We start from the raw sequence: 251,931 nt of genomic DNA, 5'->3' as shown, positions 1-251,931 counted from the left end.
GACACTCCCCGCCCACCTGTCTCTACTAAAAAATAAAAAATGTTAAAGAAGCAAAAAAAAAAAAAAAAAGGAAAAACAAATTTAAAAAAAAAAGATTCTTGCCTGATATCTGTTAAAAAATAAAAAGAAAGAAAGAAATGGGGTGCAGCAAGTTACACATGAAGTTTCTATATGACCCAGCAATTCCACTTCTAGGTCTTTGCCTGAGAGAAACGTGTTCATGCAAAAGAAAGTGTGCACCATGTCACAGCAGCCAGGTTTAGTGCCTCCCTGGCCACGTGGCTCAGACCCCTCCTTCCCTCCGGGCAGGAAAAGGGGAGCCTGTTCTGACGGGATCGCTGCTCAGGGGGGACCAGACTCCAAGCTGTGGGGTCCCCTCTGGGAGTGGGGTTCCTCTGTGTGCCGTGGTTTAAGGCTGAAATTTACACAGCTCAGGAGCAGCAGGCTCAAATGCTACAGTTGCTGCAACTTCTCCCAGTACCTAGAATTATCTAGAACTATCACCCCCATGAACACCCTTGGCCAGGTGGCCTTTGCCCCGCTCCCAATCCCAGCTGAGGCTGGTCCCTGAGCCGTTCTCCTGGGTGGCGCCTTCCTCCCAGATGACCAAGGTCACACCATTTCCCAGGCCTGGGGAGACCCTTTCTGTCCTGCCCCTGCTGCCCTGTCCCCACCTGTCCCTGGGCTCCTGGGCACATGGACCGTCCTGGTCTATGCTACTGCCTCTGAGCCTTTGCACACTCTGTTCCCTCTACCCCTTCCGCATCCGCTCAGAAGCTGCCTCCTCTGTCTCCCTCACCTGCCTCCTCCCAGCCTCTGTAGCCCTCCTGTGGCTCCAATACCCTCCTCGCCGGCAAGCTCGAGGGTAGGGGTCACTCCTTTCTCCTAGGAACAGCACTTGGAGTTGGCAGTGGGAACCAGGAAGGTTTCTAAACAAAGGATTCGTTCCCTCCATAAACACTACCCAGTACGTGATCCCTGGTGAGCCCTGGGTCACAACCGCCACAGGGTCATTGGAGACCTATTGAGTTGGAGGAGGGCAACTCCAGCAAGTACAGGAGAAACATGCCACCATCCCTGATGGCTTTTTAAAAAATTTTTGTAGAGGCAGGGTCTTGCTATGTTGCCCAGACTGGTCTCGGAACTCCTGACTGCCAGTGATCCTCCCACCTCGGCCTCCCAAAGTGCTGGGATTACAGGCATGAGCCACATCTGGCGTATATTTTCTGTACCTATCCACCCATTTCATCCTCCCAGCCACCTTGGAGGGAGGCAGTAATGTTATTCCTGTTTTACAGGAAAACACACTGAGGCAGAGAGGGTACTCGCCCCAGGGAACATAGCTCCTAAAAGGCTGAGCTTAGAGATGTTTTTAAGATGGGGGGACTTCAGCAGGGTTCTCTCAGAGTAAGAAGTACCATTTACACCTAGGTGTAAATCTTTCAGATGCCTCCTAGTCTCTGCACTTACTATAAATTCCCTGTTCTGGAAGGTTCTTTCTTCCATCCCCCATCTCCACTCCCACCTCCTGCTCAAACTTCATGTCAGGGTAAACATCCCCCTGTAGGCCAGCTTTCCCCTCCCCGCTGGCAAAGGCTCCCAGGAGAAAATATTTGCAAATCATGGATAAGATAAAGGTCTGGGATCCACAATATATAAAGAGCTTTTGCAATTCATCATCAACAACAAGAACAACAAAAAACAGCCCAATGACAGCAGGGGCAGAGGACTTGAATAGATATTTCTCCAAAGAAGATATACGAGTCCCAATAAGCAACAATTGTCCCCATGGATGTGTGGCTAAGGTCTCTCCTGCAGGTGTGGGCCCAGCCCCCAGAGCTGTAGGTGGAGTGAGGACTACTGGGGGGCTTGAATTCATGGGGGGTGGTTCTGGCCTGGTCCCCAGAGGGTCTCTGCCCAGGATGCTCAGCACTTCTGCATGTAGGGAGGTGGGAAATGACCTTGACACAGGGTCAGGGGTGTGGTTGGAGCAGAGGGGAGGCTGGAGTGGGGGGAGAGGGCAGCCCCCCTCCCATGGGCTGGCAAAGAGTGAACCCCAAGGGAGATGTGATATCTCCTACCTCCACCCAACCCGAAAGAGCAGGAAGTGGCTCCCCTCCCTTCCCTCCCCTCTCCCCTCTGGGCCTCAGTGGGCCCCACCACCTGCAAACCCTAAAGTGGGCCCCTGAGGTCCTTCTGTCTGGAAGTCCCAGGTTCGCACCCTGGGTGGGGTGGAAAAGGGGGTTTCCCGGGAGCGCGGAGCAGCTGGCCCAGGTGGCAGCCACCTGAACAGGGCACCATCTCTCCCTCCATGTATTCTAGGGTGTGCGGCTTTTTACCCCCAGAAAACACTGGGTCCCAATACCTGACTGACTTGGACGCAAATCGAATCAATGCCCGGTTGGTTACCTTAGACCCCGCCCTTGTTCACAGCGGCACAATTGGAAACAACCCAGTGTCCATCGGTAGGTGAACGGACACCCACAGTGTGGTCCCTCCACACATGGAACATCACTCGGCCATGAAAAGGGACGAGGCTCTGACACAGGCCACAGTGTGGTGGACCCTGAGGACATCATGCTCAGTGAGAGACGCCAGACACAGAAGGACACACAGTGTGAGACTCCATTTATATGAAGTGTCCAGAACAGGCAGATCCACAGAGACGGGACGTGGATTCGTGGGTGCCAGGCGCTGGGGGAGGGGATGGGGGTGACTGCTGTTGGGAACGGGGCTTCCTTTTGGGGTGATGAGAATGTTCTGGCATTAGGTAGAGGTGATGGCTGCACAACTCTGAACATACTAAACACCACTGACGGGGTGAATTGTAGGGTATGTGAATTCTATCTCAATAAAGCTGTTAAAAAAAAAAGAGAAACCCCGCCCTCTCACAGTTTTACACACTCTAACCGCCTGTCTCTGTCAAGATATGTTACCGATATTGACACTTAAAGGTGCCTCCCCTGTCTTGTCTGGCCAGTCCCCAAGCACCTGGCACGCCTGGACCAGGCCCTGTGGGCCCACGGGGGTGAGTGGGTCCCCATCCCTGGCAGCAAGAGGGGCTCTTGGCCAGGCTGAGCAGTAGGAGGGTCTGTCCCCAAGACACAGGGAGTGGAGCAAGGGCTCTTGCCGAGCAGGAAGGACCTCCGGGTGGGGGCGGGGCAGGGTGGCGAACACAGCCACGCCCAGCTGAACTTCCAGCCTGGGTCTGCCTGGGACAGAGTGCCAGCCACCACTCCCAGCCCACCTGTCCGCCTGGGGTCCCAGGGGACAGTGGTCCACCCCAGGCCCAGCACTCAGGCAGCATCTAGACCCTCCTTCCTGGTGGGTCCTAGGTCAAGGGTCTCTCCACGGCTGAGGTAGCAGCCAGCTGACATCCTGTTCTGCTGGGGACCTTGCCCCGCTCCCCTCCCTCGGGGACAGGGCTTCAGGGACTGTCCACTCTGCTGCAATCCGTTGATCTTCCCAGCGCCCCACAGCGGTGGATGTGACTGTTAACCCCACGTTTAGGAGGAGAGAGTCGAAGAAAGACACAGAATGAGCAGGAGGTGGCTTCTCCTGCCCAGGGTTAAGCCGGGAGGATTTGACCTTGACCCCTTGACCTTGGCTCCCAAGATGCGCAGGTCACCAGAGGGGAGGCCGGGGAAGAAGGAGCGGCAGGTGGTGGCTGCGGCCGACCCCTGCACCTGACCCAGCCACCCTGCCGGGCTCTGTCCCCATCTCTGTCTAGGTCTGTCTCTCCCCAGCCCTGAAAGTGAAACCTGCCATAGCAAAGTGAAACTGAAGCCAGGGCCCCGCAGCCGCCGGGCAGTAGCAGCGGAGGCCGCAGCAGCAGGCAGAGGAGAGAGGGAGAGGGGACTCAGGGACTCGGGCCAGCCCACGTGGCAGGCCAGCTAGAGGAAAGGAAGGAGGAGTCAGCTCTTTAAATTGCGGTGATTTTAAAAAAAGAAAGGACCCAGGGAGGTCTGGCCCGACCAGAAAGGCAGCCACCACGTTCTCCCTTCCCACGGCCCGCGCCACACCCCAGGTCCTAGGTCGGCTCCACTCTGCACAATTGGGGGTGGCGGGGAGGACAGAGCTGGCCTTGTTCACTGGGGGTGGGTCCCTTGGGGTCAAGCTGCCCCGTGGGGTCCACCTCCAAGGCTCCTTGGATTACCCCAAAGTGGGGAAACCCAGGTGCCCCCAGGAATGGAGGCGCCTGCTTTGGACAACAGGGGGCCTTGGGAGTGTGGGCTGCGGGGGGCAGGGTACAGGGCATAAGTGGCCCAAGTGCTGGGTTGCCCAGAGGCCACCGGGCAGTGGTTTTCCTTCTCCGCAGAGCCCAGACGGGGAGAGGCGAGCGGGCGTGTTCTGCAGCATGCAGGACTGAGGTTAGACCCGGGCCAGGATTTCAACCCCTGGGCAGTGTAGGCGTGTTGGGGCCAGATGATTCGCTAGGGCAGGGCCATCCTGGGCACTGCTGGGTGCTGAGTGGCGTCTTTGGCCTCCACCCACCCCCTCCCCAGTCCTGACAGCCAAAAACGTCTCCAGACGTGGCCGAAGCATGGCCCTGGGAGAAACCCACTGCTCTCCACGGGGCCAGGCTGTGGAGAACGCTAGAGACAGGCTCTGAGCCTGGGCCCAAACTGCAGGCTGGTCCCCGGCCCAGAAGTGACAGAGGTGGCCCAGGAGGCCAGTGCTCAGGTGCGGAAAGGGGACTGGAATAGCTCCCACTTCTACCTTCTGGAACAGCCTCTGAGCCACGCAGTTGCAAACGGCCCAGGCATCCACCCAACTGCTGTGAATTCAGAGGCCATAGGCGTGTCTGCTGCTCGGAAGATATTTCTCCCGTGACGTTCGGTGGCTGTCCCCGGAGAGGGCTCAGGGTGCCCCGCACAGCAGCCATGTGTATTTCAATGCCTGCACACCGCCCTACCGAGAGCGCACCTGGGAGGCGCCCTGGGGGCTTTAGAGGGCATATGAGTTCCAAGGTGACTGGGCACCTTCCATTTGCAAAATCCCTGACCACAAAGTCAGGTCGCTCCTACAAGTGGTGGGATTTAGAGCCTAATGCCGGGGGACCCTCTTGTCGCTGGGATTTTAAGGTGGTTCATTTGTTATATTCTGTTCTCCGCAAAGCAAAAAGGTTGGCCTCTGTTGCGTTGGACTCCTATAGTATTCTTTTTTGTCTTTTTTTTAAAAACAATCATAACTGATTTTTGTGTGTGTGGTAAAATATAGATGACATGAATTTTTTATTGTTGTAAGATGTACATAAAATTGACCATTTTAATCATTTTTCAGTGCACACTTCAGCGGCATTAAGCACATGTGCATTGCTGTGCAGCCGTCACCACCCTCCATCTCCAGAACTTTCTCATCTCCCCAAACTGAAGCTCTGTCCCCATGAAACACTCACTCCTCGCCCTGTCCCCAGCCCCTGGCACCCACCACCCTACTGCCTGTCTCTGGATCTGATGACCCCAGGGACCTCCTGTGAGTGGAATCACACGGGATTTGTCCCTCTGTGTCTGGTGTCTCTCACTTAACATCATACCCTCAAGGTGTATCCATGTCATAGCCTGTGTCAGAATTTCTTTCTTTTTCTGGGCTGCATAATATTCCAGAATGTGGATGGGCCGCATTGTGTTCATCCGCTCATCATTGATGGACATTTGAGTTGTTTCCACCTTTTGGCTATTATGAATAATGCTGGCCGAGCGCGGTGGCACACGCCTTTAATCCCAGCACTCTGGGAGGCTGAGGCAGGAGGATTGCTTGAGCCCAGGAGTTTGAGGTTGCTGTGAGCTAGGCTGACGCCACTGCACTCCAGCCCCAGCGACAGAGTGAGACTCTATCTCAAAAAAAAGAAAAAAAGAAAGTACTGGTTTGTAACTCACTTTTCCAGTTACTATAGCTGACCATCTCAGCATTTCAATATATATTCATTGTCAAGGTCACTGGAAGTGGCTGAGTCGTATACTATGGTGCACACTCGAGCCAGGACTTGCACTTGGCCAGTTAGCACACGAGCAGTCAACAGTGGTTCATTCTCACTTTGGCTCTGTTGGCGCCGCATCCATTGCCACTCATTTGGGCCCAACCCTTATCCAGAGGTTAAATATTCTGAATATCACTCTTGCATATTTATTTACCCAAACTGCTATTACAGAACCTTTGAATCATTCTCCAGTATTTTGCTGTTATAAACAACACCAGCCTGAACATCCTCACAGCTACATTTTGAAGCCCATTTTTAATTATTTTCTTTTTTTTTTTTTTTTGAGACAGAGTCTCACTCTGTTGCCCGCCCAGGCAAGAGTGCTATGGCATCAGCCTAGCTCACAGCAACCTCAAACTCCTGGGCTTAAGCGATCCTCCTGCCTCAGCCTCCTGAGTAGCTGGGACTACAGGCATGAGCCACCATGCCAGCTAATTTTTTTCTATATATTTTTAGCTGTCCAGATAATTTCTTTCTATTTTTAGTAGAGACGGGGTCTCGCTCTTGCTCAGGCTGGTCTCGAACTCCTGACCTCGAGCGATCCTCCCGCCTTGGCCTCCCAGAGTGCTAGGATTACAGGCGTGAGCCAGCACACCCGGCCTCATGCAACATCTTAACATGCAATGTAGGAGTCTGCCTTGCAGTTAGACAACTGATAGGTTTTTTCCCCTTTAAAAAAATATCATTGTAGGAAAATATACAGACTATGAAATTTACCATTTTAACCATTTTTCAGTGCACAGTTCAGTGGCATTAAGTGCAATCACAATGTCATGCAACCACACGGGTGGGTGGGGGGCAGCCGGGCCCTTCAGAGCCTGGGTGTCCCAGGCAGGGGCAGGGAGCTACTAAAATCCCAAAATGCTGTGGGAGACTCACACCGATTCCAAGTGTTCATTTTGCCGAGTGTGGACACCCCCACGTACACACGCACAAACACACACCATACCACCTTAAAGTATCAATTATTCCCAATCTTTCCTGGGAGAGAGGTCACTCTAAAACATTCCTTTCATGATGTATTTTCAATTGACAAATGAAATTGTATATATTTATCGTGTACAACATGGTAACATATTTTTTGTTATAAAATATACATAATATAAAAGTTGCCATCTTAACCATTTCTAAGTGCACAGCTCAGCGGCATGAAGCACATGCATATCGTCCTGCAGCCATCACCACCCTCCACCTCCAGGACTTTCTCATCTTCCCAACTGAAGCTCTGTCCCCGTGAAACGCTCACTCCCCGCCCCCTCCCCAGCCCCTGGCACCCACCACTCTACTTCCTGTCTCTGTGGATCTGATGACTCGAGGGACCTCCTGTGAGTGGAATCACACAGGATTTGTCCTTCCGTGTCTGGCGTCTCTCACTGAGCACGATGTCCTCAGGGTCCATCCACGCTGTAGCCTTGTCATGGCTGAATTCATGACACTTTAAATAAACTCCAAAGCACTTACTAGGGCACACAAGTCCCCACCAGGTGTCCTCTGTCTCCCCGCTGCGCTGCAGCCAGTCTGGCCCCTTGACTGTTGCTACAACAGGAAACTCGGTCTGACCTTGGGGCCTTGACCCAGGCTGTCCCTGACACCTGGGAACCGTCCCGAGGTCCGCAGCCAACGTCTCCTCAGTCAGATCTCTGCTCAGACATCACCTGCTTTGAAGAAATCTCCTTGGTAACCATTAAAAAACCAAAAATAGCCCCTAGGCCAAACGAGGTGTGGTCTGTTTCTGGGGGATCTCTGCACCCTTTGCTATCTTTGAACTATTTCACAACTCCTCTGTAAGTTGTAGAAAACTGATAATAATGACAATGGTTCTTGACCCTAAAAAAACAAATTCACCCTGTGTGGTCACCTTTGGCTTCTCTTTGTAAATTCATTCCAGCATTTCTTATTTTTCTACATGCACATGGTTCTTGGAAATCTTCCTTGGATCCAGTTGTAACACCTTACAGGTTCCCTCATTAATTAATGAGTTGAATAAAATCCTGGACACATGTTTGATCATTGCTTTTTTTTTTTTTTTTGAGAAAAACTTAGGAGAAAGGCATGTTCAATTTTTTTTTTTAATTTTTTTAGAGACAGGGTCTCACTCTGTAGCCCAGGCTGGAGCGTAGTGATGGGCTCATAGCTCACTGCAGCCTTGAACTCCTGGCCTCAAGCAAGTGATCCTCCTGCCTCAGCCTCTCACAGTGCTGGGACTACAGGCAAGAGCCACCACCCCCAGCCTGTTCAATTATGTTTTAGAAATTAAAAAAAAATATCCCCAGGACCTGTCACCAACTTTCCATTCCTCTGGTTGGTCTTCACAGCACTCACACTTGTCTGGAATTCCCATATTTATTTGTCTTGTTTATTGTCTTTAACCTCCTCGACAACACAGCCTGTAGAGCAGCACCTGGCGGGTGGGAGGCACTGGTCCATTTTTGTCCCACAAATAAGTGAAATAAGAAGGGCCCGTGGGCGGTCCTGTAGCCAGACCCCTCCCTGCAAGGAGACCTGACCCTATGGATGGAAGAGACCAGGCTGGCCAGGAGGGCTTCCAGGAATACCAGCTGCTGAACAGAATGTCCTAGAATTGTCCTAGAATTGTCCTAGAATTCTCATGCTCAGGGACCCCGGGGTTCTAGAATCTTCCAGCATCCCTCCCATTTCAAAACTGGAACATTTCCCCCCAGCTCTCCCTCAGAAATCCCTCCAAGAATATCAGCTAGGATTGCCGTGGCTCAGGTGCAAACCTTTCTAAACACCATGATGTCGGAGCCCCCTGGGGCCTGTGGTCCCAAGTTCACACAGACCAGCCAGGGAAGGCCCCTTGTGCCCTTCCCTCTTGGGTCACTGTGGAGAGAACTCGCCACACCAGTTGAAAAACTTAAAGACACTTGGCCCTAGTGTCTGAGGACGGCTTCGCCACTCACACAGCGGCTGCCTTCCAAGCATGCGAGGGAGACGTGGCACTCGCCATTGGTAAACTGAGACCCAGAAAGTGACCTGGGCCGCAGGATTAGAACAGAAGGGCTGGCTTGGTGTGGGAGAGAACAAGGGCTTCCGCCAGCCGCCCACGTGGACTGTCTCCTGCGTGGCGAGTTGGGGTCTGGTGTGAGAATGGCAGGGTCTCCCCTTGGAAACACAAGTTGGTGACCAGGTCTGGAGAAAGTGTGGCCTCCTTCATGCCAGAGCTCAGTAGGTCCTGGGATGCTGCTCCCTGCCATCCTCCAAGAGGGTCCTAACTTGGATGCTCCTAGCAGCTTCCCGGATGAGAACTAGCATCTCCGCTTGAAAAGTCCCTACAATCTGTACCCCGTCTTCTGGGCTCTGATGGTGCTGTGCACACGCGAAAGAGTGTGAGTGTGGGCATGTGTGTGTGCATGTGTGTGTGCATGTGTGTGTGTCCATGGGTGTCACTGCATGCGTGTGTGCGTGTGTAGCAGGGAGAACACTAGACTCAGTGCCAGGAGACCTCTGAAGTGTGGCAGTTCTGTAGTAACTCAGAGTCATTCTCTTAAAATACTGCAGGCATTTTGAAGATTAAATGAAACAATGAAGTTTGCATAATTTTTGTTGATATATAATTGACGTGCTATATAATTCGCTTTTTTTTTTTTTTTGAGACAGAGTCTCACTCTGTCTCCCAGGCTGGAGTGCAGTGGCATCATCATAGCTCATTGCAGCCTCCAACTCCTGGGCTCAAGGGATCCTCCTGCCTCAACCTCCTGAGTAGCGTGCCACACCTGGTTTATTTTTCTATTTTTGCTAGAGACGGGGTCCAGCCCTTGCTCAGGCTGGTCTCAAACTCCTGAGCTCAGTCATCCTGCCTCGGCCTCCCAGAGTGCTGGGATTACAGGTATAAGCCGCCATGCTCAGCCATAATACACCCTTTAAAGTGTACAATTCAGTGGTTTCTAGCATATTCGAAGAGCTGTGGAACCATGACCGTTATATAATCTCAGAGCATTTTCATAAACCCCAAAAGAAACTCATATTCAATAACAATCACTCTCATTTCCTTCCCCCAGCCCCTGGCACCCACGAATCCACGTCCCCTCTCTGTGGATCTGCCTGTTCTGGGCATTTCTCATAAATGGAGTCTCACACTGTGTGTCCTTCTGTGTCTGGTGTCTCTCACTGAGCACGATGTCCTCAAGGTCCATCCATGCTGTGGCCTGTGTCACAGCCTTTTTGTGGCTGAGCAATATTCCACGTGTGGATGGACCATGCCCTGTTTATCCATTCGTTTGTTGGGGGACACTTGGGCTGTTTCCACTTTTGGCTGTTGTGAGTCATGCTGCTGTGAACATTTGTGGACAAGTTTGTGTGGACAGATGTTTTCATTTCTCTCAAGTAGATACTTAAGAGCGGAATTGCTGGGTCACGTGGCAACTCTGTGTTCTACCTTCTGAGGACCTGCCGGCCTGTTTTCCACGGCTACTGTGCCATGTTACATTCCCGCCAGCATGCATGAGGATTCCAATTGCTCCATGTCCTTGCCAACACTTGCTGTTGTCTGTGTTTTTTTTTTATGACAGTCCTCCTAGTGGGTGTGAAGTTGTGCCATATCGTGGTTTTGATGTGTGTTTCCCAGAAGCTCACGGTGTCAAGCATCTTTTTACGTGCTTTATTTACCATTGCTTATGTTTTTTCAAGAAATGTCTATTCAAATATCCTTTGTCCATTTTAAATTGTTATTGTGTTTTTATTGGTGAGCTCAAGCATTCTTTATATATTCCAAATACTAAGGCCTCATGTTTTTTTTTTTTTTTTTTGAGACAGAGTCTCACTCTGTTGCCCAGGCTAGAGTGTTGTGGCGTCAGCCTAGCTCACAGCAACCTCAAACTCCTGGGCTCAAGCGATCCTCCTGCCTCAGCCTCCCGAGTAGCTGGGACTACAGGCATGCGCCACCATGCCTAGCTAATTTTTTCTGTATATTTTTAGTTGTCCAGCTAGTTTCTTTCTATTATTTTAGTAGAGATGGGCCCCCTCTTGCTCAGGCTGGTCTTGAACTCCTGAGCTCAAACGATCCGCCTACCTCGGCCTCCCAGAATGCTAGGATTACAAGGCGTGAGCCACTACACCCGGCCAACCAGGCCCTCATTGGATATACGATTTGCAATTATTGGCCAGGCGAGGTGGCTCATGCCTGTAATCCCAGCACTTTGAGAGGTCGAGGCAGGAGGATCGCTAGAGGCCAGGAGTTGGAGACCAGCCTGGGCAACATAGTAAGACCCTGTTTTTACAAAAAATAGAAAAATTAACCAGAGGTGGTGGCATCTGTAGTCCCAGCTACTCAGAAGGCTGAGGCAGGAGGATCGCTTGAGCCCAGGATTTGGAGGCTGCAGTGAGCTGTGATCGCACCACTGCACTCCAGCCTGGGTGATAGAGCAAGACCCCATCTCAAGAAATAAAACAAAACAAAAGCAAAAAAAGATTTGCAAGTATTTTCTTCCATTCTGTAGGCATTTCTTTCACTTTCTGTATGGCATCCTTTGAGGCACAAAAGTGAAATAATGACACTTTTAAAATATGTTTTATTATAAATTATATATTATTTATATATTTTGAATAATATATATACAAAACTCAAAAGAGCTAAAGAGTACAGGGTGAACAGTAGCTTCCGTCACCCTGCCCCCCCAGCTCCCCTCTTGCCCCACCCAAGAAGCCACCCCTGTATACCGTGACAAGAATTATCTGTTTAACATACTTTATGCTTTCGCCGCTTAGTTTAGTCAACATAACTGAATTTCATGTCTCCCAATTTGACTCCTTTTGTGTCCTTGGCAAGTTTTTCTTCTCCGGGGTCTATGTGTCTGCATCCATACCCCAAGGATGACATCCCCTGCCACACAGACAGTCTAAAATAAAGTTCATGACAGTTGGTGGGGACAGGCCCACACAATGATAATAGGGTCTCTTCTATCATCGATCGAGGACTTCACTGGTGCAGGTGCAGTGCTGTTTCCATATGTCACTTGCACCACCTCGTTTCTCCCGTGTCACCACCCTGGGGACGTCTGTTTCATTACTCTCTCCAAAGGACTCAGAGGATTACAGAGGTTAAGTAACCTGCCCAAGGTCACACAGGAACTCAATCTTTTATACTTTAGTAGGTTTTAAAATAGCATCAACTTGGGTGGGATTTTGGGGATGGGGAGTGAAGAAGGAGAGATCAGGAGAAACTTTTGCCTCCCCCCTCATTCTGTTTTCACTGCGGAGGAAGAGGAGGGCATGGTCTAGGGTATGCCACATCATGGCATTTCCTGAAGGACCCCCTCTAGCCCTCCGGCAGGGTCCAGAGCCACGTGAATGCCGGATTTGACATCCTTCCTCATGTTTCTCCCCGGGCCTCAGTTTCCCCAAACGTAACATGGCAATTGTGATCCCTGCTTTTTTCTCAGGGCGGTGATGAGGATTTGATGAAATGCCCCTCTCAGGTTATTAACCGTGGAGAACTGGCATGGGGTTTTCTTTCCTTATCTTTAAATAGCTGAGGCTGGCGGGCGGTAGGAGGGGGGAAACTGAGTCACACTGCTCCGGTGGAGTGGGTGGAGCTCCCTGGGGGAGGTAAGACCAGGTAGGATTGAAGGTTGGGCTTCAGTTTTCTGCAGGAATCCCAACACGATAGTGGGGTCTGATAACTGTGCCCCCCTTTGGCCTCCTAGTCCCCAAGGCCTCGGCCTGGTGGCTTAAGGAAGACGGGCTTATGTCCCAGGCGGGGTCGTTAGAGCAAAGTCCGTCGGTTCCACCCTGGCCCTGGACCCACGTGGCCCCTCCCTCAGTCCCTTCCCGCCCACCCAGCTGGTTTCAGGGCTGCAAGTCCCGGGGCTGTCACTTCCCCTCTGGTGGGGGGGGGCCTCCCGGGTTTCCCCTTGAAACCAAATTATTATTACAAAAGCCAATTCTACCCGTCTGGGCCTCGAAAGGTGCCTTTACAACGGTGTGAGAAGAGGCAGAGTGCGTGCGTGACTTTGAAGTCGGAGACCAGGCCGGGTAGATTTCCCCCACGCCAGTGGTAGTTTCCTGCCTGCAAGGTAGCGCTGGAAATGTCTATAATAACGATAAATAATTATAATTAATACTAATGGCAATGGCATTAGACCCCGACGGTGTCCGCCACCGGATCAGCGCTCAGTCAACAGCAGCTAGTGCGGTGTCGGCGCTCCCCCGTCCTAAGGCGTGAAGAAGGGGAAACTGAGGCCCGGAGGGAGCATCCCCAGGCAGCCCTCCCCGCGGCGCGGGCGCCTACTGTGCGCCGCGGGCCGGGCCGGGTCAGGCTGTTCTCACCGCTCGTCCCCTCCTCCCCCTCCCCCGTCCCCCGCCGGACCTCTCCCACGACCGAGGAGGAAGTGGGAGAAGTGGACACGGGAGAGAAGTTGGGCCGAGCCAACGCCGGCCCACTCCCCACCGCCCCCGCCCGAGCCACGGAGGAGCTCTGCGGGAGCGGCCCGCGGGACCCAGGCGTCCGGGGCCCGGTCCCCGTCCCGCCCAGCGGCCCGCGGTGGGGTGGGGGAATTTGGAAAGCCTGGAAAACAACCGCCCTCCCCGCCCCTCGCCAACCCAGTCCCCCGCTACGCCCCTGGCGCGGCGGGTGGAGGCGACTCCTTTATATAACCGCGGAGGGCAGGTTGGCTTTCGCACGTTAGGGACCCGGGCGTCCCGCGGACCCGAGCCCGTCCCTGGCAAACCCGTCCCCGGGGGTCCCAAGCGCGGCCGGGCACACGGACGCCCCGGGAGGGCCGGCGCCTGGCCCGGGGGTCCCTGCGCCCTCGCGGCCCCCCACCCCGAGCCGCCCCCCGCAGCCCGGGCAGCGCGACCCACGCCCGCGTCGGTCCTCGCAGTGCGCACGGCGCTCCCCGCCCCCGCTGCCATCCTGCCACGCCCCGGGCGTCGGGGGCAAAGCCCGCGCCCCCCCGCACCCTGCCCCTGCGCAGAGGCTGGGGGCCTGTTTATCTGCAGGCCCCCACCCCCCTCCACCCCAGGGGGCCCGCTCCCCCCGCGCCCCGGGGAGCTCTGGGGCCAGATAAGCTGGCAAGCTGGCACGGCGCCGCGCGGCGGGGCGGAGAGGTCAGAGCAGGGGGGGCGCGCCGGGGGCGGGCTGGACCCCCCCCCAACTTCACAAAACCTAATAACAGCCCGGGCTCCCCGGCGCGGCGGGCGAAGCCCCACGGGAGGGCAGAGACGTGGCAAGAGGGGACCTGCCGAGCCTGTTCTGGCCTCCGAGGCCGGGGTGGGGGGGGCGGGCTGGGTGTGGGGGGGGCCGGTGGCTGCGGCACCTTTAAGACAAGGGAGGACCCCTCTTGCCCTCGGAGAAACCAGGAAGGGAGTCGCGAGCATCATACGGGGCTTTGGCTGTACTGTACAGTTACTGTAGGGGCAGTGACGCCGCCGCCGAGCCAGGGAGCGACGGGGGAGAGCGACGCGGGGACAGCGCGCGACGCGGACCCCGCAGGCAAGCGGCCCATAGCGCCCAGTCCCAACTCCCGGCCCCGGCCCCGCGCGCCCCGGCCCGGCCCGGCCCGCGAGGTCAGTGCGCGCCCAGCGCGGCCCCCGGCGCGGCTGCGGGGCGGGGACGGGCGGGGGGCGCTGCGCCCACTCTGCGCTCCCGGGGAGGAGAGGTCGGGGGGCCGGGGACCTTCCCCAAGTTTGCGAGGAGCGGGTGGGCGGCAGCAGCCCTGAGGCTGGAGGCGCCCCGGATCCCGGGCGCGGGGAGGGGGCGCCACCCGGGAGGGGGGATTGGGGGCGAAGTGCACGGGCTCGTGCGCCAGCCTTCCCCCCCACCCGGGTGCATGGCTTTTCGGGGCTCTCGGGAGCGCGGGGAGCGGGGGAGGGGAAGCGGGGCTGCATTGAGGGTGGGGGGAACCGGCGTGGGGAGATAGAGGGGCGCGTCGCGTGCTAAGTTTGCAGCTGCGGACTGGGGGCGCTCTCGCCCCCCGGGGGCCTATTCGGTGCTGCGTGCATACGTTGGAGTTGGCCAGGATTGAGCTCCATGGGGGATGGGGGGGAGGGGGCTGAAAAAACAGGGAGGGGGGCTTTGCGAAGGAGGGGGAAGGAGGGGTGTGGTGTCCGGGTGGGCGGGCGGGGCCGCGGGGCCCTCTGGGCGTCGTAGTCCCCCCGGCGTCTGCGGCTGGCAGGTGGCAGGCGGCGCGGACTACAAGTCCCAGGGTGCCCCGCGCCGGCAGCCCGCCGCTGCCCGCGGGTAGGGGCGGTGCGGAGGAGGGGCGGTGAGCGGCGGGCCGGAGAGCCAATGGGCGCGCGCCGATCGCGCGGCGCGGCGCGGGGGCGGGGCCAGCTGGCCGGGGGGCGGGGCCTTGAGCCGGGTTCCCCTCGCCGGGGGCCGGTGGCGGTCCCCGGCTTCCGGCTGCGCGGTCCGCGGGCCGGCCCCCTCCCCGCCCCGGGGCCCCTCCCCGCCTGGTTGTGTAACCGTCCCCAGCCCCCCTCCCCTCGGCCCCCGGCCCCGGGGGGGCGGTCACCCTCGCGGCGCTCCCCAGGGAGGGCGGCGGCCCGGCGGCCGCGCGGCGCAGGCGAGCCCGGGGATGCGCGGCCTAGCGCAGGCCGGGCCCGGGCGTGGGGGAGGCGGGCGGGCGGACCCAGATCCGGGGTAATTTGCATCGCCCTCCCCCCAGCCCGGGTGGGGATTGGCCGCCGGCGGCGGGGGGTGGCGCGGGGCCAGGCTCACTGCCGCCTCCCGGCCCCTCGGAGGGAGCCAGCCCAGCCGCAGCCGCCGCCACCGCCGCCGCCGGGGCCGGGCCCCCCTCGCCGCTGCCCGGGAAGGAGGTAGGAGCCCCCCGCACGGGCGGCGCGGCGGGGGCCCGCGGGCCGGGGCGGGGACCGCGCGCTGCGCCCGGGCGGGGGAGGGGGCCGCTTCCTGCCCCCGCACGGGCCTGACTCAGCCCCGGGTGGGGGGACCGGCCTGGCCCCTGGCCCTGCTGCGCGGCTCCGGCCCTGGCCGCGGGAGTGGGCAGCGGGCACCCGCGTCCCCCGCCCGCGCCCCCCGGCGCGTGACCCCGTCTCCTCTGGCCCGGACCCCACTGCTTCCCCTTGACGCCACCACCACGTGCGAGCCCTGGGCCCGGCAGGGGAGGGGGAGAGCCGGGGGGATCCGGCCCCCTCCCTCCCTCCCTCCCGCGCCCGGCCCCCTCCCCCAGCGCCTGGCTGGGGGCTGAGCTGGGCGCAGGCCGGGGCGGGTGCGCCCGGGGCCCGGGCCGGGGCCTTTGCGGTTCTGGGAGGCACTGCCCGGGCGGGCGGTAGGGGCGTCCGTCCGCTGGGCCGCAGCAGGAAGGTGCTGTCCAGCCAGGCCCGGGCACCCAGTCGGCGCCCACTAAATGCTGGCGGGGAGGCAGGGGGAGGCAGGCAACTCCTCTCCCCCCCCCAGCCAGCCGGCGGAAGTGAGAGAGGTGCCGGTGCCCCTGCCCCCAGCGGCGCCCACCTGGCTCACCCATGGGTGGCGGGGTTGGTTGGCCCCCTCCCCCTCCCTGCCAGCTGCCTCCGGAGAGGGCGTCCAGGATTCCATGTCAGTCCCCCCCGCCCCAGAACAGGACCAGGGCGTAACCCTGAGTGTGCCGCTCCCACTCTGGGGGGGCTGTCCACCACCAGCCAATCACTCCTATTGGCAGAGCTGGTCCTGGGAGGCCAGGGCCTGCTGCTGCCCGGTGGGGACTTCAGGCAGGGGACATCGCCCCCCATCCCAGGGCGGCTGGTGGTGGGTTCCCTGGAGCACCTATCAGCTGGGCTCGGGGCTCTGTTTACCACCCGCCATCGCTGTGGAGACAGCCTGGTGGGGGCAGGTCGCTGTAAAACCAAAGCCTATTGAAGAAAGAAGAGCCAACGGGGACACTGAAATTTTAATTCGTGGGTCACTCTGGGGGGGGTATTTATTATTCAGTTCTGATTGGCTGCGTGGTGGCCACTCAGCACCCTGCCTGGGGCCAGAGCCACGCAACTCTCAGCCGAGGCCGGAGGGTGGCCGCGGGGAGCCATGGGGCCCTTTGCTCTGTGTGGGAGACTGAGGTCTCACCTTGGCCTGGCAGGGCAGGTTCCTGGGTGACAGCAAGTCCATGGTGGTTTGGGTTTTTTTCCTTTCTTTTCCTCGAGTTCCTCTGACCTATGTCTGGGTCCACCTGGTGGCAGCCCCCATTGCTGTTGAAGGAAACCAAGGCCTGGAGGGCAGGCTGGGTTTGAGCTTGGAAACTCTTGGGGTCAGAGTGAGCCCCAGAGTTGGTGCCATTGCTGGGCAGGGGAGACTGAGGTGCAGGGGACACAGAGAATGGCCCAAGGTCACCCTGCTGGAGCCAGATCTGACCACTGTGGCCCTGCCTCCGGTGCGGGCCTGCTGGGGCGCCCTGTGTTGCAGTGGAGGGTGCCTGCCCACCTGTCTTTGAGAAGGGCCAGAGAGGTTGGCCGTAGAGCGTCAACTGCAGGCACCTGTCTATGAAGGAAGCGTCACCGAGGCTTATTAAACCCTTCTTCCAAAGATGACATTGAGGCTCAGAGAGGGCCAGCAAGGCTCCCAAGGTCACACAGCACGAGCCATAGGCCTCCTGCCTCACAGCCTCACCGAGCTGACACTTTATGGCATGTGAGTGCGCAAGGCCCCTTTCCAGTCTGCCGTGCCACGGTTCTGCACCTTGGCCCTCAGAGGCGGGCAAGGCTCTGGGTTTTACAGCTTTGTGCCAGAGGAGACCAAGGTCAGGAGTCAGGGCCAGCCCCTCTGCAAGGGAGATGGCCGGAGGAAGGGTCCTGTGAGGGTTGGAGGCCGGCACACTTGCACTCAGGCCTCCCGCCGCCTGAGTGTGACCTGTGTGTACTGTGGGGTTGTAGGGTGGCCCGGCTGGCACCTGCAGACCCACCTTTGCCATGTCTCCTCTCCTCCCCCGGGGAAGGTCCCAGGTCAGCCCAGGGTATGCCAAGGATCCACTCGAGTGTTGGGCGTGGGTCACCAGCCACCTGAGACACTCGTCACCCCCACCTGTCACCTGGTGCTCCAGGCACCTGCCTGACCGCGAACCGCCCTGCAATAGCCCTGGGCAGCAGGGACTAGAGGAACAAGCTTGGGTGGGGGTGAGTGTGCTCCAATCTCAGCCCAGCTCGGGTCTACCTGAGGTCCACCTGAGGTCCACCAAGGGCAGTCACTGCCCCTCTGCTTGTCGGTACAACAGAGACAATGTCTGCAGCCCAGAAATGTCATCCTGTGGGAGGTCACTCAGTGGTTCTCTGGGATTGTTTGTTGAGCAACTACTGTGCACAGTATCAGGGCCTTGGGGAGCCTCTCCGACATCACAACGCACTCCAAGAGGGTGTGGGAATAAGCTGTCTTCAGTCCCACGGCGCCCACGATGGGGGGATTTTACCCTCTGCGCGTTCCTGGGGGCGGTGTGTCAGGAGACAGGGAGAAGGAGCCCTGGGGTGGCTACTTCTGCAGGAGGGAGCCCGACAGCCTGTGTTCAACTTCCAGCTCTGCTGTGTGACCCTGGGCAAGTCGCCTCCCCCCTCTGAGCCTGCTTCCCATCTGCAGAATGGGACGCTGACTGCAGACCCTGCCTCCCAGAGCTGTGAGGATGATGTGTAAGGTGGCCCTCTTGTCGTGACCGAGACCAGCCTCCCCCAGCCCCTCCGCGAAGCGCTGAGTCCAGAGCCCCAAAGCCCCAGAGCACAGAAGGCACCCGATGAGGACCTGGCGCTTGCAAGAAACGCTGCCAAACGACCGGCCCCTCCATCTGTCCCCCCAGCAGGCTGTGGACAGCCACTCTGTGGAAGCGTCCCCACCCACGCCTTTCTGGTTTGACTGGAAAACAAGGCCCCGGCCCACCACCTATCGGGGTGTGTGTGATGAGTGCCCCTCCGGGTGCCCAGGCTGCACCTTCCACCTGCTCAGGCTGGGGTGGGGGCGGTGCAGGTGACAAGCCAGCCTCCCCCAGGGGAGGGACAGAGAGGTCTGGAGGCGGAGTGGGGCCTCTTAGAGGTCACCCGGGCCACCCCTGGGCATCTTGGTGCCGCCTAAGCTGAGAGCAGGGTGGACAGAGATGGGAGTCTGTGGAGTCTGGCCTTGCTTATGCCCAGTGACGGGAAGCTCATTCCTTGCACTGCCATCACAGATGGCTCTGGCTTCCTGAAGCGGCCTCTTGGAACTCTGCCTTGGTCTGAGTCTGGGCTTCCTGGCCTGTGATGACGCTCAGAGCGTGGGAACAGGGTGGGCCTCCTCCCACTTGGGAGTCGAGTTGGGGATCAGAGGGGGTCCCCATGCCCGCCTCTTCCCTGCCCCACTCCCCACCCCACGCACATACTTCCCACTGGGCCTGCAGCCTTCCTGCCTCTGGCCCTTTAAGGCTGGGCAGGAAGCCCCTCCCCATTTAGGGCAATAAATGGACAAGGAAAATGGCCGAGGGCCTGGCCTGTGTGCTGTGTGTCGGGCCAGAGGAGGCTACCCGCCAGGGCAGGGGGCGGGCAAGGAGCAGGCAGCCACCCCTGGCCCTGGGTGCCCCCCGACCGGGATACTGCATTCCTGTCCCATTAAGCCCAGGCCGGGGACCGGGCCAGGCAGGGATTGGCACCAGGTCAGGGTGGGGTAACCCGTTGGGACCAACCTTGCAACACAGGCCGCTGGGCTGGGAGGGGGTGGGGGCCGCCGGGCCAGGGCCTGGCAGCCACACCTGCATGCCAGGCTGGCTGTGTGACCTTGGGCCGGCCGCCCACCTTCTCTGCGCCTGGACCTCCCCTCCAGCCTCCTCCGTGGGCCCCACTGCTCCTCCCTTGGCACACAGTAGGCGAGGATGGGCCCGGACTCCCGGCATTGTGTTCAGGAGTGACGTTCAGACTGCCTGGCTGGGCCTTTTTGGGATTGGCTTTGGCACACAGTAGGTCCCCAGGCAAAGTCTGCTTTGGATGTGAGGATGTGAGTGGGACTCTGTCCTTGCACTCCCTGGTCACAGAAGAGCCGCTTTTCTGGCTGTCATGACCCCCTTCCCAGGAAGGGCTCAGAGAGGCACTGCCTCTTGCCCAAGGTCACGCAGCTTAGAAGTGGAGCAGCAGGGACTGGGCTGCCCTCCCTGCAGGGCACACAGTAGGTGTGAGAGCTGCTGCCTTTTTCCCTTCCCTGCTCTCCCTGGGTGGAGGAGTAGGGGGTGCCTGAACCCCACATTAAGTGGTCCCCCACACCCGGAAGTGCCCTCCAGGAAGGCCATGGCTGGCAGCTACCTGCCCAGCCCCGTTGCTGGCCGCCCCTCCTCCTTCCTGAGGAGTGTGGGTGGGACGAGGCCAGGCCCCAACCCTCAGCTGGCTTGTGACTTTGGGAAGGCCCCCAGCTCCTGTGCCCGTCTCTGGGTTGCCCACCCCTGGGCCTCCGTTGCTGCTGTTCCCTGTGCCGGGCCACCCTGCCATGGTCCCAGGGTCCCGCCTGGGTGACACTTGCTGCACCTCTCTGGAGAGCTGGGGTCAGAGGGCCTGAGTCCAGACCAGGCCACTCATCTGCTGTGTGACTTAGGCTGGGTCTTGTCACCTCTCTGAGCCTTCAGGTGAACTGAAGGCACCTGGCTGGTTCCTCAGTTCTGGGGCACAGGGAAGGGCCGAAATAAGGGCTGGGTCGTTTTGCCTTAGGAAGAAACTATAGCAGCATGCGACCCCGGGTTAGATGGGAGGTGGGATTGGGTGCGCCTGCAGCCTGCAGCCTGCAGCCAGGTGGGCGCTGCCGGGGGTGGTCTTTGTTTCCTCCAGGGTTTGCTGCATCCCTACTGTGTGCCGCCCCGGGGAGGGCTGGGCTTAGGGGCCTGGGAGCTGCCCAGGGGGAGGAGGGCACCCCACCTCCAGCCCAGGAGGGGCCTGCCAGGGCCTGCCCCTCGCTGCCGAGTCAGCACCGAGCGGCCCCGGAAATCCCATGAGGCGAGTGCGGGGGAGGGGCCGTGATGAAAGATGGGGCCCTGGGTGGGTGTGGCCCTGGGCTCAGGGGACCCTGGCTGGCGGGTGTGGGGACCTGGCTAGCACGGGGTGGGGGGGGGCAGGTACTGAGGCTTCCTGGGGGAGGAGGGGAATGAAACCACCACAGACGGGGGCACCCACTGTGTGTCGCGCACACAGTGGGTCTTCAGCATGCCGGTGCTTTCTATTGCTGGGACTTCATGGCCGCCTGACAGGGCTCTGGCAGGGCCCCTCTCACCTCGAAGGCAGGATCTTCTGCCCTTTCCTTAGGGTGCGGCCCCCTGAGAGGGCCTGGTGGAGGTGGTGGCCCAGGGCGTGGCCGGCAGGTGGCCTGTGTTCCTGGAGAGAGAGGGTGTGTGTGTGGGTCCGGTGTCTGCAGAGTGAGTTTGGCTTCCAGGGCGAGGGAAGGGCAGTGGGTGGGGGGCCAGCCCCTGGGAGTCAGCCCAGCTGGGTGCCTTTGGCCAGGGCAGTAGCCCTCTCTGGGCCTCAGTGTTCTCATCTGTAAACTAGGGGGCCGTTCACGGGGGCTCCCCCTGGCTGGAGAGGGCAGAGACCAAGCCCACGGGCCCCACCGTGGCCTGGAGCCTGGTTCCACGTTTAAAGTGGGGCTGCGGCAGTCCCTGGCCTGTGGAAGCCAGGGGTGCAGAGTAGCCGCGGGAGGGGTGAGTCACCTGGGCCATTTTGGGGAGGCCCCTCTAAGGCACTCCAGGAGGAGCCTGGGTCACCTGAGGGGTGACCAGCACGCAGGGCCCCGGAGGCCATCTGGGGCATTGGTGGCCAAGGTCAGAGGTCCCCTCCCTCCCGGGCTGGGGGGTGGGCTGGGGGTGGGGTGGGTCTGATCCAGAGCCCCATCTGCCCACATGCTCCCCGCGGCCCAGGGCCAGACGGCAGATGGTGGCAGCGGGTGGCAGCCGCCAACGGGGGCTTCTCTGAGGCTCCATGGGCCGGGCCGCCGATGGGGTCCCCCCTCAGCCACATCTGAGCACCCCTCCCCACTGCAGGCCACCCCACCCAGGGGGAGGTGAGCAGCTGGTGCCTGGGCCCTGTCGTGGGAAGGAGGGCAGGCGAGGGGGGCTGCGGCCAGAGAGCCCTGGGAAGTGTGGCTGCCAGGCCCACAGCACAAAGGCCTCTGTGTCGGCCCCTCGGCCTGGACCCTGCTCCCAGGGCCACCCTGGCTTTGGGTCAGGCTGTGCTGACACCGGTCTCCCTCACCCGCCTGGCCACAGGGGCAGGAGGGTCTCCAGGCCCAGGAGGTCCCAACTCGGGCCGTCTCCCTGGGGACCTTGCCCGGGGGCTCCGTCCTGAGAGCCAGCCAGCCGCCCGCCTGGAGGAATTCGGCTTGTGTTGGGTGGCTCAGGCAGCCTGGGACTCCCAGGAGAGGGTGGAGGGTGGGGACAGAGCCAGAGGGTTGCACAAGCACCCGAGTGGGCGGATGAGTCACAGTCAAGGGAAAGGCGGAAAACAGGGGGGCTGAGGGAGAGGGGTGGGACAGACAGCCCCCCGGCACCCGCTCCTCCTGAGATCTCTGCCCATTTGACAGATGGGGATACTGAGGCCCAGAGAGCGCCAGGGCCTTGTCACAGGATGGACAGTGCCGCCAGGGAGGCCGAGAGTTGAGGGGGCTGCCAGGTGGGGGCGTGGGCAGGAGGCCCCCTGCCACTCTGTGGGGACGTCGGCCAGGTGGTGGCCTGGTGTCCCTGTAACTCACTGCTGGGGCCAAGCCCCGTGCCAGGGGATCCACGGGGCAGGAAGGGGTTCGGCCTGTGGAGTCACCGGTCCTGCCCCTACAGGGCACACCCATGGCAGCCTTGACCCCAGCTGGGCTGCAGCGCCGGGTCCTGGGTCTCAGCCTCACCCCTTCCTGCTGACTCACAGCCCCCGAAGCGAACCCCGCCGACCAGGAGGCAGGAGCAAGGGTCGGGGAGGCCTAGGGCCGGGCTCTCAGGTCGCAGGGCGCCAGGTCTGAGTTTGGATGCAGCTCCACGACAGAGGGGGTGCCCCCCACGGGCTGGTGGGGGCTCGGACGTGACCAGGGAGAAGTGGGAGCTTTGAGAACGTCCCTGCGTGGCCTTCCTCCTCTGTGTCAGCAGGAGCTTGTGCTGGGATTAATAGGAGGATGGCTCCGATTGGGGACCGTTTCCTGAGCGCCTACTGTGTGCTGCTGCAGCACCTCAAAGTACCCCTTCGGTGGGCATTCTCGTGTCAGGGGAGGATGCCAGTGTGCGCGTGTCTCCCAAGCACCCAGCACGGGCTCCGCCAGTGCAGCCTTAGGTCGATGAGCTAGAATAGGACGTCTGACGGCCCTCGGGCACAGCTCGGGAAACTGAGGCTGGGGGGCAGGGGGAAGCCCCTGGTGCTGGGCGCACTAAGACCCCCACCCACCTACTCACGAGCGCTCCCTTCCTCCCGGCACTGCAGGTCTCGGCGCGGAAGATGGCCGGCGGCGTGGACGGCCCCATTGGGATCCCGTTCCCTGACCACAGCAGCGACATTCTCAGCGGGCTGAATGAGCAGCGGACGCAGGGCCTGCTGTGCGACGTGGTGATCCTGGTGGAGGGCCGCGAGTTCCCCACGCACCGCTCGGTGCTGGCCGCCTGCAGCCAGTACTTTAAGAAGCTGTTCACGTCGGGGGCCGTGGTCGACCAGCAGAACGTGTACGAGATCGACTTCGTCAGCGCCGAGGCCCTCACCGCGCTCATGGACTTCGCCTACACGGCCACACTCACGGTCAGCACCGCCAACGTGGGCGACATCCTCAGCGCTGCCCGCCTGCTGGAGATCCCGGCCGTGAGCCACGTGTGCGCCGACCTGCTGGACCGGCAGATCCTGGCGGCCGATGCAGGCGCCGACGCCGGGCAGCTGGACCTTGTAGATCAAATTGATCAGCGCAACCTGCTCCGCGCCAAGGAGTACCTCGAGTTCTTCCAGAGCAACCCCATGAACAGCCTGCCGCCCGCGGCCGCCGGCTTCCCGTGGTCCGCCTTTGGCGCTTCCGACGACGACCTGGATGCCACCAAGGAGGCCGTGGCGGCTGCCGTGGCTGCCGTGGCCGCGGGCGACTGCAATGGCTTGGACTTCTATGGGCCGGGCCCCCCAGCTGAGCGGCCCCCAACGGGGGATGGGGACGAGGGCGACAGCAACCCGGGCCTGTGGCCGGAGCGGGATGAGGACACCCCGGCCGGCAGTCTCTTCCCGCCACCAGCGGCCCCGCCGGCCGCCACGCAGAACGGCCACTACGGCCGGGGCGGAGAGGAGGAGGCGGCGTCGCTGTCGGAGGCGGCCCCAGAGCCCGGCGACTCGCCAGGCTTCCTGTCCGGAGCGGCGGAGGGCGAGGACGGGGACGGGCCCGACGTGGACGGGCTGGCGGCCAGCACACTGCTGCAGCAGATGATGTCGTCGGTAAGCCGGGCAGGCGCCCCGGCAGCGGGGGATAGCGACGAGGAGTCGCGGGCAGACGACAAGGGCGTCATGGACTACTACCTGAAGTACTTCAGCGGTGCCCACGACGGGGACGTCTACCCGGCCTGGTCCCCCAAGGTGGAGAAGAAGATCCGCGCCAAGGCCTTCCAGAAGTGCCCCATCTGCGAGAAGGTCATCCAGGGGGCCGGGAAGCTGCCGCGGCACATCCGCACCCACACGGGCGAGAAGCCCTACGAGTGCAACATCTGCAAGGTCCGCTTCACCAGGTGAGCCAGCCGCACGCGGCAGGGGGCGGGGGCGGCACCCCGGGGGGCCCCTCCGCACCACGCACACACGACGCTCCCCCAACCCTGCGCCCGTTGACAACAGCACAGACCAGTCCCTGCCCTCGTGGGCGGGCGTCCCCGTGGGGCACAGCGCAGGCGAGAGACAGTGACCACGCAGAGCGAGAAGCCCGCCAAACAGGGACAGCGGGGAGGCCGGCGGGAAGGGCACGGGAGTCACTCTTCTTTTGGGGGGTGCTGCAGGGGGTTCGTCTCTTCCACAGTGTAGATTTTTCTCTCTCTTTTTTCCTTTGGGAGAGGTGATAGTTCCTTAGGGAGGTAGAATGGTGGTTGTTGAGTCGCTTCTAAGTCTGCTGTGAGCTCGGGTAATTTGTTTTCATTCTGCCAACATTTATTAAGCACCTGCTGGGTGCCAGGCCCTGTCCTAGGTGCTGGGGACACTGCAGTGGATAGACAGGTCTTGTGGATACCTGGAGGAGGCCAGGCTGGGAGATGCGGGAAAGGGCGTTCCAGGCAGAGGGAACAGCCAGTGCAGAGGCCCTGAGGCCAGTTCAGCTTAAGGGATCACTGAGGCTGATAGTTGTCACTTGTCACAGGGCTTGGTCCCTGAACGGCAGGAGTTCAAGGCCAGGCCGGGGCAGTTTGCGATTCAGTCTTAGGAGTCCAGAGGTGGCTGGCTGGGCCTTGTGGATCCAGGGCAGGCCAGGGCTGTGGGGGCAGGGGGCCAGCCAGGTGGTGACTCAGCATCACCCCTGCCCCCCACCCGCCCTGGGGTTCCCCAGCCACGCCCACCGAGGCTGAAGAAAGGGGCCATTGTCCCAGCTTCCCGGCCCCGCCCCGTGGGGACAAGAACTGGGGCTGACCCCCTCCCCAGCACCCCAGGCCCCCTCCCCAGCAGGCCAGGAGAGGAGGGTACGGCCCGGCTCCTGCGCATGGGAGTGCCGGGAGAGGGGCAAAGGGTATGGGGTAGGAGGCAGGCGGCCCTTCAGGGAGATTGGGGTGCTAGAGTTCTGGGGGTCTCCCTCCTCCTCTAAGCAGGGGCCCCGAGGTAGCTGCAGGCCCTGCCCTCGGGGGTCTCTGAGCACAGGAGGGGCCCAGGGAGCAGGATCTGGAGAGGGACCCGGCCAGGCAAAGGCGCCTGCCCCACCCTCGGCCCCATGGGGCTGGGGCCACCGGTCTCCCTAACCGCAGGCCAGAGCCTCAGTTTCATTCTCACTTGGCTGCCCCCCTGCCACGCCCTCAAGGCCAGTCCCACCTGCCAGTCCGGGAAACTGAGGCAGAGAGAGAGAGAGAGAGAGAAGCACTCCGCAAGGCCTCTTCCCGCCACCGACCCACCTGCTTCCCCTGAGCCCAGGGCCCCAGCCCCCCGCCCGCAGGAGGCGGCCCCCTCCCACCCAAGGCTGGGAGCCCAGGGGCCCCTCTGAGTCACAGCAGTGTTGAGTAAGCAGGGCTGGGGCTATAATTACCCTGGCTGGAGCTCGGGGTGATGAAACTGAGGCTACCTCCACCCCCACCTCTGCATGGCCCCCTGGCCTGCTGTGCAACCCCAGGCAAGTCACTTCCTTTCTCTGAACCTCCCAGCCTCTGCTGGGGAAGTCTCTACACAGTGCCCGAGACACTTAGTGCCTGCTGTCCCCTCTGTGCTTGCCCTGGCCCCATGCCAGCTCTGGGCAGGGCGCCTAGAAGACCATGCTAGTGGGCTTTGCAGGAGGCAAGGGGAAGGAGCCAGAGGCCTGGAGGCTGGCAACAGACAGGCTTAGTCCAGGGAGTGACCAGTTCATTGCAGCCCAGTGGGGCAACAAGGCTAGAGACGGGGCAGGGGTCTAGTTGCCAAAGAACCAGGCCTTGGCCCTCGGAGCAATAGAGCCAAGGAAAGGGTAGAGTAAGTACGGACACCAGCTCTGTGGATGGTGCCAGAGGAGAAGTCAGGTCTTTGGAGGTTGGCAGAGGTGAAGGGGCATTCAAGGTGGGGCTTTGAGGGATGTATAGGAGTTTGCCAGTCCTCACACTTAAAGACGCTGTCAGTCTGCTGAGTGTGAGAAGGAAGAAACCCAGAGTGCTTAGAATGAGGGATCCAAGGAGCAGGTCAGATGCTAAATCAGGGCACCTTGGATCCAGGTCTCCCTCTTGCCTTCCATATTCCGGGAAGGAATCTGCTCCTAGCCGTGTGGACCAGCACTGTGCAATAGAAATGCCGTGCAGGCCACCTACGTAATTTTACATTTTCTGAAAGCCACGTTAAGAAAAAGCAAAAGAGAGCTGGTGAAAAGCACATTTTATGTAACCTGATAGATCATTTATTTCAGCGTGTAATCCACGTGCAGAATTACGCATGTGTTACTTTTCGCATAACAAGTCTTTAAAATCTGGGGTGCCCTCTGCACTTCCCGTGTACCTCAGCTCAGACCGGCTGCCTTTCAAGGGCTCAGGAGTGCCGGTGGCTGGCGGGTGGCATACAGGACAGAGTAGCACCTGATACAGTGACCACTTTGTGGGCTAATGGCCCAGACTGAGCCAGGTCCTTGTCCCCTGTAGGGTGAAAAGAGCAGGGAGGGACCGTGAGTCGCACCCAGCACCTGCCGTCTTGGGGCTCACAGTCCAGCCTGGGAGATGGATGAGAAACAAGGAACCCAAACAGGAGAATCAAGCAGTAATGGCTCGAGGGACTGGGCAGTGGGGTCCGGGAGGGCCACTAGGAGGAGGTGACATTTGAGCCCAAATTTGTCAAGATCTGAGAGGGAAAAAGTACTCTGGGCAGGCAGAATAGCAGATGCAAAGGCCCTGAGGCAGGCTCATATGTGGCATGTCAGGGTGACAGCCAGGGGCCTGTTGAGGCCAGAGGAGAGAGTTGTCAGGTCCTGGTTGCTGTGGGGTGCGGATTTGGTTACTAGGGTGACCAACTGCCCCAGTTTGCCCTCGACTGAGGGGTTTCCCGGGATGCAGGACTCTGAGTGCTAAAACCAGAACAGTTGGTCACTCTATCTGTCACCAAACACCCCAGCGACCGCCAGCCTCACTCCCTGCAGTATTTTCAGCACCTGGAACAGGGCCTGGCCCCCGGCAGGTGCTCGGTAAATGTCTGCAGCACCAATGAAGGCCACAGCCACCCTTTGGCCTTGTCCTACCCCTGGGCAGAGGCCCGCTGTCTTCTCCTCCTGTGGTCAGAAGAGGGGTTCAGAGAGGTTTAGCAGTTACCTAATGCCACACAGCACGCCAAGGCCCTCTTCAGAGTCTCAGAACATTAAAGTGCCCCACTTTGTCCCCCTATTTTGCTGGGGACTGTCCACACCGGGACACTGGAACCTCAGGCAGACAGTCCGCTTTCCAAAGCGGTGGTCCAGGGGGCTGCCACATCAGCGAGGGTCCCCGGGCTCCCGGGCAGAGACCGGGCGGGCCCAGCTGCCCACTGACCGGCCCCGCCCCCCGCCCCGCCCACAGGCAGGACAAGCTCAAAGTGCACATGAGGAAGCACACGGGCGAGAAGCCGTACCTGTGCCAGCAGTGCGGCGCCGCCTTCGCCCACAACTACGACCTGAAGAACCACATGCGCGTGCACACGGGCCTGCGGCCCTACCAGTGCGACAGCTGCTGCAAGACCTTCGTCCGCTCCGACCACCTGCACAGACACCTCAAGAAAGACGGCTGCAATGGCGTGCCCTCGCGCCGTGGCCGCAAGCCCCGCGTCCGGGGTGGGGGACCCGACCCCAGCCCGGGGGCCACCGCGCCCCCCGGCGCCCCCGCCCCGCCCGGCTCCCCCGACGCCCGGCGCAACGGCCAGGAGAAGCACTTTAAGGACGAGGACGAGGACGAGGACGCGGCCAGCCCCGATGGCTTGGGCCGCTTGAATGTAGCGGGCGCCGGCGGCGGAGGTGACGGCGGAGGGGGCCCTGGGGCCGCCACCGATGACAACTTCACAGCCGGACTCGCCTAAAAACCAAAAAGAGAAAACAGAAACCCGAGAACGAGAGAGCGAGAGAGAGAGAGAGAGAGAGAGAGAAAGAGAAAGAGAGAGAGAGAAAAACCACCCACCACCCCCCCAAAAACACAAAAAAAGAAAATCTATCTATATACAGATATCTATATCTATATATATATATACAGATATATATATATGAAGCGTCACAGAATCTAGGGTAGCGCTTTCCTCAGACTGCCCCCTCCCTGATGTGGTCCCCCCTCCAGGGCCCGGCCCCCCCCCGGCTGCCCCTACACACCCCGTCGCTGGGTTTCGGGGCTTGGTTTGGGGTTTTTGTGGGACACAAGGATTCCGCGCACCCGAGCACCCGGCGGGGGGTCCGGGCCCGAGCCGAGGCCCTGGGCTGGGGTGAGGGCGGACTTGAGGGGCTGCGGGGGGTGCTGGGGACTGGGACGGGCTTTTAGTTCTCCCCTTGCAGGTTTGTAGGAGTCTTTTGGACAAGACCTTAAATGATTTCTGTCTGCTCTGAGTGGACGTTAAAATGGACCCCCGGCCCCCCACCCTCCTTCCTCAGGGCACTTACTAAGGGGGGGGTCTGCCCTCGATCTCCCCAACGGCCTCCCCGCCTCCCACCCTGCCCGTGGCTGGTGCCCCGCATCTCCCGGCCGCCGAGACACAAATCTATTTATTCCCAGGCCTGGAGGAAGGGGGACAGGACTGTGGGTTGGGGCTGGGGGGCAGTGGGGGCACCAGGATGGCCCCGGTGGCTCCTGCCGCCTCCCTTCACGGCACTTAGAACCGGCGGGACCCCCAGGGGCCACCCCTCAGGGCGCCCTCCGCCCTCCCCCCACACCCAGACACCCCCCCCCAACGTTTGGAGATTCAAAACTTTTGTCTCTGCCCTGTCCCCGGAACCCCTGTGTCCCGACTTTTTAAAGCACTTTTTAGATTATTTTTTTTTCTCTTTTTCTCCTTAAAAACAAAATTTATATATAGATATATATAGATATATATAAAATATATACTTTTCCTCAGAGGAGCAGGCAAACCGTGTGGCGTGCGCAGAGCCCGGACCAGACAGATGCCCGGGTCCGGGGATGGCAGGGATGACAGAGACAGACAGAGACAGTCCACAGTTCCAATGTCACAAAAGCAATAAAAGAAACAAAAACAAGATTTTACAAAATGAAAGGAAGATTAAAAAAAACAAAAACAAAAAAAATAGGCAACCCACCACATTAGAAGTCTTGGCACTTTGTAACAGAACGGGTACTACACTTTATCTTAATTCTTAATTTAAAAAAACCATGTTTACAAGTTGCAACCAACTTCTATGAAAAGTTGAAAAGACAAAAAAAAAAGCGAGAGAGAGAGAGAGAGAGAGAGCGCAAAAGAAATTCCTAAAAGTCGATTTATTTTTGTACAAAATAATAAAAAAAAAAACCCACCGCAGATGTAGAATCCACTTCTGTTCCCCAAAGGCAAGAAGGGGGGTGCCCAGGAGGAAGCCCCCGGAAGGGACCCGAGAGACACGCTCCGAGGGGTCTGTCGTGGGACCCGTGGAATTGGCCTCAAAGGCAGGATGGTGGGGGTTTTGTGTTTGTGCCGTGTCACCTCCCCGCCTGCCCCTGTCCCTGCCCCCACCCCAGTTATGTCCCCTTTTTCGGTTCTGATTTGGAGATGTCTCACCACCCGAGAGCCATACAAGTAGCCGTCTCTGCCCACGGGGACCCTCCTTCCTCACCCCCTAGCTCAGGGATGGCCCGAGAGGGGGCTGGCCTTTCCACCAGCCCGAGCACCCCGACCCGCACCCCAGACCCCCGATGGCTGTCCTCCCGCATGGCCACCGAGGAGCTGCCATCCTGGACACGCCTGCCCCGTCGAGGTGGGTGATAGGGGCCTCCCACCTCGAGGGCCTTAGACCCCCCCCAGCCCCAAGCACCCCTCTTTTTACTCAAAGGCACTGACTGTAACCACCCCCCCAGGGTGCTGGCACCTGTCTCCCCCAACCTCTGGCTCCCGCAGGGCCCGGCATGGACCGAGCCTTAGGCCACGGAGTGGGGCCGGGGTTGGGGAGACGATGTCACCAGATGCCAGGACGCCCCCCCCAGTCCCTGTCCTGCATATGCAACACCTAGCGTGGGACCCTGTATATAACGCTACCTGCCAGCCCACCCAAGGCTCCCCGCCAGTGCGGGGGTGGGGGGTTGCCCTGCTCCTCTGTGACAACGCCTCTTCTTGTCTGTCCTTTTTCTTTCATTTTTAAAGGGAAGCTTTTTAAGAAGGTAATTTTCATATTATTTCTACAGGATAGCTTTTTGGTTTTCTTCCCTGTCCCCGCAAACCTGTCAGCTCCCCCCACATGCACCCCGAATGTCTCAGGATCCCCCTCCGTGGCCGGCCCAGGGCCCGGTGGCAGCATGCTGGCCTCGGTCATCCCCCAATTTCGGACAACCATCTTGTTGTGGCCGAGCAGGGACACCTCCCCTCCCCGCCCCCCATCCCCCAAAAACCTCCCAGAGAGGTCCCCCAAGAAGGGAGCCCTGTTCCCCCTATCCACACACCCCCTCGCAATAAAACCAACTCAAAAATCACAGCTGTCGTCCTGGCCAGTGGGGGCGACCGGACTTGGGGGGGTGTGGAGCCCTCTGGGACTGGTGGGGACAGGGGCTGCGGCCCACAGCGTGTGACACTCACAGAGACCTCGGGAATTGCACTAAACCCTTGCCCCTAGCTCTGAGCTCAGCTTCGCCTGCCCGCCCACTCTGCCTTAACCGCCCGCCCGCCCCGGGGGCCACAGCGACCGCATGGGCCCAAGCCCGGGACCCCCAGCCCCGCCCTGCCCAGCCCTCCCCGACTCCGCGCAATCACATACTGTATATAGACGTGGATCGATTTTATTTTTATTCTTTAAATTAAGGTCGTGATCAAGTGTTGCCAAAGATACTGCTGAACTTTCTCGTTTCAGGAAACAAACAAAAAAATTCTATTTGAGGGGGGTCGCCGCTGACTCTGTCAGAGAGGACATAGCAGAAGGCTTTTTTGTTTTGATTGTTTGGGTTTTTTTTTTTTTTTTTTTTTTTTGCGTTTTCTTTTTTTGGTTTTTTTTTTTTTTTTTAAACTGCCTGGTACAAAAAACAAAAAACGAAAAAAAAAAAAAGAAAAAAGAAAAACAAAGCGAAATTGTTATTTCCAACCTCATGGTGGAGTTGCGTGGATGTGTGCGTGCGTGTGTGAGAGTGTGAGCACCAGGTGGGGGCTCCCAGAGGGTGCCCGGGGGCCTGGGGGAGGTGGCAGGGCAGGAGCCCCCATCTGCAGTGGTCCCCAGCCTGCCTGCTGGCCGGAAGAGAGAGGGAGAGAGGGACATCCTAGCTCTAGTTGCTGCTGCTTCCTGCCTAGCCGCCCCCCACCCGCCTTTGGAGATTCAGAAAAATTTTTAAAAGGCAAAAAAATTTTTAAAAATGAAAAATGAAAAAAAAATTATAAACCAGTGAATGTAAAAATGCCGGACCAGGCCCAGCCTGGCACGGGTTGTATGGGCCTGTTGTGCCCCAGCCAGGCGCAAGCTCGAGAAACCAAAAAGTCTGTCCCCCGACGGGAACAGCTCAGCCGGGAGACCCCCCTCCCCATGTGGCCGTGGAGTCTGGACGCCCTGTTTGTACATAGCTGTCATATTGCTTCCTTCCAAGGGGGGTCTCCGGTGGCAGAGAAGGGTCCCCTGTCCCCTTCTGGGGTCTTCCCTGGAGGAGGGTGGCCAGATTTGGGGGGGTGGGGTCGTTGCACTGTTCAGACCCGTGGGCTGTGGCCGGAGCAGCCGCCTTGCACACGATGGGACCCTGTGAGGGGGCTGCAGGGCTCCCCTCACCCAGGACAGGGACTGTCCAGGCAGCCGGAATTGTAGGAGGTGAGATAGACCGAGAGGAAAAACAGGAAAAAGAAAAAAAGTTAAAAACCAACAACAAAAAAAAAAGCAAAAATCCTATTTTTTGAAAAAGAAAGATATTTATATTTGCAGTTTTATTTTAAAAAGTTATTTAAGCAGAGGAAGCAGCCTTCCTGGGGTTGTGGGGTGGGGGGGTGGCTGGCACAGGACGGGTCAGGGGCCTGGGGGGCTCAGGCGCCCCAGGAGCCATAACCTCAGAGTTCAGACTAGCTCGCACTAAACAGAGATTTACACGGGGGGTAGGGGCAGCCAGGAGATGCGGGGGGCTGGGGAGACCCCCGATCTGTGGCTGGCGCTGCCTGGAGGCTGCGGGTGGGGGCCCTGACACCCAGGTGCCCCCGCCCCACCCCAGGCCCAGAACTGAGGTGCCTTGGACTTTGGGGGCCCAGGCCTGGCACATGGGGGGCAGGGGTCGAGCCCTCGGGTACAGAGCACAGCAGACATTCCAGAGACTGTATTCGAGCGTCTTTATAAAGTGTGGGAGATTTAAAAAAAAAAAATCAATTGATAAAAATGCACTTTTCGGGGGTGGGGGGGAGAAGCTTTAAAAGTAATAAAACAAAAACAAACAAAAAGACAAAAGATGATGAAAAAACAGAAAAAAAATCCTTTTTTTCTTGTACATAAAAAAAAAAAAAAAAACCACTAAATGAAGCCTGTTACGACCGCCGTGGCCTCACTTGCCTGATTTTGATGTACTCTGTGTTTTGTTGGGGGGAAGCCGGGAGGTGGGAAAGAGGGTTTCGGGATGGGGGGATCCCCTTCCCCTTCTGGCCCTGAAGAACAAGGATCCAGAATCAGGGGGCCACCCTGTCCCAGGAGCTTGGGCCCCTCTGCCACACCACACACTTGGGTTCGAAGGAGAGAACCCCGAGGGGCCTGGCCCACACCCTGGAAGTCAGTCCTGTCTCTGCGGTCCCATTGTCCCATGGAGGGGAGCAGGGTGTGAAGACAGTGACCCAGCACCCTGGGGATGGGGGGTGTTGGGGGGTCTGGAGCCCCTGGGCGGGCAGGTCGGGGGGGCACCAGGAAAGGGCCCAGGGGACAGAGGGAGAACCGGCCGGGCAGGTTGTGACCGCGACCAGGGCCGGGCCTTGGGCACCTGTGCCTCCACGGAGTCCCCACGGCCCTGGGTGGGGAAGTGGGGACTGGGGGCCGCCCATGCCAGGCCACCATGACATGATCGTGGGTCTGGAGCCTGAAACCTCAGTTGCCTGCAGCCCCCACTTCTGGGCTGGGGTCACCACACACGGCCACTTCCAGGGCCCCCAGGGAGAACGCCCCACCGACACCTCCTGTCCCCCAACTAGACTCAGCTCATGGTCCCAGGCGTCTGTCTAGGCCAGTACCAAACTGATGGAGCCACTGATGGCTGCGCCACACTAGGAACCAGGTCCATTCTGAGCCTGGACCCTTCCTCTGTAGAGCAGGCTCTTCCTAGCGGCCACAGGGACTCGGCAAGGCTCGGCCCAGGCCCTGCCGGGAACATCACGAAGCCTGGACGACCGTAGAGCCCTCCTGTGGACTCCACAGCGCTGTCACGGCTCAGCGAGGCAGAGCCCCTCACCTGTCTGCCATCACCTGAGGAGCCGCCTGCGGATTCCTGGGATTGGCACCCAGAGCTCCAGCCGGGGCTGGGGGCAGGGCTGGGGCCGGGCAGGGGGCCGGCGCGCTACAGCCAGACCCTGTCCTGAGCCCCCACTGCGCCCTGGGCCCTGGCAGCTTGCAGGCCTCTGCCCAGAGGCCCCATGGCGTCAGTGGGCTGAGGGAGCCACAGCTGGGTTCCGTGGCCTCTGGACCAAGAGGGGAGGTGGCACAGTCCACTGTGCTCTGCCGTGAGGACCTCTCCATGCACGCCCGTGGCCCCTCTGCTACGTGAGAGAAGCTGTTGTTTTTAATCGCGTTGTAATTCACAGACCATAAAATGTACCCTCGTACAATCAGTGGTTTTTACTATATTCAAAAGATTGTCCACCATCACCACTAATTCCAGAACATTCCATCACCCCAAAAAAGCCCCATACCCATCAGTGATCACTCCCCACCCCTCCCCCAGCCCTGGCGACCACGAATCCACGTCCCGTCTCTGTGGATCTGCCTGTTCTGGATGTTTCATATAAATGGAGTCTCACACTGTGTGTCCTTCTGTGTCTGGCGTCTCACTGAGCACGATGTCCTCAAGGTCCACTCACGCTGTGGCCTGTGTCAGAGCCTCGTCCCTTTTCATGGCTGAGTGATGTTCCAGTGTAGGGGCCAGACACGGTGGCTCATGCCTGTAATCCTGCACCCTGAGAGACACGAGCGTTGTTGGAGGCTACGACTGTGTGACTGCACTCCAGCTGGGACCACACAGCAAGACCCTATCTCTAAAAAGAAAAAAAAAAATTCCAGTGTGGTGGGACCACATTGTATTTATCCATCACCTGTTGATGGGACACTTGGGTTGTTTTGGCTTTTTGACTCCTATGAAGGCTTCTAAGAGGATGGATGTGTTCCCCACCTAGGAGTGCAAGGGCAAGTCACGTGCTAACTCAGCATTCCACTTTGTGAGCAGCGCCCAACCGCTTCCACAGCGGCTGCACCACTTCACCCCCAGCAGCCGCGAGTGGGGCTCGGACTCCTCCACAGCCTCCAGCTGCTATCCTTTTATTTTTATTTATTTATTTTTTTCTTGCCATCCTGGTGGGTGTGATGGAGTACCTCACTGTGGATTTTTTTTTTTTTTTTTTTGAGACAGAGTCTCACTCTGTTGCCTGGGCTAGAGTGAGTGCTGTGGCGTCAGCCTAGCTCACAGCAACCTCAAACTCCTGGGCTCAAGCAATCCTCCTGCCTCAGCCTCCCGAGTAGCTGGGACTACAGGCATGCACCACCATGCCCAGCTACATTTTTCTATATATTTTTAGTTGTCCAGCTAATTTCTATTTTTAGTAAAGATGGGGTCTCACTCTTGCTCAGGCTGGTCTTGAACTCCTGAGCTCAAACGATCCACCCACCTCGGCCTCCCAGAGTGCTAGGATTAGACATGAGCCACCACTCCCGGCCACAATTTTTTTTTTTTTTTTTTTTTTTGAGACAGAGTGTCTCTTTGTTGCCCTGGCTAGAGTGAGTGCCGTGGTGTCAGCCTAGCTCACAGCAACCTCAAACTCCTGGGCTTAAGTGATCCTACTGCCTCAGCCTCCCGAGTAGCTGGGACTACAGGCATGCGCCACCATGCCCGGCTAATTTTTTCTATATGTATTTTAGTTGGCCTGATAATTTCTTTCTATTTTTAGTAGAGGCGGGGGTCTCGCTCTTGCTCAGGCTGGTCTCGAACTCCTGACCTCGAGCAATCCACCCGCCTCGGCCTCCCAGAGTGCTAGGATTACAGGCGTGAGCCACCGCGACCGGCCCCGGCCACAATTTTTAATTTTTTTTTTAAATTTTTTATTTTTTACAGACAAGGTCCTGCTCTGTCTCCCAGGCTGGAGTGCAGTGGCGTCACCACAGCTCACTGCAGCCTCCAACTCCTGGGTTCAAGTGATCCTCCTGCCTCAGCCTCCTGAGTAGCTAGGACTACAGGTGTGCACCACACCTAGCTAATTTTAAAATTTTTTGTACACATGGGATTTTGCTATGTCGTCCAGGCTGATCTCAAAGTCCTGGGCTCAAGTGATCCTCCCGTCTCGGCTTCCCAGGTGGCTGGGACCACTGGCGTGAGCCACCACGCCTGGATTTGAAGCGTGTTTCCCTGACATTGCTTCTCATGCTGGTTGGCTCTTCCTGTATCTTCTCAGGGGAGCCAGGCCCAACCTCCTCTCACCCAAGCCACCTCTCCCAAGTGTCCCAGTGCAGTGGGGACACTGCGCCCTGGCAGTTCAAGGTACGACCTGCCTCACTGACGACGCGCTGCACCTTCCAAATTCCCAACCTCAGGCCACAGAAGGAAAGATGCACATTTGTCTTCCGTGCCCTATCGCCACCCCACTGGGTGCCTCATGCCAGAGACACACCTCAAGACCAGGACACAGAATGGCAGACACTTTGGTGGCTTCACCTCGACCTTTTTTATTTGTGTTTTTTAAAAACAATTAAATTAGAATACAAATATTAGAAAACAGCGGCCCGCAGCTGCAGGGCAGGCGGGAGGGGCCGGGCTGCGCAGCCGGTTTATACAGTGAGACTGGATTTGCCCTCGACCAGATCTATATCCCTTTCTTCTGCAGACCTGAAATGATATTGCTTCCTGACTACAAGAGTTGTTTATACAAAGAATGATTCTGCTGGGGGGGAGGGAAAAGCAAAACAGAACAGGGCGTCGGAGACCCAGGGCAAGACTGTGCCCTGCTGCCTCCCAGGGGCAGAGCCCGGCCGCTCGGCCGCAGGCTCCTGCAGGCGTCTGACAAGGCCCCGGAAGCCCCCACGGTTGCTGGACCCCTGAGGCCGAGGGCTGGGGGGCCTGGGAAGGGACCCCAGAGGGGCCGGGCTGGGTCCTGCTGGCAGAGCGAGGCTCCCGGGAGGGGGCGCCAGGCCACCCTCCCGCCCGGTGGAAAACCCAAGAGCAAAAAGAAGGGAGAGGAACCAACCCAAACCAGAGATGGGGGCCGGGTCCCTGCTGCCCCTCGGGAGGTGACTGCCCTCCCTGCCCCGTGGACTGGGGCCTGGCGGTGGCAGCGGCAGCTGGGAACATCTGTGCTGTTCCGTAGGGAAGTTAACCTGAATTGGAGTTACCGAGGTAGCTGGCTAGAAAACTGAGACCCCCCCACGCCACATGGTGCCGCTCCCTGGGGCCCCCGCCTTCCCCGGGGGGTCCTGGCCACACACCGGGTCTTCAAAATACCAAGTTATTGCACTTTCAAAAAATACAACACATCTGTGGCTAAGCCCTCCCCAGCCCCCCACCGCCCTGCCCCCCACCCGCCCCCCAACCCCGCCACCCCCCTGCCCAAACCCACTCCATGGCTTCTTGGCTAAAATGCTCGCTGCTCGGCGGGAGCTCGAGGGTCTCCAGGCTGAGGACCCGTTTGCAGAGAGAAAAGCAAAGACGAATGTCAAAGTGGTGGTCGCCAGAGAGAGGGGCCGCCCCGACCGCCGTCCTGCCTGCCTGCCCACGCCTCTGCGCCAGCTGGAATGCTCGTGGGACGAGGACGGCGGTGGCCGGGTGGCCGGGGCGGCGCGGAGGGGAGGGCGCGTGCGGCTTCCTGGGTCCCTCCCGCCCGCTGCCCCTTCCCGGGGTCAGCTCCCACTCAGGGCTCGGCTCCGGCGGAAGCGGCTGTGTGCATGGCTGGCCTTGTTGTTAAGAGTCTGACTTTTTGTTTGTTTCATTTTTCTTTTTTGTACCTTTTTTTTTTTTTTTTGCCATTTTACTTTTTTTTAATCCCCAGATAGGAGAATCCAGAGGTACAGGTGCCAGGAGCCAGGGAAAGGGGTGGAAACACAAAATAAATGACAGTAAAAAGAAAAAAAAACCACTCCTCCCTCTGCACCGAGCCGGCCGCGCCCCGCGTGTGAGCACCAGGAAAGTCGAGCGTCCGGCCGGCAGTCAGCAGGCCGGCACCAGGCCCTTCTGGAAGGGGCAGCGGCGCTTGGGCCGGGGGCCCTCCTCATCTTCCTCCTCCTCCTCCTCCTCTTCCTCCTCCTCCTCCGAGGACGACGAGCTGTCCAGCGTGAGGTCTACCACATCTGCTCCCGGCTTCCCATTCTCGGCGCCACTGACCGAGCCGCCGCCACCACCGCTGCCGCCCAGGGCGCCGCTCCCATTGACGCTGGGGACGGGCAGGAGCCCGTTGGCGTCCGAGGTACCTGCGGGCAACAGGGACGGGCACAGGTGCTCAGGGAGCTTTCTGGCCGCCCACCTCGGGGATCAGCGGGGCCGCCGTCGGACACAGACATGGCCAAACCCACGGGCCGGACTCACCAAGCACGAGAATGGGGCCCTGGGGACTGCAGCTGCGTTCCTTCTCGGCGCGGATCGGGCACCACGAGCCGTCCACCAGGTACTCGATCTCGTCGGCGTCCTCGCACTCACTCAGGATCTTGGACAGCAGCCTGGGCGGGGCAGCGAGCTGATGCCTGGCCGGGAGGTGCCGCCACCCGCCAACTGCCCTGCCTGGGCTCCCCTGTACCCTCCACCCCTCCCAGAAGCGCCAGGTCACCACCCACCTCTCCCCAGAGGTGGCTTCAGGGTGGTGCCCAGTGGGGACCCACAGTCAGGCCCCTTCGCGGGGCCTGCAGGGACACCACAACTGCCCTGCAGAGGATGGGGCCTGGGGGCCGCAGGGCTGCTGCCTACCCCCTAGCCTCATCCCCCCCCTGCTCTCCCTCCACCCCAGACTTTGACTCTGTGCTGGTGTTTTTACAGGAGAGTAAACCAAAGCCTAAGAGGTGACTTTGCCCAAGGACAAGTGGCCAGAGTGGTGCGTGCGTGCCTGCCTGCACGCGGCGCCGCCAGCCTGGCCTATGAGAACACTGCGGCCTGGAGGGAAGGCGGCTGCTGTCCCCGGACAGGCAGGACTAGCAGCTCACACACCAACGGTAGTATCCCCGAGTGCCCGCTGTGCCCCACCCGCTGGCTCCGAGGGGCTACCAGCCCACTCTGCAGACGGGGCACAGACCCAGGTAGGGGCTATGGGCCACAGGGCCAGTGGCCAGCCCAGCTTCTGGACCTGCCCCCGCCACTTCCTACCACGGTCTCGGGCTCCCCATCTGAGCACGGTGGGCTTGGCAGCCAGGGCATCCGAGGAGAGGCCCACGAGGGGCACACTGGCTGTGGCAGCCACGGCCACCAGACCCCGGCACTTGTGCACTGTCAGGGCTGCACCTGCTCCCAGGCACCTTCAACCCCGACAGTCTGGGTTGCACAGGACAGAGGCTTGTCCTGCTCTGAGGCCGACAGGACCCCTCCCGCCCAGGCCAGCCACACCCCCACCCCGAGGCCTCTACCACACCACTCAGAGGTGGTCACCTGGGTGTGAACACAGCTCCCTGCCTGCAAAACTCCTACGCACTCTCCAAAGCCCTACCCAGTTTGTCTCCCTCCCTGCCTCAGGGAGCCACAGCGAGAGAAGTGTGTGTGTGGCCCTCTCATCCACCCTCCAAAGGAGGATTCCCCGAAGGCAGAGTCTGGGACAGGGTCCTTTTGGGGACCCTGAGGTCACCCAGCTCAAGACCAGGCACAGACAAGGTGGCAGAGCCTTGTGGAATGAATCTATGAACTGCGATTCCGCCTCCAGGAAGCCTCTTGCCCTGGTCCCGGCAGCCCCTGGAGCTGTTACGGCCCCAGGCCTGAGCCCCAGATTCCGGGGCTGTGGGGGAGGTGGGTACTGGGCCACACAGCTGCCAGGCCGGGAACAGAGCGGCCATTCAAGCCCAGCCCACGTGCCCGGGCCCCAGGGGCCTCCTCGCTCCACCCCAGGCTGGGCAGCGTGGAGGCTGTCGCTTGGCCCTTCCAGGGAGCCGACCCAGGCTGAGCTGGCCTGACCCAGGTTCCAGTCCCGGCCCAGCCACCTGCAAGCCAGGGGTGGTCTGCGGCTGCGGGTGCCTCCTCTGAGCCCCGGTTTCCTCATCAGTAAAGTGGGGAGGACCATGGGTCACCTCCCAGGAGAGGAGGACACACCTAGGCAGGGGGTCATCTGGGGAACAAATCTACATCCCCTCGGCCAAGGAGGAGGACTCGGCCTGCCGCCCTGGCAGCACCTGCCCGTCGGTATGGGGACGAGCTCATGCCCGGCGGCGACCTCACGCCCTGGCCAGCGGCTCAGCGACAGGAGGTGGGCGTGGCTGGCGCCGGGCAGGAGCCGCATCAGGTGCCACGGACAACAGAGCTCAGTTTCTGGAAACTTAAGACCTGAGCAAAGAGCAAAGTTTCCCTTTTGAGCAGAAAATACTTGTCTTCCTTGTCCCCCTGTGGCCTAGGAGGGGCCTGTAGCGTAGGCCAGGGGGCAGCCTGGCCACAACTGCACCCCTGGGAAGGGCAGACGCAGGACGGAACTTTTGGAGAGACGTCTGTCCTTTTCCCCTTTCTGTGCAGAGTCACGACCAAGGGGGCACAGCACCCTCGGGAAGCAGCTCCCTGGATCCCAGTACCTCACAGCTGGGCTCTCGGGCCTCCATTTTATGTGGGAGCTCAAAGTCACACTCGCCCAAGCCACATGGGAACAATGGGGGACCTGAGACACCTTCTGCTGCCTCAGCTATACTCTGCCCCTGCAGCAAAGGCTCTGATAAGTTCTGCCGAGAAGAAACTGCCTTTTCTAATGGCCTGAGGTTTCCAAAGCTCCGGACCAACCGTGTGGGCCCTGCTGTGCCTGCTAGGTGCAGAGGGAGGTCGGGGCCCCCCGGGGCTCGGAGGACCAGATCAGCTCGGCCTCCCACAGGAGGACCCGAGACGTGGGCTAGCCCAGGACAGGCCCCGAGACTCACCCGTCGATGATGAGCTGGTCGTACGGTGCCGGCTTGTCACACACCGGGCACATCCAGGTGGGCTTCTTCTCATTCATTTGCAGGTAGAAGACGGCGTCGAAGCACTGCAGGTGGGCGCAGGTCTCCGCCCGGCAGGGCACAGACAGCCGCATCTTCACTAGCTGTGGGAGGGCGGGCGGCGTGAGAAGGGGTCCTGTGCCCCAGCCCCCCCACGCTCTCCCATGTGGGCCTGCCATTCGCTCATGGCCTCAGGGACACTGACGGACCAAAACCAAGACCTGGCAGCCCAGGAAGGGCCAACAGGAAGGGCGATGGAGGTGAGGGCCACACGACTCACCGGGCAGATGAGGGACACGCGCACCCCAGTGGTGGCGATCTCGCTGTCGGGGTCAAGGCGCAGCTTCTCTTTGACTGCAGGGAGGAGACAGAGGATGCCGTCAGGGGAGGGGCGGGGCAGCTTGGCTGGGGGCACCCCTGACACCCATCTCCCCGACAATGAGACCCCAGTTTTACGGCACAGCTCGGGCCTCGAGGGACTCCTGTGAGGAAAGCCGGACAGCGGCCACCATCACTGCTGACTGGGCCCGGGTGCCCCAGACCAACTGACACCCCAAAAAGCAGGTGGCAGATAGGGCCTTCCCCACCTGCTGGGGCTTTTTACGACCCACAGGGAGATCCAGGCAACACACAGCCACTCATAGGATCATTCGCAGTGACTGTTAATTCTGCCACCAAAACACCACCGCTAAGGACACAGCCAGGAGCAAGGCAGGGACGCCCTCTCCGAGACAGACCCTGTAGCCTCCCGGATCACAGCAGAGGGCCAGGAATCGTCCCCTGCCCAGCCACTGGGCACTGCCACCGGGAGTGGCTTGAGCCTGCCTTCCTGCCGCGAAGCTGTGCGTGAGGAAGGGGAGCATAACACGTGACATGCCGGGCAAGAGGTCCCTCTTCTCCACTAGCAGAGCCGGTCGGGAGGAAGCCCCTGGCGGCAGGCCTGGGGTAGGCGAGTGGCCGTCTGGTTTCCCTCACACTTTTCTGCATGTTCTGCTTCCAGGACACGGGGCACCGAGATCAGCCCAGCCGGGAGGAGACCCCAGCCCTGGACCCCACAAGGCAGGACCACCCTGGCCCGGGGCCTGCATGGTCTCTCCCTTCATGCCCTGGACCGTTGGGCCCTTGTCCCCAGCTCCAGGAAGTGAGGGTGACTGTGCCAGCTTGTCCCCACCCCAGCTTTGCTGCGTTCTCTGCCTGGAACGGCCCCCCTCCCCCTTACCTGCCTGGAAAATCACTTATCTCTGCAAACTCCGGGACCACTTCCTCCTCCTGACCCCCAACCCTGGGCCCCCACAGGCTGGGCCTGACCCACAGCCCGAGTGAGGACCTGGGGGCTCCTTAGCGGCTCAGCCTCCTGCAGGACGTCCAAGTGAGCCAAGGCTACGTCAGTCACTCACACCCTAGTATGAATTTGCACCCCTTGGTTCCTGCTCTGGCTAATGAGAGCCTTGAACCTTCCCTCCAAAGGACTTTGGGAAGTGAGAAGGGGATGCAGGTGTACATGGTTTTTTATTATTTTGAAATGGGGTCTTGCTCTGCGGCCCAGGCTGGAGTGCAGTGGCCTCATCACAGTTCACTGTAGCCTCCAGCTCCTGGGCTCAGGCGATCCTCCTGCCTCGGCCTCCCCAGCAGAGCGTGCCGAGCTTGAGTCTGGTTTTCAAGTGAGACCTCCCTCCCCCGTGCCCCATATACAGAAAGACCAGGTGCGCAGCAGGAAGGGTGCAAGTGAGACAAAGGACAGGATTCCAAGCTGTGAGTCAACTAGAGAAAGCCAGCGACCAAGACGCCAAGCCTGGGGCCAGCTTCAGAGGAAACCTGACGCTTCAGCCCCCGGAGGGGCCCCCACGGCCAGTGCCACAGGGCTCCTGGGTGCCCAGCTCAGGCCTGTCCAGCCCACCACGCCCAGCCTCCGCCCTGTTGAGCGGCCACTGTCCCCACAAGCAGAGGCAGGTAGGGGTGGAGGGCCAATGGGGCCTCGAGGTCACAGGGCTGAGGCTGCCGCTCTGCACCAGTGTCCCTGGTCAGATGGGGACATCACCAGGCCCCACCTCCCTGGGTGGCCCCGTATCACCCCTCCCATCCTTCTCCGTAGGGGGTGCTAATGCCTGCAGTGGGCGGGGGCTTCAATACGACGGGGCTCACAGCACCCTCCCCCAAAATGCCAGCTCCGCTCCATGCTTCTGGACGTCAGGGGCAGGGGCCCAGCCTGGCGCCAGGAGGGTGAGCAAGGTGCTCCCAATGCCGTCTGCAGGGGGCTGGGCTGACACCGGGGCCACCTGAGAACAGCCCAGGGACCACCCTCCCCCACCCACCTGCCCATCCCAACCCCCAGGCAGGGCCCTGCCCCCACCCCCTCCATGAGACAGACAGGCAGAGGCCACCATGGCCCAGGCCGCAGCCCGGTGCGACCCAGAGAGGGGCCTGAATGGCCCCGAGATGGCTCAGGTCTGTTCTCGTGAAGACAGTGGCCACCGGAGAGGGGCAGCAAGTTGCCCGAGGCCACACAGCAGCCAGGCGGGACGCACTGGGCCCTGGCTGTGCCCTGGGCAGGCCTCAGGGTGGGGGCACAGGAACAGACAGGGCAGTCAGCTGCCCGTCTTGGGATTTTGTTTTCAAAATGCCCTATGTGTCACTTTAAAAAAAATGTTCAGTTGCTACAAATACAAACAAGATAAACTCGGCCTCACCATTCACATTTCGACTTTCTCTGCTGTCTGCCGCCCGCACCCCTCGCCCCACTGCACAGCAGCCAGCAGCGTCTGCTCAGAGCCTGGCTTGCCTGGGGTCCTCCCAGCCCTTCCTGGGCTCTGTGCTGCCCTAGGGATGAGGCCCCAGCTCCTCGGTGGCTTGGACCCCCTCGGGCTGCAGCCGGGGGCCCTCCCAGGCCGGCCTGGGCTCAACCCTGCCTGGTGGCCTCCGCTCGCAGCTCCCCATCCTCCTCCAGCATCTTCCAGAGACCTCCGCATGCTGCTGCCAGACCCCCAAGGCGACAGGCTGTCCTGGGGCCCCCGACAGACCAGAAGCTCCGAGGGCTGGGCCTACACCTGCACCTCACACCCAGCAAACGGAGGGTCCCCAGGGACGGAACTGGGACTGCCCCGATAGGCGAGGGTGGCAGCCAGCTGTGGGGCAGGTGCCCCGGACCCAGGTGTCCCCCAGCACCCACTGCTCACCTAGAGCCTTGCACAGCTCCGGGTGCTTCACCCCGATGGTCTTCAACCTCTGCAGCAGCTCTGACGAGGTCAGCTGCCGCACCAGGTACAGGGCCACTGAGTAGCTCTGGGGACAGAAGGCTGGAGGTCAGGGCCGGGCCAGGGCCAGGTGGGACGAGGCCAGGTGGCGGGGGTGCACTCACCTTGCCATAGTTCCCCCAGGTGACGGTGATGCGGTTGGTGGCGGAGGACAGGTACATGAGGTGGGTGAGGTTGATGGGGCGGCAGGGCCTCTTGGGCTCCACTCCAGGCTTGTTCGAAGGGTAGTAGCCCTGCAAGCAGACAGGCTGCGGGTCCCAGGGTCCCGCCCCCCCACAGGCCCCGTCCCCACAGTGGATCCAGGGGCGGCCGCGGCTCACCGGGACCGAGCAGTAGCTGTGGTTGACCTTCACGGCGATGTTGGGTGGGTACTGGTCCTCTTGCGGGCAGCTGGTATCTGAGTAACAGATTCTGCAACAAGAGGCCACGGGCCTCAGGCAGAGGAGGGGGTGCAGGTGTGGTGCTTTGGGGAGGATACTCGTGGGTGCTGGACAGCAGTGACGGGGGCAGTGGAGAAGGTGGCACATGGCTGCACCAGGTGTGGGGCTCACAGCGCCCCACTGTCTGCCTGAGTGGCTGGGGATCAGCGGTGTGTCCCTGGCAAGGACGGATGGCAGGAAGTGGGAGCCAGGCTCTGGCTCTGGCTGGAGACTCTGAGGGGCCTGGGCCATGAGGCGTCCGGGACGGGACACGACGTGGAAAGGCCGCACCATCCAGGATGGAGAGAGGGGCAGGGGTCTCGAGGGCCCATCCCTGGGGTCGTGGGCACACCTGGGCCTACCTTAGGACGACCTGCACGGCTTTGACCCCGGGCTGCAGTTCTCTGTCGAGCAAACCAAGGAGAGGAAAGGACGCGTCGGTGTGGGGGGCGTGGGTGGCAGCACAGCACACCCGCCCCTCAGGCCAGCGGGGAGGGGACCTTGCCTGGGCAGGGCTGCCCCCCACCCGAGCTGGGACACTGAGGCCCAGGCCCCTTTCGTGCAGGCTGGGCGGACACAGGTGTCTGCGGGGCCACCGCGAGGGGGCTGCTGCTCGCCTGGAGCACGGGGATCAGGTGCAAAGCCCCAGGAACGAAGGCAGGCGGCGGGGCCGGCCACTGCCGGGACGAAGGAAGTCACAGGCACAAACCGGCATCACCCAGCCAAGGCACAGCAGCAGGACAACACCCAAGAACACCCAAGGATAGACCTCAACAAGAAATCACCCGAGGTAAGTGAGAAGTCATGTCTACCTAAAGACTCCCATGTGAGTGCTCATGGCAGCACTACCAGCAACAGTCATGATGTGGAAACCACCCAGTGTCCACCCACAGGTGGATGGACAAACCCAACACGGCCCATCCACACACGGGCTATCACTCAGCCACGGAAAGGGACGAGGCTCCGACACAGGCCACAGTGTGGATGGACCTTGAGGACATCGTGCTCAATGAGAGACGCCAGACACAGAAGGACACACAATGTGACTCCGTTTATAAGAAATGTCCAGAACCGACAGATCCACAGAGACGGGACGTGGATTTGTGGCCTCAGAGCCTGAGCGAGGGAACAGAGAGCAGCGTAGCCACTCCCAGCCCCTTGTCCCTCACCTGTTATAGCTCAGCAGTCCTCACCTGGGGCCATCCTGCCCCCAGGGGACACACGGTGATGTCTGGGGACATCTGTGGTTGCCACACTGAGGGCAGGGAGCTCCTGGCATAGGGTGGGTGGGGGCAGGGACGCTGCTCAGCACCTGTGGTGCCCAGGACACCCCGCCCCAGAGAAGGATCCAGGCGGGGCCCTGTCAAAGGGGGACACTGAGTCTGCTGCTCTCAGGCTGGAAGACTTGGAGGGGTAAGCGTGTGCTGTCACTGAGCACTCGGCCCAGCACGTCGGGGCAGGCACTTAAGACCCAGGATGGGGCTTTCTAGAACGACCACTCCTGTTCCCTGCACTGCTCTGGACCGAGCAGGGTCGAGGCCAAGGCCGAGGCCCCCCCCAACCAGCAGCCGAGACCGCAGATTGGCAGCGGACAGTGGGGCCCCAGCGCACCTGGAGTTCCGGATCAGCTCCACCTGCCGCGGCGTCAGCGCGAAGATGCACGGGCTCTCCTGGAGCTTCTCGTTACTCTGTGGGACTGAAGACACAGGCGGGTCAGTGCCACGTGGGGTCCCCAGCGAGCCCTGCAGCCCGCCACTCCCAAGTGCCTGCCCCTTCGGACCAGGAAACTCGAGGTGGGAAGCTGGCTGGGTGAACGTGTGGGACGGGGTGGGTGCCGCTTAGCTCCCCCTGCCCATGCTCCCTGGTAGGGTACTCTCGGGGCTCGGCGGCCCCACAGCCCTCTGGAGCTCAGGCGTCCACGCAGGAACACGGAAAACTGCTTGGCTGGGGGAGAAGGGCCATGCCCCGCAGGCAGGACACCTGCCCGCCCTCACACAGCACACACTGGCCTGGCCCTTGTTCTCCACGTGCCCTCAGGCCGCCACTTCACCTGGACGGTCCGCCTGGGGCACTCCCAGGCCAGCATGAGAGGTAAGGAAGTCAACCCCCAAGTGCACCAACATTAGTCCACAAGAGGCCTGCTCCCAGCGGGGTGTGACAGGAGCAGCAGAGGCCTGAGAGATGCCACCACAGGGCCTCACTTGCTGTCACAAAGCACCTACTGGTTGCAGGAGTCGGGGAATGTTCTGCGAAGGGACAGAGACTTGTGGTTCCAAGTCTGGGCCCTGAGCTCTCAACTGTAACTGCACTGAGCAGCACAGGCTGGTTAGAAAACGCTTTGAAGCAAATACGAAAATACAACGTGTGCAGGTTGCAACCAAAGCAGTCGTCAGAGAGTGACAGCTCTTAATGCTTATGTTAAACAAAAGGGTTTAAGATGAATGACTGACCAGGCCCGGTGGCTCATGCCTGTAATCCCAGCACTCAGGGAGGCTGAAGCGGGAGAATCTCTGGAACTCAGGAGTTCGAGACCAGCCTGAGCAAGAGCAAGATCCTGTCTCTACTAAAAAACAGAAAAATTAGCCGGGTGTGGTGGTGGTGCCTGTGGTCCCAGCTACACAGAAGGCTGAGGCAGGAGGATCACTTGAGCCCAGGAGTTGGAGGCTGTAGTGAGCTGTGATGACACCACTGCACTCCAGCCGAGGCAACAGAGTGAGACCCTGTCTCAAAACAAAACAAAAAAAACACCCAAAATACATTTAGGGAAGATATCATATAAATTTTACATAAACTCTCAGCAAACAGGAAGGCAGGACCACTTCTTAACTCATTTTATGAGACCCAAATAATCCCGATACCAAAACCCAACCAAGATGCATCAAGAAAGGAAAATCACAGGTAAATATCTCCCATGAACAGAGATGTAAAAATTCTCAATGAAACATTAGCAAGTATCTCAGGCTGCTGGGATTTGTTCCAGGAACGCAAGACCGGTTTGGAACCTCTGACACAGCCATCAGAGTGGCTAAAATTAAAAGACTGACAACTCCAGAAGTTGGTAAGGATGTGGTGCAATTGGAACGCTCTGCGGGTGGGGTTACCAAGAGGCTGGACGACCACCTGGGGAGGCTGCCCGCGTGAAGTCAGACACATAAAATGTAACGAGGACACAGGCTGCAGCACTGAAACCTCTAGGCAGGCCACGGGCACGAGCTATCAGAAGCTCAGACACAAGCCAAGACCAGCAACCCTGTGTTTCAGGAACCGCAACCGCAGACAGACTCGCACATGCAGGATGATGACGTAGGCTGGGGTCACACATCACACAGGACGCCTTCTACCGGCAAAGGGCTGTCAATGACCTAAACGCCTGTCAACATGGTCTGGGTAAAAGAACATTCTGGGCCATCACACAACGGAATACTATACAACTGTGAAAATGGGGATAAAGGGTGAAAAGTTCCGGATGTTTCTGCCACTCTAGAAACCGAAGTGCGCAGTAGCGTGAGCATCACACTACCGCTCATGCAAACACAGGGGAGGCTCTGTGTAAATGTGTACTTGCTTATGCCTCTGGGGGGTGGGGACAAGAATCTGCCCACAGTGGCAGCCTCTGAGCAGCTGGGAGGGGAGATGGAACCGCAAAACCTTCAGAACTCGGCGTGGCCGACGGCTCCTGCACAGGGCTGAGCTCTGCAGGTAACCTTCTCTCTGTCATGACCAAGCAACTGTGCCACAGAAGCAAATGCCACAGTGCCACAACAGGAGTGGCCACACGTCCGTGACACCCTGTTTATGAGACAGGCAGCAGCCGGGATGGGGCCAAATCCGCCAACCTGCCTTAGAGCCTTCCCAACCATGAGAACAGGTAGCTCTGTGACAAGCACGTCTGATTTTATTTTATTTATTTTTTTGAGACAAGAATCTTGCTCTGTTGCCTGGGCTACAGTGCCGTGGTGTCAGTCTAGCTCACAGTAACCTCAAACTCCTGGGCTCAAGAGATCCTTCTGCCTCAGCCTCCCGAGTAGCTGGGACTACAGGCATGTGCCACCATGCCCGGCTAATTTTTTCTATATATATTTTTAGTTGGCCAGATCATTTCTTTCCATTTTTAGTAGAGATGCGGTCTCACTCTTACTCAGGCTGGTCTCGAACTCCTGACCTCAAGCGATCCACCTGCCTCGGCCTCCCAAAGTGCTAGGATTACAGGCGTGAGCCACCGCGCCTGGCCTGATTTTGATTTTAGTAGCTCAGGTTCAGAAGCCAGATGGCCTGGGCTCAGACCCCAGCCCGGGCAGGGCCTCCCCGGCCTGCACCTGCGCGTCCTGTCTCTCGGGGGCCCAGTGTGCATGGTCGACGCTTAGGAAGGGGGGTGCTGCGATGGCTGCAACCAACCCCGGTTGTTTGCTGAGAGCCTGGCAGGTCCCTGGGCGCTGCTAGGCTGCGAGTCCTGGCTGGGGCTCTTGAGGAAGGCCGCCTAATTGGGGGGGGGGGGTGCGCACAGGCCACCTGCAGACACGCCCAGAGCTGCCCGGGGAGCTTGGGGAGCAATTACTGGGGGGCTAGGGGGCAGGGAGGCCTCACAGGAGCCGACACCTGAGCTGGGCCTCAGAGGCTGGGTAGGAGGTCGAAATACCAACACCCCACCCCCACCCGCAGTGGCTTCTGGGAGGCAGGGGAGGAGCGTGGGTACCCAGCAGGCGGCTCGGGAGCCACCCGGCTGGCCAGGGAACAGCTGCCATCCTATGCCTGGGCAGACAGCGCTCGGAAAGTGAGGAAGGCCGTGACCTAGGCACGGGACGGCAAGGATCGGGGTCCTACCCTAGGGTCGTGCTCTCTACCCCAACTCTCCTGTTGGAGTGTCCCAGGGGGCTGCCTGATACTCTCCAGAAACATGGCCCACCCTACCCTGTCGGAAGGGGCTGTGGGGTCTCCCCTGAACCTGTGCTTCTGCCATCGTGGTCAGCAGCAATTATGCCCCATCAGCTGTTTAGGGCCAGAAACACAGCACGTCCATGACTTCCTCATCCCCTCTGTCCCCCTAGATGTCCACTCCCTCGGCCAATCCTGCCAGCTCTGCTTTCAAAGCACCCAGCACCCAGCACAGTGGCTCATGCCTGTAATCCCAGCACTCTGGGAGACCGAGGCAGGAGAATCATTTGAGCCCAGGAGTTTGACATCAGTGTGGGCAACATAGCGAGACCCCCATCTCTACAAAAACTTAAAAATTAGCTGGGCATGGTGGTGGCATGCACCTGTAGTCCCAGCTACTTGGGAGGCTGAGGCAGGAGGATCACTGGAGCCCAGGAGTTGGAGACTGCAGTGAGCTGTGATGACACCACTGCACTCCAGCCTGGGTGACAGAGTGAGACTCTGTCTCAAAACATAAACAAAAACAAAAGCCACACCCCGTGTGGACCCCTGCCCCCAACTTTGCCAGCCTGCCTGGGCTGGTGCCCCAGGCCCTCCTCACGCAGGGCCAGAGCTGCAACCTCCCAGCCCACCCCACCCCTTCCGGCCCCCTGCTCAGGGCCACAGTGGGACACAGGACCCCAGGAGGCCTCCTGTGCACGCCCACCCTGGCCTCCTCGAATCCCCACCAGCTGTGGACACCCTGCTGCAGGGCCTTTGCACTCGCCATTCCCTCTTCTGGAACATTCCTCTCGACTGTCTTCATGGCCCCCGTGCTGGTCTTTGCACAAGGGCTGCCAGGATGAAAGGCTTCCCTGGGCGCCTTGTTTAGAAACCACAGCTTCTCCTTTCCCTGTCTCACCTTTCCCCAAAACCGTCACCTAGGGAGAACCAACTCGGTTTCCCATCTTTCTCTCACTCTTTCTCTTTGTGCCACTACGGCATAAGCCGCACCGAGGCGGGCCGTTCTGTGTGCTGCTGCCCGGCGTACGGGGGCACCCATGGGCCTTCCAGATCCAGGAGCGGACGCGGCAGGAACCAGAAGCACCTGCCACCTCCCACGGCTCCCACGAGGCCAGGTGACGTCACGGCGGAGAAGAGCAGGCTCTGGGAGGAGGTGCTCGGCCAGGCTGAGGAGGACCCAGGCCGAGGCCCTCACGTCTCCCAGGGAGGAGGGGAGGGGACAGCCAGAAGCCGCAGGGCAGCTGGGGCGCACGATCCCAGGCCCGGCACGCGCCTCCAGCCCAGGCTGCCAGCAGCCTCACAAGATGCCGCTGACGATGAATATTTAATGCCGTGAGCAGATGCTCGCAGTGTAGGGGGAGGTTATAACATGCCGTCAGGACACAGCCACATGTTCCTACGGTCGCACAAAGGAAGGAGGCAGCAGGAACAAGCCCAAATGGCCGAGGGCTGCTCCAGGCTGTGGAGTCACGGCTGCTTTCTCTGCGGCTCAACTTGGGTCTTCCATGACAAACGTGTCATTTTACAAAAGTTTAAACGAAAAGGAAACGGAGACTTTAGAAAGCTGAAGGGATGGGACACCCTTCCCCCGCCCACCGGCCCATGCTGTCTGCTGGCAGGTTCCTGACCCCCGGCCAAGCCAGGCCCAGGACAGAGGGACAGACAACCCCTCCCCGACACATGTGGGCTCTGACTGCTGTCTGCCCAGTGAGAGCCACCAGCAGCAACCCCACCGGGGACTCCAGGACGCAGGCAGGTCCTCCCTGACTCCCAAGACCGAGTTGGCACGGCAGGGAGTCAAGGTCTGAGGGATGTGCTGTTCCAGAGGAGGCAGAACAGGTGCCCTGGCTGTGTGAAGGGGCCACTGGCGGCCACACCTGGACAGAGCCAGGCCCGGCTGGGGGGCTCCGGGCTCAAACCCCAGCTCCCCCACTCACAGAGCGAGGAACCTGCCAGTCCACTTCCCGGGACAGGCAGGACAGACCATGGTCACCATGGAAAGAGAAACCTAAGGTATCAGCTCCCTGCTGCTCTCCCTGTAGCCTCCCAGACACCTCTCAGCTGCCCATCCTTGATCACACTGCACCCCCAATCCCACCCGACCCAGCCATGGTAAACAAACCTGTCCTACAGATGTAAATCACATACAGAAATTAATAAAATGTAAAAAAATAAAGGCATATAAAGCAAAGTCAGAGCTGGGAGAAAGCTCTGGTGGGCAACAGGAGTGCAGTGAGGGCAGACAGAGGCCTCTGGGGAGGTGACAGAGAGCCTAGCCCTGGAGGAGCCATGTGGGCACCCAGGAACAAGCACACCAGAGGCATAGCCCGTGCAAAGGCCCTGGGGCAGGACAGTGCTTGGCATGTGGGAGGCACAGCGACGAGGCCCGTGTGGCTCGAGCAGAGTGCGGAGGGGGAGAGAGGTAGAGGGGAGGGGACAGGCAGGAGTCAGCACGGCCCAGGTAGGGAAGCAACCTGAACAGCAGGGATATGGGCAGCCTTCTGTCTGGAAAGCTTCTGGCTGCTGAGGGACTAGGGGACCTCCAGGTGGGGAACAGATGGGGCAGACGGGACAGGTGGGCAGCACAACTTGGGCTGGAGGTGGGCGTCCTCAGCAGGTCCTGGGAGGACTGTCCCTCCTCAAGCAGTTCGGTGCTCCCGGAGGCCGGAGTGTGCAGCAGAGCCCGTGGGTCCCCCCACCCCAGCCAACCTCGGGCATGGGAGGCCCCAGCAAGCCGAGTCGGCCAGACCACCATGCACAGGGGACAGTGGCACAGGACCCCATGTGACTGCCCAGGCCCCCAGGGCACAGGACAGACCCAAAGATGCCATGGAGGGACGTTGGCCTTGGGTCCGTGCCAGGCCTGGCTGTGAGTGACAGGCTTGCCCCTTGGCCCCTCTGACCTCAGAGAGATCCCCAAAAGTAGGAGCAGGAAAAGCTCACTAGGACCTCAGGGTGCCCAGTCCCCATTCTCAGGTTTTCTGGCCTCTGCCACCCGAGGCCAGGCTGCTCTGTCCCTCCTCCCGGGGCAAAGCACGCCCGGGTCACAATGTCCTCCATTCAGTCCCATGAATGAGCCTTCTCTCCTGGCCAGGCTCTGCCCTCGCTGGTCCCTCTGCCTGGAACACACTCCCCCGCCCCTCCTCTCTGCCCGGCCTCTTGGAACTGACCCTCTGCATCTGCACGGAGTGCCGCCACCTCCAGGAAGCCTTCCTGCCTGCTACTTTCTCACCGATGTGCAATAAACATGCTACCAGCCTGCCCTGGGAGCCCTGTAACCGTCAGAGCACGTGTCACCTGGCGCTGTCTAACCACCACCTGGGCAGTGCTGGGCAGGGCCCACCACTACCTTGCCTGTCACTTCGGCAATGCTGGGCAAAGAACCTAAGTCCAGACAAGGGGCACGTGTGTGCCTACGTACAGCCAGACCAGGGGTTCTTAGCCAGTGTCGGAGCCACCCACCTCTGGGGGGCACCTGGGGTCATCTCGACAGGGGCCATGCACCCTGCACGACAGTGGCACAGGCTGACACCTCCAAGCACCGGGGGATGTTGGGGAGCCTTGAGGAGCGGCTCTGCCAGCCAGTGTGTTCCCTCCTCCTGCCCCAAGTCTCACGACAGCCTCTCTTCTTCCCCATGGGCCCTAGCAGGAGGGCCTGGGCCCTGGGCACACCTGGCTGAAGGCTGGGAGGGGGAGGACAGGTGGCTCCCCTTGGTGGGATGGGGTCCCCAACCTTCATGAGGTCAGGGCCGTGGGGCTCAGTGCTCACAAAGGGGGTCAGAGGCGGGAGGATGAAGTCAGGTTGCTGTGTGACCTTGGGCAAGTCTCCGGACGTTCCTGGGTGCCAGCGTTCCCCAGCCCAGGGGATCCAGCCCTCCCCTCCCCCAGCCCTGATCTGTGTGATTTATGGCTCCTGTCGCTCAGCGCACGCTCCATCCCAGGGAAGCAGGCCAGACGGTGGGCCTCATTCTGGCTGGCAGGTCACGACCAGGGGTGAGGGGAAGGGGAGGCTGGTGGCCTGGGCCCTCCTGAAGTGGCCCTTGGGCAACGCCAGTGCCCCAGAGTTCACCCTGGCGGGGTGGGGGATGGAATCTCAGCCCTGGAACAACAGACCCACTGACTGCTTCAGAACATGGCACAGGCAAACCTCTAAGGACCTGGCCCCCTGGGACCCCCAAGAGCACAGGGTCCAGGGTAGGGGGTGCACCCTGGTGGGAATGCCCCTCCCAGGCCCTCAGATGGGAGTGGAGAACTGTGGGGAGGAAAGGCAGGGCGGGGTCAGCCTCTTTGTTCTGAGCCGCCAACAGAGTCATTCTGGGTGTAGACAGGGGAGCTGCCTCTCCCGGAGATCAGGTGACTGGGGTCCCTGGGGGCTCAGGGCACAGTGAAGCATGGTGGGGCGGAGCAACAGCTCACCCTGCAAGAAGGAAGCCTGCGATCTGATCCAGCAGGAGGGGGGTCAGGCCGGCCAGTCCGGCCCTGCGCCCAGCACCGAGCCCGCCCTGAGGCTCCCCGGGTCATGCTCAAGGCCTGAGGAGTCTGAACCCAGCCCTAGTGAACGCCAGAGCCAGCCAGCCCTGCCAGAGAAGCCTGCAGGGAAAAGGCTTCCTTCTCTTCTACCTAGACAGGAGCACAGAGGCAGGGAAGCCAGCCTGGAGGAGCCCAAGATGAGGCTCTGGGTCCCCAGCGTCACCATTTCAACTCCATGACAGGTGCAGCTGGGCCAACCTGTGAAACGCCTCCTCTGTGGGGAGGAGCCTTGGCTCACAGGGCGGAGACTAAGGATGGAGGGTGGAGCCTTGGACCAGAAGGTGGAGCCTCAGGCTGCCGCAGGAAACACAGGCAGGGCCTTCCTCCCTCCTCCAACCCCACCTGAAACCACAGCCCCCTCCCAGCCTAACGTCACAAATTCTGGGGCTGCAGATGGGAGGGGAGAGGCAGCCTGTATCCCTCCCTGCATCAGCCCCCTTCCTGGGGCAGAGAAGAGGAGGCCAGCTGGGCTGGCGCCTAGGCTTGCATGCTGGAGAGGGGCCCCCAGCACAGCAGGGGGCCAGCCGGGCGCTGGGTCAGCAGGTGGGAGGGGGCCTGCACCGAGGTTCTGAACTGCCAGGCCAGGGACATGGGGGCGGGGCACGTGCGGACTGCAGGCTCTGTCAGGCCGCACTCTGCCACAGCACACGGTGCCAACTCAGTAAAGACAGGAGGAGCTGAGTGGGAGATGCGGACGGTGGGCTGTGGCGGGGAGGGGCGGTGACCGACCCCATGGAGCAGGCCACAGGCTGGGGGCCCCTGCACCACCAGTGTGGTGCTGCAAGGGAAGCTCCGCAAGGGCAGGGGCTCTGTCAAGTGCCCTGCTCCGTGCCCCGTGCATGAGTGAAGGACTGCAAAGAGGGAGGTGGGGGCAGGAGGAAGAGACCACGGGCGGGGCCTCCAGGGACACTCAGGACCCTGGTAGAAGCTGCTAGCCTGGACATGGCCCACAAAAGGCCTGGCCCCTTCTGCTTGCTCTCAGGAGCCCGGCAGGCTGGGGCTGGGCAGGCCCTCCTGGCCCCAAGCTCAGGGCAGCATCTCAGGGACCAGGCTGCAGCCTGAGTCCTCACAGGCCACCCATGCTGCTGTGTACTGCGAGGCCCTGGTACACGGCAGTGTTCAATCAACACTTGGGGACCAAAAAAAATGAGTAAAGAGGGGACCATGGAGCCCCAGCACATCCCCTCCAGCCCCAATCACCCAGCCCCTTGGGAACACACGGCAGGAGCAGCCCAGCAGTGGTCGGAGCCTGCAGCCAGAGGCTGCTCCCGCAGTACGCCACCAGGAGCAAGAGCCTTAGGGGCAAGAAGGAAGGAAGGTTGGATACGATTGTCCAGCCCCCTTCCCGAGGGAAAAGAGAGCACAGAAGCCAGCCTCTGACACGGCCCTCCGTGACGGCCACACCGCAGCAGAGCTGCCTGAGCACCAAAATATGGCGGAAGCCAAGGCAGACACGTCCCAAGGTTACGTTATAAAAAGGACCGGGGCTTGGACCTGCGTTTTTGCCCACACCCCCTCTTGGATCACCGGCTCTGGTGCGTGCAAGCCGCGGGGCTTTCAGCATGCAGAGGGTCGTGTGTCTTTAGCCAAAGCCAGCAAGGCACTGAGGCCCGCCAGCCACCACATGAGGCAGCCACACGAGCCACCCAGCAGCCACAGCTACAAGAACTAACAGACGGCCGCCGTGTTAAGCTGCTCAATATGGGAGTAACCCGTGACACGGCCATAGGTAACCAACATCTAAGACAGTCCCTCTGCTTCCTGGGAAGGACGATCCCCCCTGCCCCTCGTGGCACCCCCGCCCTGGCTGCACCACAGAGAACATCCCTCGTCGACTGTGTGGCCGGGCGGCGGGTGCGAGGTGCGAACGCAGAGCACAGGCGCCCGCATGGCGGCGACTCACCTAGCTCAGTGGGTTTCAGCAGTTCATCCAGCATGTTGAAGAAGGGCAGCTTCACCAGCCGGACTTCTGGCTTGAGGGTCTTGGCGGGCAACCGTCCCAGTCCGTTTAAGTACTTCCCGTAGAGCACGGGGTAGTCAATATTGGGGCCCGAGAGCGGAGTCCTGGGCACGGTGCCAGCCCGGTCGTAGGTGGAGTGCATGGTCAGGGGGTCCAGGGGCCGGTGGGGCTGAGGGACGGGCTCCGAGTTCTTCTTGGCATAGCGGGTCTCGTACAGCTCCTTGATCTTCTTGAACAGCTCAGGGCTACAGTCAAACTGGACGAGCTGCAGGGCCCTGGTGACCAGCTCGTGCTTCAGTCCGCTCTTACTCCGGCCCACAAAACCCAGGAGCATCTGAAGGTCGGAGACTCGAAAGCTCATCACCATGTTCTGGGGAAGAGCAACCACACCCTCGCTCAGAGGCCAGCGCCACCACAACCCGGCCACCACGGGGACAGGAGACCTCCCAGGCTCTGACCTGGGGGCATGAGAAGCACCCACTGCTTGGGCCGAATGCTCGCCCTCCCCCACAGTGACCCTCTGAACCAAGCCCTGCCCCCCCGAACTCCCCCAGCAAGGCCAAGGCAGCAAAGCTCCTCTGAAAGCCCCCACCTTCTGTTTTGGGTTCCCTTTCCCCATCTTCCAGCCTGAAAGCATCCCCAGGGCAGGAACCAGGAATCTGGCTTTGCCCACAAACAGTCCCTGCCAGTGCCTAGTTGGCAAACACTGACAGCCTCTCTGACCCTCAGTCTCTTCACTGGAGAAGAAAACAACATCCAGCTCATCAGAATGTTGGGGAAGCAGACGACGTGACTCACGTAGAGCACCTGGCAGAGCCAGCGCTCACAGCTCAGCCACAGACACCTTGCCCTCAGTCTCGACGATGGTCACACATTTGCTTAATACTACTCACCTGCCAGGAACCAGTGGGACGTTCGATTATCTATCTAACTCTGACCCCTGAAGCGCCCCTGCTGGGTTGGTGTGGGTGCCACTACAGAAGAGGGAGCAGCAGCTCGGGAAAGACAGCACCAGGATTGAAACCCAGGCCCCACACCAAAGCCGGGTGGTCCCTCTACCACACTACCGCCTGAGGCACTGGCACAGAGCCGGGCACTTCAGAGGTCCCCAAAATGCCTGCTGGCTGTCTCTGGCAGGCTCTCTCCCTCTCAGCACTGCGGACACTGGTGCTGGAGTGTTCTCTGGAGTAGGGTCGTCCTGGGCACTGCAGGGCGCTGAGCAGCATCCCTGCCTCCACCCAGCCCATGCAGGGAGCACCCCCCACCCCAGTCGTGACAACTAAAAACCATCTCCAGACATTGCTCAGCATGTGGGGAGCGAGGCAACAGCTCGGCCTAGTTGAGACCCACTGGTCCAAGGGGGAGGCTTCAGGGCTCCTGCTGCCGTAGAGGCTGTTAACAGAGCTGCGCTGAAGTGACGAATGAGGTTTGGCAGGGCCCAGCCCCTGTTACCTGGCAGGGCCTGTCCAGCTAAATGGAACCAACAGAAGTGCCCAGCCTACTCCAGTGTCTGAGCAGGGGCTACCTGGTGGTGGTCTGCCCCCCATGAAAGCTCCTGACCAGCTACATAAGCAAAGTGTCCTCCAGAGATGGGCTGGCAGGGTTTTAGGGGCCACCCACAGAGCCCCAGAGCTTGCCAGGGATGAATGAAATGTGGTAGTAAAAAGAGACACCTCGGGGGATGGAAAAAGAAACTGCAAGTGACAAGAGTGGACAAGGAGAGCTGGCACCCAGGGCAGGAGTGCACCCAAAGAAACCAATAAACCGCTGAGACTCGACTTGGAAGAGTCTGAGGACCCGAGCTGGTGGCAGCCCCGCTGGGGTGCGTATGCAGTGGCCCCCGTGCCACAAAGCTTGGGGGTCTCCAGCTCCTGGCTAAGGGGGAGGGGAGGGGAGGGGCGTGCAAAGTCCTGCAAAAGCAGAGACGCCATGCAGGTTCGAAGGACAGAGACATCTGCCTACAGAGGCCTCTTACCACTTCAGGGTCCTCCCCCTGCTCTTGCAGCCGTGGCTCTGTAAAGCACACATGGTGCCAAGCATCTACCTCGTGCCAGGTGCCAGAAGGGTCTTTCCACGTCACTAACCTCACAGTAGCCATGCCCATCGTGTGAGGAAACTGAGGCTCAGAGGGTCATGGCTGGCCCACAGCCCACCAAGTCTAAGTGCAGGGCTGGCACTCGGACCCCTGTCCCCCAGGTTCCTGAAGGCGTCCCTTCCACTCACACCCAGCCACCTGGAGGACCCTCACTCACCAGCACACTGGCTATCCAGGGACCTACTCGGGCTGCTGGCCCTCAGAGAGTCCAGGATGCTCTGAGACCAAAAACGCTTCATCTCCCTTGGCCTGACTTCCTACCTTGTGCGGAAAACAAAAAGGCTTGCGGACAAGATGTTTCTTCTGGAAGAGGCCCAAGCCCTTAGGAAAGGCAGTGTCACGGGGACGCTTACTGCTGGCACCTGGGCCAAAGGCAGGTGGGTTTGGCGAACCTGCTGACGTCAACCTGCCCCGGGGAGCCCCGGCTCTGCCGAGGACGAGCCCCTCCGTCCGGGCTGCACATCCGGAGCTCTTGCATCCCAGAGCACACCCCTTGGGCTGCCATATGTTCCGGACTCAGATTTCTCCGCAGCTGCCACCACCAAGGAGCCTGCCCTTGACACTTTGGGGGGACGAGGCGGGTACAGACATTCAGGAAGAAGCCCCAAACGCTCTGAAGATCACTTTCTGCCCTGGCTTCATCCTGACCCGCCTGCCATTGGACCCGTGTTTATAAACAGCACCAGGCCCGACGGCTTCCAAAGCCGAGTTTCAACGCCAGGCTTGTTGTGGAAGCCGCGTGGGGAAACATCAGCCGAGACAAGGCAGCTGTCCTCTCGCACAGGAGGAGCTCAGTAAGCCGCCTCTCTCCAGGAAAATGGCGGGGGGGGGGGGGTTTGCTGTTTGAATGGACACCCCTGGCCCCAAAATCCGACTCCAGGGCCTCAGGAATCTCAGATTTCTAAGTTTATCAGCAAGCACTTGCAACGTTCTTCCCTCCAACCAGCCCGCTGTGCACCCCAAAAACAGAATCTACAGCCATTAATGTGACAGCTTGGGGAAAGCTGCCATAAAAGGGGGGACATTTCAACATTTAGGGTGCTCTGAGGTAGCAAGAGACTCAAGGACAGAGAGCTCTCTAGGGTCAGGGAAGTTGTGCCGCAGCCCCAAGCCCCCCCTGAATGTAGACTCACAATTTAGAGAACTTGAAAGAAGGGTCAACTTGATATAATTGGGGTGGGGGGCCCAGCCACGAGAGGGTCAAGGAGAGTTCATCAGATCATATTTCAAGGCCCTGGACGGTATTAAAAAAGACTGCAGAGCAGACCCAAGGCTGGGGTCAGGGGTGGGGTCCACAGCCTCGAGAGGAGGTTACATTTCAGGGCTCCAGAGAACTTCAAACCTGGAGACTGCCACCGTGGGTCTGCAGAGTTCAGACCTACACATCTATAAGGCAAGTCTCTGTTTTCGAAAACCCTAGAGAGAGGCAGAAGTGTGTGTGGCGTAGAGTTGGGGGCTGGGGGACAGGGTATATCCTCTCGTCACAGAACTTTGGGGCTGCAGCTCAGATCCCAGCGGGAAGAGAAGGGCGATGTATAAAGATGGAGGGAGAGAAAAAAAGAAAACACAGGTAGGTCAGGATCTTGGGGAGGGAAAACCAGAAGAGGGCTGGGGATCCCCTACCTCCCTGGTACAAGTGGTCTTGAGTGCACTTCTAAGGGTCCTGGACCCACATCTCTGGGGAGGCACTTGGAGAAGGTACACTCCTGGGACGGGGTCACTCTGAGCTCAGTCCCAAGACGGTTAAAAGCGGCCCCAAGCTAGGGCAGAGTACTGTATCTACAGGACATGGAACCTGGACCAGGACCCAGAGCACACAGAAGCAGCAGCAGCAGTTATCCTAAAGAAAGAGGCCTACCCTGACCCAGGGGGACCCTCCAACGATCAGTGTAACAGGCAGAAAGGGAGAGAGTTAGGAAGCCAGGGCTGGGGTGCAGAAACGTTCTGGGGGCTGTGTAGGCAGAAAGGAGTCTGACCTACGTAAAATCGCTAGGGAGTATAGGGGCAGCCAAGGCTTGGGGATAGAATGTGAGGCTTGGAGATAGGATGTGATCCTGCAAGTGTGGGGCTTCTAAGCCCCAGAGGCAGAGTTGACAGGTTAACAGATTCTGTCCCGTGGGAAACCAAGGAGAAGAAAAGCAGAGCCCAGGACTCCGGACTGAAAAAGGGGAATAAGGAAGGTCTCCGGGCAAGAACATGGGTCAGGACTCTGGCCCCTGGGGAGGGCAAAGTGTGGGTCCCATGTGAACCCAGAGCCCACCCCGGGGTGTGGACAGTGTCAGGAGGGGGGCGGGGCTCCGGGACCAACGCGGGAGCAGAACAGGGGCTCCCAGCCCCTGTCTGGGGTGCAGACCCCAAGAGGACACACTGTGCTTTAGGGGCAGAACACTACCCGGAGTCAGCGGACCCTTCCGAGCAGGGACGGAGTCGCAAGCCGCAGGCTGGCTTGCTGGGTAGGGAAGATAAGACCCAGCTACCAGCCCCCGGTGCCACGGGGGCGACGAGGCGTGGACACTCCCCCCGACCCGAGCACGGACGCCGGCTCGGAACGAGAACAGGAGCAGCCGGCCCGTCCCGCCGTCCAGGGAGCCTGTGCCCCAAGCCGGGAGGCGCGGCCCCGTCGCCGCGCTGGGGACCTGGACCCTCACCGCTCGGGCTGGGTCGAGGGCAACGACTCCCAGCGCGAAGACTCGGGTGAGGTTTGGGGGCCCCGCCCCCGTCTTCCCCGCCCCCCGCCCGCACCCTGCGCCCCGGGGGCGGGGGCCGGGGGCCCGTACGGCGAGCCGCGGGCGGGCCGCGCCGTGGGGCCCCAGGCGGAAGGAGCAGACTTCGGCCCGCGGCCCGGCCCCCGCCCCCTCGCCAGCCCGCCCGGGCCGGCGCCGCCGCCGCTCACTCACTTTGGCCTCCACCAGCTCCGCCGCCATCTTGGCCACCAGCGTCCCCCGCGCCGGGAGCCCCCAGCCGTCGCGTCACGTGACCGCCCGCCACTCGCGGGCGGGGCCGCCGCTCGGGCCAATTAGCACCCGCGCACGCTCCTCCCCCTAACGGCGCGCGTTGCTGCGTACTCCGCAGGCGCACGGGGCCGCCGCCCGGACCCCGGGCCAATCAGAGACGCCGAACTCCAGCTCCCCCTTCCTCTTTCGCTCGCGGCGGTCACGCCCACCCCTGGCGGCGTCTGCCTTCTTAAAGGGGCCGGCGCGTCGCACAGGGGGAGGCGGATGCTGGGTCGCGTCTGGGGACGGCACGCGGGAGGGGGCGGTGACGGCAACAACAATGCGTCCAGGTGCGTCGGCTCCCAGCACGCGGCGGCCGCCAGGTGCGTGCCCAGACTCCGGCGGCGCCGGAGGAGGGGAAGGTTGCTCAACCGCAGCGGCCGCCAGTGCGTGCAGCGCAGCGCCTGGGTGAGCCTCCGCGGGCCCGACACCCGCGACCGCACATCCGGGGCCTGGCGCGCCTCGCACCCCGCCGGCGGGACGGAGGCCGGGGAGCGCGGGACCCTGCTCTCCAATTTCTCGGAGCCCGTGCAGCTCGCGTCTCTCCGCGGGTGACTCCCCACCCACTGTAAACCCTGAGAATCTGCACCGACGTGGACCTCTCCCGCTCAAACGCTCTCCTTGGCTCCCCAGTGCCGTGGAGAAGCAGAGCTCAAACTTTTCTTGCGTTCAAAGCAGGAGATGTGAGGACAAAACTGTACATTCCAAAGCCTACCCCCTGGAATAATAATTCTCAGGGCAGGAATTAGACAAAAATTGAATGGGATGCCAAAAGCAAATGCAGTAATTCGGTAATTTCTTTTCTTTTCCTTTTTTTTTGAGACAGGGTCTCGCTCTGTTGTCCAGGCATCATCATAGGTCACTGCAACCGCAAAGTCCTGGGCTCAAGCGATCCTCCTGCCTCGGCTTCCCAGAGTGCTAGGATTACAGGTGTGAGCCACCAGGCCTGGCCTTTTTATTTTTTTAAGACATGGGTCTCCCTTTGTCACCCAGGCTGGAGTGCAAGAGTGTCATCATAGCTCACTGCAGCCTCAAACTCCTGGGCTTAAGCAATCCTCTTGCCTCACCCTCCCAAGTAGCCGGGACACAGGCTTTCGTCATTGCATCCGGCTAATTTTTCATTCTTCCTTTTTTTTTGTTTTGGTAAAGATGAGGTCTCACTATGTGCCCAGGCTGGCTCAAGCAATTCACCTTCCTTGGCCTCCCAAAGTGCTGGGATTACAGGTGTGGGCCACTAAGCCTGGCCCAATCAAATATTTCAGTGCAATATTTGAAACGTAAATTTTTTTTTTTTTTTTTTTTTTTTTGAGGCAGAGTCTCGCTTTTGTTGCCCAGGCTAGAGTGAGTGCTGTGGCATCAGCCTAGCTCACAGCAACCTCAAACTCCCGGGCTCAAGTAATCCTCTTGCCTCAGCCTCCCGTAGCTGGGACTACAGGCATGCGCCACCATGCTTGGCTAATATTTTCTGTATGTATTTTTAGTTGTCCAGATAATTTATTTCTATTTTTAGTAGAGATGGGGTCTCGCTCTTGCTCAGGCTGGTCTCGAACTCCTGACCTTGAGCGATCCTCCCGCCTTGGCCTCCCAGAGTGCTAGGATTACAGGCGTGAGCCACCTCGCCTGGCCAAACGTAAACATTAATGCAAAACTGGCCATGATGGATGAAATACCAAAATTTTAAGGAAAGGCAGTAGTGTTAAGAAAAACTAGAAGAAGTCATTGTTTTGGACTAACCTCTTGCCCTTGGCACCAACAGACCAGACTAAAAATCAAAATGGAGTCATTCAGGATGATGTTCCAGGTCACCAAATCTAAACTAAATTATCTGACCTGCTGAGATGTCTGAAGGGAGACATAACAGCTAATTTCTCAACCGGGCCAGTTTCAACCTTCAATGGGCATGATAGTGACGTTCCTTTGCTTTAATCCTTAGGCAAAAAAGTAGCCAGAAGTAACCTGGTGTTAACTAATTACTTATTTTTTCGTCTCCCTGTCCCTGCCTTTGAAAGGATTAACACACTTTTTGTTCTTTGCTTTTGCTTTTCTTCAACCTTTCTCTGTCTATAAAGCCAAAGTCTTCTGCTCAGCTCATTGGACTACAGGCACGCGCCACCAAGCCTGGCTAATTTTCCTACTTTTGCAGAGGTGGGGGTCTTGCTATGTTCCCCAGGCTGGTCTCAAACTCCTGGCCTCCGGCAGTCCTCTTCCCTGAGCCTCCCAAAGTGCTAGGATTACAGGCACGAGCCACTGTGCCCAGCCTGATTTTTATTTATTTTGATAAAGTTTAGTACTCACAAGAAGTTCTAAAAATAGTAGAGGGTTTTGTGCACCATTTGTAATAACCACATACATAACCATAGTGTGTTTTGGCAACCAGGAATGGATGTTAGTACGATACAATCAATTCAAGTACAGACATTATTTAGATTTCATCAGATTTTATGTGCTCTGTGTGCGTGTGTGTGTGTGTGTGTGTGTGTGTGTGTGTGTAGTTCTATAAAATTTTATCAGACCTGTAGATTTTTGCAACTCTCATGATTTGCAGGTTTTCTACGATGATGGTATTGTGTCTGTGTTTCAAAAGGAGTCTTTATCAGAAACAAGTTTCAAGCATATTTATAGAAGAAATGGTATAGGATTTGCCTTGAAATAATGACAGGTCTACACAGTGGTGTGCACCTGTAGTCCCAGCTACTTGGGAGCCTGAGGTGGAAGCCCAAGAGTTCTGGGCTATCCCATGAGCAAGGTGCCAGTTGGGTGTCTGCACTAAGTTTAGCATCAATATAGCAACCTCCTGGGAGCGGGGATCGCCTGGTTGCCTAAGGAGAGTGAACTGGCCCATGTTGGAAAAGCAGCAGGTGCTGTGCTGATCAGTAGTAGAAAGTCATCTGTGAATAGCCACTGCAGGTCGGGCGCGGTGGCTCACTCCTGTAATCCTAGCACTCTGGGAGGCCGAGACGGGCAGATCCTTTGAGCTCAGGAGTTCAAGACCAGCCTGAGCAAGAGCGAGATCCCGTCTCTACTAAAAAAATAGAAAGAAATTAGCTGGACAACTAAAAATACGTATAGAAAAAATTAGCCGGGCATGGTGGCACATTCTTGTAGTCCCAGCTACTCGGGAGGCTGAGGCAGTAGGATTGCTTGAGCCCGGGAGTTTGAGGTTGCTGTGAGCTAGGCTGATGCCACGGCACTCTAGCCCGGGCAACAGAGTGAGACTCTGTCTCAAAAAAAAAAAAAAATAGCCCCTTCAGTCGAGCCTGGCCAACATCGCCAGACCTCATCTTCACAATAAATAGAAAAAGTAGCCGGGCATGGTGGCCCATGCCTGTAGTCCCAGCTACTCGGGAGGCTGAGGCAGGAGGATCGCTTGAGCCCAGGAGTTGGAGGCTGCAGTGAGCTGTGATGATGCCACTGCACTCCAGCCTGGGCGACAGCGAGACCCTGTCTCAAAAATAATAATAATAAAAAGAAAGGAAGAATGGGAAAGGCGTGGGTGGGGGAAGAACAGATGAAACAACATAGACTGAGTTGCTAATTACTTGCTGAAGGTGGGGAATGGATGCAAGAGAGTCCTAGTTGTCGGCTAACATTCCTGAGCCCTTTCCTAGAAGCTACCAGATCAAAGGGTTTGCATGTTATCACTATTCCCATCAACCCCAATTTTCTGATGATGAAATCCAGGCTCAGAGATGGGAAGTGCCTGCCCAGACATTGACCAAACCACAATCCATAATCTGGGTCCAATTGTCGCCATAGGCTACAGTCATAAACTGCTTCAGACTCTCGCACCAGGTATTTAGCAATAGCCTCTGCATCTTACCCAGCGCCTACTGTATGCCAGACACTGGTTCAGGGGTCTACAAATGTTTTTTACAAAGTTCGAGGTAGTAAATATTTTCTGTTTGTGGACTACACACCATGTCTGCAGCCACGACTCAACTGTACATCTAGGGCAAGAGCAACCACAGACTGTATGTAAACAAAGAAGTGTGGTTGCGTGCTAATAAAACTTTATTTATAAACACTGAAATTTCAATCGTATGTATTTTCACATGTCATCAGATATTATTCTTTTGCTTTTGTTCGTCCAGCATTTAAAGGACAAAGAGAAAGCCATTCTTAGCTCAGGGACCGTATAACAACAGGTATCAGCTTAGATTTGGGCTAAGGGTCATAGTTTGCTAACCTTTGTTGAAGATGCTGAGACACAGTGGTGACCAAAACGGGCAAAATTCCCTATCCTCATGAGCTGACATGCCAGGAGTGGGATGTACAACAAGCAAAATAAAAAGCTAAACACAACTGGGCATCATGGCTTGTGACTGGAATTCCAGCGCTTTGGGAGGCCAAGGTGGAAAGATCATATGAGGCCAGGAGTTGGAGACCAGCCTGGGCAACATAGCAAGACCCCATCTGTACAAAGAATTTAAAAATTATCCAACCGTGGTGGTGTGCACCTGTAGTCCCAGCTACTTGGGAAGCTGAGGCAGGAGGATTGCTTGAGCCCAGGAGTGGGGTTGCAGTGAGCTGTGATGATGCCACTGCACTCTAGCTGAGGTGGCAGAGCAAGACCTTGTTCCCCCCCGCCAAAAAAAAATAAAGAAAAAGCTAAATGGAGAAGAAATTCAGACAGTGATGAGAAGTACGTAGAACAGTAAAGCAGAGAGGGAGGGTGTGGAAAATCCCCACATGACCAATTTGTACCTTTACAGCCAGGGTTTTTTTTTTTTTTTGGGACAGTGTCTTGCTCTGTAGCCCAGGCTGGAGTGCAGTGGCGTCATCATAGCTCACTGCAGCCTCCAGCTCCTGGCTTCAAGCAATCCTCCCGCCTCAGCCTCCCAAAGTGCTGGGACTACAGGCGTGAGCCACCGCGCCCCGCCTGCAGCCCAGTTTTTAGACAGAATTCCTCAGATCTAAATCAGATCCTTCCCAATTGCAACCAAATTCACAAACCACCTCCGCGGTTATGTAACACACATGGGTATAGATGGAGAGAAGTATATATAGATACAGTTATTTCCTTTTTGTACTTAAAGAAATGGAGTCATTTCCTAGGCAAGAATACCTGTGCAATTGTGAATTTGATGATAGCGACATATTGAAAGCACCTTACATTTATTAATAAATGTAGCGTGTATGTGTTTATGTGGATATATTCCAGAACATAGCAATGTATTATGATAATAGGTGACATTTTCAGCCTCTAAAAGAAATGTTAGAAACAAGCCTAGGCTGGGAGCAGTGGCTCATGCCTGTAATCCCAGCACTTGGGAGGCCAAGCTGGGAGGATCGCTTTCGATCAGGAGTTCGAGACCAGCCTGCGCAAGAGCAAGACCCCGTCTCTACTAAAAATAGGAAAAAAAGAAAAAGAAATAAAGGGCATCCACATTGGAAAGGAAAAAGGGAAGTTATCTCTCTTTACAGATGATGTGATCACACAGGTAGAAAACCCCGAGTGATCCACAGTAAAACGGTTAGAAGAGATGAACGCAGCAGCACAGTGCAGCATGCAAAACCAAGATACAAAAATCAGCTGTGTGTCTGCGTGTTACCAATGACCAAGTCCCCAAGGAAAATAAAAGAATAATTCCAGCCAGGCAAAGCCGTGCGTGTCTAGAGTCCCACTGCTCAGGAAGCTGAGGCCAGAAGTTTGCTTGAGCCCAGGAGTTTGAGTAGCCACTGCACTCTGGCCCAGACAGCATAACAAGATCTGACCTCATTTTTTAAAATTGTGGTAAAAATATACACAACATAAAATGTACCATCTTAGGCATTTTTAAGTGCACAGTTCAGTGGCATTAAGCACATTCACATTGCTGTGCAACCATCACCACCCTCCATCTCCAGAACTTTCTTATCTTCCCAAACTGACACTCTGTCCCCATGAAACACTCACTCCCCACCCCTCCCCAGCCCCTGGCACCCACCATCCTACTTCCTGTCTCTGTGGCTCTGACAACTCCAGGGACCTCCTGTGAGTGGAACCACACAGGATTTGTCCTTTTGTGTCTGTCTTTTGTTTCTTTGGTTGTTTGATTTGAGATAGGCTCTTGCTCTGTCACCCAGGTTGGAGTGCAGTGGTGTCATCATAGCTCACTGCAGCTGTGAACACCTGGGCTCAAGCGATCCTCCTCCTTTAGCCTCCCGAGTAGCTGGGACTACAGGTGCCACCACCATGCCCGGCTAATTTTTCTATTTTTAGTAGAGACAGAGTTTCACTCTTGCCCAGGCCGGTCTCAAACTCCTGACCTCAAGTGATCCTCCTGCCTCAGCCTCCCAGAGTGCTGGGATTACAGGCGTGAGCCACCGCACCCAGCCTATTGCATGACATCAAAAGGGTCATATTTTTTTACCCTGGGAGCATAGAGTCAAGTTGCCCTGAATATACAGTACAAATAATTTCTATAGACGTTGCAAAACGTCTACCCAAGTGGATCCTTTAGGTAAAGGGAAAAAAAGGTTGCAAAACGTCATGTCTCTAGTTCATTCTTATGCCATCAAGTGGCAGCTTCATTCCTTTATTTATTAATGGAATTCTTCTGCAAAAGGAAAAGGAAAACTTTTTCTTATCGACTGGAGGTACTTGACTCTACTGGAAAACCGTTTGTAGGGCAGAGGCTGGTCAAATGCTAGATTCTGTCTCTTTGGAAGTCTGGTTTGAAAGATAAGAGTGACTGCCCTCCTCACCTCCAGGGCTCACCAGGGTGGGTTCTTTTCTTTTTTCTTTTTCCTCTCTTGGAGGCAGCAGAGGAATCCTTTCTTTTCACTGTTGTTCTTTCTCCTTTTTTAAGTACTATTACAGGTTGGCAGGGTGGTAATGGTAAACCTAGTATTTTAGGAGGCCCAGGCAGGAGGATCACTTGAGGCCAGGAGTTTGAGACCAACCTGGGCAACAGAGCGAGATCCCATCAAACTACAGAAAAAAAAAAATTAGCTGGATGTGGTGCGCACACCTGTAGTCCCAGCTACTTGGGAGGCTGAGGCAGGAGGATCACTCAAGCCCAGGAGTCTGAGGCTCACGCAGTGAGCCATGATGACGCCACTGTACTCTAGGGAGACCGTGTTTAAAAAAAAAACATTGTGTTGGAACTAGATAGAGGTGATGATGGCACAATATTGGGAATATGTTAAATGCCACTAAATTGTCTACTTTAAATGGTCAGTGGTTAATTTTATGTTATGTGAATTTTACCTAACTTTTTTCTGAATAGGGGGTACGGCCCGGGCATGAATAGGCGTGAGCATTAGGAAGTTAGGAGCTGATGCGTCTGTGCACCGCCCTGAAGCCAGGCTCGGGGAAGGAAATCTGGGCTGACCAAAGATAGGAAGGAATACTGTGTGAGGGTGACCTTGAAGAGCGCAGGTACAGGCTTGGAGGGAAGAACAAAGATCACATTCCCAGCTAGCTGCAGGAGCACCAGTTGGCTGATTGGCCATTCCTCCATCTCCCTATCTGGCCTCTGAAGAGGTTTAATAAGCCAAATGCTTTCCTGACCTCTCTTGGAGCTGAAATTGTCCGTAGGATACAGATCCGAAGCGGCCTGGGGGATGAGGACAAATCACTCACTACCCTGATTACAGGGATAGCTATCGCTGGCGCTATCTCCCTCTCCCTGCTTCTTTCTAATTTGAATGTGGATGAGATGCGTGGAGCTGCAGCACCCCTCTTGCAACTATGAGGAAAAGGTCAGGAGACACTCAGAAATGCCGGCTCCAATATCAATGAGTGACTGGACCTATGCCAGAACTTGCCTCTCTAAAAATATATATTAAATATCTCATTAATAATTGTTAGATTGGTTGTATGTTGAAATGATGATATTATGGATATATTGGATTTAATAAAATGCATGATTAAAATTAATTTCACCCATCAGAATTTTTTTTTTAATAGAGATAGGGTCTTCCTCTGTTGCCCAGCCTGGAGTGCAGTGGTGTCATCACAGGTCACTGCAGCCTCCAACTCCCAGGCTCAAGTGATCCTCTTGCCCCCACCTTCCAAAATACTGGGGTTATATGCATGATCCACCACGCCTGGCCCCTATTAAAATTTTTTACTGCGATTATCAGAAAGATTTAAATTACAAATGTGGCTGCCATTATATTTCTTTTTTTTTAAGCCATAGACAGAATTTATTAGAATTTGCAGAAGCATGAGATAATTTACCACAAAATAGTTTGACTTTACAACATGTAAAGTATGGTAGGAAGTTGTTTTCTCAGTCTGCTTTGTGTTGCTGTAAAGGAATACCTGAGACTGAGTAATTTTTAAAGAGGAAAAAAAGGTTTATTTGGTTCTGTTTATTTTATATTTATAAATATATTTTATATTTGTGTATATAAATAAAGTTTATGTCCAACAAGCCATGATTTTGGGGAAAAAGATAATAAAAGAGAAAAAGTGAGTTAAAAAGTAAAAAAAGAAAAATAAATAAATAAAGTTTATGTTTCTATTTTATTTATATATTTATATTTCTACGTATAGATTTATAATTAAATTTCATTTTTATGTTTATATGTATATTTGTATATTTATATTTCTAATTATATGTTTATAACCAAATTTTATGTTTATAAATATATTTATAAATAAATTATATATTTATGTTTATATTTGTACTTATATATTTGTAACTAAATTTTATATTTTTATTTATGTTATATTTATAGTTATAAGCATGTTTTGTATTTACGTTTCTATGATATGTTATATTTATTTAATTTATAGAGAAAGAAGGTTTATTTCATTCTGCAGGTTGTACAAGAAGCACAGTGCCAACATCTGCTTCTGGTGAGGGGCTTTGGGGGCTTTGGGGAATGGGACATCTAAACTATAGCAGTGGTCAATGGATCGTATTATATTTGTATCAGACAATGCTGTTCTAAACTTCTTACGTGGGGAACAAAATAAGCCTCTATGTGTTTGTGGCACTGTGAATTGTTCCATATGGTACTTGCAGCTGAAGGCACTCCTAGTGGGTCCACCAGGGTCCATGACAAATTCCCGTAAGGCCTTGCTTCCTCAGTGAGTCCATACTGGTCTGTCTTTAGTTTCTCCAATGAATCAAAACCCTGCTGGCCTCAGGACATTTGCACAGGTCGTTCGATCTACCTGTATTCTCTTTACCACCTGTGGTAAGCAAACTAATGCCCTGCAAAGATGTCCAAGTCGCAAACCCTGAAACCTGTGGGTATGTGACCTCACACGGCAGAAGCAGCTCTGCAGATGGGACCAAGAACGGTGTCTTGTGCGTGTGTTTCCCCACCAAAAAAAGAATCTTCAGATAAGGAGATTATTCTAAATTATCCAGGGGGCCCAGTGTCAGCACAGGGCCCTCCCACGAGGGACCAGGAGGGTCGGAGGCAGAGAGACTGGGAGACGCTGCACTGCTGGCTCTGAAGGGGGAGGAAGGGCCCCGAGCCGCGGGACTCGGGCGGCCGCTAGACGCTGGGAAAGGTGGGAGACAGTTCTCCCCTGGAGCCCCCAGGAGGGACCAACCCTCTTGACACCTTGGTTTTAGCTCAGTAAGACCCATTTCAGACTTCTGACATCTAGAATTGTGGGATAAGAAATGTGTGTTGTTTCCAACCACTGCGTTCCTTAGTGATAGGGTGTTATGGCAGCAACAGGGACTCACACACCACAAAACTGACCTGCTTTCTTTGTATCAGTTTCTTCATCTATAAATGGGACCAATAATAGCATCAGGTTCTGGGATTCCACCCTCCTAGTAAGCCAACAAGTGAGCCCGTCACTGTTTCATGGAAGCTGGCAGAAAACACAAGAAATAAAGGCTTTCTTAAATGTTTTTGAGACAGGGTGGAGCGCAGTGGTGTCATCATAGCTCACCGCAGCCTCCAACTCCTGGGCTCAAGTGATCCTCCTGCCTCAGCCTCCCAAGTAGCTGGGACTACAGGTGTGTGCCACTGCGCCCGGCTAATTTTTAATTTTTTTGGAGACATGGGGTCTCGCTGTATTGCCTAGGCTGGTCTCGAACTCCTGGCCTCAAGTGATCCTCCTGCCTTGGCCTCTGGAAGTGCTGTGATTACAGCCGTGAGCCAACACGCCTGGCCCACGGAGGATGTTTTTACTCACACGTTGACAAGCAGAGTGAATATCGTGTTGGCATCTGTTCCTCGAGTCTCCCAGGTCCCACGAGCCCAGGCGGGTGCTGCTCATACACTGGGTTTCTGTTGCCCCCAAGGAACAGGGAACTTCGGGCATCGGACTCGTTTTTTTAAGCTGTTCCCAGGCTTCTGTCTTTCTCGCCACACAGTCTGTCCTCCCCATGGCAGCCACCAGAGGGCGCCTGTGAGCACCTGAGTCAGGTCTTGTCCCTCCTCTGCCCACAGCCCTCTGTGGCTTCCACCTCCCTTGGGGTCAAAGCCCAAGTCCTCCCTGGGGCCCACCAAGCCCTGCAAGATCTGTCCCATCCTCTCCCCATCCTCACTTCCACTAGACTCTAAGCTGTGTCCCCAGCCTGGCAGTTAATGCCTGGCCGAAAGGAAGTACTCCCTAAATATGCGTGGAATGAGAGGCCACAATCTGCATGGCAGCTCTGAAATAATTAGAGCATATTACAATTTCAAACAATCATGTTCACGGTCTCACAGCCACAGTACCACTGACAATTTGACTAGATAATTCTCTGAGGCGGGGCCGTCCTTCCTGGGCACTGCAGGGTGCTGAGCAGTGTCCCCGGCCTCCATCCACCCCATGTCTGGAGCAGCCCCCAGTCTTGACAACCACAAATGTCCCCAGACATTGCCAAGTGTTCCCTGGGGATGGGAGGCGCATCCTCTTGGGTGAGATCCACTGATGTAGGCCAGGACTAGGTGGTTCCATTTTACAAACGGGCATAGAGTGGGCACAAGATATATAGGGGGTTCTTCTCATTGGGGTCTCCATTCATGTGTTCACTTTGTGCAGAGCAAGGACACATCCCAGAGGCCCGGTGTACACCGTCATCCTGGTACAATTAAGCCAGTGCCCCTTTCACTTTGCAAATCGTCCTGGTTTGCACTTTGGTTAAAGGGATGTGTCCACACCGCATGGTCAGCAATTCCACCCCTCAGTATGCATCCAGCAGAAATGCTGTCGGGACGACATGCTAGAACGTTCCATAGCAGCATCGCTCATAACAGCCCCAAGCTGGAAACCACACACATGCCCACCAACAGTAAAATGGATAAATATTAATACACTGTGGCAGAGTCATAAAAAGAGAATACAGGCCTGGTGTGCTGTGGCTCATACCGGTAATCCCAGCACTCTGGGAGGCCGAGGTGGGAGGATTGCTTGAGGTCAGGAGTTCGAGACCAGCCTGAGCAATAGGGAGACCTCATCTTTACTAAAAATAGAAAAAGTAGCCAGGCGTGGTGGCATGTGCCTGCAGTCCCAGCTATTCAGGAGGCTGAGGCAGGAGGATCGCTTGAGCCCAGGAGTTGGAGGCTACAGTGAGCTATGATGATGCCACTGCACTCCAGCCTGGGCGACAGAGTGAGACCCTGTCACAAAAAAAAAAAAAAGAAAGAAAGAAAGAAAAAGAACAAAAACTGAAAGAATACTAGTTCAAGTCACATAAAAATCGTATGTAATTCATATTTTGGTGCCCGAAAATAAAATTTTATTGAAACACACGACCATGCCCATTCATTTACGTATTGTCTATGGCTGCTTTTGTGCTGCAACCACATGGCCCAAAAAGCCAAAATATTTTCAATATTTTCTATGGGGCCCTTTATGACTTTGTTCTAGAGACATGCCCTGGCTAGTGCATCTGAAGCAGCCCCTCCTGTTTGTTTTTGCGTTCTGGTAACCCTATACCATATCAGCTTCTGTGTTTACACTCACTTATTAGAGGTGGTAACAGCAGAGACTCATGGCTTTCATTCGTCTTCTCCACCGTGGCTCCCACCACCCCAGGGACTTTGTACCTGCTGTTCCCTCTGCCTGGATGGCCCTCTCCACTTTGGCTCCACTAACTCTTTCTCACCTTTCAGATAACAGCTTCAAAGTCACTTCCTCCAGGAGGCCCTCCTGGATCCCCCAGGCTAGATTGCATGGCTCTCCTGTCGTACCCTGTCCTTCCTTGTTCTTTCTACCCAGAGCTCCTGGCACAATTGGAGAGTCGATTTGTGCTAATATTTGATTACTTCCTCCACTGGCGGCCAGCTACCTGAGGGCAGAGATTTTTGTCTGTTTCCTTCATAGCTGTGCCCCCAGGAAATACGTGTTGCCCTGTGAGTGCTGGAGTCTTGAGGGAGCTGAGGAATCGAGTTAGGGGAGAAGGTGAAAAGCAGGGGGAAGCTGATGGGTGCTTTTGCAGGTGAGGAGGGGCCAGGCTTGCTGGAAAGTCCCCAGCCAGGAGGTCCCCTAGGGCAGCTTGCAAACAAAGAAATGTAAAACAGTTTGCTTAGGGCTCTAAAGGAAGTCCCTAAGGTGTGGCCTGGAGTCCCAGGCGGCGGGCAGAGTCCTGGTGGGCTGAGACCCTCAATTTGTGCCTCTGTAAACTGGGGCTGCATGCTGTCCCTGGGAAGGGCTTTCTGGTGGTTACTAAGGCTCTGCATAACTCAGCAGTCACAGGCTGCAACTTTTGCTTGCAGCTCCTGTTCCCTAAACCCATTTGGTTAACCTTCCAAGGAGGGCAAAAATGCACCTTCCTGAGGCTCTTTTTTTTTTTTTTTTTTTTTTTTTTTTTTTTTAAGACAAAGTCTCCCTCTGTCACCTGGACTGGAGTGCAGTGGCGTCAGCCTAGCTCACAGCAACCTTGAACTCCTGGGCTCAAGCGATTCTCCTGCCTCAGCCTCCCGAATATCTGGGACTACAGGCGTGTGACACCATGCCCAGCCAGGATTTTTTTGTATTTTCAGTTGTCCGGCTAATCTCTTTATATTTTTAGTAGAGACAGAGTCTTGCTCTTGTTCAAGCTGGCCTCAAACTCCTGACCTCCAGTGATCCTTCTACCTCGGCCTCCCAGAGTGCTGGGATTACAGGGGTGAGCCACCTCGCCTGACCTTTCCCAAGGCTCTTGAGGGAGAATTAAATTCAACCTGCATCAGGGCATCTAGCAGGGCTGGGACTAAATAATGAAGAGCCTTTTGGACCCTGCGGCAAAAGAGGAAATCACCAGGCCAGGTTGCAGTGGCTCACGCCTTAATCCTAGCACTCTGGAAGGCCGACGCGGGTGGATCTTTTGAGCTCAGGAGTTCGAGACCAGCCTGAGCAAGAGTGAGATCCGCCCCCCCCCCACTATAAATCGAAAGAAATTAGCCAAACAACTAAAAATAGAAAAAATTAGCCTGGCATGGTGGCACATGCCTGTAGTCCCAGCTACCAGGGAGGCTGAGGCAGGAGGATCCCTTGAGCCTAGGAGTTTGAGGTTGCTGTGAGCTAGGCTGATGCCATGGCGCTGTAGCCCAGGCAAGAGAGTGAGACTCTGTCTCAAAAAAAAAAGAAAAATCACCAATACTGATTTTGTTTTTATTGAAAATGTGATGTTTCATTCATTGTGGACTCTTTTGACTTTTTGGTGTTTTTTTTTTTGAACGTATTATCTAGGCGCAGTGGCTTATGTCTGTAATCCCAGCGATTGGGCTTGCTGAAGTGGGAGGATCACTTGAGGTTGCAAGTTTGAGACCAGCTTGAGCAACATAGCTAGATTCCCATCTCTAAAAATAATAATATGGCCGGGCACAGTGGCTCACGCCTGTAATCCTAGCACTCTGGGAGGCCGAGTCGGGCAGATTGTTTGAGCTCAGGAGTTCGAGACCAGCCTGAGCAAGAGCGAGACCCTATCTCTACTAAAAATAGAAAGAAATTATATGGACAGCTAAGATATACATAGAAAAAAATTAGCCGGACATGGTGGTGCATGCCTGTAGTCCCAGCTACTTGGGAGGCTGAGGCAGAAGGATCACTTGAGCCCAGGAGTCTGACGTTGCTGTGAGCTAGGCTGACGCCATGGCACTCTAGCACAGGAACCAGAGTGAGACTCTGTCTCAAAAAAAAAAAAAATTATCATGGTGACTGGGTTTTTTTGGCATTACCTTCAATTTTGCACCTGAGGCAAGTGCCTCACCGGCCTTGTCCGAGTCCCAGTCCCAGCCAGCATGCAGTAGGTGCCAATAAATGCTCATAGAAGGAATGATTGCAATATGTAAAATCTATTATTTCTAACCAATAATAGGAGCTATATTGTTTTGCTAGGGCTGCCATAATGACGTACCGTAGATTGGCTTGAAGAAACAAAAAAGTTATTTTCTCACATTTCTGTAGGTTAGAAGTCCAAGGTCAAGGTGGTAGGGCTGGTTTCTTCTGAGATCTCTCTCTATTGGATTGGGGTCCACCCTGATTACCTTATTTCCATTTAATGACCTCTTTAAAAACCCTATCTCAAAATACAGTCACAGTCTGAGTTGTTGGGGATGAGGATTTCAACATGGGAATTTTGGGGAACTGCAACTCAGTCTATAACAGGAGCAAACTCTTAAGTATCGCTTACTGTATACCTGGCACTGTATACTAGGTGCTTTATTTCTATTATATTGGGTGCTTTATTTATATATTAATTTATGTCTTGCAAGAGCCCCACGAAATAGGTTTTGTTATTACTCAATGTTTTCCAGGCAGCCTCTGAGGCTCAGAGAGGTTAAGTCAAGTCACTTGCCCAACGTCACACAGCCAGTGAGGTCTGAACCAGAATTTAAACTCAGGATATCTGGCTCAGTTTAACCAAATCTGAAGAACATCAAGGGAACAGTGTGGGCCAGGGTTGCTTATTGTTGAAACCACGCCTTTTTGGGTGGGACTTGGCTCCCCCCTTACTAACTGTGTGACCTTGGGCAGATGACTCAACTTTTCTGAGCCTCAGTTTCCTCAGGCATAAAGGAGCCCACCCAAAGCCCAGGGTGTGGAGAGAATTAAGTGAATTAATTGATTTAAAGGGCGTGTGCCCAGCACCTAGTGAGCGCCCCATACGTAATAAGAGACGGGTGCAGTGGCGACCGCTGGTCAGCAGGGGCCGCTGCCGAGGCCTCTGCCCCATCAGGGCGCCGCAGTGGACGCATGCGCAGCGGAGCCTGCCTGCAGAGGTTTTTTTTGTTTGTTTTTTTCTTGTTCCCCACCCTTTAACCCCAACCTGTATTTACGACTCTATTAACTACAGCAGACCTGGTTGTGGCTTCTGCTAATCGTGGGCATGGGGATGACAGTGCGGAGAGCTTCCCTGCCTACACCTGGCTCCGTCTGTGCACCTGTGGGGTTGGACACCTGTCCACGAAGGGGGTCTTTCCCTACTCCCCTTAAACTCTCCCCCAAGTTCTGTAACTTATATTTCATTAGAATTTCTCGTAAGCAATGCATTCCCTCGCGAGCAAATCCAACCCTCCCTTTGAATGAAACCCAAGGCATTGCCTCTCTGAAATGCCCCCACTTTGCAAGGAAGAAACGGCTGCGACGTGCCTCTTAGGGAACCCCCCACACAGTAGGCGCTCGGTGCATTTACACATTAAAAAAATATATTATTAAGAATGAAAAACCGGCTACCCATCTGCTCAAAGAACGCGTCTCCCACATGGCGCATGCGCCTGTCTCAGCCAGCCCACAAAACGAGTTTGGAACCCAGCTGCAGGTGCTGCTGACGTCTGCTCCCTGCCACGCCCTCTGCCGCTCCGAGCCCCGCTCATTCAATAGGTATTTATTGAGCATCTTCCACCCGCCTCTCCTCCTGGGTTAAATGGGGATGGCTGGAGCAATCGCTGGTTAAATGACAGCAGGGCTGTGACAGGGCTTTATAAAGAAGAGTGCGCAAAGTATTTGCAGGGGGAGGGAGGAGGGTTCAGGTTTATTTCAGAGTCCAGGCTCAAATTTGCATCGCTTTTTGGGGACACTCACCTCCCCCTCTCCCAGCCCAGGAAAAGCACTGCAGTCCTCTCCTTTTTAGAGAGTGAGTTTTGGGAAAAATTTACCCAAGGGGGTGCAGAACGAATGGTGCTAGGGGAACATCCTTGGTCGATTCAAGAAATACTGAGTGCCTACTGGAGCATGGACCTGGGTTCATTAGAAAGAAGATACTCAACGGAATATCAGTTCGTTTCCTTGAGCCAAAGATCTGAACTACAGAAAACTGTTTCTTAGGGTCAGGTTAGGACACAAATGCTAAACAGTCTTCCTGCGCCTCCCTCTGGAGAGGACAGGAAATAGAAAATGAGATTGCGCAAGGAAAAGCTCTTAGCCGGGTGTCGGAGACCCGGCAAACCAGCCCCTGAAATGAAATAACCGTTTTATTAATAGCAATGAAAACTAATTAAAATAGCTAACGTGTATTCACGTTGGGTGTCAGGAAATGTGCTAATCCCTGTACATGTATTTAGTTCATTTTACTCTACTCCCCCCAAAATCAGGGAGTACTGATTACCTCCCTCCTCCCAATTTACAGACGGGGAAACTGAGGCACAGAGAAACCCTACTGGCTAGTGTGAAAACATGGAGTTTGATGAAGCCAGGAAGGTGTTTTGTTCATTGCTGTATCCACAAGATTTGTAACAATGCCTGGTGCATAGTAGACGCTCAGTATATATCTGTGGGCTAAAAAAGGGATTAACGCCTTTTTAAAATATATATTTTACTTTTAATGATTATGAGCACATAATGGTGGTATGATACCTATTTTTTTAAAAACCTTTTTATGTTTAAATAATAGACAAGGAGTTGCAAAACAGTACATAGAAGTCGTGAGTATCCTTTCTCTCTGCTGGTCCGGGGGATATCATCTTACATAACAATGCCCAAACCGGGAAATTGACATTCGGAAGGGTCCAAAGACTTTATTCATCTTGTAATGTGCTTTTAATAGAAGTGCTTGGCATTTTTGAAGCTAATACAATTGCTATGATTATTGTTCTCAGCTAAAACAAGGCTCTCCGTTTTGTGCACTTGAACAGTGCGCACCAGAGGGGCGCGCCCAGTTTGGGGACCACCACTGCCCCCGGGGACGCTGACCGCGTAACCTGTTGCAACCCGGGCCAGTACCCAATGCGTTAACACGGAGACGTGCCTCTGTGCGCCTGCGCGGAACGACGCTTTGCCCCGCCCCCGCAGCGCGGTCATATGATCCGCCCAACCGGCGTTTGCCTATAAAAGGCTGAGCGTTGACGTCAGCGTTCTCTTCCGCCGTTGTCGCCGCCATCTTCGGCGCGGCTCGCCTCAGTTGGGTCTACCCGGGAGAATCCACCGCCATCAGCCACCATGGTGAGCAGCCCTGTTCAGCTCGTGTCCCGGAACGGCGGCGGGGCCTCTGTGAGGCCGGCGCGGCCCAGCCTGGGACGCTGTGGCCGCCTGGATAGGGAGAGAGAAGACATGGCGGCGACGGCGGCGGACTCGGGGCTGGGGAAGCGGTCGCCGCCATGTCTGCGCGCCGGGCTCCTTGCCGAGCCTCGTCTTCCAGTCCGGGGGCGCCGCCGCCTCGCGGGAGCCCGGGCCCGGCCGGCGCGGGGGTGGTGGCGGGGATGGGGGTTGGGTGCGATGTGGCAGAGGCTGTAACGGCGGGCACCGCGGTGGGAGCGGGGAGTCGCCTTACGTAACTCGGGGGCCACGAGTTGGAGGTCGATTTGTTGCCGGGGGCCGTGGGCAGCGGGAAAAGGGCAAAACCAGGGAAGCGACACGTAGAAAAGTCGCCTGACACCCCGAAAACCACCTCCTGATGTTGTGCAGTCTTGGTTTGGGCCCTTGTCCTTCCTGTGACTCTGAAGTGCCAAAAGCTCTTTTTTGGGGCCCGGGTGTGGGCTTGTGCCTGGTGGTGTTGCTCGCGCTCCCCAAGGGTGGCCGGCCCTTTCTGATCCCCCAGGCAGAGGGGTCACCTTGTGTTTTAAAGAGGTTTGTTGGTTGAGGGAAGCCAGGGTGACCTAGTGGCAACGTGGACGCCGTTTTGGGGGAAGTGTCATGCATTCCATATTTGACATCTGGCATTTCCCGGTACTGTGCTTGGTCTCAAGGAAATTTGCTGTCGTTTCTGGAGACTTTTCAGTCCTCAGGGTTGTCAATTCTGAATGACAGTTGGAATCAGTGGTTCCTCGGAGGTTGGGGGAGTGGTTTTCAAGGGGTGTCTGGCGAGAAGACTGGGTGGGCATTGAGGGACAATTTAGCACCAGCCCCCTCCCGGCCTTTGCCCTGGGAGTTTAGTATCGACTGGATGTTCTGTGCCAAGCCAGGTTCCTGGAATGCCAGGCTGGTCTGAGCCACCCCCTCTCCCCCAGGTGAACTTCACGGTAGACCAGATCCGGGCCATCATGGACAAGAAGGCCAACATCCGGAACATGTCTGTCATTGCCCATGTGGACCACGGCAAGTCCACGCTGACAGATTCCCTGGTGTGCAAGGCAGGCATCATTGCATCGGCCCGGGCCGGGGAGACTCGCTTCACTGACACCCGGAAGGATGAGCAGGAGCGTTGCATCACCATCAAGTCAACGTGAGCTGCCACGGTGCCCTCTGGACCTGGGTGGGGGCTGCCAGCCTGGCAGCTGGAGGCCAGGGGTGCCCCAGTGGGGGGGGGGCAGAACTGTGGGCACTGAAACCTTCTCCCTTCACAGTCCCCCTGAAACGTTTCCACCATCATGTTCTTGAGCTAGTATTTTAAATTAGGGAAGAGAATGAGGTCGTATGTAGTGAGACAGATGGGGAGAGGCACAGGGGTGGGTGGGCAGGCTTTGGGAGCTGGCGGGGGTCTTGAGGAGAATGCTTAACCCAGGGGTTCTCCCTGCTTGTGCTTGGAGGACTTGTGTGCCTCTTGCCCCAAGAGATGCTAGGTAATGTCTGGAGACATAGTGTTGTCGCTCCTGGGGGTGGAGGGTGTAGCTGGCATCTAGGGATGCTGAGAAGCAGTTGTGTTTGCCCAGGATAGTCTCCTGTGACGATTTTCTGCCCCCAAAGTGGTGTAGGGTAAGTGATTGTCACTGCTGTCTGTCATCAGCTGGTGATGTTGGGAGGTTCTCACTGGTTCATCTCAGCTGGGGCTGGAGGAGAGAGAAAAAGGGCAAAAGTGGTTTCTGGGGCTTCTGTAGTCTTGCTTTGGTCACGTAACTGCTACTTTGAGTCCAGGTGTGGGGACTCCCGCAAAGCCAGAGGGGGGCTCTGGGCACTGGTACCTGGAGTCCCGCATCCCTGGTAGAGGCAGGGGGTGTGTCGGCTGCCATGTGGGAAACCTGAAGTCTGACTCTGGATGAGTAATCCAGAGGGGGAGGGGACAGGGTGGAGAGTGCCCAGTGTTGGCTCTGGCTGTTGACGCCATCATTGGCTCCCTTGGGCCGGAACCTCGGCTGAGCCCAGGGGTCTGGCGGGTAGGACAACAGAAGGCCATAGGGGCTCCGGCCTCCTGACCCCTCCTTTCCTCCTCAGTGCCATCTCCCTCTTCTACGAGCTTTCTGAGAACGACTTGAACTTTATCAAGCAGAGCAAGGACGGCTCTGGTTTTCTCATCAACCTCATTGACTCTCCTGGGCACGTGGACTTCTCTTCGGAGGTGACAGCTGCTCTCCGAGTCACCGATGGCGCCTTGGTGGTGGTGGACTGTGTGTCAGGTAAGCAGCAGGTCCCCCGATTCAGGGCCTGGAACCTAGGCCACTGGACCTTCCCTGCCTCTGGGTGACATCCATCCTGCCCCCACTGCCCGCAGGCGTGTGTGTGCAGACGGAGACGGTGTTGCGGCAGGCCATTGCCGAGCGCATCAAACCCGTGCTCATGATGAACAAGATGGACCGCGCCCTGCTCGAGCTGCAGCTGGAGCCTGAGGAGCTCTACCAGACCTTCCAGCGCATCGTGGAGAACGTGAACGTCATTATCTCCACCTACGGGGAGGGCGAGAGCGGCCCCATGGGCAACATCATGGTACGACCCTTCCCCTCCTGACGAGGTTGGGCCCAGCAACCTGAAGGGCTTTGACCTGGCCTGGAGAGCTGTCCTGGGGGCGCTCAAGACCGGATGTGTACCCATCCCAGAAATGATGGGGTGGCACAGAAAGGGGTGGGGTGTTTTCCCATCTGACTGGATCTTTCCCTTGGGCTGGAGGCTCCCACCAGCAGGCAGGGCTGGTCCCACGTGATGACTGACATTTCTTCACTTTGACCTGACATCTAGTGAAGAAATAGAGCATCTGAGGCCTTAGGGTCCTGGTGGGGTGGTGGGGTGGCAGTTGCAGGTCTGCCTGGGCGCCCGTGCAGGCCACTCACCTCTTGCTTTCCCAGATCGACCCTGTCCTGGGCACTGTGGGTTTTGGGTCTGGCCTGCATGGCTGGGCCTTCACCCTGAAGCAGTTTGCGGAGATGTATGTGGCCAAGTTTGCAGCCAAGGGCGAGGGCCAGCTTGGGCCCGCTGAGCGGGCCAGGAAAGTGGAGGACATGATGAAGAAGCTGTGGGGTGACAGGTGAGCCCCGCGGGGCAGGGATCAGGGGATCTGGGACACTCCAGTGGGGTGGGGATGGCACTCAGGACGTAGCTTAAGCTCCCCAGACGTGTGGTTTCTCCTCTTGCCCAAGCTCTTGCCCTTGACCTGGGTCACCCCACCCCTAACCTGGATGGGTTGGGCTTTCTTTCTGCCAGGTACTTTGACCCAGCCAATGGCAAATTCAGCAAGTCAGCCACGAATGCTGACGGGAAGAAGCTTCCCCGGACATTCTGCCAGCTCATCCTAGACCCCATCTTCAAGGTGAGGAGCTGGAACCCAGTTGAGCCACACATGGCAGGTGACTCCTGGCTGGGTACCCTTGAGCTGTTGGTGGTGATGGGAGCATCCTCCTTGCATCTGGAGGCCCTGACAGGTCACCTTACCTGCTGCTGGCAGCTCACGGGCAGGGGCAAGAGAGTGAGCAGGCACTTTTAGGGTCAGGTTGCACCTGGACACGTTACGTCAAGGTCCTTGGGCTGTGGATGGTGGGGAAGAGGCGGCTTCTCTGGTAGGCGGAGGTTAGTTTTGACCAGGAATCTATTCTCATAAGTTAAGATTTTTTTCACCTGATAGTCAGATGGATTTTTTCCTTTGAATAATTTACCGTGAGGCTTTTTTGGATTTGTTCAGTGGGGTCACAACCTTGGCGGTAAGTGGGTCAGGCTCTGTGCGGGGTGGCTGCTGTGCCATGCCTGGCCTAAATGCACTGGAGCAGAAGCAGTGGTGGCTTCCTACCTCAATGTTGTTTTGTCTCATGATCACGAATTTAGGTGTTTGACGCGATCATGAATTTCAAGAAAGAGGAGACGGCAAAACTGATTGAAAAACTGGACATCAAGCTGGACAGTGAGGACAAGGACAAAGAAGGCAAACCCCTCTTGAAGGTGCGCAGGGCGCTGAGGTCCCCATCTGGGGGCATGGTTGTCAGCCTTTCTCCCTTGGGACCTCTGGTTCTGGGCGCTTTGCTGTTGAGGCATTACAGCAGCCAGTCCTCTCTGGGACAGCTGTTGGCACTGCCTTGACCCCTTTCTAGAAGGGGCCACGCTTTTTAGGAGAACACGGCTCCTATCTGTTTCAGGTCCCGAAGAAAGGAAGGGCAAGCACTTGATTATCCTGGGGTGCCCCAAGCTCCTGTGCAAGCCCTTCTTCTTCTGTCCCTAGGCTGTGATGCGCCGCTGGCTGCCTGCTGGGGACGCCCTGCTGCAGATGATCACCATCCACCTGCCCTCACCAGTGACGGCCCAGAAGTACCGCTGTGAGCTGCTGTATGAGGGGCCCCCAGACGACGAGGCTGCCATGGGTATGTGGGCACGGGGGTGCCAGAGCTATAGTGCACAGCTCTGGGCAAGAGGCATTTTGGAAGCACAAGCTGCAGGGCCATAAAGCTGTCCCCACTTGGGCGTTTCTTTCAGGCATTAAAAGCTGTGACCCCAAAGGCCCCCTTATGATGTACATTTCCAAAATGGTGCCAACCTCCGACAAAGGTCGGTTCTACGCCTTCGGACGTGTCTTCTCGGGGCTGGTGTCTACCGGCCTGAAGGTCAGGATCATGGGGCCCAACTACACCCCTGGGAAGAAGGAGGACCTCTACCTGAAGCCCATCCAGAGGTGAGCGGTTGGGCACCACCTGCGGCTGCTGCTTCCGCTGCTCAGCAGGTGGCTGAGGAGGTGGGGACAAGCAGCATTAAGTTATTTCCAGCCTCTTTGTTTTGTCATGGCCCAGTGAGGATGAGGAAAGTCCCTGGGGGTGTTAGGTGACCGTGGGAAACGGGCTGCTTGGTGAAGGCCAGCTCAGAGTGGGCTGCAAATTATCTGGTCTCCAGGGTGGTGGCAACAGTCTTGTTCCGTGCTCAGAGCAGGCAGTGACCCTAAAGATCATGTTTAATGGTAGTCCCCACCCAGCAGCCATGGGCTAATGCTTACTCCAGCTTCTCAGGAGCGTTACCTGTGTTGGTAGCAGGTGGGCGCCCATGTGCCTTTTGTCTGCTCTTGGTTCTGTGCACACAATTGAGGCACCTGCATGGGGTGTGGTATTGAATGGGCCAGAATCCCATGGAGTTAGTTATCTGGGTTGAGTACAGAGTGCAGCCAGGGTTTGTGGCCTGGGCAGGGGCATCACTCCTATTCCAGGCAGGAGGGACACTAGCTCTGGAATGGCCTTGCCGTGCTGCCAGCCCCCTGACACCTACTACTCTCCGCAGAACAATCCTGATGATGGGCCGCTACGTGGAGCCCATCGAGGACGTGCCTTGTGGGAACATTGTGGGCCTGGTGGGTGTTGACCAGTTCCTAGTGAAGACGGGCACCATCACCACCTTTGAGCACGCCCACAACATGAGGGTGATGAAGTTCAGCGTCAGCCCTGTTGTCAGGGTCGCTGTGGAGGCCAAGAACCCAGCAGACCTGCCCAAGCTGGTGGAGGGGCTGAAGCGCCTGGCCAAGTCGGACCCCATGGTGCAGGTGGGCACGAGGGCACGGACACCACCTGCAGGGGGAGAGTTTGCTACTGCTTGAGGTGTGGCCAACTTGGTTGCCAGGGTTTTGAGATTTGAGTGACTCAAAAGTGGGGTCTCTGGTTTGCAGGGGGCCCACACCTGCCCAAGTAGAGCTGCTGCCCTTTAAGTGGCGATTTTTTGCCCAGGTAGCCACCACCCCCCGTTTTAGGCTACTTGGATTTCTACAGGTTTACCATGGGTTGTGGATCTTAAATTTGTTCAGGTTTAATTGTGCCAGGATGCAGCAGAAGGCTGATGGGGCCTCTTGCTGCCTTTGATGGTCCCGGGTCCCTGGTACCTTGTTCTAAAGCCTTGTTTGGGGAGCTGAGCAGCTCCCGCCAACTGGAGGGGATGTGGAACCTGCTTTGTGCCCATCCCTAAAGTTCACTGTCCCCCTGGGCCTGAGGCTGCTGCCTGTCAGTGCCCCAGGCTGATGCTTGGCCCTTGCAGTGCATCATTGAGGAGTCCGGCGAGCACATCATCGCCGGTGCCGGCGAGCTGCACCTGGAGATCTGCCTGAAGGACCTGGAGGAAGACCACGCCTGCATCCCCATCAAGGTGAGCCGTGGGGGCTGCGCCTGCCCCCTGTTGGGCTGGGTGACTGGCACTGACAGGATGGCTTGGTGTCCACCGGCCTTCTCAGGCAACTGCGTGCTCTGGGTTCCTCCCAGGCTAAGTTCAGCTCCACACAGGCCAAAGCCAGCACTGGGCCTCTTCAGCTGATGCAGGAATGAGGGTCTGGTTATGAGTTAGCTGCGTGGCAGCTTTCTCTACACTCTTGTGCGTGAGGAAACAGGGTCATGCGTGACAGGCTCAGGTCAGGCTTGCTTGCAAAATCTCACTTTCCAACTGACGCTGTTTATCCCGCTCCTGCTGGCAGCGGGTGGAGCTCAGCCTAGCCCACTCCCTGTGTTCACACCAGGAGTAAGATTGTCCTATTCCTTCCGACTAAATGTGCCACTCATTGCAGGGCCGTGTCAACTCTGCCTCGCTAGGAAAGTTTTGAGAATGCCTGTCTGAATGTGGCCTCTGCCTCCTTATCTCTGAGGCTGTGTGTGACCTTCCCTCCCATTCTTTCTGCAGAAATCCGACCCAGTTGTCTCGTACCGTGAGACGGTCAGTGAGGAGTCCAATGTGCTCTGCCTCTCCAAGTCCCCCAATAAGCACAACCGGCTGTACATGAAGGCGCGGCCCTTCCCTGATGGCCTGGCTGAGGACATCGACAAGGGCGAGGTGTCCGCCCGCCAGGAGCTGAAGCAGCGGGCCCGATACCTGGCCGAGAAGTATGAGTGGGATGTGGCTGAGGCCCGCAAGATCTGGTGCTTTGGGCCCGATGGCACTGGCCCCAACATTCTCACTGATATCACCAAGGGTGTGCAGTACCTCAATGAGATCAAGGACAGCGTAGTGGCCGGCTTCCAGTGGGCCACCAAGGAGGTGAGGGTGCACCTCCTGTGAGCCAAGCTGGGGCCTTGGTTGGGGGGTGCTGGGGATAGGCCTGGGAGGCAGATATCTGTGTAGGGGCCTCACCTATTTCCTGCCTCTGGAGAGGGGTCGAAGTCCTGCCCCCTGGCAGGGGTTGAAGATGCAAGATGAGATGCACCCAGTTTGATTGGGGCCAAGACCTGGAGGGCTTGGCACGGAGAGGGAGCTGGTGTGCACTCAGTCTCTGATCCTGGCTCTGCACCCCCCCTCAGGGAGCGCTGTGCGAGGAGAACATGCGGGGTGTGCGCTTCGATGTCCATGATGTGACTTTGCACGCAGATGCCATTCACCGTGGGGGTGGCCAGATCATCCCCACGGCGCGGCGCTGCTTGTATGCCAGTGTGCTGACTGCCCAGCCTCGCCTCATGGAGCCCATCTATCTGGTGGAGATCCAGGTGAGCGGCCCTTCCTGCCCATGACCTCTGGCGTCCCGCTCTGCCCTGCCCGGTGGTGCTGAATGGCTTTCTCTCTGTTTCCTGGCAGTGTCCAGAACAAGTGGTTGGTGGCATCTATGGTGTCCTGAACAGGAAGCGGGGTCATGTCTTCGAGGAGTCCCAGGTGGCTGGCACCCCGATGTTTGTCGTCAAGGCCTACCTGCCTGTCAATGAGTCCTTTGGTAAGTGCTGGCCCAATGTGGCTGTGGCCAGGCCAGAGGGAAGGAAACCTGGTTCTTGGGCTCAGCAGGGTGCCTCCCTGCCTGGGCCCCATGGGAGCAGTCTGTGGAGTCTGCCGCCCTCTCCACCTGGGGGCAGTCCAGTCCTGACCTTGTGTGGACTGAGTCACTGAACATACGTGGGGAGGTTGTTACCCAAAGGTGAGAAGGCCTTTGGGCGTGTGTCTCAGGGATGGCTCAGGGCATACGTTGGAAGAGAAGCTCGGCAGTAGCTCAGGTGGTCCCGCAAGGAGCAGGCAGCAGGCATGGGAAAGGCTGTCACGCCTCACCTCAGTGGCCTTAGAATGTGCAGGGCACCAGGCTCAATGTTTGGCCTCAGGGCCTGGTGTTGTCCCAGCCGCCCTCCTTTGCACATGTGCCGTGGGGCCCAGGAGTTCTGGGTTCCCAGGAGGACCTGCTTCTCCTGGGCAGCCCACTGAGCCCTGTTCCCTGCTCTGTCCCCACAGGCTTCACCGCTGACTTGAGGTCCAACACGGGCGGCCAGGCCTTCCCCCAGTGCGTGTTTGACCACTGGCAGATCCTGCCCGGAGACCCCTTCGACAACACCAGCCGCCCCAGCCAGGTGGTGGCGGAGACCCGCAAGCGCAAAGGCCTGAAGGAAGGCATCCCAGCCCTGGACAACTTCCTGGACAAATTGTAGGCGGTCCCGGCCGCAGCGCCCACCACCCTGGGTGGGACGGGCACAGCACCCACACCCAGTTCGACCACAGCAGCACGTCCTCACATTATCAGACGACACCTCAGACTGTCCCGACACAGTGATGCTCCACCTGAGAGGTTCCGGGGCCACTCCGTGCCATTGCTCAACCTTAACACTTGATGCCGTTTCTTTCGATATTTATTTCTAGGTCGCAGAGATGCCCTCTTTGCAGGGACTGATTTGGCCGGTGGTGGAGGGGGAGGTGGGGTGGGATACCTAACTTTTTTTTTCCATTTCTTCAGAGGGAAACTCAGATGTCCAAAAAAATTTTAAAATGAACGCATTAAGAGTTTTATTTGGGTTAATGGCCCATAGTGGCATTTTTCTCCGGAAAGGGGAAAGGAGCAAGTGGGTAGGTAATTTCTAGAAGGCAGGAAGTCCTGTGCGGTGTGATCATGAGCACGTCCAGCTGTATTAGTGCCATTGGAATAATAAATTTGTTATGGTGATGACATCTTTCTGCATCATTCTTGCGGCCTCTTTGCGGGGAGCAAAGGCCAGGACCAGGGCCATTGGTGCTGTGCCGCTACCAAAGGTCACCTTGGCCTGTAAGGGACATGCAGATGCCTAAGACCTGGGCCCTGCTTCCAGAGGGCAGTAGTAGGTGCTGCCCAGTGGGATTTTGTAGGATGTTGGGTGGAGGTGCCACTGCTGAGGACATGAAGTAGGAGCAGTGCCCCAAGGAACTGAAGTTTAAAATGTCATTTCATTTGCAGTGCACTCAGTTGGTCTGGGGTTGGGGCTGCTGGACGGACACTGCTGGCTTAGACTATCCTCTGAATTGCCGGTGTGCTCACACCCTATCCTGAGATCAAAGCTTCCTGTGAGCCCATTTGTATTTGTTTTTTGTGAGACAGGGTCTTGCTCTGTCACCCAGTGTAGAGTGCCATGGCATCAGTCTAGCTCGAAGCAACCTCAAACTCTTGGTCTCAAGCGATCCTCCTGCTTCAGTCTCCAGAGTAGCTGGGACTGCAGGTGGCACTACGCCCAGCTAAATTTTTTTTTTTTGGTGGGGAGGGGATCTCGCTGTTGCTCAGGCTGGTCTCCCAGCTCAGCCTCCAAGAGTGCTGGGATTACAAGCGTGAGCCACCGCACCCAGCCTGCCCATTTGTTTTGAAAACGGTGCCTAGGACATTGTAGGAGGCCAAATCTACTTTTAATGCCAATAATATCTTTTAACATTCTTTTATACAATTCTGGAGTTATCCACTCAAATCTTACCTGAGATTAAAATTTCATTTTTGGTGTTTTCCTATCTTTGTTCTCAAGTGTGGGCTGTGAAGTACTGGTATAGGGTTCTTGGCAAGGAGAGGGGCCACTCTGGCTATTCTACACTGCGTGGGGTCATGCTCCAGCCAAGGCCCTACCCACACTTTAATAAGAAACCTGATCTAAAAGCAAGCTCACTTTTTTATTCCATTTACACGGAGTACAAAAAATGAGTGAAAGTAAAGTTAGAATACCGTTTACTCCTTGTTTTGAGACAGTATTGCTCTGTCACCAAGGCTAGAATGCAGTGGCATCATAGCTCACAACCTCCAACTCTACTCAAGGGATCCTCCTGCCTCAGCTTCTGTACCTGGGACTACAGGTGTGAGCCACCATGTCTGGCCATATTTTCCACTCTGGTTTTCCTCATGCCTAGTTCTATAGCATTAGGGGGAAAAATCCCTGCCCTTAAGTGTTTTCCAAAGTTGAATTTACTTTTCAAAGAAACTAACTCTCTTGATGAGTTACTCAGATTGCACTGATTCAACTTAATTATGTGAGTATGATAACAAGAGGGACTGAAAGTTGATGTGATGTGGCAAAAGTCCACCAATGTGGCCTTGGGCTTGGTTTGCAGAGAGGACAGTGGCTTGTTCATCCACCAGGTCACTTAGGTGAGCATCTGCTCTACTCATAATTGCAACTGTGATTGGATCTATAAAGATGCCATTCAGGTGCAAGGTGGAGGGTCTTCCAGGTGTAGGTGCTGCCTTAGCTTTGAATTCGAGCATGGGCAGGCACTAGGCAAGAGTGGGCAAGGCAGTTTCCAGGCAGAAGAAACGGCTTGTGCAAAGACCTGGGGTAGGAATGAGATGTTTGAGGTCAGAAGGACAGAAAATGGGTTGAGATGGAGTAGATGGGGAAAAGTCTGGCAGGAGATGAAGTGAGGGTGGTCTGACAGTGGCCAAAATACACCGGGCCTTGTGTCTGATGGCATCTGGGTGTCAGCATTGGCTTTGGGTTCAGATCTATCTGGGCATGAATCCCAGCTCTGCCCTTTCCTAGCTGTGTAACCTTGGGCAGGTTACTTCTCTGGGTCTCTGTTTCATCTGTAGAATGGGGAAAATATTAACATAGTTTCTAAGGGTGTTGATTGGTACATACTGAGTCTCAATAAATGTTTGATGATATCAGCTAGCTTGAGACGAACAAGAGTCATAGAAGGATCCTGCGAATGGCAACTACCAACCTCCTCATTTGTGTATTGATTTAAGTATTTAGAACATGGGTAACATTTTAACGAGGAGGAAACTGCCGCACAGGGATTAAAGCCATCCCGGGGTCCGCCCCAGGAGCTGCCATGCGCGCTCAGCCACAGTCAGGCCGTCAGTTCCCGCTTCTTGTGCTCAAGAAAGGGAGGAGGCTCTGGATGCAGCACCTGAGCATCCCTCGCCACAGCTTCAGCACCAGGGTCAGAGGAGAGGTGGGCGGGACGGTTTAGGGGCCGGAAGTCGGCCTTCCAGTCGGTTTGACCAGCGTCCATGACAGCCAATCTGATCAGGGAAGGTGAGTCGGTTAGCCAATGGCGAGGCCGCATCCGGGTGCGGGGACCGGAAACGAAGTGGAGGGCGGGTCGTCGAGCTGTCGCACGAGTGGCGGGCGCGTCTACCAATGGGCGGTGGAGCCCGCCTCCCGGGGGCGGGCACTGGCTGTCGCGGTGCCGTCGGCGCAGGCGCGTGGCGGCGGCCGAGGCGGCTGGGCCGGAGGAGGAGGCAACTGCGGCCAGCTTGGCGGTGGCGGGGCTGGCTCGGACCTCGGGGCCGCGGAGGGTACGGAGCGGGCTCGGGCCGAGGCAGGCGGGCTGGTGGTGGGCCCGGGCGGCGCCTCGGGGGTTCCATGGAGGATGGGGGATTGAGAAAGGACAAATTTGGGGACCCCTTTGAGTGTCCGCTCGGAGAAGGGGCTCAGCCGGGCCTGCGAGGGGCGTGGCGGCCTCGGGGGTGCTTGGGCAGGAGCGTTAGGATAGAGAAGGCCTCGGGGGTCTACGGAGGGAGTCAGTCACTGGGGTCTGCCTTGGGGCTTGTGCGGAGGTTGGGAACGAGAAGGGGTGAAGGGCGGTGGAGACGCAGATACGGCCCTTTGCGGGGGCCCGTTTGGCGGTGGGGTGACTGCGGTTGGGGGATTTGGTACGTGGAGCGGGGAGCAAGAGGTTAATCTTTGCTAGGACGATGAAGGTCAGCGGGCGGCAGAAGTGGGCTTGCAGGAGCCTGGGGAAGTCAGGATTGGAGAGAGGATGAGATGGGGGGTTGAGGGGAGGTGTCTCATTGATGAGGGTCTTAAGGGACCCGTCCTGGTGAGGAGGGGATGTAGAGGGAGTGGGATGGGGCTCCGTGGCTTGGTGGCTTGGTGGATTGGTGCCTGTAATCCTAGCATTCTGGGAGGCCATGGCAGGAGGATCACTTGAGGCCGGGAGTTCAAGACCAGCCTGAGCAAGAGTGAGATCCCATCTCTATAAAAAAATAAAAATAAGAAATTAGCCGGGCATGTTGGTGTATACCTGTAGTCCCAGGTACTCAGGAGGCCGAGGCAGGAGGATTGCTGGACCCCAGGAGTTTGAGGCTGCAGTGAGCTATGATGACACCACTACATTCTAGTCTGGGTGACAGAGTGAGACCCTGTCTCCAAAAAATAAATAAATAAATAAAAATAAAAGAAAGATGTAGGTAGTTTGTGGGGAATCAGTAGTTATGTGGCTGGAGGGAGTTATGGGGGCAGAAGTGGCCCAATGGGTTTGCTGTTGACCTGGGTGGTTACAGAGTCTAAAAGAGGTGATGTATGAAAGGACCAAACCCACTAAATGCAGTGGCTCTCTGAGGAGATTGGAGGTTCCCTGTGGAGTGACATGAGCCCTATGTTGGGTGCGCCGTTCTCTCCATTTACCTAGGAGGAAAAGCTGGTATCTCACTTCCTGTTTTTCCATGTCTCCTCCGGGGTCAAGGTTAGGGGACTTCCCGAGAACCTGTCCCCAGGCTGCAGTGACTGCGCTTTCCCTGAGTGGAAGCTGCTGGAAGGCAGACTGGCCGCCATGTCCACGTTCAGGCAGGAAGACGTGGAGGACCACTATGAGATGGGGGAAGAGCTGGGCAGGTGAGTAGTCCCCGCTGACCATGGGGCTCCTGGGATGGGGGACAGGGTTTCTGAACAGTAACTCACCCTTCCTGTCCTTTGTCCTTTTATCCCAAGAAGGAATGGGTTGCTATCGTGTGCTGGTGGCACACGTTTAGACTTTGGAGTCAGACAGCCCCAGCAGTGAATTCTTGCTGGGACGTCCTCTGTGTATTTCCTTTGGAGAGAAAAGTATGGAGTAGTTACAGCACCTAACATAGCACCTGGCATGTGGCATGAGAGCAATAGGTGCTGGCTAGTGTTGTTACTCAAAGGTCTGTTCTCTAAGCGCTTTACATATGAGATTTAAAAAAATATATATCCTTTTATTGGGAGACACTTGAGTTTCCCCAGCTCTTGCATGTTTTAAAGGGGGGGCCTTCTGCGTTGGCCTACAGCCCACCAATTGTTTAGCATTCCTGGGGGAGAAGGCTAAGGTTTCCCCCTCCAGCAGAGCAGCTGATTTCCTGCCTGTCTGGGCTGTGTCGGGTCCCCTGGGACCCCTATGCCCTGCACAGCAGCCAGCCAGGCACCGCTAGGCCTGGCCTTGTTTGTGGAGCCTCAAACCTTATTTGGTGAGTTTGCTGCTGGATAGCCTTCCCAGAGCCACCTCATCCCGCCTCATGATGTCACCAGAAGGGAATGTAAATAACTGAGCCCTGCGTCAGGCCAGAGAGAGTGTCTCAGGCTCATTTGGGATCCTGAAGTCCTTCCTTCAGGAATTTCCTGCGTTAGGCGGTAAGAAGGCCCCCCGCCCTCCCCGCCCACAAGAAATCTCACACTTCATTGTTGAAAATATATCAAGACCTCCTGCTGGGGGGGTAGGTTGGCCAAAGTCAGCAACGTTTAACACGTGCGTTCCTTTTAACCCACTGATTTCACCTCTAGGAAGTAAATCAGTGGAAATATGTCCATACATGGATGGAATGATTTAAGGATGGGTAGTTGCTGTAGCAGTGTGTGTATGAGCAGCAGATTGGCAACCTCTTAAGTGGCCCCCCTGAGCCCCCACATCTGTGGCTAGAACGTGATGCAGCTCTTGAAAGAACCAGGCAACTCCATGTCGGTGCTGTTCAATAGAAATACAATGCAAGCCACAGAAGTGATTGGTTGAAATTTTCTAATAGCATCATTAATTTTTTCCTTCTTTTAAAATTGCCATATAGTAATTGTATGTGTTTGTGAAGTGCATAGTGGTATTTTGATATAATGTAAAGTGATCAGATCAGGGTAATTAGTGGATAGATCATCTTGAACATTTATTTATTCATGTTGGGAATTTTCAATATCCTGCTTCTAGCTATTTGAAACTGTGTAATATGTTATTGTCAACTGTAGCCGTCCTACAGTGGTTAGTAAACTGGAACTTGTTCCTCCCATCTAGCTGTGATTTTGTGTCCCTTAACCAATCTCTCCCTATCCCCTGCTTCCCTTCCCAGCCACTAGTATCCAGTGTTCTGCCTTCTACTTGTCTGGGATCAGCTTATTTTAGCTTCTACATATAAACAAGAACATTTGGTGTTTGACTTCTTGTTGCTGGCATTCTGATATTTCACTTAACATAATGTCCACCAGTCCCATTCATATTGGCCTCGAATGACTGCATTGCATTCTTTTTTATGGCTAAATAGTATTCCATGGTGTGTATGTACCACACTTTGTTTATCCACTCCTCTGTTGTTGCACACCTAGGTTGATTCTGTATCTTGGCTGCTGTGAATAGTGCTGCAGTGAACATGGGGGTGCAGATGTCTCTGGGTCATGTGATAGTTCCACTGTAGCTTTTTGGGGGACGCCGTACTGTTCTTCATAGTGGCTGTACTAGTTTACATTTCCACCAACAGTGGGTAAGTGTTCCCTTTTCTCTGCCTTGTTACCAGCACTTACTTACTGTCTTTTGTCTCTTTGTTAGCAGCGTCCTCACTGGGGTGAGTTGGTACCTTGCTGTGGTTTTGATTTGCATTTCGCAGGTCATCTGTAATGTTGAGCACTTTTTCATATATTCGTTGGCCATTTGTGTATCTTCTTCTTTTTTTTTTTTTTTTGAGACAGAGTGTTACTTTGTTGCCCTGGCTAGAGTGAGTGCCGTGGGGTCAGCCTAGCTTACAGCAACCTCAAACTCCTGGGCTTAAGCGATCCTACTGCCTCAGCCTCCCGAGTAGCTGGGACTACAGGCATGCGCCACCATGCCCGGCTAATTTTTTCTATATAGATTTTAGTTGGCCAGCTAATTTGTTTCTATTTTTTTAGTCTCACTCTTGCTCAGGCTGGTCTCGAACTCCTGACCTCAAGCGATCCACCTGCCTCGGCCTCCCAGAGTGCTAGGATTACAGGTGTGAGCCACTGCGCCTGGCCTATTTGTGTGTCTTCTTTTAGGAAATGTCTGTTTAGATCATTTGCCCATTTTTTAAATCGGATTGTTTGTTTTTTTGCTGTTGAGATGTTTGAGTTCTTTGTCTATTCTGGATGTTAATCCCGTTGGATGGATAATTTGCGGGTATTTTTGTTCGTTCTGTAGGTTGCCCTTTCACTCTGTTGATTGTTTTCTTTGCTGTGCAGAAACTTTTTAGTTTGATGTAATCTCATTTGTTTTTGTTTTTGTTGCCTGTGCTTTTGAGGTCTTATTATTAAGTCTTTTCTCAGCCCAATGTCTGGGAAGCATTTTCCATGTTTTCTTCTGGTAGTTTTATAGTTTTATAGTCTTTGATCCATTTTGAGTTGATTTTTATGTAGGGTGAGAGGCAGGGGTCTAGTTTCAACCTTCTGTAGGTGGATACCCAGTTTTCCCAGCACTGTCTTTTATTTTTATTTATTTTTTATTTTTTTTGAGACAGAGTCTCACTCTGTTGCCTGGGCTAGAGTGCCGTGACATCAGCCTAGCCCACAGCAACCTCAAACTCCTGGGCTCAAGTGATCCTCCTGCCTCAGCCTCCTGAGTAGCTGGGACTACAGGTGCCACCACCACACCTAGCTGATTTTTCTGTTTTTGGTAGAGACGGGGTCTCTCTACTAAACTGTTTAGTTTTCTGATTTTGTTATGAAGCATTTGCAATCTAGTGTATATTTCACACTCACAGAACATGTCATTCAAGACCGGCCACACTGCCAGGGTTCAACAGCTGCATGTGGCCATCTTGAACAGCACTGCTCCATGTTATGATCTGGAACATTCTCGGAAATACATGAAATGAAGGTTGAAGCCACGGAATGCTGTGAAATGTACTATAATTTACGTAGACGAGGGAGGCGATATATATGTGTCTGTTTCTGTTTCCCAGCTCTCGTGGGAGCACCTGGGCTCCAGAGCCCGTGGCACCTGGCCCGAGGGTGTGAGTCCAGCTGTGCCTGTGACCGTCTGCGTAGCCTTGGCCGAGTTGCCTTCCTTTTCTCTGCCTCAGTTTATCTCTACAGTGGGGATAGTAACGGCACCTGCTTTGTAGGGTCGTTTTCTAGGTGAAGTGACACGACAGCCTGGAACTTGCATGTGCAAACGAGGTCCAGTCCCTGCACGTTAGGGTGGGAGTGCGAACAGCACCCCAGACGCCATCCTCGCTCACATTCTCAGCGTGGGCCTCTCAAGCCGGCGGCCTGGACGAGCCCCCAGTCGGGAATGAGCTGGGCTTCGGTTCCGAGCGGCACGTCATCTCTCTGGAGTCTGATCATTGACTGTCTTTGGGGAATTAGCCGGCAGAGTCACCCTGGTGACAGGGCCCGGGAGTGAAGCAGAGCCGTGTCTACTCACCTCAGGGGCCACAGCTGTTGATATGACTTGCTGGGGGCACGGAATGCACGTGGGAGCATGTTGTGTGTGCGTGTGTATGTGTGTGCATGCCTGTGTGTGTGAGCGTGTGCTTTCTTCCCAGCTCTAATTTGCATCCACAGTCTTGGGAAGGAAATTAAGCTGTGAGGCAGTGAGTCGCTGACTTCTGCCCTGGGTCCCCGTCCTGGCGTGGTGGCGTCTGTTAGTCTGCTGGGACTGCTGTCATAGGGTACCACAGACCGCGTGGCTTACAAAGCAGGCATTTCCTCACGCTCTGGAGGCTGGAAGTCCAGGGTTGATCAAGGCACTGGCAGGGCTGGTTCCTTCTGAGGCCTCTCTCCTTGGCTTGCAGATGGCCTCCTTCTCCCTGGGTCCTCACGTGGTCGTCCCCCTGTGCGTGTCTGTGTCCTCATCTCCTCTCTTATGAGGACATAGTCCTATTGGATTAGGGCCCACCCCAATGATGCTGTCTCCAAATACAGTCACATTCTGAGGTTAGGACTTCATATGCAAGTTGTGGTGAGGAACAAAGTTCAGCCCATAACAGCTTCTCTCTACCTTTACCCGTGAGCTTGGTCTTACTCCTCTTTATAGCTTAGCTTGGCATGACGCGAGAGGAATAAGAGCTTTATATTTGAAAATGTGGGACACATCTGGTATTTCCTGCAGTGTTCCTGGCTCGTGGGAAGTGCCTGGCATTGGATGTTGTCACCATGGGAGTTACTGTGGGATGAGAGGTGGTGTAGGCTGAGGGGGAAGGAGAAAGACATTTTAGGCTGGGGAGAGTGACAGCAAAGACCTGGGCAGGAGTGTAGTGTACGCAGTTGTGGTGGGTGCCGTGGGGCCAGGTCTGATTAGGTCGACTTTGTTGTTCTCCGACCTGTGCGCTTGGCTTGTCGGTTGGTGAGAGTTTCCTACGGCTGCTCTAACACACTGCCACAAGTTAGCACCTTAGAACAGGGGTTTATTCTCTGAAAATTCTGGGGCTGTGGCATCTAAAATGGATCTGCAGGGCCGGTCCCTCCTAGGGGCTCCAGGGGGGAACCCCTGTCCCGTCTTTCCCAGCGTCTAGTGGCCGCCCGCATCCCTCAGCTTGGGGCTCTTCCTCCCCCTTCAGAGCCAGCAGCGCAGCGTCTCCCAGTCTCTCTGCCTCCGATCCTCTGACCCTCCTGCCTCCTCGTGGGAGGACCCTGTGCTGACACTGGGCCCCCGGGTCATCCAGGGTGACCTCCCACATCACGGTACCAGGTGCGCCTAGTTCCATGGGGGATTCGCTATTCCCAACAGCCACATCACTCTGTGTCCCCAGCTGTGCGGGAGGCCACAGTCCGCACAGTTCTCTTGCTTTGCAAACGCGTGCATTTCTTCACTCTGCCTGTTAAGGGAAGAGCTTCTTTGAAGTCAGCAGCTTTATTTCCTTTTCTTCCTTAAATTAAAAAAATGATAAAATGGAATCCGCTGTGAAAAGTTCCATTGGGGTGGAATTGCATCACATGAAAAGTGGGCACCCCTCCTCTGCCTGAGCTCCCTGAACCCCGCTCTTGGGGGGCTGCTGTTAACAGGTTGCCTCGAGGCCTCCAGCCCTTTTCAGACAAAAAGTCCGCATCCCCTGTGTCACTTGGCAAGTCCTCCTGAGTCTTTTCTGGTCTGCACATGGAGAGCCGCCCCTGTTCTTTGTCGTGACAGGGTAAAATTCCACTGGAGTTAGCATAATTTGTCCTAGTTTCCTCTTTCACGCCTTCCGGTCTTTCACTTTTCAAAAGTGCCCCAGTGCTGGTATCTGCCGGGTGGCTTTGTGCTCACCTGTGTGCTCACCTGTCCACACACCTGCCAGGTGCCCAGGATGGGAATGTCTGATGGGCACCGGGGAGTTGCTCTCCGAGGGGGCTGAGGCATCCCCCTCCCCCATCTGCAGGCTCCTGTCCTCGAGGTCCCCGTGTAGGCTGCACCCGGAGGAGCAGGGGGAGTTGTTGGGGACCCCTCACCCCCGCCATGCTCACGCCCCACCCCCCCCTGCAGTGGCCAGTTCGCAATCGTGCGGAAGTGCCGGCAGAAGGGCACGGGCAAGGAGTACGCGGCCAAGTTCATCAAGAAGCGCCGCCTGTCGTCCAGCCGGCGGGGCGTGAGCCGGGAGGAGATCGAGCGGGAGGTGAATATCCTGCGCGAGATCCGGCACCCCAACATCATCACGCTGCATGACATCTTTGAGAACAAGACTGATGTGGTGCTCATCCTGGAGCTGGTCTCGGGCGGGGAGCTCTTCGACTTCCTGGCGGAGAAGGAGTCGCTGACGGAGGACGAGGCCACCCAGTTCCTCAAGCAGATCCTGGACGGCGTGCACTACCTGCACTCCAAGCGCATCGCCCACTTCGACCTCAAGGTGGGCCCCGGCCTGGGACCTGTGGGCTGAGGTTCCTAGGGAGGGTTTGGGGCTGTCCACTGCGGTGCAGGCCAGACACTGGGTGGGCAGCAGCCACTGAGGCCCGTCCCCCCCCGCCCCAGCCAGAGAACATCATGCTCCTGGATAAGGACGTGCCCAACCCGAGGATCAAACTCATTGACTTCGGCATCGCCCACAAGATCGAGGCAGGGAACGAGTTCAAGAACATCTTTGGCACCCCCGAGTTCGTGGGTAAGGGCCTGCGGTGTGTCTGGGCCCCGGTGGGGGCCGTCTGAGGATTCTTGCTGAGGGAGGGGGCAAAGGCCTATCTGCCAGATGCTGGTCCATGGCCCCCAGGTCAGCCCTTCTGCGCCCGGCACCACGGGGACTCAGGGATTCTGCAGGTGCTACCAGCCGGCCCTGCCGCATGGCTCGCCCCAAGTGCAGTGCCAGCCGCGAAAGCCTGGACCCGAGTCTGCATGCTGAGAGCCTCAAGGGCGGGGCTGCAGCCCTCCTCACTGGCCACTGTGTCCCCAGAGCGCAACCTTGTGTCTCCCTGTCCCCCATAGCTCCTGAGATTGTCAACTATGAGCCGCTGGGGCTGGAGGCCGACATGTGGTGAGTGTGGAGCCGTCCTCGCGGCCCAGGTGCTGTGGGAGCCTTAGAATAGGCCAGGCTTCTGCCCTGGGGCCCGATTGGCCTGTGGGCTGAGGGTGGTTTTCATGTTTCTAAGGGGCTGTTAAAAAACCAAATGGGCGGCCAGGCATGGTGGCTCATACCTGTAATCCTAGCACTCTGGGAGGCCGAGGCGAGAGGATCACTTGAGGTCAGGAGTTCGAGACCAGCCTAAGCAAGAGGGAGACCCTATCCCTACTAAAAATAGAAAGAAATGAGGTGGACAACTAAAAATATATATAGAATAAATTAGTTGGGCATGGTGGCACATGCTTGTAGTCCCAGCTACTCGGGAGGCTGAGGCAGGAGGATTGCTTGAGCCCAGGAGTTTGAGGTTGCTGTGAGCTAGGCTGACACCACGGCACTCTAGCCCAGGCAACAGAGTGAGACTGTCTCAAAAAAAACAAAAAAAAAAAACAAAAAAAACCAAACAGGCGAGTAGCTGATAGAGACCTTTTGCCGCCACAAAGCCTGAGCTGCTCGCTGTCTGACCCGTTATGGAGAGTTTGCTGGCCCGTCTGGGACCACGCCAGGCCCGGGGGTTCCCCCTGAGTGGGTGCACTGGCAGAGTTGTCCAGCTAGTATGTCTGCCTGCTCTGTCCCCACCCCTAGCCAGTTTGAGCTTGGACAGGCAGCCGTGGCGGGTCCTTGATGCCCTCGGGGGGACAGACCTGCACCCGCCTGGCCTTGGCCCGGCTTCCCCAGCCTTTCCCCCTCCCCAGCTCTGGCCCCACAGCCCTTTAGCGGGTCGGGGTGACTGCGCCTGGCTGCGGGCTGACCCCAACTTTGTCTTCCAGGAGCATCGGCGTCATCACCTACATCCTGTGAGTACCTGGGGCTGTCTCGCTCCCGCTGGGGAGGGGGATACGGGATGAATGAATGCATGAGTGAGTGAATGAGTGAGTGAGTGAGTGAGTGAGTGGTTCTGTGTGGCTGCTGCACAGGGGCTTCCGGAGAGTTCTGAGGGCAGGACAATGATGTGTGAAGTGAGCGGTGCAGGCCCCACTCTGGGAGGACGCGTGTCCTCCCTCTCTCTGGTCGCTAGCCGGCAACCTGGCCTCCCTGTGTGCGAGGAAGGGGCCTGACCCCTGACCCCGACCCTGTTTTGATTGTCTCTCCCCAGCTGAGCGCGCCCGCCGTTCCGAGTTCTCACTTGTCCAGTGGGCGTAGCCCTCGGACCCCGAGGCTTCGGGAGATGGTGTGTTAGACAGTGTGTGGGGTTTTCTTAAATTTTGAGACAGTCTTAGACTGACAAAGACTTGCAGACACAGCGCAGACTCCCGCACACCTTCCGCCCAGCCTGCGCTCCCCGACAGACGTGAGACATCGTCCCACTGAGGGGTTAACCTGGGTACTGCGAGACTCAGGAGAGTGCCTCCCAGTGCAGTCAGCTGTCCCCAGTTCTCCCACTAACACCCCCTCTGGTCCAAGACCCCACATGGCAGTTAGCCGTCTGTCTCCTTGGGCCCTGCCAGCCCGAGGCTATTCCTCCACCTGTCGTCCTTTGTGACCCTGACTCTTGCACGAGCACCGATCAGGGGTCAGGCAGGACATCCCTCCGTCTGGGTGTGTCTGGGGCTCGCTCGCAGTCAGGTGGGGGTTCTGTGTCTCTGCCTAGACCCCAGGGGTGTCCCTCAGGCACACGCCATTGCAGGGGGGTGTTAACTTTGGTCCCTTGGCTAAGATGGTGTCCCCGGGACCCTCCGTAGGAAAGCTACCCTCCTCCCCCTGTGGTTACCGAGCATTCTGGGGAAGCTGCTCTGAGACTTTATGTCTACATGGATGGTTTGTTTCTGCAGAGATTTTGGCCCATTCATTCTGCCGCCGTCAGTGACTGGGGGAGGGATTTTTAGTGACTTCTGGGTGGTGGCCAGGGGAATCCCCGGGGATCCCTGGAGGTTGTACGGGGAGCCAGGGGTCCGACTGAGCCTCCGCCCATCTTCCAGCTTGAGTGGCGCGTCCCCATTCCTGGGCGAGACCAAGCAGGAGACCCTTACCAACATCTCGGCCGTGAACTATGACTTCGACGAGGAGTACTTCGGCAACACCAGCGAGCTGGCCAAGGACTTCATCCGCCGGCTGCTGGTCAAAGACCCCAAGTATGGGCAGGGCGGGGGGTGCCTGGGCAGAGGGGTCACAGGGTGGCCCCTGCCACCTAGAACGACAGGAGGGGCATGTGAGCTGAGTGGCCATGCGGCAGGACTGGGGCCTTCTCCTGTCACAGTGGCTTCGAGAAGTATCTCCTTCCAGCGCCACCTCCCTGTAGCTAGGAACCAGGCGTGGCCTCCTCCTTGGGCCACAGATAGTGAACCAATGGCAGTGGTGGGCCCACGGCTTTTTTTGTTTGTTTTTTTTTTTAAGACACAGGGTCTTGCTCTGTCACCCAGGCTGGAGTGCAGTCGTGTCATCATAGCTCACTGCAGCCTCCAAGTCCTGGGTTCAAGCGATCCTCCTGTCTCAGCCTCGCAGAGTGCTGGGATGACAGGCGTGAGCCACCGTGCCCGGCTCCCATGCTGTGTTTTTAAGAACTTAATTTGTTGCTGGCCTGTAAAATGGGTTTTGCATAAAATTCCAGGTGACTGTTTTTTTCCTAGAAAAGTCTAGAATCCTGGCAATGCTTTGCCTTCCCTTGCATATAGATGCTCCCGTGGCCGTGGTCCTCCCTGGCCACCCTGCCCCTCCAGTGACCCCCAGCCCCAGGTCTCAACTATGTTCACAAACCCCCAGAAAACCCCGTGTTCCCCTGCGGTTGGCTGAGTGGAGGCTGGAGGGACACCTCAGGGCCTGGGGGTCCTGGAGGGGCTGGCTGTCTGCAGTTGCCACAGTGGGGAGACAGAAGGATGTTGCGGGTGGCCCACGTGTCACTAACCAGGGCATGGTGGGGTCTTCCAGGCGGAGAATGACCATCGCCCAGAGCCTGGAGCACTCCTGGATCAAGGTGAGGGCTGGGGCCGCACCAGGGGCTGCCTGCCTTGGCCTTTCCTTTGGGGTACTGGTGATCTCCCCTGCTGAAGGGTGACAGGTGTGACAAGCCCCAGCATCTGAGGAGGGTCCCTGGAGAGTAGGCCTGGGCGTGGGGTCCTGACACGGGTGAGATGGTGTCGGCTGCCGCTGTCCTGGTAGGGTCCTCAGCCTGGCTACGTCCCACGGGGCTGACTCGGCACCTCTGGGCCAGGCCGGCAGCCCTGTTCCTAGGGTGCCAGGAGGTGAGTGGGTGGCTTTGCAGGCTGGGCAGTGTCTGCTGGTGACTCATCTCTGGTTATCGCGAGAAAGTGGTGGATGACCCTTGTGCAGATAAAACTTGATTCCGGGAAGTGTGCGGTGGGGTGGGGGGACCGGATGTGGCCAGGACCCCCACTGCAGCGCCCCCACTGCCGTCCCCGCAGGCGATCCGGCGGCGGAACGTGCGCAGCGAGGACAGCGGCCAGAAGCCGGAGCGGCGGCGCCTGAAGACCACACGGCTAAAGGAGTACACCATCAAGTCGCACTCGAGCATGCCGCCCAACAACACCTACGTCAACTTCGAGCGCTTCTCCAAGGTGCTGGAGGAGGTGGCGGCGGCCGAGGAGGGCCTACGTGAGCTGGAGCGCAGCCGGCGGCTGTGCCACGAGGACGTGGAGGCGCTGGCCGCCATCTACGAGGAGAAGGAGGCCTGGTACCGCGAGGAGAGTGACAGCCTGGGCCAGGACCTGCGGCGGCTGCGGCAGGAGCTGCACAAGACCGAGGCGCTTAAGCGGCAGGCGCAGGAGGAGGCCCGGGGCGCCCTGCTGGGGACCAGCGGGCTCAAGCGCCGCTTCAGCCGGCTCGAGAACCGCTACGAGGCGCTGGCCAAGCAGGTGGCCTCCGAGATGCGGTTCGTGCAGGACCTGGTGCGCGCCCTGGAGCAGGAGAAGCTGCAGGGTGTGGAGTGCGGCCTCCGCTAGGTGGCCCCGGGGCGCTCGGGCACCGGGCCTGGGCTGGGGACGGCTCCATGTGGGCCTCGGTTCCCCTGTCATCCCGTTCCAGCCCTTGCCAAGCCCTGGGCTGGGGGCTGAGGCGGGAAGAGCCCAGGAAAGCTGAGGCCCAGCTCTGCTGCCAGTGCTTTGTCCCCAGGAGGGACAGAATCCCACGCCAGCTCCGTGTCCTCGCCCCAGCTCAGCCCCTGTCCTGCAGCATCAGCAATGCTGGGGTCTTCCAGGGCAGCACGGCCCCAGGTGCTCTGCGAGGGGCTGGGACCATCCGAACAGAACTGGCCATGGTGGCCACAGCGGCTGCCCAAGTGCTGCTCTGGCCCTGTGGGCTGGGGAGGGGTCAGGGTGGCAGCGTCGTCGGGCACTGCTAGGTGCTGCCCCTCGGCCCAGGAGGAGGCCTTGAGACGGGTGATGGCGGAGCAGGGAGGACTGGGCAGGTGGGGACAGTCCCCAGCATGCTGGGGCCCCTGGCTGGAGGTCAGGCCAACAGGACACTGCCAGGTGGGGCAGGGCCTTGGGACCTGGCGGGTCGACAGAGAGGTTGGACTCAGCCTCTGTTGTGCCCAGGCCCTCTGTGGCGAGGGCTGTCCCCGGGGTTGTGGTGGCCTGTGCCGCACACACCTCTCAGCTCCGTCGCAATGCCTGTGCACGCCTGCACGAGAATGTTCCTGTTCCAGCCAAAAGAAATAAAATCCTGCTTCCCTGACATCCACGTGTTCTCTGTGGTTCAGGCCTTGGCAGGGGAGAGGCAGCCCTTGGCCACGCAGTGACGTGTCCTTTGAGGCTTTTGTGTTTCTTCCTCTCTGTCCCACCTGCCTCTGTCCTCTGGAAGAGGAGGGCAAGCCCGGGACCTCCCAGAGGCCCACAGAGTGTCCTTGGAGCAAGATGGTTCTTTTCCTTGTAGCAAGATGGAAGCTTCTAGGCAACCAGGATTGGGGGGCGGGGGCTCCTGTCTCCTTTTGCCTTGTGGTTCCTAAGAGAGGCCCTTGTCACCTGTTGCTCCCTTCCCTGGAGCTGAGCTCAGCTGCTGGTGGCCCTGGCTGTAGCTCTGCTGCCTCATTCCAGAAACAGGGCGAGTTTCTCTGTTTCTCTCTCTCTCTTTTTTCAGACAGAGTCTCACTCTGTCACCCAGGCTGGAGTGCAGTAGCATCGTCACAGCTCACTGCAGCCTCAAACTCCAGGGCTCAAGTGATCCTCCTGCCTCAGCCTCTTGAGTAGCTGAGACTGGAGATGCCTTTACCACGCCTAGTAATGTTTTATTTTTAGTAGAGATGGGATCTTGCTCTTGCTCAGGCTGATCTCAAATTCCTGACCTCAAGCAATCCTCCCCTCGGCCTCCCAGAGTGCTAGGATCATAGGTGTGAGTCACCGCGCCCATCCAAGTTTCTCCTTTTTAAATTTAGTTTTTTTTAACTGAACTATGATTCACACCATAAAATTCTCCTTTTTAAGGCGTACAGTTCAGTGGTTTTAGTACATTCATGGAAATAGGAAGATGTGTATCCACACAAAGACTTGCATGAGAATGTTCACAGCAGGATTCATAAAAGATGCAAAGTAGAAACATGGCAGATGTCTGAATTGAATAAATGGACAAATACAACATGGTCCATCCACACGTGGACTATCACTCAGCCATGAAGAGGGACGAGGCTCTGACACAGGCCATAGCGTGGAGGGACCTTCAGGACATCGTGCTCAGTGAGAGACACCAGACTCCTTTTAGATGACATGTCCAGAACAGGCAGATCCAGAGACAGGACGTGGATTCGTGGGTGCCAGGGGTGGGGGGAGGGGATTCCTTTTGGGGTGATGGAATGTTCCAGAGCTAAATAGAGGCGCTGGTTACAACAGTGTACATGTATTAATGCCACTGAATTGTACTCCCTAAGTGGCTGATGTTTATTACATGTGTTTTACCACGATTAAATGAAAAAAGAAAAACCCCCTGCCAGTCCCTGGTACAAGCTGTAGACGATGTCACTCGCCTTCCTCTGCCCGTCTCGTCCAGCCTCAAGTCTTCATTCAGGTTAAATCAAGGAAGAACTGTGCCCCGTGGCAGACGGGGAAGCCCTAGCCCTGTGGGTCACCCACCACTGTGGCAAAGGCAGAACCGCTGGGAGCCCCAGACATTGCCATGGAGACGGCAGTCCTGCCCGTAGTCTAGCTCGCAGTTCCCTGGTGCAGCGAGCCCAGGTCACCAATCGCCGGAAGGAGTTTTGTGTGACTCCACCTGACAGTTCAAAAATGTGTGGCTGTTGCTCAGACCCATGTGGAGGGTGATGAATCAAATGACAAACACACCGGAGCAACAGCAGTGACCATTGCACGCTTCGCACCGCAGTCGGGGTTTCCAGGGGACACGGCTGCTCGGGTGCGTTTGCGTGGTCTGGGCCTTGAACAGGCATTTGTTTACGCCAGAATATTTGTGGCTTTGGAGCCGGTGGTGGTGGCTGCTCCCCTCTGCCGTCACCTTGGCGCAGCTGCCATAGTGTCCATGGCTGAGCACCAGTGAGACGTCACAGACTCAGGCCGGGCTGGCTGCATTCGGCCAGGGGGCTGCAGTCTGCTGACCTATGGCCCAGACTCCGGCCCGCCCTGGGAGCCATGTGAGGACACGGCCACGAGGTGGCACCACGGAGTCCAACCAGTCCCAGCCCCCAGCCCCGAGGCTGGAACCTGCCTCAGAGGTACAGGATGCCACATGCCACAGCCCAGGGTGGACGAGCACTTAAGTACCTCCGGTGAGTGGGACAGACTTCTGCACATCCACGTTCATGGTGGCAGGGCCACAACAGGCAAAAGGTGGAAACAGCCCAAGTGTCCGTTAATGGATAAACTCAACGTGGTCCATCCACACGTGGAACATCACTCAGCTACGAAAAGGGATGAGGCTCTGACACAGGCCACAGCGTGGATGGAACCTGAGGACATCGTGCTCAGTGAGAGACGCCAGACACAGAAGGACAAATCCTGTGTGGTTCCACTCACAGGAGGTCCGTGGAGTTGTCAGATCCACAGAGACAGGAAGTGGGATGGTGGGTGCCAGGGGCTGGGGAGGGGGTGGGGAGTGAGTGTTTCATGGGGACAGAGTGTGAGTTTGGGAAGATGAGAAAGTTCTGGGGGGATGGTGGTTGCTGTGGGTGAATGTCTGTGTCCTTGCCACATTCATTATATCAAATCGTTGACCTGCAGTGGGGTGGTCTTGGGAGGGGGGACTTTGGAGGTACTCAGATTCAGATGAGGTCCCCAGCATGGGACCCACGACGGGATTTGTGCCTTTGTAAGAAGAAGACACAGGCGCGTGAGGACACAGCCAGCAGGCGTTGTCTGCACGCTGGGAAGTGGCCTTCCCATGCCGGCTGTGTTCTTGGGCCTCCCGGCCCAGAGCTGTGAGCAGGATTAATAAGTGGCTGTTGTTCACGTCACCCTGTCTGTGGTGTCCCGTTACAGCAGCCGGGCAGCCAGAGACAGCCCTGCAGAAGGTTGCACAGCAACACGGGCGCGCTCAATGCTGCTGAACCGCACACTTAAATATGGTTCAGATGGTAAATTTTATGTGACGTGCATTTTGCCACAATAAGAAACACTTCAGTGCCTCCGATCTGGTTAGTGCTTGCAGCCCTGAGCACCCTCCACCCCCACCCCCAATCCTCAAAGGCACGAGCCCGGGTCCCTCGACAGCAGGGTGCACCTGAGCTCAGCTGGCAGAGGAGAGAGTGGGACCTTCTTTGGAAATGGGTCTTTGCTGATGCACCTGGTGAAGACGAAACAAACCCATAGATTCTCTGGGTGACCCTGGAGTTACCCCCTCCTGCTTGACCAAAGAGCAGTGTGTCCGCAGTTAATGACTGCCCTTAGCCCGGGCGTGGTGGCTGGTGCCTGTAATCCCGGCACTGTGGGGGGCTGAGGCAGGAGGATCACCTGAGGACAGGAGTTCGAGACCAGCCTGGGCAACACAGAAAGACCCCCATCTCTATAAAAAGTAAAAAAAATTAGCTGGACGTGGTGGCACCTGTAATCCCAGCCACTGGGGAGGCTGAGGCAGGAGGATCTCTTGAGCCCAAGAGTTGGAGGCTGCAGTGAGCTGTGATGACGCCACTGTGCTCCAGCCTGGGCAACAGGGTGAGACCTTGTCTCAAAAAGAAAAAAAAGATTGCCGTGAGAACAAAGGCTGCTGGGTAGGAAGCAGATGGTTACTGTGCCAAGTGCCAAGGGCCTCTTCCGGCTGTACATTATTTCAGTGATTAAACGTGTCAGGCTGCTAAAATCTCAAGGGACCTGGCTTCTCTCACCCCAGGGGAGGGGACACTGCACAGCACTCAGGGCCACACGGGGGCTGCACTGGGGACCACAGCAAACAACCGGTGGAGGCAGGCTTGTAGTAACAAGAGGGGGAGGCGGCCCCTGGCTCCTGGGAGAGGAGGTGACTGGCTTGTTCGAATGGCTCTGGGGCTCACAGGGAACCGAAACCTGCCACTCGGGGAGAGGAAGGAACCGTGCCCGGCCCCGTAGCTCAGAAGGGCTATTTGCTAGGGACCCTGGTGCGTGGGAGCCTAAGGGAGCCTGTCCCAGTTTCACCCAGACGTCACCGCAGTACATGACACGGAGCCCTAACTTTGGGCCTTACGGGCAGCCGGGACTGGGTTCCACACCACCTGCAAAGTGCGTCAGTAGCCCTGGGTTCGAACTAATCCTGCCAGGGCTCTTGGCAAACAGCCCACCTCCGCGTGCCAGCCTCCCCCTCCCCCTCCCCCCCCAGGGACAGGGACTCTGGCTGCCCCCCAAGGTGGTGCCCACGGTGGAAGGAAGGGCGTGTCGGGGTCCAGGACACCCCCAGGGCCCCCCAACTATGAGCCTTGTTATATTTGGGGGGCTCAGATGTAGTAATCACCAACTCTCGCGGGGTCAGTCCTTCTAGTAGGTCAGAGGGCACCCTGTGGGCCACCTGCCCCGGCCCAGGGCCCGCAGCAGGTGCCGGGAGCAGGGCGGGCCCGGCCGAGCTGCGGCCGTGTCCTTGACCATACACGGGCAAGACGCTTTGGCCGCTATTAATAGCCGAGGTCCCCACGCCAGGGCCCGGGAGAGGCGGCCCTATAAAGCCAGGCCTGCCAGCCCGAGCGGCTCCTTCAGCCCCTGAGAACTTTAACCCCCCTGTTGTGAGACAAAAAGAAAAGTAAGTACCCAAACCATCTCCCCGCTCCTCTGCCCCGCCCCAGGCGGCATGTGCGACACAGAACAGTGGTGACACGAGATCCCCCACTCACAGGACGTCCCAAACACAGATCCTCGGTGGCACTTAGCTGTCCCAGGCGGTTTGGTGGCCTCCAGGACAGCCCGGGCTGGCCCCAGCCTGAGGGCCAGCCGGGAAGATGGCAGGCAGTGGGGTGGAGGGGGATGGAGGAAGAGGAGGAGGAAGAGGGGACTGAGCTGTCCGGGGGGCTGGACCTTCCCATGGGTTCTCCTTGTCCCAGAGGGGACAGAGCCGGGACCCCTACGCACCCCCGCCCCAGGCCAGGCAGCCCTGAGGTTGCATGTGTGTCCCTGCCCTGGGAGCTGCCCGGCCCCTGACACCCACTCCCCAACCCTGGGTGGGGACAGGCTCCCGGGCACAGTGGTCTGAGGCTGTCCGACACCCCCCGAGGTCCCCTTAGCCCGCTCCTCCCCCAGGCCCTGGCTGGCTCCCAGTTGGCCCCAAAGATGTCCTGTTTAAGGGGCCCAGTGGCTGGGAGGTGGCCTTTGGAGGTGACAGCTTTGGCGCCGGCGGGGTGGGGTGGGGGTGGCGGCGGTGCCTGCAGGGTAACTGCTGATTAAGGGCAGATGAGTGTTACTTGACGTGGGTGTCAGATGCCTGGGGGGTGGGTGGGTCCTGAAATAGAGTTGGGGGGAGGCTGCCCCGGACCGGGCCCCCAAACCCCCAGGGCCTCTGCCTCCGCTGGGGTGGGTTCCAGCCTCTCTTCCGGTGGCCGGCAGGGCTTTTGGGGAGGGGCAGTCGGGGTGGGCGCTGTGGTCGGTCTGGCCTCGTGCGGCATGACATCTCCCCAAGCAGGGAGGGGTACAGGCTGGCGTCCTAATTGGCCCAGCAGGGTCCCACCTGTCCCCCTCAGGTCCCCGAAATCCCGAGACACCCCTCTGTGATGCTTCCCAGGGAAAGCCCCCCAGGGCCCCCAGCCAAGTCTCTGACCTCACACGGGAGCTCAGAAGGCTGCCCCGAACCCCACGAGCCTGGGCAGGTGGCCCTGAGTTCCTCTGTCCTCCCCCAGGCCCTAGAGGTCCCCGTCACCCTGGGGCCTGCAGGGGTTGGGGAAGGGGGCCCCCGGGCAGCTCAGCCAAGTTTCTGGGGCTGGGGATGACTTGGCCCGAGAGGTGTTAGCCGCGGGACAGGGTGGCATGTGGGGAGCGTGTGTGTCCCGGGGCTGCGTCTGCACGCTGTGTCCCGTGCTGGGCACCTCGAGGAAGCGGGGCCGGGCTCTGCCCTTTAGACCAGGGTCTGTCCCCAGGCAGTGTGGACACTGGGGCCGGGTTGTTTTCTGGGGTGGGGTGTTCTGGGCACTGCAGGTGCTGAGCAGCGTCCCTGCCTCCACCCACCATGCCAGGAGCTCCCCCAGTTGGGACAACCACAGATGGATGTCCCCAGACATCACCCAGTGTGCCTGGGGGGAGGGATAGAATCGCCTCTGGGAGATCTGAGATCCTTCTTGGCCTTGGATGTGTCAGGAAGGCAGGACGCTTAATGCTGGGTGGCCCCAGGGACGATTCTTAGAGGATGCATGAACAGGAATTTTCAGTCTTAGAAATTCTATGGTTTATTTTTGTGCATATCAGAAAATTGGGGTTTTTCCCATGTGATGCCATAAAGTGTCCTCTCCAGATGAATTTAGTTAAGATCAATAAAATAAGAGACTCATGAAGAAAACGAGTCTAGACACAGGCGCGGGGGTCTCTGTGGCTGCAGCCCCCGTCGGGAGGTCGGCAGGAGAACAAAGGACTCAGATGGGCCGAGCCAAACGGGTGGCCACTGGGGGCTGCCGCCTCAGTGGGGGGTTCCTGGAGGCTCTGGGGGACCAGCAGGACCCCGAGGGGATCCCAGGAAACTGGACACAGAGTCAGGGGGCGCTGAGGGCATTGCGGGTCTCTCCCGGAGCAGGGGGACCCCCGAGGCACCTACGTGCTGACACTGGCCTATGTCTCTGGGCTCACCCGCTTGGCCTTGGGCAGGGGACTCTGCTCCCTGAGCCTCAGTTTCCTCATCTGCAAAAGGGGTGCATCGCATGCAGCTCACGGGGCGAGCAGTAGGGAGAACCCCAAACCCTGCTGGACGCCGGGTGGGCTGGCCAGGGGCTGGGGGCACCGGCCTCGACCCCTCCCCATGGCGAATGACACGACCTGCCGCGAACCCAGCAGCACTGATAACTCCAATTGCCCGGTGCTGTGCTGGGCACACAAGAGGAAACCGAGGCACACAGGTGGCATGTGGCCTGCCAGAGGCCAGCTCACTGGGGACTGGCGGGGCCTGCCCAGCTTAGGGCCGAGGTGGCTGGATTCTGGAGCTGCCTAGCTGCACATGGGCCCATGTGGCCTCAGGGTGTCGGGTCCCTGAGGCTGACTGAGGGGATTCGTGGGGGCAGGAGGGGTCACACCTGGCCTGTCTTTGGGGAGCTTGAGGTTCTATCCGTGGAGGGCAGGGGCTGCAGGGCAGGCAGGGGTTGGTGTAACCGACACCAAGACTGTGCCCAGAGCCTGGCCACGCCCGGGCAGCGCTGGGTGGGATTCCCTGGGCCCCTCACACTGCCCCGGGCTGCGTGACGGGGGCTCTTTCCAGCATATGGGGCTGGGGGAACCCACCATCCTACTTCCTGTCTCTGTGGATCTGACGACCCCAGGGACCTCCTGTGAGTGGAATCACACAGGATGTGTCCTTCTGTGTCTGGCGTCTCTCACTGAGCACGATGTCCTCAGGGTCCATCCACCCTGTGGCCTGTGTCAGAGCCTCTTCCCTTTTCATGGCTGAGTGATGTTCCAGCGTGTGGATTGACCACGCTGTGTTGATCCATCCGTGGGCACTTGCGTTGCTCCCACCTTTGGCAACTGGGACTCCTGTTGCTGTGACCACAGGGGTGCAAGTATTTCTTGGAGTCTCTGCTTTCCCCTTCTGTGGGCAGATACCTAGGAGGGGAATTGCTGCGTCTCATGGCAAGTCTATGTTTAATTCTTCGCCGAGCTGCCAGACTGTCTTCCGCAGTGGCCGCGCCATGTTGCATCCCCAGCCATGCTGGAAGGTTCCAGTTTCCCCCCATCTTTGCCAACACTTGTCATCTTCTGTTTCTTTGAGCTGCTCACTCAATATGCCCTATAGCTACTGTTCTTACTCTTGTTTTTTTTTTTTTTTAACAATAATGACCAAGGTGGCTGGGTGGCCGTGCAGGGCTCTAGCTGCCCTGGAACCACCTCTCCCATGTCCCCGTCCCGTCCTGGACTATTTTGGGCACAGTGACCCACAGATCATCCTCACTATGCTCCGTGTCTGTGGCAAAGGACAAGCCTTGGCAAGCCACCTCTGCCTTCCGCCTCCTCATGCCGTCCGCACTCCTGCCTGCCCTCCAGGGCCTGGGGACCTCAGAGACTGCCTGTCCCCAACTCTAGACCTTGCAGATACCACACCCGTCAGCATCCATTGCCCACAAAGGGACAGATAGTAGATATTTTTAGCTTTGCAGACTAGACTGCCTCTGTCTCAGCGACTCAGCTTAGCCACTGCAGTGCCAAAGCAGCCACAGACCACACGTACGCAAGTGAACGTGGCCGAGTGCCAATAAAACTTTATTTATAGACACTGAAATTTGAAATTCCATATAATTTGCACGTGTCAGAAAATTTAATGCTTCCTGTTATTTTTTTTGCCCTGACCATTTAAAAATGTAAAACCGTAGTGAGCTGATCTGTGTACTACACCCCCAACAAACGTTTGTTGAATGAACTACCGTTTAATACCCCATTAAAGTATTTTGAGTGCAATTAGCGTGGCAGTCACATGCTGTTAATGAGTAGATGGGCAGGAATGCATTTTTGATTACAGTCGTAAGTGTTGAAAATACCACTGAATAAATACAAGTTACATTGTGTGTGCGCGTGTGTCGGTTTTTTTCCTTTTCTTTCTTTTTTTTTTTTGTTTGAGACAGAGTCTCACTCTGTTGCCCGGGCTAGAGTGAGTGCCATGGCGTCAGCCTAGCTCACAGCAACCTCAGATTCCTGGGCTCAAGTGATCCTCCTGCCTCAGCCTCCTGAGTAGCTGGGACTACAGGCATGCGCCACCATGCCCGGCTAATTTTTCTATATATATTTTTAGCTGTCCAGATCATTTCTTTCTATTTTTAGTAGAGACAGGATCTCGCTCTTGCTCGGGCTGGGCTCGAACTCCTGACCTCGAGCGATCCGCCTGCCTCGGCCCCCCAGAGTGCTAGGATTACAGGCGTGAGCCACCGCGCCCGGCCAGGTTTTTTTTTCTTGTCTTAAAACATCTGAAGGATGTTTTAAACAGCTGTATGGGGATAGAATTCACATACCATACAATTTACCCATTTAATATGTACACTGCTATTTTGTTTAGTATATTCACCGGGTTGCACAACTATTACTGAAATCAATTTTAGAATACTTTTGTCCCCTAAAAAGGAAGTCCCCTCCCCATCAGCAGTCACCCCCTGCCTCCTCCCCAGCCCCTGGCGACCACGAATCCACGTCCCGTCTCTGTGGATCTGCCTGCTCTGGACATTTCATATAAATGGAGTCTCACACTGTGTGTCCTTCTGTGTCTGGCGTCTCTCACTGAGCATGATGTCCTCAAGGTTCACCACGCTGTGGCCTGTGTCAGAGCCTCGTCCCTTTTCCTGGCTGAGTGATACTCCATTGCATGATGGACCATGTCGGTTTATCCATTCATGCAATCATTGATGGACATTTGGGTTGTTTTCACTTTTTTTTCCTTTTCCTACCAGAAGATGGGATGAAATGCACTTTTCAGCTACCACAAATAATGCCACTGTGAACAAGCAGTGCAGGTTTTTGTGTTCAGTTCTCATGGGCATACCTAGGAGTGGAACTGCTAGGTCATCTTGTAATTCTATGTTTAACTTTTTTAACAAACTGCCAAATCGTTGTCCGCAGAAGCTGTGCCATTTTACATTCCCACCAACAAGATTCCGGGGTGTTGCAGCTTCTCTGCATTCTTAACCGACACTTGTGACTGTCTGTGTTTTGGGTTACAGCCGCCCCGGTGGGAGTGCCGTGGTAGCTCACTGCAGTTTTGATGCGAATTTCCCTATGTCGGCGATGTCGGCATCTCTCCTTGCACTTCTTGGCCACAGGGTATCTTTGGAGAAATGTCTGTGCATGTCCTTTGCCCAGTTTTTAATTGGGTTGTTTCTCTTTTTACTGTTGAGTTGTAAGGGTGCTTTATCGATTCTAGATACAGGGTCCTTATCTGATGTCTAATTTGCAAATCTTTTCTCCTGCTCTGTGGGCTGTCTTTCCCATTCATGACAATGTCTGTGTTAGTCTTTCTGAGTCTGCTGTGACCAAATACCACAGGCTGGGGGCTTAGACAACAGAAATTTATTCCCCCACAGTCTAGAGGCTGGAAGTCCCAGTCCAAGGTGCTGGCGGGGCTGGCGTCTTCTGAGCCTCTCTCCTTGGCTGGTAGGCAGCCGTCTTCTCCCTGTGTCCTCACGTGGTCGTCCCTCTGTGTGTGTGTCCTCATCTCCTCTGCCTATAAGGACACTGGGTTAGGGGCCAATTAATGATCTCAGTGTACCTTAATTACCTCTTTATTCGACTCCTCATAGAGTCACATTATGAGGTGTTGGGGGAACAACATATGAATTTGGGGGTGACACGATTTAGCCCAGAACAATGTCTTTTGTTTTAGTTTTTTGTTTGTTTTAATCAGGGAGAGACTAACTGGATTCAAATTCTGCTTAAATATGCAAGGACCCTTGGGGTTCCAAGCCCTGAGCTCACCCTCAGCCCAAGCAGGGACCAGAATTCAAGCCCCACTGACTGCCTGGCCTGGAGCCCCTTTTGCCTCTCCGCAAGGTCCCCTGTGGTCCCCCCAGATGAGCGGCTCAGGTGACCCACTGGCCATCCTGGGTCACCTGGGACTGAGGGATTTCCCAGGATGCAGGACTTTTGCTGCTAAAACTGGGAACGTCCTAGGCAAGTTGGGACAAGTTGGTTACCCTACAAGCAGCCTGGATGGGGTCTTTGGGTTGGGGAGAGGGGTCCCATGAGGCTTTTGCCGAGATGAGTGCCAAGGGTGAGCCCCCGACACCTGTGCCCCTGGGCCTGGCAGCAAAGCCTGGAAATAGGAAATAGCACTGGGCTTGGGACAAGGCAGAAGCTACCGGTGGGGAGAAAGCAGCTGTCAACTCCACTCCTCTGTCCGTCTGTCCGCCTACCCACCCATCCCTCCATCTATCCATCCACCCACCCACCATCCCACCCATCCATCCCTTCATCCATCCATCCAATCACCCATCCATTCATCCATCCATCCATCCACCCATCCACCCCCCCATCCATCCCTTCATCCATCCATCCAATCACCCATCCATTCATCCATCCATCCATCCACCCCCCCACCCCCCCATCCATCCCTTCATCCATCCATCCAATCACCCATCCATTCATCCATCCATCCATCCACCCCCCCACCCCCCCATCCATCCCTTCATCCATCCATCCAATCACCCATCCATTCATCCATTCATCCATCCACCCCCCCACCCCCCCATCCATCCCTTCATCCATCCATCCAATCACCCATCCATTCATCCATCCATCCACCCACCCACCCATCCATCCACCCATCCATCCACCCATCCATCCGCTCATCCATCCATCCATCCATCCATCCACCCATCCATCCACTCATCCATCCATCCATCCATCCACCCATCCACCCATCCACCTACCCATCCATCCACCCATCCTTCCACCCCCCATCCATCCATCCACTCATCCATCCCTCCATCTGTCCCTCTGTCCCTCTACTTAGCACACTCTGTGCCTTGCTCCGTGCTGGGTCCCAAGGCCAGAGGAGGGAAGAAGTGTTGCTGTCACAGGTCACTCCACAGGGCAATTCCTGTTGCAGGAAGGGCATGGACTGGGGCAGCAGGGGCACAAGAAGTGAGCAGTTTCCCAGGGGGTCCGGGACCCCCGTGCTGGGGGGTAGAGGCAGGACAGGCACCCGGGGGCCAGAGCTTGCAGGTTCCGTGGCAGAGGGCAGGGGCCGCGGGGCACTAGAGAGCCCCCTCCCTGACGCCCAGGTGGGAAGCCTGGGGACTGTGGGCCGAGGGGCCTGGGCTTTGCGGCGAGTCAGACGCCCAAACTCCTCGTCCCACCACCTTCCTGTCCCACCACTGACCACACTCACAGCAGGGAAGCAGCACAGGCCCGGACCCTCATGCTCCTGCGGCCCTGCGTGTCCTCCTGAAACCGTGCCCTTCCTCCTCCCCCTCTCCCTTCCCGCCTTCCTCTTCTCCTTGTCCGGGTGGAATTCGCACGACACGAAATCGGCCACTGGAAAGGGAACAATTCTGTGGCGTTTAGTGCATTCACAGTGTCGTGCAGCCACCACCGCTACCTTCCTCCCATGGACTCCATCACGCAAAGACAACACCTGTCCCCGCGGGCATCACTCCTCACCCCCCGCCCCCAGCCCCCGGCAACCGGGAATCCACGTTCTGCCTCTGTGACGTGTCTGATCTGGACGTTGCCTGTTAGTGGAATCGCACAGTGGTGTCCTTTTGTGACTGGCGTCTTTCTCGTAATGTCCTCGAGATCATCCGCGTGGCAGCATGGGTCAGAACTTCCTTTCTGTTTAAGGCCGAATCACAGATCGTCATAGGGACAGACCACGGTGTGTGTCATTCATGCCTCGTGGGGCATTTGGGCTGTGGCCACCTCTTGGCTGTTGTACAAGACGCTGCTGTGAACATTTGTGACACATTTTTGTTTGAACACCTCTAAATTCTTCTGGGTCTATTCCTGGGAGTGAACTGCTGGGCCATATAGTTATGGCTTTTTTTCTTTTCTCCACCGCCCCCCACCGCGCCCATAATTTCTAAATAGTGACTGGCTTTGTCCAAACCTGTCTGGACTGCGGGAGTTTTTTCTGGACCGAGTGGGCTGATGACTGCAATTCCACAGCCGGCCATGGGGTGTCACTCTCAGGCCAAGGAGTGCCCCGACCCCATCCGCCTGCCCTGGGCAAAAGGAATGACATATGGGGAGACCCGTGTTCAAACCCCAGCTCCACCAGGCTACTCTGAGCCTCAGTTTACCCCTCTATGAAATGGGCATAAATCACAAACTGTTTCTCACCGAGGTTGCTGGGAGGGTTCAGGGACACGTGAGTTTCGTGGCAGAGGAGTGGGGCTCGGCTCCCGGACGGGAAGTGTGTGCTTTGTGGACATTTTGGGTCAGTCACAGAGAACAAGGATGGCCCAGAGAACAGCCTCAGTGAAGGGCCCAGGCAACCTCAGCAACATCCTGAAAGCTCCCAGGAAATTTCTCCTTTGGGGAAACTTAGGCTCCAGGGACCCCCAACCAGCTGTTGAGAGCTCTCAGCCCCCAGAGCCACCAATGAGACAAAGAGAGGGGACAGGACCTCCAACAGAAGATGCTGGACGCAGATGGTTAAAAAAAACAGGACATGGTTTAATACTCAAGCCGTGTGGTGGTCACAAGGGCGTCTTGGGGCTGGGTCCGGGAGCCCCGAGACGCTGGGCTGCGGGTGGGGCCTCCACCCTGGCACGTCTGCACAGACTCCCCCATAGGGAAACAGTCACACAGTGTCCGGCTGGGACGCCGGGGGCCTGGCTGCTCTGTGGCCGCCACCAAGTCCGGGTCCCTGCGGCCTGGCGGGGTGAGCCAGGGTGGGGGCTGAGGCCTGGGAGCGGTTCAGGAGCGAGTTCTGAATGTCTTCCAGGACCTGGTGGAAGAGCTCCTCTCGGGACTTCATGCCGTCCAGGTAGACTGGAATCAGAGAGGCCACAGTCAGCGCTGCTGGGTCGCCGGGGCTGCTGCCAGGAGGAAGGCGGCCAGCGCACAGGGGCCGGGGCGGACTGCGGGGTCGGGGGAAGCTGACCTGCAGGGTCAGCCTGCTGGAATACAGCAGTATCCGGGGCCAACAGCAAGAGGGACTGATGGTGAGACTCAAGGAGGGACTTCCAGTTTTCCCAAATGGTCCCCGGCCAGGAGGCCTAAAGGGAATTTAGGGTGGAGAGGGGCTGGGCTCAGGGTCCCCCCAGCCAGGGAAAGGCCTGGTCTTGCGTGGGGGCTTACCCACTTCCACACCGTCCGCTTCCATCTCCCGTCTGTACTTCTGGTACATGGGCCACACGTGGCCGTCGAAGAGGCCGGGAGGATCAGGGACTGTGTAGTTGCGGGTGCTGCCCAGGGAGACGGCAGGGTGAGGAACAGCCCCGCACGCATGGGCGGTGCCAAGAAGGGGCCTGGAGCTAGGCTCGGTCAGGGGTAGCATCACTGAGCAAAGGGTCCCGGGACAGGGGGTGGGCCACGCTCTCCAGCCCTCCGGCTCGGGGCTCCTGGCACTCAGCCCTGGCCGGCTAAGTGTCCGCTGCCTGCTGCATTGGGTGGCCCGTGACTGGCGGCGTTTTCTGGTTCATTGCCGGGCCCGGCGGGACCGCCGACCCCAGCCCCGCAGACCCCAGACCCACCTTCTCCTCCACTTGCATTCCTCGTACGGGACGGTCAGGAAGTACCGGCGGCTGTACAAGTCCACCATGGGCCTGGGCAGGGCGTGGCGACACCGTCAGTCCCCGTGACCTTTCCTTCAACCACGGCCCAAAATACTCCGTCCCCCTGGTCTTGGCCTTCAGGCAGTGAGAGGGCTGGGGGGGTCTGAGCCAGTGCGTTTGGGGACCAGGGAGGGAACCAGCATGGGCCAACATCCCTACGGCAACCCCCCGAAAATGGAGTCACGCCCTTCCCCCAGTTCGGACGGGCACAGAGAGGCTCAATGTCTTGCCCAGCATCACACAGCAAGGTCAGAGGGTCCAGCCCAGGTTCCTGGTCTGCCTGAGAATGCTGAGGGTCTAGGAGGAGGACTCAGTTTCCCCAAGAAGTGTGGCTGTTTGCCCCGGACCTGAGTTGATTCTGCTCTGCCCCCGACTCTTGCCGTCCCGCCGCTCCCCCTGGAGCTTGGTGTCCCCTCGGTCCACACAGAGACGCGTCCGGCCGGGGAGGACCCACCCGGGAGGGCCGGTGTGGCCTGGGGCCGGGGCCGGCGCACGCTCACCGGTAGCTGTAGAGCAGGAAGCCGTCCAGGATGAGGATGGCGGTGTCCGCGGCGTCCGGCCGGATGCTGACCCCGTGGGCGCGGGCGAACTTCTGGGGGCTGCTCAGCCAGGCTCGCACGGTGCCCAGCATGGCCTCCATGTCCAGCGACTCCAGCACTGGGGGCGGCAGGGCGGGCGTTGGAGGAGGGCCGGGGACAGCGGGGGGCCGGGGGGCAGGCGGGTCAGGGGCCGCCGTTGTCCTTACCGTCCCACTGTTTGAAGCCGTCTTCCCCAACTGCGATTTGGTCTTGGGGCTGAAACAAGAGGGTCCCGGACCTCAGGCTCAGTGCTGGCTGCTGCCCACCCCGCCCACCTCCCCTCTACCCTGCGGTGACAGAGCCCCGGGTGGGGTGGCACTTGGATTCTCCCGGGACTGTCACTTCCTTAGCCCTCACCCTTGATGATGCAGCCAGCGTGGGCTCAGAGCCCATTTTGCAGATGGGAAGATCAAGGTGCACACGAATAAAGGGTATTTACTCAGAAGGCCACAGCATGGGGCGGGCCGCCTCTGGGGACCGAAGTTTCCCTGTCGGTCTAATGTTGTTCCCCGCTGTAGGGGTGTCCCAGGAGCGTGGGCTGGGCGTGTCACAGTGGCTGCTCTCCCAGGGTCACCCGGGAGGGGTCGGGCGGGAAGTGGCGGCTTGCCCTGCGTCCCCTGCCCCCTGCTCCCCCAGACGAGGGCAGCCACCTTGAAGAAGTCGTCCTGGTGGATGACGCAGCAGTTGGGCAGCGCCTTGAGCAGGCTGTTGGTCAGTGTGGTCTTGCCGCCGTTGGTCACGCTGGCGAGAGAGTGTGTGCGTGAGGCCGCCGGGCACCCCCCGGAGAAGCCCAGGCAGGTCTGCTTGGGGGCCTGAGGTCCCCTGGGGCCTGTCTGGGTCTGGCGGAGGGGAACCTGCCTGCAAATGATCTCTGCAGGATTAGACTTGAAAAGAGGTAGAAAGCATTGAAAAAAAACCTAACGCATGTGCAGACTCCGCACATGCCAAGGACATTGTAAGTCCTCCTTGACAAGGGCCGGCTGACGTCACCGCAGAGCAAACCCAGGAGGGGACCGTTTGCTGATCTGAGGCCTGAGCCTGATTTAGCCCCCACAGGGGTTTAAAAAATCAATTAAAAAAGAAAAGAGGTGCGGTGGCTCACGCCTGTAACCCCGGCACTCTGGGAGGCCGAGGCGGGAGGATCGTTTGAGCTCAGGAGTTCGAGGTTGCAGTGAGCTGGGCTGATGCCACAGCACTCTAGCCTGGGTGACAGAGTGGGACTCTGTCTCAAAAAGAAAAAAAAGAAAAAGAAAGCCTTTCTGAAATCCAATGTCCCTTTGCTTCAATTATCGCTGTTGGAGGAATCCCAGCCATAAAGCCAGGTGTGGCACAAGGCAACACACATAGCAGCCCTTACAGAGGACTGAGGGGCAGAGGGAGGGAACCCCATAGGTGACCCAGAAGCAGCAGGTTAGAGAACATGACATCGATCCGGGTTGTCAGGAAAACGTTCAGCTTGCGCTCACAGCCGGGTGCGGAATTTGCAGAGCCAGTTGCAAAATGAAAATGCAAAACAAAAATGCGACGCCCCTTGTGCAAAACATATCAGGAATTTCAAGAGCGGGGACAGCAGAGCCTGACACCCAGCTCCGGTCCCTCCCGAGGGCTGGTGGCAGCCCAGGAAACTAGCCTGCTTGGTAAATGTGTCCCTCATTATCGCTGATAAAACAGAGTTTGAATCTCCAGGGGGACTTTTGCAGGGCCTCTTGCCTGAGGCCACACACGGGTGGCCTACAAGGCAGGTCCACACACATGTCCTGCCCGGTGACATTGTGGGGACCTGCCCCCCCACCACGTGTCTTTTCCCAGCTTTAATTTTCTTCTGTCCAGATTTTTTTTTTTTTTTTACCTCCAGTGAGAAACGAAGATGGGATTTTTGCTTTTTGATGCTGAGTATACTCACTGGGGGGAAGATGATTTTCATTTGGAAAATGAAAAATTGGGCTCGGCGCTCACCTCCCTGTCCTTGCTGGGGGCACCGAGACACCCCCAGGCAGAGAATCCTCCCTGCACTTAGACCCTGGGTGGTGGGCCCTGCGACCTCAGGCACCCCAGGCAGCCTTCCATTCATTCCTCAGCCTCCCCTGTCACCGTGTCTTCCTCCTCCTCTTCCTCCTCTTCCTCCTCCCTTCCCCCTCCCCTGCGCTCACCCTCCAATGCCCACGATGAGCTTCATGTCCCCGAGTGGAGAGGCAGCGGCGGCGGAGGGGTCTGTGCTTGGCGGCTTCCAGGCAGCCCTAGCTGGTCCCACCTTCATTGAGAAAACCCATGGCCTTTATAGGGCCTGGCAGCCTGGAGGTCGTCCCGGGGGAGGTGGCAGCGGCGGTCAGGGGCGGGGCACTCGAGAGGGTGCACAGAAGGGCACCTGTTCCCGCCACCAAATGGAGATAGCTCCAGGCTGCCTTTTGCCTAAATTAGTCACGGGCTGGGCTGGCCAGGCAGAGCCCCTCCTCCCCACCCCCTCTGCCCACCCGCCTCCCCCCTCCTGGCCAGAGAGTGCAGATCACCAGCCCTACATCTGCCCTCCCCGAAAATATCACAGTCTCTGTGTCCCCTGCCCTGACCCTGACATTAAGACTGGTGCTGGCGGGGCCAAGGGGAGAGAACTCGCCCCGCCAGAAACAGCAGCGGTGGCCCTAGCTGGGCTGGGTCGCTGCGGGCACTTCCTTTTCCAAGGGCATTCAGGCCGAGGGGGACTTAAGATCCATAGTGGTGAATCACACTAGCTTTGCCCTGGTGACCAGGGGCCCGGCCAGAAAATCTCAGCGTGACAGCAGGGGCCATTCATGCTGTGCCCATGGCGTAGCCTGGAGTCACTTGACTCAGTGACACCCGCAGTAGCCTGGGGTGGGGCCTCTCTGCTGATCTGCTGCTTCTGTGGGGAAAGGGAAAAACCTGTTCTGAAAATGGTAAGGGAGACATGCCTGTAAGTAATCCTAGCTCTCTGGGAGGCCGAGGCGGGCGGATTGTTTGAGCTCAGGAGTTCGAGACCAGCCTGAGCAAGAGCGAGACCCCGTCTCTACTAAAAATAGAAAGAAATTATATGGACAGCTAAAAAAATATATAGAAAAATTATCCAGGCATGGTGGCGTACACCTGTAGGCCCAGCTACTCGGGAGGCTGAGGCAGGAGGATCGCTTGAGCCCAGGAGTTTGAGGTTGCTGTGAGCTGGGCTGATGTCACGGCACTCTAGCTCGGGCAACAGAGTGAGACTCTGTCTCAAACAAACAAACAAACAAACAAACAAACAAACAAAAAGAAAACCCAACCTGTAACCCGGCTACTGAGGGCACCTTTTCTCAGAACCTCTTGGAAACAGTTGCTCCGGGCTGTGGGTCGCACACACTCGGCTCAGAATAAAATCTCTTTAAATTATTTTACAGAGTTTGGTGTTTTTGTTTTTTTTTTCCTCGTTACCAGGACTACAACCTGGGGTTTTGCAGGAGCAGAGAGAGAGATTGGGCTCAATTTCACTCCCCCAACGACAACAGGGAAACTGGGATTTGTAGCCTGGCAGCAGGAGGGTGGTCGGTGTTCAGGGTAATGGGGGGGTGGCTGAAAAGTGGAGGATTCTTGGCAACTGGTCGAAGGGGATTCTTGGTGTGGACAGGAGTTGGGGGGATGAGGAATTTGGTTACAGATCGAGGGGGATCAGATATGGAGGGTGGGGGGCGTGCTGGCTAGGCCCACTTGGCAGGATTCTTGCCGGAACTGGGCTCTTGGAGGCCTTGCCCAAGGACAGGACGCCTCGGCTACAGTTTGGTCAAGGACAGAGTCTCTAATCACTACACCCATGAAGGGTGCTGAGATGCAAACCTCAGGGCCACCCCCAGCTCCGTTGCAAAAGAGAACCCCCCACACCTGGGTGTTGAGTCATGCAACACCCGCTTCCAAGCGCATGGCTGTTACTAACCTCGTGCATTAGCCAGACTCCCTGCGCATGGAACGGTATTAATAAAAGGCCTCGAGCATCTCCCAGGGCTGCCCCAGCAGACCATCATTCTTCCCTGGCCTCCCATGTATAAGGACGTGCAAATTGTAACTTGAGGTCTGCAGGCTGCGTCTAGCTCCGAAAACTAAAGCCTGCTGGATTCTGCGCTAATGATGTTGATGACAAGTTTATCTTCCCGGGCGCAGAGCAGACACAAGACAAGATCAGTCATTGCCCCACCTACCCCAGGACGTCTGCAATATCCATTCTTCCTTCACTCCCTGTTTCTCTTCTGACATGCGCCCTGTCTTGCATGAAATGTCGGTTTCCTGGGATTTAACTAGAGTCTCACCAGAATGGAACCATTTGCCTCAAAATGCCCACCCCACCCTCCTTTTTCTTCCTGTGTGTCCTCTCTCTTTAAATACTGAGTCCCCAAGTTCCTCTGCAGAGAGCACAGGTCACAGATGCTTCTCTGGGTAGTGTTTTTCCTGGGCGGGTGTGTCCTCAAACTCTGGCTTAATACACTTGCCTCAGCCACTCATTTGGGGCTGTCACAGCCATGATGGGCTTGCCTGAGTTCAAACTGCTGCGGGCCCAGGCAGCTGGGTCCTGGGCGAGAGCCCCCCGGCTGACATGTCTTGGTGTCCACACCCCTGTCACTCTTAAAAAAGACTTAGGACTCTTTCGCTTAAGTAGATTGTGGTCGTTGATAATATTTACCCCGTTATAAATGAAAGCAGAGAAGAGTTTAAAGCATTCATTAATATTTAAAAATAATCTTCTGCACACGCCTGGGATATTAAAAAAATAAAATAAAAATAACAATCGGCCGGGTGTGGTGGCTCACGCCTGTAATCCCAGCACTTGGGGAGGCTGAGGCAGGAGGATCGCTTGAGCCCAGGAGTTGGAGGCTGCAGTGAGCTACGATGATGCCACTGCACTCCAGCCTGGGAGACAGAGTGAGACCCTGTCTCTACAAAATAAAATTTAAGGAATTTGAGCTGGGGAATGACCCTGGGTGGCCCGGGTGGGCCCTAAATACCATAAAGGCTGCTTTTATGAGGGAGGCAGGAGGGAGACTTGACACACAGGCACAGAGGAGACGGCCGTGGGACCAGAGGGACGCCGGAAGCCACCGGAAGCTGGGAGAAGAGGCAGGGGACAGACCCTCCCGGGAGCCTCCAAGTGGGAGCCGGGCTCCGCTGATGCCTCGATTTCAGCCTGGTAGTGCCGGCTCCCTGGACGTGTGGCCTCCAGCACCGCGACAGACTACATGGCTGGTGTTCGGAGCCACCAGGCTGGGGATAGTTTGTTGTAGCGCCCAGAGGAAGTGAGTGCCACCCCCGACCGCTCACCGAGTCCTGCGTCTGCACCTGCCCGTCCCGCCTGGCCCCAGCCCCAGCATGGTGCACCCTGGCGCCTGCCCCGCTTCTCTGGTGTCCCGGTCACTTCTCCCGTCTACATGGCTGCGGCCAGGGGGAGCTTCGTAAAGACCCAGGACAGGCGTGTTCCCTCTTCTGTCCTGAACTCTCCCGTGGCCCCCTCCCATCCTCACCTGCTCCTGTCCTCTCCTGGCCCCTCTGCAGCCTCCCCCCACCCAGTGCCGCTGGCAGGACCCTGAGTGGCCAAGACAGCTGTGGTCCCCGCTCCGACTGCATAGCATCGGCCAGTGGGGGAAACAGTGTCTGGTCATATTGACACCTGGTGAGGGTGGCCCCGGGTAGGACAGACCTGGTGGAGAGGTCAGGGGAGACAGGCGGCCACCGGGAGCAGAGTGTCCAAATGACCCGTCCGCCCACCCCACCCTTGACTTCCTCCCCCTCCCCCCTTGAACCTGGCCACCCTGGCTGAACCTCAGCTCTGTCCCTCCCTGGGCCTCGGTTTCCCCATTTGGCAGCGTGGCAGGTGGCTGAGTCTGTGATGTCTGAGCTCCACCAGGAGCCCAGCAGGCGGGCAGGACAGCCCAGCTCCTGGGCGCGTGACCTCTGGCCCAGTTTCCGTGGCAAGAATGTCCTGGGAGCCTCCTGCTGGGGCACGTGGCCTCAGGCGACAGTGACTGAGGTGCCCAGATAAAGGCCTGGCAGGACGCCTGTGGGAGGCTTCTTGGGCCAGCCAGCCCCAGCGGGGGCAGAGAGAGGAGGTCCCGGGGGCTCCAAATGCAGGCTGGTTTGTCCCCAAACAGCCCGGGGACTGGGGGCATTAAATAGTGACCCCATGACACCCTGTGGGATTCTGTTTATAGGAAATGTCCACTACAGGCAGATCCACAGAGATAGGATGTGGATTTGTGGCTGCCAGGGGCTGGGAGGGAGTTGGGGCAGTGACTGCTGATGGGGACAGGGCTTCCTTTTGGAATGATGGAATGTTCTGGAACCTCTAGAGAGAGGTAGTCGTTGCAGAACATTGTGAAGGTACTAAACGCCACTGAATGTACTCTTGAAAGTGGTTAATTGTATTTTAAGTGACTCTCACCTGAAAAAAAAAAAAGAGGCCAGGTGCTGTGGGTGGTGGTGCAAGCCTGTAATCCCAGCTCTTTGGGAGGCCAGAGCAGGAGGATCGCTTGAGGCCAGGAGTTCGACACGAGCCTGGGCAACATAGCAAGACTCCATCTCTACAAAAAATAGAAAAATCAGCTGGGCGTGGTGGTGGCTCACGCCTGTAGTCCCAGCTACTCGGGAGGCTGAGGCAGGAGGATGGCTTGAGCCCAGGAGTTGGAGGCTGCAGTGAGCTGTGATCACACCACTGCACTCCAGCCTGGGCGACAGAGTGAGACTGTCTCTAAAAAAAAAAAAAGAAGAAGAAAGAAAGAAAAGAAAGGAAAGGAAGGAAGGAAGGAAGGAAGGAAGGGAGGGAGAGAGGAGGGAAGGAAGGTAGGAAGGAAGGAAGAAACTAGGCCCTTAATTTAGTTCTGGGTTCTGCTGAAACATCCGCGGGCAGCCTGCTCTGGCCCCAGGCCCACCCCAGCCCCCAGCCCCTAGCCCTGCGCTCCCTGCAGGCCCCGCTGACTGCTGCTTCTTTTTGGGGTCTCAGGTCAGAGACAGCCCTTCCTCCTGGTCCCTTGGGCTGGAAGCAACATGGGGCTGGGTGCCCAGAACCCACCAATGAATGAATGAATGAATGAATGAATGAGGTTTTCAAGAAGCCCCTTAGGGTAGAATCCAAGGGGTGGGAAAAGGGCAGGGAATGACTGTCACCCTCTAACTGTGAGTGGCCCCCACAATCCCAGCACCCCCTGCCCTCAGGCAGCCCCCTCTTTCCCCTCAAGGCCTGGGCGCCTCCTCCCAGCGGCCTGCTCCGGAGAGGGGGCACAGTGCAGCCAGGTGGGCTCACCTTGCCCTTTCCCAACACCCACCTGGTGGGGACATTGCGCTGTGGCCCTGTGATGCCTGCCTTGGTGTCCCTGTCACCAGCACGGACAAATGCACCTGCAGTTGAAGGTTCGACTCAGACCCTCCGTGAGGCACAGCCCCCCAGTTCTCCTGCAGCTGACAGACGGGTGGCAGGTCCCCAGCCCTGGACATGGTGGCATTAGCTACGGGGCACAGGGCCAGGCCTTGGGCCCTCACTCACTCACTCTCCGTGTGACCCTGGGGGAGCCACGTCACCTCTCTCTGCCTCAGTCTCCCTCTTGGTGACTTGGGGGAGGTGCCAGGTGGGCACAGCTATTATTGTTATTAGTAATGTGATTGATGTTGTTATTATTACTACCTGCTGAACAAGTCGGATTCCAGAGAGGTCTAGTGGCAGGAAAGAAATCTGGGATCACCCAGCTGCCCCGCCCCCACCAGCAGCTGCACAACCAGAACCGTCCTCTCTGGCCGCGCCCAAGGCCAAGGCCAAAGCACAGAAAGCACAGCCCCCGCTTCTCAGATAGTTTATTTATTTCACATAAAAATCCCCCCAAGCTCACGGAGATGATGTCTTCACGTCACGACAGTAATATCATCACAATCGCTTCTGGTTTCGAAAAACCACAAAACTCGCCGCGGGACGAGGGATGGGCGGGCGCACTGCGACTTCGGGGGAGGGTTTATGATGCAACCCACATGTCACCAGAGAGAAATCGAACGTCCCTGTACCATGAGAGCTCGGGGTCCTTTGCATTTTGTCCAAAACCGTTCCTCCCCGCCCCCACATACAAATCTGTCGTAAAGCCGAACTTTGGATGGGGTGGGGAGTGGCCCACTTGGGGACGGTGGCCCCCTTGGAACAGAGCTGTCCCCACCGGCGACAGGTGGCCAGCCCAGAGGTACAGCCTTGTGGCCTCCCTGGCAGCCTCTCTCTGCTCTGGAGCGTCCACCGCGGCCGAGTCAGGGTCCTGTGTGCCCGAGGTCCATGGCTGCGCTGGTGATCCGAAGGGGTGGTGCGTGGGTCCCGGCGTCACAGCTTTGGGGGGGGTAGGGCCTTATTTGTCATGTCACGCCACCATAGGCACTCAATAATTCATTGTCCGCGTGGGTAGAACGAGTCCCTTCCTCTCCCCGGCTCTTTTGTTCGACTTGGAGGAGGAGGCCCCAGTCTGCAAGGAAGATCGAGACTCAGGAGTCACTGTCACTGCTTGGGGTAGAAAGATTCATGCTGGAGCGACGTCCCTTTGGTCACAGGAGACAGACAGACCGTGGTGGTGGCTGGGCCTGGCTGGCATCTGCTGGAAGCTGCCCCGCTTGGAGTGGTCCGACGGCGTCTGTCATCTTGCGTGGGCTGCACAGAGACGCTATTCACTGGGGTGGGAGTTTGGGGTCTTCTGGACCACGTGTCAACTTCGGTGGGCAGGGCCAGCCACCAGGGCCTGGAGCCCAGGGGAGCCGGGCAGGTTCACAGAGCACCTTTTGTCAAAGGAGGCGCTGTGGGCAGCCGGGAGAGGCCCTGCCACCTGCCTTCACTCCTCAGCCTTCAGGTGACACATCTGACCCCCAGACACCATCCTACCTTTGTCCTTTGACATTTGGGAAGCACAGATTTAAAAAACCCACCAGACCCGCAAAGGTCCCCACCTCACCAGGACAATGACGGGGCTCAAAGATGTCCCCGGCACGGCAGCAGCTCCCTGGCACGGCTTGCAGGCCCGTTGCCCGCTCAGAAGCCCGCCTCGCTCAGGGCGGGCTCCGCTGGCTTTCAGGGTGGGACGTCCAGCCCCCTGTCACACATGGCAAATCGTCCCGCATCCCTGCCCCTCAGCACTAAACGCCACCAGCTGCCCTCCTGTCCCTGGGATAACCCAACAAGCACCTCCATGCCGTCCCAGGTCGAGAAACAGTCAACATTTCCACTGAGGCCACAAACCTCAGTTAACGGTGACGCTGGTGGACAGGACCTCGCAATCAATCACTTGCCGAGAGGCCAACTGCAAAGCCAAGAAGAGGGACCCGGAGAATGTGCCTGATCGAGTTTGCTCAGATTCACAGACATAGAGACACTTAGGATTGGAGGGGACCTCACGCACCACTTTTTGCAAACACTGTCCAGCCTTTTCTTGAATCCCTCCAGAGACGGGGAGCTCACTACTTCTAGAGGCCCCGTGACTGGGTAACTGGTGTTTGGACCACATTAGAAAAGTCCGTCTTTCATCCCAGGGTAAATCTTCCTTCTGAATGAGGACCCGCTGCTCCCGGCTTTAAATTCGCAAGGCCACAGCAATTCCCTCACTGGGACTTATTTTCCCAAGTGACTTTCAAAACACTTGAACGTCTGATACCCTGTATCTTCCTGTTTCCGGGCCTGGCTGTTTCAAAGCCGTCTTCTGAGCCCCCGCTCTGGCTGGGGGAGTGGTGAGGTGGGCACGGCTCATTCCCTTGTTTGGAGGTATTGCCGTGTGGTGCGGCATCCGAGTTAAAGGGGCTCGAGAATGTTCTAGATTGCTGGAGTGCCATTTTGCAATGGTGAGACAAGAACACCTCGCAGCAGATCTCACTTGTGCTGTGGGCTCTGATGCTCCCAAAGAAGGTGGGTGTTATCAGAGGCGAAGAGGGCGGGTCAAACGCAAAACCACGGGTGTGAATTTTGGACAGAAGGTTGGAGGCTGGGCGGTGGCCCTGGACGTGGCTCTGCAAGGAGGGCGGGAGGGGGCTGAGCTTCCAGGCCCCGAGGGGGGGGCCGTGTTCTGGAAGGAAAAGGCACAGGAACAAATGCAGACCCACCCAGAGTGCCGGGGTGGGGGGACGTCTGTGGCTCCAACCTGGGACAGGTGACAGGTTACAAGCAGGAGGATGGTCTTGAACTTTGTGCCCAGCGCTGGCCAGGGGCAGTGAGTGGAGTGTCAGAGTTCACGGGGCTGGGAGCAGCAGCACAGGTCACCGGGGCCATGTGGGCCACACCCTGCACTTCTCACTGTCCTGGGCTGTGGGCTCATGAGCGCGGAAGGTGAAGGACTCAGAACCCCACCCTAGTCTGGAACGCATGAATACTGCATTGTTTTTTTTTTTTTAAATGTTTTCAAGCAGCTAAAAAGGACACTGGGTTTCAGAGATGAGTGGAGGGGACTGGCGTCCTCGGGAGGTGGGGAGTCGAGATGAGGAGGGATGAGATCCAGGGCCAGAGGGCGTCGGACAGAGGTTTCTTGGCATCTGGAATCTTCTTGCGTGTCCTTCTCTATGCTCATGTTGCCTCAAGACATGCTAGAAAGAAACACAGGCCGGGTTATTGTTATTATTAAAAGTGGAAAATGCTGTTCCACATGGGGGGAATCCAAAAGGGTGATCTAACCCAGTGTTAGTGAGCTCTGATGGCAAGAACCACTTGCTCTTTAGGGACTGCCACCTTCCGAGTGAGGCTCTGAAGGGGGCGTCCTTCCTGGTGCCCCAGCAAAGCAGACTCTTGGGACTTGTGCCCTCAGTGAGACTGGAGGGAGGCATCAACCCATCCATCTGTCCATCCGCCCATCTACCCACCTACCCATCCATCCACCCATCCACCCACCTAGCCATCCATCCATCCACCCACTCATCCATCCTTCCACCCATCTACCCATCCATCCACCCATCCACCCACTCATTCATCCATCCACCCATCCATCCCTCCATCCACCGATCCATTCATCCATCCATCCACCCACCTACCTATCCATCCATCCATACATACATCACACTCACCTTGTTTCCTGATCTTCTGTCACAGAAGCAGATCTGTGAGACAGAGAGAGAAGGGGCATGACATTATTATTTGCTTATTTTGGGGCACCTGGGCGTTTTCTACCTGTTGGTGGAGGCTGTGAGCCCCATGAGGGCTGACACTGCTTCATCTTGGTCTGGTACAATGCAGGCGTCAGTGCGCATCTGCTGTGTAACAAACGAGCCCAGATGGGCAGTTTGGAGGACATTGGCCAAGGCCCTTCACTAACACAAAATGAAATCGATACTGTTGCTCATGGTCTGCCAGACTCTCGAGGCTGAATCTACCTGCTGGGACTTGGAAAAAAGTTCCCTTTCACCATTATGATAACGTGTGATTGAGGTAGCGTGATAACATCGCTATACCTTTTATCTGGACATTTCTGCATGCTTAGCCTTGAACGGAGACACTATGAGCATTAATGTGGGTTCCTTTATTCGATACTCACGCTGGCCTTGTGGTCATCCCTGCTTTACAGGTGATACACTGAGGCCCAGAGGGTCACAGACATGCATGACGTCACAGTTAGGACGGGGCAGGGCTGGGATGTCCACACTGTCGGGCTGGTAGCAGGTGGTTTTAAAATCTGAGTCATTCTGGCTGAAGGTGGAGGTTTGGGGGAAACCAGTGACTAATGCACTGGACTTCTCACTCCATGTGCGCACCCCCGCCCCAGTGTGCTGGCTTTGGCTCCTGTGGCCACTCGTGGGACAATCTGAGGGCAGCCCCTCCTGGGAAAAACCCCCTGAGCTGTGTCAACCCCAGCAGCGCTGGCCCCATGGGTTGGTGGGATGCGGCTGGAGCCGGCTCAGTCGCCATGGCAACCACGGGGTTGCATGTCCCACCTCGATCCCAGGCTGAGGCATCACCTGGTTCTAGTTTCTGCCCGTAGAGACTTGGCAGCCCCTGCTCTCGCCTCATGGTCACGTGCACACTCACCTGTCCTCCCCCAGCGCCACCTCCGGCTTCTCTTCGGCCCTGGGCAGGACGAACTCTGGCTGGGGCCTCGCGCTGTGGACAGAGAGCACGAGGTATCAAGGGAGACCAGCCAGGCCGGGCCGGGGGTCTCTCAGCTCCCCACCGGCCTCTCCATTTTTTCCCTCTCCCTGGGAACTGTTTTCCATCCCAGCAAGGCATCCTTCTCCCATGCTATTTGAGAAAACTTCTAGAAACAGGACTCTGTTTCATGTGCCTCTGTTTCCTCTGAGGCAGGCATCAGGCCTGGCGTGATAAATGCTTCTCAGCCGCGGAAAGCTTCGGCCCTTTCATAAACTTGCTGCGTGGCCTCGGGCAGGTGTCTCGCCCTCTCTGGGTCATAGATTCCCAGGTTGTAAGATGCCGATAGGCATCCTCACTCTGCCTGGCTCTCAGGGGGATTCTAAAGTACCCAGGAGCTGGTCTAAGGACTCCATATCTGGTTGGGGCCGGAATAGCCCTGAAATTCCATGTGTGACACGAATGGCTTGTGCCAACCGTGGAAACCGAGCCAATAGGTTAGTGAGGGTGCGTTTCCATGTCTGCAGGGGTCAATGTCAGGTCTGTGTCCAGTCTGTGATGGGAGAACTTGATGTTACTCCATGATGATGACTATTCTTTACTGAGCATGAACTCCGTGCCCCCCTTTTGCCCAGTGGGCTCCGTTGTTCCAGAATTTTCACAATAACCTCCAAGGCAGGTGGGAACTTTTTACTTCCTTCGAACCCGGAGCCTGGGTCTAACTCTAAAGCCCTCACCAGAAGGGAAGAGTCTTGAGCTGTGTGCGGGACATTGGTCCCTGCTGAGCAGAAGTCACTGGGCCGCCCCCCACCCCCGCCCATGAGGACCCAGCTCAGCCCCCAGTCCTGGACCCAGCCCTCACCCAGCCCCGACAGGGGCCGCTCTGCACATACCTCTCTCTCCTGGCCTTAAGTCTTTCCTCCTCATACCTGAACGAAAGAAAAGGACATCAGACACAACCCTCCTTTCCCCAGGGATTTCCTCTCCTTTGTGAGCAGAGAAAACAATCTCACAGTCGTGTATGAACACACACTTGGCTGCAGGACAGTGCACACGGCCCGAGCCAATAGTTTTGTATCTTCTTTTGCACATTTCCTGTGCCTACTTTGCAAGTTCCCCAAGGCAGGGAACATCTACTTGGTTGGCGTATTGCAGCATCTGTGCGGATGTTATTCTGCAGACACTTTTTTTTGCCCCATTCAGCACCAGCGACGGGACAGCACCCTTACAAGGCAATGCCCTCCTGTCACAGGTTAATCCACCTGTCCTTACGTCAGCGCTCCTCAGACTTTCTCTGTAAAGGGCCAGGAAGTAACTATTTTTGGCTTCGAGGACCAGACAGTCTCTATTGCAACTATTAAACTCTGCCATTGCAGCACAAAAGCAGCACGGATGGCCTGTAAATGAATGAGCATAACTATGTGCTAATAAAACTTTATTTATAAAAACAAGCTGAGGGCCATGGCTTGCAAACTGCTGCCCTGCCAGGACCGCTGTGTTCTCTGACCTCCCATGTGCTTGTTTCACAAGACCTCTGCTTCGCTGGGAGCTGGGACACTGTTGAAGTGGCCTTACTAGAATTATACCTGCTTTATAGCGGAATATTATGCAGCTATTAAAAGTAATTCATTAGCGTATACAAGGATACTCGGAAAATATTTTGTCATTTGTTTGTTTTGGGGAGGTAAACTAAAAAAACAACATCTATAATAGCAATATCTGCTTGGTAGCACAGGAAAAAGTGCTTTTGTTTATTTAAAATTTTTTTCCTAATTTATCACAGATTTTCCACTTATGCCTAGAATTAAATCGTGATAATCCAATAATTAGTTTGATCCCCTGCATTTATGTATTTTTAGAAGATCTACTATCATAGATGCATTTTTAAATTATAAATGTCTATGTGGCATAAATATTTTTTGAATATGTGACCATGGAAGTGAGAAAATGAATGAATAGGAACATCCATTGTATCAGTGCTCGGAGAAAACTTGGACTTTCTTAAAACATAGCTTGACAACTGCTCAATCTCAAGTGGGTACAAACTGAAATTTAAAAGATAATGTTTAGGCCGGGCGCAGTGGCTCACGCCTGTAATCCTAGCACTCTGGGAGGCCGAGGAGGGAGGATCACTCGAGGTCAGGAGTTTGAGACCAGCCTGAGCAAGAGTGAGACCCCCGTCTCTACTAAAAATAGAAAGAAATGATCTGGACAGCTAAAATTATATATAGAACAAATTAGCCAGGCATGGTGGCGCATGCCTGTAGTCCCAGCTACTGGGTAGGTTGAGGCAGAAGGATCGCTTGAGCCCTGGAGTTTGAGGTTGCTGTGAGCTAGGCTGATGCCACGGCACTCTAGCCCAGGCAACAGAGCAAAACTCTGTCTCAAAAAATAGAAATAAATAAATAAATAATGATGTTTAAAGTCCTTGTGCACTGGGGTGGGAATGTGAACTGATGCAGTCTCTATGGAAAATAGTATGGTGGTTCCTGAACAACTTAAATATGGAATTTTCCGCAATTGCACCTGTGGGTATATGCTGATAAGAAGCAAAAGCAGGGACTCGAAGGGATACTTGTACACCCGTGTGCACAGCAGCAATGTTCACAACGGCCAAAGGGAGGAAACAGCCCAGGTGAGTGGACAAACACACGCTGGAACATCACTCAGCCATGGAAAGGGACGAGGCTCTGACACAGGCCACAGCCTGGAGGGACCTTGAGGACGTTGTGCTCAGTGAGAGACGCCAGACACAGAAGGACAAATCCTGTGTGGCTCCACTCACAGGAGGTCCCTAGAGGCGTCAGATCCACAGAGACAGGAAGTAGGACGGTGGGTGCCAGGGGCTGGGGAGGGGTGGGGAGTGAGTGTTTCATGGGGACAGACTGTCAGTTTGGGGAGATGAGAAAGTTCTGGAGATGGAGGGTGGTGATGGTTGCATAACACTGTGAATGTGCTTAATGCCGCTGAGTCGTACACTTAAAAATGACTAAGATGGCAAATTTTATGTTAAGTATATTTTACCACAATTTTGGAAAATGATGCTTAAGGAGAATTTCCTATGGCTTGAAATGACAGGAGGTGGGGGGAATATTTATGATGTGATGCTTGTCGAAAAAAGAGCAGGACCCACAGCTGCATGTCCCATCCCCAAGCTCTGGGTGGTCCCTGAAGGACTCCAGGAAGTAAAATGGGTGGGGTCTAGTCCTCCCCCCGCCCCCGTCTGCGCTGTAGGGGCTGGGCAGGCAGGAGCCTCGGGCTGAAGGTGGGGTGCAGGTGGCCCCAGGACACTCACTGCAGGACGCAGTCTGGGATCTGCACGTGGTCCATGGGGATGAGCTGCTCCAGGTCTTCCAAGCTGTGCACGTACTGGATCTTGTTGATGAACTTGACGCTGGTGGGAGCAGGAGGCAGGGGCTGGGGTTACCGAGGTGCAGACAGAGCAGTGGGGCCAGGGATGCCCCAGCAGATGTCCCAACCTCCCTGCTTCCTCCCACCCGAGGCCACACTCCATCCTCTCTGCGGTGGAGAGAGCAGACCCCGAGTCTGCCCCAAAGCCCTGGCCAGCAGGGCCACGCGCCTGGCAAGGGGCAGCAGGGAGTCCAGGAGAGATCAGAAGGAAGTTTCTAGCTGTCCTCTCCTGGTGGAAGCTTACAGAAAGCCCTGAACTCTCCCAGCGACAAGGTAGGACAACACATACAAAGTGTTGCCAACCAGACCAGGTGTGGTGGCTCATGCCAGGGCCCTGAGAGGCCGAGGTGGGAGCATCCCTTGAGCCCAGGAGTTTGAGACCAGCCTGGACAGCATAGTGAGACCCTCATCTCTACAAAAAAATAGAAAAATTAGCTGGGCGTGGTGGTGGCACCTGTAGTCCCCACTACTTGGGAGGCTGAGGCAGGAAGATTGCTTGAGCCCAGGAGTTGCAGGCTACAGTGAGCTATGATGATGCCACTGCACTCTAGCCTGGGTGACACAGTGAGACTCCATCTCAAAAAAAAAAAAAAAGAAGTACTCAGCATCAATATGTGAGAGATGGTGGTTATATTTTTTCCCATGCTTGTCACTTAATAACTATGTATTTATAATTTAAAACTGTTTAAAGCAATACTAGTATTCATCTTAGAGAAGTTGGAAGATGCAGACGAAACACACACATGCACACACACCCATGGGGTGTCCAGCACTGGCTCCAGCGTCCTTGTCTCACCTGATGAAGGGGCGCGAGATGGCCAGCACGGTCCGGATGAACCAAGAGGGGTGGACGATGATCAGAGACTTCAGGTTTTTCCGCAATCTGTGTGGGGAGCAGACGAAGGGTGAGCCCTGGGCGGGGGAGGGGTCTGGGAAGGGAAGAGGAGCAGGGGCAAGACCCGCACCCAAGCATTTGCCGCGCGTTTGTGCCCTCTGCACACAGTCTGCAGGTGCCCATCACATCCCTGCCCCAATCCCTGTCCCAAGCAGGAGTCATGGGTCCCACGGCAGGGTAAAGACACACCCTTGGTTCCCTCAGACCCCTGGGTGTGGGGATAAGGGAGAGACCGAAATGTGGTATGTCCATACTGTGGAACATCACTCAGCCATGAAAAGGGACGAGGCTCTGACACAGGCCACAGTGTGGAGGGACCTTGAGGACATCGTGCTCAGTGAGAGACACCAGACACAGAAGGACAAATCTTGTGTGACTCCACTCACAGGAGGTCCCTGGAGTCGTCAGATCCACAGAGACAGGAAGTAGGATGGTGGGTGCCAGGGGCTGGGGAGGGGGCGGGGAGTGAGTGTTTCATGGGGACAGAGCTTCAGTTTAGGAAGGTGAGAAAGTTCTGGAGACGGAGGGTGGTGATGGCTGCACAACCATGTGCATGTGTTTAATGTCACTGAGCTGTGCACTTACAGAATATGACCTTGTTTGAAAACAGGGTCACTGCAGATACAATTCGCTCAGTCAAGATGATATCATATGGCATTAGGGTGGACCCTTCATCCGATATGACTGGTGTTGTTATAAAAAGGGGAAATTTTGGCCGGGCGCGGTGGCTCATGCCTATAATCCTAGCACTCTGGGAGGCCGAGACGAGTGGATCGTTTGAGCTCAGGAGTTCGAGACCAGCCTGAGCAAGAGTGAGATCCCGTCTCTACTAAAAATAGCAAGAAATTATCTGGCCAACTAAAAAAATATATATAGAAAAAATTAGCCGGGCATGGTGGCGCATGCCTGTAGTCCCAGCTATTCGGGAGGCTGAGGCAGGAGGATTGCTTAAGCCCAGGAGTTTGAGGTTGCTGTGAGCTAGGCTGACGCCACGGCACTCACTCTAGCCTGGGCAACAGAGCGAGACTCTGTCTCAAAAAAAAAAAAAAAAAAAAGGGGAAATTTGGACTCAGACATGCACAGAGAGAGGACGCCACGTGAACATTAAGGCAGAGACCAGGGTGACGCATCTAGAAGCTGAGAGTCCCCAAAGATTGCCAACAACCCCCAGAGGCTCAGAGAGAAACGTGGAGCAGATTCTACCTCGCGTGCCTTGGAAGGGGCCAACCCTGCGACACCTTGATGCCAGACTTCTGGCCTCCAGAATCCAGAGAGAGAATGAACTGTCTGCTGCTTAAGGCCCGTGGTTTTTGGCGAGTGTCACAGCGGCCCTGCAATCTGCTACATCACCTGCCAGAAGGACCTCGCTGCTCAAGGCCACGTAGGTGCTCTGTGAATTTCCACGCCCCCACTCGTGCCCCTTGCACCCCAAGGCGATCCCCACCCCAGCCCCTCACCTCCGATCGATCATCTGGTAGCATTTCTTCAGCCAGCCGATGCCCGGCATCCTCCGCCGCGGCGTGGCGCCGTTCAGGTACACGATCATGTAGTCCTCAGCGACCAGCAGCTCCAAGCTGCTGATGACGTACCTGCTCACGGAGGGCGGAAGTCAGGGACCCAGCATGGAGGGGCCCAGCATCAGGACACCTGTGGCCCCTGTGCCGTCTGCTTCCACCTCTGTCCCAGCCAGGCCAGCCTCACCTGTTCAGGTGTTGTGTGGAGTCCCGGCTGGGGACAGGGGTAGGTAATCCCAGCCCAACCCACAGGTGTGTCAGTGAGTATCCACCATTGCAGAAACTACCATTTTATTGAGCACTTATTAAGTGCAAGTGTTTCCTATATGCACAATCCCATGTAATGTCTCCTGAGACTAATGCGGAGGGTTGGCCATTATCCCCATTAGAGTGGGGACAGGTGCCCATTGAGAGCCAGGGGCATGGCAGATGGTCCCCGGGCACCAGAAGTTAGGAGACCTGCGATCCATCTCAGACTTCTCTCTCCCTGAGTGATTCTAAAAGAATGTTTTGCTGGGCTGGCTCTGTCTCCCAGCTGGAGTGCAGTGGCACCATCACAGCTCACTGCAGCCTCCAACTCTTGGGCTCAAGCGATCCTCCTGCCTCAGCCTCCCGAGTAGCTGGCACTACAGGCGCCACCACCACGCCTGGCTAATTTTTCTATTTTTAGCAGACATGGGGGTTCTTGTTCTTGCCCAGGCTGGTCTCCAACTCCTGGCCACAAGGGATCCTCCTGCCTCGGCCTCCCAAAGCACTGGGATTCCGGGTGTGAGCCACTGTGCCCAGCCTGGAAATCTTAATAAGAACAATGAAGAGAGAACTAATGATTTCCTGGGTCTTAATGTTATCAGGTGCTTGCTAGGTGTCATCTGTATCTGTCATAATAAAACCGTTGCTGTGTGTCCTTGGGCAAGTGACTCAGCCTCTCTGTGCGTCAGATTCCTCACCGACAGGACGGGAGACAAGGACATCAACTCTAGAGGGTTGTGGTAAAGGCAGATGCATTAACATATAGGCAGCACTTGGCCTTGTAGCTGCCACATAGTATTAATAAGTGCTCAGTAAATGATGGTGATGGTGACAGTGACGATGATGACAAGGATGAGGAGGAGGGGGTGGAGGAGGAGGAGGGGGTGGAGGAGGACAGGGAGGCCCAGAAAGAAGGCCACCGGGGAGTCGGTGGGCCAGGAGGCACTCAGTTCGAGGTCCGCGGCAGCCACCCCTTTCCTGGTGCCCCCAGCGGCCAGCGAGGCCCCAGAAGAGGCCCGAGGCTGCAGGCGGCGGGCAGGCGACTCACAGGAAGAGGTTCTCCATGATGTAGTGGTAGTCCGGGGAGCTGCTGTCCGGCAGGAAGCAGGCGGCAAAGACGATGATGGCGTTGAGGCCTTCGCCGTAGTACCCTGGGGAGAGGCAGGCAGCGAGTGGCCCCCGGCTCCCAGGCAGAGGCGGCAGATTCCTCCGCGAGGCCTGAGCAGCCCCACGCGCTGCCCACCGCGCCGCCTTGCCCAGGAGGACACAGCTCCGGCTGCAGCCACCTGGCAGGGAGCCAGCACCCCCGTGAGCAGTCTGTGCCTCTGGTGGGGAACCGCATCTGCCCTGAGGCGCCCCGGGGTGTGTCCCGCAATTCACGCCTTCGCCTCCCATCTGCCCTCCCCAAGCGCTTCAACAGATTAACACCCCTGTGCATCAGATGAAGAGACCAAGGGTCAGAGAGGGGCACTGATGGGCCTCCAGTTGCCCAGCAGGCCGGGCTGTGCTGGGGGTGCCGGTCTCACCTCCGTGGGTGACCACCTTCATGTAGGGCCGGATCATGTGCAGGTCGATGCGGTGCTCCTGTTCACCGATGATCACCGTCCGCCACAGGCGCCCGTTGGCGGCACTGCCGTCCCCTGCTGCGCCGTCCCCAAACAGATCTGCGCTGTCCCCAGGCATGTTCTTGGCGGTGGCCACAGGGGTGTCATCTGGAACCAGACCAGGGGGTGAGCTGAAGGGACGCCTGAGTCCAGACGTGTCCCAACCTCCTGCCCAGCCATCCTCTCCCGCCTCCCTTTGCTGCCGGGGGCCACGTGTCCTTTGCTTCTCCCAGCCCGGCTGCCCTGCAGGCCCATTTTCCTCTCCTACTCCCCCTTAGAGGCCCGGCTCAAATGCCACCTCCTCCAGGAAGCCTCCCAAGAGTGTTCATTTTGGACACCTGTCCTGGGCTTCCCAGAGTCTGTGAAAGTGTGTGTCTGCTTCAGCAAACTATGAGTGCACTCCCGGGTGTGGGTGCTTGGCTTTTATTCTGGGAGCCTGGCACACAGGGGCAGGGCAGGATCAAGCCTCCTTCTGGCCCCAGGTGGATCCCCGCACCCCCTTCCTGGCTCCCCAAATCCTGCCCAGACCTTGGCGTTTACACACTCATCTCCGAGGCTCCATCTCACTCTCTTGTGCCTGGACCCAGCCCTGAACTCCTCCCTGTGGTCTGTCCCTCAACCTCCAGAGAATTGTTTTTAAAACCCCAAGTCACATCATGACACCCATTTACTTAAACTCCCCCAGCAGCTGCAGACTTTAAAGGGATTCCAAGCCAACATGCTAAACAGTTGCGCGCCAACAAATCGGGTAACTGAGATGAAACAGACAGATTCTTAGAAACAGACTCAAGAAGAAATACTATAGGAAATCCGAACAGACCTAGAAGATGTAAAGAGATTGGATTGGTCGTCAAAAACTGCCCGGCAAAGAAAATGGCAGGACCAGGCAGCTTCACTGGTGGCTTCTGCCAAATATTTAAAGAATTAGGCCCGGTGCGGTGGCTCACGCCTGTAATCCCAGCACTCTGGGAGGCCAAGACGGGAGGATCACTCGAGGTCAGGAGTTTGAGTCCAGCCTGAGCAAGAACGAGACCCCGTTTCTACTAAAAATAGAAAGAAATGATCTGGACAGCTAAAAATATATATGGAAAAAAATTAGCCGGGCATGGTGGCACATGCCTGTGGTCCCAGCTACTCGGGAGGCTGAGGCAGGAGGATCGCTTGAGCCCAGGAGTTTGAGGTTGCTGTGAGCTAGGCTGACGCCACGGCACTCTAGCCCAGGCAACAGAGTGAGACTCTGTCTCAAAAAAAAAAAAAAAAAAAAAAAAGAATTAACCCCAATCCTTCTCAAACTCTTCCAGAATACTGCATAGGAAGGAACACTTCCAAACTCATTCTGTGGGGTTGGCCACCTCTGCCCACTTCCTGCTTGTGTGTTTGGTAAGATCTGGCACAAGAACTGCCTCCTCCAGGAAGTCTTCCTTGATTGCACCACCTCCCCCCAGTCAGCAGGCTGCCCCATGCCTCCTGAGCCCTGCATCAGCCCCACCCTGGCCACGTTGTACTCTTAACAGCTTCCACATCTATGTTCCTCCAACAGGCATGTGCACACCAGGGGCCACAGATGAGCAGTTCTGTTCCATGTCCCTGCTGTGTGTCAGCACACAATTGTCTCCCTGGGCATCTCCCTCTGTCTTCTGGGCCACAGGCAGTTATCCTGCACTTTGCCAAGTGACTATGTTAAGTTGGGGGTTGCTGGGAGAAATGGGGGAACTGGAAGTCAAAAAGCCACCCCGGAATACTAATCTATTTTTTTTTAAAGGAAGGTGCTCAGGGAGGTAGAAGTCAGGTGACCTGGGTAGACCCAGTTTCTCTGAACAACTTGCTGTGTGATCTTGCACACAATGCTTCCCTCTCTGGGCTTCTCAGGGTGCTTAACTACTCTTAAAATAGCCCCCTCTTCCCCACTGCTCTTCCTTCCTCAGAATGTGGCACAGCCATGCACCCACCTGCCCAGGCCCAAAAAACCCAGGTGTCATCTCTGACCCTGTCTTCACTGTACACACCCCACAGCCCCGACCCAGCAAGTGCTGTGGGCTCTGCTTCCAAAGGGGACCCTGAACCCGCCCACTTCTCTCCACCCCCGGGGCCACCACCGTCTCCCAGGATGCCGTCCTCTGAGCCCCCTCCCCCATCTGTCCACTCTTCTCTGGATGGGACTGGGAGGGTTTCTGAACACACTGGAAATCAAATCTGGTGGATCTGGGGGCAGCTGACCATTGTGCTGGGAATAAAAGCCAAACTCCTCGCCAAGACATTCTAGGCCCTCTGCAATCTGCTGCCTCTGTCTCTGCCCCCATCACCTGCCCGGTCACCTCTGCCCCTTGCCCACCCCCACGCCAATCACACTGGAGGCCTTTCCGATCCTTGCTCTTGCCCTTGGATCTCAGCTAAAATGACACCTATCCAGGGTGGCTTGTGCTGACCACTTTTTAAGAGGAGCCCCCCTCTGGGCACAACGTTTCTCCTTGCAGGACACTGTCGACGTTGGGGCTGGATCCTTCTCTGGGGTGGGGCCATCCTGGGACCTGCAGGGTGCTGAACAGTGTCCCTGTCCTCCACCTACCCCATGCCAGGAGCTCCCCCTCTCTTAGTTGTGACAACCATAGATGTCCCCAGACATTACCGAGGGAATCTGGTGACAGCCACGTTCCCAGAAAAATTTGCAAGTCCACAAGAAAAATCTGCATCAAGGGATGGATGACGGACGGACCCTCCCGGAGCCAGGGTTTGAGCCTCTGCCCCTCCTGTCACTCCCTGAGCCTACAAGGATACAGGGACAGCTCCAGCAAGCCGCAGAGACACCCATGACTGTCACCTTCCCACTCCAGTTCATTCCCATTCCCCAGGAACTCCAGCGAGTCGGTCTCGTCGGGGGTCTCGATGTCATCAACGTTAATGTCCAGGTCGTCAGGGGTGTCCAGGAAGTCGTCAGACAGCAAGGAGCCCTCACTCTGATCCAGGGAAATGTTAATTTCTGGGGCCACCAGGGTCTTCCTCTTGCGATGCGCTCCGTTGAAGTTCAGCGTGTTGGGAGGGGCTGCAGGGAAAGGGGAAAAACAGAAAAAAAAATGGTTTTTTTCTCTCTCTTTTTTCTCTTCCCCACTTCCTGACCTCGTGAGGATGGAGGCTACACCCCATCCACTGTAGAATTCAGTGGGCATCCTTTCACGACAGCGGTGACTGCCACAACCACTCTATGGGAACACTGCCTGCCTCCAAGGTCCACGCTCGGACACTGGGCAGACCCGGGTTCAAAGCCAGACTTTGCTGCTTGCTATTAATAGCTTAGAGACCCTGGAGGAGGCCACCTCCCCTCTCCGAGCTTGACTTAGTTTTACCATCTGCAAAACGGGGCTCACAGGAGGTGATGTGGGGAAGATCTCACGGACTAGACCTCAGACAGTGTGTGCTTTTAAAGAAATCTTGAATTTTTTAATTGCTACATCATATTTTACATATGTATGGGGTCCATGTGTTACTTTGTTGCATGCACAGACTGTAGTGTCCAGGGAAGGGTGTTTAGGTATCCACTGCCTTAGCCATTTATCTTGTCTTTGTGTTGGTAACATTTCAAGTACCCTGGTGTAGCTACTTTGAAATACACAATACATTGTTGCTAATATAGTCACCCTAGTCTGCTGTTGGACAGTAGCATTTATTCCTCCTGTCTAACTGCATGTTTGTGCCCATTAACCCGCCTCCCTCGTCCCCCCGCCCCCACACATCCCTTCTCAGCCTCTGATATCCAGTGGTCTGCGGATGGAAACTTGGGTGGGTTCCATATCCGTGCCCTGTGAGCAGCGCTGCGATACACATCGGGCGTAGGCGTTCCTTTGACAGGATGATTCTTTTCCTTTGGACCAATACCCAGTACTGGGATTGCTGGATGGAGTGGTAATTCCATTTTTAGTTGTTTTGAGAAATCTCCATACTGTTTTCCATAGAGTACCAATTTACATTCCCACCAATGGTGTATAAGTTCTCTTTTTACCGTATCCCAGCCAGCACCTGCTGTTTTTTTGTGTTTTTAGCAATAGCGCATTCCAGTTGGAGTAAGGTGATATCTCATTGTGGTTTTCACTTGCATTTCCCTGATGATTAGTGATGTTGAGCATTTTTTTTTTGGAGAAAGAGACTTGCTTTGTTGCCCAGGCTGGAGTGCAGTGGTGTCATCACAACTCACTGCAGCCTCCAACCCCTGGGCTCAAGCAATCCTACTGCCTAAGCCTCTTGAGTAGCTGGGGTGTGCGCCAGCACGCCCAGCTAATTTTTCTATTTTTTTGTACAGATGGGGTCTTGCTATGTTGCCCAGGCTGGTCTCAAACTCCCAGCCTCAAGCGATCCTTCTGCCTCAGCCTCCCAAAGTGCTGGGACTACAGGTGTGAGCCACTGTGCCCAGTTAATTTTTTCTACTTTTTTGTACAGATAGGGTCTTGCTATGTTGCCCAGGCTGGTCTCAAACTCCCAGCCTCAAGCAACCCTCCCGCCTCAGCCTCCCAAAGTGCTGGGACTACAGGTGCGAGCCACTGTGCCCAGCTAATTTTTTCTATTTTTTTGCAGAAATGATGTCTGGCTATGTTGCCCAGGCTGGTCTCAAATTCCTGGCCTCAAGCCATCCTCCTGCCTCGGCCTCCCAGAGTGTTGGGATTACAGGCATGAGCCACTGCACCCGGCCTCCTCTATTTTTATTCCCTTTAAATTTCTGGGCCCCTAAACAGCTGGTCAGAGGTAGCAGCCTCAGGAGATGGACATACATGTGTGCTTTAGCAGAAAACGATTAAAAACCAGGTGCCTACTAGGGGCTGGGCACTGATGTAATTTCTAGATCTCACCATAACTGGATGGCAGGAAATGGTACCCGCTTCACAGATGGGAACGGTGAGGCAGTGACTGGCCCAGGGATGCCTTCCTGGGGAGGGGCAGCATCAGGATTGGACTCCAGGCCTCCCGGGTCACCTGCCTTTCTCACAGGGACTGGGTTTAGAGTGGTGAATTAGGCATGTTTGATAAAAGACATTACTCTCTCTTCCTGATGGGGCAGAGCTGAAGGTCACAGCACGGTGACAGAGGGACTGAAGGTGTCGACGTGACACTTGTCACTAGCAGGGAGGCAGGAACACCACCACGTGGGCCTGGAGGACAGAGCTTTGAGCCAAAGAGGATTATTCTCAAGCTTTAAAATCGAATGGAATTTGCCCTAAAAAAAAGAAAGAGAATCGAATGGCGTGTCCCCTGCCAGGTTGCAGACTGGCTTGGGACCTACGATCTCTTTCTTCCTTCTACTCTCTCCCTGTCAGAATGAGAATGTGTAGCCCCCACCCGTACCACGTCGGTATTTCTGGGAAGTGGGGTAACGTGCTGTCTGGTTTTACAGGCTTGCAGCTGGGGAGGAATTTTCCCTCGGGATGACTCGTATCTGTGTCTCACCTGCATCCGGTTCAGAGGATATTTAGATGAGATTTTGGACTTAAACTTGAAGCTGGAGTGGGCTAGGTCTTCTGAGGACACTGGATGGCTTGAACGTGAACGCATTTTGCAGGTGGAAGGATGTGCACTTTGGAGGGACCAGCGGGCACAGTGCTCTGGGTTGAATTATGTCCTATCGAAATTCATATGTCACAGCCCTAGCCCCCAGGACCTCAGAATGTGACCTTATGTGGAAACAGGGTCACTGCGGATGGGATTAGTTACGATGAGGCCACACCAGAGTAGAGTGGGTCCGTAAGCTAATTATGACTTACAAAAAGGGGGAATTTGGATGCGACATGCACACAGAGAGTGCGCCACGGGAACATGGAAGCAGAGGTCGGGGTGATGTTCTACACGCCAAGGGACACCAAGGATGCAGCCACCACCAGAAGCTGGGGGAGGCCTGGGACAGACCCTCCCTCACGGCCTCAGGAGGAACCAGCCCTGCCCACACCTTGACCTTGGACTTCCAGCCTCCAGAACTGGGAGAAATGAACTCCTGTTGCTTAGGCTGCCCGGGCTGCAGTGGTTCCTTACGGCAGCCCCGAGGACACTCACACAGGTTTTGCTGCACACGGGACACGTCCTACAAGGGGCCAGACAGGTGGCTGCTGACACACCTTGGGGACCTGGTGAATGTTCCCTCTCCTTCCTCACCCAGGCTGGTTCTGGCATATCCAGGCCTCCCCCGCTTCCTTCCTCCACTGCCCGTGCTGGGGATGGGGTTCTGGGGTGACAGAGGCTGATGCGGCTCTGCCCTAAGTACTCAAGGGACAATGACATGGACACTTCCTTTCAGTTGCTGGTGCCCGAGACACGGGGGTGGGGGACAGGGAGCGGGTAACCTGGTAAATCCTGCACAGTCATAACGGCGGCGGAGGCCAGGTTTATCCCTCAGATCCCTCTTGGGGCCCCCTGTCCCCAGTGTCTGGATATTTGGAACCTCACAGGAGAGCCTCCCCGGCCACCCTCCACCGTGCTGACTTTGTGCCTGGCACCCCTGAGAACACTTTGCGCGTATCACCTCATTTAATCCTTACATGCTCCCCCCCCCCCCCCCGCCTCCCGTGAGAAGATCATTACCTGCATTTAGTAGATGAGGCGTTGGAGGCACAGAGAGGTTGAGCGATCAGCTCAAGGACACACAGCAACACAGCATGCTGTCTTCATGACAGCGCTCTCATTGGTCCCATCACGACCATTTCCCATGCAGGTCTCAGACCAGAACATTCTACCCAGCATGTGTGTGGCCTCTGATATTTCTGTGGTGACAGCCCCAGGCAGAACTGACACCTGGGAACAAGGGGCTCATGTTTGCGCATGTGGAAACTTACAGGATGTGTCTCCCCCTGGGCTGCCAAGCAGTTCCATCCCCGTCTCTTCTGGGAGCGGCCTGCAGACGCGACCAAAACCAGGCATCGCACCAGGCACCGCAAATCCGGCCCCAGGAGCGCCAGGTGACCCACACAGGTCCAGCCATGCGAGTGCAGACAAAACAGCAACAGCAACAAAACACAGTTAGTTCCGGGGAATCACAGGCCCAAATAGTAATACATTTCTTTCTTAGCATGGAAAACTCATACAACATCAGCATTGGAGGCTCCTTTCAGATATCAAGTGAATATTAAGCCCTTTGAGGCCGGGCGCGGTGGCTCACACCTGTAATCCCAGCAGTCTGGGAGGCCGAGGCGGGAGGATCGTTTGAGGTCAGGAGTTGGAGACCAGCCTCAGCAAGAGCGAGACCCCGTCTCTACTAAAATTAGAGAAAATTAGCCAGGCATGGTGGCGCCTGTAGTCCCAGCTACTTGGGAGGCTGAGGCAGGAGGATCGTTTGAGCCCAGGAGTTTGAGGTTGCTGTGAGCTAGGCTGATGCCACTGCACTCTAGCCTGGGCAACAGAGCAAGACTCTGTCTCAAAAAAAAAAAAAAAAAAGAGTCAACCATAAGAACTCTACATGCCAATGCTGGAACGGTTTGAGCAGGTGCATAAATAATGAAATATTGGATTATAACCTAAAGTATAAAATAAATGTCCATGAGTCCATACTGGTATAAATAAATGATTGCATAAATAAATAAACAGGGGAGAAGAGACATATCGCCTGTGCGGAAGAATTGCAAATAATTGATGTAGCTATCCACCCTCAAGGAGATAACTCCCTGCTGTTTAAGCACCGGCTGCACACAGTGATGTCATTCCAAAAAGTGCAGTATAAAGGCCGGGAGCGATGGCTCATGCCTGTAATCCCAGCACTTCGGGAGGCTGAGGAGGGAGGATCTCTTGAGGCCAGGAGTTTGAGACCAGCCTGGGCAACATAGTGAGACCCCATCTCTACACAAAATTTAAAAATCAGCTATGGTGGCACCTGTAGTCCCAGCTACTCGGGAGGCTGAGGCAGGAGGATCCCTTGAGCCCAGGAGTTGGAGGCTGCAGTGAGCTGTGACTGCACCACTGCACTCCAGCGTGGGTGACAGAGCGAGACCCTGTCTCTAAAACAAAGAAAAAGACAGTCTGAATCAAGTGTGGAGTCAGTTACTAATAACGTATCCATCTTGCTCCATTCATTGTGACCAATGTACTCCACTGATAGAAGATGTTAATCACGGGAGAAACTGGGTGCAGAGTGCTCGGGAACTCTCTGTGCGAAGTTTGCAACTTTTCTGTAAATCTAGAACTGTTCTCAATAATAAAGCTTACTTTAAGAAATGTGGCCAACTGCATACATTGATGTCCCTTTAAGGTGGCCCCGGACTCCCACTCGGAGTGTCTGTGGCCGAGCACGATTTGCAGAGGCAGCCCTGGCTCTCTGGCAATCCCTGGACTCCTTCTGGAAGGGAAGGGCTCGAGCTGGCTGAGTCTGACCCCGGGCTCTGGCTCCTTCACTCCCCTGGGAAACGTTCAATTCCAGGCAGAAGAGGTTTGCCTGGGGCTGCCAGCGCTTCTAGCTGCAGGGCGTGCTGACTCAGGGAACCCAGGCGGTGTCAAATTAATTCTTCTCCGCAACTCAGAGCTGCCCGCTCAGCTGCGAGGCCAGCTGTTTAGGCCGGAAGGATGGTGGAGTGGTTTCCCTCCTCTCAAGAAACTACTTATCTCCTTGCCTCTGTTCCGCTTAGGGCGTGAGCTGGCAATCTTTGGGGGTGGAATCTGTCTATGTAACGGGCGTCCCCTCCCTCCCTCCCTCTTGTCCTCAGTCACTCATTCATCAAATGTTCTTTGAGTAACTGCCCTGTTCCCAGTGCATCCTCGGGTCCTGGAGGTAACGGATGAGTCAGGTGTCACCCAGCTCCTGTGGATGACAAGGTCAAAACAGAGTAGGTGCCCCAAGGAAGTGAAAACATCGGTCCACGCAGAAATTCACACTCGAATGTGCACAGCATCGTGATTCGTAACAGCCCCAAGTGCCCACTGACAGATGGATGGATCAACACAGCGTGGTCCGTCCACACGTGGAACATCACTCGGCCATGAAAAGGGACGAGGCTCTGACACAGGCCACAGCGTGGACGCACCTTGAGGACGTCGTGCTCAGTGAGAGACGCCAGACATGGAAGGACACACAGTGTGAGACTCCATTTATATGAAATGTCCAGAGCAGGCAGATCCACAGAGACGGGATGTGGATTCGTGGGTGCCAGGGGCTGGGGATCTGTGGGTGACTTAATAGGGTAGGTTTCTTTTTGGGGAGATAAAAATATCTACTTGATAGAGGTAGTGGTTGTGTGACATTATGGATGTACTAAATGCCACTGAATTGCACACTTTAAAATGGTTAATTTATGTTATGTGAATTCCACTTCAACTAAAAAAAAAAAAAGCTTAAAATAAAGCCAGAAGAAGGTTTTAAAGAGGCTCACTGGGGTGAAGAGACAACTCACACGCCCAGGGTCCCGGCGTGTAGGAAACACATTACCCACGTACAAGGTTACCCAAAATGGTGTGACAGAATTGCAGGCTGACAGCGGATGCGCCAAACCTAGCTGGGTCCTGCCACACGGCATTTAGAAACATTCTACATTTGCTGTCAAATTGGAGATGTGACACAAAAAGTCTAGATTTCCATCTTTTCTGGGATCAGGAGACCTTTCCTTCCCAGCGGATAACAAACAGTCTTTTTTTTTTTAGACGGAGTCTCACTCTGTCACCCAGGCTGGAGTGCAGTGGTGTCATCACAGCTCACTGCAGCCTCCAACTCCTGGCCTCAAGTGATCCTCCTGCCTCAGCCTCCCGAGTAGCTGGGACTACAGATGCCACCACCACGTACAACTAATTTTTCTATTTTTAGTAGAGACGGTGTCTCGCTCTTGCTCAGGCTGGTCTCGAACTCCTGGCCTCAAGTGCTCCTCCTGCCTCTGCCTCCCAGAGTGCTGGGATTACAGGTGTGAGCCACCGCGCCCGGCATTCAACAGATAACAGTCTAATAATCAGCAAGGATTGTCCTCCGACGCTCTCCCGGGTGTCAGAATTTCCCTCGGATTCCTTTCTCTGCTTTCCCGGCCCCCACCGGCACCTGAGTCTACAGTGCCTGTGGGTGTAGAATCATCTAGAATCATACCTTACACCTGTACGTGGTGTCCACTGTGCGCCAGGCACCACACTGGGATCTTCACAGTGTGATCTTGTTTATTCCACACAGTAACACCAGGAGGCAGGTAGAAGTCCATTGCACAGAAGGGGAGACTGAGGCTGGGTGAGGGGACCCTGCGCAGGTTGCACCGCTCAAGGCGACAGAGCTGAAACTCCATCCAGGCCACCTGACGCCTGCCCTGAGTGCTTGCTCATTGCACTCGCCTGCCCCCTTCTGCCTGGCCGGCACGTGTGCGCAAACTCTATCCAGCTACCAACTCCTCCTGCCAGAGGAAAGTGCTGTCACTTTGCAGCCAGCACTGTCTTGGATTCCCGCCAGGATGTGACTCAGCCTCCCATCCCTGGACGGTCCATGCAGATCCCAGGTTGGCTTCCCATCAGGTGGAGTGTCACTGGGCACCAGCTAAAATGTCCCGCTGCGGAGGGCATCCCAGCAGCACGGAGCAGAAACAGTGCGGGTGACCCAGAGAGTCTGAGAGCCAACCCCAGCCCCGCCACCACCGTGCTGCGGGCCTAGGTGGCGCCTTCTCCTCTCGTAGCCTCGGTTTTCCTCATCAGTAAAATGGGAACAGCCCTGGGACCTACTTTCATTCATTCAACAAACACAGTCACATGTTGCTTGATGATGGCATGCATTCTGAGAAATGCATGGTTAGGCAATTTCATCGTTGCATGAGCAACACAGAGCGTACTCACACACACCCAGTTGGTACAGCCTGCTGTATACCCCAGCTGTATGCATAGCCTTTTGCTCCTAGGCTACCAACTGCGCAGCATGTTCCTATACTGAGGCGTTTGTAACACAATGTTATTTGTGTATCTGAACAGAGAGAAGGTATAGTAAAAATATGGTATAAAGATAAAAAACTGTGCACCTATATGGGGCACTGGACGTGAACGGCGCTTGCAGGACTGGAAGTCGCTCTGGGGGAGTTGGTGAGTGAGCGGTGAGTGAGCACGAACGCGAAGGTCTAGGACGTTGCTGTGCGCTACGCAGACTTTATAAACACTGTGCACTTAGGCTGCACTAAAATTATACAGAATTAAAGTAATTGTGCTACAACGTTGCCATGGTGACAATGCCACCAAGCGACAGGAGTTTTTCAACTCCTTTATAATCTTATGGGACCACCGTTGTATGATGTGGCCCGGCACTGACCGGAATGTTGTTACGCGATGCATGACTATGTGTGTTGGGTGTCTGGTCTGCAAGACAGACGCAGGGGCCCAGCCAGGCTGAGTCCAGTCTGGAGGGTGCTACAGGTGGTTTTCAGTGTCAACGCTCAGTGCCAGCGCCCAGTGACTTGATCAAGCGCGAGTCTAGGTGTTGTTGTGTTTTGCAGATGTGATTAATACCCACAACCCATCGACTTTAAAGATTTTCCTCCACCGGGCGCGGTGACTCACGCCTGTAATCCTAGCACTCTAGGGGGCCGAGGCCGGCAGATTGTTTGAGCTCAGGAGTTCGAGACCAGCCTGAGCAAGAGCGAGACCTCGTCTCCACTAAAAATAGAAAGAAATTCTATGGGCAACTAAAAATATATATAGAAAAAATTAGCCAGGCATGGTGGTGCGTGCCTGTAGTCCCAGCTACTCGGGAGGCTGAGGCAGGAGGATCGCTTGAGCCCAGGAGTTTGAGGTTGCTGTGAGCTAGGCTGATGCCACGGCACTCTGACCTGGGCAACAGAGTGAGACTCTGTCTCAAAAAAAATTAAAAAAAAAACAAAACAAAAACATTTTCCTCAACGACGTGGGGTTGCGATAGGATTGCAATTTGTCAAAAGGCCTTAAGAGCAGAAACAGAGGTTTTTCTGAGGAAGAAGAAATTGGGCCTCTAGACTGCAGCATCACCTCCCGCCTGCTGGCCTGCCTGGAGGATTTCTAGGGACAGAGGAGGAGTCATTTCTGGGGTGGTCAGGGAGGGCTTCTCTGAGGAGGTGACTGTTACGTGGAGACTGGGGCAAAGGCAAGTTCAGGGGACATCAGAGAACAGACCAGGGTGCCTGGCACAGAGAGAGGAATGAGGTGTGGGGGGTGGGGAGCGGATGGAGGGTGACCATGGGGGTGGGGGGAGGCAGGGAAAGGGGACAGGCTGCGGTTTTCAAGGCCAGGTGAGCTTGTTATTAGATTTCCCCAAAAACGGGGTCTTCGCTGATGTCATGAAGTTAAGATGAGGTCACACTGGGGTAGAGCGAGCCCTACACCCAGTGACTGATGTCCCTATCAGATGAGGGAAGTTTGGGCACAGACACAAAGTGGGGGAGCCCACGTGCCCCCTGTCTGAGCATGCAGCCGCCCTGGTGAACACCAAGCCGGACAGAAATCATCTTGAGTGCTAAAATGGCGCAAGTCAGGTAAAGATGGGCTGTTCACGTGGTTTCAGGGGGCTCCCTGCACACACTCACCAATTATAAAACAGGAAAGACCCGTCTCACTGAGGAGGACCCGCCGGACACGCCCTTAGCCTAGGACTCAACGACATCGCAGAAACAGGGCAGCTTGAGGTCAGCTGCCTCCCAGGGGGACTCGCAACCCAATGCATTGAGTGGTCCCAGAGTGTCTTAGACCTGGGCTTTGCGGCGGGGCTTAGCTAAGTGGCCCTATGAGACATTGTTGGGTAATCGAGGTGAAATTTACTAGATAGCATGTGAACGATAGTGTCGTATGACTGTTACATTTCCTGATTACGACAATCGCACTATGCTTATGTCAGAAAGTGTTACATAAATGCTTCCTTGCTTTGAGGAAACACACACAGAAGTATTTAGGAGTAAGGGATCCTCAAGTCAGCAACTTATTTTCAAATAATTAGAAAATATGGGCCGGGCGCGGTGGCTCACGCCTGTAATCCTAGCACTCTGGGAGGCCAAGGCGGGAGGATCACTCGAGGTCAGGAGTTCGAGACCAGCCTGAGTGAGACCCCGTCTCTACTAAAAATAGAAAGAAATTATCTGGCCAACTAAAAATATATATAGCAAAAAAAATTAGCCGGGCATGGTGGCGCATGCCTGTAGTCCCAGCTACTCGGGAGGCTGAGGCAGTAGGATCGCTTAAGCCCAGGAGTGTGAGGTTGCTGTGAGCTAGGCTGACGCCACAGCACTCACTCTAGCCAGGGCAACACAGTGAGACTCTGTCTCAAAAAAAAAAAAAAAAAAAAAAAAGAAAATATGTATACATATACACGCACATACATATTTACTACACACTTGACCCTTGAACTTCTCGGGGTTAGGGGAACCAGCCACCCCTGCACAGTTGAAAATCCACATATAATTTTTTTTTTTTTTTTTTTTGAGACAGAGTCTTGCTTTGTTGCCCGGGCCAGAGTGAGTGCCGTGGCGTCAGCCTAGCTCACAGCAACCTCAGATTCCTGGGCTCAAGCGATCCTCCTGCCTCAGCCTCCTGCATAGCTGGGACTACAGGCATGCGCCACCATGCCCGGCTAATTTGTTCTATATATATTTTTAGTTGTCCATATAATTTCTTTCTATTTTTAGTAGAGACACGATCTCGCTCTTGCTCAGGCTGGTCTTGAACTGCTGAGCTCAAGCGATCCACCCGTCTGGGCCTCCCAGAGTGCTAGGATTACAGGCGTGAGCCACTGCGCCGGGCCCACATGTAACTTTTAACTTCCCCAAATTTAATTACTAAAAACCTCTTCTTGATCGATAACAAAACAGTTGATGAACACAGATTTTCTACATTATGTGGATTATGCAAATACTGTATTGTTACAGTTAAGTAAGCTAAGAAAAGAACATGTTATTAAGAGAATCACAAGGAAGAAAAAAAATACCTTTACAGCTCAGTACTGTGTTTATCGATACCGTAAGTTTACGCCATCTGTTTACAAGCTGAATTGTCTGAAATGGAAAACAACCCCTCTAACGACAGTAGAAATCAAACAATTCGACTTGTTCCTGTAATGTCATGATTGTTCTCTGCTTCTTGGGAACACTTCTGGCATCACGAGTGGCACTTACATAGAGACTCCATGGTGTTATTCAGGGTTTTATGGTATTGCACGAAACACGATGAAAAATACACGAGAACCTCGAGAGCTTGCTTTTTATTGCGATAGCCGGGAAAGGAACCGCTCACGTGGAGATGGTTAGAGTCCTGCGGTGTTTTTAACGAATACTCGCTACACCGTAACAGCAACAGGGGGTGGCCACGAAATGATTATGGTGCTACAGTATGTTATTATGGCTAATTTTATGCAGCTGTGATTTAATACTGCACCTTTGTGTTTGATTACCTTTCTCTAGACTGTGAATGGGGCCACGTGTTTGTGTGCATAAGTGTTGATGAATTTTAACGTTCCATAATAGATTTGTGTATATTTTATGATAGTAAATGATAAAATAGACTAACAACCTACATATATTTTATGCATTCATGACATGCTTAACTTTTTCTTAATTTTTTACTTTTTTAAATTAATTATTTAATTTTTTTTTTTTGAGACAAGAGTCTCTTGCTCTGTTGCCCGGGCTGGAGTACAGTGGTGTCATCACAGCTCACTGCAGCCTCCAACTCCTGGGCTCAAGTGATCCTCCTGCCTCAGCCTCCTGAGTAGCTGGGACTGCAGGTGCCACCACGATGCCTGGCTAATTTTTCTATTTTTAGTAGAGACAGGTGTCTCACTCTTACTCAGGCTGGTCTCGAACCCCTGACCTCAAGTGATCCTCTTGCCTCGGCCTTCCAGAGTACTGGGATTACAGGTGTGAGCCACTGCACCCAGCCTAATTTTTTATTTTTTATTTAAATTAAAAGAAATTTTCAGAGTATTACAGGCGTACAAAGGCTTTGCTTACATAAATTGCCTTAGCACCGCCTGAGTCAGAGCTACAAGCATGCCCATCCCTCAGACAGCGGGCACAGCATCTCTCAGGTGCGAACTTACCCATCCCCTCCCCCACCCCCACCTGCCTGACACCCTGTGAATGAATGTTACTTCCCATATGTGCGCTTCTTAATTTTTTTGATTTTTCTAGACTATGTGGTTCATCTGTGAGTTGTCTCAAATTGTTGGAAATCTTCAAAAAGTTTTCCAATGTGTTTATTGAAAAAAATCTGCATAGAAGTGGACCCCTGCTGATCAAACTCATGTTGTTCAAGGGTCAACTATATATATACATATATATGTATATGTACACACACACATATATATACACAGACACGTATGTATACTAATCTCTCTCTATATTATATACAGGACTAGATGGATATTGGACTCTATAGATACACACACACTATTCCCTGTAAGCTGTTCTCTGGCTACGCTCTTCTCTCTCTATACATATATTATACTATTTTCTGTCTATATATCTGCTTTTCTCTCTACATATATATTATTGGTCTCTATATGTGCTATTCTCTCTATATATACTTTTGTTTTTTTGAGACAGGGTCTCACTCTGTCACCCAGGCTGGAGTGCAGTGACGTCATCACAGCTCACTGCAGCCTCCTGGGCTCAAGCGATCCTCCTGCCTCAGCCGCCCGAGTAGCTGGGACTACAGGTGCGCACCTATATATACTATTCTCTCTCTCTCTCTCTCTCTATATATATATATATATATCTATATGTATATATACACACACACACACACACACACACACACACATACACACACACACGGTTGATCCTTAAACAACATGAGTTTGAACTGCCTAGGTCCACTTTTATGTGGATTTTTTTCCAACCAAACTCAATTCAAAATACAGTATTCAAGGCATGTGAAACCCATGTGCGTGGAAGGCCAACTTTCTGTACATGTAGGTTCTGCAGGGCCAACTTTGAGACTTGAGCAGGCACAGACTTTGATGCAGATTTTGATGCAGAGCCAATCCCCTGCACATATGAAGGGACAGCGGTACTGCTTCCTCCATATACGCTGTCCTCCCTCTCTGCATCATACAGAGATAGAGGACAGCGATCCCACTCAAGCTGTCAACACGTGCATCTGTCCCTACACCCGTACACTCACCATCTTCTGTATTATACACAGGAAGAGGGACGGACGGATTTTGGGCGCTATCTACACTCACAGAAAATGCTAAAAGCAAAGGCAGCGAAATGTTGACAACGGGGTAACCCGGACACAGGTACACAGATATTCCTTTTGCCATTCCTGTAATTTTTTTTCTAAGTTTGGAACTCTATCAAAATAAAAAGTTACAAACAAACCAGACGCAGAGCACTCGGTGGTGAAGGAAAGGGGCTGAGGGACCCATGTGACACCTGACTCTGCACCTGCTCCTCCTCAGCAGTGAGACCTGGCCACGCACCCCCCACCCTGTCCTCAGTTTCCCCACTTGGCCTTCGTCCAGTCCCTCAACCTACTTCTGCCGGGCCCAGAGCCTTTGTACACACTGCTCTCTCTGCTTGGAACCCGTGGCCTCCCCCGGCAGCCTCCTCCCTCGGTTCTGCCCTCCTCCTTTATCCTAGGGGATCAGACCTCTCCTGATGCCCCTGACATGGTCAGACCCCACCCAGGGGCTCTCGCAGTGCCGTGAACCCAGCTGCCACATTTCACTGGGTTGTGAGGCTATAAGGGACTGGCATACAGTGGGTGCATATTATTAGAATGAATGCATGGAGAAATCGAGGCAGCTCTCAGCTCTAGCTCTGCAGGCGTCTGCAGAAGGGGAGGTGGGGGTGAGGGTGGGGGGGTGAAGGAGTCAAGGAAAGTGCCAGAAGGCAGAGAGCACAGGGCTCTGACATCCCACAGGGAAGCACAAAGACCCTTCTCCCCGCCCACCTCCCCGGCGGGGGTTCCTGAGCTGGGAGGAATAGAATCCCAAGCTGTCTGACCCCAGACAGAGGGGCCTGTGTGTGGTCCCAGCTGGACGCTGGCGCCAGGGGCCCGCACTCGTTTCCAGAGGCGAGGAAGACAGCAGCCACGCGGGCGAAGGCGCGGCTCAAGGCCCAGGCTGCACAGCGAGGCCGCTGTCCCGCAGACACGGAGCTACTGAGCCCCGGGGGGAGCCCCTGCAGCTAAGAGAAGCCGTTTGAAAGACAGGCTCATCCTGGGTTCACACGGCCTCACCCCCTCCCAGAACGGGCCTCCAGTCCACATCGAAGCTGCCTTCAGCCCCAGGTTTGTCTCATGGAGGCTTGGGCGTGGGGATAGCTTTTCTAAATTAAAAAAATACTTTTTAAAATTAGTTTTCTTTTTTTGAGACAGAGCGTCACTCTGTTGCTTGGGCTAGAGTGCGAACATAGCTCCCTGCAACCTCAGACTCCTGGGCTGATGCGATCTTCCCACAACAGCGCGCCAGCACGCCCTGCTAATTTTTAAATTTTTTATATAGACGAGGTCTCCACTATGTTGCTCAGGCTGGCATTGAACTCCTGAGCTCAAGCAACCCTTCCACCTCGGCCTCCCAAAGTGCTGGGATTACAGGCGTGAGCCACAGCACCGGGCTGGGTTATCGGTGGCAGAACAGAGAACCAGAGTGAACAAGTAACAACCAAATAATAATAGTAACACTGGAGATGATCATTCACTTGTGCAGCCTTCATCATTTCGAGAGCCCATCCCAGCTACCTCACCGATATCTCAGGACGATTTTGTGAGTGAAAGATTATGATTCGTATTTTACAGTTAAGGAAACAGAGACACTAGGATGCCCCAAAAGTTGCCCCAGGTGGCAGAGCAAACCTGTTGGGGAATTGGGATTTGAACTGCGGCCATCAGATTCCAAAGATGATGCCGTTTTGGCGAATAACATCAGAACGTACGGCAGGGAGTCTGTGTTGCTGGGAGAATATTGTTACGTCTAGGACGGTTTTCTGCCTGGAGACACCAGGTTGAAGAAGAAGGTTTTCGACGTCCAGTACACTGGAGTGCAGTGGCCTCATCACAGCTCACAGAAACCTTGAACTCCTGGACTCCAGCGATCCTCCTTCCTCAGCCTCCTGAGTAGCCAGAGCTACAGGCACCACCACACCCAGCTAATTTTTTTATTTCTATTTTTTGTAGAGATGGGATCTCACTATGTTGCCCAGGCTAATCTCAAACTCTTGGCCTTAAGCGGTCCTCCTGCCTCGGCCTCTCAAAGTGCTGGGATTACAGGCGTGAGCCACCACGCCCTGCCTAGTGACCCTTTCTACATATTCAGGCATCGATATTATTTACATTGAGTTGAAGAGAGAGACTTCTAGAAGGGCCCGTGGAAGGGAGAAAGAAATTGCAAAGGTGTGTGGACAGGAGCTGTAGGTGCTGACCGAGGGGACATCTCTCTGCTGAAACTTGCAGACCCTGAGTGCAAACCCCATGGACATTGGTACCGACAGACAGGAGAGTCTCAGCTCCTCTGAGAACAGGCACCTCTTGCCACAAAGAAATACACAGGTGCCTGGGATTCAGAGGTCTGGAAATGACTGAATTCAGAAGAGGCCTGAAGTCCTTAAATATGGGGGACCCCTCTTTCCCAGTGGGCGCCCCATTCTGCTTGGACATCAGTAGACAAGAAGTTCGCAATGTCCCACATCAGCCCAATGGAGATCTGTTGTTTTATTATATTTTTAAAACTTTTTAAAATATTTTTTTCTACGGCTATACCACCCCGAACACACCCAATCTTGTCTGATCTTAGAAGCTAAGCAGGGTCAGGCCTGGTCAGTGCTTGGATGGGAGACCTGTGTTTTAAAGCAGTCTTCTGCACTGCCTTTAAACCCGACTCTCTGTCAGGCTTGTTCATTCGTCCTAGTTCTGCCTTCCGGAACCCTCCCCAAATGAGATTTTTTCCAGAGCTGGAAATGCTTTCTCAAATTCTCTTTCTTCAGGCTGAACACACCCAGCCCTTTAGACTATAACTCCCCAGATAGTTTACATAACGACCTCTTCCGCGTCATGTCCTGCGGGTGAGTTTCTTGCATTAAAAGAGAGAGGCAGGAGCACTTGTCTTCAGCCAGGGAGTCAGAGTCATGCATCTTGGCTGGACGTGGTGGCTCGCGCCTGTCATCCCAGAGCTCTGGGAAGCTGAGGCAGGAGGATCACGTGAGCCCAGGAGTTCGAGATCAGCCTGGGCAACATAGCAAGACCCTATCTCCAAAAATGTTTTTAAAAATTAGCTGATTGTGGTGCACATGTCTGTAGTCCCAGCTACTTGGGAGGCTGAGGCAGGAGGATCGCTTGAGCCCAGGAGTTGGAGGCTGCAGTGAGCTGTGATGACGCCACTGCACTCCAGTCTGGGTGACAGAATAAGACCCTGTCTCAGGAAAAGAAAAATGCATACAGCTTCCTTCCTGCATGTTTTTTTGTTCCTACCGGCGTCCATCACTCATTCACTCAATATCTATTGAGCGTCGACTGTATGCCGGGCACTATCATCAGGCTGGGATACAACAGTGATCAAAACAAAGATCTCTGCCCTTGTGGGCCTCTGCTTGGCGGTGTGTTCAGCATATAGCGTGGTATAAGCATCCCCCTAACTAAATACCACAACCTGAGAGCCTTCAAACAGCGTTCGTCCTCTCATAAATCTAGAGGCCAGAAGTAACCCTGAAATCAGTTTCACTGGGCAGGGCGCGTCCCTCCTGGGGGCTCCAGGGGAGGACCCCCCTCCCGTCTTTCCCAGCGTCTAGCGGCCACCCCTGTCCCTCGGCTCTGGGCCCTTCCTCCCCCTTCAGAGCCAGCAGCGCAGCGTCTTCCAGTCTCTCTGCCTCCGACCCTCCTGCCCCCTCGTGGGAGGGCCCTGTGCTGACACTGGGCCCCCGGGTCATCCAGCATGATGTCCTCATTTTAAGATCCTTAACTTAATCCCATTTGCAAAGTGCCTTTTGCCACGTAAGATAACAGTCACAAGTTGTAGTGATCAGGACGTGGCTGTCTTTGCAGAGGGCCATGATAAAGCCATTATTCAGGACGGAAACAATTCAGGCAATTGGCGAGGAGGTGATGAAAGGGGCGAGGGAGGCTCTCCCTGAAAATGTGGCCCATGGGCAGAGAGACCCAAAGTAAGTGAGGCTGGGCATGAGAGAAAAGCATCCTGACCCGAGGGAACAGCCAGTGCAAAGTTTGAAGGTAAGAGTAAGCCTGTCAGGAAGGAACAGGTAGGAGCCACTGCAGCTACCAGGGCAGGAAGGGCGAGGGGAAAGGAGGTTGCAGACTTGGGGGGAGGCTAGACACCGGATTTTCAATGGAATGAGCATTTGCCTGTTTTTTTTTTTTGTTGTTGTTGTTTTGTTTTTTTTTTTTTTTAGACAGGTCTTGCTCTGTCACCTAGGCTGGAGAGCAGTGGCGTCATCACAGCTCACTGCAGCCTCCAGCTCCTGGGCTCAAGCGATCCTCCCACCTCGGCCTCCCAGAGTGCTGGAACTACAGGCATGAGCCACCGTGCTGGCCTGCCGGAGGGGATTTAAGCTAGGATAGGACGTGGTCCTTCCGGCTGCTGCATGGAAAAATACGCTGTCACCTGGATTCGTGGGAACCAGGTAAGAATATTGTGGTATCAATGAGATAGTTTTAGGAGAATATTTAGAATTCTTAAAATAGCGTAGAGGTGGGGGCTCTTTTGGAGCTCTGGGTGGGGGGAAATCAATCTTAAATATCCACCATGTGCTTGGCCCAGAGAGTCTGCTATGAGGTCTTGCCCACGTGGTCTCAGCTCTCACAGAGTGTGGAGGTGAGAATGTGAGCAGATTAGACCCGGGCCAGCCCCTGGCCAGCTCCTGCCTAGAGATGCCCCGGCCAGGCAGCACTTCCAGAGGAGGCTTTTGCTGCCCCCCTGTGTATCCCCTGCACCCACCTGCTGTGTCCCCTGCCCCTACCTGCTGTGTCCCCTGCACCCACCTGCTGTGTCCCCTGCACCCACCTGGGAGGGGGGCCAGGCCCACTCCCTCCATGGCCGACTCAGGAGCCTGGAAGTCCTACCTGGGAAGATCCTCGTCCTGCCATTCCTCCTTCACATCCACGTTTTCCATCCGCAGTGTGGCCTCGGTGGTCCCCATGGGAGCAGGAAGGGGTGCCGGCTTGGAGCAGGGGTGAGCTCTGAAGGGGATGTGCAGCGGAACGGGGTTTACTGGGCGATAATCATAATGACAGTCCCCACGTGCAGCACGGCTTACTGAATCACCGCCCAGTTCCCTGGGGCTTCCCCATATTACAGGTGAGAAAACAGAGGTGTGGAGAGCTGAGGACACCCAGGTGGGTCTAGAGTTTGAACCTGGGCAATAATGAGCCTTCAGCTGCAAGCACCCCTCCCTGGGAAGCTCTGAGTTCCACCCTCTCCTGAGAGAGCCAGGACCCAAATAGACTCATTCTCCCTCCCTTACCTTGGACCTCAACTGGGAAGCAATAAATCCAAATAGTCATTTATACTAAAGTGTGAATGACTGACGTGCTTAAGCTTCCCTACTTTCAAAGAGGTCCTGGTTAACTCCAATTCATCTCCACCTGCCACCTCTACCAGGCCACCTGGTCTGCCCCTCTGTCCTCCCAGGAAGCAAGTCCTAACAACCTGCTGACCCCGGTGCTAACAGAGGCAGTGTGGAGAGATCATCATCACCATCAACTACAAAATGCCTATTTTGTGTTTATCGTACTGAGGAGCCCACGGTGGGGTAGGGGTAGGGGGTGGCGCTCTGGGTGGTGGTCCAGGCAGGATCAGAGCTACCAAGTGAGACTGCATTTGGGTCTGTCCCGGGGCATGGCAGACTCTCAGACCACTCACCTCTCTGGGCCTCAGTTTCCCTGTCTGTAAACGGAAGGGTTGAATGAGAGGTGACCTCCACGACACTGTCCAGGCAGAACATTCCAGGATCTTATGATTCAACTAACGTCACCTGTTTTGTGCCCTGAAACCAGCGGTTGGCACCTGGTGGAGATTCTGCCACCCCTCCCCCACCCCCTATGACATTTGGCAATGTCTAGAGGCTTTTCTGTTTGTCACAATTGGGGGCAGAGAGTGCTCTAGGGTGGAGGCCGGGGGTGCTGCCCAACACCCCACAGAGCCCAGGAAGGCCCCCCCACCACCGAGAATGATCCGGCCCCAGCTGTCCCTAGCTCCGAGGTTGAGAAACCCTGTTTTAAAGGGAATGGCTGTTTCTCTGTTCGCACGTTAGTGAAAGGATTTCAGGCCACGTCACCCCGTTACCTCCTTCCAGCCTCCCAGCAGCTCCTGTCTTGTTATGTCCCCTTTCCAGCATCTAAGGCCCCCAACTCGAGTCACACCCCACCTGCCCTCCGTGGGCCTGGTGCATGCCTAACAGTGTGTCACCCGGAGCCCCCAGCGTGCATAGATGGTGGCTCTGCACTTGGGATTGTGGCTCAGCGAGGGAGGACTGAGAGGGAGCCCAAGCCAGGCGAGTGCCAGGCAGGAAGGGGGAGGCGGCAGGGGATGGCTAAAGCCAGCCCCTCCCCCACTCAGGGTGCGAGTTCCTCACTCCATTCTCTGTCCTGAATGTCGTCATTCATTCATGGAGGAGGGACAGTAACATGCAGTATGGAAAAAAAAAAATCCCTTCCGGATGCTCCACGCAACGGCAACCGCCTAGACCCTTATTGCGAGGGACAGTTTGCGTCATGTCCGTGGAAATTCATCCGCTATCTGGAGGGAGCGGTCTGTCGCCTTATCTGAGCCCCCAGGAACAAGCTCCCCTAGTCCTTGGGGGCATGGGGGGACCCACAGCTGGAGCCACATGTGTTGGGTCCATAATCCTTTAAATATGGGGTGTGGTGGGTCCCCAGTGGACCCCATACACTCCCGCATTGAGATCCTGGCTTCACGTTTGGGGACGGCAAAGGGAGCAGAGAGAGGCAGGCAGGAAGGACGGGACAGGTGACAGGCATTCATCTGAGCTCAGATGTTGAATTATTAGGGCATCACATACAAGTTCCGAAACGGGGGTGGGGGGCTCTGTGTCTCTAACCATCTCCCTGCCTCCCCACCCCCCAGGTAAGCCTTTATCGACACGCTTAGGGAAACCTTCCAAATCCACCACCGGTGGCTGTCCTGGTCCCTCTGGGTGTTATAAATAGGAGATGACAGAGGCGGGACGGGTCCATTTCAGCCGCCCAGGTTTTTTTTTTATCCGCCTAAGCTCTAAGCAGCGTCCTGAAAATGGTGCAAAGCTCTGCCTTCCAGGGACGGTGCGTGGAAGGTGAGTGGTGCCCGAACGAGCCCGGGGATGGCATCGGCGACAGGGATGTGGGGGCCTTGGAAGAGTCACCGGACCGTGGCCCTCTGCTCCCACCCACCCGCTCTGCTGCAGAGGGAGTTAGAAGCAGCAGATGCCACCGGAAGGCGCCTGCACTCACCTCCGCAGCGGCGGCCTCTCCTCCGCCTCACTGGCAAACAAAGACCAGCCCGGCCCTGGCGCAGCCGGGCATGTCCCGCGGTCCCCAGGCCTTCAGAGCATCGAGGAGGAAGATACTCGCAGGGGCGGGTTCTGCATCCGAGGAAGGTCACCCAGGGCAACGTGGCCAGCGCCCGCGGGCTCTTTTGTCCAGGGGGTGGGGAGCACAATTCCCAGTTAGCGGTGGGCTCCCCGACAAGGGGCTGTGGCAGCCGCGTCCTCTGTCACCATCGCTGCCCGTGCCCTGTCGCCCAGGAAAATGCCTCCTTCTTCCCGGCTCCCAGCTGACAGAGAGGCTCAGGCTTCCTTAAGACAGTTAATTCCGCTGCTTTTGTGTGCAGGGGGTTGGAGGGTGGTGGCAGGGGGCAGGCCTGACCACAGAGCACAGCCCCCTGCCACAGTCCCAGCCTCGCCATTGGCTGGAAGGAGAAAGCATCTCCCAGAGCCACGCCAGGCAGAAATAATTTTCTGATGGCGCACCACAGATTCAAAAACAAAACAGGGCACACACAAATAAATAAATGGTGCCATGGCCTCATTCCGTAGAAAATGGGGGGTCGGGGAAGGAGGTCTTGGGGGCATTTCCCCTTTCAAAGGCAGCAGGGGTGGGAGGTGTCCCCTAAGTAGGCAAAGAGATAAAAAATGTCCCAGGGACCCCGTTTTGTGGGTCCATCAGACACCCACGCGGCGCTGACGGAGCTGTGCACCCTGAACCAGACTGGGTCCCTGGGAGGCAGGAGTTTTTCAGACAGACTCGCCCCTGCAAACAGCGCCCCCTGCAGTTGTGCGTGGGGAGTGGCGCCCACCTGGAGGAGTTTGAGGGGACGGTGGGATGATGTAGGGACTCTTTGGAAAAAGCGTCTTGGCAGATAGAATTAAGTTGAGGATCTTGAGATGAGACTGTCCTAGATTAGGGTGGGCCCCAAATTCAATGACAGGTGTCCTTAGAAGAGAAGAGAAGACATGCAAGAGGGGGTGGCCGTGTGAAGACGGAGGCAGAGATTGGGGTGAGGCTCCTGCTAGCCAAGGATTTCCTAGCTTCCAACAGAAGCAGGCAAGAGGCATGATATGGATTCTCCTGCAGAGACTCCAGAAAGAACCAACCCTGCGGACACCTTGAGCTTAGACTTCCCGCCTCCCGAAAAGCAAGAGAATACATTTCTATTGTTTTAAGCCACCCCATGCAGTGGTATTATATTTTGTTTCAACAGCCCCAGGAAACAAAGTATACGACCCTAAGTAACAATTGGGATCTGTTCTCTCCTGCTCTTCTGACTTACTGGGGTGGTTTTTCACCTGTTCTTTGAGCGAACACACCGAGTGCATTCCTACCGCAGGGCCTTTGCACGTGCTGTGTCCTCTGCCAGGAACACACTTCTCCAGAACTTCATGTTATTCGTGTGTCAGTTCAGAAGTTACCTCCTCACAGGAGCCTTCCCAGATCCCTCTCCACCCTCCACTCTACCGCCCTGTCACCCTCCATCCATTGCCCAGTTTGATTTTTTTTAGTATGATGAACTTTAAAAAAAATTGTGGTAAAATACACACAACTTACAATTTACCATTTTAACCAATTGAGACTGTACAACTCAGTGGCATTAAGGGCATTCACACTGTTGTGCGAACATCACTACTATCTAGTTCTAGAACCTTTTCTTAAATGAAAGCCCTGTTCCCATTAGCTGTCAACCCACTCCCTCCCCAACCCCTGGCACCCACGAATCCATGTCCCATCTCTGTGGATCTGCCTGTTCTGGACATTTCATAGAAACAGAGTCTCACACTGTGTGTCCTTCTGTGTCTGGCGTCTCTCACTGAGCACGATGTCCTCAAGGTCCATCCACGCTGTGGCCTGTGTCAGAGCCTCGTCCCTTTTCATGGCTGAGTGATATTCCACATGTGGATGGACCATATTTTATGTTTCCATTCATCCCTTGATGAACACTTGGGTTGTTTCCACCCCTTGGCTGCTGTGACCGTGTGTGTATGAGTGCCTGAGTCCCTGTTTCTAATCTCTTGGGTGCATTCCTGGGAATGGAATTCCTGGGTCACACTGTAATTCTACGTTTCACTCATTAAGGGATCTGATTTTTTTTCACAGCACTTACCACTGGTTGAAACTATTTACTTATTTCTTTGTCGATCCTCTGCCCCTCCACCCCTTACTAGGATCTAAATTTCCAGAAAGCAGAAACTTAGCTGGTCTCATTTACCAATAAGTTCTCTGCCTGGGGCAGCATCTCCTGGTGCCAAGGAGATGCACAGGAAATTCAGGTAGGATGCACGAATGCTGGTCCCTTCACGGACACTTGATGACTGAGGCTGGCCCCTCACTCGCGGAGTCTGTAGCCCTCCGGACCACAGGCATTAAGGCAACCTGTCCCGCAGCAGGGGCCAGAAAGCCCTTCTGGGGACAGAAAGAGCCCTGAGACCTTGGCACAAGGTTTGGACTTCTCACCTCCTGGCTGGAGGAAGTGGAGCTCTTGCAAGAGACACTTGTGTTAGTTGAAGGGGATATTCTGGCCGGTCCCCAAGCACAAGGTGTGAATAACACTTTGCTTTCAGAGAATTCCTGTTTGCTTGGGAGAAGCAGGTGGTTAAAGAACTGCGCTGATTTGGGGACATCCTTGGAGAGGGCTCTTTGGGGGAGATTTCCTGTTACATACGGGACAGGGGTGATGACGATGTCTGTCAGGCCGGAGGAGTGAGCAGGAGTCAGATGGCTGAAGAGGGAGAAAGGCTTTCTGGACAGACAGGCCTGCCCGGACCAGTTTGGCGCTTTGAGGAATAGCAGCTTGTGGCCAATGGCACGGGGCCTGGGAGCTGTCCGTGGTGCTGCAGCTGCCACCAAGGAGCCGCTTAGGGTGACCTGAGCTTGGTTCCCTGTCTGTTTTTGTTTTGTTTTGTTTTAAATTGTGGTGAAATATACATAAAATTTACATTTTAACTATTTTTAAGTGCACAGCTCAGTGGCATTAAGCACATTCACATTGCTGTGCAGACATCACCAGCCGCCCTCTCCAGAACTTTCTCATCTTCCCAAACTGACACTCTGTCCCCATGAAACACTCACTCCCCGCCCCCTCGCCAGCCCCTGGCACCCACCACTCTACTTCCTGTCTCTGTGGATCTGATGACTCCAGGAACCTCCTGTGAGTGGAATCACACAGGACTTGTCCTGTGTCTGGCGTCTCTCACTGAGCACGATGTCCTCAAGGTCCATCCACGCTGTGGCCTGTGTCAGAGCCTCGTCCCTTTTCCTGGCTGCGTGATATTCCAGTGTGTGGAGGGACCATGCTGTGTTTATCCACCCAACCATGGATAGACATTTGGGCTGTTTCCATCTTTTAGTTCTTTGTGACTCGTACTGCTATGAACACGTATGTTCACGTATTTGCTTGAAGACCGGTTTTCAGTTCCTTTGGGTAGATACCTAGGAGTGGAATTGCTGGGTCCTATGGGAATTTTATGTTTAACTTTTTGAGGAACTGCACGACTGTTTTCCATTGCAGCTGCACCATGTTACATTCCCATCAGCCATGCACACGGTTCCAATTTCTCCACGTTCTCACCAACACTTGTTATTTTTCATTTTTTTAAAAAATAAACCTATCCTAATGGGCATGCAGTGGTATCTCATTGTGGTTTTGATTTGCATTTTCCTAATAATAGATAATATTGAGTCTCTTTCTATGTGCTTATCAGACATTTGTATACCTTCTTTGGAGAAGAAAGTATTCATATCTTTTGCCGATTTTTGAGTTGGCTTGTTTGTGTTTCTGTTGTCAAGTTATAAGTATTCTTTACGTATTCTGGACACTAGATCCTTATAAGATATATGACTTGCAAAGTTTTCTGCCACTCTGTAGGTTGCCTTTTGATATTGTTGATGGAGTCCTTTGACGCACAATGTATTTTATTTTGGTACAGTCCAATTTATCTATTTTTCATGTGTTTGGGCTTTTGGTGTCACATCTAAGAAACTGCTGTGTCACTGAAGGCCAGGAAGACTGACCCCTGTGTTTTCTTCTCAGAGTTTTATAGTTTTAGCTCTTATGTTTAGGTCTCTGATTCATTTTGAGTTAATTTTTGTATTAATATATGACCCCTGCATATGACATGGGGGTCCAAATTCATTCTTTTGCATGCGCATATCCAGCTGTCCTGGTGCCATTTGTTGAAAAGATTATTCTTTCCCAATGAAGCACATTTTTTTTTTTTTTGAGACAGAGTCTTGCTCTGTTGCCCGGGCTAGAGTGAGTGCCGTGGCATCAGCCCAGCTCACAGCAACCTCAGACTCCTGGGCTTAAAGCGATCCTACTGCCTCAGCCTCCCGAGTAGCTGGGACTACAGGCATGTGCTATCATGCCCAGCTAATTTTTTCTATATATATTTTAGTTGGCCCAATAATTTCTTTCTATTTTTAGTAGAGATGGGGTCTCGCTCTTGCTCAGGCTGGTCTCGAACTCCTGAGCTCAAGCAATCCGCCCGCCTCGGCCTCCCAGAGTGCTAGGATTACAGGCGTGAGCCACCGCGCCCAGCCGAAGCACATTTTTTGTAAGTTACATTCAATAAAATTTACATTAAAAATGCAGTTGTGAAAATGGGGCCTCTATGCTACTGGTGGGCATGCAATTGGTGCCACCTTTCTGGTGGAACTCAGGTGCTATATATATCAAAAACTTATGTTTAAAATGTTGATGTTCTTTTTCATTATGCCTCTAATTTCATTCACTTTTCTTTCCTTCCTCTGTCCCTCTCTTTTTCCTTTTCCCTTTCTTTCTTTCTTTCTTTCTTTCTTTCTTTCTTTCTTTCTTTCTTTCTTTCTTTCTTTCCTTCCTTCCTTCCTTCCTTCCTTCCTTCCTTCCTTCCTTCCTTCCTTCCTTTCTTTCTTTCTTTCTTTCTTTCTCTCTCTCTCTCTCTTTCCTTCTCTCTCTCTCTCTCTCTCTCTCTTCCTTTTCCTTAGACAAGGTCTTGCTGTGTCATCCAGGCTGGAGTGAAGTGGCATCATCATAGCTCACTGCAACCTTGAACTCCTGGGCTCAAGCAATCCTCCTGCCTCAGTCTCCTGAGTAGCTGGGACTACAGGTGTGAGTCACCACACCTGGCTAATTTTTCTATTTTTTTGTAGAGACTGGGGTCTTGCTCTGTTGCCCAGGCTGGTCTCAAATTCTTGGCCTCAAGTGGTCCTTCTGCATTGACCTCCTGAAGTGCTGGGATTACAGGCACGAGCCACCACACTTGGGCTAAATAAGATGTCTTTAAACAGAAACAGACATAAAATGAGGTCATGTATTGATTGGTTGGCAAAACTATGGTGACCAGACGCTCACAGGAACTAACCCGTGTTTCCCTTAGGAGTGATTGTCAGTATTCGCAAGCTCGGTGTTCACAGCGACTTTATAGAGCAGAACTAGTGAGAATTGACTGTATCTACTTCTGAGGGCTGCTGTAAGGACTAGATCCGATTGTGCATGGAAAGTATTTAGCATAATGCTTGCAGTAAATAGTAGGAAAAAATATATTATGCCACCCAGAGAAAACACAACAACAGGCCCACTTTGGTGATGAGGATCAGCCTTCATTATCTAATTAGAACTGCAGGGACTTGGAAGGATGCCACATGTAATTTCCACGCTGGACCCTAGCCAGGCCATGGCAGGGGAGGCTGCATTGGCCAGACCCGCCAGACCATGCCTAGTGGCCACACATGGTCGTGAAGACATGGATGGAAGAATGCCATCTACTAAATCACCAAATGTGGCTTCTCTTGGCACCCTGGGCTCTCCATGGTGTCTGTCCAAGAAATAATTAGTCCTGTATCTGTAAGATACATCCTATAAGATGACAAAGGAATACCACTCCTCAACGTCAGCCAATGTGCTTTTTACTCTAACTCTCTTGCAATGCTTCATTGTCAAAAAGCCAAAAGATTTGAAAGACTTCAGCAAAACAAAAGTTAATAGAAGGACAAGACTTTTTTCTTAGAGACAGGGTCTCACACTGTCACCCAGGCTGGAGTGCAGTGGCATAATTACAGCTCACCACAGCCTCCAACTCCTAGGCTCAAGCGATCCTTCCACCTCAGCCTCCCTAGTAGCTGGGACTATAGGCACCACCACGCTTGGCTGATTTTTTATTTTTTTATAGAGATGGGGTCTCACTAAGTTGCCCAGGCTGGTGTTGAACTCTCAGGCTCAAGTGATCCTCCTGCTTAAGCCTCCCAAAGTGCTGGGATTATACACAAGAGTCACTATGCCCAACCAATAAAGGGAATGAGGCTCTGACACAGGCTACAGCGTGGATGGACCTTGAGGACATCATGCTCAGTGAGAGACGCCAGACACAAAAGGACATCTAGTGTGAGATTCCATTTATATGAAATGTCCAGAACAGGCAGATCCACAAAGACAGGCAGTGGACTAGTGGTTGCCGGGGGCTGGAGGGAAGGAGGAACAGCAAATGACTTCTAATGGATATGGCATTTCTTTTCAGGGTGATGAAAATGTTCTGGAATTTGACAGTGGTGGTTCTTGCATGACTCTATGAATATACTAAAAACTATTGAATTGTACACTTTAAATGGGTGAATTGTATGATATGTGAATTATATCTCAATAAAGCTGTTGTTAACTTTTAAAGTGCCATACTGATAATGCAAAGTTTGATTAAGATCTGCCTCCCTGCTTCTAAGTTCCCTGAGGGCTGGTACAATGTCACGGTTGCTTCCTGCTGCATCCTGCAAATGGCCCAGCCCACAGTAGGCGGCTCATTAGATAGCTCTCAAAACCAGACACATTTAGAACACCACCTCTCTCCACCATGACACTGTGGACACGCAGGGCTGCGTCACTCTCTGTGGTGGGGCGTCCTGGGAACTGCAGGGTGCTGAGCAGCTTCCCTGGCCTCCACCCACTCAATGACAGCAGCACCCCCTCTAAGTCATGACAACCACAAATGTTTCCATACAGCTTCAAGCCTCCTTTGGTGGCAAATTGCCCTTGGTTGAGAACCACCAATTTAGGGGCACTGAATATTTGAATTTGGGGCACTCCGTGGGCCTTTCGAAGTCCCCAAATAAAGGCTGGTGGCCAGGGGGTGTTGGAGGGACACTCAGGACTTGGCCACGTCAGAAGGGCCTCGTCCACCCAGCCAGAGGGTGGTCAGCAGGGCTCCCAAACCCACCCATGTGGGACAAAGAGAAAAACCCTCCATGCAGGAGGGGACATTCAGGTGGCTGTGAGGACCCTGCAGGACAGAAGGACCAGCTCCCGAGCAGGAAGCCGCAAGGACCCCTTCCAGGGCGGGCCTCGGGTGCAGAGACCCCCACATCTGAGTGGTTAACGGGAAGTCGGGGCTCCAAGTGACTAGAAGGAGGGCGCGGGCTTGAATACAGACTGCCCCTTCTCAGTAGTTAAAGGGAAGGCGGGTCTCCGAACAGGGGGCGGGGCTTGAGGGAGGGGAGGGGCTTCAATATAGACTTCCCCACTTGAGTGGTTAAAGGGAAGGCGGGGCTAAGACTAGAGGACAGGACTTGAGGTAGGGGCGGGGCTTGAATACAGGCCTTCCCATATAGGTGGTTAACGGGAAGGTGGGGCTCTGAGTAGAAGGCGGGGCCCCCTCACGGGGCGGGGCTCGAGACAGCGTCCCCATTGGCAGAGAAGGAAGTGAGAAGGCGCCAGCTTCGCGCATTGGGCGGGGCCTGGGGCGCGTGGCGGGGCGCGAGCGGCACGCGGCTCGGGGGCGGGGCCGGTGACGTCACGGGCCCGCCAGGCGCTGGGAAGACGCCAAGATGGCGGCGAGTAGCGATCGGGGTTCCGCGCAGGTTGTTGGCCCGCAGCACAGGTAACGGCCCTTCTCCCGCGCCCCGCGCCCAGCCCGGGCCCCGATCCCGACCCCGACCCCAGACCCGCGGGAAGCCGCGCCGGGAGGAGCCGCAGGGCAGCCTCTGGGTCGGAACCGGCGGGTCGCGGGCTGGGAGGCTGGTTCCGGCTGAGATGGCTGCGGAGCCCACTGTGTCTGTAGGGAGCGGGGAGGAGGCTCCTGACGTGAGAGGGGCCCGGGCCTGTGTGTGGGGTCGGGGGATGGAGCCTGGGCCGGGCCCGGCGGGGCCCAGCCTCCAAGGGGGCCTCCACCTGCAGCGGGCCTGGAAGGAGAAGGTGGAGACCTGGGGGGGCGGTACCTGGCCGGGCGGGGGAGGGGCGGGAGCTGACCCCTGCTGGGGTAGCAGAGTCCTGGGAGGGACCCGACCTGCCAGGGGAAGAGACCTGGGATGGGGAGTGGATAGGGATGGGGACGAGGAGACAGGGACCTGGGAGGGTGACAGAGGGAGGGGCAGAGACGGAGGTGGGGAAGAGGGGCTGAGACTTGGTGGGGAGCAGACTCAACACGGGGGTGGGGGAGGTCCTGAGGCCCAATACCGGTGGGCACCTGAGGTTTCCAGGGAGCCGGGCCCTGCCGGGGCCCTGCTGGGACAGGGAGGAGGGTGAGCAGGACCTGGGTGTGTGGATATTTATGACCTAGTGCAGGATGGGGACCCAGGCATTTGGGAGGGGAGGGAGGCTGGAGGAGAGATGGGGGGGCAAAGGCTGGGAACCCACAGGGCAGGAGGGCTCAGTGGGTAGAGATATGGGGGTGGGGGATGCAGATCTGTAGCCCAGATACACAAGCACACACTCCACACCCTTCTATGTACTCCTTGGAGCAACTCTACTGTCCTTAGTCCTTCCACGTGTCACCCAAGACCCCTGTGTCAGTTTCCAGCTGGTATGACCTGGGCCAGATTTCTCACAGCCCTTGCTGAGTCCCCACAGATGCTAGCCACCCCTTAGGCACCTGGTACTAGTAGATGACCGCACCTTTCATTACTACTCTATTTCATAGATGGCCACACCTGTTGTTACCACTCTATTTCAGTCCGTCAAAGGTAGACTGAGGCTAGTGTTTCAGTCTCACGCTGTGGCAAGTTAGCACCACCGTCCCATCAGCTGGATGGCTGAGATTCTGCTGTGGTCTTTCTCGTGGAGCCACAGAGAGAAACCACCCAGGACTTGGATATGAGGACGGTGGAAATTAGGAGGGCACCTAATGTTTTCTGTACCCGGAGTGGTTTCTGCCGTGCAGTATTTGGCTAATCATGGATTTTCTGTCAAGGAAAGACTCTGTCACCTGTTGTTTGCCTGGGACAGGGGGTTTAATTTTCATTTTGTCTTCTCTTTGGTTTCCTTCACCTTTAGGGGTATTCCGAGGCAGGGCTCAGCTAGTCACAGGGTGGTGGAGACGGGACACTTGGAAGCGCTTGGCCTGTCTCTTTCCTTGCTAGCACTTTCTTCCTTCTTTTTCTCCCCCCACCCCACCCTCCAAGGCCCATTGTCAGAAACTGCTTTCTCTTTCCTCTTTCTCTCTTTGTCTTTGTTTCGCCGGTTGTGTTCTTCAGTCAGATGTGGACAGTCCCTTGACTGTTATGCTTTCCATTCAGGTTACCTTCTGGAGGGGAAATTGAATGTTTATGCTGTTCCAGTAGGTAATTCCTGAGCTGTCTGTCATCTGCTGAATTACTGATTGGAATTTGTACTTACACGTGTTACTGTCTGTACCCTGATGACGGAGGTGATACAGTATACATGTAACCAAGGATGTGAAACTGTCATGAACCACATGTGGAGTCTGTCTTTAGAATTGTCTCCAAGAGAGTGTGTTACTCCTTGAGAAAAGAGTAGCTATTTGCTAAAAATAACACGCGAATCATAGCAAAATAAATTTCAGTCTCACCAGACCTAGACACAAGATCATATGCATTATTTCAATGATTTTAAATTAACCAGAAATTCTCTCTTTGGAGGAAATGACTTTTGCTTGGAAACTTTGCTGCTTTTAAAGTACACGTGCTTTGGCCGGGTGCAGTGGCTCACGCCTGTAATCCTAGCACTCTGGGAGGCCAAGGCAGGAGGATCGCTTGAGATCAGGAGTTCGAGACCAGCCTGAGCAAGAGCGAGACCCCGTCTCTACTAAAAATAGAAAGAAATTAGCCAGACAACTAAAAATATACATAGAAAAAATAAGCCGGGCATGGTGGTGCATGCCTGTGTCCCAGCTACTCGAGAGGCTGAGGCAGAAGGATTGCTTGAGCCCAGGAGTTTGAGGTTGCTGTGAGCTAGGCTGACGCCATGGCACTCCAGCCCAGGCAACGGAGCGAGACTCTGTCTCAAAAAAAAAAAAAAAAAAAACAACCAACCAAGTACACGTGCTTTATGTAACGTGCCGTAGGAAGCCTGGTTAGATGGCTGGTCTCATGAGTAGCAGCTTTAGGGTAGATTTAGACAGCAGTACTTGCAAAGTCCATTTCTTGAATTGCCAAAGTGAAGACAACAGTTTATTTCTGGGGAGTGTTGAGTGGGCTTTCTTGTTTTATAAAACTGCTAAGCACAGCCCTGGTTAGGAATGTTCCCGATGTTGCCACCTGTAAGCAGGGTCAGGTCTGAGCTGTTCAGCTGTTGGCCAGTAGGAATTGCATGCGTATTAACTCTGCATGGCATAAGAAAAGTTTGTGAGTGCCTATTGTTAATGTTGATTATCATGTACTTTCTTTATTATGGTCTTACAGATCTCTTTTTAAAAAATTTATTTTATTTTGTTATCAATTCATTTATTTACTTATTTTAGAGATGGGGTCTCGCTCTGATGTCCAGGCTGGAGTGCAGTGGTGACATCATAGCTCACTGCAGCCTTGAACTCCTGAGCTCAAGTGATCCTCCCGGCCTCAGGCTCCTGAGTATCTGGGACTACAGGTGCCACCGCCACACCTGGCTAATTTTTCTATTTTTTGTAGAGATGGGGGTCTTACTACATTCCCCAGGCTGGTCTCAAACTCCTGGCCTCAAGCGATACTCCTAAAGTGCTGGGATTGCAGGTGTAGCACCGACCCCGGCCATGCTCTTAAGAATCTCCTGATTCCTTGTTAGGCTTGAGTTAGTGCTGCAGTGTTCCGAATTATGGATTCATCCCATGTGGAAAATCAGCTTGGACAGTGCTTCTAATGAGCACAGAGCTGCACGTTGACAGTCCAGACCCGTGGAGAGTGCCAAGCCAGCGTCTCTGCTGTTACATTTCTGTCTTCATCTAGCAGTCCTGTCACAGTTCCACCGGTGTTGCACAGCCGGCTGCTGTGCCTTCATGTTCTTGTTAAATCTAAACACAAGGACGGCTGGATTTGGGTGAACACTTGATTTCCTGTCAAAAGAAGCTCTGTCTTAATAACTTTCAGCATAAATTTTAAGCTGAATTCCTTCCCCTGGAGAATGTCAGGAAGTTGGCAGTGTGGTTGGAATCCCGTGAGGCTCTGGGGGTGGAGGCTAATGGTGACAATTGCTGGTTGTTGGCTCTCTGCACTATGTAAGTCCTGGGCACTCTGTGTCCATCGAGTCCTCGCAGTAATCCTTTGAGGTGGGTGTTATTGTGCCCATTTTGCTGATGAGGAAAGTGAGGCCCAGGGGTGCAGCAACCGCAGAGGGTCTGGCTACGAGTCCGGGCTATGTGGCTCCCCAGCCAGCGCCTTGCCCTGCAGTGGGGCACTCGTGAGGCTGAGGAGGTGGTCGTGTGACCAGCCTAGCCTTGACCGTGTCGGCGTAGATGTCGTGCCTGCTGGTGGAGACCGTGTCAGTGCCATTCCGTACACCGTCACCTGGGCCTGACCAGGTGTGTGGTCTGGGCTGTCTTCCTCAGACACTAAGAAAACAGAAACCCCTCTCCAGGGTGGGAAAGCCGAGAAAGCGCCCAGCCCGACATCGCTGGGAGGTAAAGATGACCCAGCCGGATCTCTCAGAAGTCTCTCCCCGCTTGGTGTGTGAAAACTTCATCACAAGAGGATGGTGTGGACGGTGTCCCGGATACATCTGGTCATTCAAAGGTGCAGTGTTGTTCACAGCCGCCAGGAGGCTCCCGTCCCGACGGGCCAGTGGGCAGGGCGGCCCTGAGGGCTCTGTGTTCAGGAGTCAGCAGCAGTTTGGGTTGTGGTCGAGGGTCTACGTTGTTCAAGTGTCTCATTCATGTAAGCCGGGTGGCACCGTCTAATTCAGACTAAAATTAGGAAGCTTTGAAAACAGATGATGTTTTTTTTTTTGCCTGTTTGTTTTCTGCACGTCTCTCTCAGTGTGTGACACTTGAAATCTCAAGTGTGGTGTCTACTCGAGATACACTTTAGAATCCCGGCAGGGAGACGTTTTGGGCCCCACCCGTGATCTCACGGAAACACGCTTGCTTTTCCTTAAGTAAGCGCGTGGCGTCTGCTCTTGGCCTCTCGACCACATTTTAAAGAAGACGATTGATTGCAGTGGGAGTGGAGGAATCAAATCCTTTGGTCTCTTCTCAAGACCCGGGGATTTAGTTAGTGAAAGTCCCTTCTAATAAATTGGGATGTTTCTGGGGCCATGCGGATCTGAAGTGGGCATCTCACGTGGGGAATGCGCGATAAGGCTTTGGTGGTAAGAAAAAGGAAAAAGTGTTCAGAAATCAGGACTGTTACGGGCATGAATGTGTAATGTGCGTTTTGAATATAAAACCCTTGGGAACAGAAGTGCCGAGTGGGATAATGGCCGTGCGTGTGTACATGTGTGTGCGCGTGCGCGAGTTCGCATACAGTCACTGAAACCTGGTCTTGTTGCCAATAAAACAGATCTGAACATACTTTGCCTGGTGCATGTCTTGAGTGAACATACCAGCATTTGGCGTTCACGGGGGAAGTGGTCTCTGCAGACCCCCAGGCAGCGCCATCCCAGCCTGAGCTGCCCGCCCCGCGCGTGGTCACAGGCCCTTCTGGAAGACTGAGCCAAGGGCAGGTGCCGGGGCGGAGACTTTGTCTCAGTGGCACTGAGGGATGGCTGCTCTTTGCTGAGACCTCCCACTGGCGCGGCTTGTGCCCTGTGGGGAGTGCTGTGCCCCTGGGTTGACAGCTGAGTCGGTGCTGAGCTGTCCCGCAAGTGAGTCCGTCGTTGAAATGGAACAGTGAGGTTCTCAGCCCTGTGATTCCAGGAAAATCTTTTTTCCACTTGATTTTTTTTCTTGGACACTAAATGTTTTTGGCTTTTTTTGTGTGTTCCCATTGAGTTGTTCAGCACAACGTTCAACAGAATTCGTCATCATACGCAAACAGGGGGCGACCTGTCTTCCCAGCCGTCCCTAAAATGTTTCATCACTTGCTTCTACCTGTGATTCCACACTTGTGTCCTTCCAAAGCGAGGCCTGCACTCTCGGTCTGACCTGTCCCTTCGCAGCAAGTGCGAGCATGTCTCAAAGGAAGGCGCTCTAGGGCAGGGGACCTGGACTCCTTGGAGGAATCCCTTCCATCTTCTGGGCCTCAGCATCCCCTTGAGTTTGGTGACCGTGTGAATAAAATGGCATCAGTGAGTCTTGCCACCTTGCATTCCAAGATTTAATCTAGAAGATGTACCCCAAAGAGTTTGACTTCCTGAAACAAACATTCAGACCAAAAAGTTCAAAGGACATTATCCTGGGCCCACAGGTGAGAATTCCAGCCAGGGCTTGTAAACGTGCATCAACTCTTAGGAACATTTCAGGTTGCTAAAAAGAAGAAAGGAAAATGAGTGTGTTAATGCAGCCGGGCTTACATACTGCTTTGCCAAGTGCCTGGACGACCGATGCTTCCCCCCAGTTTCCTGCCTGCACTCTCCCTCCCTCCCGGGCAGGCTGCGCCCTGTCTTTGTCGTCATGGAGACAGCACCTGTCACTGCTGTAGTGATTCTCTTACTGTTCCCCGACTACTACTTTCTTCTCCTCAGCATAGGTCAGACGTGGAGAATTGGCAGCCTGCAAGGCTGCGTGTGAGCCTCACACCTGCTTTCTGTGGCTCTCGCAGTGGCTTTTCCCTTGTTTTATTTGAATTGTCAGCATTTAAAAATTGGGAGTTGTCACAAAAACCCTGATTTTTAGCATTGCTTAAAATTGGAAGCTCGGGGTCAGGTGTGGTGGCTTACACCTGTAATCCCAGCACTATAGGAGGCCAAGGCAGGAGGATCAGTTGAGGCCAGGAGTTCGAGACCAGCCTGGGCAACATAGCGAGACCCCATCCCTACAAAAAATAAGAAGAAATTGGCCAGGTGTGGTGGCACACGCCTGTAGTCCCAGCTACTCCGGAGGCTGAGGCAGGAGGATCACTTGAGCCCAGGAGTTGGAAGCTACAGTGAGCTGTGATTGCACCACTGAACTCCAGCCTGGGCGACAGAGCAACACTTTGTTTCTAGAAACAAAATTGGAAGCTCTGGCAACCCTGGCTGCATTGTAAGCTGCTACTGTGTTGGGCCCTGTGTTACAAGAGTTTTGTTTAACTGCCACACCATCCCATTTTACAGGTGAGTAAACTGAGGCTGAGAAAGAGAAAGTTGCAAACTCAAGGCGCCGCAGTGGGCAGAGCCAGGATGGGAAGCCGGGCTGTCTGGCTCCAGACCCCACACCTATTCCGCTGGGCCGTGGTTTTCCTCCAGTTCCTGAGCTTGCAGTCCCCGTCCCCACGCAGTGTCCTTGTACTCTCAGCCTTTTTCTCACCTCTGTGCTGCAGGGGAAGGTCCCGTGTACCTGCGGGGCTGTAACTCATGGCTGTGGTTACGTGACAATGCAGGGAGGCCAGTACAGCTGGAGGAAGAATTTATGGCACATTTCCCGAGAGGAGGGGCAGCCACACCACGCAGGGCCCTGAGGAACCACCAAGGTGGCCAGTGGGAGGCAGGAGCAGGAGCCTGGGCGAGCCCAGGCTGGGCAGGGCGGGCTGCAGCTCAGGACTGACCAGTTTGCATGTTCCCGGGGGCTCTGGGCTGTGGGGGTGGCTCTAGTCACTTGGTGCCTGCTGCTGTATTTTGAGTCCCCTCTGAAATGTAGGTGTTGCCAGAGTGATGGCATAAGGTGATTAGGCCACGAGGGCCCCTCTGTCACTAGTGGGACTTGGGCCCTTATCAAAGAGGCGTCAGGCAGTGGGGGGTTGGGCTGGCTCGCTGTACTTCCAGAGGACACAGCAAGAAGACCCTCGCCAGAAAGCCAGTGCCGCGCCTTGATCCTGGACTTCCCGGCCCCCAGAACTATGACAAAATAAAGTTCTTGATAAATTGCCCCGTCTGGTGTCCATTGTAGCCACACAGACGGGCTGAGACACTGGCCCTGCAGTGACAGGGCAGGGCAGAGTGGCTTATGTGTGGGCATTACGGAAATGGAGGGCCGGGGGTTGGACTCGCGGTTGGGGGTCTGCATGTGGCAGGGGTGCTCCCGGCAGGCCCTTTGACAGCTCAAGAATTGGCTACAGGGGGTGGGGTGCGTCTCTCCCTGGCCAGCAAAACATCACAAATATGAGAAATAATAATAAAAAAAAACATGGTTAATACAAGGACGGCTCGCTCTCCCCACAGCCCCCTGTCCCTGCCTCCCTCCTCTTGCTTGTGACTTGCTGATTGCGCCCACCCTTCCCTAACCCCCAGTGTCACTCTCAGGGCCCAGCCCCTGTGTCAGGGCATCACCATCCCCTCTCAGGCATTGGGGATCCGACGTCCAGGCCGTGTCCCCAGCAGTTCTCCTACTGCAGTCCTCAGCGACATCCAGTGTTGTAGCCGGACCTTCCAGAGCACGGACCTCGGGCTTCCTCGCTGACATCCCAGCCAGACCAGCGCTCGCGGCTGGTGTCATTGGGCCCGAGCTGGCGGCCTTTAAAGGGCTGCACAAAACCAAAGCAGTCAGATGACAGCAGAGCGCCTGTGGCCTGCAGAGCCTGAAATGTTTACTCTTTGGCCCTTTACAGAGAAGTTTCCCACGAACTCAGTGGCTTAAAACAACGCTGGTTACTATCTCAGACTTCTTCAGGTCACAAGTCCCAAATGAGTCTTCCTGGGGCTTCTTCCTGCCTCTTCCCCTCCTGGTGGCTGTGGTGTTCCTTGGCTCCTGGCCCCTACACTCCCATCTCTGCTTCTGTCATCTCGTCACCCTCTGTCCTTTGGCCTGTGGCCCCTATGTTGACATCAGGCCCACCCAGATCTCTCCTAAACGCCCACATCCCACTGTCTTCCCTGCATCAGGGCTGCCTGCAGGCATGACCCCAAACTGCGGGGGTGGGGGGCTCGTCCCTTCTTCCTCCCCACCCTCGGCTTCATTCTGCCACCGCACCTGCTCCCCTGCCACCACAGCCTCTCTCACCTGCACTTCGGGTCTCCGCCCTTCTCCTGCCCCCATTTCAACCTGTTCCCAGCCCCTCAGCCAAAGAGGCTCTACCACAAGGCAGAATGTGTCCCCCAATCTCCGGGGGTCTCAGGGTAACAGCCAAAGCCCCTACATCGCCAGCCTGTGAGATCCACCGACCCCAGCTGTTCCCTGACCCTCTGCTTGGCCACACCGCCTTCCCGAACAGTCCAGATTCCGGGCACTTCACGGGCAGAGCTTCCAGTGCCCAAATGCGCTTCCCTGGGGAAGCCCCAAGCTGCGCCCCCTCCTCCCCGCCCACCCCATGGAGGAACGCAGCTCCTCACACTCCAGCCCCTGTCTCTGCTTCACTCTCCTCCACAGTATCTAGAACCTTCTCACCACCCTATAGACCGTGGTTGATTATCCTCCTTATTAGTCATCTGTCCCAGGTGTCACCACGTCCCTCCACGAGGACAGGACTTTGGTCCTGCTGCTCCCAGCTGCTAGAATGGCACCTGGCCCCCTGCAGCACACAGGTGGCGTTTAGCCACCTGTGCACACATCAGTGGCATTTAGCACATTCACAATGTCGTGTTACTGTCACCTCTAACTCCAGAACACTCTCATCACCCCAAAAGGAAACCCGGTCCCCAGTCAATGTCTGTCCCCTGCCTAAATGAATTGGGTCTCTGATAACCAAGGATTCCTTCTGCTTTCTGTCCAGATGTTCCGTACAAACAATTTCTCAGCGTGCAACCAGCAAAAGCAACACAATTGATCTTTAAAATGCCTCAGGCCACTTGGCACCTCTAATGGCCCGTAGTGAAATTTTTTTTTTAACTTAGCCAAAAGATGGTCTTCCTTGTTCCAGAAATGTAAGTGATTTTTCAAGCTGGTGAGATTTAAAATAGAATTCACATTTCTAAAAAGAAATACCCTGAATGAAGGAGCTCAGCAGAGGGTCCCAGCGCTTACTTGTTATGAGAATTTAAAGGCGCTCTTCCGCCCTAGTGTGTTCATAGCACAGTTTGTGTCCCACTTGTCCTAGGCCGTGGCCCCTGAGTGGTTTCCCTCTGGGACACAGGAATCTCAGTTTCTTTCTCTCTCTTTTTTTTTTTTTTTTTTGAGACAGAGTCTCACTTTGTTGCCCAGGCTAGAGTGCCGTGGCATCAGCCTAGCTCACAGCAACCTCAAACTCCTGGGCTTGAGGGATCCTACTGCCTCAGCCTCCCAGGTAGCTGGGACTACAGGCATGCGCCTCCATGCCCGGCTAATTTTTTTCTATATATATTTTAGTTGGCCAGATAATTTCTTTCTATTTTTTTTAGTAGAAACGGGGGTCTCGCTCTTGCTCAGGCTGGTCTCGAACTCCTGACCTCAAGCAATCCACCCGCCTCGGCCTCCCAGAGTGCTAGGATTACAGGCATGAGCCACCGTGCCTGGCCTCTTTTTCTTTATTTTTGAAACAGAGTCTTACTCTGTCACCCAGGCTGGAGTGCAGTGGCATCATCACAGCTCCATGCAGCCTCTAACTCCTGGTCTCAAGTGATCCTCCTGCCTCAGCCTCCCGAGTGGCTGGGACTACAGGTGCCACCACACCTGGATAATTTTTTCTATTTTTAGTAGAGACAGGGTCTTCCTCTTGCTCAGACTGGTCTTGAACTCCTGGCCTCAAGCGATCCTCCTGCCTCAGACTCCCAGAGTGCTGGGATCACAGGCGTGAGGAATGACCCTAGTATTAAGTTCACCTTTCTATGAAGACTCTTGATGTTCAGAAAAAGACCCGCCGCATGAACAGGTTATCTGGGAAGTGGTGGAACAGGTTTGAGTCCCAACTTTGCTACTTACCGCGCCTCGGTTTTCTCACCTGTAAATTGGGTACAAGGACAGTCTTGTGAGACAATCTTGTGAGATTGCCTTAATCTGTGAAAAGCACTTAAAACCATGCCTGGGCTCACGGCAAGGTCTCCACAGTTTCGGGGGGCGCAGGATGTGCTATGTGAAGGGAAGCCGTGCGGCTTGAGTCCAGTGTTGGCTGGAACATCAGCACCTGACTCAGGTGTGCCTCGGAACCGGATCTGATCCAGTCAGCTCCTGTGTGTGTTTGTGGTTCCAGCGTCCAGCCTCCGCCGGCCCTTCCGCAGTCCGCTCCTGGAATGGGCCCCGCTGCAGGCCAGGCCTTGCCCCCAGCCACCCCGGTGCAATGTGGCAGGTACCAGCCCCACATGGGCCAGGACTTTGCTCACAGCAGCCAGCGCCAGGAACCCAGCCCCGCGCCCACCGCTGCAGCCACCTTCCAGGTACCCCTCTCTTCTTTGCCCAGAGTTGCTGGAAACCACCGGTGGCGTCCTGTGGGTGGGTGGGGTGGGCTCCCCCCATCTGAGCCCCTTCCCTGTGACCTTTCCTTCTGGCATTTTCTGTGTACAAGAGGTGGGGAAGGATCAGACCAGAGTCGCTCCCTCAAGGGAGAAAGGGGAGCCCCGGGGAGCTTTGGGGGACAGTGACTCACAGAGGTGTTACCCAGCCTGAGCGGTGGCTCCGAAGGAGGAGGAGGGTCTCGTGGGTTGGGGGCCCCTCCGTGGTCGGGGTAGTCGGCCTTGGCCACGTGGCCCCAGACAGACCGGGACGCCCTCACCCTCCTCGCCCCGGGGCCCTGCCCATAGAAGGGACTTGGTGACGCAGAGGCGTCCTGCGGGAATGAACACATGTGGCCTCACCTGTGGCCCGGAGTGGCTTTCCCCCAGCTGTCTGTGTCTCTCCCGCGGGGACCGTCAACGCAGGACGGTTACAGCTACGGACAGTCGGCAGCCGCCAGCAGTGACGGGGACAAGTGGTACTTGCAGCCGGCTGCCTGCCAAGCCGGACCCACGGCCCTGGACACGCTCTGCCAGCCAGGTGGGTCGTCGCTGCGGCACAGGGAGGGGCTCAGTGACATCACATCTTAGTCTAGATTCGCAGGCGGGCCTGGAGCCACGTGGCTATTGGGGGTATCTTCTCACACCCGCCCTAAAGTCTCAGCGGGGTGGCAGGCCGGAGGGTGTGACAGCGTGATAACTGAAAATAAGAACTAAAATATTTTTTTCAAGCAAGGTTTCCCGGGGTGGCAGGAGGTATGTTGTGTGGGGGACGTGGGTGTCAGAGCTGGAAGACACGTGGCAGCTCATTCAGGGCACATCCCTTCTCCCCCGTGGCACTGGGGAAGAAGCCGAAGTTTGGAAAGGGGTGATGGAAGGTCACTCACGAGTCACTGCCAGGGCCCAGGCCCAACTCAGACATCCAGGGTGTTTCCACCCACTGAGTCCGGGCCCATCCACAGGCCCAGGGCCGCCAGGGGACCTGCTGCAGCGGGAGACAGTGGTGGGGATTGGCCCTCCAGGAGCCTGTGCCTGTCTTGTAGGGACCAAAGACGGCTACGGGGAGCCCAGCCCCAGGGGTGGTCACAGCCACGCTCAGCCCCCACGACAGGTGCCCCCAGTGGAGGCCGGGCAGCCAGAGGGCGCCTCGATCTCAGGCTACGTCTACCCCATGGTGACAAGTGTCCAGGCCGAGCCATCCACTGTGACCTCCTACCCTGCGCCCTCCTACGATCCCATCTGCACCCCGTACACTGGTAAGATGCGCGTTTCCCTGCGGCCCCTGGCGTGGGCAGGGGGTCTGTCTGCTCCTGCAGTCGCCGGGCAGGGTTGGCTCATCTCCCCCTTCACTCTCCCCCCTCATTCATTTATATGTCTGCTCCTTAGGTCCAAACTACCCCGGCTACGACGTGCTGGTGTACCCTGCAGCCCGTCCCCACTGTCCTCCACCCCTGTCCCCGCAAATACAGCCCCCGCCTCCCCCAGAATCCCTCCTGCAGCTGCCGCCCAGGCAGCCTTCATCACCCGTGGATGGCTCCGGAAAGAGGCCCAGGCCCGACTTGAAGCTATCGTCACCCAATAAGCTGCCGAAAGCCCAGAGGGGGCCCAGGCAGCCCCAGCTCCACTACTGCGACATCTGCAAGATCAGCTGTGCGGGCCCCCAGGTCAGCCGCCCTCCCCCACAAGGCAGGGCAGAGGTCAGAGCCAAGTGTATGCGCCAGGGGCAGGGTTGCTGCCTGCCAAAGCCAGGCCTGTTATTGAACTTGCACCGTAAAGTGCACATCCAAATGGCCTTAAAGGGACCCCACCGCGGCCCCAGCGGAAGAAACGGAGCTGGGCCTGGCATTCACAGTGGCCCCACTGGCCTGGTCTTGGACACCAAGGCAGCTGGAGGTGGCATCTCTTTGCTGGGGGGCGTCTATGCAGGGCCACGGGTGGACACAGAGGAGCCGGACACTCTGCTGAGCCTAAAGTGTGTGCATGCATGTGTACGTCTGTGTGCACGTGCATGTCCATATGTGTGCATATGTGTGCGCTGCGTGTGTGCATGTGTGCGCACGTGTGTATGTGCGTACATGTGTGACTGCGTGCATGTGTGTACGTGCATATGTGTGTGTGTTTGCAGGCTGATGTGTGTTCGGGGCACGTAAGTGAAGCTCTCCTTATCGAACACACAAGTCTGAGGTTGCAGAGCGCGGACATAACCGAGCTGAAGTCTTGGGCTCGTTTCCTGGAAAGATAATTAGACCCTAGAGCTCCGTCTTAGCAAAACACACATCCTCATTTTCCTTTGTTTTTAATATTCCGAAAGCAAGCTCTGGGCTGAGGAGAGATACCGAGTGTGCAACCGCTGGCTCTAGGGACGTGCGAGAAGCCTCCAGAAGCCCCCTCAACACACAGCTGAGGGAAGGGGCTGGGCCCAGCTCAGGGCTGGCCGGGCCCCTCCCACCCATCACCCTTTCCTGGCCAACCACAGCCCACATGTGTGGGCTCCAGACTCGGCCCAGCCCCTGGGTTCGTGGCCCAGCCCACCCCTCGCTAGCAGTGAGCAGAGCCGGTAGCCTGGCTTCCCTGAGCCTCTCCTCTCGGGGCAGGGTGTGGTGCTGGGATCTGCCTCCCCGTGATCACGGTGCCGAAGGGTCAGCCCCCAGCACAGCGTCTGGCTCGCAAGTGACATGCCCCAGAGACATCAGCTCTCCTTCCCAGTTTTTTGCTAATACTTATTGCACTTTTTAAGTTGAAATTTTTACCGAGATAATTGTAGGCGCATGTGCAGTTATAAGAAATAATTCAGGCTGGGCGCGGTGGCTCACGCCTGTAATCCTAGCACTTTGGGAGGCTGAGGCAGGAGGATCGCTCAAGGCCAGGAGTTTGAGACCAGCCTGAGCAAGAGCAAGAACCCCATCTCTACCAAAAATTTTAAAACTTGCTGGGTGTGGTGGTGGCACCTGTAGTCCCAGCTACTTGGGAGGCTGAGGCAGGAAGATCGCTTGAGGCCAGGAGTTGGAGGCTGCAGTGAGCTGTGATGACATCACTGCACTCCAGCCCGGGCAACAGAGCAAAACCCTGTCTCTTAATAAAATAAATAAATTACAGACAGCAGATGAGGATCATGTGAGACTGTTGACATGTTGACGGCGTTTGGAAACCTACCCACTGGGATGAGGGTAGGAAAGAACCATCTCTAGCTATGTGACCCTGGGCTAATGGAATATACTGTGACTCACTCACGCGGAGCTTCCCCCACGCGGAGCCCCTTGGGCTCTTGGCAGGTTTCTAAAAAGGAAGCATCTGCTGCGTCATCGGGCAGCATGTGTCCTTGCTCAGTGTTTGAGGTCACATTCTGAAAAACTGGGCTTTTCCGATGGCAGCAGCCCCCCAGCTTTGGGGAGGCTCTCTTAGGAAACTGTTTGGAGAAAAGGGAGGAAACCTTGTGCCTTGTAGTCCCAGCTTCTGAGGCTGTTAACTGGACGTCACAAGGGACCCTCGAAGCTCTCGGGTGCCAGGGGGTGGCAGGATGGGGACAGGGCCTCTGTCACCCGCCCGCCGTGTTCCCATGTGCTAAGCCTGCAGGTGGCCTTCGGGGCAGGGGCGGTGTCTGGTGGGCAGACGCCCCCTCAGGCTGCCTCTCCCCCCTGCCGCAGACCTACCGGCAGCATCTGGAAGGGCAGAAGCACAAGAAGAAGGCGGCTCAGAAGACAGGCGCGCGGCCCGGCAGCCCGCTCGGGGTGCAGGGACAGCTGCACTGCGGCCTGTGTGCCGTGTCCTGCACGGGGGTGGATGCTTACGTGGCCCACATCCGGGGTGCCAGGCACCAGAAGGTAGGAGCCCCCCACCCTGCCCTGGGGGGGAGCCCATGGGAGACCCCAGGGGCCGCCCTGTGACGTTGGAGCCCGGAGGAGCTTCCCCTGCCCCAGGCCCACATGTGCTTGTCCCAGTTACAAAAGGGGACCCCACTCACCACACAAAAGTGCGAAGACATGCCGGGGCCTCACACCCAGGCCTCCAGGAAAGCTTGGCGTTGGGTGCGGCCACAGTCTGTCCTGTGACGGGACCCGACAGTATATTCCCTCTGGGGTCTTCTCCACCTCCTGCCTTAATATCAGTGTCTTCCTGTGGCCTTGGAAATGCCTGTGTTATGTCATCGTATGGGGGATGGATGGAGCCCCCATGTGGCACCTTGCGGGCGTGGGGCTGCCCGTGTGAGAGGAGGGGCATTCCTGTCCCGTGCAGTCATTGAGCAGGAAGGCTAGGAAGTCCCCTGTCCTGCTGTCCCGGTGCACTGGCCTCCTTGGGGGTCCCCCAGGCCTCATCCCCTGCCACCCCCGCTCAGCTCAGGACAGGCTCTCAAAGGCCTGTGTGAGCCCGCAGAGGGAGGAGTGGATGGTGTGGCCGAGGGGACGGAGGTGGCGGCAGGAGCTGGGGGCTGCCAGGCTGGGGTTTGGTATGGCAGTCAGGGAGGCAGCGTGAGAGGGTGGGGCAGGCCGGGCCTGAGCCGGGAGCGCGTGTCAGACCTAGAGCTGGCCGGCGTGTCTGAGGCAGCCACGGAGCAGCCCTGTCCAACTGGAGCCTTGGTGCTAAGAGCCTTCAACCGGGAAGGGCCCGTGGACACCCTGCCGCCTCTTGGGGAGGGCGCGCCAGGCCTGAGGGTGGCCCTGACAGAGGCCCGGGTCTGTTCCAGGTCTTCAAGCTACACACGCAGTTGGGGAAGCCCATTCCCCCTGTCCAGCCTGCACCCGAGACCAGCAAGCCGTCCTCTCCGGCCCCGGAGCACACCCCTGAGCCCGAGGCCCCCACCGGCCCCACCATGCACGCTCAGGGCCACCCAGCGCCGGCCAGGAGACCGGTGGCCTCAAAGGGCCTGCGCAAGGGTACGTGTCTCTGCCACCTCTGTGTCCGTGGGCACGTCCATGTGCCTGCCAGTGCAGTGCCCTGTGGCCACCCCGTGAAAGTGTGACGGGGGTGACCACGCAGTCAATTTGAGGGCATGTATTGGGGAGGGCTCATGTTGTCCCCAGGTGGGGACACTTGAGACCTTGTCCAGGACATGTAGACAGAGCTGGTGAAACGGTGGCTCCGTTTCCTCTTGTGGAGTTTGGGCTGGTGCCGGAGAAGTCCCTGGGTCGCCCCTTCACGCCCCGGCACTCGCGGTGAACAGACTGGGCTGTGACTCACAGCTGCGTGGGTCCCAGGAAAGGAAGGCACTGCTTGCAGCTGTCCACCCCTGGCCCTGGCCTCTCTGCGTGGGGCGTGCAGTGGCCCAGCCTGTGCCCCCGAGGGCGGTGACAGCTGGGTGAGCCGGCGGTAGCTAGGGTTAAGCATCAGGCATCTGCTAACCGCTCCGTGTGCGTGCCTGACTCCGCCTCCCCACCAGCTCTCTACAACTGATGGAGTCACTAGTCCCAATGTGCAGACAGAAAAATCGAGGTGAGGTGTCATAAAGGACCCGGCCCCAGCCGCACTGTAAGGTGGAGGCAGAATTCAAACCCAGGTCTGCCCCAGAGCCTCAGCTCCGGTCCACTGTGCCAGACGTGGGGGCTTCATTTTATTTTTAGCCTTGGCAGCCCCGTTTCTGGAATAATACCATGATTTTGCACATCACATGATCAAGTAGCTTTGATGACAAAGAGATTTGTCTGTCCCAAGGCGCCGTCTGTGCCCGATGGGGCAGGGGAGGTACAAGGTTCCCCACACGAGGTCCTGAAGCCGGGGCATCTCTGTCGATGGGTGCACGTTAGCCCAGCTGTTTCCTCCACTGTGACACACGCTGGCATGAAAAGGAGAGTAAGGCCACACACGGGGTGGCTCCCACTGAGGTCCCAAGGACGGAAGGCACGACGGTCCCTGGTCAGTGGGGACCTCCACCCTGCACAGCTGGCTGGCGTGGTCAGTGACGAGGGTGTTCCCCTCAGGGCCTCCCGAGCCGCAGGCAGCGGGCAGCAGACCCCAGGGCGGGAAAGTGGCCGGACCCAAATCGGAGGGGCCCAGAGGAGCGCCCAGCCAAGGGGGCCCGGGGGCAGCTTCTGGAGGCTGCTGTGACGCACAGCCAGTGGGCCCCGACTACGTGGAGGAGGTAAGTCCCAGCCGTCTCGGCCATCGAGCCCTGGTGCCATCGGCGTGTGGGCTCTGCTAGAAAAGGACCCTCCCACGTGTCTGGCTTCAAAACCTCTCTGGGTTCTCTCCGGGAGGGGTTGGAGACCCCTCTGTCCAGCCCGTTTATGGGGTGGGGAGCGGCAGAGCCCACCCCCGTCCAGACCTCCCTGCCGAGGCAGCGGCGTTGCAGGCCCTGTCAGCCTCGTGCATGCGGGGTAAGCAGGGCCAGCGTCCCCTTGTTACCCGCTGCTGTGGGCTTCTCAATCCCAGCCCAAGACAGGCACCCTGCACGGCCGCCCCACGGATGCCCAGAGCTGAGGCAGGTGGCCCTACAAGGCTTGTCCCAATTCCAAAGCCTTCTCTGCGGCCGGTTCCCAGACATCACCCCAGTGACACACAGAATGCCACCTCCCTAGACGCGCACGTGGCTGACAGCATGTGAGAGGGTTAGCCTGTCATCTGTCGTCGTGCTCCTGCTCTAGTTCAACCAATTCAGCCGTCTCTGCTCTGTCCAGTGCGAAATAACCCCAGCAGCTAGGATCGTGCTGTGGGAGACCCTGTCCCTTGGTTAAGGAAAGAGATAAGACACCTCACGGCCAGACGGAGCCAGGCAGAGCCCACACGGCGGGGCAGGGCAGGGGCTCCGCAGGGCAGGGCAGGGTTGGGGGATGCCGCACCCAGGTCGGGTTCAGTTACACGTTCAAGAGGAGGAAGGGGACAGGGTGGGGACAGGGGAGACTGGGCTTGTTCAAAACCACTCAGGGGACTCAAAACCGACTCAAAAGCCACAGGGGACGGCTCGGCCTGGGCCTCAGTGGTGCCCCGCGTTCTCCAAGGCCGTGCCCCTGGCACGTGCTCAGCTGTGATCCCTGTCCCAGGTGTGCAACAGTGAAGGGAAAGTGATCCGGTTCCACTGCAAGCTGTGCGAGTGCAGTTTCAACGACGCCAACGCCAGGGACATGCACGTGAAGGGGCGGCGGCACCGGCTGCAGTACAAGGTGCGTCCAGCAGGGGGTATCCCGAGACCCGCCCAGGGGCTCAGGCTCGGAGGCACCGGGGACCTCGGATCCTGAGTCTCTTCCGCCTCTTGTGATCCGATTGACTTAGGACCTGGGCTGGGGTGGGGGAATTTCTACGTTTTCCACATCTCGGGCCATGTCTCAAAAGCACATATTTCACCTCCATGAGACTGAGCCCCTGCCGTGTCTCCTGCATTATTGCTGCCTGGCAGATGTGTCACTGGATACCCTGAGCTCTGTGGCTGTGTCCCGGGCCCCTCCTCCACTAAGTATCCAGCCCCTCCCAGGCGCTGCACCCCTCGGCCGGCTTGGGAGCCCCCAGTCCCCTGAGGCGGGTCAGGGGCTGAGCCTCTGCCTGCACCGGGCTCTGTGCACCTGCATACCTTGGCTGTTCCCTCTTGCCCAAGGGCCTTCCCTGCAGTGCTGCCCAGGCCGGGCTGAGCCGTCTGCAGGGTCCCTCCCCTGCACGCTGCCTGCTCTCTGAGCTTCCCATGCTCTCGGCTCCTCCCTCACTTCCCGAGAGAGAGATGAGGGCATGTCCCGCCCTGCCTTGACTCACAGTTTGTTTTCTGGGTCAGCTTCTGGCCTAATGTCTGCACAGAGGGGGACTCGGGAACTAGCGGGTGAAGGGATGGGTGGTGGGTGGGTGGATGGGTGGATACCCTGGCCCACTTGGTGCTGGGGACGTTCTCAGGGGACATAGTCGAGTCCGCCATGTGCACACGGAACAGGGCCCGCCAGCACTGTGCGAGCTCCCAGACACTCTGGGGGGTATTGACAGTGGACACACGCTGTTGTTGCTTCTTTTTCTGGGGGAGCCTCTGCCGGGCCTCCCAGGCTGCCGCTCTGACTGAGGCGGCAGTTGCTTTGCCTGGTCTGAGCTATGCCCTGCCCAGGAGGTGTGTGGTGCCCGCACAGGGCATGCCAGGCCCCTGTGGGTGGAGGGCGGAGAGCCCGTGTGGCTGGAGGGGGCGCCTGGAGCTTTGGTGCTGCGGCCACAGGTGGGCATCAGGCCGCCAGGCTGAGCTGCCCCCAGGGAGCCATCCTTGGAGGCCATGGGGGCTCTTTGGTGCCAAGAGAGACAGCCTTCCGGCACCAGCAGGGGCCCCGTCTCCCACCCCAGGGGATGGCTCGGTGGGACTCAGAGGGCCCCTCCAGCACCATGGCCATACCTGGGGGCCACCAGCTGCCATCAGAAACTGCCCTCCCGCGGGTTTGCCTGGGCGCCAGGCCCCGTCTCCATGTGTGCACACGCGTGTGTGTGTGGGCACGTGTGTCAGGCCTTGGTCATGCTTGAGCCCAGCGCACACATAACTCCCCTCTGGGTGACAAACTGGTTCCCGTGCACGTCCTCTCTCCGACAGCTGTGCAGAGGTACCACACACACACCACGTGATCCGCCCCCAGCAATGCACAGAACTGTGGCTTTGGTGCCTGCACAGAGCTCACAGCCGTCGCCACACCATCCGTGGGACCTTTCCATCACCCCCAAAGGAAGCCCGTCCCATCAGCAGTCACTCCCCGCCCCTCCCCGGCCCCTGACACCCACAAATCCACGTCCCGTCTCTGTGGATCTGCCTGTTGGGGACATTTCATGTAAACGGAGTCTCACACCGTGTGTCCTTCTGTGTCTGGCATCTCTCACTGAGCACGATGTCCTCAAGGTCCCTCCACGCTGTGGCCTGTGTCAGAGCCTCGTCCCTTTTCGTGGCTGAGTGATGTTCCACGTGTGGACGGACCACGTTGTGTTGATCCATTCTTCTGTTGGTGGGCACTTGGGTTGTTCCACCAGTCAGTATTCCTTAGAGCAGAGGTCCCCAACCTTTCTGGCACCAGGGACCAGTTTCATGGAAGACAATTTTTCCACAAACGTGGACAGGGAGATGGTTTGGGGGTGATTCAAGCGCATGACATTTATTGTGCAGTCAAACCTGTCTGCTAATGGTGACCCGTAATTGCAGCCGCTCCCCAGCACTAGCATCACCACCTCAGCTCCACCTCGGATCATCAGGCATCAGACTCTCATAGGAGCCGCAACCTAGATCCCTCGCATGCGCAGTTCCCAGTGGGGTCCTCGCTCCCATGAGAATCTAATGCCGCCGCTGATCTGACAGGAGGCGGAGCTCAGGCGGTGACGCGAGTGACGGGGAGCGGCTGGAAATACAGATGAAGCTTCGCTCTCTCGGCCGCCCGCCACTCACCTCCTGCTGTGCAGCCAGTTCCTAACAGGCCATAGACCGGTACCGGTCCGCAGCCCTGGGGTTGGGGACCTCAGCCTTAGATGACACTTTGCAATTTCCGAGTACTGCAGTTAAGCACTAAGAATGAAGTTCAGTGGAAAAAGTCAGTGCTGTTTATAATATATATTGTTGGATTTCCCACCAGTGGGGTTTATCCCAGACGACTTTGGGAATGTGTGTTTTTAGCTAGAATTGGCAGGGGCTCTGTCATTGGATTTCCAGTGACTGTTCCGTGACCACCATGTCATTTGCCAATGGCACCCCGCACCTGCCCCCCTTGACTCCTTTGTCATGGGCTCCACTTTATTTCTGGTCTCTGTTAACTCTGAACGTCATAGTTTTGCTCCCCATGTCCCCACCGTTGCTTTTGGGGTGACAGTTTTCAAGACTAGGGAGTTTCTGCCCTACCGTTCCATACACACAGCAAGACGGCGTCCGTGTCTGGGCCTCTCCCTGTGCCCCAAGACCCGCCCCAGCATCCTCGTCTAAGGGAAGGTCTCGGCTCTCACACCCTTACTTTTCCTTTCCAGAAAAAAGTGGACCCTGACCTGCCCGTCGCTGTCGTGCCCAGCAACAGGGTGCGGAAGCTCGTGGCGGACAGGATGCGGAAGCAGCGGCACCTGGCCAGGCAGCGGCTGCAGGAGCTGCGGCGCTGGCAGGCGGAGAGCAGGTGCCACCCGCACTGTGCCAGGGCTGCCCCCACCACCCGGCCCCTGCGAAGGAGGGCGACCCCCGCCCTCCACTGACCTTGCGGTGCTCACCTGGCAGCTCCCGGCGGCGGGTGGCAGGGGGAACACAGGCTGTTCCTGTGGGCACCGTGGGCGGTGGACACGTCTTGGCGTTGGAGAATCGGGCTGTTCGCGGAGACAGGAGAGAGGGCAGCGGCCTGGCATCCACTGTGCCCCCCGGCCATCAGCACACTGTGTCATCTTCCTCCTTCTCCCTTTAGAAGTATTGCAAAGCATTTTTTTTTTTTTTGAGACAGAGTCTCACTTTTTGAGATAGATGCAGTGGTGTCATCACAGCTCACTGCAGCCTCCAACTCCTGGGCTCAAGTGATCCTCCTGCCTCAGCCTCCCAAGTAGGTGGGACTACAGGTGTGCACCACCATGCCTGGCTAATTTTCCTATTTTCTGTAGAGACGGGGTCTCTCTGTGTTGCCCAGGCTGGTCTTGAACTCCTGGCCTCAGGCAATCCTCCTGCCTCGGCCTCCCAAAGTGCTGGGATTGCAGGCGTGAGCCACCGCGCCTGGTCCCAAAGCGTCTGCTGATACAGTGTCTGATTTACAAAGGGTCCCGCAGTAGCAAGTCTGCGCTGGGGAAGGAGATCAGGACATACCATGGGCGGTGGCCGTCCAGGCCGGGCCTCTTTTGCTGCCAGGGTTTGACCTTGGCCAGCCCCCTGCCCTTCCCAGCCTTGTGGTGCCTGTGCAGTGCCGGGGAGCCCAGGGGGGCTTGGCAGGGCCCATGCGGGGAACCCCTGGCCCCAGTGTGGAGCAGACACACACACAGAGACACAGAGGCAACGAGCAGGCTCTGCCCACTCACCTAGGGACATGAGGCCTGAGTGTCTCTGGTGTGACGGGCTCGGGGTCCCGCTGCTGGCATGACAGTGCTCTTTCTGTCCTGTCTCGTCCCCACAGGCGGGTGGAGGAGGAGCTGCTATCTCAGGATGAGCAGCAGCAGCAGCAGGCATCGTCGGACGGGTCCCCTCCACCCCCCACCGGCAGGCCGGGGACGTCCGCTGCCCCACTCCCGGTAGGCAGAGCGGGAGTGCCGGGCGACCTCCCACTGCTGACACCTCGCTGGACGGACTCGGCCTCTTCCAGGGCTCCCAAGTGGTGCTCACGGGGCAGGGCTGGAAGGGCCCCCAGGGTCCATGGCCCGCCCGGGCCCCTTACACTGCACCAGGCCACGGGGCTCCCTTCAGCTTCCTGAACCCCCCCGGGGGGGTCACGTTCCCTGGGGAGCCTCGTGCCTCTGTCCTAACACCAGGGCCCCTCCTGGCCCTTCACAGACACACCTGTCCCTGGGGTTGGATGGGAACCTCAGGTTTGCACCTTGTGTGGGCGAGAGCCCCGGCCTCTGGCCTGCAGATGTAAGAACATTGCCCTGGGCCCCCCCAGCTCCCCACTCAGCCAGGGCTCCTCCCTGCCTCACGACCCCGTGGCTGTCGGTGTGGGCCGGACACTCAGCCGGCGGCCACAGCCACCTATCCACCTGCCCGTCACTCCCCGAAAGGCCCCCGCAAGCGCGGCCTTGACGTGCACGGCTCTCCCCCCCAGCCCAGGCGGCGGCCGGAGTCCAGCGACGACCGGCACGTGATGTGCAAGCATGCCGCCATCTACCCCACGGAGCGGGAGCTCCTGGCCGTGCAGAAGGCCGTCGCCCACGCGGAACGGGCCCTCAAGCTGGTGTCGGACACACTGGCCCGGGAGGACCACGGACGCCGGGAGGAAGAAGGCGGCGGGCACAGGTACCCAGAGGTCTCCCCCTTCCCCGGGTGTCTGCAGGGGCAGAGGGTCGGCTCCCAGGCAGGGGTCCCAGTCCCACCTCTGATCGGCCCGGAGCCCTCCGTGGCCCCCACCAGCGGAAAATTCCCCAAATCCCAGAGCTCGGGCTTCAAGGCTCCGAGGGAGGCTGAGCTGCCGGCGGTGACAGGTGACAGGTGTTGCTCTGGCACCATAAAGGTGCGACCGTCTCTGTAAAGCCCAGTCTTCTCATCGGCGAAAGGAGGCTCCGCGGGACTCTGAGCCAACTTCTCCCCCTCGGCGAGTGATTAAGTAATCAGAAGAGTTCGTGGCACTGGGCACCCAAGTGACTCAGCCCCGTGAGCCCCTGTGATCATTAGCCAACCAGAAAGTCCCTCTGCATCCTCAGCAGTTGTTACAGAGTTCAGTCACACAAGAGGGGGTTGGCTTTCCCAAGTCCTTCCTCTCGGGGTAGCTTCTTTTTCATTTTCCTTTTTTCTTTTTTTTAAGACAGAGTCTCAGTCACCCAGGCTGGAGTGCAGTGTCGTCATCACAGCTCACTGCAGCCTCCAACTCCTGGGCTCAAGCCATCCGCCTGCCTCAGCCTCCCGAGTAGCTGGGACTACAGGCGTGTGTCATGGCACCCAGCTAATTCTATTTTTTGTAGAGATGGGGTCTCACCATGTTGCCCAGGCTGGTCTCAAACTCCCAGCCTCAAACGATCCGCCCACCTCGGCCTCCCAGAATGCTGGGCTTACAGGCATGAGCCACCGCGCCTGGCCGCATCTGTGCGACTTACGTGTATCTCATGATGTGTCATTTCATCTCACCTCTGACAGGGGAGCTTGGTCCCATTTTACAGATGAGGACACCAAGGCACAGAGAGGCTTGGCAATGTTGCCGGGGTCCCCGTGGCTCGTGTGCAGGGCAGCCGGGGTGCCCGCCTCTCCCCCGATGGCCTGCGTCTGTGGCTTTGTCTTGATAGCGGCGTCGCGCCCTCGGCTCGGGTCCTGAAAGGCGTCATGCGAGTCGGCCTCCTGGCAAAAGGCCTTCTCCTACGGGGGGACAGGGACGTGCACCTGGCCCTGCTTTGCTCCGAGAAGCCCACGCACGGCCTGCTGCGGAGGATTGCGGAGCAGCTGCCCCAGCAGCTCCCGGTAAGGTCGTGCTTTTGTTTCCACACAACTTTAAGATACAAGAGGCATCACTGTTGGACACCACCGAGAGTTCATTTTTATACACAGTCGCCAAGGGAGAATGTTGGCAAATTCAGGGTCCTTTGATGAAGGGTGTTCAGGCTAAAACTTGGAAAACATCCAAATGTTTCCAAGGACAGGTGGGCATGAGGGGCTGAGGGAGGGCCTGGATCAAGCCATGCCTGAAGGCCATACGAGGAGGTAGAATTGCATTCTCAGGGATATGGGGAAGTCTAAAGGGTTTTAAGCAGGGGAGTGAGGTTCTCCAACTTCATTTATTTAATCCTGCATGTCCCAAACGCCTACGACATGACAGTTTTCTGCTAAAGGCTACTGGGCGGGAGGATGCAAGGATGGCCCAGAGGCAAGTCCTGCTTTCTGGAAAACTCACAGCCCAGTGGCAGAGACAAGTCCCGAGCCCCGTGGAGATGGCTAAGGCTGTGAGGAAAGTTGGCTGCGCCCTGGCTCTAGTGACATAGATGGAGCCCCCAGAAGCCACCTGGCAGCAGGAAGACCCTGAGTGGGGAGGGGCTCAAGGATGGGGCAAGAGGTGCATTTCAGGTGAACACAGGTGGCATGCAGGTCCGTGATGATGGGCAGGGAGGCCAGGCTGCTACAGACCTTCCCACAGTGGTATCTCCTTATATTAATAATTTTAATTTGCTTCTTTCTGGCTGTGGGGCTAATTTGTATCATTGTGTAAAAGAGGCCATTTGTGTTTCTTTTTCTGCCAATTACCTGTTATTTCACTCACCAGCCTTTGATTGGATTGCTGGTCTTGTTATTGCATTGTGGGTGCTCTTTACATATGGAGGTTCCTCACATCACAGGGTCCATCGTCTGTACACGTCTCTACACGTGTGCACTCCTAGAGGGCTGTCTTGTCACTTGGAGGTTCTGGACGCCCAGCCCAGGGCCTGGCATATCTAGTGTGGGAACCTGCACATGCCAATCCTGCCCTTGCTTGTTTGCACAGGACTCTGGGCTGGAATGACATGGCCTTGTGTTGTATCTACACCTCCCAGATGGTGACTGAGGATAAGTACGAGGTCTCCTCCAACCTGGAAGCCAACATTGTCATCTCCTCCTGCCAAGAGCCCAGGATGCGGGTCACTGTGTCTGTCACCTCTTCCCTGATGCGGAAGGAGCCCTCTACGGACCAAGGTGCGGCCTGGCCCTTCTGCCCAGCCCCTCAACACAGACACACACACACACACACACACACACACACACACACACACACACTCACACACACTCTTCCCCAGGCCAAGGGCAGCGCCCACTTCTGCTCTGGGCAGGAGAGGCCTGGACACTTGTGGTACTTCTGTCCACCCCCACCCTGGATGCTGCTGGTCACAGGCCGGGGCTTGGGCCAGCAGAGGAAGTGAGTGGGTGACACTGTCAGATGGTCTGGGCTGCGGGCATTGCCTTGGGCGAGCGGCATCACGTCCCTATCCCTCGCCCGCCACACCAGTCCTGGGCACCTGCTCCCCCTGCCCAGCTGACACCAGCCCTGGTGGGGACCAGCAGGTCTGAGCAGTTTCCCCAGGTCACGGCAGGAGCTGAGCTGGGCTCCGTCTGCCCATCCCAGGGCCGCTGGTTGGGGACATGGGGGCTCAGGAAGCTTGAAGCCAGACCTGCCATGCCCGGGAGTGTGGCAGGGGGCAGCCGGGCCGGGCCAGGGCAGGGTCAGGAGCGCAGTGCACGTCCCAGGCGGCCTCGGATCTCCTAGAACAGTCTCTAGGACTGTCTTCCAGACGCCATCATCCTCCAACCCTGTCCTGGCTTTTGTCATAGCTGAGGGCCGTGAACCAATGACGTTTGTCTTTCAAAACTTTCATTTTTAAAACTTACTTTTTTTTTTTTAAGGAGAGCCTTTTAACCATGAGGCAGAAAGCCACTGTCACAAACAGTCATTTAAAAACCAAACACTATGGGGAAAGATGCCTTTCGATCCTAGCCAAGGCCCTGGAACAAGCCAACAAGGAGGCTGGGGAGGGGGAGGGGCTTGAGGGTTGGCGGCCATTAGACGGAGGCCCCTTCCTGGCCTGGGTGGATGATTAAGGGGCCATTAGGGGACAGGAAATCCTTCTGCCAGGACCGATCTGTGACAGGTGAGCCCTGTCGGCCACCCTGCCAGGAAACCGCACTTCCTGTTGGCTTTTTCCGGCCCAGTGGGGTGGTGACATCAGCTTCTGACAGTCCCGTCCTGCACGCATAGCCCTGCCGCTTCCACAGCCCTGCCACTTCCACGCCAGCCCTGGGCAGTCATTTGCCCACGACGGACAGAGACCCATGGGGACATTTATGGACCCATGGGGAACCTTTATTCCATCGAGTGACCTACATAAACCAGGGCTCTTGTGCTATTTCACATAACAAAACGAGAAAAATATTCGTATTAATTTTTTTTTTTTGAGACAGAGTCTCACTCTGTTGCCCGGGCTAGAGTGAGTGCCGTGGCGTCAGCCTAGCTCACAGCAACCTCAAACTCCTGGGCTTAAGCGATCCGACTGCCTCAGCCTCCCGAGTAGCTGGGACTACAGGCATGCACCACCATGCCCACCTAATTTTTTTCTATATATATTTTTAGCTGTCGAAATCATCTCTTTCTATTTTTAGCAGAGACGGGGTCTCGCTCTTGCTCAGGCTGGTCTCGAACTCCTGACCTTGAGCGATCTTCCCGCCTCGGCCTCCCAGCGTGCTAGGATTACAGGCCTGAGCCACCCCGCCCGGCCAAGAAAACTACTCTTGAAGCAATAACATGAAAGAATTCTGCACAGATCTTGAGGGTATAAAAAAACCAAAAAATAATAAGGAAGGGAAACAGACCCCGCTCCTCCCAGACCCCGGGGCCCAGGTCAGCAACGACGGGACATATTGAAATTTGACCCCACTTTCTCGCTTTTCATGATGCATTTGGAAGTTTCTGCAGACTTGGCTGGATTCCTCATCCCCCATTTCCCCCTTAACCGGCTGCCCAAGGGTCAGTGCTGGCATCACCCAGTCGCCCAGTCAGGAGAAGGGCCAACTCGGAGGAGACGAGGTTTCGCAGGACGGCTTCTCTGGCCCCGGCGTGTCCCAGGAGGATAACTCTTGAGGAGACGTCGTTTCCCACATAAAGGACACGAAGCCCCAAGGACTGAGGGGGCTGACCGAGCTGCCTTCCCACACGCCCCTGAGGACTGGCACTGCTTTCCCTTCTAGAAGGAGTGGAGGAAACTCGGCCTGACCCAGGAGATGTCCTGAGCCCCGAGAAGTGCCTCGAGTCCCTGGCGGCCCTGCGCCACGCCAAGTGGTTCCAGGTCAGGGCTGGGGGGAGGCGGGAGGGGGTGACATCTCAGGACAGGCCCGACCCTCCACACACAGACAGGAGCCCCGCGGCTGCCGGCCCCCTGTGGTCCTCCCCGGGCCTCACGCCAGGACGGGCCCTCTGCCCCGCTGCTGTGTGTCCGAGAGGTCCCTCGGAGCTGACAAGGGTTTTTTTTCCAAAGGCTCGTGCCAGCGGCCTGCAGCCGTGCGTGCTTGTCCTCAGGGTCCTGCGGGACCTCTGCCAGCGTATCCCCACCTGGGGGGCCCTGCCAGCCTGGGTGAGGATCCCAGAGGGGCCCCGAGGCCCTGACAAACCTTCCTCTTCCCAGGGCGTGGCCTTCCCCAAGCATCAGTGCCACAGAGGTGGGGGAGGGTGGGGGTCACAGGGTCCCCTGGGGTCAGGAGAAGCCCCTCCCCAGGGTCTCATTTGCCTGCTGTCATTTGAAACTCAAAACCTTGCCGGGCCAGCAGAACGGCATACAAATGTGAGGGCACCATGGACATGAGCGGTGTCTGCCCAGACCTAGTGGCACCTGGTGGAGGACAGGGAGCCAGGGTGCCCTGTCCCAGCTCCATGCTGGCCTCTGGGTGACCTGGCACAGACCCCGTGTGGCTCCAATACTTCCCCTCCCCGTCCCTTGGGCCCTGAGCCCTTCCGGTGGACAGAGGGGGGAAGAGGGTGCAGGGCCCCTCGAGGCTCCCAGAGCAGCCCCCTCACCCCCCAGTGTGAGCCCCAGCCCCTGCCTGGCCCCCAGACCTTCCCCCACGGAACCCCCAGGCCGGTCCCGGTCCCGGGAGAGCCGCTCCTGGTGGGCAGGGCCGCGCCCCGCAGAGACAGCGGCCGTCTCCGTCTGCCCGCAGGCCCTGCAGCTGCTCGTGGAGAAGGCTCTGAGCAGCGCCACCGAGCCCCTGGGCCCCGGGGCCGCTGTGAGGCGCGTCCTGGAGTGTGTGGCCATGGGGACACTCCTGGCAGGTCAGCCGCCAGGCCCAGGCTGGAGAGCCCAGCGCGTGGGCAGCAGATCGCAGGGCCCAGTGGCCGTGGCCCAGGGAGCCGCCGTCACCAGACGCTTTGCACCCCACGCGCTGCCAGCAGGAGGGCGGGCGGCCCCGGCCGGGCACGGCAGGGTGGGGGCCGCCCTCCGTCCACGGGGGCAGCAGATGGTTCTCTGGCGGCCAGAGCTGCCCAGGGGCCCCTCCCGGGGGCTATTGGGAAGCAATAACGAGAAGCCAGAGAGCGGGGTGTGTGTGCAGGTGCTCGCCACGGCATGTGTCGCCCCAGCCAAGGGGAGAGAGGGCAGGAGGTGGTGGTCAGATCTGGAAAACAGTGTCTTCCAGTAATTTTTAGTGACACGGGATGACATTAAGTGCGAAAGGGACAATGAAATGTTGGGCCCTCATCTGAGCCTGTTCTCTGACCCTGTGGGCACACGCATGGGCACACGCATGGGCATGCGCACACGTGCAAAGGCCTGGAGGCCCTGCAGCCCGGTGTGCTTTGCGGGGCGAGGGGAGGACTCCCGCACGGCCCAGGCGAGAGGGCGGCCCGGGGGGCCTGTGGGTCTGGGTGCTGCGGGGGCAGGCGCCCCGCTGTGTGCGGCTCTGCTGTGGCCCACGCCACCTTTCACAAGGACACCCTCTTCCTCCTCACTGCCCCACACCCTGCACAAAGACGGGCCGGGACTCCGGGACCCCTGCGAGAAGGACCAGAAGGACGCCCTGGAGCCCATGACGCCGCAGGAGCGGGAGGACGTGACAGCCAGTGCCCAGGTAGGAGGCCCCACGGTGGGGACCACACCAGGTCCCACCCAAAGCTTGTGGCCAAAATGGCCCCGGGGTTCCCCTTCCCTCTCTCCTGCTGTGATGTCTGGGGACAGTTGGGTGGCCTGTGGGTGGCAGAGACCGTCCTGGGGGCTGCCCCACCCCCACTGTGGTCCATAAAAACCCGGCCGTGTCCCCGGCTCTGCCCGGCCAGCCCCCATCTGCCGTTTCCTTGTGCACAAATCTGTTAATAACAAAAGCGTCCCAGCAGTCCCCAAATCAGATGGCACTGGGTCTGGGTTTGCGAGCTGCCTTTAGCAGGACCAGGGGATTGCTCGTGGCGCAGGATGTAGGGTCCCTCCAATGAGGCGGGAAGGGGCTGGTGGGGCGGCCACAGACGCCAACCCCCTGTGTCCCGGCGCTGCGGTCCTGACGGCCACGTGCGCCCGCAGCTCGCCCTGCGCTTGCTGGCCTTCCGGCAGATCCACACGCTCCTGGGCATGGACCCGCTGCCCGCGGCCCGGTGCCGGCCCGGGTCCCGCTCCCGGAAGAGGCGGCCGGAGCCCAGAGAGGCTGAGGAGGCCGAGGAGGGTGCGGGCGAGAGGAAGCAGGCCCGGAGGGACGCAGAGGGGCTCGCATGAGCCGCCCCCGCCACCCAGGGGCCTGCACGCCCGGACACGCCTGTGCTCGCCGGCCATCGGACAACGGTGTTTCCCTTCCAAGTAACGTTCTGTGGGTTTCTCTTTAAAAGAAGCACATATGAGTGTAAATCGTTATAAAGATGACACCACCCGGCACTCGGCACTCGGAGCCTCGAGGCCCTCTCCCCACAGGCCCTGTCCCCCCGACGGCCAGGCGGGCAGGTGGCAGGTGCCCCACACACCATGACTCTGAGCTCCGGTGTTTCTTGCTGGCCCTAAACTCACCGTGTGGTGGGTTGAGGGTGTGGGTTTTCAATCACTTCCTTTGGATGGGCCCGCAGGTTCAGGAAGAGAACATGGGGGATGGCTGGGGGCTGTGTGTGGCCGGCAGGCCTGTGTCACTGCCCACCCTCACCTGTGTGGGACGAGCCCGAAGGAGCACCCGGTGGCTGGGATCCCCCAAACCCAGGCTGCTCCAAACAGACCAGCACCGCAGCCTGGAGGGCGAAGGCTGGAGCTGGCTCATTGCCCGTGGGGAGGGTCACAGGATGCTGCCGACCAGTGAAGACGCAGGCTGGGGACACCTCTGTGCTCTGACCCCGGAGACACCCCACTCCCACCCACACCCCCAACCACCAAGTGCCTTCCATGGAAAGGAGCCACCGGGATCGCGCCCCTGAGGCCTGGGTCCTGCCTTTCAAATTCCTTCCCTCCCTACCTCTGTTCCCTCGGTCTCAGCCTGTCCCCCTCCTGGGAGCAGGGCCCAGGCCCTTGCCTGGAGGATCCCGGGCAGGGCAGTCAGCCCGAGGACACTGGGGAGGGGAAGGGGCCTCTTGGCACCGGGGGACATTGGGGAGACCCCCTGCCCAGCACCCGCTCTGCCCGTTCAAACCTGTCCCGTCGCCTGGAGTTTCCTTGGCTGGCCGCCCTGTGGCCCCGAGCGAGAAAAGTCCACCTTTGGACAGACGTGATCCGTGGCCGTTCGACTCACTCGGTTCGTTTTTCCGTGTTTGGAGGACAGCCCGCGTGTGGCTCAGCCCCCGAGTGTCTTTGTAGGGCGACCTGGAGACAGGGCGAGGAATAAAGGAGATGTGTTTGTCTTCCGGTGTGGGCCGTGCAGTCCTTCCCGTGGGGTGCAGGTGACCCCAAACCCCGGGCCGCCCGCCTGCCTCTCAGGGTGCCGGGTAGGGGCTTGACAGGGCCTGTCCCCCTCTCCCAGGGGCCCGTGGCCCAAGTGTGGGCAGAGAGGAGTCAGAGGGGCTGGAGCTGGGGGTCCCCTCAGCCACCCCGCAGCAGAGGATCCCTGCAGGGGCTGCAGGGAAACCAGTCAGTGTGTCCCACGGCCCAGCACTCTGCCTCGGCCCTGGAGGAGCTGCCCTGGCCTGGCCCCAGAGGCCCCCCCGAGGGCTTCCTGGAAGAGGGGGTGGCTAAGCTGAGTTTGGGAGAGACGGCTCTGCCCACAGAGAGCTCCCCCCGGCAGCGTCCTCAAACACTCCCCGCAAGCCTCAGGGCGTGGGTGGAAGGGGTTCAGATGAGGACACCTGGTCACAGTGGGCAAGTTTTGTGATGGGGCTTCTAGCCTGTGGGGGCGGGTGGGGAGCAGAGTGGGAGGGGTGGGGATGGCCCGGCAGGAGGGGAGGGGCACTTGTCGTGGGCCCAGAGCGCCAGCTGTGCTCAGAGGGACCCCTAGTCAGGCCCAGGCCAAAGGGAGGGGCCGGGCCAGCCAGGCAGGGGGCTCCTTCGCTACCATTATATCTGTCACAAATGGGACCCAACGACTGGTGCCTAGCAGCTCAGATGTTCCCAGGGGACAGGCGACGTCTCCACCACTGGTTCCCTTCCTGAGGAGGGGGAAGGAGCTCTGCCACCTTTCCTAAATTCCCAGTCCCCCCCACACACACCGTCCTCCTCCTGAATCTGGGTGGTGGCACCGCCATTCACCCAGCTGCCCAGGTGAACTGCCACCACCTCCAGGGAGTCCTCCTGGATGCCTCTGCACTTGCAGCCAATCCACAAGGAAATATTGGTTCCACTCTGCCCTCTCAGCCTCTGCTCTGTTCACCGCTTAGACCTTCCAGAGGCCCCCACTGTACTCTGGATAAAACCCCAAATCCCAGCCAAGCCCCCCAGAAGCCCATCCATCACCGCCTCCTTCAGCCCACAATGTGATGCTGACCCTCAAAGGTGAGCCAAACTTGTTCCGGCCCCAGGGCCTTTGCATGGTGCTGTTCTGGCTGGCCCATTAGCTCTTTATCCAAACTGCATGGCCGGCTCCTTCTCCTTCAGGTTTCAGCTCAATGTCACCTCCTCAGAGTGGCCTCCCTGAGGCCCTGAGCCTGTCCTGTAACCCTGTTCATTGCCTTTAAACCACACGTCTCTGATCCAAATGATGTGTTCTCTGTCCTCCCCTTGAGCACATGAATTCTCTGCAGACAGGCAGGGAGCACGTTTGGCCCCACTGTAGCCCCAGATCTGGAGCAGGCCAGGGGGACTCTCATGGCTGAATAAACCTCCACACAATACTTAAAGCCACACTCTGACATGCAAATATGAGTCTGTCCCTGGCTGTTAAGAGAACGCCATCCATGTCCATCCGGTTACAAGACAGTGTGTTCCAACCGGCTTCCTCCCTTCCACCCTGGAGAGGTGGCTCTCGGAAGCCTCCCAGTCCCTGTCCCCACCGCTGGCTCCCGGGGCGGGGGAGGCAGACAGCACCTCTGCCACCAGGCGGTTGAAAACCAGCCCCGCTGCAAAGAGTTAAGTCGGCCCTCCTAGCAACTCCAAAAAACCCGAGTTTAGGCGGCGACAGCACAAACCAAGCAGTCGGTTAGCAGAAGATTTGGTCCAGATGGATGAACCGTCTGGGTGAGGGGCCCAGCCAGGGCCTGAACAGCCATCGTTTCTGCCTCCTCCGTCCCAGCCCTCGTCCCCACCGGGCAGCGGACCCCAGAGCAGGCCGGCAGGTGGCAGGAAGACACTGGACCCAAGAAGCCAGGTTGCAGGGGATGGGGACGCGCCCCCAGGGAACCGCAGCGGGGACCTCGGCTGCGGATGCTGGTTGCTAGGAGACATCGGTGAGTGTGGGAAGTGATGCGGGCCCGTGGGCAGGGCTGGAACCGAACCCGGCAGGCGGTTCAGGGAAGTCAGAAACGGAAGGGTGGATCTGTCAACCGCACCTGCAAGGTCACGGATGACACGGGAAGTAGCCGTGACAGTGCACCGCGTCCCCTGGCCCGAAATAAGTCACATCAATCCAGGCAGCTTCTCCCTGGCCGCCTCCCGAGTTCAGCTGCGGGGCCGAGACGACGCTGCAGGTAAGCAGGTCAGGGCTGCGCTGGGCGCCCGGGCAGAGGGCACGCTCGCTCACAGAGGTGGGGAAGGCAGCCCGTGGGGTGGACACGCTAGCGCCTGCTCATGCCACCCGGGTGTCTGAAAGGAAATGGATCCGGGAGCAGATATGTGCACACCCGTGTTCGCAGCAGGGCCATTCGCGACAGCCGAAAAGTGGCAGTGACCCAAGTGTCCATGGACGGATGGACGGATGGACACACGCAACGTGGTCCCTCCACACACTGGAATATCACGCAGCCAGGAAAAGGGACGAGACTCTGACACAGGCTACAGCGTGGATGGACCCTGAGGACATCGTGCTCAGTGAGAGACGCCAGACACAGAAGGACAAGTCCTGTGTGATTCCACTCACAGGAGGTCCCTGGAGTCGTCACATCCACAGAGACAGGAAGTAGAGTGGTGGGTGCCAGGGGCTGGGGAGGGGGTGGGGAGTGAGCGTTTCATGGGGACAAAGTGTCAGTTTGGGAAGATGAGAAAGTTGTGGAGAGGGAGGGTGGTGACGGCTGCACAGCAATGTGAGGGTGCAGAGTGCCTAAGAGCGCTAAGTCTCGACCTTCAGGAATCAGAAATTGCTACGCCATGTCCAACCGACACATCGAGAGATGTGGGAAACACGTTATTTGGGAACACAGAGATACATACCAGAGAAACAGCCAATGGACACCCCAGGGAGTGGGACATACATTGCTCTGTCTTCACCACCACAATGAAACACCCTGTAAATATCAGCTACTGGCCGGGCGCGGTAGCTCACACCTGTGATCCCATCACTCTGGGAGGCCGAGATGGGAGGATGGCTCGAGGCCAAGAGTTCGAGACCAGCCTGAGCAAGAGTAAGACTTCGTCTCTACTAAAAATAGCAAAACTAGCCGGGCGTGGTGGCGCATGGCTGTAGTCCCGGCTACTGGGGAGGCTGAGGCAGGAGGATCGCTTAAGCCCAGGAGTTTGAGGTTGCTGTGAGCTAGGCTGACGCCACGGCACTCACTCTAGCCCGGGCAACAGTGTGAGACTCTGTCTCAAAAAAAAAAAAAAAAAAAAACCCGGCTACTGTTCGTTTCAACAAGACAACACGCTTACCTTGGAAAGGCCCATTGTTGAGCTGGGGAGCTTTATTTATATATTTTGGGTTTAATTTTTTTAAAACACTAATTGAGAGCTTACTACATGCTGTGAATACAGACACATTTAATCGAACAGACTGAGAAATGCATGTACTTGTAAGAAAAGAAAGGCTAGGAGGGGGCACAGGTCAGCCAACAACAGTCTGAGGGCCACGTCGAACCCACTGTCCTGTATTTATACGGCTCCCTCAGCTAAAAACAGGTTTTACCGACATTTGTAAATAGTCGGGGTGAAAACAGAAAGCACCATCATGTTGCACGATGACACGTGAAAAATGTATGAAATTCAAACTTCAGCGTCTGCACATAAAGTTTTACCGGGACAGAGCCACCCCCATTGGCTTTCGTATTATCTGCGGTGGCTTTGGCGCCGCAGTGGCACAGCTGAGCAGTCACAACAAAGACCGTCAAGCCTTTGCAGAGAACGTCTGCTGAGCCCTGAGTCTGAGGTCACAGGAGGCAGGATCTAGGTGATCCCAGAGAGGCGACGGAGGGGGTAGGGGCTTCCCTCGGACAGACACAACGTGCCTTCCAGGATGCCGCGTGTCTCCCATTCTCCTCTCTCGGGCTTCGCCCGTCTGTGGGCCTCCGTATTTATTTTTTCTGCAAGGGCCTTGTATATGCAGCCCCCGGACATACATGGTTGCCCCAGCCAGGGCTGGTCCTTGTCCCTGCTCAGGAACGTGAATTCCGTCTTGGGAAGCCAGGCAGGGCAGGGGTGGTCAGGAAGCGTCTCTTGGAGACGCGGAAAAGGCTGAGAGGTTGTCGGCCTCGAGAAGAGATGTGGGGAGGATGTAGTACCAGGCACAGCATGTGCAAAGGCCCTGGGGCTGGCCGGCGCCTGCAGCTTTTGAGGAACAGGCAAGCGGAGGCCAGTGAAGCAGAAGCAGAGGGAACCAGGGGAAGTGCTGGGTTCCCTGAGAGGGAAGAGGGGACAGCACCCGGACCACACAGGTGACGGATCATGGGGGCGAACTCAGGTTGTGTGCTGAGCACAGCAGGACCCATAGCAAGGTTTAAAGCCAGAAGTGGCACAGTTTCTGCAGATGAAACCTGTGAGCGAGGCTGGCCGATGACGTGCCCGGCTCCACCGAGGAAGCCGGGGCGAGAGTTCCCCATCAAAGGCACCCAACGCAGGTGGCCCCAAGAGGCCTTTCTTTCATTCATGGAGACTGGCCTGGCAGACAGCGGCTGTGGTTGTAAAGCTAGTGACAGCAGCAGTGTTTTTCCTCGAAAGAGCCAGCGTCCCTCCCCTGAATCCCGGAGTCCCCTGGCTGGGGGGAGAGAAGCTAAATTTAAAGGCGCACTAACTGGGGCAGTCTGATCCAACTGCAGGCGCTAGCAACGGCCGCCTGGGCAGGGAACAGCTTCTTCGGGCCACAGTGGCTCAGGTGTCCCTACCGCCAGCTGCAGCTGCCCCCCAGTCCCCAGCCTGCACCCCAGATTCAGAAGGCACAGCTATGGGTGCACCGTCCCTCTGTCTTCCCACACACCTGACACCCTGCTGGATCGCGGGCACGTGGGCCCTGCAGTCGGACACACCTGGGGCCAGAGCCCGGCCCCAGTACTTCTTATGTCCTGAGGCATGCCTCCTGCCCCTCCAAGCCTTGGTTTTCCCATCTGCAAAATGGGTACAACCTCACAGGTGACAGGCACCACCCATTACTGCCACCAACCCAATATTCACTGGCTTAAAAAAAATTTTTGAGCACCCACTATGCGCCAGCCAGGCACTGAATTCACAGCAGGGGATGACGCTATCCCAGGTCCCTGAGTGGGGAACATGCCTAATAGTTTTGAGGAAGAGGAGGCTGGTGTTCCTGTCTCCCCCTCCACCCTGTAACCCTTCCTTGGCCTCTGGAGTGAAGACTACACTTCCCAACTTCTGTTCCTGGGTGGGGCCACATGGACAAATTCTACCTAATGGGATGAAGCAACAGCATCATGTGCATCTTCCAGGCAGAGTCCTTAAAGGGAAGAGGTGTGCCCTTCGATGCCCCTTCCTGCCTCCTCTTGGCTGGAATGCAGATGGGATGGCTGGAGCTCGAGCAGCCGTCTTAGATCAAGAGTTGGCAATTCATGTGCTGAGAAAGCCAGAGCAACAACATGGCAAGAGCCCGGGTCCCTCGCTCATGGTTCATTTCTGTCTCATTCCAGCCTCTAGCATTTGGGGTTTTCCATCCCATGCAGCTGATCCTAACCCTAACTGATGCATTATGTAAAGTGCCTGTCATGTGACTCTCCGCCTACTGTGTTTATTGCCTAATACAATTTTCAATAGTATTTATAAAGAAGAATAAGAAGTTTGCAATCCCACAGGCAAGTAGCCTTGCATCTCTGGGTCCCAACTGTTCCGCTTCTAAAATGAGAAGATTGGCCGCAATGATCTCTAGGAGTTTGAGATCAGTGTGTCCATCAAGCTCCTCTGTTGCAAGTGACAGGAGCCCTGTGCCACCTGACTTTGGATGGAAGGCAGATTTATTGACTTGTGGAAGGGGACGTCCTTTCAGGGGAGTCTTGCTCCAAGAAGGGTAGAAGTGTCCTTGGGAAAGGTTTTACAAAAATGGTGCCACATGAGTTGTACGTGGGAGGGTGAGCCTGGAAATGCTGGCTAGATAAGGGGGAAGGGCGTTCCAGGCAGAGGGAACAGCCTGTGCAAAGGCCTGGATACGCCTGCAGTTCAGAGTTGCTGGAGGGTTAGGTGCTGGTAGGAACAGGAGGAAATGAGACCTCAGAGATCGGCTAGAGACCTAACACAAAGAGCCCAGGATGCCAGGCTGAGCCTTTTAGGCTGTCCTGCAGGCAGCAGGGAGCCATGGAAGAATTTAGAGTGAGGGACGGCCACAGTCACATTTCCATTCCTTGGCTATGAATTAGAAGGTGAAAATCTGGAGGCAGCCAGGAGACCAGGGAAGGGACTGCTGGGCCACTCGCCTGCACAAAGGGTGGCCTGGGGATCAGAGAATTTCTGAAATCAGGTTGATAGGATACCATGAACAATGAGATGTGAAAGGGTGAGAAGTCCAGTCTGACAGTGTGGCTACAACTCAGGCTGGTAGAAGGTGGGGCTGAGTCCCCCAGCTCCTTAGCAGAAGTGGTGCTGCCACTTCCGGGGACTGGAAGAGCCATAGAGTCTTTGTGATTGAAAGTGGCCAGTTCCTGCATGCCTCCAGGGACGGGGAGCTCACTACCTCCTGAGGCTACTCATTCTGTGGCTCTGATCCAAATATACCACAGGCTCCCATCTACCTCCCTGGAGTCAGGCACTCGGTGCCCATGCCCACATCCAGCGGGGGCAGCTCCCTGCACCCCAGGGCCAGCCCTTGGAGATTTGGGACCCTGACACGGGCTCCTTAAGTCTGCCCTCCGGCCTCAACACCCTTAGTCCTTTCAGGGTGGGGCCTCCCAGGGGGTGGGACAAGGAGCCCCGGGGACGACTGACACTAAATACCAATGATTTGCAGAGAGAAAGCCGGCTCCTCTCAACCCCTGCCCATCTCTCCGGATGCACCGAGGACAAAGTCTCCACTGGGCGCTCGGGCGTCTTCCATGCCCCCCCAAGGGGGGCTCATGTCCCTGCTGAGCAAAGAGAAGACAGCCCTCAGCGTGGGACCTGTACTAGGGGCCACCTCTGGTGAGAACTGAGTGATGCTGTTGGGTTTCCACCGTAGGTATTTTGACTTGACATTTCTATTTTGGGCGAGGAATGGTGGTTTGACACATACAGTGTGTCCCTGGTGACCTCAACAAAACAACGATGCCTGCAAGGGCCCCAGCCTTGAGGGGGACCCACACAGTGTGCTCCTCCATAGCCAGATCCAGTAGCTGTGGGTGCAGGAATCGCAGACACAGGGAGCCTTGCACGGAGCCATCTCCCCTGCAGATACTACTAATACTAATAAAATTATAACCCCACTAAAGAAAGCTGCGCCACCCTCTCCTCCTGCCCACTTCCCTCCCTGGGGACAACCTGTTGCCGGTTGCAGGGTCTCCTTCCAGAACTTTCCCCTTGGATTTATTCTCTCATGTATAACACAAACGGGATTGCACTGCCTGTAGTGTACACTGTCCTGGGGGCAGTGGTGGTTGTTTTTGGCAACTAGAGATTTTCCCATTTTAATATTAATACTATAGTTTTAGCCTGTAGTCCCAGCTACTCGGGAGGCTGAGGCAGGAGGATCGCTTGAGCCCAGCAGTTCCAGGCCAGCCTGGGCAACACAGTGAGACCCCATCTCAAATACTAGTAGTGCTACTACTGCTAATAGTATAGTTTCCTAGTCTTTGTTGTACAATATTCCATAATGTGGGTGTCTGTAATTCTCTCATCACTGGGCCTCCGTCCCCAGAAAAATCCCAGAGTCACAGCCTCTTAGCCTTTTGGGGTAACAGAAGATTAGATGTGGGCACAGGCTGTCTGGGCGTCTTGGTTCAGAGTGCCCTAAGTCAAGCTCCACCTGTGTCCTAGAGGGCTCAGCGGTTAGAAATTACAAGGAGCTGTCATTGGTTGATGGTCACAGAGCCATCGCTGGGGGCTGGGCTCAGGACTGCGTCCACCAGATGAGATCAAACTGTCCATGCGATGGAAGCTGGGGGCGCCTCAGCCTGCCCTATGGGACCAAGCCCCGGTGGGAAGAGGGGCTGCCCCTGCTTCTGGGCAGAGCTGGGTCGGCAGTGACCCCACCTCCCCGCCAGGCCCACCTGTTACCCTCCAAGGAGCACTGCTCTACCAAGAGGCTCGCAGTTCCAGATGATTTTTTCTGTCGTCCCAATTTCCCCTTAATATTAATGATGGTGATAATGTCAGCAGTTGACATTTTTGAGGGCTTTCTTTTGTGCCAGGCACCAACAGCCCTCTGTGGCTGCGGGTGATAAAATGATAAAATGAGCGAGACTGTGGGAGTTGGAACTGCAGAGTCGGAAGGGTCGTCTGAGCTCTGCGGCTTGTTTGCCTCCCCGGACGGCCAGCTCACTCTCCCACACCTGACCCTAGCCCACCCGGCCCGCGCTTGCGGCAGCGGCTCTGCGCTCCAAGAACCCCTCTTCCCAGGCGGGGTGGGTGGTGTGCGCCCCCCCAGAGCCAGACCAGGTCGGGCGCGCGGCCCGCCTGCGCCCCAGGACCCCGCCCGGCCGCGCGGGAGGCGCCGGGGGCCGCGGGGGCGGGGCGGGGAGGGGCCGGCGGCGGCGGCGCGCGGAGCAGACCGCAGTGCGGCCGGCGCTAGGACCCGCGGGGGCCTCCCAGGCCGCGGCGCCTCCCGCTTGCCCCCACTCCCCAACCATCCTTCGCCCCCAAAATGAGGAAACGGAGCAACTTGCTCCAAGTTGTGCAGCCGGGACCGCCTCGGGGTGCGCAGCCGGCTCGCGGGGGCCCTCCTGGGGGCGGGCGCGGGGCGCGGCCCGGGGGCGCCCCCTGAGCAGGTGAGCGTGTCCGCGGGGGCTGGGGGGGAGGCCCCCCAAGTCCGGGAAGGGGGAACCCAGAGGGCTCTGGGGTCCCGGACTTGCGCAGGAGGCGCCGGTGCGCGCGCGAGTGTGCGCGTCCCGGGCGTGGCGGGTGCGCGGCTGGGCGGAGGGTGGCCGGAGGCGACAGATCAGGCGTGGATCGGGGCGGGGGGGCGTTATTTTCCTGGGTGCGGGTGTGCGCGGCTGCCAGCCCCGGTGTGTGTCTCCGCGCGTCCACGTGGAGGGCTGTGCGCGTGTGGCCGAGAAGCGTGTGCGCGGTGCTGCCTAGAGCTCTGCGTGCCCGGGTGGCCCCGCGGCTGGCGCCCAGGTGTTCCAGTGGGGTCTCTGTGTGTGAGTGTGTGTGTGTCGGGGGCGGGGGACAGGTGCTCACGTTCCCTGGTGCTGAGCGTCCCTGCGTGTTTACACTCGCGTGGACGTGCCCGCACACCTGTCCCTAGGTGGACGTGTTCCTCTGCTCGCATACGCCGGCGCCCCGTGGGTCCCCGTGTCCCAGCCCGTGTGTTCCTGTATGTGCTCTTGTGTACATGGGGTCTATGTGTGAGCACACGTGGGGCTGGAGGATTTATGGGGGGCACACAATGGAGAAGCTGAACCTCACCCCCCAACACCCCCACTGCCCAGCCACCCGGGGTGGGGGAGATGGAGGCAGGGAGGGCCCCCACCCAGCAGCAATGGGGACTTGTGCGTCTGTCCTGGGTTAGGGGTCATCAGAGAGGCTCCGCTGGGCCCAGAGGAGCAGCAGGGCTGCATCCCCCGCCTGGGCCCCTGCTCCACCCGGGTCCGAGATTCTCAGGAGTGACCTTGACTCATCTCTTATTTCCTTACGTGCCCCTGCCCACTTCCCAGGAAAGAGGAAGAAGCAGGCTGGCCTGAGAGGCACCCAACTCCCTACTTAATGTGCAGGCCGCCTGAGCCCTGAGCCAGGCGTCCCCCTCGCCCCAGACCGCAGCCACTTGCTCTGTGTGCCTTTCTTGTGCCTCAGTTTCCCTTTGGGGACGATGGCGGGGAGAGGCTCCGTGGTGTCCTCCCTGGCATGTCAGGGCTGTAACTCTGCTAAGGAACTTCCCCGGGTTCCCCGGGTAAAGATAACCTCCCCAAAGGGGGTTGGGGGGCCAGCGGATGGGTCTCCCCCAGGGGATGTTTTTAGTGGGGTGCTCTCTCTGCCTCCTGACTGTCACCCCTGCCTGGCCTGGGCTGGAAGCGGCAGGAACTGGACCCTGGGGTGCCGGGGCCCAGCTGGCTTCCGGCTCCGGGGCTTGACTGTGCCCCTCTGCAGGTGAACCCTCACTTCCTCCGAGCCTGGCACCACTCGCCCATCTCTGCCAGGATGCCAACGGTGAGTCGCCCCAGCCTGGTTGCTTCTGGCCCCCGCTTTCCTGCATCCACACCCTCGGCCCCCTCCCTGGGGGGCTCTCCTCTCTGACCGGTGCCCCCTTCTGCTGGGCTCTGCCGAGGCGTTCTGGGTCACCTTGGCTTCCTGACTTTCCGTCCCGGGCCCCCGCTGTGTGTGACTCTGATATTTCTCCCTGGGCTACTCCCTCGACCTCTCTCCTCCTTCTCCCATGTCTGTCTTTCATCTCCCTGTCTCCTTCCCAAGTCCCCTTTCTTTCTCCCTTCTGTCCTCTCTCTCCTCCCTAATGTCCCCCCATCCCTCCCCCAGAGGCGCTGGGCCCCGGGCACCCAGTGCATCACCAAGTGTGAGCACACCCGCCCCAAGCCGGGGGAGCTGGCCTTCCGCAAGGGCGACGTGGTCACCATCCTAGAGGCCTGCGAGGTGAGCAGTGGCCGCCAGGTGCGTGTGTTCAGGTTGGGGGCTGTGCCAGGACGTGCCCCACCGACCCCTGGCTCGCTCCCGGCAGAACAAGAGCTGGTACCGCGCCAAGCACCATGCCAGTGGGCAGGAGGGGCTGCTGGCGGCCGGCGCGCTGCGGGAGCGCGAGGCCCTCTCGGCCGACCCCAAGCTCAGCCTCATGCCGTGAGTGGGGGTGCGGGCCCCAGGGTGGCTGTGGGGAGGGGTGGGGGGCGGGGGGCGCCCTGCCCGCCGGCTCCATCTGGCCCTCCCACGGCTGCAGGTGGTTCCACGGCAAGATCTCGGGCCAGGAGGCCGTGCAGCAGCTGCAGCCGCCCGAGGACGGGCTGTTCCTGGTACGCGAGTCCGCGAGACACCCGGGCGACTACGTGCTGTGCGTGAGCTTCGGCCGTGATGTCATCCACTACCGCGTGCTGCACCGTGACGGCCACCTCACCATCGATGAGGCCGTCTGCTTCTGCAACCTCATGGACATGGTGGAGGTGCCGCCAGGTGGCCCCGGGGACCCCAGAGGGGGTGGAGGGGCAGGTCCCTGGGTCCCCCAGGTCCTCCAGGTCCCCATTCCTTCTCAGCAGATGGGCAGACACACGGACCCCCAGTGTAGGACCCTCCCTGATGCAGAGATGGAGGGGCCAATCCTCGTAGACTGCCAACCCCACAGGTGGCCTGTGACATCCCAGTTCTACGTCCAGGGGACTGGGTGACTCCTCTGGGGGTCCCTAGGAACCTCCAGGTTGACATCAATTCAGAGAACACCCCCACTACCAGCCCACCTCCTTCCCATTCCCATGGAAACCAGCCCCACCTAGCACATCGGTGTGAGAACCAAGCCCCTCCCCACCTCCCCTGCTCCTGCCCACCCCACCCAGATGCCACCTGGGAAGGGGACGGGGTGCAGGGGTTCCCTGGACAGGGGGCCGTGCTCACGGCTGCCTCTGCCCTGCTGCAGCATTACAGTAAGGACAAGGGGGCCATCTGCACGAGGCTCGTGAAACCCAAGAGGAAACAGGGCACCCGGTCAGCGGAGGAGGAGCTGGCCAAGGGTAGGGCCCCGGCAGGAGCCGCAGTCCCCTTCCCCACCCACGTTAGCCCAGCCTGCCACCTTCCGGGACCCGCCCCCATGGCCTGAGCCACCTTTTCAGGCTCATCTACAAAGCCCTTCCACACCCGCCCCCTCCCAGGGCAACTGTGTTAATCGGTTCCTTCATGCCTCTGTGCCGTCGTGCATTCTGTTCCCTTCACCTCAAATGCTTTTCCAGCCCCAGAGTAGTTGAATCAGTATTTAAGGCCAAACGCAAATGCCTGGCCCCTCCCACGCTACCCGACCAGTATTTGGAGCCTGGTTATCCCGTCTGTCTCTTTGGAAGCACCAGTCTCTCCTGGGGAAATCTGGACACCTCAGGCATGGCCCCCAGGTGGACACTAGCGTGGCCCTGACCAGTCACAGCTTAAGAGCTTGGGGTTCGGAGGACGGATTTGGGGGAGGAGGGGGAGGGGGCCTGTAGAGGGTAAGTGGAGGGGAGAACACAGGATTGCTTGAGAGAAGGGGCCCTGGAAGATTCTGGAACCTTTACTGGTCTCCGTGTCTCTTGTATCTTTTGCTCTGTGTGTGTTCCTGGATGCTCAGAGGTAAAGGACTGTAAAGGGAAGCGCCCGCAGGTATTTGGAAGGACACAAGGTCCCCCAGGTTGCAGAAAAGGACAGCCCCTGCCTCTGTGGTCGGAAGGGGTTGCTGGCTCTGCCCCCTGGCCTGACGGGGGAGTTCCTGGGGGGCTAGCCTGGGGCCTGGGGTCTGAACCAGGACCCCCGCTTCGGCCACTCTCACTGTGATCCCTCCCGTAAACTCCCTGTGGCTCAGGCCAGCCCGAGAGTTCTGTTGCTTCCAATAACAGTAATTGGTACCAGGAGGGGGGCGTCTCCGACCAGCCCTAGAGGCTTTGCCGGGAACCGTAGCCACCCGAGTGTGTGTCCAGAGCTGGGGCTGTGTGGAAGACATCCCTGGTCTCTCACCAGGTGGGAGCCCTGATGGCAGGGGTTGGGGGAGCTCATGACCCCTCTGACCAGGTGTTCGGTCCACAGCTGGCTGGTTACTGAACCTGCAGCATTTGACGCTGGGAGCTCAGATCGGAGAGGGCGAGTTTGGCGGTGAGTGGGGAGTGGGTTGGGGGTGGAATGTGGGGGTGCCTGCCCAAGCTTTGGAGGCACAGAGCTGAATTCAAGGCCGTACTTCACCACCTACTAGCTGTGCCACTAAGGATAAGCATCTCCCCTCCCTGAGCCTCAGTTTCCCCCTCTGTAACGGAGGGCAACTGCAGCAGTCGCGAGGCATGAATTAACTGGAGCAGGCACCCTGTAAACGCTAGTGACTCCTTCACACTCCCAGGCTCTTGCGTTGTCAGTTGGTCGCCCTGCTTGGAATGTCATTCCTTGAGAGTATTATTCTGGAAGGTTCCGGGGCTTAGGTCAGGGGTCAGCAGACTTTCTCTGTAAAAGCCCAGATTGTGACTATTTTCAGCTCTGTGGGCCAGAGTCCCTGTCACCGCCACTCAACCCTGCCATTGTAGCAGCCGCAGACAATATGTAAACATACAGGCGTGGCTGTGGAAACCGTGGCACAGAAATTTGAATTCTGTGTAATGTTCACGTGTCATGAAATAGTATGCATCCTTTGGGGTTTTTTTTTCCAACCATTTAAAAATGTAAAAACCATTTCGAGCTCAAGGGCCTTGCAAAACCAGGTGACAGGTCTGGTGTTGGGAGTTTGCAGACCCCAGGCTCAGAGAAGTCTCTTTGATCCGAGGTCTTGAACTTGTAGGGACGGGGGTGGCAGCTGTTTTGAGGTCTAGGGACCCACGGCTTTGTTGGTGCTTTGTGGGGATCGGTGTGAGTCAGCCTGTTTGTCTGTCTGTCCCCGTTTCCGTTGGGGTCCTGACCTCTGCCCCCTACCACACCCCAGCCGTCCTGCAGGGCGAGTACCTGGGGCAGAAGGTGGCCGTGAAGAACATCAAGTGCGACGTGACAGCCCAGGCCTTCCTGGATGAGACTGCCGTCATGACGTGAGTCCCAGGGGCGGGGGGCGGGGCCCTGGGGTGGGGGTCCCGGCCCCGCCCTCACCCTACCCCGCCCACCCCAGGAAGATGCAGCACAGGAACCTCGTGCGCCTACTGGGCGTGATCCTGCACCAGGGGCTGTACATCGTCATGGAGCACGTCAGCAAGGTGGGGCGCGGCCCGGGGGGCGGGGGGCGCAGCTGAGCAGCCTCCAGCACCCCCCCACCCCCTGCCGTCTCCCACCCTCCAACAGGGCAACCTGGTCAACTTCCTACGCACCCGGGGCCGGGCCCTTGTGAACACTGCCCAGCTCCTGCAGTTTTCTCTGTGAGTGGGGCTCCGCTGGTGGCGGGGAGGGAAACTGAGGCACTGCGGCCCAGGCACCCAGCGCTTTCTGAGCCCCATCCCCTTCCCACCCCCCAGGCACGTGGCGGAGGGCATGGAGTACCTAGAAAGCAAGAAGCTGGTGCACCGGGACCTGGCCGCCCGCAACATCCTGGTTTCTGAAGACCTGGTGGCCAAGGTCAGCGACTTCGGCCTGGCGAAGGCTGAGCGGAAGGGGCTGGACTCGAGCCGGCTGCCGGTCAAGTGGACGGCGCCCGAGGCTCTCAAACACGGAGTGAGCCCCCCTCTACCCGGCCCGGGGGCTCAGGTTGTAGGGGAGGGTCCGACGGAGCAGGGTTGGCACCCCAGCTCTGCTGTGTGTCCTTGGCCTCTCGGAACCTCCAAGGGAAAGGGCTCTGCCCCCAAGGAAACACTTGGCCCAAAATCTTTCTTGTAGCTCCTCTCTGGGCCCCAAAGAGAAGATCAGCTGGGCCTCCGCCCCGCACAGGAGGCTGAGCTGGGCCCGACTGCAGGGGTTTGGTGGGGGGAGTCTCTTGGGAGGAGACCAGAGAGCAGGGGTCAACCCAAGAGGGCTTCCTGGAGGAAGCAGCGGCTGAAGCCCTGATGGGGTCCCCTCCACCCCGATCTTGGGCCCCACAGAAGTTCACCAGCAAGTCGGATGTCTGGAGTTTTGGGGTGCTGCTCTGGGAGGTCTTCTCCTATGGACGGGCTCCATACCCCAAGATGGTGAGCGGGGCCCAGGGGAGACGCAGGGTCCTGTGTGGGTCTGGGGGCTATGGCCCTGACCCCCCACCCAATGCTGGTGCCCTCTGTCCACAGTCGCTGAAGGAGGTGTCCGAGGCCGTGGAGAAGGGGTACCGCATGGAGCCCCCCGAGGGCTGTCCGGGCCCCGTCCACGCCCTCATGGGCAGCTGCTGGGAGGCGGAGCCCGCCCGCCGGCCGCCCTTCCGCAAACTGGCCGAGAAGCTGGCCCGGGAGCTGCGCAGCGCGGGCACCTCGGCCCCCGTCGGGGGGCAGGAGGCCGACGGCTCCACCTCGCCCCGAAGCCAGGAGCCCTGACCCCACCCGGCGGAGCCAGGGGCCCTAGAGGACCGAGAGATCGGGGGGCACAGCGCGGGGGCGCAGGCCAGGCCTAGGGAGGGCCCGGGCCAGAGAGCTGCCCTCCCGGTGCCCAGGGCAGGGCAGGCCCACGTGGGGGGCTCGGGGCAGCCCATGGATGCCCTAGACCTGCGAAGGATCATCGCCTCGATAAAGACCGATTCTAAGGACCGTGGGTGTTTGTGTCTGTCTGCGACCCCTGTGCCCTCTCATCCCAGGGCCGTCTCCCGTGGTGACCTGCTCTTTGGCACCCCCATGGCATGAGGCGTCCAGGGTCCTCCGGTAGAGGTCCGCACACAGATAGCCCTGAGTACCCTCTGCCCAAGGTCACGGCCCTTCTCTGTGGAGCCCCCTGTGCCCTACCGGACGGTGGTCAGTTCACTGGGACCGCCCTGACCATTAGCTGAATCTTGGGGACCCACCAGCCCCAAGCCCCCAACCTCCTGCAGTCAGGGGGATCTGCGTGGGGTCCCCACCACTGCCCAAGCAGGGTCCTCCCAGCTGGTGGTGGGGACAGGACTCTGGGGAACTTTTGGGCAGGGGGCGACTTGCCATTGCCCATGGGATGTGGTGTGCAGTGTTGGGGACCCCAATCCATGGGGTCCCACGGCCCCCGAGGTCCAAGTCCCCTCTCCCGCCACACCCTGTTCACAGCCCCAGCCCCTGCCCTGCAGAGAGGGCATTATGGGAGCCCTGGTAGGGTCTTCCGGCACAGCAGCATCCCCATTTTGGGGGGCCCCGGACAGGCCACCCTCATACTCCAGCTGTCCCCCTGATTCAGGGACCAGGCACCGTGTCTAGCGCTTTCAGATCAAATCCCAAGAGTGTCGCGTGAGTGAGTGCTGGGGTCAGGCCTGTTTCATGGCAAGAGCGCTGAGGCTCAGGTGGGCAGGTCGCTGGCACCAGGGCGCCCCGAGAGGAGGTGGTGGAGCCGGGACAGGCCCAAGCTTCGTCCCCTGTCCTCCCAGCTCAGGCCTCTGCCACTTCTGCCGCAGCTGAGGACACAAACCCCGGCCACGACACATTCCAAGAGAAAGGGAGGCGCCCTCCTGTTCACGCCCAGCGCCCATCCCCACCTCCCACGCATGCTCTCTCTCACCCACCCACCCACCTGCCTCTCTTTTCACTCAAACACTTAACGAGCACCTACTGTGTGCGAGCCCCTTCTGGGCACTCGGCGTCCCACAATCTCTGCGGTGACAGCTTACAGGGGACACTGCCCTTGGACGAAGGCAGGCCAAATGTCCAGGGACCGAGCAGCCTGACCCAGTGATTCCGGGGGACAGAGTCACTGAGCAGCGCTGGCGGGGTGGCCTGGCCGGGCCCCCTGCTGCTTCCCACTCCAGCACCGGGGGCCTGCACACCCCAGGTCCAGTCCTGACTTGCCCCCAGCTGTGTGACTCTGGCCCCAGGGCCACCAGCCATCCCGGTGTGCCCGGGACTGAGAGCTTTTCCAGGGTGTGGGACTTTAGTGCCACCGAGGCCTCCTCCATGGAAGAGGCACCTCCGCCCAGAGGGGCGTGAGGACCCTCAGGGCTCACTGCAGTGAAGGGCATACAGCTGGTGCTCAGATACTGCTGTGACAGTCCCGCACCTGCTCCCAGTTGATTTTCCCATCCTGCCAGAGAGAGGTCTTTGGCCAGGCTGGACATGGACCCCACTCCAGGTCCCCCGAGCTGGGAGGGGACACCAGACAGACCCCACCTGCCCTCACTCAGCTGACCGCCCCCCTCCACCGCCAAGCAGAGCCTGAGACAGAGAAACATCCAACCAAGGTCACGCTGACCTCTTGCCCCTCCTGACTTGAAGCCCCGCCCACCCCTGACCTCAGTTTCCCCACCAGCACCTGAAGGGGTTTAGTGGTTCTTTCTGGGGGAAAATTGAAGGGTGGAGGCTAGAAGGGCCCAGAGTGGCCTGGCCCCCCTGATCCTCAAGGGGGGGCCCCTGTCCCCTTGGCCCTGCCCCCGCATCCCTAATCCGGCCTCTAAGCTGACACAGCGTCTGGAGTTGCAGCCCATCCCGCTAAGTCGTCCAAAGCCCCTGTGCCTCATGCCTGGATCCCTCCTGTGGCCTCTTAACCCCCCCGGGCCAATTAGCTAATTGGGGTCTGAGACCAGAAGCAGCTCGTGAGCGTTTTAAAGTGATGAAGCAATTAGGGAGATTATCTTCTCCCACCCCGCACCCAGCCCGAGCCCCGGCCGCCCACCTATCCACAGGGTGGAGGACATGGGGGGGACCCCAGGAGCCTCGGGAAGTTCCAGCCCCACGTCTGGCCTGGGCTCGGGTGTCCAGGGCCCCCTCGCCTGGCTTGGCCCTGAGCCCCCTGCCCACTGACCTCAGCCCTCCCTGTGGGGACGGTGGGAGCCCACGATGGCTCCCTGGCCGAGGCTGCTCATCCCTGCGGTCAGACCCGGCCTCCTCTGGGACCCGGTTGCCCTGTTTGCTCTTGTTCCTCGGTCCACCCTCCGGCCTGGGTCCCCCTCACTCTGCCGGCATCCCCTCCCTCCTGGCCTCAACACCCCCCCGCGCCACCCCTGGAGTGTCGTCCCCTCTTGGATTTGGGGAAGCCCCCTGCCTGTGCCCCCCATGCTCCTTGGGTGGAGGTTGGGGGATGCCAGTCTCAGGGGCCTCCACTGGAAACTGCTCTGTCTGTCCAGCCACTGCCTCTGAGGCAACCCCACCGTTCCCCTGTCCCGTAATGGGCCTGGCCATCTCCCTCCCTCTCTGTCCTCCGACCCGCCGACTGTGCCCTCCCTCCAAACCCTCCCGTGGCTCCCCAGTGCCCTCTCCTTCCTACCCAATCATGTCCAGAATCTGCAGCCTTGCCCCTGACCTGCCATTCTAACCACCTTCCTTAAAACAGCACCTTGCGCCCCACATGTCCCTTCCCTGCCCTGCTGGGTTTCTCACGGGACCACCTGATGCCTTTTCATGTAGTTGAAAGTCAGCTCCGTGACTCTGTTTTCTTCCCTACCGCTGCCGGCAATGCTGGGTACACAGTAAGTGCTCAACAAATGTTTATAGAATGAATAGTGAACTTCTACTCATACCTCAAGACCCAACTAAAATGCCCCTTACCCCTTGCCCTGGTGGGTGTCCAGAGGAGCCTCCTGGAGTTGCCCTCAGCTTGGGGACCTCACCTACCCAACCCCTCTGACCCCCGAGTCTTAAGAAGGATGTTTTCTGGCCCCAGCTGATAACAATAATTGCAGCAGACACTGGCAAAGTGCTAACTGCTCAGCAGTCACTGCGTGTGATGCTGTGGGCTTTTGTCATTGAGAAACTGTGAGATCCCCGAGGGAAGGTCCTAGTGTCGCCATTTGACAGCCAGGGAAACTGAGGCCCAGAGAGAGGGAGGCCCTTGGTATCCCACTGCCAGGGGTGGTGGAGCCAGGCCTGGAGCCCCTGCCCTCCCTGGACAGTTCAGGACACCAGCACCCGAGCAGGAGGGGCCGCCCCAGTTAATCGCCCCGAGCTAATCCTCCCCTGCCCCTGCGCGACCCGGTGGCTCAGCACGGGCCAGGCCACGGCAGACGCGGCACCGGCCGCTGCGGCGGAGCGCCGTGGACGCCGACCGAGCGGCTGCCACGGGTGGCAAGCGCGGGGTGGGCAGAGACCCCAGATGCGGGGTGGAGGCAGCTGTGGGGCCGTCCTGGGCAGGGGTCCTTGACACACACGCAGAGACAGAGACAGACGGGGACAGGAACGGGAGAGGAGGACAGAGACAGAGTGCAGGCAGGTCCTCGGAAGGACCTGTCTCACCACCACCCATCCTGCTGCCGCCCGGCCAGGTGAGCTGCCATGTTCCTGAGCCCGGGAGAGGGGCCAGCGGTGGAGGGCGGGGGGCTGGCGGCAGGCGAGGAGGCCCCCAAGAAGAAGCACCGGAGGAATCGCACCACCTTCACCACCTACCAGCTGCACCAGCTGGAGCGGGCGTTCGAGGCCTCCCACTACCCAGACGTGTACAGCCGCGAGGAGCTGGCGGCCAAGGTGCACCTGCCCGAGGTGCGCGTGCAGGTGAGGCCACCCCCATTCCCATCTCTCACCCCCACAACCTGGGGAGGGAGGTGGAGCCAGAGGTTGACCCTCCCAGTGGGTGGTCAGAAGAGAAACTGGGGAGGCTTCCCGGAGTGGGGGATATGGGAGCTGAGGCTTTGATGTTTGTGTAAGAGTTTGCCAGCTAGGAAGGACAGAGTGTTTTTCTAAATATCCACCATGGCGCGTGCAAAGATGTGGAGGGGCTATGTTGGGGGCGTTTCCTTTCAGCTGGGTGTGACGTGGGGGATGGGAGGCAGAGAATGGAGTGGATAACAGAGCCTGTGAAGGCCTTGAATGCCGAGCTCAGAAGCTTGGGCCTCATGCTGACGGCCAAGGGAGATGGGGGGCAGGGGGAGCATGATGAGTCAGGTCAGCTGGAGGCGGGACCCCTGGAAGCTGGGAGGCCCAGCAGTGGCTCCACGCTAAGCTCACAGCACCCCTCTGGCCCCCTCCAGGTGTGGTTCCAGAACCGCCGGGCCAAGTGGCGCCGCCAGGAGCGTCTAGAGTCAGGCTTGGGGCCTGTGGCGGCCCCAAGGCTACCCGAGGCCCCGGCACTGCCTTTTGCTCGTTCCCCAGCCGTGCCGCTGCCCCTGGAGCCCTGGCTGGGCCCCGCGCCCCCGGCTGTGCCAGGCCTGCCCCGCCTGCTGGGCCCCAGCCCTGGGCTGCAGGCGTCCTTCGGGCCCCACGCCTTCGGCCCCACCTTCCCGGATGGCTTCACGCTGGAGGAGGCGTCCCTGCGGCTGCTGGCCAAAGAGCACGCACAGGCTCTGGACAGGGCCTGGCCACCCACCTGAGCCCCGTGCCCGCCAGGCTGACCACCACACCTGACCCGAGGGTCTGGTCCGTGCCCTGGTGACAGAGCCAGGGCCTTGGTCTGGGCCAAGGTCACAGGCGGCCCAGCAGTCAGGCCGGGATCGAAGCTGGTTCTATGCGGCAATCAGTGCAGATCCCTCTGCCCGCTCCCAGCCCCCGCAGCAGAGCCGTGGCCCTCAGCGCCCCCCCCACTCCCCAGGATGTGACAAGTGACAGCAGTAGCCACTCCGCTCAGCGTGGCCCCTCTCCCTGTGCACTACCCCCAGGCGGCCCCGTGAGCAGACAGTGGCAGCCTGTTCTGCAGTGGACAACACAGGGCCCAGAGACGGGAAGCCAGTTTCCTGAAGCTACACAGCCAGCAGCGGGGAGCTCTGCTGGGCCCGGGCCTGGGATGGGCAGCAGGGGGCTCTCAGGCTGACACGGGCTGCACTGGGCACGTACCGCCCACCCCGCCCCTTCCTTACCCTGCAGGGCCCCTCACGTCTCCCAGCCTGGCCAGGGCCAGGCCAGCATCGGCTCCGTCAACCCAGCAGGCCTCACGAGGGCATAAGTCACAGGAGGCTGGCTCAGGGTTAAGAACCGGGTGTGACCCGTGCCTGCGGTTGAGTCAGCTGACCCAGCGCAGCACGACGGGCCCCACCCCAGGGGCTAGGACAGCCTGGGCCGGGGCGACCCCCAGGGCAGGAGCTGCAGGTGGCCACACTTGGGTGCTCACACCCATGCTTGGGCGGCACCTTATACACAAGCCTGGTGGCCCCACGTCCTGTGCACACTGTGGCAGCCAGGCCGACCTGGCCACTCACCCAGCATCTCCCCCCACCCCCGACACCAGGCCTTGGGAATGTGGCAGCGAAAGAAGGAAAAACCAAGAAGGGCAGATTGGCAGTGGGGCAGGACTTGCAGTTTTAATAGGGTGGACAGGGAATCCTTGAGGAGAAGGTGGCATCAGAGCAGAGACCTGGAGGCGGTGAGGGAGGAGTGATCCAGGCAGAGGGCACAGCCTGTGCAAAGGCCCTGGGGCAGGACGGCGCCTGGCGTGTGGGAGGCGCAGTGAGGAGGCCGGTGTGGCTGGAGCAGAGTGAGGAGGAGGAGGGAGGGGGGAGGGGGGGAGGGGAGGGCAGGGAGGGGACGAGGAAGGTGGTACAGTGGCCTTTATCACTTTGGTTTTTACTAAGAGCAGGGGGAAATGTGGCAGAGTGGCAGCGAGGCAGCACGGCCCTCAGCGAACACCAGAGGGGACACGTGCCTGCGCCCTCTGCCTGCCAGGGTGGCCTGGGGAGGGCAGGTGTGCAGTAATCCACTCCGCGGTGTCCCTCTAAGAGGATGAGCTTCCCAGGACAGAGCAGCATTAGCCTCCCTGTCTGGGAGGGACTGAATGTCACCTCAGCTCTTGGAGCCCATGAAGACGCTTTCCGGATCCTGACGGCCTGGGTCAGGCCTGCGTCCGTGGCACCAAAAGAGGCTGAGCCAGGACCGTCTGTCCCTTGCAGTGTGGAGTCAGGACCCAGAGAGTGAAGCCCGCTTGCCCCCAGGCCCAACGTCAGACCCAGGGGCATTCAGGGGTCACCACGACAGGTCTCTATTGGCCTCCGCGGCCTTGGTCCAGCCTGGCTGGGGGCGCCACGCAGAAACCCCAAGTCCGTTTTCTCCAGAAAAACAGAAAGTCCTCGCTGTTGGGGGTAGGGGATGCTGTGCCCACCGGGCACTTCAGCCTGTCCGCGCTAGAACTTCTTGTTCTTGCTCAGCCGGTTGTGGCGCCAGATGTTTTGCTTCCGCAACAGCCGCCAGTATTCTCGGGTCTCGGGGTCTAGCTCCTCCAGCTTCTTGGGGGGCCCCAGGTTCATCTCGAACAGCCTACTGGGTGCAGACAGGAATCAGGGCTGCACAGCGATCCCCCAGGGCTCCCTGGGCACCTCGGGCAGCGCTGGTGGCAGCAGGGCTGGGTTCCAGTCAGGCTCAGAGGCTGCATGATCTCGGGCCATCCCTCCCCTTCCCCGGGCAGGGTCCTGGCACTGGAACAAGGAGCCACCATCCCAGTGGCGCTGGTATCTCATCTGAGGTGGGCAGGCACCAAGCCCTGTCCTGCCTCCCAGCCACTGTCTACACTGTGCCATGTGCCTGCCCACTCCTCAGCCTTCCCAAGCCTTCCCCAGCTTCAGAGGGTCAGCACACGCCAAGAGCTCCCGCACCCTGCGCTTGGGGCTGGCGGGGGCCGGGGGGAGTGCAAAATCCTCCGGGCAGCCCATGAGGCCATGCACGACCTGCCCCATCCCTCCCCGCCCTCCCCCTCCTCCCTCTATTCCAGCCATACGAGCCTCCAACACGCCAGGCGCATCCTGCCCCAGGGCCTTTGCACGGGGTGTGCCCGCTCTTTGAAGCCCCTTCCAGCCACTGCATCTCCTCCTCCCCAGGGAAGCCCCCAAACTGAAACCTCAGACTTGACCAGCCAAGCTGCCCCACCCTGTCACTCACTCTCCTAGCCCCCTTCTGAGGATTGTCACCACCCTATCTGCCTGATTATCCATTCACTGTCTGCCTCCCCGGCCAGCTCTAAGAGGGTGGGAATCTTTGCCTGTTTTGTGCCGTTTTGTATCCCCAAAGCCTAGAACAGGCCCTGGCATACAGTCAGCACTCAATAAATGTTTGTAAAAGGAAAAAAAAGGCATCGTTTTAGGCACTTCAATGAATTCTGATCTCATGAATTCCCCACAACCCTCTGAGAGAGGGAAGGGCCCCATCACCCTCACTGATGGATGGGACAACTGAGGCAGAGTGGTGACACCCCCGTGCCCTGAAGCCAGGACCAGGTGGGTGTCACCCCCTGGAGTGGTGATCCACGCCGCTTAGGTGTCCTCAGCCTCCCGCTGGGGTGGAAGAGGGGACAACGCTTGGTCCAGGCCCGGGCCACTCACCACTCTGGGTACTCAGTGTCTGGCTTTAGGGCCACGTCCTGGCCCTCCTTGTAGATGTTGACGCCCATGGCGTACGTGGTGAGCTGGACGGGGTCTGTGCACACATCCGGGTCCTTCAGGGCCTCGCTGGCCACGCCACCTTTGCCTCCTTTGCCCCCCTTCATGACTGGGGAGAAGAGGGAGAGAGCCGTTTCAGCCCGGCTCCACCCTGGGAAAGCCACGCTTCCCTCCCCACCTGCCCCGGACCCTGGCCGGACTCTCAGCCGCAGCTTTAAATAACACCAATGCTCAGAGTGAACATGCCTTGTTTTTATTTTATTTTTTTTTGACTAGCCACTATAATAACGAGTATCCTTTTTAGATTATATTTTGGTTGCATCTGTTTATCCCATGGAGAAAGTCTCCGATGGGCCGTCTTTAACAGTTGCCAATTTCCTCCTTTCGACAAAGGAGATCCAGCAAAACTTTAATCGCCTCGTTTTGGTCTTGCTTGAGTGGTTAAGACTTAGCTGGGCCCCTACGACTCTGAATTTCTTGAGATGACTTGCCCACAGTCGCACACTGATTTGGAAGCAGAAACTGCTTTGGAACCCAAGTTCGTGACCTGCCACCACCCATCCCTGCCAACCCACGCCTGCGCAGTGAAACGCATTTACTCCAAGGAGCACACGCCTTCGTCATTGACGCGCGGCGCCTGCGCAGTGGATCCAATAGCCCCTTAGCGTAACCCTCACACTACGCCTGCGCAAAGAGCCGCTCTGCGCTTGCGCATGAGTACTAGACCACACCTCCCCAAACAGCGCCTGCGCACTACCAGCCCCGTGTGCCCACTGTTCCCACCTTGGTTCCTCTTAACCCAGCTCACCCGGTTTCTTGGCATAATCCCGGATCAAGAGTCTCCCAGGACCGGCTGGATCTAGAAGCGCCCGGGCCCCGCAACTGGCCCATGTCCGGGTAGCCCCGAAGAGACGCCTGGCCGCCATGACGTATTCCCTGCTGCTTGCGCGTGCACGTTTCCGGGAGGCGACAGCGGCCCAGGGGGTGCTTGGGAATTGTAGGCCCCAGAGATTTCTGGGAAATGTAGTCTCCCCGGTAGGCATCTATTTACCGTGATTTCTTCAGACTTTTGTAGACATATAAATTGCTATATGAGGGGCCGTTCAAAGGCTGTTTTCTTGGCTGGGCGCGGTAGCTCACGCCTGTAATCCTAGCCCTCTGGGAGGCCGAGGCGGGTGGATTGCTCGAGGTCAGGAGTTCGAGACCAGCCTGAGCAAGAGCGAGACCCCGTCTCTACTAAAAATAGAAAGAAATTATCTGGACAACTAAAAATATATATAGAAAAAATTAGCCGGGCGTGGTGGTGCATGCCTGTAGTCCCAGCTACTTAGGAGGCTGAGGCAGGAGGATCGCTTGAGCCCAGGAGTCTGAGGTTGCTGTGAGCTAGGCTGACGCCGCGACACTCACTCTAGCCCGGGCAACAGAGTGAGATTCTGTCTCAAAAAAAAAAAAAAAGGCTGTTTCGTTGCCTTCTTGCCCTTCTTCAGTTACATAACGCTTACTTAAATTATCACACTTTTTATGTTTCTGATTCTCTCCAATGGGCGATTCTTGCAAGCCTAAAAGAACTCACAATTATTAGACTCCTACTATATTCCGGCCCTGTTGGTAAATCCTTAACCTGCCTGATCCATTTAGTCCTCACAATTGGGGGAGGTACTATCTTATCCCCAGGTAACAAGTGAGGGAACGGAGGGGAACGGAGGCTCAGGGAGGTAAAAATTCCGGCGGATCCCAAATCCTCCGGCACGCGCTGCTGTCTCCCCACAGTGAGCCAAACCGGAAGTCCGTCTTCAATAGGGTCCTCACACTGCTTCCGGTGCCCCAAAGTCCCGCAGAGACCACTTCTCCCTGTGTAATATTTCCAGCCCCACTTCTTCCCATCTGCCATCTCTTGGAATCATGACCACAGCCATAGGAGGCAAGAAGTGATTATTACCCTGTTTCGCAGTAGAGAAAACAGGCCCAGGGGCCAACCCGAGCTCACACACTGCGAGCGGGGAGGAGCGGGATTCGAACCCTTAGATCGGTTACACCGCATGGAGGGGCTAGGCCGGAAGAACTACGTTTCCTAGCAGGCTTCGCGAGGCGGCGCATGCTCAGTTGGTCAGGGCGCTGGGCGGATAGACGAGCCCGCGACCGGCAAGGAATCCGCGAGCGGCGGCTGCAGGGAGCGGGGTAGGGCTGTGCTGGGGCTGTCCCGGGGGCGCGGGGTCCTGGGGGCCGCGCGGGGCTGAGGCGGCCGCGGTGTGGGACGTAAGTCTGGGGCTGGGGTCTGGGGCTGGCGCCTGAGGTCGGGGGTCCGCTTCAGCCCTTGGTCTGAAGTCGGGGTCTGAGTCTGCGTCGATCTTAGGGAGACCTTGAGGGTTAGGAGACTGGGGTCTGCTTCGTGGCGTCTTGGACCTGTCGTTTCAAGTCTGGGGTCCTCGATCTAAAGTCTTGGGTTGGGGTCCTGAGTTATTAGGTTTGGGGGTCACGGGACTGGAATCTTGACTCGGGGGGGGGGGCTCAGGGACTTGCCTCTGAAGGGTCTGTAGGGTCAGGGTGTGAGCAGGTCTGTGTCTTCAGCCTGGGTTCCACGTCGCAGGGGTGGAGGACTTGGAATAACCAGGGCTGGAGTGAACAGAGTCCACGAATTGGGAGAGGAGAGGTATGGGGTGATAGATGCCTCAGTTTCCTCATCTGCAAAGTGGGGATCCTAACTTCCTTGCAGGGTACAGCGGGGATTAAATTACGTGTTCTCTAGCAACAGTGCTCAGGTAGAGCCTGCCACGAGGTCAGCACCCAGGAAGCCTCAACTTTGGATCTCTGTCTTTCCGCCACAGGCGAAGATGCCAGCTTGAGCCTGGGGGTCCAGCCATGGAGTTCCTGACAACGCCTCGGTCTCCTTCAGGGCCTCCAGCCATGGATTTGGAGGAGCCCAGGGACATTCTTGTGCCCTCTGAGGACCTCACCCCTGACAGCCCGTGGGACCCGGTGCCCGGAGGCCCCAGCAGCCTGAGTCAGATGGAACTTGATGGGTCTAGTATTCAGGACTTGGTGCAACAGTTTGAAGCTCTGCCGGGTGATCTGATGGGCCTGTCTCCAGACGGATCCCCCTGTCCCCTACACATTGCCACCGGCCACGGCCTGGCCCCCCTGGACATCGCCGACGCCCATGGGCTCTTGTCTGCCGAGGTCGGCCGGGATGACCTACTGAGCCTTTTGCACTGTGAGGAATGCCCGCCTTCCCAGCCTGGTCCCAAGGGACCTCCGGAGCCTGCCCCTCGCCTGTTGCAGCCCCCTGAGGACCCAGAGGGCGATCTCAGCGCCTCGGAATGGGCGGAGGGAGCCTCTGCCGAGCGGGGGGACAGTGGTAGCTCAAGCAGCTCCCCGGAGCCCTGGCTGGAGACGGTGCCTCTGGTTGCGGCTGAAAAGCCCTCTGCCACCAACAGTGCCCAGGTAGTGCCTGTCCCACCCTCCAGGTGTCCTCGACTGCCTGGAACCAAGTAGGGGGACTCAGTCCTGTCCCTCCTCTGTCTTCTTCCAGAGCCCCAAGACCCTGGCTTCATACCCTGCCCTCCAGGAGGGTGAGTGTTCCACTCCGGCCCCAGGGACTTAGGGGTTCCGAAACAGCCTGAACTGGGCTCTCCAAATCTGGGGGCAGTTTGGCAGTAAGGATGAGGTTCTAGGGAGGCTCTGCGAGGGGGTCTTGAGTAGATTCCAGGTGGCCAGGGAGAGGAGAGACAGTTCTGAGAATGCTGTAGTGTGAGGAGGGTATGGTAGGGGGGCCTTGACCGTATGTGACACTCAGGTCTAGAGCAGGGGTTGGCAGGTCACCCTCTGTCGGCCACACCCAGCCTGCTGCCTGTGCTCATAGGTCTCCTGAGCTAAGGATGGGTTTTGCATTTTTTTAATGATTGAAAAACAAAATCAAAAGAAGAATAGTATATCTTGACACGTGAAAACGCTATCTAGTTCAAATTTATAAATAAAGTTTTATTGGAACAGTCACACCTGTTTATTTCTGTATTGTCTATGGCTGTTTTCCTGTTGCAGCGGCAGAGTTGAGTAGTTGCAACAGAGACCGTGTGTCCCCAAAGCTGAGAACATTTACTGTGTGGCCCTTTACAGAAAACATTTGCCAATCCCTGCAGAGCAGGGGAAAAGCCAGTTCTGGCCCTCGGGAATGTTCTAGAATTTCTCCTGAAATGACTTGTAGGTCAAAGAGCAAGTTCTGTAGTTGTAGGGGGAAGAGCTGGTGTGGACCTGTAGCTCCAAGAAGGTTCTAGAGTCATGGGGAAAGCTGTGACTCACCTGGGGTGTTCCAGAGCTTGGCATTTTGCCTGTGGTTCTAGATTAGTGGCACCTGAGTTTATGGGAGTGTTCTGAATTGATGGACAGAGCTGTCTGGTTCTATTCAGACTGGAGAATTCTAGAACCATGGAGCAGGTAGAATTTATCTGCTGTTCTAGATCATGGGGTGTTCTAGAACCCTGGACAGAGCTGTCTAATTCTAGTGTACTCAGAAAGTTCTAGAGAGAACTACAATGGAAATATGATATGAGCCATGTGTGATTCAACATTTTCTAGTTATCTATATTTTATAAAAGCCCTAAAAAAGGGGGACTTAACTTTAATAATATATTGTAATTAATTAGTGTATTTAAAATGTTATTGTTTCCACATATAATCACCATTTTTAAATTATGTTACTATTTTTGCCTATTTGATCTTCAAAATTCTGCATGTACTTTACGCTTGTGGCACATCTCAGTCTGGCCCAGCCACTTTCCAAGTGCACAAGAGTCACGTGTGCCTGGTGGCTGCCGCAGTGGGCGGCACAGTTCTAGAACCCCAGAGTGGGCCATCTGTTGTTCCGGGAGGCTTAGCTCATGAAGGATGATGAGCAGAGCTGGCTGCGATTTTGAACTCACTTAAGGATGCCCAGAACCCAGTCCCGCACCTGTGCTTCTACGCCAAAGAGTCATAGTTGCTGGTTGGAACATTCTAGAACCAACTGGCAGAGATATCTGGTTATAGGTGGCTTGGGGAATCCCAGAGCCATGGGAGCAAAGGTTTACATAGTTCTGGGCTGGGTTTGGGATACTCTAGAACCATCTAGAACCTTCTTAGAGCAGAGTTATTTGCAGACTTCTCAGTTAATTCTTAGAATCACGGCACGGCTGAGGTTGTGAACTACTTGTGGGGATTCTAGGACCATAGGATACCTGACACTCATGCTTGAGAAGTTCTAGAACCGTGGAGTGGAGAAGTCTGATTCTGGAGTGAGAGAGGTTTCTGGAGCCCCTGAGAGAGTGGTTATCTGAGACTTGTCAGGGAGCTCTGGAATCGGGTCAGAGCCATCTGGGCTTCTGGACAGTGTGGGGAGCTTTAGACACGGGGACAATCGTTTCTCTACTCCGATTGTGCAGTTTTGCAGCTGAGGACTAGAGCTGCCTGTTGTCCTAAACTTTTCTGGAGAGAATTCTAGAACAGCAGGCAGAGTTGGCTGGTTCTAGATTGATGGCCAGGAGTGACTATAGTTCTAGAGCATCGTGGGCTTTAGAAATCGGAGCGGGTCTGGTTCTGGCCTGACCTTGGGACTCTAGAAACACGGGGTGCAGGTCTCTGTGGGTGCTAGAGCTGGTTTTGGGTGCGGCCTTGGTTCTGAGCTCCGGGGGCTCCGAGTGCCGACCACATGGGCTACACGGCCTTGAGGGACGGACAGGAGGCTCTAGAACTGTGGGGGCTGAGCCGCTTGGGCGGTTCTGGAACAGTGGGCTGAGCTTTGTGGCTCTAGAATGTGCTAAGCAACAAGGTTGAACTCTCTGTCTTCCAGACCATCTCTGGGAGCCCAGAGCCCATGGGGGCGGGTTCCCGAGGGCTGAGCCTCCCCCTGCTGTTGTCCGCAGTCCCTGGTCCCTGTGACCACGAAGACCTCCTAGACGGTGTCATATTTGGGGCCAAGTACTTGGGCTCCACCCAGCTCGTGTCTGAGCGCAACCCGCCACCCAGCGCGCGCATGGCCCAGGCCCGGGAGGCGATGGACCGCATCAAGGTGAGGTCGGGGGCCCAGGGTGGGGGGGTCGGCTGCAGACTGAGCCTGCGTCCTTGGGGGCCTCCACCTCCCACGCCGCCCCCCACAGGCCCCCGACGGGGAGACCCAGCCCATGACGGACGTGGACCTCTTTGTCTCCACCAAGAGGATCAAGGTGTTGACCGCCGACTCCCAGGTACAGGGCGGGGACCTGGCAGGGGCAGCGGGGGCAACGGGGGCTCAGGGCCGGGCAACCCACCCACCCACCCGGGCCGCGTCTCCCGCCCCAGGAGGCCATGATGGACCACGCCTTGCACACCATCTCCTACATCGCCGACATCGGCCACGTGCTGGTGCTCATGGCACGGCGGCGGCTGGCCCAGAGCCCGGGACCCCGGGATGGTGGCCGCCGCCTCTACAAGATGCTCTGCCACGTGTTCCACTCGGAGGATGTGAGTAGCCAGGGCCTTGGCGTCCTGGGGGAACAGGGGACACGGCTCCAAACCCCATGGATGCCACTGTCACCCCTGGCCAGCAGCTGCCCCTCAGCCCCCCCGCCAGGCCATGCATTTGAACTGTCCCGTTGGGCTCCGAGGCTGGCAGCTGACTCCCCTAAACCCTCCCCACTCCTGGGCTGTCCCCGTCACCTGACCTGCCCCAGGGCCACTGGCTGGGTCTCCCTGGGAGCTTTTCCCACAGCCTATGCCATGGCAGCTGTCTCCCCAAATCGTCCCCACAACCTGGGTCTGTCTCCCCTCCCCTCCCCTCTTCTGGGGCTTTCTCTGAGATCGCGGCCTTGTCCCCACCTCCCTGAAAGCCCCAGGAATCTCGTCACAGGTGGGCACAGGAGGGCTCGGCTCCAAGGATATCAGGAACTTGGGGGGGACACCCAGGGACACGCTGCTCCCCCCGCAGGCCCAGCTCATTGCTCAGGCCATCGGCCAGGCCTTCGCCGCGGCCTACAGCCAGTTCCTGCAGGACAGCGGCATCGACCCCAGCCAGGTGGGTGCCTGTCCCAGCCCGGGGGCCGCAGGCTCCGGCCACCTGCACAACGGGGACCTCGACCACTTCTGCAACAGCGACAACTGCAGGGAGGTGAGTGAGGAGGATCGGCTGCCCCCGCCTGGTGTCCGTCTGCTGCCCACCCCGCAACTGGCAGCCTCTGACCACGGCCCCCCCCACCCCCCGTGTCCCTCCTAGGTGTGCATCGAGAAGCGCCGGGGGGAGGGCCTGGGCGTGGCCCTGGTGGAGTCGGGCTGGGGGTCTCTGCTGCCCACGGCCGTCATCGCCAACCTGCTGCACGGGGGCCCTGCTGAGCGCTCGGGGGCCCTCAGCATCGGGGACCGAGTCACTGCCATCAACGGGACCAGCCTGGTGGGGCTGCCCCTGGCTGCCTGCCAGGCCGCCGTCTGCGTGAGTTCTTCTGGGTGGCCGGGGCCCCCCCTGTGCCCGGGAAGGGGAACCGAGGCCAGGAGAGGAGAGGTCTCTTCCTGCCAGGGCTCTCTGGCCCAGTCCAGAGGGACAGCAGGGAACGTTAAGTCCTGCCCGCCGCTGTGCCCCTGGGGAAACCGAGGCCTGGAGAGGGGAAGTCGCCTACCCAGGACACCTCTCTGGTGCCAGGGCCAGGATTGGGACGCAGGTGGCCAGGCTCCGGGGCCAGGAAACTTTCCTCTCTGCCAAAGGGCAGCTGACATGTTTTTGAGTCTTAACCCTTGTTGCCCAGATGGGGAAACTGAGGCCCAGAGACGGGGAAGGACCTGCCCAGGTCAGAGAGGCGGGGCTGACACAGTCCTCCCAGCCTCTTACCCTGCCTACCTGGCCGGGAGGACCCACCATCAGCTTTTGACCCTGAGGAAACAGGCCCAGCGGGGTTAGAGGTCACACACTGTGACCCCGAGCCCGCCTGGCTCGAGTCTGTCACTAACTGTGTCTCGGAGGGGGCGGGGGTCTCCCAGAATCGAGACCCTGGACTCCAAGTCTCTGTCGTGTGGGTGGGGAAGGCGGGGCACAGGGGCAGTGGCTGCCAGGTGCTCCCGCCGCCTCCCAACGACCCTGTCCCGCAGGAGGTGAAGTCGCAGACATCAGTGACACTCAGCATCGTCCACTGCCCGCCCGTCACCACCGCCATCGTCCACCGGCCCCACGCCCGTGAGCAGCTGGGCTTCTGCGTGGAGGACGGCATCGTGAGCCAGGGACTGGGTGTGGGGTGCCGGGGTGCGGGGGGCCCCAACGTGGCCCCTGAGCACCCCCTTCCCACCCCCCCCCCCAGATCTGCAGCCTCCTGCGAGGCGGCATCGCGGAGCGCGGGGGCGTCCGCGTGGGGCACCGCATCATTGAGATCAACGGGCAGAGCGTGGTGGCCACACCGCACGCCCGCATCGTGGAGCTGCTCGCCGAGGCCTACGGCGAGGTGCGCAGGTGACGGCGGGGGGCCTGGGGCGCCCACCTTGGACCGCAGGCCGGCCCTGAGCCCTCCCATCCCCCTTCTCTGCCGCCCCCAGGTCCACATCAAGACCATGCCGGCCGCCACCTACCGCCTGCTCACAGGCCAGGAGCAGCCCGTGTACCTGTGACCCCACCCCCAGACCACCGCCGTGCCTTCGCCTGAGTCCGTCCTCGGCCCGCCTGGGCCCCTGGACCCCAACGGATTCTTGGCCCTAATATATTTTCTGATTTACAAATTAAAAGCTTATCGAATGGGCAAAGCCTCACATCGGGGTCTGTGGGGTCAAGAGAAGGTCAGTGGCTCAACCCTCTGGCCCTGCCTGGAAGCCGCTAGAAGCCCATGCTGCAAAAATACTCTTTTATTAACGAGCAGGTGGAGGGAGGCAGGTTGCGGGTTCTGTATGGGAAGCCAAGTCCCGGCTGTGACCCAAGATGGGCCAGTGGGCAACCTGGGGGGCTCACAGGTCAGTGGCCGGGCCCCACTCGTAGCCGTCTTCGTCAGAGGACTCCATATCTCGGGCTCGTGTAAACTTTTTCTTCAGGGCTTCTCGCTCATAGGTCCTGGGGGTCAGGAAATAGGACAGGTGCTGTGATGGGGAGGATGTGAATTTGCCCACCATTAACGGAGGCATAGCAAGTGTGGGCAGAGATGAGCAAATCTGGCCATTCATGGGTAGGGCCTTGTTAACAAACTCCTATGTACCCTTCAAAGCCCCAGCTGCAATGTCCCTTCTTTCAAGAAGCCTTCCCAGCCCTCCCAGGAAGATGATTCCTACTCCCTTGCCCCTGATGGCACAGCATAAAGTGGTTCTGTTAGACTCTGTCATGCCCACTAGCTAGGAGCACCTTGGAGGCATAGCTTGGTTCTAGCTCTCATCAACCCCAAAGTCTGAGTCCCAGGGAAAGGGCTGAGGGCCCCCAACCTGGAGTATGGGGCTCTTACCGCATGCTGTCCTGTCGCCACTGACCCTGGGGGTGCCGGGTGCCCATCTTGAGAGAGAGGAGGTTCATAGTTACCCACAAAGTGTGATAAGCAGAGATCAGTGACCACCCCCATCCCACCTCCCTGTGCTTGCTGTGGCAGCGCTGCCCACGGGCGTTCTGACTACCCAGCGTGTCTGCGGGCCATCCCCAATTTCAAGTGAGAAAACTGAGGCTGGGGTAAGAAAAGGCCTTAGCCGAGATCTCCCAGCCTGTTGGCCAAGGCGGAATTGCGTTTCTCATCTGTGCACCTCCTCAGAGGGTTGTTGTCACAAGTTCAAGTGCGTAAAGTGCTTAGAATGGTGGCTGCCCCATAGGCAGGCTGCCACGGACCGTTGAGCAGGTTGGGCACTGCACAACCCCAGGGACATCGTTAGAGAGGGTCTGGAGGAAGGGTTCTGCTGCCTTTGAATTCACAGAAAGGTACAGACAGCCCCACGTAGACTAAGAGCTAAATAAACATTTGTTACCATTAAAACACCCAACTACTATGTGGCAAGACGTGGACCACACGTTTTCACGGCCACCCTGTGATGTCCAGTCTGGTACCATCCGTCACTATGTCCTAGGTGAGGACACTGATGCTCAGGGAAGTTAAAATACAGTGAAAATGGCAGCCCCCTGGCACGTGTCTCTGCCCCTCCGAGACCCTTGCTGGGGCTGTCCCACCTGCCCCGCACACCTGGGTGTCCCGGCGAGCGGAGACTGTCCCATGACCCCTTGGGTTCTGGGGCTCGTCCGCCTGCACGGGCTCCGAGGACCGGGCCAGGGCTGGGGCCGGGGGCCCATCGTCCACGTCCGTGTGGGGCCCGCCCTCGCCGTCCGTGTAGCCCTCGCCGTCCGTGTAGCCCTCGCCGTCCGTGTAGCCCTCGCCGTCGGTCTCCTCGTTCTCGCTGTTGACCCGACTGTCACAGCTGAGGTCGGCGGCGCTGTCAGCCAGGCCACGGTGAGGGAGGTCCAGGTTGTCGTCTGAGGAGCCGTCCAGCTGCAGGTGGGTGCAGATGCTGCGGTGAGACCCCTCTACTCCCTGGCCACGATCCCGGCGGCAGCAGCCCCCACCCAGACCAAACCCCCAACCCGGGACACCCCTCTTCAAACTCCAGTCCCAAACCAGGCAAAGGCCACCAACCCTCAACCTCCAATAGATCCCACCCTCCAGCCTTGACCCTTGACCTCAGCACGAGTTCAGACGCTGACCTTGCTCCAAGGCCCAGCCGCCAAGTCTAAGCTGAACCCCGACGCTCGACTCCAGCCGCAAGAGGAGACCCCATTCCCAAAATCAAGTTCCCCCATCTCAGCCCCCCAAGTACCAGGCTGAGACGCTAATCTCAGGCCAAATCTTGACCCTGGCCACGACGCTGACCCTTGACCAAGCCCCAACTCCAGAGGCCCCGAACCCGGTGGGGGCCAGGCGGTGTCCGTGGCCCCTGAGTCCCCACCGCCCACGTGCCGGCACCTGGTCCTCGGCCGTCCAGATGGGCCGGGTCTGCTGCTCTCGGATGGCGGCCTTGAGCTCCTGGTACCAGGCGTCATTCGTGCCTTGCAGGAGGATGGTGGCTGCGGGGAGGGGGTATCGGTGTGGCTCAGAGGCTCAGGCCAGGGCCCCCCTGCCCACCCCGCAACACCCAGCTCCCCGCCTACCCGTGAAGAGGTGGCCGCTGTGCTTCCGCAGCTTCTGGGCGTGTGCGTAGAGGCGGCGCGTGCTGCGGCGGGAGGCGGGCGCCAACCACTGGCGCAGCGCCTTGAGGGCCACCCGGCTCTCGGGGGCGCAGAAGACCACGATGGGGTAGTACTGCACGTAGTTGAGGCGCTCGATCGCTGACGGGGTCACATCCAGGAGTGCGTGCTTGCCCTGGCCCGGGCGCAGGTGCAGGGGTGGAGGATCAGCGGAGCAGACAGACAGACAGAGGAGACAGAAACATACCCATAGACAGGAAGATCAGAGAAAGAAAGATGGAAAGACAAAGACTCTGAGGTCAGAGTGGACCACAGCCTTTCACACCCATAGGCCAGCATGTTATGAGTGGGGGCTGGTAATATCCCAGGCCATGGCATCTTGGACACCAAAGCCCCACTTGGAGTCTCTGCCTCTGCCCAGGGCTTGCTGTTGTGTGACTTTGTCTCCCTTGGGCCTCCACCTCACCACGCCTCTAAGGGGGCCGCGTGGGAGACCACACTTGTGGGGCGTGGGGTGAGAACAGGTCAGAACATGCAGTGGGATGCCCCTGCCTCAGTTTCCCCATCCATGACATGGGCCTGCTTACTTTCTCTGCGATCACCCGCACAGTGTCCAGTTTGATGATCTTCGAGGGGCTCTCTGTCCTCGACACGCTCTCTGTGGAGGGGACAGGTGACCAGCAGCATCAGGGGGGCGGCCCCCTCACCCCTCAAATTCATGGCGACCTGCCCCTCCCCTGCTCAAGAACCCACCATGGCTCCCCATGGCCTTTGAGAGAAAGTCTAACAGCAGCAGCAGCGCCCATTGGCCATATGCAGACACTGCACTCAGCAGAACACAAGGGTTCTGATTTCTCCACATCCTCACCAGCACTTGTGATCTTCCATTTTTTTGTTTTTTGTTTTGTTGTTTTGTTTTTTTACTTTTTGAACCATTTAAAATATTTAAGTACCATTGTTAGCTCCTGGGCCCAAAACATAGAAGGTGGGCCAGATTTGGCCTGAGAGATGTAGATTGTCAACTCCTCTATTTTAATTGTTTCTGTAGTTGTTCATTTTTTTTCTTTTTGAGATGGGGTCTTGCCATGTTGCCCAGGCTGGTCTCAAACTCCTAGACTCAAGCAATCCTCCTGCCTTGGCCTCTTGAGTAGCTGGGACCACAGGTGCCTGCCATCATGCCCAGCTAATTTTTCTATTTTTTTGTAGTGATGGGGTCTTGCTATGTTGCCCAGGCTGGCCTCAAACTCCTGGCCTCAAGCGGTCCTCTAGCCTCAGTCTCCCAAGTCATTGGGATCGTAAGTGTGAGCCACTGCACCTGGCTCTAGTTGTTCATTTTTGGTCTCCTCTGGGGAACTTGCCTGTCCTGTTCATTGGTGTAGTTCAATAAACATCTCTTGAACACACAAAGAAACGGGTGGCACCTTGTCTCAATTGGTAGTGGCTACCTGGCGATCTGTGTTAAGAAGGATTCTGAGGTTCTACCCAGACCAACAGTGCCAAGATTGATTAAGCATGTCTAGCCTGGGCATTGGAGAGGGAGCTGGTGGCCCATCTGCCTCATATCTGCCATCATTGTTCTAACTCCTTACCCGCCCCCCTCCGCAAAAGCATCAGTGAAATGATTGACCAACAAGGTTGCCAGGGGACCTGGTTTCTCACCTGCAATTTCGAATTGGTCGGGCAGCTCAGCAGTTAGCTTGTGCATAGCGATGTCTGCCACGGGTCCCAGGATCACCACCGGGCGCTTGAAGCTGGCTGAGGGGCAGAGAAACGATGACAAGAATCAGAATCCCACACGCAGCCGACTGCCAGCATCTTGTGTGATGACGTCGACACTTCCTGTATAGTAACAGCCTGTGTAGGCAGGTGCATGGCTGCCTGGCCAAAGACTACGACTCCCAGCCTGGCTGGCAACTAGGGTGGCCATGTGACTAAGTTCTGGCCAATGGGACACAAGCAGGATTGACCTGCAAAAGCGTGGGTTTTCCGCCTTCCATCCCTTCCCCCCTGGCTGAAATGTGGACGTGGGGGCACGTCCACCGTCTTGGGCCACACAGCAAGGTGGGAAAACAAGATGGGAGGAGCAAAGTTCTGCAGTGACAGGGTCACAGCTTTCTGCAGCCTCGAACTCCCGGGCTCAAGTGATCCTCCTGCCTCAGCCTCCCGAGCAGCTAGGACTACAGGTGCCACCACCACACCTGGCTAATTTTTTTCTGTTTTTAGTAGAGATGGGGTCTTGCTATGTTGCCCAGGCTGGTCTTGAACTCCTGAGCTCAAGCAATCCTCCTGCCTTGGCCTCCCAGAATGCCGGTATTACAGGCATGAGCCACCACACCCAGCCTATTTTTCTCTTTTTTAGGATTATACACATGCCTTGCATTACATTTCTGTTGGAAACAGGAATTAAATTTTAAGGAATGAACCCCCTTCCTGTCTCTCTCGTCCCCCTAAAACAATCCAAAGTGGGTATTTTGGCGGAAGGAGGGCAGCAAGGACTGTGCCTTTTGGCAGCTGGAGGTTGGTGACCATGTGCACCAGGACCTCCTGACCTCCCCACCGCACTGCAGCCCCCCACCACACTCCCCCCCACACACCACACCTTCTCGAAGCACCACTCGCTCATAGGGCGGGTAGTGACCCTGTCTGGTCAGAGCCGACAGGTCCTCGCGGCTCCTCTGGGTGGTCCTCTTGGCACCTCGACGAAGACCTCGCAGCCGCCAGAACTCGGCCCGAGCACTGGAGCCGGCTGAGGAGCCCGGCAGAGCCCCCACGGCCCGCTGGGCGGCCTCCAGACTGGCCAACTGCTCCGCCCTGGGGAGAGGGGACAACTGAGCCCTGTGGTTGGCAGAATGACAACCCCAAAGACATCCCTGTCCTAATCCCTGGGACCTGGGCTATGTCACCCTGCATGGCAGAAGGGACTCTGCAGGTGGGATTTAGTTAAGGCTATTGAGACGGGTGGTCACCCTGGGTGACCCGGAGCCCAGTGTCAGCACAGGGCCCTCCCACGAGGGGGCAGGGGGGTCGGAGGCAGAGAGACTGGAAGACTGGAAGAAGGGGGAGGAAGGGCCCCGAGCCGAGGGACGCGGGCGGCCGCTAGACACTGGGAACGGCGGGAGACGGGTCCTCCCTGGAGCCCCCAGGAGGGACCGGCCCCGCCACGCTTTGGTTCGAGGCCCGTCCTCCAGGAAGAGGGTAAGTCTGTGTTGTTTAAAGAGACTAACTTTGTGGTCACCTGTGACAACAACAGGAACTGGTACAGTTGCCAACCGGGTCCCACCCTGAGCCCCCTGCAGGCCTCTCTGGAGGGACCCAGCAATGCCGCTAAGTAGTGCCACCATGGCTACTTCCAACGGGGAAACTGAGGCTGGGGTGGGGAGCGGTCCCCACCTGCTCTGGTTGGGAATGACGCCCCGCTCTTGCTCCCGGAGGTCACGACCCATGCGCACCGCCAGCCAGTGGCCCCCGCGAGCGTGGCTCAGCCCGGGCCCCGAGTACAGCGTGTCCAGCACGTGGAAGACGTCCCCGCGGGTGAAGCCCAGGCCGGACGGCGGGCTGGGCTCCAGCTCAAAGTGCGTGCGGATGTAGAAGGAGTCGCCCACGCGAGACTGCACCATCTTCCGGAAGACTGGGGATGGGGGAGGCCACGTGAGCCGCCCGGATCTGAGCTGTCCCGAGAGGGTGGGCCTGGCCGTGGGGACCCCACCCTGGGGGGACCCGGGGTGCTCTCCATGCAGGGCCGGGGAGCGGGATGGCGGGTGCACCGACACACCCGCCTGCTTGCGCTCACCACTAGGCCACACAGCCACATTCTCGGGGACCGCGACGTGCACACTCGCACGCACACATATCCACACACTTACTGTCCTGCTTCCGTTGTGTCACCAACTCCATCTCCTCGCCCGGTGGCAGCCCCAGCAGGAACTGCACAGCCTCCTCCCGCGTCAGGTTCTGGAAGGGCGTGTCGTTCACCTGCCGGGAAGACGGTGCAGTGGTGGGACAGGGCGCCGGGTACCTCCTGGTGGCGCACGAGATCCCAGACGCTCCTCGAGGCAGAGCCAGCCCTGGCCGCTTGCAGAGCGGCCGTCACGGGCCCAGGCAGTTAGGGGTGGCTCTCTGACCGGGGTGTCACCCTGTGGCCATGTGATGTTGTGACACAGACAGCTGATGGCATCGCAGGGATACGAGAATCTTGACACAGAGACAAGGCACAGGCTCGGGGCTCCCTACGTGGACAGCAGGTCGTGGTGAGACGTCACCACCAAGACGTGGGGACAGGCTCCCGGCACAGCTCGGGGGAATTTTGTGATACGCTCAAAAGAGTTGGGACATAGTTGCAGGGTCACAGCAGGGACAACAACACACGGACAGAGACAGTGGGTCAGTGGTCACAGATGTTACTTTCAGGGCCTTCTTTTCTTTTCTTGTACATGCTGGCATCAGGGTTGTGACACGGGTGTCAAGGTTGGAATCCCACAAGCAAACTCTAGTGGAGATTTTTCTTTTTTAAATCATGACCTTTGGGCAACTTGGCAACAAGTTTTCACCCAGCCACCCAGTCACTGGGGTGATGACATGGAACGTGGTGGGCAGTGACTCCACCACAAATTCAGGACTCAGACTGCAAGGTCGAGACACACGAGGTCAGGAGAGGGACAGTGGGGACGGGACCTGGTGACTGAGGAGCAGAGGAGACAGACTGGGGATGAGACGGGGCAGGGACAGAAATGGGGACATGATGAGGGGCCGTGGACCCTGCAGACGGTTATGACATGGTCAGGAAGGCAGGACCCAGGCGAGGTCACAACACAAGACACGGGGGCATTAGCGCAGAAAGTGGGATGGCAGGAGAGGAAGTGACATGACACTGTGGTTAGGACACACAACACGGTCATGACACGGTCACCGATGACACAGTCCTGACTCAGCCGACACGGTCACGACACAGCCAGGGAGACATGTGAGTGTCAAACGCCCCCCTGGGGTCTGGGCCTCCCGGGGTGGACCCCAGGGGAGGACACACAGACGGTGACCCACACGGGCAGGACCCCAGGGCACCTGCAAGATCTGGTCTCCCTCCTGGATGCCCTGCCCGTCGGCCGGGCTGCCCGCCTGCACGCCCGACACGAAGATGCCCACGTCGTTGCCCCCGGCCAGACGCAGCCCGATGCTTGTGCCCTTCGGGAAGCAGACCACCCGCGTGTCGGGGCTGTACCTGCGAGGGGAGGCAGCGGAGGGGTCAGACCAGAGTGGGGGGATAGGGCGGGCGCTGGGCATCTTTGGGAACGGCCCTGCCCCCTCCGGCCTCAGGTTCCCCATTCGACACCCTGGTGCAGGAAGGCAGGGTTATGCTGATGGCGGACGCAGCCCTGGGATGTGGGAGGGCTGAGCGGGTGCGATTTTTTCTGGGGTACATACCCACGATCCTCCATGCTCTGACCGCTGGGCACCCTGTAGATATCACAGCTGCGCTCCCTGGGCGAGTCTGAAATGGACGAGCCAGTCTCTGTCCCCGAGCACGCTGACTCGGCCCAGCCCCCAAACCTTCCTTTTAGGGAGTCCTAAAATGCCACTTGGAGCACCGTCACCCACCTCTGTTCCTTCTCAGGAAACCATGGCTGACCCCTTAGGCTCATGCCAACCTCCCCCCACTCTGCCTGGAACAACATTGCTGGCAGGGATGAGAAAAATTAGGGGAGAGGTGCTCAGAGTCACCACTCACCTGGCTCCGAGACGGCTCTGGAACCCCGTGACCTTTCCCGCCGAGGCCGGGGGCTGTCTCTGGAGGGGAACAGATTCAGAGTGAGTCAAGGGTGGGTGTCAAGGGCTGATTTTTTAAAAAAAAAAAAATTTGTAATTTATCTGCACCTGGATTTAAACCCCTTGAGCCGTGGGGTGGCTGAGTCAAGTCTGCCACACTCAGGCCTGACTCAGAATGAGACAGGGTCTCACTCTGTCACCCAGGCTGGAGTGCAACAACACAAGTCCAACTCCTGGGCTCAAGTGATCCTCCTGCCTCAGCCTCCCGAGTCGCTGGGACTGCAGGTGTGCACCACCACGCCTAGCTAATTTTTCTGTTTTTCGTAGAGACAGGGTCTCGCTCTTGCTCAGGCTGGTCTCAAACTCCTGACCTCAAACGACCCTCCCACCCTGGCCTCCCAGAGTGCTGGGATTACAGACGTGAGCCACCGTGCCCAGCAAGCTGCAGGAGTTTTGAGGAATGTGCTAGAAATATAGGACTGTACCCTCAAGGCTAACCGCTAGTTGGAAGAGACACCCCCATGTTCCCCTCTCCCTCCTGCCTGACTGTTGTGGCTAACAGCGGTACGTACTCGGAGGAGTCAGTCTCGCTGGCCTCTGGGGTCCGCTGCCCATGGCGGGGTGGTGGCGGGATGTGGGACGGGGGCGCCTGCGATAGCTCCGAGCCGAGGTCCGAGATGTCTGTGGGGGGAGAGTGCATCTCATCAGCTATCGGCACATCTTCCAGACTAGACCCATTTCACAGAAGGCCCTATTGAGGCCCCTCTATGCAAAGGGCCTAGAGCACAGTCAAAGGCCTGCTGCGTGGCCTTGGGCAAGCTCCTATCACTCTCTTTGCCTGTTGCAGCTAGGCTTACTGACCCTACTCAGCACTGCCTATCGCGCCCCACCAGGTCCCCACGCTTGATTCAACCCCGAGTGGGGGCCTGGCTCCCCGACCTCACCCTCCAGAAGGGAGCTGTCACTGTCGCTGACGGCGGGCGGGATGTTCACCAGGAATTGCCTTCGGTCCCTCAGCACCAGCAGGGTCAGCTTCCCTTCTGACTTCTCGATCAGCCGCCGGGTGTCGCTCAGAGACAGGTTCTCACTGGACACCCCGTTGATCTGAAAGGGACCGGGATGGCAGAGAGGGAGTGAGTTCACGAGCGGTGAGGGCACTGGAAACAGATAGCTTGGGTGGGGGGAGACTAGAAACACACATTCCCCAGGGGTCTCTAAAAACAGACACTCCTTAGGGAAAGGGCTAGAACCCGATTCCTGCTGTGAGTGGAGACCACACCAAGAACTGACTGTCCACAGATTTCTAGAAACAGAGAATTTTCTAAGAGGGGTAGGGGACATAAGGGGAAAAAATTAGAAACATATCAACTCTCCTTTTTCCTAAGAAGTGGAAATTTCTTGGGGACACTAAGAACAGATCTGAGGGTGACGTTATAAACAATTCTAATTGGGGGAGAGGGAGTGGCTACTTACAGATGCTACCAACACAATCTCGAGGGGGGGCCTAGAAACAGACATCTCAAGGTGGATTAGACACATACAATTCCTAGAAAGAACTTAGTGTCACCTCCGCAAGCCCCAGGAATCCATTTCTAACATTTCTCCCTTGGGAATGTCTGTTTTCAGGAACCCGGGGAAATGTGAGCTCTAGTGCCCCAACCAAGTTACTGTTCTAGTGCCTGCCCCAATACGCCAGGAACAGATGATTTCTGGGGGTCACTAGAAGCAGACAACTTTGCAGAGACATGAAACGATCCACTGAAAGGAGTTTGGAAATCAAACAGGAGGAATCCCTAGAAATAGATTTTCAGGGGTGAAATCTAGAAAGATTTGGGGCTGTCTGGGCTGTTAGCATCCAACCACCTGGGGTGGGTCCGGAACTCAGCATGGTAGCCAGCTGGCCACATAATTCTGACACCAGCTCGAGGGTACGACAAAAGGACATACCCCAAGGTGATACTAGAAACAGACATTAGGCAGTGGCTTAGCAGTAGCTGGGGAGAGAGGGGGTTTTGTGCCCAGCCGTCTTCAACCTTTCAGAAACAATCAACAGCCCAGAGGTAAATGGTTCGGGTCCTGGCTCTGCTGACCTTGCCGTGTGACTTGGTGGCCCTGCCTGTCCCCACGGGCCGGGAAGAAGCCCAGCGCACCTGAAGGATGAGGTCTCCTTCCTGCAGCCCGCGGTGCTGGGCGGCCAGGCCTGAATCCGTGATGTGCTTGATGAAGATCTGACTTCCCAGCTTGACCCCGAAGTCTGCAGGAGGGAGAAGGGAAACTGAGGCAGGACTCCGGAGACTGGAGCCTGCGGGCGTCCTCCTGCTGTAAGTATGGAACCCAAGTGCGGACCCTCCCTTCCCAGCACCCCGATGACGTCACAACGAGAACTCTGGTGTCCCCTATGGGACTGAGATCCGACAGTGCTAGTGAGGTCTCCACTGGAGGGAGGGGGTCAAGTGGGGGCATGGAGTACAGGGTCCTCGTGCCGTCAGTGATGTCGCAAGGCACAGCTCAGTGACAGGACGCTTTCATGACATCACAGGTAAAGCTTCTGGGCTGTGAGTCTTGTTATTAAAATTATAGGCCAGGCGCGGTGGCTCACACCTGTGATCCTAGCACTCTGGGAGGCCGAGGTGGGAGGATCGTTTAAGGCCAGGAGTTTGAGACCAGCCTGAGCAACATAGCAAGACCCCGTCTCTACAAAAAATAGAAAAATTAACCAGGTGTTTTGGTGCCTGTAGTCCCAGCTACTCGGGAGGCTGAGGCAGGAGGATTGCTTGAGCCCAGGAGTTGGAGGCCACAGTGAGCTATGATGATGCCACTGTACTCCAGCCTGGGTGACAGAGCCAGACTCTGTCTCAAAAATAAATAAACAAAACAAAATAAAATAAGGAGGAGTGTATAATCAGGGCAATTTGAGTCTACGCTTCCAGGTTGCAATCCTCAAGCTTGGCCCAAATAAACTCTCTACTTATATATTTTTTTTAAAAATTACGAGATGAACAGACATCCCAAGGCCATTTGTCATATGATGACCAGAATTCTGAGGTCACGATGCTGCCGTTGACTGGAGACAGGGTCTGGAGCAACATCCCTGTTGCTGATGGGACGACGGGAATTCTAACATCGTGACGGTATTGCTGTCACGACACCAGTCTCCTGTGGCTGCTGCAAAAAATTGCCACAAACTTCGTGGCTCTCATACAATATAGAGGTGTCACCTCACAGTCTGGAAGTCCAAAGTCTGCGATTTTAGTCTTTCATGGCTAAAATCAAGGTGTGGCAGGGCCGGTCCCTCCTGGGGGCTCCAGGGGAGGACCCCTCTCCCGCCTTTCCCAGCGTCTAGCGGCCGCCTGCGTCCCTCGGCTCGGGGCCCTTCCTCCCCCTCCAGAGCCAGCAGCGCAGCGTCTTCCAGTCTCTCTGCCTCCGACCCTCCTGCCTCTTCCTGGGAGGACACTGTGCTGACACTGGGCCCCCGGGTCATCCAGGGTGACCTCCAGTCTCAACGTCCTTAACCTAATCCCATCTGCAGCGTCCCTTATGCCCTGTGGAGTGACATAGCCCAGGTCCCAGGGAGTAGGACGGGGCGTCTTTGTGGGCTGTTATCCTGCCAGGACGGCGGTGTTGCCCTTTCCGGGGCCGCGCGCCCCACTGCCCCCCGCGCCACTCACCTTCACTGTCGCTCCTCCTCACCAGCACCGACCTCACTGGCTTCGTCAGCACGTCCCGCTGCGGCAGCCGCTTAAAGCCGGACACCAGGGCCAGCCCGTTGGCGGCGGAGCCACCGCCCGGGCTCCTGCGCCCGTGGCTGCCAGCCCGGCCCCGGCGCCCAGCCCTCGGCCGGCGGGAGCGCTCACCCCAGGAGCGGCCGGAGCCGCTGGACGAGTCGCCCTCGTAGCCCCGGCCGTGGTCTGCGTCTTCCAGCCGCCGGGGCCCGTCCTCCTCGTCCGAGCCCTGGCGCCTTGGGCTGGTGGGGCTGGCCCTGGTGGTGGGCAGCTGGACCTTCCGGGGACGCTTCACTGTCTGTCAGGGCAGTGGGCAGGAGGGGTCGGCTGGAGGCAGGGGACAGCGGAGGCTCTGCCCCGCCACGGGCTGGCCCTGGGGGCAGCCCCCTCCCACCCGGCAGCCCACTCACGATGTTGGCCATCTTGGTGCAGGTCTTGAGTATCTGAATGGCAAACGAGGAGGTGACATTCTGCATGGAGACCCCATTCACCATGACGATTTGGTCCCCTGTCCTGGGGGGGAGGACGGTGGGTCTCAGAGAGGCGGCCTCACAGGGCAGCCCCCTGTACCAGGCCGTCCCGGGGGGGGAGGGTCCCTGGCACCTCTGGGTCTACAAGGCCTGGTTCTAAGTCGTTGGTGTCCCCAGGTTCACAAAGACATTTATCCCAAGTCCCCCCTTCTGCTTTTCTGCCCTCTGCCCCTTGAAGTCTGCGTTTCATATTCTCTCTCTCTCTCTCAGCCTGGGCTCCAATGCTGGGCTGGGCGAAGCCATATCACCCGTCAGCCACTTGGGGCCCAGAGCCATTTTATCAACATAATTCCCAGGAGCCTCCCCCTCCTGCCAAGGGCTCAGAATGCTGGGTCTCTTTCCCTCCTGCCAAAAAGAAAAAGAGAAAAAAAAGCGTTTTCCAGGACTTTATGTTCCAGGAGAGCCCTGGGGCCACTGTGACCTCAAGAATCTACCAGGACATGCCCTCTGGAAAAGGCCAAGTTGGTGACAGTCCTGCTGCCAGCTCAAGCCTTGTGTTGACAGTGCCGGAAGGTGCCAGGCACTTTGCAGCCCCCTAGCTTTGCCCACACAGGCACCCCCACCTGCCAGAACCCAGCTGCCTTGATACCTACTGTAGTCTGCCCTCAGCCGGCCCTCCGGGCACCACATCGGACACAACCACAGAGCCGCTGGGCCTGTCTCGGCCTCCGGAGATCGCAATGCCGAAGCCCCGGCGGGGGTCCTGGGGGAAGGAGGAGAGACCGAAAGAGATTTTGTTTCCCCTCCTTCAAGGTGGCACTAGGCCGCCATGCCCTCAGTGCCCAGGCAGGGAGAGGGAGGCCTCACCTTGCTGACTGTGGCCGTGTGCTGCTCCCAGATGGTCAGCTCCTCCATGTCTGCCACCTGGTCCAGGGGAACAGGGGACGGTCATCAGAGCATTCGGGGGTCCCCAACCCTGGGTGGGGAGTCTGGCTCTGACACACTCATGGTTGGAGCCTGTGGGGAAGTTGCTGCCTGCTCTCGAGACCTCAGTTTTTTTGTCTGCAAAATGGGTCTAAGCCAGTGGTTCTCAAACAGGGGTGACTCTGCCGCCCAGGGGACACTGGGCAATGTCTGGGGACATTTGTGGTTGTCACGATGGGGTGGGGGGTGCTCCCTGCATGGAGTGGGTGGAGGCAGGGACGCTCGCTGCTCAGCACCTACAGTGCCTAGGGCAGCCCCACCCCAGAAGGTGATTCAGCTCTGAATGTCAGCAGTGCCCAGGGAGAGATATCCTGATTTAAGTGAACCAAACAGTAGTGGGAGCAGAGAAAAGGCAAGTTCTTGGTCCCTTTCCCTGTGGAAGGTCCAGTTCAGTTTCCTGGGGAGGACCTAGCCAGGCCTGCCAGGCCCAGGGAGCTCCCTCTGCCCCAGCCACACGGGCCTCCTCACTGCACCCCCAACACAAGGCATGATCCTGCCCCAGGGCCTTTGCACAGGCTGTGCCCTCCGCCTGGAACACTTTTCCCCAAATTCCTCACTTTCTTTTGCTCAAATGTCACCTCCTTGGTGAGGTCGTCCCTGACAACTCTGTTTAGAACTGTAATCCCCTCCCCCCAACAACAAGCCACCTAATCCGCCTTTTCCTGCTATAGTTTTCTTCACAGAACTTGCCACCCTTTGATATTTTCTAGGTTTGCTTTTTTATAGAGAGATAGGGTCTCACTTTGTCACCCAGGCTGGAGTGCAGTGGTGTCATCACAGCTCACTGCAGCCTCGAACTCCTGGGCTCAAGCGATCCTGCTGCCTCAGCCTCCCGAGTAGCTGGAATTACAGACGTCACCAGCACGCACGGCCCGCTAGGTTTTCATTTTATCTGTCCACTGCCCATGTCTAGAATATCAGCCCCGGAGGGCAGACATGTCTGTCCACCTTGGGTCACAGCCCAGTCCCCGGTTCTCTGCCGAGAACAGCACCTGGGTCACAGCCTCCGCCAGGCTCAGGTGCAAGGTCACCTGGCCACGCCTCCCCCCTCCTCTCTCCACCGCGGGCTGCTGAGAACACGCCCAGTTGGAGGGGAGGGGCCTGCAGCAGCGACTCCCCTTCCCCCAGACCAGTTTCTGGCTTGGCACAGCGGGTGGGCGACTCTCCCTGCCCAGGGGCCTCCCCTGGCACGCTCAGGTGCCTTTCCGTAGGATCTCTGGGATCTCCCGGAGAGCAGCATTCCTGGCCCCTGAGGAATGGGAAGGGGGGTGGACAGGAGAGGAACAGGTGAGGGCGGGGCCCTGTGGCTACCAGGGACAGAGGGGGCCCCCCCCGCTCCGGAGTTCCTAGGAAGCAGGGTCGGCGCTCAGGACCAACACTCAAATCCGCTGTCTGCCCCTGGCTCCCGGTGGCGGTGCCTCTCCCAGCCTCAGTTTCCCCATCTGTACAATGGGCACCCCCCAACCCGTCTTCCAGGGATAGGGCGCAGGAGGAGGGTGTGAAATCAACGCCTGAAGAAGCAGAAGGAGCCTCCGGAAATGGCAGCAGATGTTTTTGTGGGAAAAACAATGGCTTTCTCCTTTGCATCATATTAATAAGTTACACTTATCCTCGCCCACTGCGAGCAAGTGCCCATCCGTTTAATCCTCACAGCAGCCTCGGCAAGTGGCACTGCTGCTATTCCTACTTTACAGGGGAGGAAAGGGAGGCCCAGAGAGGTTCAGTCACTTGCCCGGGCTCACACAGCAGTGCACCCTCTCTCTTAACCGCCAGGGCCCAGCGGCCGCCTGCTTGTTTATTTTTTCCTTCTGAACTTATTTTTCAAAATGATCTTTTTTTTTTTTTACTTGCTTTGATGTTATACTCCATGTCACTACATAGGCCCCCCGGAATTTTGATGTCCTGGTTTTATTTTAAGAAACAGCCCCTAGGGAACCAGGGCCCTGGGAAGGGGAGCACGCAGGTGGCCGGGGCTTGTCCTAGCTTGTGTGGGTCCGTCTCCATGGATACCGGAGGCTTTGTCTAAAACCCTCCAGGGCTCCCAATGCCCTTGGGATTAAGCCTAACCCCAAAGCCCACCTCACGCTATTTCACCTCCAAACCTTAGCCCCGGCTGTCCCCTGCGTCTGCGACACCCTTCAGAGGACTTCCGCACGGCTGGCCCCTGCCACTGGGGTCTTGGCTCAAATGCAACCTCCTCGGAGGCCCTCTTGGACTACCCCAGCTGACCAGTCTTCTCTGGTACCATATCATTCTTCCCTGATTTGTTTATTAGTTTTTAAAACCATCTTTATCTGGCCTTTCCTCTGAGGCTGTGAAGGCACAGGGTATCTTTCTGAGCCCTCAAGGTCCAGGTGAGCGGCCCATCAGCACCTCCTGGGACTCCTTTGCAGGCCCCCTGGCAAACTCCTATTCAGCCTGCACAGCCCTAATGGCACTGTCTCTTCCTCCATGAAATGAATCCTCAACCCCTGCCCTCCATACACACACCTTACATTCCTCCCTCTGGCCCAACCGTGATTATGAGGGCCTGGGACATCAGAACCCTGCAGTGTCTGCCCCACACCCTCCCGATGGGCAGGGCTAGGGGCCAGCTAGGACCCTGGCACTGTCCCCCACAGGACCAGCCACGATGGGGAAGAGTTTGAGGATTGTGCAAATGCTGAAAATAAAAGGTATTTAGGGCAGGGCACGGTGGCTCACGTGAGCCTGTAATCCCAGCACTCTGGGAGGCCGAGGTGGGAGGATCACTTGAGGCCAGTAGTTCAAGACCAGCCTGGGCAACATAGTGAGACTCTGGTCTCTACAAAAAAAAAAAAAAAAAAAAAAGCACTTCACTAGAAACTCAACCAGGTGTGTGTTGAGGTCCTAGTCCCCTTAGCCCCACCACTGTCAAGGTGAGCTCTGAGAGGCAGGGCCTGGCCCTTTGTCCCCGGCCCCGCCCGCCCGCTGGACACAAACACTGAAGAGGAGAGGCCCCAGACAGACCCAGAGGGGACAAGCCTTTACCAAGTCACACAGCTGCAGGGCATGTGGCTCTCAGGTGGCCGGCCCCTCTCCCTGTCCCCGCCCCACCTCCCGGAACAATGGCAGAGGGGGAGGTTGCAAGACTCTGAGAGCCCTTCCTGGTCGTCTGGAAGGAGTTGGTGGCAGGAACCAGAACTGCCTGGCCCCAGGGCTTGGGGCGGTGTGGCCTGGGGCTAGCCACACACCCACGGGGGCTCAGCCTACCCTTCTCGAGCCCAATCTGAGACCCAGGATGTGGGGTGTGAAGAGCCGGCGGGGCACATGGGGGTGGATTCCGTGCCTGGACGGTGAGGTCCCTCCAGAGACACAGGGATCGCCCACCCCGGCCAGGTTGCTGGTCCCAACCGCTGCCTCTACCAGGTAATGCACGTGAACAGCTCTGTACACAGTCGGCACCCAATAAATGGCTGAAACAGTTGCGCAGCCTTTTCACATGCACCAAAGCCACCCCAGCCCACAAAGAAGTCACTGCCCACCTTCCCAGCCACTGCGTGCCAGCGGAGCCCGGCTGCATACCCCCGGGGACGGGACGGGGACGGGCGAGAACGTCTCTGCTGGGCACCTACTGTGTGCACCAGGCTCTTCAAATACGTTTATCTCTTGTAATCCTCCCCTCACTCTTTAAAATGACAATCGCCCATTTTGCAGATGAGGTACAGACAGGGGTTCGCTCATGGCCCAAAGTTACACAGTCGTAGGTGGCAGAAAAATCCGGATTTGAACCCAGGTTGCGGGGTAAGGGAGGCCGACCCTGGGGCAGAGGAGGTGGCCTTTGTGGGTCGGGGGGTTGGGGTGGGGGGTACAGAAGCAACTCGCCGTGCAGCCTGGGGCTAGCCACGGCATCCCCCTGGGCCTCAGTTTCCCCATCTGTTAAGTAGGTAGGGGGTGTTCTGGGGTCCTGGGTCCGACTCCCAAACCCCGCCTCGCCCCCAGCCCAGCCCGGTCCCCTCCCCCTGCCGCCTGGGCAGGCTACTCGCCTGGAATCTCACCGCCATGGTCCACCCCGGGGCTCTCCAGCGCCCCTGCCCCAGGGGGGCCTGGAAACAGTCAATGGGCCCCCACCCGGGTTAGGGGGGACGCTGGGGAGGGTCCCGGCGGGGTGGTGGCCCGGTTGTCGCCCTCCTCCCGCCAGCTCCACAGCTTCCAGCTGCACCTGCCCTCTTCCTCCTCCAGGTCCCCGGCCGGCCCCGCCCCTGCCCAGACCCGCCTCCGGGACGCCCCCGTCCCCTCCCGCCACCTCCTCCCGTCGCAGGCTCCAGGCTCGGGCGGGGCATCCAGGCCGGATTTTCCGTCCAGCCGGGCACCTGCCCGCGGCCGGGGCTGGAGACCGGCCGGGCGCGGCCGCAGGGAAGACCCGGCAGGGACGCCCGCCGCGCTCGGAACGGAGCCTGCGACATGGAAGGTTTTTCCATCCGCGAAATGGGCGCGTTTTGAGGTTCTTCGGGGAGACCGCCTGGATGAGGGATTTGTCAAGGGTCAGAGACCCCAGAGCATAGGGCGGGTCCGCCTCGGCCACTTATCTCTGGGAGGTTCACCCCATTTCACAGAGGAGAAACTGAGGCCCCGGGAGGCCAGGGGCATGGACTTTCTGAAGATGCGCAGCGGCAGCCACGCACTTTTCCTGTGCCCGGGCCTCCCGCACACCTGCACGGGGCGAGGTCCCCAGCTGGGGAGGGCAGGGAAGGGGCAGGGCGGGAGCAAAGGTCGCGGCTTCCTTCCCACCCAGCCCAGCCTCGCCCTGGGGGCCTGGAATTCCCAAGGTAGCAAGGACCTGACCGGGCTAGGAAACCCTCTACCTGGGGATGGGGGAGGGAGGAAGTCACCTGGATGGGCGGGGCTGGAGGAGGCTCCGCCCACACATTCCTTACTGTTAAAAAATCCACCCTGAGCCTGGCTGTGCCCCACCCCGCCCTAAGGTTGAAGGCACAAATCCGGATATAAACACGGCTTCCCAGCGGCCTCCGGGCAGGGAGACGAGTCTCACATCGTGGCAAAGGGGAAGGCAGAGAAAACTGTAGCAGGTAAGGAAAGGCTTCTTATAGGAGGGGGGCATTGCAGCTGGGGTTTTGAAGGTTGGTTAAGAGTTTGCTAAGGGAAGGAGACAGACGATATCAAATCTTGGAGGCCCGCGAAGATGACTTCTCAACCCCTCCCCTGAGATTCTACCCAAAACACTAGCCCAGAGGCCCCTGTCAGCCAGAGTTAGCCCCACAGGGGCTTCCAAAGGCCCCCCAAGGCAATAAACTTTTGCCAAACCCACTTCTAGGGATCCACTTGGAACCTCAGGATCAAGAGGGTTCTAATCCCAGCTCTTTCACCTATTTGCTGTGTGACCTTGGGAAAGTTACTTCCCCTCTCTGTGCATCAATTTCCACCTCTGTGATTGGGGAAAATAATACCCCGTACGCCACAGAGTGGTTGGGAGGATTAAAGGGGGCCTAGCATAGATGCGACCTGCTGCCCCATCCTAGCTGTGTGTCCTCCTGCAAGCCACTTCCCACTCTGTGCCTCAGTTTCCCCACCTGTAAATGGGCATAATAATGTGCCAGCCTCCAAGGATTAAATGAGTGAATGTGCAGAAGATGCTGCCCTAAGCGTTGACTGGTTAGTGCTATTATTTTTATCTGCGAATCTGGCACAGATATTTCATGAATGATGAAGCCGTGTCCAGAGATGCCCCCAGGCTCGCTGGAGGTTGCAAAGCAGGGGCTCCTGCAGCCCAAACTCCCTCCATGTCCCCTGCTGACCCAGGGTAGAAACACCCTTAACGGAGCTAAGGCTTGCTGAACGCCTGCTGTATACCTACAGGCCTCTCAGCCTTTCCCGGTGTGACGTCTGGCCACCAGCCGATGGCGCAAAAAAATGATTGTAGGTGGAACAAACTCGAAGTTTGGTTTTTTTTTTTAAATAAGTGCATGTTTGTTATGAGTCATAGGAAAAACATAAATCACCCGCTGGCCCGCACACGTCTGGGTTCGTGGCTGCCATTGCTCAGGAGGAATTACTGATTGAGTCTGACAAAGTAGGACAGGTGGTCTGCAAGTGCCCCAAGCTGGTGGAATGATCCTGCCCCAAATGTCAACAGAGCAAAGCAGAGAAACCCCACTCTGAACCCCTCTACGAGAGGAACAGGGGCAGCTGTACCAGGACACGCAGTCTTCCTCCAGCCACCCTCCGCTGTACTCTCATATTAGTGCCCTGCTCAAGAACACTCAATGGCTCCCTAGTACCCATCGCCCAACCTTGTGTTCAAATCCAGGGCTTTGGAGAGGGGCATGGCCGGTGCTGCCCCAGAGGCCTGAGACCACCACCCTGACCTCCAAATCACCCTAAGGAATTACAACTCTGCCTTTCATCAATCCCCCTCACTGATGCATTCATTCATCCATCCACTCAGTCATTCACTCAACAAAAATGTTTCAAGCCCCCACTAGGCGCCAAGTATATGACGAGATCTGATCAGGGACCAACTTTCCACCTGAAATTGCAGGGCCCACCTCAAGCAGGAGGGGACAGCACTGCTGCTGCCAGAGGGGGTGGGGCAGGGAGGGTGCAGGGGACCTTGGGCCCCGGAAGTATTGCTGAGATGATCCTGCTCAACCCGCTTGTGGGTGCTTGGGGGGAAACTGAGGCCCAGAGAGCAGGGCCTGGGCTGAGGTCCCCCAGTGAGCCACGGCCACCAGGAATGATGGGAGCCCTGGGGGAGTGTCTGCCGAGTATCAGTTCAGGTGGCTTTGCTGGGCTGGACCAAGCTGAGATACCATCTGTGGCCTAACAGGTCTGACCGGAACCCAAGCATGCCCTGAAAGAGCTCTACAGCCCCAGGGGCCTCGGGCTCATTCTTTTAGTATTTACTGAGCACCCTCTGTGTACACCACGATGGAGCCTGCAGGGCTGATGAGACAGACCCAGTGGAAGCCCCTGGTCCTTGGCGGAGACAGACAGTAATTGAAAAATCACATATGTAAATTGAAAAGTGCAAGCCAGGCTTCCTACAGTATCCACCAGGGAGACTTTACCCGGGCCAGGGGTGCATGGAGGGCTTCCAGAGGAGGTGGCGCCAGAGATGAGAACTGTTTTTCTGTTTTTTTTTTTTTTTGAGACAGAGTCTCACTCTCTTGCTTGGGCTAGAGTGCCGTGACATCAGCCTAGCTCACAGCAACCTCAAACTCCTGGGCTCAAGCGATCCTCCTGCCTCAGCCTCCTGAGTAGCTGAGACTACAGGTGTGCGCCACCATGCCCAGCTAATTTTTCTATATACATTTTTAGCTGTTCCTATAATTTCTATTTTTAGTAGAGACGGGGTCTGGCTCTTGCTCAGGCTGGTCTCGAACTCCTGAGCTCAAACAATCTGCCCAGCTTGGCCTCCCAGAGTGCTAGGATTACAGGCGTGAGCCATTGCACGCCGAGAACTGGGTTTTGATAGGTGTGACTTAGGTGAGAGGGATCCAGGCAGGGGACAGTTAGAGCTGCAGGAGGTGAGGGAGGAGCCTTGGGAGGTCTGGGGAGGGTATTCTAGGCAGAGGAACAGCCTGTGAAAAGGCCCTGGGGCAGGACCGCACCTGGCATGTGGGAGGCACAGCGAGGAGGCCCATGTGGTTGGAGCAGTGTGAGGGGGAAAGGGAGGGAGGAGGGGAGGGCGTGGAAGGGACGGGCAGGTTGTGCAGGGCCTGGTGGGCTGCAGGGAGGACTTGGGCTTTTGACCACCAGGGAGCTGGGAGCCATGGAGATTTGTGGGCAGAGGAGGGATGGGCCTGACTCAGATGCTCATGGGCGTCCTCTGGCGACTGCTGCGAGGACAGACTGCAGGGGTGGAGGGTGGGAGCTGGGGACTAAGACAGAGGTGACTGCGTTGGCCCAGGTGAGCGATAGCAGGGCCAGCTAGGCAGAGGCAGGGCAGGGGACAAGTGGGCGGATTTGGAAGCATTTGGGAAGCAGAGCCTCTCAGACTGGCCAACAGACAGGGGGTGGGGCAGGGAGGGTGCAGGTGACCTTGGGTGGCAGGTGAAGGGAATCCACTCCCAGGTGGGAGTTGGGACCTCAGGAAGGAGGGAAGGAAGCTTCCTGGGATGAGGCAAGAAGGTGGGGGTGGGGGAGGCAGCTGTGGCTGG

The 251,931-nt window shown here is 57.1% G+C and overlaps 12 protein-coding genes and 1 non-coding gene across 24 annotated transcripts; 8 read left to right on the top strand and 5 right to left on the bottom strand.

The window, feature by feature from the left end:
- The first annotated feature begins 14,245 nt into the window (after positions 1–14,245).
- Positions 14,246–31,101, top strand: ZBTB7A (zinc finger and BTB domain containing 7A). 7 transcript variants are annotated; one of them, XM_045544809.1, is made up of 4 exons: positions 15,666–15,754; positions 18,432–18,796; positions 23,306–24,573; positions 28,030–31,101. In XM_045544809.1, the coding sequence occupies exons 3-4, from the start codon at positions 23,321–23,323 to the stop codon at positions 28,520–28,522; spliced, it is 1,746 nt and encodes a 581-aa protein (XP_045400765.1). In that variant the 5' UTR covers positions 15,666–15,754; positions 18,432–18,796; positions 23,306–23,320; the 3' UTR covers positions 28,523–31,101. The 7 variants fall into 7 exon arrangements, with proteins under 7 accessions (XP_045400812.1, XP_045400785.1, XP_045400759.1 ...); XM_045544837.1 differs by having other exon boundaries at positions 15,719–15,754; positions 18,492–18,796; XM_045544846.1 differs by lacking the exon at positions 15,666–15,754 and adding an exon at positions 16,286–17,555 and having other exon boundaries at positions 18,492–18,796.
- A 6,666-nt stretch (positions 31,102–37,767) lies between these two features.
- PIAS4 (protein inhibitor of activated STAT 4) lies at positions 37,768–61,121 on the bottom strand. The gene is made up of 11 exons (XM_045544802.1): positions 60,932–61,121; positions 55,883–56,309; positions 46,186–46,270; positions 44,937–44,978; positions 44,476–44,566; positions 44,260–44,388; positions 44,078–44,183; positions 41,185–41,258; positions 40,848–41,008; positions 38,344–38,474; positions 37,768–38,228 (listed from the first exon to the last, which is right to left on the bottom strand). The coding sequence occupies exons 1-11, from the start codon at positions 60,956–60,958 to the stop codon at positions 37,969–37,971; spliced, it is 1,533 nt and encodes a 510-aa protein (XP_045400758.1). The 5' UTR covers positions 60,959–61,121; the 3' UTR covers positions 37,768–37,968.
- A 17,071-nt stretch (positions 61,122–78,192) lies between these two features.
- EEF2 (eukaryotic translation elongation factor 2) lies at positions 78,193–87,275 on the top strand. Its single transcript, XM_045544801.1, has 15 exons — positions 78,193–78,278; positions 79,283–79,497; positions 80,424–80,605; positions 80,701–80,912; positions 81,269–81,447; positions 81,624–81,729; positions 82,239–82,352; positions 82,630–82,768; positions 82,881–83,076; positions 83,670–83,928; positions 84,414–84,521; positions 85,047–85,400; positions 85,661–85,843; positions 85,932–86,064; positions 86,568–87,275. Exons 1-15 carry the CDS (start codon positions 78,276–78,278, stop codon positions 86,759–86,761), a joined length of 2,577 nt encoding a protein of 858 aa, XP_045400757.1. The 5' UTR covers positions 78,193–78,275; the 3' UTR covers positions 86,762–87,275.
- On the top strand, positions 81,119–81,183 carry LOC123630884. Its single transcript, XR_006732823.1, has one exon. It is a non-coding gene; the product is annotated as a small nucleolar RNA SNORD37 (small nucleolar RNA).
- A 2,482-nt stretch (positions 87,276–89,757) lies between the features above and the next one.
- Positions 89,758–102,668, top strand: DAPK3 (death associated protein kinase 3). 2 transcript variants are annotated; one of them, XM_045544799.1, is made up of 9 exons: positions 89,758–89,859; positions 91,029–91,177; positions 96,975–97,335; positions 97,458–97,587; positions 97,905–97,953; positions 98,808–98,834; positions 99,957–100,109; positions 100,903–100,948; positions 101,397–102,668. In XM_045544799.1, the coding sequence occupies exons 2-9, from the start codon at positions 91,116–91,118 to the stop codon at positions 101,931–101,933; spliced, it is 1,365 nt and encodes a 454-aa protein (XP_045400755.1). In that variant the 5' UTR covers positions 89,758–89,859; positions 91,029–91,115; the 3' UTR covers positions 101,934–102,668. The 2 variants fall into 2 exon arrangements, with proteins under 2 accessions (XP_045400755.1, XP_045400756.1); XM_045544800.1 differs by having other exon boundaries at positions 89,772–89,859; positions 91,034–91,177.
- A 12,987-nt stretch (positions 102,669–115,655) lies between these two features.
- Positions 115,656–119,623, bottom strand: NMRK2 (nicotinamide riboside kinase 2). Its single transcript, XM_045544798.1, has 7 exons — positions 119,508–119,623; positions 118,008–118,098; positions 117,525–117,573; positions 117,280–117,436; positions 116,699–116,770; positions 116,304–116,410; positions 115,656–115,994 (listed from the first exon to the last, which is right to left on the bottom strand). Exons 1-7 carry the CDS (start codon positions 119,612–119,614, stop codon positions 115,804–115,806), a joined length of 774 nt encoding a protein of 257 aa, XP_045400754.1. The 5' UTR covers positions 119,615–119,623; the 3' UTR covers positions 115,656–115,803.
- An 8,272-nt stretch (positions 119,624–127,895) lies between these two features.
- Positions 127,896–158,084, bottom strand: ATCAY (ATCAY kinesin light chain interacting caytaxin). Its single transcript, XM_045544797.1, has 12 exons — positions 158,008–158,084; positions 143,874–143,932; positions 139,886–140,107; positions 136,990–137,175; positions 136,512–136,614; positions 135,158–135,289; positions 133,602–133,688; positions 132,690–132,788; positions 130,288–130,323; positions 129,338–129,409; positions 128,380–128,412; positions 127,896–127,905 (listed from the first exon to the last, which is right to left on the bottom strand). Exons 1-12 carry the CDS (start codon positions 158,082–158,084, stop codon positions 127,896–127,898), a joined length of 1,116 nt encoding a protein of 371 aa, XP_045400753.1.
- A 10,147-nt stretch (positions 158,085–168,231) lies between these two features.
- ZFR2 (zinc finger RNA binding protein 2) lies at positions 168,232–198,768 on the top strand. Its single transcript, XM_045548035.1, has 20 exons — positions 168,232–168,275; positions 178,717–178,900; positions 179,264–179,495; positions 179,998–180,210; positions 180,341–180,618; positions 182,599–182,775; positions 183,636–183,825; positions 184,867–185,027; positions 185,926–186,045; positions 188,837–189,015; positions 189,075–189,230; positions 189,949–190,063; positions 190,591–190,781; positions 191,762–191,933; positions 192,998–193,136; positions 195,180–195,277; positions 195,467–195,562; positions 196,146–196,257; positions 196,954–197,051; positions 197,495–198,768. Exons 2-20 carry the CDS (start codon positions 178,757–178,759, stop codon positions 197,681–197,683), a joined length of 3,060 nt encoding a protein of 1,019 aa, XP_045403991.1. The 5' UTR covers positions 168,232–168,275; positions 178,717–178,756; the 3' UTR covers positions 197,684–198,768.
- An 8,686-nt stretch (positions 198,769–207,454) lies between these two features.
- On the top strand, positions 207,455–214,086 carry MATK (megakaryocyte-associated tyrosine kinase). 2 transcript variants are annotated; one of them, XM_045544795.1, is made up of 13 exons: positions 207,455–207,570; positions 208,889–208,948; positions 209,273–209,386; positions 209,472–209,587; positions 209,685–209,904; positions 210,372–210,465; positions 211,502–211,567; positions 212,379–212,478; positions 212,556–212,640; positions 212,726–212,799; positions 212,896–213,091; positions 213,457–213,543; positions 213,637–214,086. In XM_045544795.1, exons 2-13 carry the CDS (start codon positions 208,940–208,942, stop codon positions 213,874–213,876), a joined length of 1,401 nt encoding a protein of 466 aa, XP_045400751.1. In that variant the 5' UTR covers positions 207,455–207,570; positions 208,889–208,939; the 3' UTR covers positions 213,877–214,086. The 2 variants fall into 2 exon arrangements, with proteins under 2 accessions (XP_045400751.1, XP_045400750.1); XM_045544794.1 differs by lacking the exon at positions 207,455–207,570 and adding an exon at positions 208,314–208,691.
- Positions 214,087–217,716: 3,630 nt separating this feature from the next.
- RAX2 (retina and anterior neural fold homeobox 2) lies at positions 217,717–218,747 on the top strand. Its single transcript, XM_045547912.1, has 2 exons — positions 217,717–217,932; positions 218,409–218,747. Exons 1-2 carry the CDS (start codon positions 217,717–217,719, stop codon positions 218,745–218,747), a joined length of 555 nt encoding a protein of 184 aa, XP_045403868.1.
- Positions 218,748–219,863: 1,116 nt separating this feature from the next.
- On the bottom strand, positions 219,864–222,704 carry MRPL54 (mitochondrial ribosomal protein L54). 2 transcript variants are annotated; one of them, XM_045544792.1, is made up of 3 exons: positions 222,544–222,704; positions 221,679–221,844; positions 219,864–220,623 (listed from the first exon to the last, which is right to left on the bottom strand). In XM_045544792.1, exons 1-3 carry the CDS (start codon positions 222,659–222,661, stop codon positions 220,488–220,490), a joined length of 420 nt encoding a protein of 139 aa, XP_045400748.1. In that variant the 5' UTR covers positions 222,662–222,704; the 3' UTR covers positions 219,864–220,487. The 2 variants fall into 2 exon arrangements, with proteins under 2 accessions (XP_045400748.1, XP_045400749.1); XM_045544793.1 differs by having other exon boundaries at positions 219,864–220,620.
- Positions 222,705–223,843: 1,139 nt separating this feature from the next.
- APBA3 (amyloid beta precursor protein binding family A member 3) lies at positions 223,844–230,455 on the top strand. Of its 3 annotated transcripts, XM_045544791.1 has the most exons (11): positions 223,971–223,991; positions 224,561–225,176; positions 225,265–225,304; positions 227,630–227,775; positions 227,864–227,950; positions 228,045–228,206; positions 228,670–228,849; positions 228,955–229,167; positions 229,818–229,937; positions 230,024–230,164; positions 230,256–230,455. In XM_045544791.1, exons 2-11 carry the CDS (start codon positions 224,595–224,597, stop codon positions 230,325–230,327), a joined length of 1,743 nt encoding a protein of 580 aa, XP_045400747.1. In that variant the 5' UTR covers positions 223,971–223,991; positions 224,561–224,594; the 3' UTR covers positions 230,328–230,455. The 3 variants fall into 3 exon arrangements, with proteins under 3 accessions (XP_045400746.1, XP_045400745.1, XP_045400747.1); XM_045544790.1 differs by lacking the exon at positions 223,971–223,991 and adding an exon at positions 223,844–223,913 and having other exon boundaries at positions 229,818–230,164; XM_045544789.1 differs by having other exon boundaries at positions 223,967–223,991; positions 229,818–230,164.
- Positions 230,456–230,540: 85 nt separating this feature from the next.
- On the bottom strand, positions 230,541–247,994 carry TJP3 (tight junction protein 3). Its single transcript, XM_045544788.1, has 21 exons — positions 247,798–247,994; positions 243,677–243,733; positions 243,463–243,572; positions 242,750–242,852; positions 242,286–242,637; positions 240,768–240,871; positions 239,562–239,721; positions 239,190–239,298; positions 238,580–238,638; positions 238,276–238,342; positions 237,916–238,072; positions 236,721–236,829; positions 236,248–236,485; positions 235,457–235,668; positions 234,517–234,612; positions 233,445–233,515; positions 232,822–233,032; positions 232,637–232,737; positions 231,863–232,165; positions 231,143–231,189; positions 230,541–230,760 (listed from the first exon to the last, which is right to left on the bottom strand). Exons 1-21 carry the CDS (start codon positions 247,813–247,815, stop codon positions 230,658–230,660), a joined length of 2,787 nt encoding a protein of 928 aa, XP_045400744.1. The 5' UTR covers positions 247,816–247,994; the 3' UTR covers positions 230,541–230,657.
- Positions 247,995–251,931: the final 3,937 nt, after the last annotated feature.

This window comes from Lemur catta, chromosome 1, assembly GCF_020740605.2.
Source record: "Lemur catta isolate mLemCat1 chromosome 1, mLemCat1.pri, whole genome shotgun sequence".
In the NCBI taxonomy this organism is placed as follows: Eukaryota; Metazoa; Chordata; class Mammalia; order Primates; family Lemuridae; genus Lemur; species Lemur catta.
The sequence above is the reverse complement of the archived record's forward strand: the minus strand, read 5'-3'. Positions and strand labels throughout refer to the sequence as shown.

What these genes read in the sequence shown, in the direction of transcription:
- ZBTB7A (XM_045544856.1), top strand. Translation starts at nt 23,321, where the DNA reads ATGGCCGGCGGCGTGGACGGCCCCATTGGGATCCCGTTCCCTGACCAC. An exon ending in TGCAAGGTCCGCTTCACCAG is followed by an intron (nt 24,574 to 28,029) that starts GTGAGCCAGCCG and finishes CCCCGCCCACAG; the next exon opens with GCAGGACAAGCTCAAAGTGC.
- PIAS4 (XM_045544802.1), bottom strand. Translation starts at nt 60,958, where the DNA reads ATGGCGGCGGAGCTGGTGGAGGCCAAA. An exon ending in GAGCTGATCCGGAACTCCAG is followed by an intron (nt 44,979 to 46,185) that starts GTGCGCTGGGGC and finishes TTTGCTCGACAG; the next exon opens with AGAACTGCAGCCCGGGGTCA. An exon ending in GACCAGCTCATCATCGACGG is followed by an intron (nt 38,475 to 40,847) that starts GTGAGTCTCGGG and finishes TGCCCCGCCCAG; the next exon opens with GCTGCTGTCCAAGATCCTGA.
- EEF2 (XM_045544801.1), top strand. An exon ending in GCCCCATGGGCAACATCATG is followed by an intron (nt 80,913 to 81,268) that starts GTACGACCCTTC and finishes TTGCTTTCCCAG; the next exon opens with ATCGACCCTGTCCTGGGCAC. An exon ending in AGTCGGACCCCATGGTGCAG is followed by an intron (nt 83,929 to 84,413) that starts GTGGGCACGAGG and finishes TGGCCCTTGCAG; the next exon opens with TGCATCATTGAGGAGTCCGG.
- DAPK3 (XM_045544799.1), top strand. Translation starts at nt 91,116, where the DNA reads ATGTCCACGTTCAGGCAGGAAGACGTGGAGGACCACTATGAGATGGGG. An exon ending in ATGGGGGAAGAGCTGGGCAG is followed by an intron (nt 91,178 to 96,974) that starts GTGAGTAGTCCC and finishes CCCCCCCTGCAG; the next exon opens with TGGCCAGTTCGCAATCGTGC. An exon ending in TGGCACCCCCGAGTTCGTGG is followed by an intron (nt 97,588 to 97,904) that starts GTAAGGGCCTGC and finishes TGTCCCCCATAG; the next exon opens with CTCCTGAGATTGTCAACTAT.
- NMRK2 (XM_045544798.1), bottom strand. Translation starts at nt 119,614, where the DNA reads ATGAAGGTGGGACCAGCTAGGGCTGCCTGGAAGCCGCCAAGCACAGAC. An exon ending in CTCATCGTGGGCATTGGAGG is followed by an intron (nt 118,099 to 119,507) that starts GTGAGCGCAGGG and finishes CTCTCTCGCCAG; the next exon opens with CGTGACCAACGGCGGCAAGA. An exon ending in AGCGGACGGTGTGGAAGTGG is followed by an intron (nt 115,995 to 116,303) that starts GTAAGCCCCCAC and finishes CTCTGATTCCAG; the next exon opens with TCTACCTGGACGGCATGAAG.
- ATCAY (XM_045544797.1), bottom strand. Translation starts at nt 158,084, where the DNA reads ATGGGGACCACCGAGGCCACACTGCGGATGGAAAACGTGGATGTGAAG. An exon ending in GAATGAACTGGAGTGGGAAG is followed by an intron (nt 137,176 to 139,885) that starts GTGACAGTCATG and finishes GTCTGGTTCCAG; the next exon opens with ATGACACCCCTGTGGCCACC. An exon ending in TACCAGATGATCGATCGGAG is followed by an intron (nt 133,689 to 135,157) that starts GTGAGGGGCTGG and finishes CTCCCCACACAG; the next exon opens with ATTGCGGAAAAACCTGAAGT.
- ZFR2 (XM_045548035.1), top strand. Translation starts at nt 178,757, where the DNA reads ATGGGCCCCGCTGCAGGCCAGGCCTTGCCCCCAGCCACCCCGGTGCAA. An exon ending in CTCAAAGGGCCTGCGCAAGG is followed by an intron (nt 183,826 to 184,866) that starts GTACGTGTCTCT and finishes TGTTCCCCTCAG; the next exon opens with GGCCTCCCGAGCCGCAGGCA. An exon ending in GCCCCGACTACGTGGAGGAG is followed by an intron (nt 185,028 to 185,925) that starts GTAAGTCCCAGC and finishes TCCCTGTCCCAG; the next exon opens with GTGTGCAACAGTGAAGGGAA.
- MATK (XM_045544794.1), top strand. Translation starts at nt 208,611, where the DNA reads ATGGCGGGGAGAGGCTCCGTGGTGTCCTCCCTGGCATGTCAGGGCTGT. An exon ending in GGAGGAGGAGCTGGCCAAGG is followed by an intron (nt 210,466 to 211,501) that starts GTAGGGCCCCGG and finishes TTCGGTCCACAG; the next exon opens with CTGGCTGGTTACTGAACCTG. An exon ending in GGGCTCCATACCCCAAGATG is followed by an intron (nt 213,544 to 213,636) that starts GTGAGCGGGGCC and finishes CTCTGTCCACAG; the next exon opens with TCGCTGAAGGAGGTGTCCGA.
- RAX2 (XM_045547912.1), top strand. Translation starts at nt 217,717, where the DNA reads ATGTTCCTGAGCCCGGGAGAGGGGCCAGCGGTGGAGGGCGGGGGGCTG. An exon ending in TGCCCGAGGTGCGCGTGCAG is followed by an intron (nt 217,933 to 218,408) that starts GTGAGGCCACCC and finishes GGCCCCCTCCAG; the next exon opens with GTGTGGTTCCAGAACCGCCG.
- MRPL54 (XM_045544792.1), bottom strand. Translation starts at nt 222,661, where the DNA reads ATGGCGGCCAGGCGTCTCTTCGGGGCTACCCGGACATGGGCCAGTTGC. An exon ending in GGATTATGCCAAGAAACCGG is followed by an intron (nt 221,845 to 222,543) that starts GTGAGCTGGGTT and finishes TCTTCTCCCCAG; the next exon opens with TCATGAAGGGGGGCAAAGGA. An exon ending in GACACTGAGTACCCAGAGTG is followed by an intron (nt 220,624 to 221,678) that starts GTGAGTGGCCCG and finishes GTCTGCACCCAG; the next exon opens with TAGGCTGTTCGAGATGAACC.
- APBA3 (XM_045544790.1), top strand. Translation starts at nt 224,595, where the DNA reads ATGGAGTTCCTGACAACGCCTCGGTCTCCTTCAGGGCCTCCAGCCATG. An exon ending in CTGCCACCAACAGTGCCCAG is followed by an intron (nt 225,177 to 225,264) that starts GTAGTGCCTGTC and finishes GTCTTCTTCCAG; the next exon opens with AGCCCCAAGACCCTGGCTTC. An exon ending in ATACCCTGCCCTCCAGGAGG is followed by an intron (nt 225,305 to 227,629) that starts GTGAGTGTTCCA and finishes TGTTGTCCGCAG; the next exon opens with TCCCTGGTCCCTGTGACCAC.
- TJP3 (XM_045544788.1), bottom strand. An exon ending in GAGGAGGAGCGACAGTGAAG is followed by an intron (nt 240,872 to 242,285) that starts GTGAGTGGCGCG and finishes TCCCTCCTGCAG; the next exon opens with ACTTCGGGGTCAAGCTGGGA. An exon ending in AGGGAGACCAGATCTTGCAG is followed by an intron (nt 236,830 to 237,915) that starts GTGCCCTGGGGT and finishes TCTTCCCGGCAG; the next exon opens with GTGAACGACACGCCCTTCCA.